The following is a 272367-nucleotide window of genomic DNA, read 5'->3' on the forward strand; positions in this document are numbered from 1 at the left end:
TGCTCAACTGGATTACTGGATACTACAGGCACAACTTGCAAGCAAATTAACTTGTATTGCAGGTGTCTTCTGCAGAAGCCTCTAGTTGCTTGTATCAGGGATTCAACAAGTTCATTACTCTTAACTCAGATTTTGATATCATCTCCTGACGTGGGACAAACATGACAGTTACCTGGTCCATTTGGAGTTAGAAAATGATCCCACGAAATCCATCTACTACCATCTGCTACATGCTGGCCAACCAGCAGATCGAAAAGACTTTTAACCATATCACACTTGGAGAACTTCACATGTCGTCAATGGGCTGCCTCCAGTTCTGCAGTGCAGCGCGTTGCCCACTGTTGGCGTTGGGACAACTAGTCAGTCCAGTCCCAAATGCACAGTTGGATAACCTGTCACTATAGTCCCAAATTGCAAGCAAAAGTGTCGTATTTTGTGAATACGACTGTGTATGGTTAGTCTGTTTTAAGGACACCTTCATCTGGATTTATCAGACATCCTTTAAGTTTATTTCGCGTAACACTAGTCTTTCCAGTCTCCAAATATGGAACAAACGTAATACTTACGGGATGCATTTGGTATTAAGAAACAGACACATGGAATCTAACTCGCAGTTCAAGATGACCTCCGCTCATATCCCACGTGGACCAGTCTACCTATCGCCAGTGGACTCTCTCTAATCCTGCGAGGCCCTACAGTGTGCACCATTCGACTGGATCATTACGGGACCAACTGCTCGACTGCCCAACCCACCAGTATAGTCCCAAACTTCAAGCAAATACGTCACAAAGTTCGACCACGTATGGTTCGTCCATTTTGTGAACATTCATAATTTTAAGTATCAAGGATCGTATAAGATTATTACCCATCACTCACATTTTTTTGAATCTCTACATATGGAACGAACATGGTAATTATTTGATCCAATTGGTATTAAAAAAAATCCCATAAAACGTTTCTCTTCCACACTTACCAACCAGTAGCTCAAAACGACCCCCATCCATATTCTGCATAGTGGCCTAACATAGTCTGAATGATGTGTTACTCCTCCTCAAACATATCTACTCAATTGGGTAACCAGAAAATATAGACCGAAATTGAAAGTAAATGTGTCTGAAAATTCGAGGGAATATGGTTCGCCTTATATGTGGATACTTCCTTTTGGATCGATCAGGGATCCTACAAATTTGTTTGTCATTACTCAAATAGTTTTTAGGGTCTTCAAATGTGAACTAACATGATACTTCATTCGCCATTAGAAAACATGCCTATAAAACCTCTTTGTCTCACGTTGGCCCAATAAATGTTGACGAAGACCTGCCCTCACAGCCTGCACATGGCGCGAAGAGTCTGCAATCATTCCCAACCGCCTTTGTCCTCCACTGGAAGCCCTGATACCCACCAGTCATGAGTAGCCCAGAACGTAAGCATTTGTGATAGAAAATTCAACTTGTAGGTAATCCATTCTGAGGACTCTGTCAGATGAGAGTATTAGGGTCTTATTTCCACAAATGAATTAAAATTAATGGTTACTTGATTTATTTGATATTAGGAGAAAGCCACATGAACTTTGTGAGCTACTATCTGGCCAACAAGATCATCAAGTGACTTTTTGTGGAGACCTTTGCATGATGGCATGAGGGAAACGTGTTTTCAACTGTACCAGGTGTCCACATTGCAGTTTGCTACCTATTTCTGAGCTGGGTTAGCTAAACGAGTAAAATATAAGCATGTACGTCCAGTCCATTCTGTGAGCACCTCGAATTCGAAGTGTCACGTATCTCACAATCTCATTCCTCACTATGGTTTTTTAACTTCTCTATACAAGGAACAAACTTTGTAGTTATTTGGTCCATCAGGCATTAGCGCAACGGCTTTTTGGTCATGTTAGTGAGCTATGTCCCAAATAGGCCATAGATGATACAATAAAAAAATCATATTTAGTTCACTCATAAACGGGGGGGGGGGGGGGGGGGGGTGTTAAATACGTAACGCTGTAGACTTCTTCTGCAACACTCTTCATAATAAATGTTAAGTAATCTGGAAAATAGCTTTGCGCCATTATGAATACTTCAAAACTAACTGCAATAGCTGTCTCATTTCCAAGAAGAACCCCCTAAACCGAACAAAAAAAAAATCAAATGATGTCTCATCCAGTTCAGAGTCAGTCTCCGTAGCATTTTCTAAAGACTGGTCTAAAACACCAAATTCATTGTATAACAGATGCTGGCAAGCTTCTACACTTTAGGCAAACTATTCTAAGTACTTCTCATTGTATCTTCTTTACTCATTGTTCATTTAACTGTCACGATCTCCACTTATGTTTCAGATTGGACTTATTACGAATCCTGTAAGATGGTTATCATTCAGTTTTCAGAAATGTTACGTAAAAGATAAGAGAAACCAGACTATAACAAGGTACTATCCTGAAAAACATTTCTAGGACACTTTGCGCTTTGTATGTAATTAGTTCCTTCTCGTTAATATGAATGTAGACTTATAACTTCAATATTTTCTTGTATTCTGAGACAGTTAGTTTACCTTATTATTTAACGACATATAGGTCATATTATTTCCAGTTTTTATGTATCTCATGATCATTTCCTTTAAGAATGTATCTTTTATTAGATTTGGTGGTTACATGCGATTTGTACCTCTCATTTCGATAAAGCTGCTAACATTCTCTCTATAACTCTCTCAACTTCATTTTTGTACTTACTTCTACAGCTGTCCCCAAGAGTTGTATCCTGGAATTCGAAGCTCGTTAAATTGTTATATGGAATGCAGATGGTTGCAGGTAGCAGACACAATAGTACCAGTCGAAAGAACCGGAAAAAGTCCCTTACCTTCTCATCTCTCAGTTTACTTGGTTTTATGTGTTATGTAATCGTACGTGATTTAAATCCCCTAATTCTAACGTCTGTGAAACAAAAAACACCTCAGTGCAGTTTCGCACAAACAAGTGGTTTTTGAAATCGATAGTGTAGCACCTGAACAGCATCCAGTTCTTCCCTTAGCTGAGTAAACGTCAGAATAAAATATTTCAATTCCCTATTAGTCACTGACAGTACTGTATCCGGACCCGTCATAGACAGTGACTCTGTTTCAGTAGAGCTAAAACAGAACAAACTATGCCTACTCCATCACAAACCTTCATAGGGAACTTTAACCATTCCGTGAGAGCTTGCTCATGAACCACATGCTTTAGGGATGTTTACAAGAAGTAACTACTTCACCTGATCACTGCATGATAGAACGCTACAAGTTGTGGATCTCTTACCACTTACACCAAATGTATAACTATCATGAAATCCCCATCATCTTGGAATGATGACTTAGATCTCCTCGATGGATGGTACGTCACTGTGAACTTTGTGTGCCTACTAAATCTTCCTGCACCTCGCAAAAATCAGTCTTACAGCTGCGTGTTGGAGACTACAGTCTAATAACAATGGCTCAGCTGTGAATTACCCTTGTATGTCGAGTGACGCAAACGAATTAAATATGAAAAAGCCTACCGAAACCCAATTGTGTCTGTTTTGACAGTATTTTCCTAAGACAAAAAATTACAGAGAATGAGATTTTATGAAACAATGTAACGTTGTTAATTCCATTAGTAGCTTATTAGGTTTTCGAGAAAATGACAAAACAAATTTATCGTAAGAATATCTGTTTAGCAATTATTGTTTTAAAAATGAATATGAATGTCGATTTTTGTAAAGCAGACAAATAATCTCTACGTTTCTAAGTATACAACCGACAATACTAGGTGTAACATGTAAACTAATTGCTAGAAATATTGGAGATACATGGCCACGAATTCCACTGGTGAGGGAGAATTTTCAATCAGAACCTGATAGAATGTAAACAAGTATTCTGTAAGAACCTCCATCGTCTTATCTACACATGTTACTTATCGACAATAACATACGGAATGCGGTAATCTCTAGCAGTTGTGAATTACCCAAATCCGACAAATTCATCACAAATTCTATTGGCAAACCTGTGCACAAGTGATGTAACTCACAAACTCCCCTGAACGTTGAAATATATAAAAATTCCTATTACTGTTGGAACTTCGTTTTTTTTCATGCAATCGATGAAATTTATGTTTTTCAACAGCTGGAACGTTTATTGAGAAGCCAGCGTGATAGCAAAGTAAGTTAGTAAATACTGTGTACATACGTTTACTGGCCTCATATTGTTAGTGATAGTCTGTTGTTTATTGGATGTTAATGTTGTAGTTTTTTAAAAAACAGTTCTACGAGCTGTTGAAGCTCTTAGACGGCCAAATGCTGTGGTGTCGATGCTTTACAACGCAAATCTCATGGTCACCTCCGCTGGAGGTTGATATAACTAAATCCTCTATCACGCCCTCCCTGCAATGCAGATCACAGCTAGCATCTCACTATCTTTCAACTACTGTCAACAAAATCTTATGAACATATTCTATAGCAAGTTCATTCCTCTAAACCAAGGTTTTCATTGGGCCAGGTGTCGAAACAGTACCCTTTCTTTCACCCAAGAATGCAGCATAAATATGTAAATTATTTCGTATATATATGTTATTCTGTCTCTTTCATTATTCCAGTCTATATCTTTGGAGGCACTTGTGGTACTTCTGCAAGACTGATATCACTGTTCTTCTTCTTCTTCTTCTTCTTCTTCTTCTTCTTTTTCTTCTTCTTCATCTCCTTGTTCACAGTCAACTCCTTCAAAATCATCTTCTTCATCGCCAACGTCACCATCAGAACCAAAAACTTTTTCTTCTCCTCCACCATCACTATCCCCTTGCATTTCGCCTTGTCGTTTCTCCTTCATCAAGTACTTCTCTTCCTGTTCTTGCATCAGTTCTTCCCTTCCTTCGCCAGCATCTTCTCCTTTATCAAATTCTTCCCTTGATCATTTCCCAGTCCGTCACCTCTTCCATTATTAGGATTATTTTAATTATATCTGCCCTTCCTTCATATCTTCATCTTTTATTGGCTCCTTCTCCTTCACTATAATCTCCTTCTCCTTCCGTTCTTTTTTTTCTTTTTTGCTTTTGGCAATGAATCTGCAGTTTATAATATTGTCACTTGCTACACTTTCACTTGTATCTTACAGGATACTGTCTACATTTTTACCTCAAACTAGGCGATTGCTAAGTTTTTGAACTTCCAATACAACCATATTTATTCAGCGAGAGGGCTCAACAGTTGAGACAGTGGAATCACAATAGGCAGGATTTGATTTCAAAACCCCGTCCCGTGAGCCTGATTTAGGTTTCTCGCTGTCTCCATAAATAATTTCACGATACTTGTTCAGTCGGATTAGTGCTTGGCGTATGATCTCAATATTGGCGAAGCCATGTACTCGCTTTATTTATTTTATCTTCTTATTCTTGTGCTGAAACCGACGAGCTGTGGACAATGTGAAAAAATTACTCAAAGGGGTTGTCCTTCTGAATTATGTTCCGTTCCCCATTTTTCCATTCTGCTGCTATTTTTCGTCCTGTATGAATTTTCTTACAGATTTCCTTTCTTTTTCTTGTGAAACTTAGAAGTTTTGTTTATTTTGGTGCAAAGTTTTTCTCTGTTTTGAATATCTTCTTCAGTTACAGCACTCTCTTCTAATTCGTTTTAGTATCTTTGATCCACTGATTTTTGTCCTTTCGTTACTGAAATATTATGGAAAAATTTTTACTGTACTCCATTCTTTCCACATGCCCAAACAAACTGATCTGCCCTCTCCAGACTGCGAGGATTTGGCATTTTTTTATAGAGTTCTTTGTTATATCTTAATTTGTTGTTGCTATTTTCATACGAAGTGCACAGAATTTTTCGAAGAATGCTACTCTGTTTTTTCTCCGCTTTTTTTTTTCTATGTCTTCACCTTAAGTGTAGCAATGCACTTCGTTGCGTAGAGCGCTTACGGTTTGATAACTGTTCCATAGTGTATAATTTTCACATTATTGGATCTTAATTTTTATACTATAGGTATTCTTGGAGGGCTCTGTCTTCTGGGATCTGGCGTTGTTTGCTTCACTGGTCAGCCTACTAGTTTAATGATTTCTCTGAAGTACTCAAATTTTGTAAGATTCTTGATTTCTCAAAATCTGATTCTACGTTTCCTGCAGCACTAGCAGCACTAGTCACCCTTCAGTAGATCTGCTTCTTTGCTTGGAAATAAGAAATAAGTTGTCTGTTGTTACTCGTCTTCTGTCCAAAGACTGGTCTGATGCAGCTGTCCACGCTATTCTATCCTGCACAAGCCCCTTCATCTCTCCATAACTACCAGAACCTACATCTACTTGTACCTGCTATCTGTATTCATTCCTTGGTCTCCCTCCAAAATTTTTATCGCTCACCATCGCCAAATAAAGGATTCCTTGGTGCCTCAGGATGTGTCTTATCAAGTGATCCTCTCTCTCTGTCAGCTTGTGCGGTAAATTTTTCCTCCAATGAGGTTAAGCACCTCCTCATTAGCGGTTCAATCTACCCATCTAATTTTCAGCATTCTTTTGTGAAACCACATTTCAAAAGCTTCTGTTCTCTTATTTCCTGTTCTGCTTGACGTCCATGTTTCATTTCCGAACAAGGCTACACACCAGACAAATATCTTTAGAAAAGCCTTCCTAACATTTAAAGTTGTATTTGATGTTAACAAATTGATATTTTTCTTGTCACCACCAGTATACATCTTATATTTTCACTGCCTTGTTCCAAACAGCATGAAACACAACTTTTACTGCTGGGACTCACACAGTCCCATTTCCTAATGTGACCCCTCAGCATCGCCTGCTTTAATTCGACTTTATTCCATTACCTTTCTTTAGTTTTGTCGATGGTAACTATATAACCTCTTTTAAAACCGCTGTTTATTACTTTCAGCTATTCTTCCAACTCATTTGCCATCCCTGGCAGAATTACAACGCCATCAGCAAGTACTGTGAGCATATTCAGCCTTAAGGAATTGGCGTTCACCAGGGACTGGACTTTTAACGTCAATCTTAAACTCTTCTTTCTTGAAGATGAACGCTCCAAGATTAATAATGACATAATTAATACCAGTCCCCTATTCTTGTCCACATCCAAACTTCTGTTTCGCCTCTGAGAGTTTTGAGGTGGACTGGACACTGAACCTCAATCTCCAAACCATCGTTTGTGACTATTAATGTGTGAAGACCCAAAATGATGCATTGATTTCCGTCCCCTTTCGGAGTCAAAATTCGAGCTTCTGCTCTGTCTCTGAGGTCTTCCTCATGGACTGTACCTTCAATCTTAATCACTTCACCTCCCTTGTAATGATTAACATGCCAAGTTCCATAATGACGTGACTAATTTTACTCGCACATCGTGATCCAGATTTGAGCTTCTGCTCCTTCTCTGACGACTTGAACTGGATTTTGAACCTTAATCTGCATCCCTTCCATATTGACGATGAACTTGCGAAGATAGAAAATTACGCAACTGGTTTCATTCCTCTATCTTCGTCCAAACCTGAATATCTGGTCCGTCTCTCAGAACTTCGCGCTGGACAAGAACTTGAACCTCAGCCTACAATAGTTCCTTCTTAACTATCACAGTCCCAAGCTTTAAGACCCTTCAGTTGTGGTGAGTTGCCTCGCACATTTTCCTGTAGCGTGCGAATCAAGAAAAGAAATCACACATTCTTCTGCTCCTTCTCTGACGACTTGGACTGGACGTTGAACCTCAATCTGCATCCCTGACGATGAATGTGCGAAGATAGGAAATTGCGCAACTGGTTTCATTCCTCTATCTTCGTCCAAACCTGAGTATTTGGTCCGTCATAGCCCAGCAATTCAAGTATCCTAACTGAAGTGAAGAACACACAACTTGCCTTATGCAGTACCTTTTTCCATACAGTTTTTATGTATCATCAGAACTATGTTTAAATCCACATACGGAACCGTTTTATATTCTTTTCATCAGTCTTCTGACACTAGTGAGGTCCATCACGATTTCCTCTCGCGTGCCAATCTCTTCATTTCGAAAGCAACTTATACACACCCAATGTATTCAATGTTTGTTATATGTACTCCTACCTCTGTCTTTCCCTACAACTCTTACCCTCAATGAATGCTGTCATCCCACGTAAGTCTGATGTCTTCTAACGTATCCTATAGCGTTGTCTCTTCATCTACTTAGTGTTTTTCGGATATTCCTCATATGCTCACCGACTGTGAGGAGAACCAATTTGTCTTTTTATTTTATCTGTTGACTTAATTTTCATTTTCTTTCTGTAATGCAGTATCTCAAATGCATCGATTCTCTCCTTTTTCGGTTTTCTTCGGTCCATGACTCACTTCTGTACACAAATTAAGACCTTCTTTGGACACAAGTAGACTTTTTTTGCCACTAATACTCTCATTTGCCATCCCCCCCCCCCCCACCCTTGCTTCGCCCATCATGCGTTATTTTCCTTCTAAGGCAGCAAAATTTCTCGGCTTCGTCTATTACGTAGCCCTCGGTTTTCATGGTCAGTTTATCGCTATACTCATCCTCATCACTTAAGACTTTCTTGGCTTTCCTTTTAATCCGTATCCTATTCGGTAGACTGCTCATTCGCTTCAATCATTCTCGTAATTCTGAAGCCCTTTTCACATTGGAAACCAACAACATCAGTGAATCTTACAGTTGATATCCTTGCACCAGGAATTTCACCCTCAGCCCTGAACCTTCCTTTTAGCTCTGTCGTTTTTCTTCAAGGCGCAGGTTGAACAATAAAACAGGAAGACGACACCCTTGCATTACGCTGTTGTTAATCCGAGTATTTCGTACTTGGGCTTCCATTCTTAATCTTCGTTCTTAGTACCTGTACGTATTGTACATTTACCTTCGTCCCCTGTAATGTTAACTTATTCCAATATCTTGCACCTCTTTCCATTTCTGAACGTTTTTCTAGGCCAATAAATAGTGTGATATAGACGATGTATTGCAGAAGTATCGTGTGACTCCAAAGGTTCTATCTAGCAGAACATCCAGGTCCAATTCCGATTGAATGGTTTGGCTTGAGATATCAAAATATCCGCTAATGTATGAATCATACGAAAAGTCTATCATTAAGTAAAATTAGTTCTATTAAAGTGACCCTTGAGTAATGATTGGTTCTCTAATTGTTCTTACAAACCATTCATATTGACGTAATACAAACTTTACTTTTCATACTAGAAACCTGATAGTTTGTACATGTTCGCATTCCATGAAAGGCAAATGTGCACCTTTCATTCGACATATGTCCCGTTTGGGTAAATAATTTTCTGCTTTCTCATTTTCCCATGATGGAGCACATAGAATAATTTTGCAGATAGAATGAGGTATACTGGACGACAGACTGTGTGGGATTATTTACATGCTCAGTAATAAAATATATCTAAGCAGACCTCCGAGACATTTGTTGAACAGTGAAGGCTTACGGTATTCTATGAGAACAGTCATATAGTGAGATCGTGAAACAGCTAAATCTGCACCGCTGTCCTTAATTTTTCCTGGAAGTAGAGACTTTACATGTTTATGGATACACAAATCCACATATCGAGAGAGGACTAGAGAAATAATAGTGAAATTTTATTTGCGTCAGATCTTATTATGGAGTGATAGATTTCGAAAGAAGTGAATTTTATTAAATAATTAAAGAAAAATACACGGATAAAACCAACGGATGAAGCGTGATCAAAATTTGAAGCTGCAATAAAAATGTGGATTTCTATTAGGAAACGAAATCAGTTGTACGATTCACCATTAAAGACATCTAGTTATAAAAAAGCTGAACGCTCTACGTTAGGTTCCCCTTTGGTACGAATACTTTTTTTTTCTTTTTGGACTAACATTTTCGTATATTGTATATTTCTTAAGATATTTCGATGTTTCAAATCAGATGTAGAAACTCCAAAAACCCGCCAGAAAAGTACTGAAGCTCGTAATAGTACCATCATCCCCACAAAGTTATGGGTACTACATTTCTGCTCCTGGCTCGTTCACTTTCTGAAGACAATAACAACCACTTTTTGTCATAAACGTTAAAGAGACATTACACAAGTCCTCTATTCTTCGTCGTTTACTACATACACACATTAAAATTGCACGCTTCCTTGCTTACACATGCCAAACTTCTGAGCAAATAATGCGATAGTCCACAAAGGTAACATCCAGTAATTGTGCGTAATTCTTTTAAAAATCTTACCCGAAACGCTCACGGATACGATGACATCCGAAATCTCATCAAGTTCATTTAGAATACTAATTCGACATACTCCTATAAAATGTAAATATTTTGTCATGTCGTGTACTCTAATGTCATTTCTGTACTTATATCTAATGAGATGAACATGTGCATTGTACCATAGTAAAACAAGTGCGAAACTATTATTTTTCAACAAAAACGGTGTAATGAAGAACAATATGACAATGAAAAAAAAAAACAGTTTGTCAAAGTTCCTTTCCTTGTTACACTACAAGCACGATAGCAGCTCTGGACGAATTGTTTATAATACTCGATCGATAATGCAGGAAAGACGATGGTGAATTAGCTTTAATACAGCAATACTGTAGTGGTCAGATTTAAGTACCTGTAGTATATTAGTACCTGAAGGAATAGGGTAGACAGTGATTAGCTAACATGGCTGAGAGTGGACCAATGAGCCCAGTCCACTCCAGAACATGTTTAGCCAATCACTGCTGATGTTGTGTCAGACATGACATCGTTGTAGCCCAGATTAATTACCATTATCAGACATGTTACTCATTGCTTCAGTCTAGTGCTCAGCATTGTTAATAAGTACTCATATTCGTCACTAACAATAACAATAATTACGCGAGCTTAAATGAGAATGTGTGTTTGATGTTTGTACTTATATTTTATGTAGGGGTGTTAATAAGTGGTGCTTCATTCCTTTTGTAAGAGACGAGTAGAGCAGCAATAAAGGTAACAGTCCCTTTAATTTATGTTTTATTCATGTCAATGGCATATCCGTGTAAAGTATTGTTAAACAACAGAAGTCACTATAGACTAAAAACAGTGTACTTAATAAATGTAAACAGTGAATGTTGAGTGTCGAATATCCAGCAACAGTAAGAGGTATGAAAACTGAAACAGGGTCGTTACTTGTTTATAAGCTGGAGACTTTTAAAAGATGAAATTGTGCAGAAGTTAGCATAGGACAGTGAATAAATCTGTGTTTGGTGTCAGCAATATTTATAATGCGCTTTAATTGTTTTCCAAACCAAGCAGAATAGGTGAGCTCAGACTAGTGGGTAGCAAAAGCACTTTTGCTCATCACGCCACTTTCTTTCTTTACAAAATGCTAATATGAGCAGAACTAGATTAATATTAAATGAAATTGCTATAAATGTCAAGAGAGTTAAAATTAGGAGCTCAAAATCTTGAAAAATCAGATACTGTGAAACTCTGTTAACTATTTAAATAGAATAGCATAGAATTATATCAAGAAAGCGTATTGCTTTTCATATGATAATTCTCTATTGAGACAGTTAATGTAAATTAATTGTATAATACAAATTTGTTGTTACAAGTTTCAAACACTTTATCCTAATACTAATTTGAGGGCTGTAATTCTTAGAAGATTCATTACATGTGAGATTAGTTAAATCTTAATTTCAAAATTTACCCATTCCTTATTATGACTGTACATCAGTTACCTAAGCAGTTTCCTTATAAACATGCTTCCTAACAAATAGTCCATCATAATTGTTTCTTGGAGAAATTTCAATACATTTATTTCTCATATTTTCATTTTGGTCAGAGGTATAACCCCAAAGTCTTCTTTCATTCAGACACATATATTTCAGATGTTAAGTAAAGTATTAGTTACTATGTAAAGTCGTATTTAATGATTACTTTATTTGGTCATTTAAACATAGTGTGTGTTAATTTAAAGTTGCAACCAAATCTCATCCCAAAGCTTTCAGCAAAGTGATGATATAAATAATGCATTTTATCTGCAGCAGAAGGATTTATGGGAAAACATTTTCTCATTCACAGATATATTGAAAATACTATTGTCTGTATACTGTGTATTGCTTGGATTTAAGTTCCCTTTTAAATGGATCTTAATTTCCATATACAATTTTTGTTATCAATTGTGGCATGATGACCAAAAGTCTGTTCAGATGCGACATAACATATCAATTTAGGCAATAACCCTGTTAGATGATCACCATATGTACTTAAGAATAATATAGAATGTTGTTTGTGTAAATGTAGTATATTCTCATTTTATAGAAGTTTAACCAAGAAAAATAAAAAGTTTTTAAAATCTCTTCATTATTTGCTTTATTTGTGCTTTACGTGAAACTAGCAGGTAAGTCTTTGAAGAAGATTCCTACAGAAATTGATATTGTATAAATCACAACACAGTTTTCAAATGAATCACACTGCTTCATTGCAGATACAACATGCAAGAATCAATAAAACACCTACAGGATCTACCTCCATGTGTTTAGCAACTAATGGACATTTATAATCAAAATTTCTAATCCAATTTCTATTCAAAATTGCTAATCCCCTCCTACATGTCACCATCATTTAGGTGTCTAGTTGTGCAAATGTGATTTCATAGCTGCGTCAAATTCAACTTTCTTCCCTTCTGTCATTTACATAATGACATGTTTATTATTGACAGGTTAATTTGGATTCTATCAACTCTTATTAGTAATGTTTCATTTATAAGTAGAAGTTTATATACATTATAACTACCATAACTATCATTACACCATCTAAATATTAGAATTGTTTTTATGTTGTTAAATATATATGTTGTTTTTGGTCAAATGTACAGAAAGTATTGAGTTTAGCACCCAAGATAATATTTTCACTCTTCAGCAGAGTGTGTGCTGATATGAAGCTTCTGGCAGATTAAAACTGTGTGCCAGACTGAGTTCAAGTTTAGCACCACTTGTAGCTCTGACAGCACAGTTTGTCGTTTATATTGCTGCAATTCATCCATAAGTGTATGTTGTGCACATGAATAGACACATTCCAAGAAAGAGAAATTACAACTTGTCTGTGATTGGTATACTCAATGTAATTTCCTTTGTAGCAGCTAAAACAGTAAATATTAGAATTTTATAGGTTCTCTAAAGGACAGCAATTATGTAATGAGATAAAAATTAAATATGGAGCTTAGATTATAAACGAGGCATGCACTGTCTCACTGTGGAACTGTGTACAGTCTCTTTGCAGTATCTAATTCTTATATACTGTTAACTGTTTTCTTATGACTCGAGACAGAAAACTGAAACACTGCTGAAATTTGTTGAACGGTTAATAGTACTATCAGCAGGGACAATGATGCCACTTCTTTCTTTAGACAACTGTTTTAAGTTATATGTACAAAAACGCTTCACAAATCATTATTCTTTACATCTAGATTCACAGTCTGAGAAAACTTGACAAATTAAGAACCTTTTTTGCACTGAAAAAACAAACAGCGGTGCGACGCTTACAATAGATAATTGTCAACTGTAACAACAAATGAAAATCACCATAAGATTATTTTACTATGAAAACTCTTTATTGGAAAGATACTTAAATATAAATATTGAAAACATAATAGAAAGTCGCAGCTTTAAATTCAGGAACTTCGGACTTCAAAGAAAATTGCGATACATTCATGAGAAACTAGTAATTGCCTTCAGTTTCCCTGTAAGAAGAGTCTGTCATTCATGTATTGTCTTCCATATTGAATAAATCTTCACCATTTTTTGGAATTAAAACCCATTGCCTGTATGCATTTCTAAGATATGAAACGTCAACTCACTGTCATCATATAACGGGTGAGGACTTACAAGAGGCTTTCTTCTTCATTTTCATAGCTCATTGCAATCTGGCACACTGATGTCTTCGAATGGAGACACTTTACACATTTTCAGTGATTCTAATTTCTTCTTTAACTTCCACAGAGACAGCAAGTTGCTGAGGAATATCTTCATAGTTTGCATATATACTGACCTGCTTCCAAGGGCCTTAGCGTTTTGAGAATGTGGGGAACAAAGTTAAAAACGTATATAACCTGAAAACATGCGCCAGAAAAATTTAAAGTTAAGAATTATTATGCTCGAAAAGTTGTTCCGTTTGTAATCAGCTTTCTGGTGCAACATTACCAAGTTAAATTATTAACCTTAACAGCTACACAGTATTTACTTCCAAAACTGATTTGCCAAGACTGTTATACATTCTATTAGTAACAAGAAAGAGCTTTTACTTGACGTGAATGAATTAACAGAGCGAGATACGTTTGTAGACCGACAAATCATTTTCTCCAAGACGAAATCAAAAACACCGATGGAGATCTGTAAAAATGTGATACGACTATGACGAAAACATATAAAATAGCCATTGATAATTTCTTCTGCCTGCAATGCAAATAGTTGGTCGATTGACAAACTTATCAGAGTGCGAAAAACAATCGTATAATCGTTATCAAACACGAGAAATGTTGTCCCATGAAGCCAAGGTCTCCCAGCTGGCGCTATTGTTGAATTTGTCGTGTTATTTCGTAATGATCAGAATGAAACCAGCAACAACACGACTACCACACTAAAAATCAGATCACGAAAACAGTGACAGAACAACTTGCTTAAACACATTTTTCAAGCCTAGTTTTAAATTTCCTATGTAAGAGGTTTTCGTTTATTTGTATTTCAGTCCAAATGGGAGTACTTGTAATTATTCGAAACCATGAATGTAATCATGAGTCATACACAAATATTCTGTTATTTTCCTTCGTCTGAAGCTGTTACAGCGTGACAGGTAATATGTCAACGCTGTTGTTGCATTCCACAGTCCGAAGACTGGTTTTATGCAGCCCTCCATGCTACTCTATCCTGTGTAGGCCTCTTTATCTGAATCTGATTACTGTAGTCATCTCATGGTCTCTCATTACGATTTTTACCCCCCCCCCCCCCCCCCCACGCTTCCCTGCAGTACTAGACTGGTGATACCTTGATGCCTAAGAATGCGTCCTATCTACCGATCCCTACTTCTAGTCAAGTTGTGGCACAAATTTCTTTTCTCCCCAGTGCTACTCAATACCTCCTCATCAGTGACATTATCTACCCGTCTAATGTTCAGCATTCTTCTGTAGCATCACATTTCAAAAGCTTCTGTTCTCGTCTTGTCCAAATTGTTTATCATTCAGGTTTTACTTCCATACATGGCTACACTCCATACAAATACTTTCAGAAAAGAATGCCTGACACTTATTTCTATACTCGATATTAACAAATTCCTTTTCTTCAGAAACGCTTTTTCTTGCCATTGCCAGTCCACATTTTATATTCACTCTACTTCGATCACCATCATTTATTTTGTTGCCCAAGTAGCAAAACTTACATCCTACTTTAAGTGTCTCATTTCCTAGTCTAATTCCCTCAGTATCGCCTGATTTAATTCTACTACGTTCCATATCCACGATGTGCTTTTGTCGATGTTGACCTTATATTCTCCTTTTAAGACACCGTCCACTCCGTTCAACCGCTCTTCCAAGTACTCTTTTGTCTCTAACATAGAGGGTGACAATTATTGAACTATATGAAATAAAATCGTCAAAACTTCTGAAAGATTTGCATTAGCACGTTGAAACTGTACGGTTGGCTGTGGGGCATGATGGGAATTAGTATCTGCATGCACACGCACCTTGTTGCCATTTGCACATGATGGGTTCGTCAATAAGCAAAACTGGCGCATTTGGGGGACTAAGAATCCTCATTTTGCAGTTGGAATGTTCCTGTGACTGTGTGGTGTGCAATGTCTAGGGCGCGGTATTTCTTGATGGCACGATGACTACCGATTGGTACGTGAAGGCTTTGGAAGATGGTTTCATACCCAGTATCCAGAGTGACTCTGATTTCGACAATATGTGGTTCATGAAAGACGGAGCTCGACCCTATCGAAACAGGAGCCTGTTTGATATTATGGAGGAGCACCTTGGGGACCGCATTCTGGCTCTGGGGTACCCAAAGGCCACTGACATCGGCCTTGATTCGCCGCCATATTCTCCGAATCTGAACATATGCGACTCCTTTTTGTGGGGCTGTATCTAAGACAAGGTGTACAGCAATAACCCCAAAATCATTGCTGAGCTGAAAACAGCCATTCAGGAGGTCATCAACAACATCGATGTTCCGACGTTTCAGCGAATCAGGCAGAATTTCGCTTTTGTCCGCGCCACTTCATTGCCAATGATGGCAGGCATATAGAACATGTCATAACCTATGTCCGTATATCTGCAGTGACGTTTGCATGTTGAATAAAGTGTGTGCACGTCGTAGTTTGTAACTAATTTACGGTTTTTCTTTCATACAGTTCAGTAATTGTGACCCTGTAACTACAATGTCATTGGCAAACCCCCCAAGTTTTTATTTCTTCACTCTGGACTTTAATGCCTACTCCAAATTTTTAGTTTCCTTTACTGCTTGCTCAATATACAGATTGAATAATAGGCTACAATCCTGTGGGCCACTTCCTTCTCAACCACTACCTCCCTTTCATGTCACTCGACGCTTACAATTGCCATCTGGCTTCTGTACAAATTGCAAGTAGACTTTCGCTCTGTGTGCTTTGCCGCTGTTACTTTGAAAATTTGAAAGAAAGCATTCCAGTCAACACTGTCAAAAGCTTTCTGTAAGTCTACAAATGCTGTATTCGTAGGTTTGCCTTTCCTGAACCTATCGTCTATGAGAGGTCGTATGGTCAGTATTGTACGGCGTTAGTAGTAATGTAAATTAAAACACATCGAAACATGGCTGTCTAAGCTCACTTTCTACATCTACGTACATACTCTACAAGCCACTGTACGGTGCATGACGGGTAGTACAGCGCACTACAACTAGTCATATCCTCTCCTGCTCCACGTGCAAATACTCGAAGGGCAAAACGACTGTTTATGTGCCTTCGTACGAGGCTTGATTTATCTCGTCTTATCTTCATGGTCCTTACGCTAAATGTATGTTGGCTGCAGTAGAATCGTTCTGCAGTCGGCCTCAAATGTCGGTTCTCTAAATTTCCGCAGAAGTGGCTCGCGGAAAGAGCGTGGTTTCCCTTCCAAGAATTCCTGTTTGAGTAGAAAAAATGGTTCAAATGGCTCTGAGCACTATGGGACTTAACATCTATGGTCATCAGTCCCCTAGAACTTAGAACTACTTAAACCTAACTAACCTAAGGACAGCACACAACACCCAGCCATCACGAGGCAGAGAAAATCCCTGACCCCGCCGGGAATCGAACCCGGGAACCCGGGCGTGGGAAGCGAGAACGCTACCGCACGACCACGAGATGCGGGCCTGTTTGAGTAGTTGGGAAGAAAAAACGCACTGTGTGACCATACGCGGTTTGCGAAATAACCAGATTCCTCTAACCTTCTCCTTTTCAAAGAATAATCTCTGCATGTATGAATGCATGTGTGTATGTAATGCAAGTCTGGCAGTGAGGGAAACAGTGACTTCCTTGAGCTTTCTGGTAGTGAACGCCAATCTTGCTAGAACTGTCCAGTGTAGATATCTGTAGTCATTCAATCATTATTTAAAATCAAACACAGAAGTAGAACTTGGGCGGTTGGTTGTGTGAACAGGTGGGTTCATTTTCGCACAGTTTTAGTTTGGTCATGACAAACTGAGTCACCCTCCTCTGGTCATCTCCAGTTTTTATCCTTGTTGACTGTGGTGGACATTCGAACCTCGTTGTCATTGGCTTGAACAATCTTACCAGTACACCGACGCATATGATACTTCACCAAAACAAGGACATTTATATGTATTCAGGATGATCAAGACGCTCTTGAGACTGTGAGGCGGTCGTTGTTCGTCTTGTCCGGTGTGACCAGCTGGTGCAGTTAGGTCAGTTGGCAGCTGGCGCCGGACCTAACTACTCCAGCTAGCCCCAAAAGAGATATCAGTAACAAAATGGGTACCACACAGTCTCATACACCAGCGACAGAAGATTGTGATTGATACATGCAACCACAGTTAACCACTCTTTCGATAACAGCCTTCAGAAGCGATCTGCAAGTTCACCAGGACAAAAAAAATTTACGGTCAAAAAATTGACCCACCAGTCAGAAAAACGATGAAACACGGGTGCTTCCTTCGTGACGTTTTCAAGAAGACTGACACTGATGTGGATGAAGGTAGGTGATTCAGCTTTACAAACACTTCCCACTAACACCATAACGGCGCTCTCACTTCAGCGCCTCACTTCAGAGTGGATGCCCGCAACCATCTCAGTGCTGTATTACCTGGTCTCTGCATTGGAAGTGGTCCTATTCGATGGCCGAAGAGGTCACCTGTCCTAAATCCTCTTGATTATTTCCTCTGGCGATATCACTTGTGTATGAGAGCCCATTGGATACGGAGATGGAATTAGTTTCCAGAATTGTAGCTGCCGACGATGTGATTTGAAACACACCAGGGATGTTAGTCAGGCTGCGTCAGAGCCTTGTTCGCCGATGTCACGCTTGCATTGAAGTTGATGGCCTTCAGTTTCAGCATGCATTGTAAAATACAGTACAGGTGGTACGTCCATTGCGTCAATGATGATATTTGCAGTTAACTGCAACTAATGTAAATAAAACAGTATACAGTAATGTGATTTTATTCATATTATCTCCTTAAGTGGGCTTCTCCGCCCCAGGTTCCCTACCTCATATTGTTCAGTGGAGCATCCTTTTGTCCTGTTAAATTTTTGCACGCTCTTACGGAAACACCCTGTTGAAGAAGTTGATAGGTCCACTAGCGATCTCCCAACACAATCCTCAAAAAATGAATGGATGGGACAGAGGGATCAGAATTCTCAGTATTGGATAATAGACATATACACTAGCACGATTGACTGGCACTGCAGATTTGCTGTGGAAAGACATTATAACACCACGCAGAAAGAATTTAAAGATTTGGTTGACGATGAAAGAACAAAAAATTATAACGATCAATAGACGGGGTTCATTGCTCTCTACATAAAAACATTTTGTACTACATTTATAGGCATGGAGCACATAATGAAACTGGTAGTACGAATAGTAAATTTTCACAGCCAGTTGCAACAATTTTTATTTTAAAAGCCGCTATTGTGGAATGAATTAAGGAAAATGGAAAGCAGGAAGGAAAATTAGAGCATCCGGAATGGATTGCAAACTTGGCATTTCAAGTGGGCTTGACTATACGTGGCGCACAAGAAGATACTACAAGTGAAAAACAACTTATTGTGAAAAACAACTTATTATTTATTTATGGGGATGCGTTAAAAAACAAATTTACTTTGTGAAAAGGGACAAGTAATAACGGTTAACACAGTCCATTTCTCCAAGCTCACTGGCGTTAAAGAAAAAGCGAGGTTTGAAGAATTAATTGTGTTCTTGAAAGAACTACAAGGATAACAATATGGGACTGTGAGTCTGGCTTGGTGCAGAACACCTTTATTTTATTTGCCAGACTTGTTTCAGAGACAATGTTACCATTATCAGTGAGTTTTTCGTTATTCTAGAACATGCAAAAGTAGTACTTTTATGACACATTACAAACGTTATTACGTGTATACTGTTTACCTCCAGAAGCTGTATTTTTTGAAAAGCTTTATAATATCTTATTTACTTTTAAGTCGGCTTTCTACTTTCGTTGCCGTTATTTTAGGCATATTTTCTGTGCTTTTTTGTGGTTTCTTCTTGCAAACAGTATTTCATCTGCAACTGTGTAAGAGATTAATTATTAATAAATGTGAAAATGTGAACTTACTTACGTCAGTTTTGTACCGCTGGGAATTGCGATAGTGTTGTGTGGATGTAGTTTCGGTGTTAAGCGATCTATCACTCACTCACGTTCGTTGGTCGGCTTGCAAATGCCATTTTTTTCCCCAACAGCAGTTTGATTATACAAAGCAGACACCATAAACAAGTTCAACAACAATGTAAAAATGAAAGATAATGATGGAGGCCACCGATTAAAGATCATAATCAAAGAGTCTGGAAACACGGAGGCAGAATACATAGACAATATAGCACACATGTTGCGCACTAACAAACAATAGTCAAATAGCACAAAGGATTGGAAACATATTAAAGAAGAAACTGATTTCAATAACATACATAATGAACAACAGAGTTCAACAAAGCCTGAGTGCAAGGCAAAAAGTAAAAGAAATAAAGGAAAACACAACACTCTGCAACAACACTGTCTTTATTGCTTGAAGAGAACTGATAATGGACATATAACAGGAAAAACACACACACACAGAAAATCAATCTCCCATCACACACAGAGACATAAACAAGGAACAGAAGCCGTCGTAACACCCGCCACATTTTTCAAAACCGTGAAATGTGTTTCGAACTACGACCAAGCTGTAAAAGTTATGTTTTTCTGTGTTTTAAAAGCAACTGCAAGTAGACCAACGAATGTGAGAACATGACAAATTCCATAACAAACTAATGCTCACAAAATATTATATCCACAACACTTCCGCAGTTCTAAAGAGTATAACACTGATCTATATAAGTTCACCTTTTCATATTTCTTAATAATAACGGCTCATATCGCTGCAGATGACTTGCTCTATGCCGAAGAAACGGCAACAATGCACAGAAAACATGCCGAAATAACAGCAACAAACATAGAAACCATACTGTGACTTTAAAGTGGATAAGGTATTATAAAAAGATTCACGCATACACTATCTGGAACCAAACATGTATTAACGTTTTGTAATATTTTATAACACTGCTAATTTTGCAAGTTTTAGTATAAAGAAAACCCACTGATGATGGCGATCTTTTCGGTGGAACAAGTTTGGGAAAGAAAATAAACTTCCTGGCAGGTTAAAGCTGTGTGCCGGACCGAGACTCGAACTGGTAGAGCACTTGCCCGCTAGAGGCAATGGTCCCGAGTTCACGTCTCTGTCCGGCACACGGACCATCGGAAGAGTTTCAAGATACAATGATTGAACTAGAAGGGCAGTTTTCTAAACGTTATGAAGACAGTGCCAATCTCGCAGCTGTCACCGAGCTGTTTTCCAGACCGTTTGTCCTTTCAGCTGAAGGCATGTGCAGATGGAACTGATTGATGTATGATGCAATTGCCGTTTAAAAGACAAGTAGTTTCCCATTAATACTGTCCAGGTGGTCTATGCTGCTTTCCTCGAGAAGAGTTTCCACGACTCCGTAATGAGGTTGCAAACGTAATAAAATATTTCGTTCATCAAATGTTTGTGAAAGGCTTTTTAGAATTATAAAACTAAGTCACGACTGTTTGGCAACCCGAGTGCGAAAATCTGTGAAACTGTCTGTGCGTATGCCGACAGTTTGTGCCAGACAAAAATTATATTTTTTCTTAAGCGCGCCAAAAATCTACATAAATAAAAATGTAAATGTTCCTTTATTCAAATTCGTATACCTCCGAAAGTGCCTAGTTCTTCAGTATATGCTTGCTGTATGTCTAGGTAACTATTTGAGATTTTTGTAACAACTTTCTCTATTATTAAATCTATTAAAATTATATATGTTAGAGAATGGAGAAAAGCAGGTGCACCAGCACACAGACTGGGACCAAGACGTAAGGGCATAGAATCAGACTGTTTACCATTTGCTGATGACATGGTACTGATCGCACGAGACATTACTGATGCCCAGAAACAGCTAGAATTATTTCAAGAGCAGGCAGCAAAAATAGGATTACAAATTTCATTTGAAAAAACGAAATTTATGACTGACATCAAAGATGCACCTTCTGATCTCAAAATTGGTAATAACTACATCTCTTGAGTAAAAGAATTTAAATATTTAGGTGAATGGATTGCAGAAAATTGTAATGAAAAGAAATCTGTCAGCTCAAGAGTCGGGAAAATGGAGACGGCGTTTCAGTTAACAAAAAACATTTACAACAAAAGAGTCTCTCGTGGAACTGCAAAATACGACTCTACACAACAGTAATGAAAACCGAAGCTCTCTACGCATCTGAGACACTAAACCTTCAACACAGAACATTAAAAGATGAATTAGATGTGAAAGAACGTAAAATAATGAGGAAAATCCTAGGATCAAGAACTAAAGATGGTGTGCATTATCCAAAACCCAATGCAGAAATATATAAAAATATCTCCAAAATAACAGACACAATGCGCATGAGAAGAATCCAATTCATGGGGCATTTAGAAGAATGGACACAAACAGGTTAACGCACAAAATCCACACATTTTTAAAGAACAAAAGACCAAACTGGTACAAACAGACGGAGAAAGACCTGAGAGAATTAGGGTCTCCAAATCTACATGATAGAAATGAAATCAGCAAAAATCACAAACACACGGACGGGGTTTTGAGAAAGAAGAGAGAAAAACTAACCGACATACGTGGTCTACGCAACGAAAACTAGCCCATTCGTTGTTTATGAAGGAATACTGGGCGAAAAGGAAGGCCAACAAATATTGATTATGCGTGATCCATCCGCGAAGAAAAAGAAGAAGAATATTACATACATCCAAAATAGTTATAAAAGCACAAATGTAATCCAATGTTTTGTCAAAATTTCAAAGCTTTCGAAGATTAGGAATTAGGAACGTTAATACATAAATGTAGATGATCGTTTCTTCAGAATCTCAAATCTCCAAAAGTTCTCCAAGGATTGCTTTGAAATTTAGACACAACATTGCATTAGGATATTTACGTGTTTTTATATACCTACTAGAACGCCAATAACAATTTATATAGATAATATATATGTAATAAAAGGGATAAGGTGTTACAAATATGTAAATGTTGGTTTGTTCAAGATCGTTGATCTCCGAAAGTTCTTGGCGGATTGCTTTCAAATTTTGACGCAACGTTGACTTTTAATAAGGGCGTGTTTTTTAGGTATCTAATACATGTTGTAGGTAACTTTTTGAGCCGGTCGGTCATGGATGGGGACGGGGGCGCGTGGCGCCGCCGCCTTAGCGTCCTCCTACTGCTGCCAGGGCCAGGGGTACAGCCGATGCGAGGAGGTGGCGCGCTGACTGGCGCGTGAGCATGCCGGTGACTGGCCTCTGCGCCACCTCCTCGCACCGGCTGCAACCTTGGCCGGTGAGAGTGCAGCACTACCGGGACTTGGCGCTAGCGGCGACGCGCCACCTCTAGCACCGGCTGCAACCCTGGCCGGTGTGAGTGCAGCACTACCGGGATTTGGCGCTAGCGGCGACGCGCCACCTCCTAGCACCGGCTGTACCCCTGGCCCCGGGCAGCAGCGGGATGCTGACTGCCATGTAGTGTGCAGGGTGCAGGCAAAGTCTCGGGGGGCTGCTAGATTCTTTTTAATTAATGGACATCATCACAGCTTTTCGGTAACGCAAACGGTCGCAAAAATTTGATAATGCTCCTTTTTTTCTTCGTGCACCCCAAAGAGAACTTTTATGGCTGCCCAATTCTGTACTCTCAACTAAGCTTTTTCTTTAGTTAAGCATCAATTAGTTGCACCAGGAACCAATAATACACAGTAACCTATTTGTCAGTTTTAAACGGTGAAAAAAAAAAAAGGATTAGACTTTCATTACGAAATCAGAAGAACATGCTCATTTTAACTTTGGCGTAGCCACTGAGATGTATAAGTGTACACCTATGTAGTGCTGGAGCTATCCTCTGTGGGTATGTGTACCTCAGTTTGTAGTGTATACTACTTACTGCTTTACTTCACCTAATGAAAGTACTGCAGACTGTTTTCTCTTAAAAGAATAACTGGATAACTAAGTCAACTGCACTACTAAACAGTGCTGTCAGTCAGCTGAATGAACGACTGAATCACGTGCTTCATCTGACAGAAAAACTAAACACTTGTTTCACTTTCACAAGTCAGTCAGTACGCAAAACACCACAGCATCATGTCGACTTTCTCATTCGGTTGCTCCCAGCGAATAGCTTCAGGACTGAATAATTCAACCCGTACATAAAGCTCCAGCAGAATGGGTCGATTGTTTCCCAGCAACAGACTGAATGGATTGATTGTTTTCATTCAGTATTATTAGGACGTATATCCATTTCCCATACATAAGTGTGTGTTTTCTGTTTTCTTTCTTTTCAATTTAAGCAGACTGAGCTACAGTAAAGCGTGGCCTAGTACAGCTAGTATGTAGTGTGAAACCAAGTCGTATGCATTGCGACTGCATTGCTATTTAAAGGCAGTGCGTTCATAGTTTCCCCCTCTTCCACTTTTCTCATACTCAGCGTGGCGTGACCGTGCGGAAAATGTGCAGCCAGGCAAGCGAGCTATGGTAGAGAAATTCTCGTGTGCCAAATTTTCGGCTGTTTCTGATTTAAAAGCAGTGGTTTCTTCAATTTCACTGCTTGACGATACTGTTGTTAATTAACTCCTTGCCAAATTTGGTATGAAAGCTTTGCCTACGATTAAGCTACTGTATAGCACGATTTTTTGCTCCAGTGAAAGTGAATAGTGGTGGAGGGAATTCTATTCCTTTCTGTTGCTGTGTTTCGTGTGTCTATTCTAATACTAATGCAGGATTGTTCTCCCCCCTTGTGTGGATTCCCAACTTTCATGTCACTTCCTTCGAGATCCTTTGACTAGTGTTTCCCTGTAGCCACATGTGATCCTGACTTCCACAAGTGAAGGGCTACATAGATTTTGTTGTTAATCTAACATTAGAACTTGTATCCCGCGTGGGTTATTAGAGTGTTAATCAGAGTTGCCTTTCAAACATCTCCTACCTCCACCCCTCCCCCACCACCACCACCACCTGCCATTTATCCACACATACTCTACATATTGCCCTGAAAGCAGCAGATGTCAAAGTCAATTCCCAGTCAGATTTTATGTGTAATGAATGTCTTTGGAAAGGACATTTCGTCACTGTTCAGTCAACCAAGATTACTGTTGCGTAAGTTAATTTTAGGGCTTTGATACAAATTTGAAAAGTATTCCAGAGAGATGACGTTGCGGACATGCTGGCTAAAAGGAGAGTTACACTAATTACTTACTTCTTCATACTGATATCCCGATAAGCATCGAGGTCCACGATGTATGGCATTACTCACGCATGATAATACATAGTCGTCGAGTAGAGTGAAGTCAGAATTAGACAGGAGTAATAGTGGGCTCTTATTTCATCTCTCCTGCCATAATTACAAACAGATCTCGTGCTTGGAGGTTCCTGCTAAGTTTCTGACAAAAAATCCTGGCTGGAGTGGTGACCTTGCAACGTTATTGGCTTTATTTCTAGACTAGCCCAGACAACCATCATTGCCTATGTACTTTTATTTATTTATAGCTATGCGGAAGACTTTGTACACGTGGTGTTTATTTTTGACTTATAAACTATCTTTGTATACAGCATTCGAAGTAGCATGATTAGAGACATGAACAAAGAGCTACTCTGCTTCACTTACACTTATGTAGAGCTGACTGTGCGAAAGGCAGCTGACACTGAGATCCACGCCAGCAACATGCACAGTCCAGCCTTGTGGTTTATTTGTGGTCGTGGCATAACATAAGCTCACCAGGAACTGCACATGTTTAAACTGTTAGGAATAAGCGGAATTTGAGGTATAAAGAACTCGCTCGCCTGCACCAAAATTTCTGCTTCTGTAACACGTTGCAGAGAGGTCTTTTGTAACTGAACGGTTCTAGGAGCGAGATTATGCATGACGCTCTCGCTAAAAGTTACATCGTGCCTCGCATTCGGAAGGACTTTCCAAGAACTGAGTTAAAGCCTGATGCACTCGACTTTCTGCAAGTGCCGTCTCACGAACCTCATTGGATTCTTGGGGACACACAGACCTCGTTCTTTAGCCATTCTTATGTATTCGGAAAGACTCGACCATTTTCTATGCATTTTTATTCCTAAGCGAAGAGGAACCAATACGTAATGTGTAGGCACCCAAATCACAAAGGAAAATCAGTAAATCGGAATGTCCTAGCAAAGAATATAAATAAAACCTATCGACAGGAGCAAATAAATGTTAAATTCTTAACTCACAAAGCGAAATCAGTAAATCTGTACATCCTCGCCAAATGTATTCGACGTTAATTTGTGGCGCATAATTCCGTCGCGCGAACTTCCGAAAATACATCTGTTACTTAGTTTAAAATACCAATAGCACCAGTCTCTTGGTTTCTGTGTGTATTACATCATGTTGATTAAACATAAAGATGAGCAGACGATTACAGAGAAAACTTTGAATTACGTTACCTCTTTTTTTCGTGTCACGATTTTAATGACAGGTCTATATTTTGTCACCATCTACGCTCAAGTTACTTGCGAAAACGCCATGATAATTAGTAGCTTTGGAGATAGGCGTGTTCAAACAGACAGACATGATGATTTTACAGATTGCTTATTAGTACAGATATAAATAATACTGGAACAACTTTAAAGACCCAAGTGTCAAATTTTAACGATCTTGATAAAATACCTCAACAAGACAGAAATATGAAATTAATTTAACAGCTTTCTTTGTATGTCATGTTTTGTTTTATTATTTAGAAGGTAGAAGACTAAAATAATACATTGAATGCTAACCCCAGACTGAGAACGCTATCACTCTAATTGAATTTGTAATATGAAACTTGTAACACCGTTATGAGAGAGTTTTTAGAAGACAAATTTGTTTTATTCATTTGCGTTGCGAACTAAATATTCGCTACAGCTATTTGCTGTAAAGTGTGATTCAGTTTCCATAATTCATCTGAAAATCACAAAACGATGCAGTCTGAAAGGTAGTTCAGCCAGATTAATCACTCTTCCATTCCATTTAATTTAGAAAATGATTGAGTTGCCTACGCACTTCAATGTATTTGCTGTACGCATACCTGGATCACGGACCACGTGTCTGTGCGTTGGTAACAAGGGAAACTCCGCATAGCAACCCCCTCAGATTTAAGGCACAGGGGATAGCCCGTCGAAAACTGAACACAAATCAAGCATGGAAACAGAACGAAGGTGTACTGAACTGTGTAAAAGGAAGCCCAATAGCAGCAGTGAACGATCCAAGCTGAAGATTGCAACAACGAGCGAAGTGGAAGACGTGACGGTACGTCACATAAATGGACATTTGGAGAAAGGAAAAGGAAGTTTTTGTTATGAGACGTGTGAATTATAAATTTTCAAGACTGTGTACATGTGCGCGATGTATAACAAATAGTAAAGAACATAAGTTATTATTATCAAAACACAAATATCGATGTAATAAAAAAAACACATTTTTTTTGTATAATCTCTGTGTAACATAGGCCATGAAGATCAGAGACAATGCTTTGATTGAACTAGCTCTCTTGTTTCGTCTAGTGGTAGGCAGCCATTGTAGTGCTGTCTGATAATTAACGTAAGTTTTATCTGTATTTTTGAAAAATATAATAGAAATTGTTATTAGAAAATGTGTATTATTGACTTAGTTGTCACCTCTCATGGTCGCAACCATTAATTATAATTAACAAAGTCTTTACAGAACTCCGTAGTGCATGGAGCTTACCTCCCCTAGCAGGATTTAGTCGGCCATTACGCTGACGATTCATGCTATTAAATGTAACTGCGAGAGACTTCTCAGTTTTTATCTTTCATTAATTTTGAAGTTAAAATTAATTTCAGTTACCAAAATTCACAGCACTGAATGAGTTCAGTATGTTTCATTTTGCCCGCCTAACGGCAGACGAGATTCTCTCCAGTTTTGCCTTGCAAATAATGAACAAGAAATATTGAAAATCATTACATTCCGCAATATCTCAGTTAATCTTTGTGTAATTTGGTACGTAAATAACCAGTAGCCCCTGAGACCCATATTAATAATCACAGTTTGCGTAAGAATACGCACATTTTCTTTTCTAAATAGCAGCGCTCACGCAAACTATTTATTAGAAGGCGGTGAGTCGAGCGCTGTGTTACAAAAATATTATATCGTACGTACTTCGGGGCAGCCGATGTCCGTACGAGTGTTATCGTGGTATAAGTTAATAAGTCTCACGCTAGCCCACAGTTTAAAGCCACCCCAAACCAACATCATAAAATATATAATGATAAAAATAAAAATATATAATTATCCCGCGATAAAGTGACCCAGACACACACACATCCACATGTACACTTCGTGATAAAGAGCCATGAGGTCTTGAAAATGTGGTCACGATGTTGGACTGCATGGCGGGAGATACGCGGTTAAATCTCCCTCGTATCCTTTTTTTTTTTTCCAGAACATTATGAACTGTCCGTACCGTCATTGATGTGGCTGTTCTCTTGGCAGTTGTCACATGCAGGATGCCGCGTAGACCTTTCACATAAATGAAAACGACACATAAACAGTTGTGAACCATGTTACAACACACGAATTCAAGGGTCAAAATGTCCAAAACGGAACACAAGTCGCGTAACATGTGATACTTGCTTAAAACAAATAGGAGGTACGTACGTCTATAGGTTCATCGCCTTCTAATCACGGGATCGCAGTACAGGGTACTGGTGAGAACACACAAGACCTCGAGATCAACTTTCGTTATAGGTTCCTTCCTTACACCTCGCTGTTGCAAACGGACGTTGCATCACGACACAGACACAAATCTGAATACAGTTAACAGATACCTCAGTGACAGGATGGACAGTTCAGTTCATAATTTTATAAGGAAAAAAAATTGGGCCTTGAGAAAGATTTGAACACTGGTCTGCAGTTTTGTAATCCAATACCAGACCACATAACCACGACGCCACGCCGCTGGCACTCCTCTCAATCGTGGGCATCTTCTGCTTGGACCGTTCACTGTTTCTACTTTGCTTCGTATTTCACAGCTCAGTACACCTTTGTCATGTTTTCATGCTTGATCAGCGTTCAGTTTCAGACGGGTTATCCACTGGGACATCTTACCACTAAACCTGAGCGAAGAGCAATGGGGAGCTTCCTTTGTAAGAGGCTATGTGTTATTCTGTCCACTTGCCCTTGACTTCATTATACAGGGTAAAAATTACATACGTTCTTTCATTTGAACTTCCTTGACAATTGATTTGATACTTACTGCATCTTGATTCTGTCTCCGATACATGATTGGGTGTTGCAATGCGCAGTCTTATCTCCGATGGCGGATGCATTTGATAACTTCTGTGTAGCACTTTGCATGACAGAAAGCAATCTGTATTCTAGATTAAGTGGCGGATACAGAAAATCCTCAAGGTGGGGGCGCTAAAGATATCTTGAGCTACTTTTAGCGTAATAAAAAATAATCAAGTCAAATGCAAAATTTAAGAAAGTTTTATTTAAACTGATTATACAAGACAATGCCATCTTACGACATAAAAAAGTTAGAATTGTGGTTCTGTTTCTTAGATGATGAATTCTATGCGCCTGTTCTTCCTGGCAAATTGGTTAATTACATCGTCATTAAGATAATCAATGTCAGGGTGAGTGTTCAACAGAGCGAAGCCATTAAGTCGATCCTCCGTCATTGTCGACCTCAGCCATACCTTTGTACGCCGCAATGTTGAAAAATTTCTTTGTACTGTAGCAACAGATCCAGATAGACAAGCAAATATTTTGTACAGCGTGTGCAAAGGAGAATAGTCAGATTTAGGACAGACAGACAACGCTTGCAAAACGGAATGACGATCATTAAGGGCGTTTGTACTTGTTTGCTTGTATTGAAGAATATCTCTCTTTAGTCTCTTTTTAAGAAACGAATAGCTTGCGGGCTGACTGTCGGGGGAGGCAGTGCGGATGACACCACAAGGGGGTATTTACCCGCCACTGTGTAGATAACACATATTCCTGTTTTTTGCATGAATGTTACACCCAATTAGGTGATCTTGGACGCACTTGCTGCTCCAGGACACGCTGTTTGTCTTTCTTCAGAAATATGTCAACCCAGTGCCTCACAACCGATCACACACAAAGTGATTCTGCGCTCTGTTTTCTATTGTATCTTGATGTACCATGGATGTTCAATCAACCTTTGCTGGAATCCTATAAATGACTTTTCAGATTCAGTCTGGTTCATTTACTGACACAATACCTACAATTTTTACATTGCACGATTGTTTGTGTGTTTTGCTTAATCATGTTGGTAGCACATCCTTATATTTGTTAGAAGACATTTTAAAGGTTTCACCTCGGCTGATGTTGAGAAGTATCCACTTTATTACAGCTTGCACGAATGGCCAATTTCGGACTTTACCAGCCATTTTCAATTGCGGAAGGTGTCAATATATTGTAAAATTATCAGATTATTAAACGGCGGACATAGCAGATCCGAGAGCAACCAAATGACGCTTGAACGTAGTGTGTTCCTCTCGGGCCTGCTATGTCCGCCAATAATCGGATAATCCTACAGTTTACTGAAACCTATTGCACTTGAAAATGGCCCGTAAGGCCGGGAACGGCCAATCGTGGGAGCTTTATTAAAGTGGATACCTGTCAACAACAGCCGAGGTGGAAAACTTTCAAAATGTGTTGTGTTACGTTAACTTTCAATTAGTTCGTAACAGTTGTACAAGGTGTATTATTAAATTACATAGGTCATTACTGGGACTATTATAAGGCATTCTTTATTAACGTCAGGGCATGCTATGTTTACTTTTCGCTAGTAAAACCATTTCTAAATTCTTTTCAACATACAGTATGTCAACGATGTGTCATCAGCTTTGTTCTATTAGATATACCACAGGTACGCTGATGACCTCTTCTTCTAAGTGCGAAACCAATAAACCTGAAGAAAGCAATAGAGTGTCTCCATACATCTACCTGTGTGCTCCGTCGCAATGGTTAAAGCTCAACCCATTGAAAACCCAAGTAGTACTGATTAGTCATTCTAGGGTCATTAACCCGAATTGTCGGGATTGCTGACCATCTTTAACCCTAAATGGGATAAATATCCACTTCTCTCCTTCAGAAAAGAGTCTAGTAGTAAATGAAAATGAAATTGGACTGAGCACGTAACTGCAGTGTGTAAGAAGTTATCAGCATCTCTCAAGTCCTGCAAAAATATAGAAAGCTGTTCCTTCTTCATTTGAAAAAGAATGTTGTGCAAGCACTCATACTTCCAATTACTGATTACAGCGATGTTATTCTGCATGACCTGTCTCAGGAAATATCGCGGTGCCTGGAACTGGTTGCGAGTGGTTGTGTCCGCTATATCTGTGATGTTCGACTCTTTGATCACATTTCGTCATCCTATGCACCGCTATCCTGGCTGCGTGCAGTCAGGCTCAGAGATTTCCATTTCCTCTGTTTTCTCTGCTGTCTTATCAACGAACACTGTGCCTCATATCTCTCCCAGACCACAACGCTCTTCTGTGAAAAACGTGGTAAAAACATCCCTTCGCATCCGAGCAGAATCCTTTCCCTCACACTCCATCGTTCAGGCACTTTCACAAAGTCCTTCTCAGTAAAAGGAACCCGACTCTGGACTAGCCTCCCGCATTAAATTAGAAAAGTGAATAACATCTCCAGCTTCATAAGACAGTTAATGACCTACCTGCTAAAGCAACAGTAATGACTATGATCTTTCCTGTATGCAGTCGTTATCATTGTACCTCCTTCTTCCAAACCAGATCTTCCTCATTTCCCAGTTCCTTACCTGGCGCAGTCTTCCATTCCCCAAAACTCGCTGTGTCAGAAAACATCTACTTTGCATACCAATATTTTTTTATATCTGTCACTACCACTACTGATATTCTTGTCATTATTATTACTATTATCACTATTAGTGGCAGTAGCAACTGTAGTACAAGAACTGCCGGTATTAAACTTATTAGTTCATAGTCAGTATTACTTACTCACATTGTCACTACAAACACTTAAATCATTAAAATACTGTTTTTCATATTAAAATTCTTATTCCTTAGTTAAGTATGAAGTAAGAGATACTGTATGTGTAAGCACTTACCCGATGTAACAGAGGTCATGATGGCCCTAATCACTTCAGGTTAAATAAATAAATAAAAATACATCGGTTTCTAAAAAAGAGCAGACACCTTACGATACCTGAGGGTTCTTGTAAGTCTGTTAATGGGTCTATATATCAGTGTATAATTCGGAAGCCGCCTGCCGGTGTACGACAGAGGGTACTTCTAGTACGACTCTCTGATTCCGCCCCAACCCCTTCCCCCTTTCCTGCTCCATTCGTGAATGGCGCTTTGGAGGAACGACTGTCGACAAGCCTCCGTATTGGCTCTAATTTATCAGATTTTCTCGGTGTGGTCATTTCGCGAGACGTATATGGAAGTATATGTAACGATCCCTTGACGAAAGGCTCTACTCGTCGTTGGATCTTTTGTATCTCTTCTAGCAGTCCTACCTGGTAAAGGTCCCATATTCTCACGAATCGGTCTAACAAACACCTTGTAAGCCACTCCTGTCGTAGATGGTTCGTATTTCCTTAAGATTCTTCATACGAACTCAGTGTAGCATCTGCTTTTCCTACTAATTGTTTTATGTCGTCATTTGACGTGAGGTCGCTCCGGATGGTTAGTCCCAGATTCTTATTATAGATACTGTTTCCACCAGTTTGCGATCAATTGGCTAGTAGTGACATTCTTTTCCTCTGTATGCGCAATATGTTACAATTATTTACGTCGAGAGTCAACTGCCAGTTGCTGCACCATTCATTAATCTACTGCACGTACTTTCGCAAATCACTGAAGTCTTCTGGCATTACCACCCTGTTGTAGACAACCGCATGACCTGCTAATAGCCTTATGGAGCTTCCGAAATTCTGAACTAGATCAATTAAGTGTATTCTGGACAATAACAGTCATATCACTCAAATGGAGCAGGCAAAAAGGAATACAAACGTCTCAAAAATGAGATCGACAGCAAGTGCAAAATGGCTAAGCAGGGATGGCTAGAGGACAAATGTAAGGATGTAGAGGCTTGTCTCACTAGGGGTAAGATAGATACTGCCTACAGGAAAATTAAAGAGACCTTTGGAGAGAAGAGAACCACTTGTATGAATATCAAGAGCTCAGATGGCAACCCAGTTCTAAGCAAAGAAGGGAAGGCAGAAAGGTGGAAGGAGTATATAGAGGGTTTATACAAGGGCGATGTACTTGAGGACAATATTATGGAAATGGAAGAGGATGTAGATGAAGATGAAATGGGAGAAAAGATACTGCGTGAAGAGTTTGACAGAGCACTGAAAGACCTGAGTCGAAACAAGGCCCCGGGAGTAGACAACATTCCATTAGAACTACTGATGGCCTTGGGAGAACCAGTCATGACAAAACTCTACCATCTGGCGAGCAAGATGTATGAGACAGGCGAAATACCCACAGACTTCAAGAAGAATATAATAATTCCAATCCCAAAGAAAGCAGGTGTTGACAGATGTGAAAATTACCGAACTATCAGTTTAATAAGTCACAGCTGCAAAATACTAACGCGAATTCTTTACAGACGAATGGAAAAACTGGTAGAAGCGGACCTCGGGGAAGATCAGTTTGGATTCCGTAGAAATGTTGGAACACGTGAGGCAAACCTACGTTTCTAGCATTTGTAGACTTAGAGAAAGCTTTTGACAGCGTTAACTGGAATACTCTCTTTCAAATTCTGAAGGTGGCAGGGGTAAAATACAAGGAGCGAAAGGCTATTTACAATTTGTACAGAAACCAGATGGCAGTTATAAGAGTCGAGGGGCATGAAAGGGAAGCAGTGATTGGGAAAGGAGTGAGACAGGGTTGTAGCCTCTCCCCGATGTTATTCAATCTGTATATTGAGCAAGCAGTAAAGGATACAAAAGAAAAATTCGGAGTAGGTATTAAAATTCATGGAGAAGAAGTAAAAACTTTGAGGTTCGCCGATGACATTGTAATTCTGTCAGAGACAGCAAAGGACTTGGAAGAGCAGTTGAACGGAATGGACAGTGTCTTGAAAGGAGGATATAAGATGAACATCAACAACAGCAAAACGAGGATAATGGAATGTAGTCAAATTAAATCGGGTGATGCTGAGGGGATTAGATTAGGAAATGAGACACTTAAAGTAGTAAAGGAGTTTTGCTATTTAGGGAGTAAAATAACTGATGATGGTCGAAGTAGAGAGGATATAAAATGTAGACTGGCAATGGCAAGGAAAGCGTTTCTGAAGAAGAGAAATTTGTTAACATCGAGTATAGATTTAAGTGTCAGGAAGTCGTTTCTGAAAGTATTTGTATGGAGTGTAGCCATGTATGGAAGTGAAACATGGACGATAACCAGTTTGGACAAGAAGAGAATAGAAGCTTTCGAAATGTGGTGCTACAGAAGAATGCTGAAGATAAGGTGGGTAGATCACGTACTAATGAGGAGGTATTGAATAGGATTGGGGAGATGAGAAGTTTGTGGCACAACTTGACTAGAAGAAAGGATCGGTTGGTGGGACAGCTTTTTCGGCATCAAGGGATCACAAATTTAGCATTGGAGGGCAGCGTGGAGGGTAAAAATCGTAGAGGGAGACCAAGAGATGAATACACTAAGCAGATTCAGAAGGATGTAGGTTGCAGTAGGTACTGGGAGATGAAGAAGCTTGCACAGGATAGAGTAGCATGGAGAGCTGCATCAAACCAGTCTCAGGACTGAAGACCACAACAACAACTACAACACACTTCCCCGGGGTAATTCTGAAATTACCGTTGCATCCGTCGGTTTTGTTCCATTAAGAGCGAGGTACTCAGTTGTATCTGCAAGAATGTCTTGAATCCTATCGAAAATCTGGTCCGATGCTCGGTAAGCTCGTAGTTTTTTCACTAAACTGCGGTGAGGGACGTAACAAATGCCTTCCTGAAGTATAGGAACGCGGCACCAACGTGAGCGCCGATGTCTATAGCGTCGTGATTCTCAGGAAGGAACAGAGCCAACTGTTTCATTGAGCAGTCGACTTATTTAAGTAGAGATGTGCTGTTCCCTCCTGTTCTTAATTACTCTTGGCCACAGTCACTGTGCTCAAGCAGTTTTCACCCCTTATGCAGGACGACGAGCTCGGGTGGTACGGTGCCCCGTTTTAAGCAAGGACGTTAGCTCACAGGCTGACATAAATAACTTCACGTGAATATATTGAACTAAATTGAAACACACATACCCTGCAAGGACCAAACAATGAATGGCAGTGAGTACCTTGCACTACTGTTACTCATGCCGTTTGATGCTGAACTAGCAAACGGAGCGAGAGAAAAATAACTGTCTAAATGTCTTTCTACAAGTTCTAATTTCTTTTATCCTGTCTTCGCGGCTCTTACAGGAAGTGTATATTGATGGCAGTAGGATCGTTATGCAGTCTGTCGCAAATACTGTTTCCCTAAAGCATGCTCAGTATTGTTTCTCAAAAAAGAACTTCTTCTTCCCCCTAGAGTTCACGGAGCATTTCCGTAATACTCACGTGTTGACATATCCTAATGGTAACAATCTGGCAGCATGGTTTTGAATTGCTTCAGTATCTTCCTTTAATTCGATCCGATATGGATCCCAAACACTCGAGTAGTACTCCAGAATGGTTAAATCTCCTTACATAAAGTGGAAAAGGAAAAGGACATTTGGAAGGGTAGACCAACTTGAATCGCATCATTTTTTCTTTGAGAGTTCACATTTGTGTACAGACCACATTACACTAACAAACGGAATACAATATTAACCATGTCAGAGAATGACCAACAGGTCATTTTTGTTTTTATACGTATAATTGGTTTAAGCCAGTGATCAAAGGCCTCAAGCCACAATCAAGAAATCAGTAATAAATACAAAATTGCAAGATAATAACGTAAGACATTTCTTGATTAAAGCAATTTGGCCTTGCTTGGCCTTGGAGTAATTAAAATAATTACTCTCCCAAAGGCATAAGATATTTTTAACAATTTTAAAAAAGAAATTTAAATCAATTTCAATACTAATCAGACTAGCCTTGAAAGGTACATCTTCAGCTGCGATTACTAAATCACAAGTCCAAACACTCAGCCTTCAGAACAGACCAACCACGAAAATTCAGTGCCAACAGTTGTGAACCAACAAGATTTTCTTTTACATGCGTGGCATGAATAGAATATGAAAATGATGGCAAAATAATTAGAAAAATACCTAAAACATAGACCACTAGAGAAAATAAACTCACAGTTCCCAATAATAGCACGATAAGTACAGACTGAAATAATGTAATTTACAAAACCCGAAGGTTAATCATAAATTGGATAACGTTACACATTTCAGGAGAGACGTAAAATGTTTGGCGGTAATGGTTAACAAAAGAGCTTGTAAATAAGAGCGCAGGCTAAACAAACTAAAGAAGTACGGTGCTAGCGTGAACAGCTCAGCTGAAGCGATGTTGAGCAGCTACAAACAGTCCCAAGAAACACCGTGGCTGTGCGTAACAGCAACAGGTCCGCGCGGCCAGATGCCACGCCGAACAGCGGACCTGCAAATAGTAAAACTAAGAGCTGTTAACAAACACCACTCAGGTGTAACACGAGCTAAAATATGTAAGTTAAGAAGATGTAAATCACTTAATGGCATAAAATCTTAAAATCTACCTTAACAATCAATAACATTACCCAAAATTCCACATAGAGAACACCACTTAATAACATAAAACGATAAAATGATGGCGTAATAAACGTCTCCCCCGAAATAACTTAACTCAGCAGGTTAAATCATTAATCTCAGAAAGTTACTTGAAATAGAAAAATAATCAACAAGTCACCTAGACTACATAGCCAAAGACTTTTTTGCACCAAACTGAAATTTCTGTGAGAATCAGCAGCTTACCTCTAGGAGGTGGTACTGAATCGCAAACACTCTTCTACGGCGCATAGATTTCAGAACAATCCAAAACACAATTTGACCATCATACATTAGCTTCAAAAATTTCCTTAAAATAATTAAAAGATTGAATAATTAGTCTAAGGAAATATCATTTACCACAGGGTTTATGAACAATTTAACATCACTAAATATCCAATTTCATTAAACATTAGGGTAATGACAAACAGGCTGACGGCTCACAGGAAAATAACACTGACTTGAAAGCCACCAGATTAAAGGTACCAGACAGTATGTGGCATAAATAAATAACAGTAAGGCAAAATTTCAAGTACCGCCTATAATGGCAGACAGCCACCTACGAACAGGACAAGCACCAACCATTACGTGGATCAAACTCAAACACACCAGTTACACTGGGTGAAAAAATTTTTTGAGATCCACAAAACAAGAGTCACAGACTCCATGCCAGTGATGATATAGGAAGCAGTGGTAACCTATGCCACCTAGTGTGGCGCCAGCAAATGCAGAGGAAAGAAAAGTAGGCACAGCGGTCAAATGGGTCACATTTAAAGTTCCATATGTGGTCTCCTATGTAGATGACCTAAACTTTCCTAGTACTATTCTGAAAAACTGAAGTCGACCATTCGACATCCCTACAACCCACCTCATGTGCTCGCTCCATTTCACATCGCTCTGCAGTGGTTATGTCTAGATATTTAATCGATCTGACTTCGCAAAGCAACACACCACCATTTACCTTCGAAGTTCACAGGACTACTTTTCCCGCACAACTGCGTTAACTGACACTTCTCCACATTTTGAGCTCGCCGCCATTCCTCACATCAAATAGAAATTCTGTCCACATCATCCTCTATTTTCACACCATCTCCCAATGACGACACATTTCCATACAAACAAATTTCGACATCGTATGGGCGAAAATATGGATCCCAAATTACTCAAAACTACACTACTGGCCATTAAAATTTCTACACCACGAAGATGACGTGCTACAGACGCGAAATTTAACTGACAGAAAGAAGATGCTGTGATATGCAAAGGATTAGCTTTTCAGAGCATTCACACACGGTGGGCGCCGGTGGCGACACCTACAACCTGCTGATGTGAGGAAAGTTTCCAACCGATTTCTCATACACAAACAGCAGTTAACCGTCGTCGCCTGGTGAAACGTTGTTGTGATGCTTCGTGTAAGGAGGAGAAATGCGTACCATCACATTTCCGACTCTGATAAAGGTCGGATTGTAGCCTATTGCGATTGCGGTTTATCGTACCGCGACATTGCTGCTCGCGTTGGTCGAGATCCAATGACTGTTAGCAGAATATGGAATCGGTGGGTTCAGGAGGGTAATACGCAACGCCCAACGGCCTCGTATCACTAGCAGTCGAGATGACAGGCACCTTATCCGCATGACTGTCTCGAACCCTGTGTCAACAGATGGGGACGTTTGCAAGACAACAACCATCTGCACGAACAGTTCGACGACGTTTGCAGCAGCATGGACTATCAGCTCGGAGACCATGGCTGCAGTTACCCTTGATGCTGCATCACAGACAGCAGCGCCTGCGATGGTGTACTCAACGACGAACCTGGGTTCACGAATGGCAAAACGTCATTTTTTCGGATGAATCCAGGTTCTGTTTACAGCATCATCATGGTCGTATCCGTGTTTGGCGACATCGCGGTGAACGCACACTGGAATTGTGTATTTGTCATTGCCATACTGGCTTATCACCCGGCGTGATGGTATGGGGTGCAATTAGTTACACGTCTCGGTCATCTCTTGTTCGCATTGACGGCACTTTGAACAGTGGACGTTACATTTCAGATGTGTTACGACCCGTGGCTCTACCCTTCATTCGATCCCTGCGAAACCCTACATTTCAGCAGGATAATTCACGACAGCATGTTGCAGGTCCTGTACGGGCCTTTCTGGTTACAGAAAATGTTCGACTGCTGCCCTGTCCAGCACATTCTCCAGATCTCTCACCAATTGAAAACGTCTGGGAAATGGTGACCCAGCAAGTGGCTGGTCACAATACGCCAGTCACTACTGTTGATGGACTGTGGTATTGTGTAGAAGCTGTATGGGCAGTTGTACCTGTACACGCCATTCAAGCTCTGTTTGACTGAATGCCCAGGCGTATCAAGGCCGTTATTACGGCCAGAGGTGGTTGTTCTGGGTAATGATTTCTCAGGCTCTATGCACCCAAATTGCGTGAAAATGTAATCACATGTCAGTTCTAGTATAATATATTTGTCCAATGCATACCCGTTTATCATCTGCATTTCTCCTTGGTGTAGCAGTTTTAATGGCCAAGAGTGTACAAACACAAACTTGACTCTGACATTCCTAATCAAAGATGGAGTCAAAGAACTGTCATGGGTATATGATCACAAAACTCAAAAGAATTAAAAATATTGGGCTGAAAGCAGATAAGGAGAATACTTTCGCTATATGGTATATTAAAACTTACGTTTTTTATAGTAATGGCATCGTCCACCTACATAATGATTGAACTAAGATGTTTGTAAAACAGATTAAGGAAAGTTTCAAACAACTATTTCCCTTTTTGCTGAGAAAAATTGTATAACAATTAACATAACAAACCGACATGCACCTAAATGACGTGCTTATCCGAAGTTCAATTAGGAACCTTATCTGGCGAGACTAACTTTGATTATATAAGGAGTCCAGTATATAGATTAAATGCGAAACTGAATGAAATTTTGGGTGAAAAATATTCATTGGAATAGCAGTATTCCTTGTTGAACACATTGTTGTTGTTGTGGTCTTCAGTCCTGAGACTGGTTTGATGCAGCTCTCCATGCTACTCTATCCTGTGCAAGCTTCTTCATCTCCCAGTACCTACTGCAACCTACATCCTTCTGAATCTGCTTAGTGTATTCATCTCTTGGACTCCCTCTACGATTTTTACCCTCCACGCTGCCCTCCAATGCTAAATTTGTGATCCCTTGATGCCTCAAAACATGTCCTCCCAACCGATCCCTTCTTCTAGTCAAGTTGTGCCACAAACTTCTCTTCTCCCCAATCCTATTCAACACCTCCTCATTAGTTACGTGATCTACCCACCTAATCTTCAGCATTCTTCTGTAGCACCACATTTCGAAAGCTTCTATTCTCTTCTTGTCCAAACTGGTTATCGTCCATGTTTCAATTCCATACATGGCTACACTCCATACAAATACTTTCAGAAACGACTTCCTGACACTTAAATCTATACTCATGTTAACAAATTTCTCTTCTTCAGAAACGCTTTCCTTGCCATTGCCAGTCTACATTTTATATCCTCTCTACTTCGACCATCATCAGTTATTTTACTCCCCAAATAGCAAAACTCCTTTACTACTTTAAGTGTCTCATTTCCTAATCTAATCCCCTCAGCATCACCCGATTTACTTTGACTACATTCCATTATCCTCGTTTTGCTTTTGTTGATGTTCATCTTATATCCTCCTTTCAAGACACTGTCCATTCCGTTCAACTGCTCTTCCAAGTCCTTTGCTGTCTCTGACAGAATTACAATGTCATCGGCGAACCTCAAACTTTTTACTTCTTCTCCATGAATTTTAATACCTACTCCGAATTTTTCTTTTGTTTCCTTTACTGTTTGCTCAATATACAGATTGAATAACATCGGGGAGAGACTACAACCCTGTCTCACTCCTTTCCCAACCACTGCTTCCCTTTCATGCCCCTCGACTCTTATAACTGCCATCTGGTTTCTGTACAAATTGTAAATAGCCTTTCGCTCCCTGTATTTTACCCCTGCCACCTTCAGAATTTGAAAGAGTATTCCAGTTAACGTTGTCAAAAGCTTTCTCTAAGTCTACAAATGCTAGAAACGTAGGTTTGCCTTTTCTTAATCTTTCTTCTAAGATAAGTCGTAAGGTCAGTATTGCCTCACGTGTTCCAGTGTTTCTACGGAATCCAAACTGATCTTCCGCGAGGTTGGCTTCTACTAGTTTTTCCATTCGTCTGTAAAGAATTCGTGTTAGTATTTTGCAGCTGTGACTTATTAAGCTGATAGTTCGGTAATTTTCACATCTGTCAACACCTGCTTTCTTTGGGATTGGAATTATTATATTCTTCTTGAAGTCTGAGGGTATTTCGCCTGTTTCATACATCTTGCTCACCAGATGGTAGAGTTTTGTCAGGACTGGCTCTCCCACGGCCGTCAGTAGTTCCAATGGAATATTGTCTACTCCCGGGGCCTTGTTTCGACTCAGGTCTTTCAGTGCTCTGTCTAACTCTTCACGCAGTATCTTATCTCCCATTTCATCTTCATCTACATCCTCTTCCATTTCCATAATACTGTCCTCAAGTACATCGCCCTTGTATAAACCCTCTATATACTCCTTCCACCTTTCTGCCTTCCCTTCTTTGCTTAGAACTGGGTTGCCATCTGAGCTCTTGATATTCATACAAGTGGTTCTCTTCTCTCCAAAGGTCTCTCTAATTTTCCTGTAGGCTGTATCTATCTTACCCCTAGTCAGACAAGCCTCTACATCCTTACATTTGTCCTCTAGCCATGCCTGCTTAGCCATTTTGCACTTGCTGTCGATCTCATTTTTGAGACGTTTCTATTCCTTTTTGCCTGCTTCATTTACTGCATTTTTATATTTTCTCCTTTCATCAATTAAATTCAATATTTCTTCTGTTACCCAAGGATTTCTATTAGCCCTCGTCTTTTTACCTACTTGATCCTCTGCTGCCTTCACTACTTCATCCCTCAGAGCTACCCATTCTTCTTCTACTGTATTTCTTTCCCCCATTCCTGTCAATTGTTCCCTTATGCTCTCCCTGAAACACTCTACAACCACTGGTTCTTTCTGTTTATCCAGGTCCCATCTCCTTAAATTCCCACCTTTTTGCAGTTTATTCAGTTTCAATCTGCAGTTCATAACCAATAGATTGTGGTCAGAATCCACATCTGCCCCTGGAAATGTCTTACAATTTAAAACCTGGTTCCTAAATCTGTGTCTTACCATTATATAATCTATCTGATACCTTTTAGTATCTCCAGGATTCTTCCAGGTATACAACCTTCTTTTATGATCTTGAACCAAGTGTTAGCTATGATTAAGTTATGCTCTGTGCATAATTCTACAAGGTGGCTTCCTCTTTCATTTCTTCCCCCCAATCCATATTCACCTACTATGTTTCCTTCTCTCCCTTTTCCTACTGACGAATTCCAGTCACCCATGACTATTAAATTTTCGTCTCCCTTCACTACCTGAATAATTTCTTTTATCTCATCATACATTTCATCAATTTCTTCATCATCTGCAGAGCTAGTTGGCATATAAACTTGTACTACTCTAGTAGGCATGGGCTTTGTGTCTATCTTGGCCACAATAAGGCGTTCACTATGCTGTTTCTAGTAGCTTACCCGCACTCCTATTTTTTTTATTCATTATTAAACCGACTCCTGCATTACCCCTATTTGATTTTGTATTTATAACCCTGTAATCACCTGACCAAAAGTCTTGTTCCTCCTGCCACCAAACTTCACTAATTCCCACTATATCTAACTTTATCCTATCCATTTCCCTTTTTAAATTTTCTAACCTACCTGCCCGATTAAGGGATCTGACATTCCACGCTCCGATCCGTAGAACGCCAGTTTTCTTTCTCCTGATAACGACGTCCTCTTGAGTAGTCCCCGCCCGGAGATCCGAATGGGGGACTATTTTACCTCCGGAATATTTTACCCAAGAGGACGCCATCATCATTTAATAATACAGTAAAGCTGCATTTCCTCGGGAAAATTTACGGCTGTAGTTTCCCCTTGCTTTCAGCCGTTCGCAGTACCAGCACAGCAAGGCCGTTTTGGTTAATGTTACAAGGCCAGATCAGTCAATCATCCAGACTGTTGCCCCTGCAACTACTGAAAAGGCTGCTGCCCCTCTTCAGGAACCACATGTTTGTCTGGCCTCTCAACAGATGCCCCTCCGTTGTGGTTGCACCTACGGTACAGCCATCTGTATCGCTGAGGCATGCAAGCCTCCCCACCAACGGCAAGGTCCATGGTTCATGGGGGGGTTGAACACATATGAACTGATAAAAAAATCAAAGACATTCATAGTCCAGCAGGCTTTAAGGGGTATCTTTACATATAAGAAACATAAATACCAATGTTCCAGTAGATGAAACATAAAAACAGGTAAGGAAAAATTTCATAAAATATCAGTTATGACTACTTTAGTTAATATTGTCTTACATTATTTTTCTTTTTGTTCGCAAATATATAACCAACATGATGAGTTAACCATGGGGCGCTGCCTGTCTGGCACCCTGATTATTATTTTTTCAAATCATCTAGAACTGATTTTCTTTAGACAGCATCAGGGTTGCAAGACACATTTTATATTACTATTGATATGTTGACGACACTATGTTACTATATCAACGTAAGGATAGCCACCTGCCGGACATACTATATGTTTTCAACAGCTTACACATGAAATTGTAGAACACATCCTTGGATATTACCTTAATTAACAATTAAGGAAACCATTATTTTGATGATAATAAAAAAAACCGTCACTACAAATGATATTATTCCTTTCAAGTCAGCACTTAATAAGATACATAAAGTGGCATGCTTAAAATCCCACTAGACCAGGAGACAAGGGCACGAGAAAGACTTTGCAGTTAATAACTGTTTTCAGTTGGAGATGGTCGAATAGATACACACGATAATGATAAGAAAAATGTCAAATATATAAAATGAAATTACGCTCGCACACAAGGCAGAAAAGAAACAGGTATTTTCTAGTTTGCTTTACCAGGGCGCGACTTCTGCAAAGATTGTCCAAGCATTCCGAAATGTAGACCTAGGTGCAGGCCTTCAGAGTAAGAACAACTAGGCTTAAGGTACTTATATACTCTATTGGCCAGTATGATAGGTTTCAGAAATGAGGTGTATATAAAATAACGTGTAGCAAATGTGATCATATGTACATAGGTCGACCAGCTAGGATACCATGAACACTTAGTTGGGTACACAACTGAATTTTCATCCTTCAAAGAACATACATGCTATAGAAAACCATAGTGTTACCAGTACAAAGAAATCTGGAAATTATATACACTCCTGGAAATTGAAATAAGAACACCGTGAATTCATTGTCCCAGGAAGGGGAAACTTTATTGACACATTCCTGGGGTCAGATACATCACATGATCACACTGACAGAACCACAGGCACATAGACACGGGCAACAGAGCATGCACAATGTCGGCACTAGTACAGTGTATATCCACCTTTCGCAGCAATGCAGGCTGCTATTCTCCCATGGAGACGATCGTAGAGATGCTGGATGTAGTCCTGTGGAACGGCTTGCCATGCCATTTCCACCTGGCGCCTCAGTTGGACCAGCGTTCGTGCTGGACGTGCAGACCGCGTGAGACGACGCTTCATCCAGTCCCAAACACGCTCAATGGGGGACAGATCCGGAGATCTTGCTGGCCAGGGTAGTTGACTTACACCTTCTAGAGCACGTTGGGTGGCACGGGATACATGCGGACGTGCATTGTCCTGTTGGAACAGTAAGTTCTCTTGCCGGTCTAGGAATGGTAGAACGATGGGTTCGATGACGGTTTGGATGTAACGTGCACTATTCAGTGTCCCCTCGACGATCACCAGTGGTGTACAGCCAGTGTAGGAGATCGCTCCCCATACCATGATGCCGGGTGTTGGGCCTGATTGTGGCGCTCACCTGCACGGCGCCAAACACGCATACGACCATCATTGGCACCAAGGCAGAAGCGACTCTCATCGCTGAAGACGACACGTCTCCATTCGTCTCTCCATTCACGCCTGTCGCGACACCACTGGAGGCGGGCTGCACGATGTTGGGGCGTGAGCGGAAGACGGCCTAACGGTGTGCGGGACCATAGCCCAGCTTCATGGAGACGGTTGCGAATGGTCCTCGCCGATACCCCAGGAGCAACAGTGTCCCTAATTTGCTGGGAAGTGGCGGTGCGGTACCCTACGGCACTGCGTAGGATCCTACGGTCTTGGCGTGCATCCGTGCGTCGCTGCGGTCCGGTCCCAGGTCGACGGGCACGTGCACCTTCCGCCGACCACTGGCGACAACATCGATGTACTGTGGAGACCTCACGCCCCACGTGTTGAGCAATTCGGCGGTACGTCCACCCGGCCTCCCGCATGCCCACTATACGCCCTCGCTCAAAGTCCGTCAACTGCACATACGGTTCACGTCCACGCTGTCGCGGCATGCTACCAGTGTTAAAGACTGCGATGGAGCTCCGTATGCCACGGAAAACTGGCTGACACTGACGCGGCGGTGCACAAATGCTGCGCAGCTAGCGCCATTCGACGGCCAACACCGCGGTTCCTGGTGTGTCCGCTGTGCCGTGCGTGTGATCATTGCTTGTACAGCCCTCTCGCAGTGTCCGGAGCAAGTATGGTGGGTCTGACACACCGGTGTCAATGTGTTCTTTTTTCCATTTCCAGGAGTATATATATATATATATATATATATATATACCATTCCTAGACCGGCAAGAGAACTTGCTGTTCCAACAGGACAATGCACGTCCGCATGTATCCCGTGCCACCCAACGTGCTCTAGAAGGTGTAAGTCAACTACCCTGGCCAGCAAGATCTCCGGATCTGTCCCCCATTGAGCGTGTTTGGGACTGGATGAAGCGTCGTCTCACGCGGTCTGCACGTCCAGCACGAACGCTGGTCCAACTGAGGCGCCAGGTGGAAATGGCTTCAGTGTATATATATATATATATATATATATATATATATATATATATTGGACGAAAGGTACTATGGAGGTAATGGAGGAACTAGAAATCTATATCAGTGCTCTGAAACGAACCTAAGAAGTTATTCAACAATCGACCCGGACTTTAAGAATAAGGCATTTTTCGACCGTATTGGACCCATTTTGTAATAAACTGAGAAGCAGTAATTATTCCATATTCCGATAATGGGCTTCATCACTTTGTATTTCGTTTTTTTATATAATCATAATGCATGTGTACAGGTCATGTAGACTTCGATGTCAGGCCTGTGCGTAAGTGAACTGTTTCTGTTTAGGTCATGTCAGAACATTTTCTCCCCACTAGCTATGTATGTGGTAGACTGCATAGGTTTTTGGTACATAATAACAGTGTTTGTAGGTGAAAAGTGTGATGACTGGTAAATTCGGCAATGAGTCGATTACGTTAATAGCACATACAATGTTTACCTTCTTCACCTCATAACTGCCAAACAGAAGTGGTGAACAAGGTCTTGTGCCCAAATGCCATGTGAACAAGAGCCAGTAACGTGTGTGTTTGACAGATTTCTAACTATTATTTCATGATCACATTACATAACTGCACATCATCACTAGGAGCGAGGTCTGGTTGTTTTCAACATATGGTACACATAGGTTGTCACTGAGGAAATCCGGCCACTTTCTGGTATGGAGTTGAGTGGATTTGAGTTCGTCATATGCATAGGCTTCATTAGCCTTATTGTTGCCGTTTTACATAGGGCAGACTTGTCTCGTTGTGAGTACTTGCTGTAATATTTAGTAGCTGGAATCTGTCTGTAGAGATGATCTGTAGTTATCCTTAACAGGATCCTGTAGAATAGTTTTCAGTATTTATGTAACACATAATATACCAATATCATTTATACATATGATTCTTATGTGACATAGTGGTTCCATGGCTTAGACTAATTATTTCCGGTCGTACGATCGTTAATGGACACTACAGAGATTTCTTGATACAATAATTTACCAACAGCCGTACGTAGTGTAGAAATTTATTTTATTAACTTTGTATGTGCTACCAGTTTCAGCAGTACATTGATGCTATCTTCAGGCCTCACACGTCATAGTCGTAAAAACGCTATACACGAAAGGATCCATGAATGACCAGACTCAGTCGTCTGGCCTCCAAGAGCTGTTGCATAACGATTTGATTCACGGATCCAGTTATATAGCTCCTTCCGTGTATAGCGTTTTTACGACTATGACGTGTGGGGCCTGAAGATAGCATCAATGTACTACCGAAACTGGTAGCACACAAGAAGTTCATAAAATAATTTCTAGAATACATACGGCTGTTGGTAAATTATTGCATCAAGAAATACCTGCCAGCCGTTGTCCCAGGGTCCATAATGGATCAACGAAGACTACAGCTATATAAGTTGGTGCTTAATCCAGGTGTGAAGGCTGGTTACGTAGCATAGTGTGCTTTGATTAGATGTGTTTTGTATCTGTTACCATTATAATTCTTCTTGTCAGCCACTTTGTTTGGTGGTTACAGGACATGTATGAGCATTGACAGTTTCTTTTACTGTGCAACCCCTATGTATTCAGCCTTTCTTCAGCTGGAGGATAACTGACTATGCATGTATTTCTTGCGCCTTAAACAATGTAACACAGTGCACAGTTACCATTATAATTAGCTGCAAATAGTACATTCTCTTGTATGCCAGGTAGCTTTTATAAATAACTGTTTTTTATTTTTTTAACTACAGTGCCTTCCACTGATTTCTGTTAATCAGTTTTCTTGTCAGCTCCTTTGTGGTATTGTTGAGTAAAGTATTTTGGTCTGCTAATATCATATGTAATCCTGACAAGGCTCCCACTCTTTCAGCTGCTGACATTGTCTCAATTTTATTGTACGTGGGGAGTATACTGCTTAATGCTTGTAGTCATAAACCGATTTTAAGTTCATATTACACAGTTTTGTGCGCTGGTTTACAATCAGAAAGCGGAGATTTCTATTGAATATGGTAACTTGCTTGATATGTATTTGCATTGACAAACTATGAGGATATATTTCGTTATCGCCTTATCCACATTTGATAACTCATTGTTTGAGAGTTCCTATTCTTATAGTATTTTTTGGATAAGAAAAAAAGATTGTGGAATATCCATACATGGTGACCATATTTTCAGTCTTGCTCAGGTAAGATCATTAATGACAAGTACGTTTCCATGTATCTACTCGCTGTACCTTCGTTTTGCGTAATTCTTGATAGTATTATGGCCGGTAATTTTGTTGTTTAAAAGCCTGATGATGCAGTATTGTAACACAAATTGGTAGCAATAATCTGGATATGAAATTACAACTGACGACGTTCTTGACATTTTCTTGCATACATATCAGCTGTTGTCATACCTTTCAGTAAAACATGAGTGGATGCACCTAAGTTATGTGTCAGATCGTTTCTGTTGTGGTAGGACATTTTCGCGATCATATTCACAATATAACGTACCGAGATAGGTAGATGGTGAAATGCATTGCACCAGATGATATATGTTTGATCGGAAGCTGATAGCCACTATATCGGCAGCTGTCGGCGGTTCTTCAACAAGACTTTCATCAATTCAGTTGTTTAGATGTTAATCTTGTTTCTGTTCTAACCAGGTGTTAAAATTCTGCTGCTGCAAGTTTGGTATACACTATTCACTGACGTTCCTGACAAGCAGGCCCCAACATTCAGCAGGGCCTGGACCGCCCAGAGCTTTTCGCCTTCCCCTTCCCCTCACTGCACACCAGGCCCTCCTAATGCATAGCTGGTCTGCAGCGGCCGTGATTCATTTCCTGTCGCGGGCAGGCCGCTAGATAAAGAGAAGGACGGCGGCAGTAAAAATAAGGGTCATATGACAAGGGGATCGTCAGCAGCAGAAAAAAAGACCTTTTTTTTTCGGAGCATGCTTGACATGAAAAAGGGGTGAAGGGACCGGAATCGGAGGGGAGGGGTGCGAGAGAGGGATTGGGGGGGGGGGGGGGAGAGAAAGTCCGCTAAGGTCGTGGTGGAAGATCTGGCACCCGCGATCGACAGCGGAATCGATACCTCGCGGGACGGTGATGTCCTTCCCGGTGCTTCGGCAAATGTCCTGTCAATAATTTCATACGAGTATCTTGCAGGAGTCGCTCCCCCCCCCCCCCCCTCCTGCCCCCGGAAGCCGCACCCCGATACTCCCGCGGCCAATAGCAGACGGCGCAGCGTGGCTATCAGCAGATGTGCACACGTATGAAGACTAGCGGTTGGCAGCACTGCTCCTGACACACAATTTACACAACCACTAAATGTACCGATCTAGTCTGTACGGTGATCAAATCCACCGACACCTCAGGTGTCACCTCACATTCTTTTTAGTGCACAGATCATTAAAACGTATATTCGCTCATGAACTCAGTGTCCCTTTGATGTCTCTACGAGGGTCATTCTGAAGTAAAGAACGTTTTGTCTACAGTATTTTATATACGATGCAATTAAACGAAACTGTATTTTGCATACAATGTGAAACCCAATTTAACCCTTCTACGATTTAACAACAGTGACTGCAGGCAGTTATTTCCATAAAATATCTAGGAATGTGTATACGGAGTGATCTGAAGTGGAGCTACCACACGAAATTAATCGTGGGTAAAGCAAATGTCAGACTGAGATTATTAGAGTAATCCCCAGGGATGATAGACCATCAACAAATGCGGTAGATTTCGAAACCCTCGGTCGATTAGTGATTGCATATTGCTTGTAGATATGGGTTTCTGTGCTAGTTAGAAGTAATACAGGAAGCAGAGGAGACCCATAATAGAGGAATCAGAGGAGATCCAGAAAAGAGGAGCACTTTTCGTTACCGATTCATTTGGTATGTGAGAAAGGGTCACTAAGGTTTATCAATGTTTGCGAAATCCTGATATAGGTGCGACGAACTGATATTTTCGTGAAAAACATATACTGAAAAAAATGGCTCCGAGCACTATGGGACTTAACATCTGAGCTCATCAGTCCCCTAGAACTTAGAACTACTTAAACCTAACTAACCTAAGGACATCACACACATCCATGCCCGAGGCAGGATTCGAACCTGCGACCGTAGCGGTCGCGCGGTTCCAGACTGAAGCGCCCAGAACCGCTCGGCCACAACGGCCGGCTAAGAAAGAGCTGTTCGACATAGATGAGAGATGATAGGTGTCTTTCTACGAGTGAGAGATCATGTCTGTTCAGATCTCGCGTGTCGCAAAAGAATGGCGCTAGCAACGTCACTACGAGGATTCATATGAGATTACACACTGTAATGGCAGTGAGGGTTAGTCATCTTTGATATTGGACGTGGCGAGTTTATGTTAGTCAAAAATGGCTTTAAGGTGACAAAGACGCCGCTATCAGCACCTCACTGTGTTTGAATGAGGTCATGTAATAGAGGTACGAGAAGCTGGATGATCCTCTTACGATACTGCAGAAAGGCTTGGCAGGAACGTAGCCACTGTACGTAATTGGTGGCAGCGCCACTCACGAGAATTTGCGGTCGTAAGGAGACCGTGCCCCTGTCAAAATGGCTCTGAGCACTATGGGACTTAACATCTGTGGCCATCAGTCCCCTAGAACTTAGAACTACTTAAAACTAACTAACCTAAGGACATCACACACATCCATGCCCGAGGCAGGATTCGAACCTGCGACCGTAGCAGTCACGCGGCTCCGGACTGAGCGTCTAGAACCGCGAGACCACCGCGGCCGGCCTGCCCCGGTCATCTTCAGCTTGGGACGTCAGCATGTATACCTGAACTATCGTTGGTTTGCTGTCGATTCTAATAAGAACAATCCTGTCACTAAACTGTTCGCAGTAACACACTCTCTGCCCTACCTTCCTAGTCATTACGAATCTACTCCCATTACACCATTTTCTGCTGTTGTCGATATTACCCTATACTCATCTGACCAGAAATCCTTGTCTTCTTTCCACTTGCCTTTCCTGACCCCTACTATATCTAGATCGAGCCTTTGCATTTCCGTTTTCAGATTTTCTTGTTTCCCTACGACGTTCAAACTTCTGTCAATCCACGCCCTGACTTGTAGAACATTACCCTTTCGTTGATTATTCATTTTTTTTTTCTCATGGTAACCTCCCCCTTGGCAGTGCCATCCCTGAGATCCGAATGGGGGACTATTCCGAAATATTTTGACAGTGGAGAGATCATCATGACACTTCTTCAATTACAGGTCACATCTGTTACGTGTGTTTAATGCAGTGGTTTCCATTGCCTTCTGCATCCTGAAACGTCCCCTTAGAACAATTTATACAAGACTGTGCTTAAACTGACATACAATATTTTTTTTTAGCGCAACGCAATCTGGCTATCAAAGATCCTTGCAAAAGAATGGCCCTGAGTAACATTAAACTATACCTTTCAGAAATCACTTACCTCCCAAAAATCTTCATTACTCGAACTACTGCAATACAGCGAACGCCACAACTGCCAGCTAAATAAAAGATTCAAACTATGGAAGGCACTAACTACAGATAGGGATAGTTAGCAAATGAAAGATATTAATAGAGAACAAACAATGTATTTACCTTGATATCATCATATATAAACATAGCAGTTCATGACAAATTTCAAAACTCCGCCATCTCTCTTCCCACATCCACCACTGCTGGCGGCTCACCTCCAACTGCGCAACGCTACGCGCTGTTCACATCCAGCTGCCGCTGCCCAACACTACAATGGCAGACAACAATGCAAACTAGCCACAGACTGCAAACAGCACAGCCAGTGATTTTCATACAGTAAGAAAACCTAAACAGCCTACTTACATAGCCCCCATGCTCCCCACAAAAAATTTTACAAATTGTTTTGGGCAGTGGCCAATAATGATTTGATAAAATTTTCCATAATTACAATAACAAAGATATCAAATGCACACACTTATTGATACAATTTTGGTCAAAATCTAAAATTTTCTCACAGTCCATAAAGACAGTCCTCAACATTCGTCACAGTAAAATTGCAGTGTTTTTCTCAAAGTCTGAGCAGTAAAAGACAATGCACACGGAAGTAGTGGATTTCCATGCAGTCTTGATGAAGTAGTGTTGTCCTTCCAATGGAAAGACAGTGCTGACTCTTGACATGCTGACAGGTAATGGACCACAACAGAGCAAACCCACAGCAGAGTCAGTCGACGTTTTGAAGAATATTGGTAGGTCATCACAGAGCAGACCCACTGTAGTCCTGGTAGAATCCTTATGCAGTTGGTCACTTTGGTTCTTCCGCCTTTAGGGGAATCAAAGACGCTGTTCCTAGGCTACGTGTACTAAGGTAGCGAATGACAGCAGCATCTGCAGATAACCTAAGAGGGCTTCTCGGACTTGGCATTACCGAAAGACCGTATTCGACGCATGTCTCTGCCGCACCGCACTGCATCTGCAGCAGCAACGTGAGCAGCCGTTGGCTCTACAGTGACACGACGAACTTTTAAAAATCGGTTACCTGAAGGACAGTTTCTAGCCAGACTCTGTATGGCGTGCATTCCACTAATCCCAAACCACCACCGTTAGCAACTGCAATTGTGTCAAGTGAGAACTCACTGGAGGACAGGGTGGAGGTCTGTTGTGTCTTCGATGAAGGCTGGTTCTGGCTCGGTGTCAGTAATGGCCACGTGTTGGTTAGTAGAAGACCAGTCGAGGACCTGCAACCAACCTCTCTGCGAGCTAGGCGCAATGGACCTACACCTCGAATCATGGCGGCAGCAGCGCCTTCGTCGTCGTCTCACGCACCCTGATTGCGACTTTGTACGTCGATCTGTGATTCGACCTGTTGCACTTCCGTTGATGACCAACAGTCCAGGTTGTATTTCCCATCGTTCGCCCACACGCCGCTGTTGTCACTCAACGTACTCTACAGTGTAGAGACACGTTGCCTTGGCCTGCTCCCTCACCACGTCGGTTTCCGGTCGAGCACATGAGACAACATCAGACAGCTCCAGCGTCATCCACAACTAGCGTTAACAGTCCTTTTATTAACCTTTGATCTCGCAATGTTAATCACTTAAATGGGTTTCCTAGCCACATGTATTCCCGAGATTTCATTACTCTACTTACCCTACATTAATTATTTTTTGATGATGCGATTTTTTCCTATCAGTGTAAACAGGTTGGTCCATTGATAGTGACAAGGCCAGCCGGCCGGGTTGGCAGAGCGGTTCTAGGCGCTACAGTCTGGAAGTTCGAATCGTGCCTTGGGCATGGATGTGTGTGACGTCCTTAGGTTAGTTAGGTTTAAGTTCTAGGGGACTGAACCTTAGAAGCTAAGTCCCATAGTTCTCTGAGCCATTTGAGCCATTTTTTTGACGAGGCCAAATATCTCACGAAATAAGCATCAAACGAAAAAACTACAAAGAACGAAACTCGTCTAGCTTGTAGGGGGAAACCAGATGCCGCTATGGTTGGCCCGATAGATGGCGCTGCCATAGGTCAAACGGATATCAACTGCGTTTCTTTAAATAGGAACCCCCATTTTTATTACATATTCCTGTAGTACGTAAAGAAATATGAATGTTTTAGTTGGACCACTTTTTTTGCTTTGTGATAGATGGTGCTGTAATAGTCACACACGTATAAGTACGTGGTATCACGTAACATTCCGCCAGTGCGGACGGTATTTGCTTCGTGATACATTACCCGTGTTAAAATGGACCATTTACCAATTGCGGAAATGGTCGATATCGTGTTGTTGTACGGGTATTGTGATCAAAATGTACAACGGGCTTGTGCTATGTATGCTGCTCGGTATCCTGGACGACATCATCCAAGTGTCCGCACCTTTCGCCTGGTAGTTACGTTATTTAAGGAAACAGGAAGTGCTCAGCCACATGTGAAACGTCAACCACGACCTGCAACAAATGATGCCCAAGTAGGTGTTTTAGCCGCTGTCGCGGCTAATCCGTACATCAGTAGCAGACAAATTGCGCGAGAATCGGGAATCTCAAACAAGGCGGTGTTGAGACTGCTACATCAACATCGATTGCACCCGTACCATATTTCTATGCACCAGGAATTGCATGGCTACGACTTTGAACGTCGTGTACAGTTCTGCCACTGCGCACAAGAGAAATTACGGGACGATGACAGATTTTTTGCACGCGTTCTATTTAGCGACGAAGCGTCATTCACCAACAGCGGTAACGTAAACCGGCATAATATGCACTATTGGGCAACGGAAAACCCACGATGGTTGCGACAAGTGGAACATCAGCGACCTTGGCGGGTTAATGTATGGTGCGGCATTATCCGAGGAAGGATAATTGGCCCCCATTTTATCGATGGCAATCTAAATGGTGCAATGTATGCTGATTTCCTACGTAGTGTTCTACCGATCTTACTACAAGATGTTTCACTGCATGACAGAATAGCGATGTACTTCCAACATGATGGATGTCCGGCACATAGCTCACGTGCGGTTGAAGCGGTATTGAATAGCATATTTCATGACAGGTGAATTGGTCGTAGAAGCACCGTACCATGGCCCGCACGTTCATCGGATCTGACGTCCCCGGATTTCGTTCTGTGGGGAAAGTTGAAGGATATTTGCTATCGTGGTCCACCGACAACGCCTGACAACATGCGTCAGCGCACTGTCAATGCATGTGCGAACATTACGGAAGGCGAACTACTCGCTGTTGAAAGGAATGTCGTTACACGTATTGCCAAATACATTGAGATTGACGGATATCATTTTGAGCATTTATTCCATTAATGTGGAATTTACAGGTAATCACGCTGTAACAGCATGCGTTCTCAGAAATGATAAGTTCACAAAGGTACATGTATCACATTGGAAGAACCGAAATAAAATGTTCGAACGTACCTACGTTCTCTATTTTAATTTTGAAAAAAACTAACTGTAACCAACTGTTCGTCTAAAATTGTGAGGCATATTTCTTTTGACTATTATAGCGTCATCTATCACAAAGCGAAAAAAGTGGTCCAACTAAAACATTCATATTTCTTTACGTACCACACGAATATGTAATAAAAAATGGGGGTTCCTATTTTAAAAAAACGCAGTTGATATCCGTTTGACCTATGGCAGCGCCATCTAGAGGACGAACCATAGCGCCATCTAGTTTCCCCCTTCAAGCTAGACAAGTTTCGTACTTCGTAGTTTTCTCGTTTGACGCTTATTTCGTGAGATATTTAACCCGGTCACGATCAATGGACCACCCTGTATATGAATGACCTTCCACTTAACATTCAAGAAGTGAAACCTCAATGTACAGGTTGGATTAGGAAAAGAATCACATGGAAGGGTCGGTCCACAATTCTTGCATCATTTGTCCTTTGAGTGGTCACACTAATTTACAGTGCACATGATCGCACAAAATAAAATACAATAATGACCAAATATCTTGAACATGGGAGATTATTAACTGAAAATAAGCCTTTTTAAATTTTAACCGCAGACTGACATTACTAAACTTTCAGTTCTTGTTAACCCAAGGAATCGAAGACAGCAACAAGTAAAAGAATAAATCATAACAAAACCTCTCATGAAGAATAAGTAAGTAATAGATAATTCTTGGACAATCTTGCTAAACAATCACAGTTATTAAGTTACGAACAGGTAATTTAGAATAAATACCCAACATGGCAGACCTGACAAATTTTGTTACGTCCATAGTTCGGACACAATGACAATTTGAGCTCAAGCAAAGAATAGCTAGTTACGATTAAAAATAGAAATCAATGGAGATGGTAATGTGAACGGAAATTAAAATGATGCGCAGCACACCCAATATGTACACGAATGTTTGAGCGGGCAAAGGAACTACCTCAAAATTTAATTTCAACGTCACTCACATATAGGCCTAATAGGCAGAATATTTAGAAGTTAAAGCAAGTACATCAAAGACGTAAGAAGGGAAAGGCGAAACTTAACGTAAGGAGGCAAGTCCCCAAGGTGAACAGTTCCGCTGCAGCGATAGCGGACACGCCTCAAACACAACCGGAAGGCAGTGCAGCGGCACAGCCGGAGTGTCGGGCTCGCGCTTCACAGAAGAGGCAGATGAGCCACCGGCTGCAGAAATACAAATTACATGAACAACACTCTCCATCATAAAATAAGGTAGCAAATATTATAGCCAAAAATATTACATATAAAAAATAGATCTTAATTTACTGCCAAGAAAATATAAAATTATAAGTATTAACGTCTCTCCAAACAATTCACATGAATGATAATTAAATCTACACCCTAGCTGCAAACAGCCGTTGATATACATCATTCTGGACACGTTGAAAATGTGTGCCCCAACCGGGACTCGAACCCGGGATCCCCTGCTTACATGGCAGACGCTCTATCCATCTTTTTTTTTCTTTTTTTTTCATTTTGTTCGATATAGTTCGTTGTGTTTGGTCTGGGCGGACGTCATAAGGCAACCGTTCAAGTTGATCGTTGATTCCTTGACTCAGAGCCGGCCGGTGTGGACGAGCAGTTCTAGGCGCTTAAGTCTGGAACCGCGCCACCGCTACGTCGCAGGTTCGAATCCTGTCTCGGGCATGGATGTGTGTGATGTCCTTAGGTTAGTTAGGTTTAAGTAGTTCTAAGTTCTATGGGATTGATGACCTCAAATGTTAAGTCCCATAGTACTCAGTCCCATTTGAACCATTTGAACCTTGAATGGCTCTGAGCACTATGGGACTCAACTGCTGAGGTCATTAGTCCCCTAGAACTTAGAACTAGTTAAACCTAACTAACCTAAGGACATCACAAACATCCATGCCCAAGGCGGGATTCGAACCTGCGACCGTAGCGGTCTTGCGGTTCCAGACTGCAGCGCCTTTAACCGCACGGCCACTTCGGCCGGCATTTGAACCTTGACTCAGTTTTGTTATTACAGAGTGCACGCAGCCCTCTGACCGAACACGCTGAGCTACCGTGCCAGCTATCCATCTGAGCCACCGAGGACACAGGGGTTAGTGCGCCTGCAGAGACTTATCCCTTGCACGCTCCCCGTGACACCCACATTCCCTACATGTCCACACAACAACAACAACTACTACTAATAGATGTCGTAGGAGATCCCGGGTTCGAGTCCCGGTCGGGGCACACATTTTCAACATGTCCCCAATGATGTATGTTAACGCCTGTTTGCAGCTAGGATGTCGTTTTAATTATTATTTCATTCATTGACAAGCTACACGGTCATCTATGGTATCTGTTCTTTCGGGAACAGATTCTACCTTCATATACGAGGCCTGTTTAGAAAGTAAGCTCCGATTGATTGCCAAATTGAAACCACAGTGAACATCAGAAATGTTTTACTTGTAACAATTAGCTACACCTTTCAGCTACTTCTCTACGTAGTCGCCGTTCTGACTTAGACTTTTGTCATAGCGTTGTACCAACTTTTCAATAGCCTCATCATAGAAGGCAGCCGCCAGTGCTTTCCGCCAATTCTCCACGCTGGCCTACACCTCGTTGTCTGTGTCAAAATGTTATCTTCAAAGACAGCGGTTCATGTGACCAGAGATGAAACTCAGGGGGAGACAATTGCGGACTGTATTGTGGGTAATCTAACATTTCCATTTGAAAACGGTACAGGAGCATCTTCATTGCCCCTGCAGAATGCGGCTGAGAATTGTCGTGAAGACGAAACAGCACGACAGTTATGTAATGTTAGCTGCATAGCTTCAGGTGAAATTTCTCACCAGGCCCTCGTACTTGGCGGCAGACACTATTTTCTAGACATCTTTACGCACTCACTGCGAGCTCAGAAATGAGAAGAGCGACGTGATGCTAACTGGGGTTATACTAGAGACACTACCCAACACATCTGTGCAAAGCTTTATCGGATTTTCATAGTCGTTTCCATTTCGCGACCGATCGGAGCTTACTCTCTGATCGCCCCTCGTATAATTCATACAAACTTTACGATAACACTGTGCGGCCAGGTGCCTACTTGAATTAAACAGTCATAAACAGTAAAAGATTAAGCTTACTCCTCCGAGCGAATAGTTAGTGACTAGGCATTATAAACATTGTTTCCTTGAATCAGTGCTCAGGCTTCACAACCCTCTAGAATCTATTTTCAAAAACATCCATATTAATTAAAAGACTCCCCATGAAAATAATGAAAAGGCAAAATTACAAAGCTTTCAAAACGTAAAATGTCTCGAACCCAGTGAACAAATGGTTCAAATGCCTCTGAGCACTATGGGACTTAACTTCTGAGGTCATCAGTCCCCTAGAACTTAGAACTACTTAAACCTAACTAACCTAAGGACATCACACACATCCATGCCCGAGGCAGGATTCGAACCTGCGACCGTAGCGGTCGCGCGGTTCCAGATTGTAGCTCCCAGAACCGCTCGGCCACTCCGGCTGGCCCCAGTGAACAGGAGTTATGCCAGACGACTGATGATTAAGTAAGTAAAAGTGAGTAAAGAACTTCATTAAACACTAAATCTCAAACCCCAAATTGCGTTACACATAACCTGAAAGTTACATTTCAGTAGTAAACCGGTAAATTTCAAAGTGCTGCACGGCTTTCGGCTCTGACATTCCACAGCAAGTAGTGGTCTCAGAGTAACCCTTTATCGCCAATGCAGGGACAGTCACTAACTTACATCGAAAATTTCCACTAGTGAAATAAATGCAGATGTACAACGTGGTTGCGGCCAAGGTTAATAACAATAAATTAAAATGTTCCAGTGACCAGTAAGGCATAAACACCAGACCAATACTGACTGTAAAATTTTCCGGTAGTGGTCCTTGCATATTCGGAAATGATGAGGGCGAAATTCCAAGCGTCCAGGCCCACAAAGCATGGATAAACAGGGAAGTGCAAATCCGCTGCAGGCTGCAGGAGGACACAGTCGATACAGCAATGGGACTGCCACTACTCAAAGGAGAGAGAAGACCCTCTCGGCACAAACAGAACTAACGGCCGAAAGAACCGTTTGGCGCGAAACCCCACGCTTCGTAACCTTACGCTGCGCCCGTGCTGTCCCTTCTCACCTCACAACTTACTGGTGGCCTATTCCAAATTTTCTAATCCAGCGATCTTCTACGAAAACTGCAAGTTAATTTCGAGCCCCCTATCGTGGCGCCAATGAAAGAAGGCACTACCGAGAAGACAAAGTAATCTGGAGCCGCTACAGCTCAACAAGCAGATTTGGTTCTTTTTTCAGACGAGATCAGTATTATAGTAAATCCTAGTAGGAAGAAAGCAACAGAAGAAGTAGCCGAGCAGTCTAAGGCTCTGCAGTCATGGACTGTGCGGCTGGTCCCGGCGAAGGTTCGAGTCCTCCCTCGGGCATGGGTGTGTGTGTTTGTCCTCAGGATAATTTAGGCTAAGTAGTGTGTAAGCTTAGGGACTGATGACCTTAGCAGTTAAATCCCAAAAGATATCACACACATTTGAACAGAAGAAGTTGGTAAATGATATTTTCCAAATAATTACGAAGTGCTTTTCAGAAAATGGACTCTCCCTAAATTTCGAAAAAAAAACACTGTATTGAGTTCTGTATCACAACTAGTCATACCAACAACTGAAGTAGCATGTGAACAGGAGTTGGTAGGTAGGGTAGAATGCTCTATGTGTCGATGAAAACTTGAACTGCAAGAAGTGTATTAGTGAACTTTGCCCGCATCTCGTGGTCGTGCGGTAGCGTCCTCGCTTCCCACGCCCGGGTTCCCGGGTTCGATTCCCGGCGGGGTCAGGGATTTTCTCTGCCTCGTGATGGCTGGGTGTTGTGTGCTGTTCTTAGGTTAGTTAGGTTTAAGTAGTTCTAAGTTCTAGGGGACTGATGACCATAGATGTTAAGTCCCATAATGCTCAGAGCCATTTGAACCATTTTTATTAGTGAACTTTCCAGACAGATGAGTTCAGCTACTTTTGCTCTTCATATAATTGCTAAACTTTGGAAGAAACGAATCACCCTCCTGACATCTACATCTACATCCACACTCCCCAAGCCACCTGACGGTGTGTAGCGGAGGGTACCTTGAGTACCTCTATCGGTTCTCCCTTCTATTCCAGTCTCGTATTGTTCGTGGAAAGAAGGATTGCCGGTATGCCTCTGTGTGGGCTCTAATCTCTCTGATTTCATCCTCATGGTCTCTTCGCGAGATATAAATAGGAGGGAGCAATATACTGCTTGACTCCTCGGTGAACGTCTGTTCTCGAAACTTCAACAAAAGCCCGTCCCGAGCAACTGAGCGTCTCTCCTGCAGAGTCTTCCACTGGAGTTTATCTATCATCCCCTTAACGCTTTCGCGATTACTAATTGATCCTGTAACGAAGCGCGCTGCTCTCCGTTGGATCTTCTCTGTCTCTTCTATCAACCCTATCTGGTACGGATCCCACACTGGTGAGGATTATTCAAGCAGTGGGCGAACAAGTGTACTGTAATCTACTTCCTTTGTTTTCGGATTGCATTTCCTTAGGATGCTTCCAATGAATCTCAGTCTGGCATCTGCTTTACCGACGATCAACTTTATATGATCATTCCATTTTAAATCACTCCTAATGCGTACTCCCAGACAATTTATGGAATTAACTGCTCCCATTTGCTGACTTGCTATATTGTAGCTAAATGATAAAGGATCTTCCCGTCTATGTATTCGCAGCACAGTACACTTGTCTACATTGAGATTCAATTGCCTTTCCCTGCATCAGGCGTCAATTCGATGCAGATCCTCCTGCATTTCAGTACAATTTTCCATTGTTACAACCTCTCGATATACCACAGCATCATCCGCAAAAAGCCTCAGTGAACTTCCGATGTTATCCACAAGGTCATTTATGTATATTATGAATAGCAACGGTCCTGCGGCACACCTGAAATCACGCTTACTTGGGAAGACTTCTCTCCCTTGGGAATGACATGCTGCGTTCTGTTATCTAGGAACTCTTCAATCCAATCACACAATTGGTCTGATAGTCCATATGCTCTTACTTTGTTCATTAAACGACTGTGAGGAACTGTATTGAACGTCTTGCGGAAGTCAAGAAACACGGCATCTACCTGGGAACCCGTGTCTATGGCCCTCTGAGTCTCGTGGACGAACAGCGCGGGCTGGGTTTCACATATTTCTAACGTCTTATGTAATAATTTTCTGGCGTAACTTATCATATAGAAAGTAAGTACTGACTGCTCAAAAGCGAGCAGTAAGAGTAATGTGTGGTGTGGTACGTTGTGTGGGTACATCTTCAAGAAGTTAGGCGTTTTAAACACACCGTCGCCGGCCGATGTGGCCGAGCGGTTCTAGGCACTTCAGTCTGGATCCGCGCGACCGCTACGGTCGCAGGTTCGAATCTTGCCTCGGGCATGGATGTGTGTGATGTCCTTAGGTTAGTTAGGTTTAAGTAGTTCTAAGTTCTAGGGGACTGATGACCTCAGATGTTGAGTCCCATAGTGCTCAGAGCCATTTGAACCATTTTTGAACACGCCGTCACAACACATACAATAGCTAATAAGATTCATCATAAATAATGGACTGCAGTTTGAAAGAACAGTGATATCCATACCTACAACAGGCAAAAGTGACCTTTACCTTATTAAAGCTGTCGGTGGCTTAGAAAGGAGACCAATGTACACGAACAAAAATCTTCTATTATTTGCCGAATAATATAAAACGTCTGGCAGGTAATAAAGCAAAGTCTGAATCTAACTGAAAATGAAGAGTACAAAAACAAAATTAAATTTTTTTTTATGTGTAGTTGTCTGAGTATCAACATATAAAATAATGCGTTCATTAGTGTTAGTACTAATCACGAACACACATCCTGAAAACTGGCTCGCTGCTCATCATTTCGATAAAATAATCGTTCAAATGATCTAGGGAACATGAAACTAAGTAACTAACTAAATGGAACGGGACTAAGAGCACCGATGAGACGTCAGCCAGATAGCTGACTACTCCTTAATGCCGCTCAAGCAGCTCACAGAAGATTTGAGATTTAAGAAAAAAAATTGTGCAGGAGCGAGTAGGACTCTCGCACTGTGTGTTCCTTACAAACTTAATAGTCTATACAGACAGTTCACCCACACCGGAAATCGAGAATCTTTACCACTTTTGCCTCTCATCGACATTTATCGAAATATCGGTCCCAGGGATTCGTCGATTTTCGAGAATGTTTTAATTTCAATTATATAAATGTAACATAAAGTCATGTAGGAGACAGGCGACCATTACTTTAATAATCAGTAGTTGCGCTTTCAGGTTGACTGGGTCGCAATGGTGAAAGTCGATCATCAGGAATGGCTCAAATGGCTCTAAGCACTATGGGACTTAGCATCTGAAGTCATCAGTCCCCTAAAGTACTTAAACCTAACTAACCTAAGGACATCACACACATCCATGCCCGAGGCAGAATTCGAACCTGCGACCGTAGCAGCAGCGCGGTTCCGAACTGAAGCGCCTAGAACCGCTCGGCCACAAAGGTCGTGTTCTGGCATGGAATGACTTATTGCTCATATGACGAGTTTCGGAATTTATGCATACCAGATGTTCAGGAGCAATTACAGCTCGTAAATATGGCGTTTCAAGTTGTACGTGAAACAAACAATCGTATTTCGAAACGCTTCGTGCCACGACTCAAGTTGACTTCGAACATTGCGACCTAGTCAGCCTGAATGCAGAGCTAGTGACCTTTTAGTTTTAAGTTCGACATCGGACAACAAATGCCAAAAGAATTTTTTTCTTGTGATGTAATTTAATATTAACAATTTTCGGATTTTTTCCTTTACTTGTATGTACTGTGAAACCATGCTTCGTGCCAAATTTCATCATTCTAGGACCATGGGAAGTACCCTATGGGTTGCATGAGGGGGTCTGCGAGTAACAAAGTATGTGACACAAACTACCGTAGCTTTTGGTTGCACTGGCTGAGAAGCTTACATCTATTATACCCACAACGAACTGCAGACATTAGTATACGACATAAATTTCAACCTGATAGGTCTGTCCCAGACCTTTGAAGAAAAGAGAACCACTTGCAGAAATATCAAGAGCCCAGATGGAAACACAGTTCTAAGCAAAGAAGGGAAAGCTGAAAGGTGGAAGGAATGTATAGAGGGTCTATACAAGGGCGATGTTCTTGAGGACAAAATTATGGAAATGGAACAGGACGTACATGAAGATGAAATGGGAGATATGATACTGCGTGAAGAGTTTGACAGAGCACTGAAAGACCTAAGTGAAAACAAGGCCCCGGGAATAGACAGCATTCCGTTAGAACTACTGATAGCCTTGGGAGAGCCAGCCCTGACAGAACTCTACCATCTAGTCAGCAAGATGTATGAGACAGGTGAAATACCCTAAGACTTAAAGAAGAATATAATAATTCCAATCCCAAAGAAAGCAGGCGTTGACATATGTGAAAATTACCGAACTATTAGTTTAATAAGCCACGGCTGCAAAATACTAACACTAATTCTTTACAGACGAACGGAAAAACTGGTAGAAGCCGACCTCGGGGAAGATCAGTTTGGATTCCGTAGAAATGTTGGAACACGTGAGGAAATACTGACCCTACGACTTATCTTAGAAGATAGATTAAGGAAAGGCAAAGCTACGATTCTAGCATTTGTAGACTTAGAGAAAGCTTTTGACAATGTTGACTGGAATACTCTCTTTCAAATTCTGAAGGTGGCAGGGGTAAAATACAGGGAGCGAAAGGCTGTTTACAATTTGTACAGAAGCCAGATGGCAGTTATAAGAGTCGAGGGGCATGAAAGGGAAGCAGTGGTTGTGAAGAGAATGAGACAGGGTTGTACCCTATCCCCGATGTTTTTCAATCTGTATATTGAGCAAGCAGTAAAGGAAACAAAAGAAAAATTCGGAGTAGGTATTAAAATCCATGGAGAAGAAATTAAAACTTTGAGGTTCGCCGATGACACTGTAATTCTGTCAGAGACTGCAAAGGACCTGGAATAGCAGCTGAACGGAATGGACAGTGTCTTGAAAGGAGGATATAAGATGAACATCAACAAAAGCAAAACGAGGATAATGGTATGTAATCGAATTAAATCGGGTAATGCTGAGGGTATTAGACTAGGAAATGAGACGCTTAAAGTAGTAAAGGAGTTTTGCTATTTGGGGAGTTAAATAACTGATGATGGTCGAAGTAGAGAGGATATAAAATGTAGACTGGCAATGGCAAGGAAAGCGTTTCTGGAGAAATTTGTTAACATCGAGTATAGATTTAAGTGTCAGGAAGTCTTTTCTGAAAATATTTGTATGGAGTGTAGCCATGTATGGAAGCGAAATGTGGACGATAAATAGTTTAGACAAGAAGAGAATAGAAGCATTCGAAATGTAGTGCTACAGAAGAATGCTGAAGATTAGATGGGGAGACACATAACTAATGAAGTATTGAATAGAATTGGGGAGAAGAGAAATTTGTGTCAGAACTTGACTATAGGAAGGGATTGGTTGGTAGGACATATTCTCAGGCATCGAGGGATCACCAATTTAGATTTGGAGGGCAGCGCAGAGGGTAAAAATCGAAGAGGGAGACCAAGAGATGAATACACTAAACAGATTCAGAAGCATGTAGGTTGCAATAAGTACTGGGAGATGAAGAAGCTTGCACAGGATAGAGTAGCATGGAGAGCTGCGTCAAACCAGCCTTCGGACTGAAGACCAAAACAACGACAGGTCTATCCTTTCGTAAGAAAGAGGATTCGTAACAAATGGACGAACGAACAGTAATATAAGGAAAAACAAACATTTTTTGTTGTGTTGTAACTAGAAAATTTCAGTTTTCCGATTTTTTCCTATGGTTGTATTGTTAAACCTTCCTTTCTACCAAATTTCATGATTCTAGGCCAAGTATCCTGTCTGTACTGATGAATGAGTTTACCAGTGTTAAAGTACCTGACATAAATGGCCGTATCTTCTGGTTGCAGTGAATTAGAAGCTCCAATTTTTTACACCGCCTAGGGACCAGAGACTTCACTGTGCGACTACAATTTCAACTTGATACGTCCAACTATTCCTGAGGAAAAAGATTTCCAACACTCGGACTGGCAGACGGACAACAGAGCAATTCTACACTGCAGCGGCAAAGAAACTGGTATAGGCATGGGTATTCAAATACAGAGATACGTTAAACGGGCAGAATACGGCGCTGGTTTCGGAAACGCCTGTATAGGACAACAAGTGTCTGACGCAGTTGTTACATCGGTTACTGCTGTTGCAATGGCAGGTTATCAAGATTTAAGTGAATTTGAAAGTGGTGTTATAGTCGGCGCAAGAGCGATAGGACACAGCATATCTGAGGTAGCGATGAAGTGGGGATTTTCCTGCACGACCATTTCACTAGTAAACCGCGAATATCAGGAATCCGGTAAAACATCAAATCTCAGACATCGCTGCGGCCGGAAAAAGATCCTGCAAAAACGGGACCAACGACGACTGAAGAGAATCGTTCAACGTGACAGAAGAGCAACCCTTCCACAAATTGCTGCAGATTTCAATGCTGGGGCATCAACAAGTGTCAGCGTGCGAACCATTCAACGAAACTTCATCGATATAGGCTTTCGGAGTCGAAGTTCCACTCGTGTACCTCTGATGCCTACACAACACAAAGCATTACACCTCAACTGAGCCCGTCAACATCGACGTTGGACTGTTGATGAATGGTGACGTGTTCGTTGTCGAACGAGTCTCGGTTCAAATTGTATCGAGCGCGTACGGGTACCCGTGGTCTAGGGGTAGCGTCTTTGATTCATAATCAAAACGTCTTCGGTCCCGGGTTCGATCCCCGCCACTGCCTAAACTTTGATAAATAATCAGCATTGGCAGCCGAAGACTTCCGGCATAAGAAGTCAGCCTCATTCTGCCAACGGCCTTGTCAAAGAGAGCGGAGGAGCGGATAGAGGTTCAGGGCACTCTCTTGTCCTATGGGTGGGAAATTGCCCCTAAAGGCGGAAGAATCAGAAATGATCAACGACACGAGGATGCAGAAGGCAATGGAAACCACTGCATTAAAGACACGTAACGTGTATCCACAGGACATGTGGCCTGTAATTGAAGAAGTGTCATGATGATCTCTCCATTGGCAAAAGATTCCGGAATAGTCCCCCATTCGGATCTCTGGGAGGAGACTGCCAAGGGGGAGGTTACCATGAGAAAAAGATTGGATAATCAACGAAAGGATTACGTTCTACGAGTCGGGGCGTGGAATGTCAGAAGCTTGAACGTGGTAGGGAAACTAGAAAATCTGAAAAGGGAAATGCAAAGGCTCAATCTAGATATAGTAGGGGTCAGTGAAGTGAAGTGGAAGGAAGACAAGGATTTCTGGTCAGATGAGTATCGGGTAATATCAACAGCAGCACAAAATGGTATAACAGGTGTAGGATTCGTTATGAATAGGAAGGTAGGGCAGAGGGTGTGTTACTGTGAACAGTTCAGTGACCGGGTTGTTCTAATCAGAATCGACAGAACACCAACACCGACAACGATAGTTCAGGTATACATGCCGACGTCGCAAGCTGAAGATGAACACACAGAGAAAGTGTATGAGGATATTGAAAGGGTAATGCAGTATGTAAAGGGAGACGAATATCTAATAGTCATGGGCGACTGGAATGCAGTTGTAGGGGAAGGAGTAGAAGAAAAGGTTACAGGAGAATATGGGCTTGGGACAAGGAATGAAAGAGGAGAAAGACTAATTGAGTTCTGTAACAAGTTTCAGCTAGTAATAGCGAATACCCTGTTCAAGAATCACAAGAGGAGGACGTATACTTGGAAAAGGCCGGGAGATACGGGAAGATTTCAATTAGATTACATCATGGTCAGACACAGATTCCGAAATCAGATACTGGATTGTAAGGCGTACCCACAGAACAGATATAGACTCAGATCACAATATAGTAGTGATGAAGAGTAGGCTGAAGTTCAAGACATTAGTCAGGAAAATCAATACGCAAAGAAGTGGGATACGGAAGTACTAAAGAATGACGAGATACGTTTGAAGTTCTCTAACGCTATAGATACAGCAATAAGGAATAGCGCAGTAGGCAGTACAGTTGAAGAGGAATGGACATCTCTAAAAAGGGCCATCACAGAAGTTGGGAAGGAAAACATAGGTACAAAGAAGGTAGCTGCGAAGAAACCATGGGTAACAGAAGAAATACTTCAGCTGATTGATGAAAGGAGGAAGTACAAACATGTTCCGGGAAAATCAGGAATACAGAAATACAAGTCGCTGAGGAATGAAATAAATAGGAAGTGCAGGGAAGCTAAGACGAAATGGCTGCAGGAAAAATGTGAAGACATCGAAAAAGATATGATTGTCGGAAGGACAGACTCAGCATACAGGAAAATCAAAACAACCTTTGGTGACATTAAAAGCAACGGTGGTAACATTAAGAGTGCAACGGGAATTCCACTGTTAAATGCAGAGGAGAGAGCAGATAGGTGGAAAGAATACACTGAAAGCCTCTATGAGGGTGAAGATTTGTCTGATGTGATAGAAGAAGAAACAGGAGTCGATTTAGAAGAGATAGGGGATCCAGTATTAGAATCGTAATTTAAAAGAGCTTTGGAGGACTTACGGTCAAATAAGGCAGAAGGGATAGATAACATTCTATCAGAATTTCTAAAATCATTGGGGGAAGTGGCAACAAAACGACTATTCACGTTGGTGTGTAGAATATATGAGTCTGGTGATATACCATCTGACTTTCGGAAAAGCATCATCCACACAATTCCGAAGACGACAAGAGCTGCAAGTGCGAGAATTATCGCACAATCAGCTTAACAGCTCATGCATCGAAGCTGGTTACAAGAATAATATACACAAGAATGGAAAAGAAAATTGAGAATGCGCTAGGTGACGATCAGTTTGGTTTTAGGAAAAGTAAAGAGACGAGAGAGGCAATTCTGACGTTACGGCTAATAATGGAAGCAAGGCTAAAGAAAACTCAAGACACTTTCATAGGATTTGTCAACCTGGAAAAAGCGTTCGACAATATAAAATGGTGCAAGCTGTTCGAGATTCTGAAAAAAGTAGGGGTAAGCTATAGGGAGAGACGTGTCATATACAATATGTAAACCAAGAGGGAATAATAAGAGTGGACGATCAAGAACGAAGTGCTCGTATTAAGAAGGGTGTAAGACAAGGCTGTAGACTTTCGCCCCTACTCTTCAATCTGTACATCGAGGAAGTAATGATGGAAATAAAAGAAATGTTGAGGAGTGGAATTAAAATAAGTGAAAGTGATGACGAATTAAATGATCTGCTGAACGGAATGAACAGTCTAATGAGTACACAATATGGTTTGAGAGTAAATCGGAGAAAGACGAAGGTAATGAGAAGTAGTAGAAATGAGAACAGCGAGAAACTTAACATCAGGATTGATGGTCACGAAGTCAATGAAGTTAAGGAATTCTGCTACCTAGGCAGTAAAATAACCAATGACGGACGGAGCAAGGAGGATATCGAAAGCAGACTCGCTATGGCAAAAAAGGCACTTCTGGCCAAGAGAAGTCTACTAATGTCAAATACCGGCCTTAATTTGAGGAAGAAATTTCTGAGGATGTACGTCTGGAGTACAGCATTGTATGGTAGTGAAACATGGACTGTGAGAAAACCGGAACAGAAGAGAATCGAAGCATTTGAGATGTGGTGCTATAGACGAAAATTGGGTGGACTGATAAGGTAAGGAATGAGGAGCTTCTACGCAGAATCGGAGGAAAGGAATATGTGGAAAACACTGATAAGGAGAAGGGACAGGATGATAGTACATCTGCTAAGACATGAGGGAATGACTTCCATGGTACTAGAGGGAGCTGTAGAGGGCAAATACTGTAGAGGAAGACAGAGATTGGAATACGTCAAGCAAATAATTGAGGACGTAGGTTGCAAGTGCTACTCTGAGATGAAGAGATTAGCACAGGAAAGGAATTCGTGGCGGGCCGCATCAAACCAGTCAGTAGACTGATGACAAAAAAAAAAAAAACGAGTATGGAGACAACCTTATGAATCCATATAACCTGCATGTCAGCGGGGGACTGTCCAAGCTGGTGGAGACTCCGTAATGATGTGGGGCCCATGCAGTCGGAGTGATATGGGAGGCCTGATACGTCGAAGTACGACTCTGACAGGTGACACGTATGTAAGCATCTTGTCTGATCACCTGCACCCATTCATGTCCACTCTGCGTTCCGAAGGACTTGGGCAATTCCTGCAGGAAAATGCGACACCCCACGTGCTCAGAATTGCTACAGAGTGGCACCAAAAAGACTCTTCTGAGTTTAAAACTCTTACGCTTGCCACCAGACTCCCAGTCATGAACATTATTGAGAATATCTGCGGTGCCTTGCAACGTGCTGTTCAGAAGAGATTTCCACCTTCTCGTACTCTTACGGGTTTATGGACAGGCCTGCAGGATTCATCGTGTCAGTTCCCTCCAGCACGACTTCAGATATTAGTCGATTCGATGCCGCGTCACGTTGCGGCACTTCCACGTACTCAAATGGTTCAAATAGCTGTGAGCACTATGGGACTTAACCTCTGAGGTCATCAGTCCCCTAGAACTTAGAACTACTTAAGCCTAACTAACCTAAGGACATCACACACATCCATGCCCGAGGCAGGATTCTAACCTGCGACCGTAATGGTCGCGCGGTTGCAGACTGTAGCGCCTAGAACCACTCGGCCACATCGGCCGGTTCCACGTGCTCGCGGGGCCCTCCACGATATTAGGCAGGTGTACCTGTTTATTTGGCTCTTCAATGTACTTTAGTAATATTTATTTAAGTTACGTATTTTGTATGAATTTTGTGAATCTTCGTCAGTGCTTTGTGAAAAGACATTATGACAGAGGAAAATCGTCAACATTTCTGAACTCAAAGTATAAAAGTTATTAGGATCGCCCAGAAATATTCAGAGGAAAGTCGCAAAGTACAAATTTGCAGACCTTGTAAGTAGGCTGTTTAGGTTTTTATGTTGGTAGCGCCATGTAGCGCTCTGTATGAAAATCGCTGGCTGTGCTGTGTGCAGTCTGTGGCTGGTTTGCATTGTTGGAATTTGCTATTGTAGTTTTGGGCAGTCGCATGTTCACAGCGCGTAGCGCTGTGCAGTTGGAGGTGAGTCGCCAGCAGTGGTGGATGTGGGGAGAGAGATGGCGGAGTTTTGAGAGCGGATGATCTGGACGTGTGTCCATCAGAGACAGTAAATTTGTAAGACTGGATGTTATGAACTGATATATATATTATGACTTTTGAGCACTATTAAGGTAAATACATTGTTTGTTCCCTATCAAAATCTTTCATTTGCTAACTATGCCTATCAGTAGTTAGTGACTTCAGTAGTTAGAATCTTTTATTTAGCTGGCAGTATTGGCGCTCGCTGTATTGCAGTAGTTCGAGAAACGAAGATTTTTGTGAGGTAAGTGATTCATGAAAGGTATAGGTTATTGTTAGTCAGGGCCATTCTTTTGTAGAGATTATTGAAAGATTGCTTTGCGCTAACAATATTGTGTGCCAGTTTAAGCACAGTCATTTATAATTTTTCTAAGGGGACGTTTCAACCTGAGCAATCGGCTGTATGAGTTACCTTTAATTATTTTCTCGTTCTTATGGTGTTCTTCCAAAATGATGGAAAAATTGGTCGCATGGAAGGGAACAGCTGAGCAGGGCTGGAGTTTCGCCAGCAGTAGGAGGGTACCACCGTCAGCAGCTGGTTCTTCACTGACACACCGACAGCGTTTGCGCGTCGATTCCCACACCGACGAATACAGCCACCGCGGCGCACGCTCAAAAGCGGCCAACTTGTAATTAGATTGCGGTTGGCAAGCCTGCTCGTCTCTGTGGATACTGTGCGCTGCGTGTTTGCAACGTGTGGTGGTGATAGCGGACGGGAGAAGGGGCGAGCTGGAACAACCAGATGTGCAGGCCGAGATTGTACCTGCTCGCTCTCGCATACGCGTACACGGGTCAGCGTCTGCATTTTAAGTGTGGCGGCGGCTGCTGCGTTAGCAGGACTCACTGTCGTCCAATAAAGAACTGCGCTAGCGGCGACGAAAATGTCAGCAGCAACAGACCGCAGGTGGGTGTGTGGGATAAACAGACGTAGTACAAGACCCATTCTGCTCTTGTCTACATGTGTGTGTGTGTGTGTGTGTGTGTGTGTGTGTGTGTGTGTGTGTGAGAGAGAGAGAGAGAGAGAGAGAGAGAGAGGGAGAGTCTACGTGTTCGTGCGATACAAGTGTATAGGAAATAAAATAGCAGGTGCAGCTACATATACATGGATAGGAAATAAAATAGCAGGTGGTTATAATTGAAGTGCAGTTACTCACAGAGATTTAGTTCCAGTTTCCGCTACCACGTGCGAAACTGGTTGTGGGGCGGCGGGAGGAATAATTGTTAATGTTGCTATTATTTATTTAATGCTGTTGTTTGCCGTTCTCAACACTGGCTCTCTAACTACAATATTGGCAACCAGAAAGTGATTAGCAAAATGTGAAGACTGTAATTAGAATTCCTAGAGCCCACTTCATCTGAGAAATACATTTATAGCTACAGCTTATAGCTCTGAGAAATTAGGAGATTGTCTGGGAATCATTATCAAAAACCATTCTCTCTAAAATGTTCACTATATTCTGAAAGTCACAGACCAATAAGAATCCACACAATCCAACTACCAGAGCAGTTCAGAGTCTAATGCGCTGATGCAACTATAACTGTTCAAATTAAATGTTAAAGTGAATGCTCGCCGTAGTTTGACGATAATGTTCATCAAACGCCACGCAAAATAATGGTACAATGTCTGTCCTGCGGCGGCACGTCAAAATACGACATACGCAAACTGAAGATCATTAAAGTCATCCAAGAATTAACACTTCACTCGAAAACGATTTCATGGTCACGCATATCCCGAGTAACTTATTACGGCATCTGAGGCTGTTTATAGCTATGATACCGACATTACGCGACCGCGACTCCCGGCACAGGTGGTGCGCTAATCAGCGTCTGGAGAGAACTGGGGCCTTCCTCTTTTCGCGCAGCGTTCTTACATATAAAGCCGCGGTGCAGATGGCTAAGGGAACGCCTGATCAAATCTGCTCTCCTGACTAGCCGCTGGGCTAGTAATGCACCACTTTAAGTTATCGAATAAATCATTGCTTCCTTTGCTGATGGCCGATGAAGCTCTCAATTTAAATGTGCAATCAGCACACAGGTAAGTAATCATAATAAAAGTCTGACGTGGCAAAGTCAAATATTTTGGGCGAGATAATTAATTTAATTGCACTACACGCAGTAGACGAGCTCTGAACTTGCCCTTTGGAGATACACTATCGCTATAGTTTTATACTTATTCAGTTGAAACTTCTCACATCTTTATGATTATAGCGGACTCCCTTCTACTTAAATTCAAACATCCTAGCTTTATTTATTCGCCTACTTAATCTATCTTGCTTCCTTAATTTTTAAGATAAAAACCAGAAAATCATGATTTTCAACTAAAATTTTAATTTGTGAGAACCAAAATACTGTTTCTACTAAATTATTATGCAAAAGGAATCTAAATATAAATTTTTAAGTTTCTAGCTCTTTTCTGTTGCGCCAATGATTTTTACAGAAAAACGTCCAAATTTCGAAAATGGTTAAAGTTATTGAACTGATATTCAACACATATTGATTTAGTATTACTCCTGACATGCTAGAAACGTCGCAGGTTATTTACTTGATTTCAAAGTATTGCGCAATATTTATGACGTCAGAGCTAGTTACAGCGGACTATGCTGGCACACAATGGAAAGACTGATGTGAATTTTATAAGGTGTGAGTATGCTGCTTCCTTACATGGTGCGTGAATGCAAGAAAGACATATGGAAGTGTTTCCATACATAATGGACTGCGAATGGGACTCGTGCAGAAAAGCTCGAACAAGTGAATTGTTGATTTCGTTATTAACTGCTACTTACCCAGTTTGTTCAGTATAAGCACCAGAGACATCGACGAGATGGTGTACAGAGCCAGATTTTCACCTGGTGACGAAATTTGCAACTAATTTTTTTTCCCCATCGCAACTCAGTTCCACATTTATATCTGCCAAGTTTAGCTGCCATACGACAATTACAGCTCACACTGGACCTCCGTGAATACCTGCACTTTAATATAACCACCTGGCACAACACGAGAACTGAATTGAATTGTGGTTTAAATTGGTTAACTGGATTTTCTGATACCACCACCCCTGGAGGAAAGCGTGAGGAAATCGTTTTAGATCCATGCCAGTGACGCCTCTGTGTCTTTCTACTCTTTCTGCTGCTTCGATCGATTAGTTAGCTGACCACCGTCAGAGATGATAAAATATTTTCGTTCGCAAAAAAACGTTGGATAAACAAGAAAAGATTTATTTTTGCTGTGGTGTGTAACTGCATGTAGGCAAAAATAACAGTAAACCCACCTTTACCTTTTCCGGAAGGATAAATCATGTTATTAATTGAAATAAGCAGTATACTGCTGCACAAAAGAAATTTTATTTCCTCTGCCGGTTTCCAGCACATAGCACCCTTCTTCAAAAGGCTACAATTATCGCACTATTTTCGGGTGTCAGAACCTTTTGACGCTCGCAATAACGCGATAGCTGAAACCGGTAACGGAAAGAAAGTTGATAGAAACACAGATCCTGGACATGGATAAACTAAGAAATGATTTTGTGAACTGAACAATGTGGCTGTTTTTATTCAGATATCATTACATTATTGCCTGAATTCTATACGATTTTTTTAGTTGCTGCCGATTTTCAGAGGACGAATAAAATTCAGCCTCTGTTAATAAAAGTTAAAGGGGGCTTGAAAAGTTTTTGAGTGGCGGTCGGTGATGTTAAAATTTCTTTCATCTTCAGTCACGTGGGCGTGGCTAATTACCATCAACATGACACATTAAAATGACGTCATGTCGATATAATTCTGATTTTGTGTTGTTGATTGGGCGAGTATTGCAAATCCCACCAAAGGCCTTACTGTCCGAAAGCTTAATTTATTTGTGACAGACTTCTTGTTGTGCCTATCTGCGACTCAGCATCTCCAAATAGTTCAAATGGCTCTGAGCACTATGGGACTTTACATCTGAGGTCATCAGTCCCCTAGACGTAGACCTACTGAAACCTAACTAACCTAAGGACATCACACACATCCATGCCCGAGGCAGGATTCGAACCTGCGACCGTAGCAGTCGCGCCTGGAGCCGCTTGGCCACAGTGGCCGGCTCAGCGTCTCCGCTGGATGGTGAGTGGCAACTTCATTTTTCATAATATCGTTGTAATAATAATACTGTGTACGAGACTATACCAGCCCTAATGTAGCTACTGCTGTGCCATGCTGCTGTCAGTTAATTCATTTATCTGTCTCGAAGTGAGTAATGAAGCAATATCTGGACTACTGCAGTTACTATGTACAACTTGGAGAAGACAGTCTCTTGAGGTATTTAGCATTTGTTACGTATATGTCGCACTTCACCAGTTGGTGAACTATGTGAGGAACGTGTAACATCCACTGCATTTCTGCTGATAATTGAGAAAAAGTAGTTATTGAAAACCTACATAAGAAATATTAGAATCTTATAAAATTGTGATAATATTAATGATTTACGGAAAATAATTTATCTTCGTAACTGAAAGAGAATCGAATCGTTTAGTTTTTACCCCTCACAGAAATTTATTTTACTCCTCGGTGATTACCCACAGGTTGGGAACCACAGTCTTAGAGGCTGTGTCTGTTAAAAACTCCGAGAAATTAGAGCTAATTCCAAAGCGTTACTTGTGAATGGATCACACAAGAGGGAGAAAAAGATAGTGGTTCTACAAGTACACCCTGTCGTAACCATCTTACAAGGAAACTGGCAGACTCCAACTTAAGTCAGAGCTGGTTTATAAAAAAAATAAAAAAATAAAAACAAAACAGAAAACGGAATAACATTGCCGTGAGCGGAGCTTGTGTAGTACGCATTTCTGTCGCAGGCCGTATATAGCGCAGCTCACTGCAGAGGTCAGTGCCGCCTGTTTTGTCGATCTGACTTGTTCTGTTCATCTGCAGCGATTGTTTTCTGCTAACACTGTTTCGTTCTCCTTTCCTTTCCTGTGATGGCAAGTTTAAGTGAACAACGTCCAGCTATTTTGTTTTCTGCTCGGTAAAAATGCCGCTGGAACTGTTCTATGTTGGAAACAGCTTACTAAGTTGAAGCTATGGGAAAAACTCAAGTGTACGAGTTGTTGGCTCGATTTAAAAATGGCGGCAAGTCGATTAATGACAAGCCTCGTTCTAGACCATCAACTGTCCGAATCGACGAAAATATTGAGAAAATTCGAGTTTGTGTGCTCAAGACAGTTGGCAGACCTTCTATTTGGAAATTTTAAGAATATTGGACAACAGCGTTAGTCAAAAAAGGCCCGATTTGGTGCAGACAGGACACTGGTTTTTCCACCACGACAATGCCCCTGCACACACAGCCAGATTAATTTTTGGCTAAAAATGCGCGGTTCCGCTGCCCCACGCACCTTGCTGGACTGATCTGGCTCCGTGAGACTTTTTCCTTGTTTCCACGCATGAAAAGAGGCATGAAAGGACACCGATTTGACAACACTGAACTGTAGAAAAAGTGAGGGAGGAGCTGTCTGCCATTTCTAAAGACCCCTACAAAAAACGTTTCGAACAGTATAAGCACCCATGGGACACATGTATTAATGGTAATGGAGAGTATTTTGGATAGGGTAAGGCTATTTTGTAAACAGTTTCTACATGTATACCTTTTAAAAAATAATTCCGGTTTCTTTGGGTACCCCCTCGTTTGCTGCTTCAGAGTAACAATGGGTTTTTGATGTGGTAAAGTAAGGTTTCCTTCGACAATGGGTACTGTTATCACCTGTTACAGTTATTCAGTTCAAGACTGTCAAGCAGAGTAGCGTGTTTTTGCAGAGCCTGCCGGTTATTTCTGTTTTTATTAGTGTGCCTCTGTCATTTTCTGAATGCTGCGCAATGCAGTACCGTAATAATCTTTGGTACTACTATTATGGGGTAGTTATTACCAATTTCGTTATCCATTGTGATTTTTCTAGTAAGCAGTGTAATGATAAAACAACAAAATGATTCAAATGGCTCTGAGCACTATGGGACTTAACAACTGAGGTCATCAGTCCCCTAGAACTTAGAACTACTTAAACCTAACCAACCTAAGGACATCATACACATCCATGCCCGAGGCAGGATTCGAATCTCCGACCGTAGCGGTCGCGCGGTTCCAGACTGAAGCGCCTAGAACCGCTCGGCCACCCTGGCCGGCGATAAAACAACAGCCAAGTACTGAGTGTCATATGAGGACGGCCCAAAAACTTCACATTTAGGCCCTAAGCGAACAAAATTTCCTCGTATCTCCATAAATTGCGTTGCCAGGATACAGTTTTCCAAAAATTAAGAATGTCGCTAATGGGTTAAGTACTACACAAGGCCTTATATATTTATCGAGTTATTTTGTTTTCTACGCGTTTCATTCCCTACCAACCTGATCACGACGATTAGCTGACCTATCACCCAAATTCCAGCGAACAGAGCCGCTTCCAATTGACAGTATGTTGGGAGACATTATAGATTTGTCTTCTGAGGAAGCAAACGTTTCCAGTAACACGGTCGAAAGCCATTTTAAAGATTAGTTTTATAAAGAAGAAGAAAGCTTAGCGTTAAACGTGCTGTATGACGGTTGTGACGTAATCAAACCTGAGACAATCCTCAGATACCATCGGATTTCGGTAATTTCAAAAAAATGGTTCAAATGGCTCTGAGCACTATGGGACTCAACTGCTGAGGTCATTAGTCCCCTAGAACTTAGAACTAGTTAAACCTAACTAACCTAAGGACATCACAAACATCCATGCCCGAGGCAGGATTCGAACCTGCGACCGTAGCGGTCTCGCGGTTCCAGACTGCAGCGCCAGAACCGCGCGGCCACTTCGGCCGGCTCGGTAATTTCATTTCATCAATTTAGTTAGTTAGCTTTATGTTCCACGAGTGATTTGTATATTATGTGTACGAGCCACTTCACACTCACATGGCGAATTAATTTTTGAATGTAGCTAAATGGTGATCATGTATAAGGTTCTTTCTTTTAAATAACCTACCCGCCAACTTTCACACATTACAAGAATAGAAGTGTTTGTTTTCGAATTTCACTTTGCTGTCTGGGTGAGGGGGACCAAAAATTTCAGTTGCAGTGGTGTGCACCCCTTTTTCGTTCTAAATACAACCTTAGTATAAGGTAATGAATGCCATTTTTATTTCTGGTACTATAATTATGTACTTCATTGTTCCTCTTGAACTGCAGTGGATTATTTACAACTAACTTTATTAGGTAGTAGTCCGCCTGCTTAGCTGGGTGGTACCATGATTGCCTCCCGTGCAACCGGGCCCGGGTTCGATTTCCGGCCGGGTTGGAGATTTTCTCCGCTCGGAGACTGGGTGTTGTGTTGTCCTCATCATCATATCATCCTCAAGTCGCCCAATGTGAAGTCAACTACAATGAGACTTGCACTTGGCGGCCGAACTTACCCGAGTGGGGCCTCCTGGCCAACAATGCCATAGGCTCATTTCATTTCATACTGTGTAGTAGTACTCAGAATGCCCAAATCCTTAAACAGATGTTTACCAGATCATCAGGAGTAAGCACTATCTATTATTCTTACAGCACATTTTTGAACAATGAATACTTTCCTTCTTAAAGATGAGTTACCTCAGAATACTATCCAACATGAAATAACTGAGTGAAAATATGCAAAACGTATTAAATTACCGCTTTATCTCTCGCCAAGATATGTAATGATTTGGAGTGCGAGTGTGTCTGAATGAAGTTGTTTTCGTAGTTCCAAAATGTGCTTTTCCCAATTTCAATTTTCATCAACATGGACACCTAATAATTTTAAAGTTTTCGCCCTATTTCTTATTTTACCATCATATGTTACACTTATCGCTGGAGAAGTAATCATTGATATACAGAACCGAGTATGATGTGTCTTTTCAAAATTGAAGGTGAGACCATTCAGCGAGAACCAGACAATCATACTTTTAAGAAAACTGTTTACTATTTCTTCTGTTTCTGTATGTATCCTTAAATTGATTTCCCGCGTCATCTGCAAAAAGGACTAATTCTGTTGATGGTGTATTAGATGGAAAATCGATTACATATATGAGGAACAATAGTGGAAATAAGACTGAGCCTTGGGGAACCGCATATGTGATTTCTCCCCAGTCAGAATAATGTCTTGGAGTACATTGGTTGAATTACTAAGTATAACTTCCCGCATTATTTTGCCAGAATGACATTAGCTATAGATTGACTTTTCCATCAGTCCCATACAACACAAATTTATCTAAGAGATTATTGTGATTCACACAGTCAAATATCTTCGATAGGTCTCTGAAAACACCAACCGACTTTATGCTGCTATTTAGTCACTATAGTCTGCTGAAGTGCTATACGTAGCCTCCGAAATGGCGTCTCTAAAGGAGGTGCGTTCCACGCAGAGCTGTAATTAAATTTGTTTTGGCGGAAAACCAGAGCATTGCAGGTATTCATAAGCCCTTGCAGAACGTCTACGGAGCCCTGCCAGTGGACAAAAGAGCGGTGAGTCGTTTGTTGGTGGAGGTGCTTGGCTTCGTGGCAATAAGGTCGCTCAAATCTGTCTGATTACCAGCATGCCGGCCAGCCGCACACAGCTGTGACTCCTGAAATGATGGAACGTGCGGACACTCTCATTCTACACTACTGGCCATTAAAATTGCTACACCAAGAAAAAAAAGCAGATGATAAACGGGTATTCATTGGACAAATATATTATACTAGAACTGACATGTGATTACATTTTCACGCAGTTTGGGTGCATAGATCCTGAGAAATCAGTACCCAGAACAACCACCTCTGGCCGTAATAACAGCCTTGATACGCCTGGGCATTGAGTCAAACAGAGCTTGGATGGCGTGTACAGGTGCCCATGCAGCTTCAACACGATACCACAGTTCATCATAAGTAGTGACTGGCGTATTGTGACGAGCCAGTTGCATGGCCCCCATTGACCAGACGTTTTCAATTGGTCAGAGATCTGCAGACTGTGCTGGCCAGGGCAGCAGTCGAACATTTTCTGTATCCAGAAAGGCCCATACAGGACCCGCAACATGCGGTCGTGCATTATCCTACTGAAATGAAGGGTTTCGCAGGGATCGAATGAAGGGTAGAGCCACGAACCGTAACACATCTGAAATGTAACGTCCACTGTTCAAAGTGCCGTCAATGCGAACAAGAGGTGATCGAGACGTGTAACCAATGGCACCCCATACCATCACGATGGGTGATACGCCAGTATGTCGATGACGAATACACGCTTCCAATGTGCGTTCACCGCGATGTCGCCAAACACGGATGCGACCATCATGATGCTGTAAACAGAATATGGATTCATCCGAAAAAAAATGACGTCTTGCCGTTCGTGCACCCAGGTTCGTCGTTGAGTACACCATCGCAGGCGCTCCTGTCGGTGATGCAGCGTGAAGGGTAACCGCAGCCATGGTCTCCGAGCTGATAGTCCATGCTGCTGCAAACGTCGTCGAACTGTCCGTGCAGATGGTTGTTGTCTTGCAAACGTCCCCAACTGTTGACTCAGGGATCCAGACTGGCTGCACGATCCGTTACAGACATGCGGATAAGATGCCTGTCATCTCGACTTCTAGCGATACGAGGCCGTTGGGATCCAGCACGGCTTTCCGTATTACCCTCCTGAATCCACCGATAGCATATTCTCCTAACAGTCATTGGATCTCGACCAACGCGAGCAGCAATGTCGCGATACGATAAACCGCAATCGCGATAGGCTACAATCCGACCTTTATCAAAGTCGGAAACGTGATGGTACGCATTTCTCCTCTTTACACGAGACATCACGACAACGTTTCACCAGGTAACGGCGGTCAACTGCTGCTTGTGTATCAGAAATCGGTTGGAAACTTTCTTCATGTCAACACGTTGTAGGTGTCGCCACCGGCGCCAACCTTGTGTGAATGCTCTGAAAAGCTAATCATTTGCATATCGCAGCATCTTCTTCCTGTCGGTTAAATTTCGCGTCTGTAGCACGTCATCTTCGTGGTGTAGCAATTTTAATGGCCAGTAATTTATGTGATCGATGTATGACATACACGTTGCTGCGCACTCGATCACTAGTAGGGTTACTCAAATGTGTGAACTCTCTGAATTCCTAGCCGCCTAACGGAAGACCATAAAGAGTATCGAAGGACCATCTGTGCCGATTTCCTTGTGCGTTATGATGCTAATAGGGACAATGTTTTGGCGAACATGATTACAGGCGATGAAACTTTACTTCATCACTGAAACGGTAACAAAACGGCGATCCATGGGGTGGCGTCATACCATTACTCCTCCAAAGGAAAAGTTCAGAGCCGCACCCTCGGTCTTCTGGGGCTCTGACGGGGTTATTCAGTTTCACGTCCTTCCTCCTGGTGCAACGATCAACTCTTAAGTGTACAACACAAGGCCTCAGGCAAGTCTATACATCCGGGAGCATCTCACTTCGTTGGATTGATCATTGTCATCCACCCTACAGCCCGTATCACGCACCTTTCGACTTAAATCTGTTTGGCCCGATGAAAGGTGCGCTTCACGGGAAGCAGGACATGGATGATGTGAAGTTATTGATGCAGCAAGATATTACACTACTGGCCATTAAAATTGCTACTCCACGAAGATGACGTGCTACACACGTGAAATTTAACCGACAGGAAGAGGATGCTGTGATATGCAAATGATTAGCTTTTGAGAGCATTCACACAAGATTGGCGCCGGTGGCGACTCCTACAACGTCCTGACATGAGGAAAGTTTCTAACCGATTTCTCATACACAAACAGCAGTTGACCGGCGTTTCCCGCTGAAACGTTGTTGTGATGCCTCGTGTAACGAGGAGAAATGCGTAGCATCACGTTTCCGACTTTGATAAAGGTCGGATTGTAGCCTATCGTGATTGCGATTTATCGTATCGCGACATTGCTGGTAGCGTTGGTCGAGATCCAATGACTGTTAGGAGAATATGGAATCGGTGGGTTCAGGAGGGAAATACGGAAAGCCGTGCTGGATCCCAACGGCCTCGTATCGCTAGCAGTCGAGATGACAGCCATCTTATCCGCATGGCTGCAACGGATCGTGCAGCCACGTCTCGATGGGTACGTTTGCAAGACAACGAACATCTGCACGGTTCGACGACCTTTGCAGCAAGATGGACTATCAGCTCGGAGACCATGGGTGCGGTTACGCTTGACGCTGCATAACAGACAAGAGTGCCTGCGATGGTGTACTCAACGACGATCCTGGGTGCACGAATGGCAAAACGTCTCGGTCACCTCTTGTTCGCATTGACGGCACTTTGAACAGTGGACGTTACATTTCAGATGTGTTGCGACCCGTGGCTCTACCCTTCATTCGATCCCTGCGAAACCCTACGTTTCAGCAGGATAATGCACGACCGCATGTTGCAGGTCCTGTACGGGCCTTTCTGGATACAGAAAATGTTCGACTGCTGCCCTGGCCAGCACATTCTCCAGATCTCTCACTAACTGAAAACGTCTGGTCAATGGGGGCCGAGCAACTGGCTCGTCACAATACGCCAGTCACTACTCTTGATGAACTGTGGTACCGTGTTGAAGCTCCATGGGCACCTGTACCTATATACGCCATCCGAGCTCTGTTTGACTCAATGCCCAGGCGTATCAAGGCTGTTATTAGGGCCAGAGGTGGTTGTTCTGGGTACTGATTTCTCAGGATCTATGCATCCAAATTGCGTGAAAATGTAATCACATGTCAGTTCTAGTATAATATATTTGTCCAATGAATACCCGTTTATCATCTAAATTTCTTCTTGGTGTAGCAATTTTAATGGCCAGTAGTGAAATATGGTGCATTACAATCCTGACTAAAACCAGTCGGCTTTCATAAAAAAAAAGGTACTGCGTTACTTATTGAATGTCTCTCATACAAAGCGAAGTGGTGATCTAAATACGCATTTCCTAGTACTTGCACAGATGGGTTTTAAATATCTTTAATAAATGTTGGAATTTTGTCGCCATATGTGTCTGTTGATACGTTTAAAAGTGTGTGCGTGTTTACGTTTAAATGTTCCCAGGTGAGAGTCCATTTGCTGTGCTGTGTATAGCACGAGCAGTAGCGATGCGCAGTTCCTGCGATCGCCGCGTCGTGCCGCTAGTGGGCGGAACATCAGATAGACAGCCCCACCTCGGCTCTCACCCCCACCTGCTGTGACCGCCCACCCCACGCACCGCGCCACCTGCGGTCACGTCATTTAATTACGCTGGCGAGAGTCGCAGCAAACTGCCCGTAAAACACCACCACCAACCCCCTTTAACCTCCCACACCACCACCACCACCCCTCCAAACTCACTCATTGGCGGAAAAACTGCGCCACGCGGTCAGGCCGTTCGAAACTCTACTGCACTTTGTACGCCATTAGCAATTTTGAAATTAACGCTGCCTATGTCACCGGCAGGGGACAGTAAGTCACTAAGGCAATCTAGAAGTGCATTCCATGACGTGAAGACCTTAATCAACAGTGTTTCATTTCGCTTAAAAATGATTTGAAGTTTAATTTTGACTAATGCAGCGGTATTTTGAACTGCAGAAACAGGGAAACAGATACTGTGGATTACTTTACGAGTATTGTGAATGTCAAAGTGCTACAATCAAGCCCCGCGATCGGTACTGTGATTAAACTTCAGACTGGTTTTGTATAGAACTGACTGTGATACAGAAGTTTCTTGATCATTTCTGTTTGAATTGATAAATGAAGTGGCATCCGCGTAGTGAGATATTGCAGTAGCGCCGCAGAAGCATCCCCAAAAGCCACTCTGAACCTCTGTGTTTCAGATTGCATGTTAGAAGCCACAGTCTACGTAGAAGAAATTCAGTGCGGAAATTGAGACAGCTTTAGAAGATACACTATGTGATCAAAAGTAACCAGACACCCGCCAAAAACATACGTTTTTCATATTAGGTGCATTGAGCTGCCACCTACTGCCAGGTACTCCATATCAGCGACCGCAGTAGTCATTAGACATCGTGAGAGAGCAGAATGGGGCGCTCCGCGGGACTCACGGACTTCGAACGTCGTCAGGTGACTGGGTGTCACTTGCGTCATACGTCTGTACGCGAGATTTCCACACTCTTAAACATCTATAGGTTCACTGTTTCAGATGTGATAGAGAAGTGGAAACGTGGATACGTATAGCAAAAAAGCGTCCAGGCCGACCTCGTCTGTTGACTGACAGACACCGCCGACAGTTCAAGATGGTCTTAATGTGTAATAGGCAGACATCTATCCAGACCATCCCTCAGGGATTCCAAACTGCATCAGGATCCACTGCAAGTACTATGACAGTAAGGCGGGAGGTGAGAAAACTTGGATTTCATGGTCGAGCGGCTGCTCATAAGCCGGTAACTGCCAAACGACGCCTCGGTTGGTGTAAAAAGAATAAATATTGGACGACTGAACAGTGGAAAAACGTTGTGTGGAGTGACGAACCACGGTAGACAATATGGCGATCCGATGGCAGAGTGTGGGTATGGCGAATACCCTGTGAACGTCATCTGCCAGCGTGTGTAGTGCCAACAGTAAAATTCAGAGGCGGTGGTGTGGTGGTGTCGTCGTGTTTTTCATGGAGGGGTCTTGCACCTTTTGTTGTTTGTTCTGCGTGGCACTATCACAGCGCAGGCCTACATTGATGTTTTAAGCACCTTCTTGCTTCCCACTGTTGAAGAGCAATTCTGGGATGGCGATCAATACGATCGAGCGCCTGTTAATAATGCACGGCCTGTGGCGGAGTGGTTACACGACAATAACATCCCTATGATGGACTGGCCTGCACAGAGTGCTCACCTAAATCCTATAGAACACGTATGGGATGTTATGGAACGCCGACATCCTGCCAGGCCTCACCGACCGACATCTATAACTATCCTCAGTGCAGCACTTTATTAAGTATCGGCTGCCATTCCCCAAGAAACTTTCCAGCACCGTATTGAACGTATGCCTGAGAGAGTGGAAGCTGTCATCAAGGCTAAAGGTAGGCCAACACCATATTGAATTCCAGAATTACCGATGGAGGGCACCACGAACCTGTGTCATTTTCAGCCAGGTGTCCGGATACTTTTGATCACACTGTGTATGATTTAAGCAAGTTTCCAGTTGTTCATCAAGGTTAGAATGGAGCACACTTTGCTAGAATTGGCCTTTGCGACTAATTCAACATAATCCTCAATATCTTCAACATACACCCCCTCCCCCCCCCCACCCCCACATCCGACCTTCCACAAACAATAACTTGTTCGTTTAGTACACTAAGATGACAAAAGTCAAAGGATACTTCATAACATTGTGTTGGACCTACTTTTGCATGGCGTAATGTATGAACTCCACCTGGCATGGACTCAAGTCGTTGGAAGTCCCCTGCAGAAATATTGCCATCCATAATTGCGAAAATATTGCCGGTGCAGGATTTTGTGCGCGAACTGACCTCTCGATCATGTCCGACTAATGCTCGATGAGATTCATGTCGGGTGGCCAAATCATTCGCTTGGATTCTTCAAAACGTTCTTCAAACCAGTCGTGAACAATTGTGGCAAAGTGACATAACGCATAAAAGCTGCATCGTTGTTTGGGAACATGATCTTCTTTCTATCAATCTTTCTTTCTTTCTTTCTCGGAGCCTTTGGCCCGCTCCAACGCGGGGTCGGCTTTTTATTACGGTTTTGGCAGTGTTAATGGCAGAGGGTGGCCGGATGCCCTTCCTGACGCCACCCCGAACCCCCCCCCCCCCCCCCCCCCCCCCCCCCCCCCCTGGGACGGAAGTAGTGTACCCCAGCTGTCTGCGTCTAGTGTAAGTCAGGAAATAGGGCGAACGTTTTTCAGATGTCTGTGAGTCGTGTAACTGCGGCGGAACTTCGTTACCAGCCCGGTATTCACCTAGCGGGATGTCGAAAACCGCCTAAAAACCACATCCAGGCTGGCCAGCATACCGGCCCTCGTCGTTAATCCGATCCGGGGCCGGTGCGCCTACCCGAGTCTAGGAAGCAGAACATCAGTGCTCTCAGCTACCCTGGCAGGTGGGAACATGGAGTCCACGGATGGCTGCAAATGGTCTCCAAGGAGCCGCACATCATTTCTCATCAATGATCGGTTGAGTCGGACCAGAGGACACCGTCCATTCCATGTAAACACAGCCCACACCATTATGGAGCCACAATACCTTGCACAGTGCCTTGATGGCAACTTGAGTCCAAGACTTCGTGGGTCTGCGCCACAGGACTCAGCTGACTAGGTCAGAGTTTTCCAGTTGCCTGCTTCCAACCGATATGTTCATGAGCCCTGGAGAGGTGTTGCGGGTGATGTAATGTTTTTATCAAAGGCGGTAGCGTCGATCGCCTGCTGCAACAGCACACAAACGCCAAATTTCGCCTGCCCTTTTATACAGGGTGACACACAGAAGACGGACGGTTTTTAATGAAATAATACTCAGCCAAATTTAAAATTAATGCATGTTTATTTACACAGAATCAAAGCTCATTATTTGCCATTTTAGTTAACGAGGTTATTTGGGAAAAATAATGTCGTCAAGGTGATGTCCATCATTTCGAATGCAGGGCTCAAAATCCTCCATCACACGGACTAAAATCTCTGCAGGGATGGCAGCAATTTCTTGAATGATTGCATTCTTCAACTCGTCCAAATTCCGTGGTTTGTGGTTATAGACACAGTTTTTTTAGATACCCCACAGGAAAAAAAAAATCACATACTGACAGGTCGGGAGACCTGGGAGGCCAAGGAACATTGCCAAAACGTGAGGTAATCCGGCCAGGAAACAAGCGTCTAAAAACTGTCATTGAAGTGTTTGCGGTGTGCGATGTTGCCCTATCCTGTTGTAACCAAACGCGTTTTAAAGGGATTCGTCGTCTTCTTAGTTCTGGTTTCAAGAATGTTTCAAGCATACGAATGTAACGAACCGAATTAATTGTGGCCCCGTTCTCTTCAAAAAAATAAGGTCCAATAATGCCAACAGTGCCAAGAGCACACCAGACTGTTACTTTTTCTGAGTGTAGAGGACGCTGGTGGATAAGGAGTGGATGCTCTGGAGCCCAGTAACGTAGGTTCTGCTTATTCACGATCCCGTTTAAATGAAAACGAGCTTCATCGCTCATCACTAAAATTTCATTTTCATTCGATCCCAAAATCACTTGCATCCTGTAAGCGAAGTCTTCTCGTACAGCAAAATCATTTGCCTTAAGTTGTTGGACAATGAGCGTTTTGTAGGGATGGAATTTTAATTCTTTATGCAAAATTCGTCTAACCGATTCACGTTTGATTCGTAACTCTCTAGCATGACGTCTAGCTGACCGTCCTGGGCTTCTGACTGCCGCTTGCCTTACCCTTTCAACATTTTCTGGTGTTACTACTCTGCGTCTCAGGCCAGGATGTTTCTTATCCAGTATGTTTACAGTTGATCTGAAGTTTTCCACCCATCTGAGGACTGCGTTACGGCTCGGAACAACTCCATGTCGACCGACATTAAACCGCGCACGAAGCAATCGTTGCGTATCAGTAAAACACTCACCCACTTTTCACGAAACTGTCATAGACAGACACTCGTCGTTGCAAGTCCCACTGCTCCACAGTGACTGAGTAAATGAAATGGCGTCTTGTGTGAATCAGAACTATCCCCACCACGACCACCTCCCAACACCGCGCCCTCAGTTCTACGCAGTTCAAATTCGCCCGTCTCCCGTGTGTTACCATGTACTTTGAGTACGCGGTACTGACGCCATCTGTACATGGGTTTATTGCTATCCCATGACTTCAGTTTATGTTCGAAAAAGTAATGGGTCACAGCAGCAATTTTCTCTCTATACAGCCGGCCGAAGTGGCCGTGCGGTTAAAGGCGCTGCAGTCTGGAACCGCAAGACCGCTACGGTCGCAGGTTCGAATCCTGCCTCGGGCATGGATGTTTGTGATGTCCTTAGGTTAGTTAGGTTTAACTAGTTCTAAGTTCTAGGGGACTAATGACCTCAGCAGTTGAGTCCCATAGTGCTCAGAGCCATTTGAACCATCTCTCTATACTTAAAAACAGAAGGAAAACACTAAGCCATTACCAGTTCTAAAATTAATGCAGCCAATCTCGTGGTATTGGCGACAGTTCTAAGCTGCATATGTTTTCTGGCAGTTGGTGAGGTTTGTGGGATGCCTACTATGTACTTCAGAAAGTCCCACAGTAAAACCACTGCGTAACCAAAGTGGTCCATTGTCAGAGGAAAATTCACGTTCCGGGGCTCCTGCTGGCATTTCTAGCTCTCTTCGCGTAACACGTGCGTCACAGGGTCGGTGTGAAATGGGGCGGCAACCAGAAACGCACTCCAAAGTTGAAGTAAGATTCTTGAGGGCATCACGTCCTAGCTGTGCACTGATTCACCGTCAAATTCCTGCGGAATACGGGCCAAATGCACAGTCGCGTCCCGGCCGTGATGAAATGGGGTGAACGATTTTACAAAGACCGCACGCACGTGGCTGATGCCGATGGGGAAATCCAGATCTTGCACCAATATATAATATATCCACCGTCCGCGGATAGGAAAATCTCAGAGTGTGAGTTACAGCGTTTTTATTTAAACTAAAGTCTTTCTTCAAAATTTAGAAAATAATATTCGTGAGATAGGACTGATCCTCCAAGCCTACCAATAACTAAATCAGAGATTCTTCCAAACATAAACTGTCTGTAGTAACCATACAACTTCACCAAATCAAGCCCCGGGCGCCTCGTGAAGAGCGGCGCGGAGTCCACGTTGCCGTCACCTGAGTCCGAGGACAAGTAGAGGCCCTGAGAGGATGGCTTCGGTACGCGGGTGGCGGTGGACGATGACGCGGCGGCTTCGATGACACCAGCGGGCTCGCTCGGCGTGAACTGCCTCTCCAGGCTTCTGCGCCAGCCTAAATACTGCTTGGCGCATGGATATGGCTGGCTCTATTTGCAGTCACGTGCCGAGCGGAAGGAAAGAGGACCGCGGCTGTCGCGACCTCTTGCGGCGCCGTGGACGCCTCCTGGTGTTCTCTGGGAAGCGTCTGTGTTTCCGGGACGACCGGCCAGGCTGACCCCTACTCGGTCCGGGGCCCGCTGTACCGGTCTGCTTCGCGGGAAGCGAGAGTTGCAGGCGCTTAGTCTGGACACACTAATATATTTCCATGTATTTTGCACGCTGAAAGAACATCCGCTCAGAGAGAGAGATTTTCGAACGACAACCAGATTTACACACCGGTTCTAATACAGCTCCGTGACAAATGATCGGATTTTTATGGTCGTGGAATTCAACTGTCGCTAAAGACTTGGTGATAATGCTGAATATTGGTGTCACGTTTCACTTTACAGTGTAGTGCAGCATTCCATAAAGACTACTTCATTTTGACAATGTCTATTTTTATACAGTGTCTGTATGTAAAATTACAAGCACGCATGCATGTCTGAAGGAACATATACGGTTCGACAATTCACAGCTGTTGCAGATACTACCAGATAGATTCGTAAATTACAAATACGTTTTAAGTTCAGCTGCACACCTTATTATAAAAAATTTTACAATTGAAAGAAAACAGCCCTCGGTCACTATTTTAACGAATTAACCGGGTTTTTCTCTCCCTCTGCAGGAATCACAATGTGCGGGCATAGGGTATATGGACAACATTACATGTGGAGGGTTGGGTCTGTTCAGGAGGGTCCCAGGTAACCGAAGTGATTAAGGCAACCATTCGCGATAAGTGGGAAATCTGGGTTCGAGTACAGGTACCACGTAAGTACTCGTGTGCCACCAATAAAATGTGCAGCTGATGTCAAACGTTCCCGGATGAGAACTATTTCCCACATGTGAAGACGAACCACTGAATTGGATAAAAGACCCGTCGCTCTCAAACTTGTTTCATGAAGGGGGTAAGAGCATTCTTGATTTTTGGACGTTCCTGCAATATCGTTTTCCCTTTATCATGCACAATTCGAGACACCGTCATTACTACGTCAATTTTTTAGGTAGTATCTTCTTGTAGCATCGCCCCCCCCACCCCCCACCCCGCCCCGGGGCACCACGGTATCACGGGTATACGGGTATGAGATGGAGATTTCAGTGTGAATTTGTAGTTCGAGGACTTGAGCCAGTGCAGCGACAAAATGTAATACCCTTCGCGTAGACGTGCCCGCGTCACGCGTCTTTCACTTGGGACTGTGGGTGCATCTACCCACAAGTCGGTGGCGTGCAGAAGCCATTTTCTTTGTTTCGCAGGGAGGCTGTTCTTACGCTTTTTCTCTGCTTTGTTTGTTACTGATGCTAATTGCACATCGATGTGAATCTCTTGACCAGCCACTCTTCTCACAATGAGAAGCATTTGCTAGAAAGAAATTCATAATAAAAATAAAATAAAAAATCGGTCAGATTGTCCCTGTCTGTTTTCAACCAAAACGTAGTAGTTTACACTAGGTACTGGGACAACCACAGGTGAATCGAGCGAGATGGCGCAGTGCTAGCACACTGGGCTTACTAGCATTCGGGAGGACGACGGTTCAGACCCGCGCCCAGCGATCCAGATTTAGGTTTTCAGTGTTTTCCCTAAATCGTTCCAGAAAAATGCCAAGATGGTTCCTTTGAAATGGCACGGCTTTGACATCTATCCCGCCAACTCAACTCCTACAAATCCGTAATTTTTGTCTCCCTCCACCTTGTATGGTATTCTAGCCCCTTTCTAAACTCCAGCCATACGCACTTCCAGTTACCTGTGTCCGCCTTATTGCATTGCTCCTATCCTTTGTCACTGTTTACAGTAGCAATTAGCGTACCTTCCACCCCATTGCAGGAGTGCCCCAAGACTCTGTCCTCTCTGCTCACATCTCCTCTACGCTGCTGATATGCCAAACGACAGCCACCAGTCCATCTCCTCGCTCTCTACCCTACACTCCAGAACTCCCAACTATGCATCCAAATCCACCACAGACAGCTTACCTTCGGGTGTAACTAATCGCTCCTCAACCCGGTCAGTAATTATACGACGGATCACCCGCACCTTCTGCTCCATCACTTCTACCTTACAACCGTCCTATTCGTCCGATTAACACTGTAAGGTGTCAGGCAAATCCAACACCTTACATGAAAACCCTGACATGATAAGCAAATATGTCACATAGCTCCGAATACATCGTGACATTAAATTAACCAAAGTAATACGAGTAACGAGTGAGCAAATGGAATACCACAGACTAACACAAGAATGCCTAAATGCATGTCATACCTTCCCACCGTGAGACAGACGCAGTTCCGAGGGGAGAAACGAGAACAGAAGCCGAGAGCAGAACTGTGTTAAGTTAGAAGGCCCTACGATAAGGGACGGACACCCACGTCGCCAGCTAACCGCTAGGACCACACCACCCGCAAGTTTTTAGCGTGAGACTTTTTCGCGTCTCTGTTACGTCAGGACCACCCCTAGCCCATGTTAAAAGCTAGAGCCCTCCAGAAGAACAGTATAGATCTTACGATAACACAAAAAGGGCCACACCACCCGCAAGTTTTAGGGTGAGACTTTCTCGCGTCTCTGTTACGTTTCAAACTTTAAAAACATTGCCCCACCACGGAAAGTATAACGTTTCTCAATGGATAGACAGAATTTTTGTAGGCGGAGCTTAAGGTTAACATTGAGACCCTGATTGGTCAGATGAAATCACAGCCAGATAGTCTTTTTTAAACCAACTTCGGTAAAGGAGAAGTTAGGAGAGAGTTGCTTCCGAGATGGTGAGGTGAGCGGAGCTGTGCTTGGTCACCGCCCCCTGACGAACACCGACAAGGTAATGAATGCACGCGATGCCGCATAACAGCGCATAAAGCTTCACTCAGAACTGCAGAAGTCTCATCTGTTACACCCCCTTTTTGCGTAATACTAGTGTTGATCGTCAATTAAAGCCCATGGTGTTGACATTTGCCACTTTTTCTGTTATATAGTTATTGAGAAGCCACATCAGCCATTGTAATTTACGATAAGTTAGATAAGTAATTAAAGATAATTGAGGGTCACTATAGACCATTTTGATAGTTTTCCCTTTTGTGAAACTTAATTTAAACCTAGATTATAGATGTGATATGGCATAGGTTATCCTTCGATCCATTGTAGAACTTGGAAACCCATTCAGGGAATATTCGTTCACATTTTTGTTGAACGCAGTTGGTTTTTACCATCCTGTATTAAAACATTTCCTTTTATCAATAGTGCAATTTATAAACAATGTTTTGTGAGTAGAATAAAATTTCCAGTGGTAAACTTAACTGCTTTTTCGACGTTACTTTATCAGCTAACCAAAAATAGGAAAGCCTTGAACCCCTTCCACTAAATTTAGTTAGTATTAATAAAGATTCTTTTACAGAGAGTGCAGTGGAGCTGACGCTGAAATCATTAAGTATTTGGTTATATCATCTCTAGTCTCACTGAACTCTTCTGAATTCTACATGTCATGTGTGGTCTTGCGTCTCCTTACCAGCAACAGGTTCCAGGTTCAAACTAGTCAATTCCCTAAAAAACACGCTCAGAGCGTCGTTGCGCGAAAGTGGTAGGGAGACACGATATAGAACAAACAGACACCACGCAGAATGTTAGAACACACTAAAATATCTTGGACTGACCCTCGACCGGCAACTAACGTGGAAACCTCACCTACTAACCATCCTGCAGGAAGCCCACAATAGCCGGCCAGGGTGGCCGAGCGGTTCTAGGCGCTTCAGTCTGGAACAGCGCGACCGCTACGGTCGCAGGTTCGAATCCTGCCTCGGGCATGGATGTGTGCGATGTCCGTTGTTTAGTTAGGTTTAAGTAGTTCTAAGTTCTAGGGGACTGATGACCTCAGAAGTTAAGTCCCCTAGTGCTCAGAGCCATTTTTGAAAGCCCACAATAGACTTGAACTACTAAACCTACTAAAAGACCAAGCTTGGGGATAACACTCCTTCACTATTCTCCACACCAATAAAGTCCTGATGAAGCCTGTCCTCTGCTATGCATGGATCTTCACCCTCCACCCCCGAAAGTTCCGTAAATCCCACCAATTCCTATAATGTCATGCCCTCCGTCTCGTTTTCTGCATCTGTTTACCTTCTCCCAGCTCTACCATGTCGTCAAATTCCCACCTCTCCTCACCCACATCGGACACCTCCGCAAACTCTGTTACAATAATCCGATTATCTCGCCCTGATCAACAATCCTGTCACAAACGCATCCATCCCTAGATCTAAACGCACTCCATACACTTTCCCAAAGCAACTTCAACAAACTCTCTCTCTCTCAGACAATGAGATCCGTCTAGATACATCGGTCCTACCAACTTTAACTCTTCCCCATCTGTCCCACTGCACTTCAGGACTCCTCTCTCCTTTTATGTCTCCAAAAATGGTTCAAATGGCACTGAGCACAATGGGGCTTAACTTCTGAGGTCATCAGTCCCCTAGAACTTACAACTACTGAAACCTAACTAACATAAGGACATCACACACATCCATGCCCGAGGCAGGATTCGAACCTGTGACGGTAGCATTCGCGCGGTTCCAGACTGTAGAGCCTAGAACCGCTCGGCCACCCCGGCCGGCTTCTGTCTCCAACCATCCCTATCCACTTCCTCTTCAAACCACTGCCCTACCCACACAACACCCTTTTCCTCACCCTCTGTCTTTCCCACCGACTACATTTCCCACTATCCACGTCAACTCCTACCTCCTATCTAACAGACCCCTATCTCCCTGGCCCCACCCCTCAACCCTATGGAACATACTCCCTTTTCCGACAATACTTCTAAACCTAGAGCAGGTACTTCAGCTTTTAAATGAAAGTGCCGTGCTTTAGAAAAAATTCACCTTCCAGTGATGTGTTTTAAAATATATTTTTTAATTTAAAAGATAAAACAACCCCAAATTTTGTTTCTATTGAACATTATATATTTTTTAATTGTATCGCTGACAGCCCCCCCCCCCTTTCCCGTCTCGTATGGAGCAAGGAGGATTAAATAACAGTAAAAAAAACTAAACCACATCACTACATTCAGAAGAAGAAGATAGTGGCTGAAACATTGCTTTTTCGTTCTTTTTTTCATTTTTTTTCTTTTTTTTCTTTTTTTACATTGTGGCGCTGTGCGATACTCAGAAAACTTCTGTGTCCACTGACTCTGGCTGAGAAATCCTATGCAATTATATGTAACTACAGTGTTCCGAAGTTTCCATTCTTTGACGTCTAATCGATCGAGGTGGCGCAGTGGTCAGCACACTGGACTCGCATTCGGATGGACGATGATTCAAAGTCACGTCCGGCCATCCTGATTTAGACTTACCGTAATTTCCCTAAACCGCTTCAGACAAATGTCATTACGGTTCTTTTGAAACGACGGGGCCCACTTCCCCATTCTTCCCTTGTCCAATGGGACCGATGACCTCGCTGTTTCGTCCCTTGCCCAAATCGACCACCCACCTTTCACGTCCATTATGCTTGGGATGAAATTCTGCTACATACATTTATGTATTGTTGGTATGCAAGGAGTCGCGAAGCGCCGTCCATGTGTGCAAATATTGTGACATCAGTCAACGGTTCCTTTACGTGTGTTATTTTTCTACACAGTTTCCATGATGTTCTGAGGCCTTACGCTAGCGTTGAGTATCTTCTCTTCGTAGGCATGTTTTCACTGCATGAATTACTCTCTCACTATGTTCAAAGTGTGTCCCACGTAGAATATCCTTAAGAGTCCATTCTCCTCCGTCGCCCTATGAAATAAACCAATTTTACGAAATTTTTTGGGGAAAAATTAATAACGCAAATAACGTATATATTTTTGCATACTATTTATTGTTTCTTGGCCAACATTTTCTGATTTTTGTGAAGATCTCGACGATTTCTAGCTGTTATCGACACTGATACTGGCAGAGAATCGGTCACGACAGTTCCAAGACTTTCAAACATATGTTAAATTCCAACTTTTAAGTCGGATAACCGATGCCAGAAGAATATTTTTTTCGTGTGATATGATTACAAACTGACAGTTTTCGAATTTTTCTTTTGATTGTAGTGAGAAACCTTGATTCCTGCCAAATTTCATGATTCAAGGTCAAGTACCCTGTAAATTTTGACGAGTGAGTTTGCAAGTACCTAAATATGTGACGTAAATGAGCGTGTCTTTTGATTGTATTGACATAGATGTTTCAGATGTTTACACCGCTAAGGGACTTTTTTTTTTTAATCCCTTGGGGGTCTTTTCTTATGCATCTGTGGTTTAGGGGTATAGTCTTTGATTAATAATCAAAACGTCCTCAGCTGCGGGTTCGAAACCTACTACCGCCTAAATTTTGCTTTGTAATGAAAATTGGCGGCTGAACACTTCCAGCATAAGAAGTCACCATCATTCTCCCAAAAGCTTGTCAAAGAGGGCGCAAGAGTGGCCAGAGGTTCAGGGCTCTCTCTTGTCCTAGGGGTGGGAAACTGCCCTAAAGGCGGAACAATCAGCAGTGATCAACGACACGAGGATGTAGAAGGCAATGAAAACCACTCCATTAATGACGTAACGTGTGTCCACAGGACATGTGGCTTGTAAGTGAAAAAGTGTCATGCTGATCTCTCCATTGGCAATAGATTCCGGAATAGTCACCCATTTGGATCTTCGGGAGCAGACTGACAAGTGGCAGGTGACCATGAGAAAAAGATTGAATAATCAACGAGATGATACCGTTCCACAATCAGGGGGGGGGGGGGGGGGCGTGGAATTTCAGAAGTCTGAACTTGGTAGGGAAGCTAGAAAATCTGAAAACAGAAATGGAAAGGCTCAGTCTAGACATAGTAGGGATCAGTGAAGTAGCAGCAGCAGAAAATGGTATAACAGGAATAGGATTATTTATGAATAGGAAGGTAGGGCGGAGAGTGAGTTGCTGTGAACCGTTCAGAGATAAGCCTGCCGCGGTGGCCGAGCGGTTCTAGGGGCTTCAGTCCGGAACCGCGCGACTGCTACAGTCGCAGGTTCGAATCCTGCCTCGGGCATGGATGTGTGTGATGTCCTTAGGTTAGTTAGGTTTAAGTAGTTCTAAGTTCTAGGGGATTTATGACCCCAAATGTTAAGTCCCATAGTGCTCAGAGCCATTTGAACCATTTGAGTTCAGGGATAGTTCTTGTCAGAACTGGCAGCAAACCAATACCGACTACGACAGCTCAGGTACACATGCCGACGTCGCAAGCTGAAGATGGTGAGATAGAGAAAAAATATAACGATAGTGAACGGGTACTACAGTACCTAAAGGAAGATGAAAAACTAATAGTCATGGGGAATTCGAATGCAGTTGTAGCGGAAGGAGTACAAGAAACAGTTACAGAAGAATATAGGCTTCGGACAAGGAATCAGAGAGGAGAAAGACTAATTGAGTTGTGCAACAAATCTCAGATAGTAATAGCGAGTACTCTGTTCAAGAATCACAAGAGGAGGGGGTATAAAAGGCTGCATGATACGGAAATATTTCAATTAGATTGCATCATGGTCATACAGAGAACCCGATATCAGTTACTGGTTTGTAAGGCGTTCCTAGGAGCAGACGCAGACAGATCGCGATGTAGTGGTGATGAAGAGTAGTCTGAAGTTTAAGACATTAGTCAGGAAGAATCAATACGCAAAGAAGTGGGATTCAGAAGTCCTGTTGAATGATGAGATATTCTTGAAGTTCTCTAAGGCCATAGATATAGCAATAAGAAATAGCTCAGTAGGCAGTACAATTGAAGAGGAATAGACTCCTCTAAAAAGAGCAAACACAGACGTTGGAACGAAAAATGCAAGTACAAAGAAGGTAACTGAGAAGAAACCATGGGTAAGAAAAAAAAATACTTGAGTTGATCGATGAAAGGAGAAAGTTCAAAAATGTTCAGGGAATTACAGGAATACAGAAATACAAGTCGCTCTCTTCTCTGCATTCATCAGCTGAATTTCCGTTGCACTCTTAATGTTGAAGACCTTTATGAGGGGGGAGATTTACTTTAGGGATAGATAAATTCCATCAGAATTTTAAGATCATTGGAAGAAGTGGCAAGAAAACAACTGTTCACATTGGTGTAAATGTATGAGTCTGGCAACATACCAACTGACTTTCGGAAAAATATTACCTAAAAAATTCCGAAGATTGCAAGAGCTGACAAGTGCGAGAATTATCCCACAGTCAGCTTAATAGCTCACGCATCCAAGTTGTTGACAAGAATAACATACAGAACAATAGAGAAAAAGTTGAAGATGTGTTTAAATGACGATCAGTTTGGGTCTAGGAAAGGTAACCGTAGAAGCAATTCTGACGTTGCGGTTGATAATGCAAGCAAGACTGAATAGAAAGAAAGACACGGTCATAGGATTTGTCGACCAGGAAAAAGCGTTCGACAATGTACTTATAAAATGGTGCAAGATGTTTGAAATTCGGAGAAAAATAGACGTAAGCTATAGAGAGAGACGGATAATATACAATATGTACAAGAGCCAAGAGGCAATAATAAGAATGGACGACCAAGAACGAAGTGCTCAGATTAAAAAGGGTGTAACACAGGGATGTAGTCGTTCACCCCTATTGTTCAGTTTGTACATCGAAGAAGCAATGATGAAAATAACAGGTTCAGAAGTGGGATTAAAACTCAAGGTAAAAGGATATCAATGATACGATTCGCTGATGGCATTGCTAGCTTCAGCGAAAGTGAAGAAGAATTTAATGAGTACAGAATACGGACTAAATCGAAGAAAGACGAAAGTAACGAGAAGTAGCAGAGATGTGAAAACTGAGAAACTTAACATCAGGATTGATGGTCACGTAGTAGATGAAGTTAAGGAATTCTAATACTTAGGCAGCAAAATAACCAATGAAGGACGGAGTAAGGAGGACATCAAAAGCAGACTAGGACTGGCAAAAAGGCCATTACTGATCAAGAAAAGTGTATTAGTATCAAACATAGGCCTTAATTTGAGGAAGAAATTTCTGAGAATGTACGTCTGGAGTATCAGTGTATAGTAGTGAAATATGGACTGTAGAAAAACCAAAACAGAAGAGAATCGAAGTATTTGAGATGTGCTTCTACAGGTGAATGTTGAAAGTTAGGTGGACTGATAAGGTAAGGAATGAGGAGGTTCTGCGCAGAATCGGAGAAGAATATGTGAAAAATACTGACAAGGAGAAGAGGCAGGATAATGAGACATCTGTTAAGACATGGTACTAGATGGAGCTTGAGAGGACAACAACTGTAGAGGAAGACAGAGATTGGAGTAAATCCAACAAATAATTGCAGACGTAGGTTGCTATTCTGAGATAAAGAGGCTGGCACGGAAGAGGAATTAGAGGCTGGTCGCATCAGACCAGTCACAAGAGTGACGACTAAACAAAATCTGCCAATTCGTGATGCAAATGGTTTTGAATGGGACACATAGCCAGCCATATAGACAGACAAAGTCACGGTATTGGTTTAATGGTTCCGTTTTTAACGACTGAGTTACGGGTCCCTGAAAACAAACATTTCTCTCAATCTAAGCGATATTGCGAATATAATAATATCAAAGTTCTTTGAAATTTGATTAAAATATATAGTGGCCGTTTGAAACAAAAATGTAGTTCTGTAATGTTTGGTGGCTTTTTTATAATAACTAATGAATAAATTAAAAAACAAAAAATTAGCCTATTGCTCCTGGCGAACATGCCCGAGGAGTAAAGCATCCATATTTCAGAAAGATGGCTTTATTAGTATCCCTGCATTCCTGTACGGCAGCTTGAAAAACACTGTATCGAGAAAAAGGGAAATAAAGATAACGATATGATTTCTACCGGATGAAAAATGAATTCGTGTAAAATTTCCATATTCGCAGTAGCTAGCCTGCTGTCCCGGCAATGTGCTCGACTGCTTCCGCGACCTCGATGTCTGGTTCAACGTAAGGCGGGCGTAAGTGAATGAGTGTCATTTTGTAGGTTTGCTTCTCGTGGCGTGACAACATTTTTAACCATTTTATCCACATTCGTTTCTTTTAATATTTGCAAGGGCGCTGTTAACCTCGCCGTTGAGCTCCTGTAAACTCCCCCCTCCCACTACACCACCCACCCACCCACCCACCCACACACACACACACACACACACACACACACACATACATACACACACACACACACACACACGCACACACACACAGACGGACGGACAGACAGACAGTGACTACTCTCGTCAACTGCGTCATTACCATACACTGTAAACAAACGTCTATGGAGGGTCAGCGTGGGTACTTTGTCGCAGCCAATAACACAACTACGTCAGCGGCCTTGCCGCAGTGGTAACACCGGTTCCCTTCAGAACACTGATGTTAAGTACTGCCGGGCTGGGATGGGTGACCGTCCGGTCTGCCGAGCGCTGTCGACAAGTGGGGTGCACTTAACGCTTGTGAGGCAAACTGAGAAGGTGCTTGCTTGAGAAGTAGCGGCTCCAGTCTCGTAAACTGACATACGGCCGGGAGAGCGGTGTGCTGACCACATACCCCTCTATATCCGCATCCAGTGACGCCTGTGATCTGAGGATGACACGGCGGCCGGTCGGTGCCGTTGGGCCTTCATGGCCTGTTCGGGCGGAGTTTCTTCAGTTAAGTTTTAATAATACAACTACGGCTCTTTGCTTATAAGGAATGCCTTATATAGACGCCGTTTCGTATTTCACTAGTCTCTAATATCTGTCGGAAATGTTCGAAACTTCGCCCGGGTTCAGAAGAAATTTGAAATACGTAAAATGACGTTTTCTTCTACTCTTATTAACGACCGAAAAAAATTTGGGACATCATTTGTTGAAAGACCCTTATAAATGAATAGGTTTTACGGGAGATTACTTTTCTTAATTTCAGTCAATAAAGAGGAGATGGCAGGGTGAGTTGTGTATGATCGGGTATTCTTGACAAAGTCCTAAAAAAGTCCACTGGCATTGTCAACTTGCTTAATGTATAATCAACTGAATGCCCACTCATTACAAATAAATGTGCTGAAGTCTACGTACACAAGTATTTCGGAAATTTGGAAATTTGTGGTAAAGTCTAATGGGACAAAACTGCTGAGGTCATCGGTCTCCAAGCCGACACACTACTTAATCTAACAAACTAACTTACACTATGGACATCACACTCACCCATGCCCGAGGGAGGACTCGAACCTCCGACGAGGGGAGCCGCACGGACCGTGACAAGACGCTCTAGACCGGGCGGCTACCCCAGCGGGCAAGTATTTCGAGGAAAAAAAACTATATGATTACTTGACAAAGTAACAAACATGTAAGTACCTGAACTGAGGGCAAAAGAGAATAGCGATCTCGTTGCAAATTTCCTCCCGCGATTGTTTCCTGGACTCGCGGGAAATTTCAGCACTGTTAACGCGATTCCCGATAATCAAAAATAAAATAAAAATGGTATTTACGAAACCGATGGAAATAGCTGCCGATAGCTGGTAGCGAGATTGGGACGCTGACAAGAGGAGATGGGCACTGAATTTGGTGGCGGAGATGAACTTCCAGCAGGCGAGAATGGCGCAGGCGGAGATGAGGGTTTAACCTGACACATCGGCAGTTGTCGACGCAAATTGGGAGGAGCAACGCTGGAACGAGGGAAACTCTAAGAGAAGAGTGTGGCGAAATGCGGAAAGATGTGCGGAGGATCAACGATTCGCCTACAGGGACCAGCAGCTGGCTATGAACGTAAAGAAATGTAACGCACTGCGCGTAAACAGACGGAGAGGTCAAGTAGTGCTCGGTTACGCTACTGAAGACAAATCAGTGTGAACAGAAACTACCACCAGGAGCGATCTAAACTGGAGTGACCATCATAACGTTAACACGTGAACATAAGAACTCAGGTACCAATTTTTAATCATAATTATACAGTCAGGCCAATGAAACTTATCTATGTGACTCTTCAAGCTTTCCCGGCGGATATGTAGTAAATAGTGTTCATGGGTTTGCCGCCGGATCACGTTGTGCAAATTCCACAATATTTCCTCGGAGCAAACTGTCCGCCATATTCACGTGGTTCAATCTTGCTCGTGGCTAGGTACGACTGACGGTATCCGCACGTCTCTATCACGCATTAAAATCTCCAGTACATGAACAACTGCATTATTCATCGATGTATTAAATGTGCAATGAAGGTAATTCCACGTAATTTTGACAGTTACAATTGTGGTTTGATGATTTTACGGTGCAGATTTTGTAACGCAACGTAGTTTGCGTCGGAAGTTGCTGCATGTGATACAACGCCATTGCGTTGTTACAGGGGAAAAGTTAATTTGTCAGCGCTAACAGATAACTTTATCACGAACGCCCTTCAGATTATCCAAGAATTCAAGAGAAATCAAAAAATTGCCTCAATAATGTTCGTAGCTACAATGCAGCATTTGCTGCAGTCGCCTCTGAGACAAAAATTTCAGTGCAACACGACATTTTGTATAATAGGTCAGATTCAACGAGTTCTACGTATGACCGTGTACCACGTATGACGTCGACACTACGACAATAAACAATCATCTCAGTCGTTTAGAGCTCATAACAATGAAATGCATGAAATTACTATTGAATTAGAACGCGCTAATCGTTTTGTGCTTTCTTTCACTACGATGGAAGATTATTGTGCAAAATTGGAAAATGAAAACAAATAAATTTTTACGCTTACGATTACTAAACATTTAGACCTCCAACCTGAAATGATGAAGTTCCAAATGATGTGGTCGATATTTTTACCACTGCTGATGGTGAGCCACCATTCGAGAGAAATACGGCGTGCTTTTTTAAACACCGGCACAGTCAAAACCATCTTGGTTTTAGATTCCTTACTGGATCCATCAAACCGAGCGGTTCTAGGCGCTGCAAGTCTGGAACCGCACGACCGCTACGGTCGCAGGTTCGAATCCTGCCTCGGGCATGGATGTGCGTGATGTCCTTAGGTTAGTTAGGCTTAAATAGTTCTAAGTTCTAAGGGGCCGATGACCTCAGAAGTTAAGTCCTAAAGTGCTCAGAACCATTTGAACCATTTGGATCCATCAAAATATTGTCATTTCCTAACGGAGAACTTGGAGGCATGTTAATTTGTTCCACTATATACCAAATACGTCCACTATGAGACAACCTAGAAATATATTTATTATGTTGCAATGTGCATGCTGTCACCTTTCAATTAGAGATGATTTCAGCCTTTTGCATTGTTAACAAAAATTATTTTTGCAGTGGGTTGTTGGTATGTGTGTACACAACTGGTCGAATTTCGACCGCAGGTGATATTAGTATGAAATTAATAATTGTAGTTAACGCAAAGCCAGGTTATCTAGTAGGAGAATACTAAGCAAATATAGTCGAGCCACGGAGGAATTGGCTTGCTTCACTCTCGTTCGACCGGTACTTTAGCCTTTTCACCCAATGTTGGACCCTTACAAGATGGGACTGATACGGGAAATGAGAAGAATCAAAGATGAGTTATATGTTTATCTAATAAGTAGGATTGCGGTACGGACATGATAAGCCAACTCCATTGGCAGACGCTGCAAGAGAGATGTCGTGCATCACGATGTGGCTCACTTTTAAACTGTGTTCCTAGTACAGTGAGCGAATATATTCCTTCCTCCTACGATGTCTCACGTAAAGACCGAGGAAGCAAGATTTCCAGAGAGTGTTTGACACGGTGCCCTACCTCAGACCTAAAAGAGTTACGGGCATACGGAATAGGTTCCCAGATGTCTGAGTCAATCGGAGATTTCTTAAGTAAAAGAGCCCAGTATGTAGTCGGAGAGAGTTTATCAAAGACAAGGGTATCGTCAGGTGTGGCCCAGGTAACTGTAATAGGACAGCTATGCTCTTCCATATACATAAATGATCTGGTGAACAGGATAAGCGGTAGTCTGCGACTGTTTGATGTTGATTCCGTGAAGTATGGGTAGTTGTCGTCGTTGACTGACTGTATCAGGATTCAAGATGACTTAGCACATTTTCTACACTATCGGCCATTAAAATTGCTACACAACGAAAATGACGTGCTACAGACGCGAAATTTAACCGACAGGAAGAAGATGCTGTGATATGCAAATGATTAGCTTTTCAGAGCATTCACACCAGGTTGGCGCCGGTGGCGACACCGACAACGTGCTGAAATGAGGAGAGTTTCCAACCGATTTCTCATACATAAACAGCAGTTGACCGGCGCAGCCTCGTGAAACGTTGTTGTGGTGGCTCGTGTAAGGAGGAGAAATGCGTACCATCACGTTTCTGACTTTCGTAAAGGTCGGATTGTAGCCTATCGCGATTGTGGTTAATCGTATCGCGACATTGCTGCTCGCGTTGGTCGAGATCCAATGATTGTTAGCAGAATATGGAATCGGTGGGTTCAGGAGGGTAATAAGGAACGCCGTACTGGATCCCAACAGCCTCGTATCACTAGCAGTCGAGATGACAGGAATCTTATCCGCATGGCTGTAACGGATCGTGCAGCCACGTCTCGGTCAACAGGTGGGGACGTTTGCAACACTACAACCATCTGCACGAACAGTTCGACGACGTTTGCACCAGCATGGACTATCAGCTCGGAGACCATGGCTGCGGTTACCCTCGACGTTGCATCACAGGCAGGAGCACCTGCGATGGTGTACTCAAAGACGAACCTGGGTGCACGAATGACAAAACGTCATTTTTTCGGATGAATCCAGGTTCTGTTTACAGCATCATGATGGTCGCATCCGTGTTTGGCGACATCGCGGTGAACGCACATTGGAAGCGTGTATTTGTCATCCCATACTGGCGTATCACCCAGCGTGGTGGTATGGTGTGCCATTGGTTACACGTCTCAGTCACCTCTTGTTCGCATTGACGGTACCTTGAACAGTGGACGTTACATTTCAGATGTGTTACGAACCGTGGCTCTGCCCTTCATTCGATCCCTGCAAAACCCTACATTTCAGCAGGATAATGCACGAGCGCATGTTGCAGGTCCTGCAGGGGCCTTTCTGGATACAGAAAATGTTCGATTGCTGCCCTGGGCAGCACATTCTCCAGATCTCTCACCAACTGAAAACGTCTGGTCAATGGTGGCCGAGCAACTGGCTCTTCACAATACGCCAGTCACTGCTCTTGATGAACTGTGGTATCGTGTTGAAGCTGCATGGGCAGCTGTACCTGTACATGCCGTCCAAGCTCTGTTTGACTCAATGCCCATGCGTATCAAGGCCGTCATTACGACCAAAGGTGGTTGTTCTGGGTACTAATTTCTCAGGATCTATGCATCCAAATAGCGTGATAATGTAATCACATGTCAGTTCTAGTATAATATATTTGTCCAATGAATACGCGTTTATCATCTTCATTTCTTCTTGGTGTCGCAAGACCGCTACGGTCGCAGGTTCGAATCCTGCCTCGGGCATGGATGTTTGTGATGTCCTTAGGTTAGTTAGGCTTAACTAGTTCTAAGTTCTAGGGGACTAATGACCTCAGCAGTTGAGTCCCATAGTGCTCAGAGCCATTTGAACCATTTTTTTCTTCTTGGTGTAGCGTTTTAAATGGCCAGTAGTGTAGTTCGTATGATAAACAGGAGCTTCCTCTAAATGCAGAAAAATGTAAGTTAAAGCAGGGGAACGGAAAAAACAAACCCGTAATGTTCGCATGCAGCATTAATAGTGTCCTGCCTCAAAAAGGCATGCAGACTAAAAAATCTAGTCGTAACAATGGAGAGCGGTACGAAATGGAACGAGCGGATGAAATCAGTAGAAGGGAGGGTGAATGGTCGTCTTCGGTTTATTAGGAGAATTTTAAGGACGTTGGTTCACCTGTAAAGGAGACGACGTATACAGCACTAGTGCGACCCATTCTTCAGTACTGCTCCAGTGCGCGGGATTGGCGTCACATCTGATTAAAGGAGGACATCTAAACAATTCAGCGGCTGGTTGCTAAATTCGTTAGCGGTAGGTTCGAACAACACGCAAATATTACAAAAATGTTTCGGAAACTCAAGTGGGAATGCCTGGAGAGCAAGGCGGTGTTCTTTTCATGGAACGCTACTGAGAAAGTTTGGAGATCCGGGATTTGAAGCTGATTGTATAACGGTTCTACAGCCACCAACGTGCTTTTCGCCTAAGAACCACGAAGGTAAGAGAAATCAGGACTCATACGGAGGAATATAGATAGTCTTTTTTCTCTCGCGTTATTTCTGGGCTTTACAGGAAAGTAGCAGTACGTCGAAACCTTCATCATACATCATATGGTGGCTTGCGGAGTTTTTCTCTGTATCCAGAGGTAGATTACACTCATTTAGGCCAGAGGAGGATTTACAGAGAATCGTTTCCCGTGCATTTTTCGCGACTATAACACGAAATAAGGACAGTGGCAGGGGCTTGCGAAGTGTCCGGTACCACACGTCATAGGTAGCTTGCAGTTTACACACACTGAAGAAGCAAAGAAACCGGTACACATGGCTAATATAGTGTAGGGCCCCCGCCAGCACGCAGAAACGCCCCAACACGAACGGCAAGGACTCGACTAATGTCTGAAGTAGTGCTGGAGGGAACTGACACCATGAATCCTGCAGGGCTGTCCACAAATGCGTAAGAGTGCGCGGGGATGGAGATCGCTTCTGAACAGCACGTTGCAAGGCATCCCATATATGCTCAATAACTTTCATCCCTGGCTAGTTTGGTGACCAGAGTAAGTGTTTAAAGTTAGAAGAGTGTTCCTGTAGCCATTCTGTAGAAATTCTGGACTTGTGGGGTGTCGTATTGACCTGATGGACCTCCGGAATGCATAATGGACATGAATGGACGCAAGTGATTAGACAGGATGCTTCCGCACATGTCACCTGTCAGAGTCGTATCTAGATGTATCAGGAGTCCCATATCACTCCAACTGTGCATCATTACAGGGCCTCCACCAGTACGACCAGTCCCCTATTAAGATGCCGGATCCATGGATTCATGGTGTTGTGTTCATAACCGTACACGTCCATCAGCACGATGCAATTTGAAACGAGAATCGTTCGACCAGGCAACATGTTTCCACTCATCAACAGTCCAATGTCAGTGTTGAGGATCCAATCATCAAGGGTTCACGTGGGGGACTTCGGCTCCCAAAGCCCGTGTCGATGATGTTTCGTTGAATTGTTCGCACCCTGACACTTGTTGATGGACCAGCACTGAAATATGCAGCAATTTGCGGAAGGGTTGCACTTGTGTCACATTGAACGATTCTCTTCAGTCGTCGTTGATCCCGTTCTTGCAGGATCTTTTTCCGACCGCAGCAATGTCGGAGATTTGGTGCTTTACCAGATTCCTGATATTCACGGTACACTAGTGAAATGGTCGTACGGGAAAATCCCCAGTTCATCGCTACCTCGCAGATGTTGTGTCCCACCGCTCATGCTAACAGGACGTTCAAACTCACTTAAATCTTGAGAACCTGCCATTGTAGCAGCACTACCCGATGTAACAAATGCGCCAGACACTTGTTGTCATACATAGGCGTTGCCGACCGCAGCGCCGTGTTCTGCATGTTAACATATCTCTGTATTTGTGAACCAAAGCCTATACCAGTTACTTTGGCGCTTCAGTGTGTGGATATGTACATTTGTGATTTACTGTTCTCACAATTTCGTGTCTTTCTTTCTTTTTCATAGACGTAATTTATTTTATAGAGGACCCAGTGTTACAGTAAAACATCTCTGGAAGAGTTAAGATTAAATAAGGCAGAAGAAACAGATAACATTCCTTCCGAACTTTTAAAATCATTGGGGGAAATGGCAACGAAACGACTCTTCCAGTAGCTGTGTGTAGAATGTAAGTGACTGGCGAGGTACCCTAAGACTTTCGGAAAAATATCATCCACGTAATTCCGAAGATAACAAGGCAAATAAGCACGAGATCTGTCGAACAATCACCTTAAGCTACGAAAAAAATGACATACAAATGAATGGAAAGGAAAATTGAAGAGCTGTTAGATGTTTACGAAAGGTGAAGGCACCATAGAGGCAGATGTGATGTTGCGCTTGACAATAACAAGACTGAAGAATAATCGAGACTCGTTCATAGGATTTATCGAGCTGGAAAAAGCGTTCGCAAATGTATTAAGGTGCAAACTGTTCGAAATTCTGAGTAAAGCAAGGGTGAAGATAGAGGGAAAGAACGGTAATATACAATATATACAAAAGCCAAGAGGGGACTACAAGAGTGGAAGGCCTAGGATGAAGTGTTCGTATTAGAAAGGTTACACGACAGGGATGTATACTCTGACCCTACTGTTCAAACTAAACATCGAAGAAGCAAGGACGGAAATAAAAGAAAGTTTCAAGAGTTTGATTAAAATTCAGGGTGGAAGAATATCAGTGATAAGATTCTCTGATGAAATCGCTATCCTCAGTGAAAGTTAAGACGAATTACAGGACCTGTTAAATTTTATGAACAGTCTAATGAGTACAGAATATGGATTTAGAGGACACCAAAGAGAGACGAAAATAATGACGAGCGGCGGAACTGAGATTAGCGAGAAAGTTAACATGAAATTAGTGGATGAAGTTAAGGAATTCTGCTAAACAATCCATGACGGACGAAGCAAGAAGGACATAAAAAGCGGACTAGCATTGCCAAAGAGGGCATTTCTCGGCAAAAGAAGTCTATTAATCTTAAATATCGGACTTAATTCCAAGAATAAATTTCTGGGAATGTACCTCTGGACAACAGCACTGTATGGTAGTACATAACCATGGACTGCAGGAAAACTGGAAAAGAAGAGAATCCAACTGTTTGGCATACGGTGCTACAGAAGGGTGTTGAAAATAAGTTTTGAAAGTACAGCATCAAATAGCCAATATAACTGTGTACAGCATTTATTTTATCGGTTTCAACAAACTACGTTGTCATCATCGGATCTCCAGAATGAGATTTTCACTCTGCAGCGGAGTGTGCGCTGATATGAAGTTTCCTGGCAGATTAAAACTGTGTGCCGGACCGAGACTCGAACTCGGGACCTTTGCCTTTCGCGGGCAAGTGCTCTACCATCTGAGCTACCCAAGCTAAGCCATGTCTCCGCAATATCCTTTCTTCCAGGAGTTCTAGTTCTGCAAGGTTCAGAGGAGAGCTTCTGTAAAAGATTGGAAGGTAGGAGACGAGGTACTGGCAGAAATAAAGCTGTGAGGACGGGGCGTGAGTCGTGATTGGATAGCTCGGTGGTAGAGCACTTGCCCGCGGAAGGCAAAGGTCCCGAGTTCGAGTCTCAGTCTGGCACACAGTTGTAATCTGCCAGGAAGTTTCATCATCAAATCTGTAAATCATAGATCAACATATTCAAGCACACTGAAATCAGATGAAAAGGGGTGTAATACAATGTTACCTGTACAGTTACCATGGAATATAACATACTTTCTGCAGTTCACTGATCTTGATCAAATGTGTATTATTATACCGTATCATACCATAGAATGATATTTCATGAACATGACAACAATAGTATGTCAGCAAGTCAGGCATAAAATAACTATTACATAAAACAGCGTACATACTGCACTATACAAGCTGATGTTCTTGCATAAGCAGAATGAAGACTGAGATTCTCAAGTACACATCGTAGACGTTACAACCAGCCACCAGGTGGCACTGTGATAACTCTCGGTGTAGTTGAGCAAACAGGAAGGAACTACAAAGGGAACAAAGTGTTCCACTCATAACCACCACAAACACGTCATCATACGTATAGGAACCATACAACGAAATCACAATATTAACGCTATCATCATGTAGCTCGACATTTTGGTTCTATCATGGTTCTCGAGGTCTTGGTGTGAAGGACACAGATGACAAGACCGCAGAAATAAATAACATAATCGTGCAACTTCCTATGCAATGAAATAAACTTGCTGTATAACATAGGCATAACTGCCATACAGCTAGGGCCACGCAGCTTACTATACACAATGCACTGTTTATTAAGCTGTCAACTTTGTAGCTCGAGGTTTAGGTACTAGCATGGTGCTCAAGGTCGAAGTGTGTCGTATTTGTGATAGTTATGAGTGACCACTTTGTGTTCCCTTCGTAGTTCCTTCACGTTTGCTCATCTGCACCGAGGTACCAAACAACAGTGCACAGTTGTTGAGGCTTTATGCTGCCTGCATATTATGGCATGTACATTTTTATTGTATTTCTTTGTCTAATACGAACATGCCATATGACTGGCTTCACTACTTGTACATTAAACGATATATTGAAGGTACAGTACTTCCTGCTTTTTTTATTTAACATTATTATATCAAAATAAATGTGACGTACTCTTATTTGGATTGTTTATTGTATGTCTGCTGTGTAGCATTCTTTGATAGTTTGTTTGCCTTTATACGTCATATGCCACAACGTATGTTTATTTGTAACTATTGCCACAGCGCCACATGGTGGTTGGTTGTAACGCCTACGATGTTTACTTGAGAAAGTCAGCATTTTTCTTGCTAATGTTCGAACGTGAGCTTGTATAATCAGTGCAGTACGTACGCTGTTTTACATAATAGTTATTTTATGCCTGACTTGCTGATGTGCTATTGTCCTCTTATCCATGAAATGTCGTTCTGTGGTATGTCAAGATATAATATGAATTTCACCAAGATTCAATGAAATGTACTACAGAAGGAATGTTATATTCCGTGGTATACTCCATGTTTACGTAAAACTGTATTACTCCCGTTTACATCTGATCACAGTGTGGTTGAATATGTCGATCTATGCTTTACAGATCTGATGATGGCAACATAGTTTGCTGAAAACTGTCATCACAATACGTGCTGTACAATAGCGTTCTTGGCTGACGGAATTTGAGTCAAGCATATAAGAAAATAAATTGGCTAAGAGAGTAACAAAGAAGGGGGTCTCCCATGGAACCGACGAGGGAAAGGATATGCGCTAAATGTTGACAAGAAAGAGGAACAGGATTATAGGACTGGTGTTAAGAAATGAAGGAAGACGTCTAACACCATTACTTTAATTGTTTTTTTTTTTTTCGAATGTGCTGACTTATTCTCATTCCAGTGTACATTTATGTTTCGGTCATTGGTCTATCTTGGATGATGCGAGTTTAATATTAAACTTCTTTTTTTTAGTCTCAGTCAGCGTAGTTATGTAGTCCTTGTTAAAAACATTCCTCACACTTCAGTATTTCAACATACTTACCACAGGTTACACACTTGTATCTCCTGCAAAAGGAATGATAGAAGCCATTATCAATATTTACTAGGTAATAAGTTGTTTTCATACAACAGAAATAAAATTTACCAAAGTACAGATTCCTGTGGGTAGGCCAAATTTAGATCCGCATAGCAAGAACAAAGCTTAATTTCAGACAAGTGTTTCTGGCCACTGAGGTGTGTGTCAGTGGAATCAAGTGTCTGAGCAGCTAAGATGCTTGATAATTCCAGTCAAAAGGAGAGAACAGATATAGCTCGCTAGAGTATTTTGCAATAAAAGAAATGCTCAGGAAATCGTTTTGGCAGTTGTTTATGATCCGTAAAATCGCAATAAACAAATAACTGAGCAATACAGACTAGTCAGTTGGTGAAATTTAAATTTAGCACAAAAAAAAATGGCTCTGAGCACTATGCGACTTAACTTCTGGGGTCATCAGTCGCCTAGAACTTAGAACTAATTAAACCAAACTAACCTAAGGACATCACACGCATCCATGCCCGAGGTAGGATTCGAACCTGCGACTGTAGCGGTCGCTCGGCTCCAGACTATAGCGCCTGGAACCTCACGGCCACTCCGACCGGCTAGCACAAAGTACAGAGAGTTTTAGTACTCACTTACCCTGAAGAACTGGTAAACAAATTTTTCAAACTGACTTCGATTTTACATCCGGCTGAAAAGAAGACAACCTGCAAGAAGTAAAAGAAGTAATTTATTTCGTTGCTAGAATAGGGAAAGAAAGTAACATAAGGGAAAAAAACATGGTTTCTAAGGGAAATGGCCCGTTTCTCTCTCTCTCTCTCTCTCTCTCTTTCTCTCTTTCTTTTCATGCGTCTAGAGTCTTCTGCGTGGTTTGATGCGGCCGGTAACTAATTCCTCACCTGCGCTAGCCTCTTCACCTCAGAGTTGCATCCTACGTCCTCAATTATCTGTGAGACACATTCAAACCTCTGTCTTCCCCTAAAGCTTCTACCCTCTACAGCTTCCTCTAGTACCATGATAGCTATTCAGATGGTTCAAATGGCTCTGAGCACTATGGGACAACTTCTGAGGTCATCAGTCCCTTAGAACTTAGAACTACTTAAACCTAACTAACCTAAGGACATCACACACATCCATGTCCGAGGCAGGATTCGAACCTGCGACCGTAACGGTCGCGCGGTTTCAGACTGTAGCGCCTAGAATTGCTCGGTCACCCCGCCCGGTATGAAAGCTATTCCCTGATGTCTTAATGACTGTCCTACCATCTTGACGCTTCTTCTTATCAGTGTTTTCCACGTATTCCTTTCTTGGTAAATTCTGTGGAGAACTTCTTCATTCCTTACCTTACCAGTTCACCAGATTTTCAAGCTTCTTCTGTTGTACCACATCTGAAACGAGTCGATTCTCTTCTGTTCCGGTTTTCCCACTCTGTGCTCCAAAGGTACAGCATGGATTGGATAGCGTCTGGAAAAGAGATAAGATGAGCATCAACAAAAGTAAAACAAGTGAAATGGAATTTAGTCGAATTAAATCAGGTGATGATGAGGGAATTATATTAAATGGAACTCTACAATACATATACGGGTTTTACTACTGGGGCAGCTAAACAAATGATAATGACCAAACTGAAGAGAATATAAAGTGTTAGCAAGTCTTTTACGTGGGTATTTTTCTACAGTGTAGCCACGTATACAAGTGAAAAGTGAACGATAAACAGTTCAGATAAGGAGATAATAGAAGCTATTAAAATGTGGTGCTACAGAAGACCACTGGAGATTTGATAGGTGGATGAAATAAATAGTGAGTAGGTGCTGAATGAAACTGGGGTGAAAGAAATTTACGGAAGAGTTTCATTAAAAGAAAGGACCAGATGATAGTACATATCCTGAAGTATCAAGGAATTGTCAATTTGATTTTGGAAGGAACTGGGAGCAGTGATAATTGTAGAGGGAGGCAAAGACAGGAATACAGAAAACTGAGTTTGATATAGGCTGCAGTAGTTTTGCAGAGATGAAGTTTTCACAGAATAGTCCAGTGTACGCGCCTGCAGCCAACCAATCTTCAGACGACAACAACAACATCACATGCACTGAAAATTGACCAAAGTTTACCTCTCAAATTCATAACCAAACGTAAGCGATATGCAATTTTGAAATACCGAGTACTGCAGGTGCATCGCAACACACTTTAAGTCGAGAAGAACTACTTTTCCTACCATACTGTGTTGCAATAGATATCTTTTGATATGTCTGGAGGAAGCGGAAATTCGCTGTGGGCGCCCTTAGAAGCAAATGTTGTAGCGTCAGCCCTCTGTCGACCGTTTCCGGAACTTCAGCGCCACTGCCTCTCGCTACCGTTCGCTAGAGACATCTCCCGGCAAACGCCGTCACCAAAGTACCCGCTCGCGCTCCCTGCTTCCGTCTGGCGAGCGTTCGCATAACCACAAAGTAGGCGACAGCTCATTATGCAAAGCCGGACATAAAAAATCAGGTATCATTATCATAAAACAGACATTAATGGACCCAGTAACAAGCTCCGCTTGCATATCTTAAACAGTTGCCTTCGATAGGGATGAATAAATTATCTTGTTAGGCTAGTAGCGGTAAACGCGATTACTCTTTTTCCCCTAAACGAAAAAAAAATATAAAAAAAACAAAAAAAAATTGGAAACCTGTAACGAGCTGGGATTAAAATAAAAGCACGCGGTCGATCCCTTACACGCTGCTACCACATTTCATGCGGGCGTCTCACTTAGCGAGGGATAGCGTTCTTGCTCTTCGTCTTCTTCCCAGCTGACCGTGGCATCCCGGATGTGTAACGAATTGCAGGGGGCCGAAAAATTTTATACGCTTTCCCTGATGGGTAAAAAGGTTCCGGTCGGAGGAGCAGGAATAAAAAAAAAAAAAAAAAAGGAACGGGAAATAATGAGGCTCTCAGAACACCAGCAGTAAGTATACGTGAATCTTCCTCTCTCTCTCTTTCCATCGTGGAATCTTTTTTTTTGTTTTTTTTTTTAATCTTCGTGGAGCTTTTATGGCCTGAGTGGTTTATAAGGGAGCATAATGCATCGCGCAACCACGAAATAATCACCCTCTCAAGTTACACATGGCCGAGCCAGCATCTGTGAACAAGATGATTATAGGCCTGCATTAATTCACGGGAGATTTATACGCCAGCGTAATGCGGTGCAATTCTAACGTGGAGCAATCGATACGAGAAGAGGCTGTATTTGCCGGTCGGTTCAGCCGTTAACCAACAATCGGCAGAAGTTCTTCCTCGTACAATATTATCATTCTCTCTCAGTCGATGCTCTTGGCTGGTGGAAAACAAGCGAAACACACAGAGCAGAAAAGCGTTGTGTGTTATGCTGAGTGGAGATAAGAGGGGGCAGTCATTAAGTTTTCTACATCTACATCTGAACAACAGCTCTGCAATGACATTTACGCGCTTGGCGGATCATCCATCGAACTATCTTCAGAATATTTGTCTACCGCAGCAAGCGGGCGGGAAAAACGAACAATTAACTCTCTCCTTACGAGCTCTGATTTTATTACATGACCGTTCCTCCCCATCTAGGTAGCCGGTAACAAAATATTTTCACACTCGGAGGAGAAAGTTGGCAACTGAAATTCCGTGGAAAGATATCGCCGCAACAAAAAACGCCTCTGTTTTAATGATCGCCTTCCTAACTAGGATATGATATCCGTGACGCTTCCCCTTTATTTCTTAACAATACAATACGAACTGCCCTCCTTTTAACTCTTTCCATGTCCGCCGGCCGCGGTGGCCGTGCGGTTCCAGGCCCTCCAGTCCGGAGCCACGCTGCTGCTACGGCCGCGGGTTCGAAACCTGCCTCGGGCATGGGTGTGTGTGATGTCCTTAGGTTAGTTAGGTTTATGTGTTTCTAAGTTCTAGGGGACTGATGACCATAGCAGTTGAGTCCCATAGTGCTCAGAGCCATTTGAACCATTTTTTCCATGTCCTCTGTCGATTCTGTTACGCAGTAATAATCGAGAAGACGACGCAAAGGTGTACTAAAGTGACAGAAATCACGAGGTACCTCCTAAAATCATGTCGGATCGCCTTTTACCCGCAGTAGCGCAGAAACTCAGCGTGGCGTGGACTCAAGAAGTCGTTAAAAGAAAATATTGGGGTATGCTCCTTCTTATAGCTATCCATAATTGCCTAAGTGTTGGCGGTGCTGGATTTTGTGCACAAACTGACCTATCGGTTACGTCCGCTAACTCTCCGATGAGGTTCATATCTGACGGTCTGGGTGGCCAAATGATTCGCTCAAACTGTCCAGTATGTTCTTCAAACCAATCGCGAACATCCTGGCAGATTAAAACTGTGTGCCCGACCGAGACTCGAACTCGGGACCTTTGCCTTTCGCGGGCAAGTGCTCTACCATCTGAGCTACCGAAGCACAACTCACGCCCGGTACTCACAGCCTTATTCCTGCCAGTATCTCGTCCCCTACCTTCCAAACTTTACAGAAGCTCTCCTGCGAACCTTGCAGAACTAGCACTCCTGAAAGAAAGGATATAGTGGAGACATGGCTTAGCCACAGCCTGGGGGATGTTTCCAGAATGGGTTTTTCACTCTGCAGCGGAGTGTACGCTGATATGAAACTTCCTGGCAGATTAAAACTGTGTGCCCGACCGAGACTCGAACTCGGGATCTTTGCCTTTCGCGGGCAAGTGCTCTACCATCTGAGCTACCGAAGCACGACTCACGCCCGGTACTCACAGCCTTATTCCTGCCAGTATCTCGTCCCCTACCTTCCAAACTTTACAGAAGCTCTCCTGCGAACCTTGCAGAACTAGCACTCCTGAAAGAAAGGATATAGTGGAGACATGGCTTAGCCACAGCCTGGGGGATGTTTCCAGAATGGGTTTTTCACTCTGCAGCGGAGTGTACGCTGATATGAAACTTCCTGGCAGATTAAAACTGTGTGCCCGACCGAGACTATATCCACTATATCCTTTCTTTCAGGAGTGCTAGTTCTGCAAGGTTCGCAGGAGAGCTTCTGTAAAGTTTGGAAGGTAGGGGACGAGATACTGGCAGAAATAAGGCTTTGAGTACCGGGCGTGAGTCGTGCTTCGGTAGCTCAGATGGTAGAGCACTTGCCCGCGAAAGGCAAAGGTCCCGAGTTCGAGTCTCGGTCGGGCACACAGTTTTAATCTGCCAGGAAGTTTCATATCAGCGCACACTCCGCTGCAGAGTGAAAATCTCATTCTGGAAACATCCCCCAGGCTGTGGCTAAGCCATGTCTCCACTATATCCTTTCTTTCAGGAGTGCTAGTTCTGCAAGGTTCGCAGGAGAGCTTCTGTAAAGTTTGGAAGGTAGGGGACGAGATACTGGCAGAAATAAGGCTGTGAGTACCGGGCGTGAGTCGTGCTTCGGTAGCTCAGATGGTAGAGCACTTGCCCGCGAAAGGCAAAGATCCCGAGTTCGAGTCTCGGTCGGGCACACAGTTTTAATCTGCCAGGAAGTTTCATATCAGCGCACACTCCGCTGCAGAGTGAAAATCTCATTCTGGCAATCGCGAACACTTGTGGCCTGATCACATGACATCGTTGTTTGGGAACATGAAGTCTATGAATGGCTCCAAATGCTCTCCAAGTAGCCGAACATGAACATTTCCATTCAATGATACGATTCAGTTGCATCTGATAACCCAGTTCATTCCATGTAAATACAGTCCACACGATTATGGACCCACCAACAGCTTGCACAGTGCCTTGTGACAAGTTTGGTCCTTGGCTTGGTGGGGTTTGCGCCACACTCCAACCCTATCACCAGCTAGTACCAACTGAAATCGGAACTCATCTGAGCAGCCCACGGTTTTCCAGTAGTCTAGCTTCCAACCGATGTGGTCACGAGCGCAGGACAGGCGTTCCGGGAGATATCTACATCTACATTTATACTCCGCAAGCCACCCAACGGTGTGTGGCGAAGGGCACTTTACGTGCCACTGTCATTACCTCCCTTTCCTGTTCCAGTCGCGTATGGTTCCCGGGAAGAACGACTGCCGGAAAGCCTCCGTGCGCGCTAGAATCTCTCCAATTTTACATTCGTGATCTTCTCGGGAGGTATAAGTAGGGGGAAGCAATATATTCGATGACTCATCCAGAAACGCACCCTCTCGAAACCTGGACTGCAAGCTACACCGCGATGCAGAGCGCCTCTCTTGCAGAGTCTGCCACTTGAGTTTGCCAAACATCTCCGTAACGCTATCACGCTTACCAAATAACCCTGTGACGAAACGCGCCGCTCTTCTTTGGATTTTCTCTATCTCCTCTGTCAACCCGACTTGGTACGGATCCCACACTGATGAGCAGTACTCAAGTATAGGTCGAACGAGTGTTTTGTAAGCCACCTCCTTTGTTGATGAACTACATTTTCTAATGACTCTCCCAATCAATCTCAACCTGGCACCCGCCTTATCAACAATTAATTTTATATGATAATTCCACTTCAAATCGTTCCGTACGCATACTCCCAGATATTTTACAGAATTAACTGCTACCAGTGTTTGCTCCGCTATCATTTAATCATACAATAAAGGATCCTTCTTTCTATGTATTCGCAATCCATTACATGTATGTATGTTAAGGGTCAGTTGCCACTCCCTGCACCAAGTGCCTATCCGCTGCAGATCTTCCTGCATTTCGCTGCAATTTTCTAATGCTGCAACTTCTCTCTATACTACAGCATCATCCGCGAAAAGCCGCATGCAACTTCCGACACTATCTACTAGGTCATTTATATATATTGTGAAAAGCAGTGGTCCCATAACACTCCCCTGTGGTACGCCAGAGGTTACTTTAACATCTGTAGACATCTCTCCATTGATAACAACATGCTGTGTTCTGTTTGCTAAAAACTCTTCAGTCCAGCCACACAGCTGGCCTGATATTCCGTAGGCTCTTACTTTGATTATCAGGCGACAGTGCGGAACTGCATCGAACGCCTTCCGGAAGTCAAGGAAAATGGCATCTACCTGGGAGCCTGTATCTAACATTTTCTGGGTCTCATGTCGTGCTGTTAGCAAAGGCGTTCACATCAGCCGTCTGCTGCCACAACCCACTAACGTCAGATTTTGCCGCACAGCCCTAACGGATACGTTCTTCATGCGTCCCACATTGATTTCTGCGGCTATTTCACGCAGTGTTGCTTGTCTGCTAGCACCGACAACTACGCAAATGCTGCTGCTCTCGGTCGTTAAGTGAAGTTCGTCGGCCACTGCGTTTTCCGTGGTGAGAGGTAATGCGTGAAAATTTGTATTCTCAACACACTATTGACACTGTGGACATCAGAGTACTGAATTCCTTAACGATTTCCGAAATGGAATGTCCCATGCATCTAGCTTCAACTACTATTCCTCGTTCAGAGTCTGTTAATTCCCGTCTTGCGGCTGCTGTCACATCAGAAATCTTTTCACGTGAATCAACTCAGTACAAATGACAGCTCCAACAATGCTCTGCTCTCTTATACCTTGTTTACGTGATACTACCACAGTCTGTATATGTGCATATCACTATCCCATGACTTTTGTCACCTCAGTATAAGCTATCTCTTTAGAAGACTGTTGCATCTATGTGTTGTCAATAAATCACAGTTTTTCGTTTGCTTTCCCCACGCCATTGTCTATGCGATCGTTCCAGTTTATGTTGTTGGCTCAAATGGCTCTGAGCACTATGGGACTTAACATCTGAGGTCATCAGTCCCCTAGAACTTAGAACTACTTAAACCTAACTAATCTAAGGACATCACACACATCCATGCCCGAGGCAGGATTCGAACCTGCGACCGTAGCGGTCGCGCGGTTCCAGACTGAAGCGCCTAGAACCGCTCGGCCACACCGGCCGGCGTTTATGTTGTTCGTAATTGTAATCCGTAGGTATTTAGTTGAATTTATACTATTTAGATTTGTGTGATTTATCCATACACCGAAATTTAACAGATTCCTTCCAGTAATCATGTTCATGACCTCACACTTATTATTTATATTCCCATTTTTCGCAACATACCGATACTTGGTCCAAATAATCTTATGATGACTTTCTAAGACGGTAAATGACAGCATCACCTGCGAACAATCTAAGAGCGATACTAAGATTGTCTCCTAAATCGTTTATGCAGATCAGGAACAGCACTGGGTCTATAACTGTTCCTTGAGGAACACAAAATATTAATTCTGTTTTACTCCATGAATCTAAAAGTATGCAATGAATTTTAAATTCCCTGTCGATAGCACTCATTACATAGTAAGAATAGAGAGATAGTTCTGTTTCAGAACTACATTTTCTGAACTCCTGCTGACTATTGGACAGTAGTTCGTTTCATTCGAGGTAATTCGCAACATTCGAACACGTCACCAGCATCGTGAAGCCTAGTGCAGGGTTGGCTCAGGTGACTGACAGCATAGGGGAGGTACCTAGAAATTTTATGAAAGAGGATCAGGTAGTGATAGTGAGTGAAGCAGGGAACAGTCTTGACAGGGACGGAAAATACGACGTAGGTGCTGATTTAAATAATTTGACAATTCAGAGACTTCTTTCACCAGGGTACAGATTAGCTGGCTGTTTTTCAAGTAGTTCCTTGTGGAGTGGGGAAGTGGCCAAGTACGTAAAAAACAGTGTTCCGTTTGAGTCCATAGACCTATCACGGCACTGCACTAAATAGATATTTGAATGTTGTGCAGGGGCAGTTGAATTTCGTGAAACTAAACGTCTAATTGTTGTTGTTTATAGGTCCCTTAACTTTACAGCATTTCTGCTCAAGCTAGAGGGTTCTTCGTTCACTTTATAGGAAGTACCAAAAATTAGTTATGTGTCGTGACTTCATTGTTAATTTTGTATATGATTCTGCAAGAAAAGGATGTTGGAGCGGCCGGCATTCCCGTTACGAGAAGGGCCGTAGGACAGACGTTGATAATTACAGGCCTATATGGGGTGACGTCAATCTATTGTAGAATAATGTAACATGATTTATGCTGAAGAATTATGAGGTTTTCGGAGAACGGAAACCTCCTGGATAAAAACCATGAGGGATTTTGCCAACACGGTCGTTCTGGAAAGAACAACGTCCTCCAATGCCGTTAAATGACTAAAAATACGAGCTTACCGAGTATCGGACCAGATTTGTGACTACATTCAAGTGCCCTTTGCAAATAGAACTCAACGCATTGCCCTAAATGTAATAAAACTGACTGGTGTAAAGGTAACTTACAGGGGCACACCATGTCTGCGGTTTACTAGGTATGTAAATGATCTAGTAGAAAGCGCCGGAAGGTTTTTAAGAGTGTTCGCAGATGATGCGGTTGGCTATAAGAAAGTAGCAGTGCCAGAAAACAGAATCGATTTGCAGAATGATGAGAACTGATGAATGCTGCAGGCTCTGGCAGTTGTTTCTCAATCTAAATAAATTTAACATACATGGCATACATAGAAATAGAAATACACTACTGTACAACTACACAATTGATGGCAAATTGCTGGAAACAGTATTTGCCGCAAAATATGTGAGAGTAACTATCCAGAGCGACCTCAAGTGGAAGGACCACATAATACAAATAATAGGAAAAGAAGATGCAAGACAGATTCATAGGAAGAATCTTAAGGGAATGCAACTCATCCACGAAAGAAGTGGCTTATAAGGCGCTTGCTCGACAGATTCTCGAGTATTGTGTGTGTGTGAAACTGCTGAGGTCATCGGTCCCTACACTTACACATTACTTAAACTAACTTCCACTAACTTACGCTAAGAACAACACGCACACCCATGCCCGATGGTGGACTCTAACCTCCAGCGGTTAGAGGCTGCGCAGTGCGTGTCTTGGCGCCTCAAACCGCGCGGCCACTCCGCACGGCTCTCGACTATTGTTCATCAATGTGTGACCCTTACCAGATAGAGAAGTTTCGACGAAGAACTACGCAACGTCATTTAGTCAACGCGAGAGCGTTACAGAGATGCTCGACAAAATCCAGTGGCAGACGTTACAACACAGGCGTTGTGCGTCATGGAGACGTTTACTGTTGGATCGGCGAGAGGGTACATTGTACCACGCGAGAGGGTACATTGTACCACACCTAGTCGGTTCCGTTCCTGTTCCACTTGCAAATAGAGCGAGGGAGAAACGATTACCTATATGCATCCGTATGAGCCCTAATTTCTTGGCCGGCCGCGGTGGTCTAGCGGTTCTGGCGCTGCAGTTCGGAACCGCGGGACTGCTACGGTCGCAGGTTCGAATCCTGCCTCGGGCATGGGTGTGTGTGATGTCCTTAGGTTAGTTAGGTTTAAGTAGTTCTAAGTTCTAGGGGACTGATGACCTAAGATGTTAAGTCCCATAGTGCTCAGAGCCATTTGAACCTAATTTCTTGTATCTTATTTTCGTGAACGTTCCGGCAGACGTCGGACAGCATAAATACACACTCATGCTCATAAATTAAGGATAATGCTGATACATGGTGAAACAACATTCTGGTGGGCGGTTTGCGGGTTTAAATCACCTCGGGGTATGACCGTGCGGTGCATTTGACCTGCGGTCGTCGCACGGTGGCACTGGCAGCAGTCCACATACGCAGATGTGTGTTGGTGCATGTCAGAGTACGGTGCAGCGAGTAATGGTACAGACGTTTTCAGACGTGCTAATGGTGATTGTGTGTTGAAAATGGCTCAAAGAACATATATTGATGACATTATGAGGGGTAGAATACTAGGGCGACTGGGGGCTGGTCAAACACAGCAGGTCGTAGCACGGGCCCTCCGTGTGCCACAAAATGTGATCAAGATTATGGCAACGATTCCAGCAGAAAGGAAACGTGTTCAGGCGCTACAGTACGGGTGTCCACAGTGTACAACACCACAAGAAGACCGATATCTAACCATCAGTGCCCGCAGATGGCCACGGAGTACTGCAGGTAGCCTTGCTGGGGACCTTACCACAGCCACTGGAACAGTTGTCTCCAGATACACAGTCTACAGACGACTGAACAGACACGGTTTATTCGCCTGAAGACCCGCAAGGTGCATTCCACTGACTCCTGGTCAGAGGAGAGCCCGTAAATCCTGGTGTCAAAACACAGTACATGGTCATAGGAACAGTGGTCCCAGATTATGTTCACGGACGAGTCCAGGTATAGTCTGAACAGTGATTCTCGCCGGGTTTTCATCTGGTGTGAACCAGGAATCAGATACCAACACCTTAATGTCCTTGAAAGTGACCTGTATGGAGGTCGTGGTTTGATGGTGTGGGGTCGGATTATGATCGATGTACGTACATCCGTACATGTTCAAAATGGTTTAAATGGCTCTGACCACTATGGGACTTAACTGCTGAGGTCATCAGTCTCCTAGAACTTAGAACTACTTAAACCTAACTAACCTAAGGACATCACACACATCTATGCCCGAGGCAGGATTCGAACCTTCGACCGTAGCGGTCGCGCGGTTCCAGACTGTAGCGCATAGAACCGCTCGGCCACTCCGGCCGGCCCCCTGCACGTCTGACAGAGGAAATGTAACAGGTCAGGTGTATCGGGACGTCATTTTGCACCAATATGTCAGCCTTTTCAGGGGTGCAGTGGGTCCCACCTTCCTCCTGATAGATGATAACGAACGGCCCCACCGAGCTGCCATCGTGGAGGAGTACCTTGAAACAGAAGATATCAGGAGAATGGAGTGGTCTGCAAGTTCTCCAGACCTAAACCCCATCGAGCACGTCTGGGATGCTCTCGGCTGACGTATCGCTGCACGTCTTCAAACCCCTAGGCCACTTCAGGAGCTCCGACAGGCCCTGGTGCAAGAATGGGAGGCTATACCCCAGCAGCTGCTCGACCACCTGATGCAGAGTATGCCAACCCGTTGTGCGGCCTATGTACGTGCGCATGGTGATCAATCCCACATTGGTGTCGGGGTACATGCGCAGCAAACAGTGGCTTTTTGTAGCACAAGTGCTTCGGGACGGTTTTCTCAACTTATCACCAATACCGTGAACTTACAGATCTGTGTCGCGTGTGTTCCCTGTGTGCCTATGCTATCACCGCCACTTTTGTGTAGTGTCACGTTATATGACAGCACATTCTCCAATTATCCTTAATTTATGAGCATGAGTGTATATGCATCCGTATGAGCCCTCATTTCTCGATTCTTATTTTCGTGGGACGTTTCGGCAAGCGTCGGACAGCATACATCTATATACCTATGTATGAACTCTTTAATTTCCCGTATCTTCTCTCGCTCTATTTGCGAGTGAAACACAAAAGGAAATGACTAGTAGCGTAGAGGGTACCCTCCACCACGCACCGTACGGTTGCTTGCGGAGTATCTGTGTAGATGTAGAGTAAGTGTAAAAAGAGACAGGAAGGCCTGCCTTCTTGCATTAACCCACCGCTCATATTAGATTTTTAAGCAGCGATTGCGCCTCACTTCAAAAATGCGGATAGTGCGGCGAAAGACCAAGAAAAAAAGAAATAACACCTAACTTGAACGTTTCACAACATGCCCAATGGAGAAAAGTGTTCAATAAAGAAGCAGAGGTTAATAATTGCCAACCCTCTATCGATTCATTACAATTAAGACAGAAAGCATGGAGACACCCACTAGAACACCACGCTTATTCACTCAGTTTATCGCATACATTTGGAGAACTGCAAGCGAGGCTGCTGCCCAAGATGTCTGAAGTGAGTGTCAGACTGGATGGAGGTCCTTCCAGTCAATGTGCGCAAATACACAGATTACAATAATAAACATGTCTACTTGTGCCAATAATAAAATACCACAGACGTCCATAGAGTCAAAAAACAAAGACTAACACACAGTCTGGACACATGTGCAAGTGTCCCAGAACAACGGATGTTTAGTGTATAATCAAAGCAGACGTGATGTCCAATCACGTTCATTCATTCGAAAAACATGTGAAGAGGACGAGTAACACATACACAAGATAAAAATAGATCAACGCAACATAATAAAATGCATAATGGTGGAAAACATCGTAACTCAAAGTGAATAGGGGATAATGTAAATGTACATCATCACAAAAATGAGTGGCTAGTATGATAAAGTTGACATCTATAAAAGCATACAATAATAAGAGTGAAGGCGATGATATTGGTGTAAACACTCGGTATCAGCGTATTTCATCAAGAATATGCACAAAGAAAAAAAAAACATTTAATCATGCGTTGAAAAAGAAATGGTGAGCTGATTAATGAGATCGCCGGCCGCGGTGGTCTAGCGGTTCTAGGCGCTACAGTCTGGAACCGCGTGACCACTACGGTCGCAGGTTCGAATCCTGCCTCGGACATGGATGTGTGTGATGTCCTTAGGTTAGTTATGTTTAAGTAGTTCTAAGTTCTAGGGGACTAATGACCTCAGATGTTAAGTCCCATAGTGCTCAGAGCCATTTGAACCATTTTTGAACAGAGTTGTGTCTTTGTCGTTGTACCAAAGAAATACCCACCATAACGACTAATGGACAGAAAATTCCACAGGTGTATCTCAGCACAAAACATTTGTTACATCTCGTGTCTTGAGGGTAGTGCGGTTCGCCGATGTGGCGAGAGAGGGTGAAAAGACAGAGAGACGAGCAGCAGCCGACATCAGCCCGCCGCTTTCGCCATTCTGTCGATAACACACGCAGCTCCGGCGTGTTGAGTTCCAGAATTCGAATTGAGGTTTCTCAGCAGTGGCATCCGCAGAACCACTTTACCTCCTTGGGTGACATCATGTTACTGCGTCCGATTACCCGCTTATTTATCGTTATTAAACATTTTACCTGTTCTCTTTGCTCTCCCTTCTCGTTGCAGAGAAGCACATTAGATTCCATGCACAGTCGTTTGTACTAGGTCCTTGCCAACGCGTCTATCAGATGGAGATTGTTGACAGTTTTGGTTTACGTTAAGATTCACGATTCTTCCTTGTACAAAATCACGATCAATTCTGTGTTCCGTTTAAAGAACAGTCACACCTACCGGGGAATCTTTCCCAGCATTATATTTTTGTGGGGGGGGGGGGGGAGGGGTACTTTGATCAGTTGATTTACTACATACTTAATCCACTGAAATGCCAAAGAAACTGGTATAGCCATGCGTATCCAAATACAGAGATTTGTGAATAGGGAGAATACGGCACTGCGGTCGTAACGCGTATATAAGAAACAAGTGTCTGGCGCAGTTCTTAGATCGGTTGCTGCTGCTACAATGGCAGCTTATCAAGATTTAAGTGAGTTTGAACGTGTTATAGTCGGCGCACGAGCTATGGGACACAGCATCTCCGAGGTAGTGGTGAAGTGGGGATTTTCCCGTACGACCAGTTCACGACTGAACAGTGAACATCAGGAGTCCGGTAAAACATCAAATCACCAACATCGTTGCGGCCGGAAAAACATCCTGCAAGAACGGGGCCAACGACGGCTGAAGAGAATCGTTCAACATGACAGAAGTGCAACCCTTCCTCAAATTGCTGCAGACTTCAATGCTGGGCCATCAACAAGCGTTACCGTGCGAACCATTCAACGAAACATCATCGATATGGGCTATCAGAGCCGAAGGCACACTCGTGTACCGTTGATGACTGCACGACACAAAGCCTTTCGCCTGGCCTGGGCCCCTCAACACCGACATTGAGCTGTTGATGTCTGGAAACATGTTGCCGCGCGGGATTAGCCGAGCGGTCTGAGGCGTTGCAGTCCTGGACTGTGCGGCTGGTCCCGGCGGAGGTTCGAGTCCTCCCTCGGTCATGGGTGTGTGTGTTTGTCCTTAGGATAATTTAGGTTAAGTAGTGTGTAAGCTTAGGGACTGATGATCTTAGCAGTTAATTCCCATAAGATTTGACACACATTTGAATATTTTTTTGGAAACATGTTGCCTGGTCGGACAAGTCTCGTTTCTAATAGTATCGAGAAGATGGACGGGTACGGATATGTAGACAACCTCATGAATCGTGCATGTTACCAGGAAACTGTTAAGCTGGTGGAGGCTGTGTAATGGTTTGGGGGGGGGGGGGGTGCGATTGGAGTGATATGGGGCCCATCACAAGTCTATATACGAATCTGACAGGTGACACGTACGTCTGATTACCTGCATTCATTCATGTCCATTGTGCAGTCCGACGGACTCGGTCAATTCCAGCAGGACAATGCGACACCCCACACGTCCAGAATTTCTACAGAGCGGCTCTAGGGACTTTTCCGCTGGCCATCAAACTTCCGAGACAAGAACATTATAGAGCATATATGGGATGCCTTGCAAAGTGCCTTTCAGAAGAGATCCCCGCGCCCTCGTACGGATTTATGGACAGCCCTGCGGGATTCATGGTGTCAGTTCCCTCCGCACTACTTCAGACATTAGTCGAGTCCATGCCACGTCGTGTTGCGACACCTCTGCTTGCTCGCATGGATCCTATACGATATTAAGCAGGTGTACCAGTTTCTTTGCCTCTTCAGTGTATGTGAGGCCGGCCACCCCACGGAGAATTTATGTCAGGGCCATTATAAGATTGCGTCGCACAACTTGTGCAGATTCAATAAATACGTACTTGGGTGTGATTTGTATATGTTGTAATGCTGCCACCTAACTCGCACTTCAGTTAAGGGTCGCCACGAGTGCAACACAACTTGAACACTAGCGTTCATTAGTCTGTTTAATGGCACTGCGGTACATTATTGGGAGTCGGCTGTCAATCTCTGCTCCAAATGCTGGCGATCTCTGTTTCGCCTCGTATTTTGTAACCGTTCTTTGGCGATGAGAGCTTCCTGTGCTCAGAAGCGTGTCTAGCTGATATTTATAAATATCGTAAATGCTAAACATCTAATGACACTTGCTATTGGTATATTACGCGCCACTCTCGCTTATAATGATACCTCCTCACCAAGAAAACAGTCCGCCCCGGTAGCTGAGTGGTCAGCGTGACAGACTGTCAATACTAAGGGCCCGGGTTCGATTCCCGGATGGGTCGGAGATTTTCTCCGCTCAGGGACTGGGTGTTGTGTTGTCCTAATCATCATCATTTCATCCTCATCGACGCGCAGGTCGCCGAAGTGGCGTCAAATCGAAAGACCTGCACCAGGCGAACGGTCTACCCGACGGGAGACCCTAGCCACACGACATCTCCATTTTATTTATCAAGAAAACACACGGTGAGTTCTATTTGGTGCTACGTCAGCAGCTGTACTGTTAGTTAATCTAAGCACACTATCCAAACTGACGTGTCTGACTAGGACGAAAGGGCAGGAGTGTAACCAAAGGTTCATTCATGGCATCCATTTCATCTACCATCCATATAAAACAGTATATTAGTTCCAAAATCAAGTACTCCTTCATATTAACAAACATCTATATATTTTTCAAAATAGAAAATCATTACTTACAAAATATGAAGTCAAGTAGTTCTTGACATCAATGTAACAGCGCAATTCACAGATACTGGTTACTGTTTTAACAACACATATCTTGCCAAAACTCAGAAAAACTCTCACAACGTCTCAACAATTTTAAATAATTCCCCCAACTGTAGTTACAATAGTATATCAGCAAGATTTAAAACAAGATGCATAAAATATTACGTGAAATGCAAAAAACATTAGGCAATGCCTGTTCAACGATGTTAATGAAAAATATAAAACCATGCAGTAAAATAGCAACACGTTTACAAATAACGACAGGCTTGCTTGTAGGAAATTTGATCTAACTAAGAGACGGAAACCTTTACATCATACATTCGACACATGCTGAACGTCTCTAGAGTCCAGTGGTCCTACTGATACCCGCCTTCATCACGACATAAACCAGCTTCACATGTATCTTTGAACACAATGCATTTCATTTGGTGAAACATGCATACTTTAGATACAGACTAACGATAGATCATACACAAGCAAGAGACTGACAAGAGCGGGCTATGTGCGACAGCAACTTTTTACATCTCGTGACAACATAAGTGTTTTAAGGCGAGGCGCAGTAGTCCCAATAAATTACTATAAGGCCTGATGGAACAGGCAAAACATTTCTAATTTCGTCTCAGAAATATATATCGAAACCTCGGCGGTAACACAAGCCTTTCACTAGCTGCGACAGTACAAACCATAGACCACGATTTTACTTGGTTCTCGGATAGAGTAAAAATCAGTAATATTGAACAAGACAAGGAACACAATATCCTTAAAATAATCACGGATGAACCACAGTAATCTTTGTGTGTTTTGAAGTAAGCGGAAGTAATTAATATTCAGGATTTTGGAACATTCTACTGACACACGGTCGACACAGGTTTAGAACACACCGGTATTGTGAAGCACAGTTAGCTCTTTACTGACAGGAAGTGTTGAGTGCCACTGACAAGGGATTTCAGTCCGAGCGAGATGGCACAATGGTTAGAACACTGGACTCGCATTCGGGAGATCGACAGGTCAAACCCGCGTCCGACCATCCTGATTTAGGTTTTCCGTGATTTGCCTAAATCGCTTCAGCCAGTGCCGGAATCGTTCCTTTCAAAGGGCACGGCCGATTTTCTTTCCCATCTTTCCCTAATCCGATGGGACCGGTGACCCCGTGGTTTGGTCCCCTCCCCCAAATAAATCAACCAAGGGATTTCATATTGATTCCGTATTTCTAGATTTCGAGAAGGCTTTTCACACCATATCACACAAGCGGATTGTAGTGAAAGTGCGTGCTTGTGGAATATCGTCTGAATTTGTGATTTCGTATCAAAGAGGTCACAGTTCGTTGCAATTGTAAAGTCATCCAGTAAAACAAAAGTGATTTATGGCGATCCGAAGGTAGTGCGTAGGCCCTCTGCTGTTCCTTATTTATATAAACGGTTTAGGAGACAACCTGAACAGCCATCTTACGTTGTTCGCAGATGCTGTTCTCGTTTATCGTCTAATAAAGTCAAAAATGTTCACATGTGTGTGAAATCTTATGGGACTTAACTGCTAAGGTCATCAGTCCCTAAGCTTACATACTACTTAACCGAAATTATCCTAAGGACAAACACACACACCCATGCCCGAGGGAGGACTCGAACCTCCGTCGGGACCATAATAAAGTCACCAAGAGGTCAAAACCGAGAGCAAAACGGTTTAGATAAGATATCTGTATACTGCTAAAATTGGCAATAGACCCAAACAATGAAAAGTGTGAGGTCATCCACATGAGTGCTGAAACGAAACCCTTAAGCTTCGGTTACATGATAAAACAATCAAGTGTCTCAGGGCCGTATATTCAACTAAATACAAAGAAATTACAATTACGAACAATTTAAATTGGAAAGAACACACAGAAATGTTGTAGGGAGGCAAACCAAAGACTGAGATTTACTGGCAGAACACTTAGGAGATGCAAAAGATCTACTGAAGAGCTACGCTCGTCCGTCCCCTTTTGGAGTACTGCTGTGCGGTGTCGAATTCGTACCAGACAGGATTAACGGAGTACATCGAGAAAGTTCAAAGAAGAGTAGCACGTTTTGTATTATCGACAAATAGGGGAGAGAGTGTCACAGACATGATACAGGATTTGACTTCATTAAAACAAAAGGTGTTGCTCCTTGCGGCGGGGTTTTCTCACGCAATTTCAGTCACCAGTTTTTTCCTATGAATGTGAAAAGATTTTACTGACACCAACCCACACACAGAGAAACGATCATCATAATAAAATAAGCGAAATCAGAGCTCTCACGGAAAAATACAGATGTTCGTTTTTTCCGCGTGCTGTTCGAGAGTGGAATTATTGTGGTTCAATGAACCCTCTGCTTGGCACAGCAGAGTATCCATGTACATGTAGATATACTCAATTTCAGATACTCAATTTCAGTTGTTATGGAGCATTAGTCTTTGAAACCCTAGAATTCCCGATGACTTGTTCACTCACACAAAACTTAACGACACAATGCGCTGTATTACTGGTTCCTTCAAATCAACCCCATGCCACTGGTTACCTGTACTGAGTCACATCCCTCCACCTCACTTAAGGCCGAAACAAGCTCTACTGAGGGAGGCTAAGAACATTTCTGCATCACCCTCTCTACCACTGCACCAGGAATTCTGTCATCCGCCACAGCAACGATTGCGATCAAGAAGACCAGCAAGTATTACTGCAGGACAACTCATCGCGGATGGTTTTTATCTAAATGAAAGCTGGAAGCATGAAAGGTCAATAAAAACATTGGGAACAAGAGCCCATCACCTTCATCCCACAAAGAAGCCAAAAGGTTCTGACCTACCGAGGAAACTTTGGTGCCGCCTCAACAGGTTAAGGACTGGACATCGTTGTTGTAGCTACTTCAGGTACAAATGGGACTAGATCAGTTCACCAATGTGTTAATGTCATCGAGAAGAACAGACAATTGAACATTTAGTCCAACGCTGTCCACTTCTTTCACACCCTGGAATTGCCGATGACTTGTTCACTCTGACACCCAGCTTAATTAAATGGTTGAAAAACTTCCTGGCAGATTAAAACTGTGTGCCGGACCCAGACTCGAACTCGGGACCTTTGCCTTTCGCGGGCAAGTGCTCTACCACTGAGCTACCTAAGCACGACTCACGCCCCGTCCTCACAGCTTTAATTCCGCCAGTACCTCGTCTCCTACCTTCCAAACTTGACAGAAGCTCTCTTGCGAACCTTGCAGAACTAGCACTCCTTGAAGAAAGGATATTGCTTAGCCACAGCCTGGGGGATGTTTCTAGAATGAAATTTTTTCACTCTACAGCGGAGTGTGCGCTGATATGAAACTTCCTGGCAGATTAAAACTGAGTGCCGAACCGAGACCCGAACTCGGGACCTTTGCCTTTCGCGGGCAAGTGCTCTACCACTGAGCTACCTAAGCACGACTCACGCCCCGTCCTCACAGCTTTAATTCCGCCAGTACCTCGTCTCCTACCTTCCAAACTTCACAGAAGCTCTCCTGCGAACGTTGCAGAACTAGCACTCCTGGAAGAAAGGATATTGCGGAGACATGGCTTAGCCACAGCCTGCGAGATGTTTCTAGAATGAAATTTTTTACTGTAAAGCTGTGAGGACGGAGCGTGAGTCGTGCTTGGGTAGCTCAGTGGTACAGCACTTGCCCGCGAAAGACAAAGGTCCCGAGTTCGAGTCTCCGGCACACAGTTTTAATCTGCCAGGAAGTTTCATATCACCGCACACTCCGCTGCAGAGTGAAAAAATTTCATTCTACGGACTTAAAGGTCTAATTTTGTCTTATATGTATATTGTATAAAATCATTTGCCTTATATCAACTGTATATTGTATAAAACCACCATACGATAAAATAAATAAGTCTTTGAAACTAAGATGCACGAGCAAAAGCGCACACAGTAAATGTTAGTAATATGTGACAACAACGTACCGTAAGACAGTCTCCAAACCAGGGTCCCATCATCGGAGCATCATCCAGTTCAAAAATGACCAGACATACATCACATGAGACGCCCCCAGTGCAGCACTGCTTGTCAAATGTGGCTCTTACACTCAGCCGCACGCCGTAATACGTATCTGGAACGACTCTGCTCCCGCCTGGGAAGCACTGCAATACCAGCAGCTATTAACCAGGAGTCCGTTACCACAGAGCAGGTAGACGCGGTACTGTTGACTGTGCAAGAACCACGTGCCATTCCCCCAACTACTAACAGCCCGCACTTGGCAGCGTTTCCGTCTGAGTGACTCGTAAACACAGTACTGTCTCTCCAGTTTACCTCCGTTCGCTACCTGTCCACCACTTCTCATTGGTCGGATAACGTGTCGAAGAGGTGACCTGGTCTCCCACTTTCTTTGACTTTGACGCTGTCGATTCCAATAGTGCCAACCATCAGCACACAGGGCAATGACGCTCCACTATTCCGTAAAGCCGTTTTTCATTCACCAAAGAGAAATTTTGGTAGGGGTTCCGGCACTACATTACTTACAGGCAAAAAAGAAATTGTACAACCATAACAGAAAACTGGATACGTATACAGGGCGTTTGAAAAATATTAATCACATTTGACTAGACTATTACTATAAGCGAAAACATTCTGTGAGTCATGTCATCAGCACATGAAATGTATTGGACTACGACGAGAGACAGCAAAGGACTTCGAAGAGCAGTTGAACGGAATGGACAGTGTCTTGAAAGGAGGATATATAAGATGAACATCAACAAAAGCAAAATGAGGATAATGAGATGTAGACGAATTAAGTCGGGTGATGCTGAGGGTATTAGATTAGGAAATGAGACACTTAAAGTAGTAAATGAGTTTTGTTATTTGGCGAGCAAAATAACTGATGATGGTCGAAGTAGAGAGGATATAAAATGTAGACTATTAATGGCAAGAAAAGCGTTTCTGAAGAAGAGAAATTTGTGAACATCGAATATAGGTTTACGTGTCAGGAAGTCGTTCCTGAAAGTATTTGTATGGAGTGCAGCCATGTATGGAAGTGAAACATGGACGATAAATAGTTTGGACAAGAAGGGAACAGAAGCTTTCGAAATGTGGTGCTACAGAAGAATGCTGAAGATTAGATGGGTAGATCACATAACTAATGAGGAGGTATTGAAAAGAATTGGGGAGAAGAGGAGTTTGTGGCACAACTTGACAAGAAGAAGGGACCGGTTGGTAGGACATGTTCTGAGGCATCAAGGGACCACACATTTAGCATTGGAGGGCAGCGAGGAGGGTAAAAATAGTAGAGGGAGAGCAAGAGATGAATACACTAAGCAGATTCAGAAGGATGCAGGTTGCAGTAGGTACTGGGAGATGAAGCTTGCACAGGATACAGTAGCATGGAGAGCTGCATCAAACCAGCCTCAGGACTGAAGACCACAACAACAACAACGATCAGCTGTATGATGGAATGATGACAACGAAAATTTGGGCCGGACCGGGACTGGAACCTGGATTTCGCGCTTATCGCGAGCTATGGCCTTACTATTTCGCTACCCGAGCAAGACCGTGGGCCAGACCAGAACGCCCATACGCCGTCTACCATGTGTATACATCCTGTACTCGTACGCCCACTACGTACATTCCCTTATCGGAGAGACATTTTACTTGAAATTCGTACGCCCGGTGTCGCGGATAAATACGATACTGCGGTGTCTGTGTTATACCACATGACGATGCGATGTTCCTTCGGACGCATGCATATCCCATGCAACAGGCATTGCCACGACCACACGCGTTATGATGTACACTACTGGTCATTAAAATTGCTACACCACGAAGATGACGTGCTACAGACGTGAAATTCAACCGACAGGAAGACGATGTTGTGATATACAAATGATTAGCTAATCAGACCATTCACACAAGGTTGGCGACACCTACAACGTGCTGACATGAGGAAAGTTTCCAACCGATTTCTCATACACAAACAGCAGTTGACCGGCGTTGCCTTGTGAAAGGTTGTTGTGATGCCTCGTGTAAGGAGGAGAAATGCGTACCATCACGTTTCCGACCTTCATAAATGTCGGATTGTAGCCTATCGCGAATGCGGTTTATCGTATCGCGACATTGCTGCTCGCGTTGGTCGAGATCCAATGACTGTTAGCAGAATATGGAATCGGTGGGTTCAGGAGGATAATACGGAATCCCGTGTTGGATCCCAACGGCCTCGTATCACTAGCAGTAGAGATGACACGCAGCTTATCCCCATGGCTGTAACGGATCGTGCAGCCACGTCTCGATCCCTGAGTCAACAGATGGGGACGTTTGGAAGACAACAACCATCTGCACGAACAGTTCTACGACGTTTGCAGCAGCATGGACTATCAGCTCGGAGACCATGGCTGCAGTTACCCTTGACGCTGCATCACAGACTGGAGCGCCTGCGATGGTGTACTCAACGACGAACCTGGGTGCACGAATGGCAAAACGTCATTTTTCGGATGAATCCAGGTTCTGTTTACAGCATCATCATGGTCGCATCCGTGTTTGGCGACATCGCGGTGAACGCACATTGAAATTGTGTGTTTGTCATTGCCATACTGGCTTATCACCCGGCGTGATGGTATGGGGTGCCATTAGTTACACGTCTCGGTCACCTCTTTTTCGCATTGACGGCACTTTGAACAGTGGACGCTACATTTCAGATGTTTTACGACCCGAGGCTCTACCCTTCATTCGATCCCCGCAAAACCCTACATTTCAGCAGGATAATGCACGACCGCATGTTGCAGGTCCTGTACAGGCCTTTCTGGATACAGAAAATGTTCGACTACTGCCCTGGCCAGTACATTCTCCTGATCTCTCACCAATTGAAAACGCCTGGTCAATGGTGGCCGAGCAACTGGCTCGTCACAATACGCCAGTCACTACTCTTCATGAACTGTGGTATGGTGTTGAAGCAGCATGGGCAGCTGTACCTGTACACGCCATCCAAGCTCTGTTTGACTCAATGCGCAGGCGTATCAAGGCCGTAATTACGGCCAGAGGTGGTTGTTCCAGTTTCTTATTTCTCAGGGTCTATGCACCCAAATTGCGTGAAATGTAATCACATGTCAGTTCCAGTATTATATATTTGTCCAACGAATGCCAATTTATTATCTGTATTTTTCTTGGACTAGCAAGTTTAATGGCCAGGAGTGTACGAAGATCCATTTGCGCGGAATTGCTTACGCGTTACGAGACTGATCATGACAATTTTTTGTCGAACATCGTCACAGCGATGAAAGTTGGGTTCATAACTTTGAGCCGGCCGCTGTGGTCGAGCGGTACTAGGCGCTTCAGTCTGGAACCGTGCGACCTCTACTGTCGCAGGTTCGAATCCTGCCTCGAGCATGGACGTGTGTGATGTCCTTAGGTTAGTTAGGTTATAGTAGTTCTAAGTTCTCAGAGACTTATAACCTTCGATATTGAGTCCCATAGTGTTCAGAGCCATTTTGAACCATTTTTTGAACCATGACTTTGAATCGGAAACAAAATGGCAATCCTTAGAGTGGCGCCAGATCACCTCTCAAAGCTGTAACTTCAACCAGCGAAGTCATAGCAACATTCTTCTGGGACTCTGAAGGGGCTATTTTAAGCTTCATGTCCTCCTTCAAGTTGCAACGACCAACTCTGAAATGTATTGTGTTTCCCCTAGAAAACTGAAGAAACAGTTTCGTCGCCACAGGAATGGAAACGAACTTCTGCTTCTCCATGACAACACAAGGCTTCAAATGGCTCTGAGCACTAGCGGACTTAACATCTGAGGATCTGAGGTCATCAGTCCCCTAGAGCTAGAACTACCTAAACCTAACTAACCTAAGGACATCACAGACATCCACGCCCGAGGCAGGATTCGAACCTGCGACCGTAGCGGTCGCGCGGTTCCAGACTGAAGCGCCTAGAACCGCACGGCCACAGCGGCCAGCTGACAACCCAAGGCCTTACACAAGTCTGCGCACCCGATAGGAGGTCACAAAACTTCATTGGACCGTTCTTCCTCACTCACTCTACAGCCCGGATCTCGCACCTTCCATCTGTTTAGCCCAATGAAGGTTACACTCAACGGATGACGGGGAGGTTATTGATGCAGTAAGATGTTGGCTCCAACGTCAACTTGTAGAGTGGTACCATGCGTACTCACAGGCACTGGCAGTAAGGTGGCGTAAGGCCGTCGCGCTGAACAGAGATTATGAAGAAAAATACGATTTCGTAGGCAAAAGAATAAAATGAATAAAATGGTATATTGGAATCCAGACTAAATCCAACCTGCTTTCAAAAAAAAAAAAAAAAAAAAAAAAAAAAAAAAAAAAAAAAAAAAAAAAAAAAAAAAAAAAGCGTCCTTGCCGCAGTGGATACACCGGTTCCCGTGAGATCACCGGAGTTAAGCGCTGTCGGGCGTGGCCGGCACTTAGATGGGTGACCATCCAGCCGCCATGCGCTGCTCCCATTTTTCGGGGTGCACTCAGCCCCGTGATGCCAATTGAGGAGCTACTCGACCGAATAGTAGCGGCTCCGGTCAAGAATACCATCTTACGACCGGGAGAGCAGTGTGCTGACCCGGATCCTCCTCTGAGCATGACACGGCGGTCGAATGGTCCCGGTAAGCCACTCGTGGCCTGAAGACGGAGTGCTTTACTTAGGGAAAGACCCTCGTGCTTTGCTTATCGGGTTTTTTCCTATGGCTTAATTGCATTGATAGACGGCGGTTTATTTACAGTTTGATTTCCTGACGGAAAATATAAGGGGGTGATGAGAAAGTTTCTGTTTAAGAGCGTTACTGCAGCATATATTCAACGTAGCGCGACTACTAAGCGCGTATAAAAGCACCGACGTGTAGGCAAGGCATTGTTGTGGTTCTCGTGTCTTTCCGACGTGCGTGCAGTGAATGCGGGAACGTGAACTATGGCCATGTTATTACCAAATGCGTCCAAACGGGACCAACGTGCCGTTACCGCTTTCTTGACTGCCGAACGACAAACACGGGTAGACATCCGCAGGAGAACGAAGAATGTCTATGGGGCAGCATGTCTGCCGAAAACCATCGTTGTAGAATGATGCCGTGCTGGTCGCGATTCGAGGCAACTCGTCCGTCGGTCTGTGATACCAGCCTCATCCATTAGGTCGGCTCAAGTGCTGGGCACTCAAGCGCCCGCTCTATGACGCTGATAACCTCCCACATCCTCCGTCCCTTAAAATACGCCTTGAAGGGTCAACGATTCCCGTCGGACGAGGATGTGCCGTAGGCAGCAGGACACGGTGTTCTGCCAAACGGGTATCTTCGTCCTGATGTGTCGATGCTATGATTGCCTCGATGCTCATGGTGATTTATCCCATCTGGCGGAACGATTCTTCAGTGTACGGCCTCTGTTTTTTTTTCTCGGTACATGTTGTTTCTCGTAACGTGTCGCATATAAATAGTGAGAAAATCTCGGTACTCTAAGAGCACTCGGTTGCTGAAAACAACATTCACCTGAGGAACGTGGGGAGAATGGGTGCTTAAACACTTCTGTGGGTACTGTAATTACTTTAATGTTGGCTTCGTTATTTCAACGAGGGCCGTATGTATGGGAACAAACTACATTTTCAGATCCATCACATAAAGATAGGTCTTGAAAATTAATAAGAGCGCTTTTTCGGGATAGTTTGTGTCTATTTTCAAGTGTCTGCCAGTTATATCGTTTTAATACCTCTGTGACAATCTCCCATATTTCATATGACGTTATTGCATGAAAATATGCAAAATATGTGAACTTACTGATTTATCTCTCCCCAACATTTCCAACGATTCTATGTTCAAATTTTGCTGAACTAAGTCGTCTTAGGAGTCCCTAAAAGAGTTTTTTCCAATTTAAATTCTCATCAGTATGGATACCAAAGAATTTTGAAGTTTTCAAAGTACACTACTGGCCATTAAAATTGCTACACCACGAAGATGAGGTGCTACAGACGCGAAATTTAACCGATAGGAAGAAGATGCTGTGATACGCAAACGATTAGCTTTTCAGAGCATTCACACAAGGTTGGCGCCGGTGGCGACACCTATAACGTGCTGACATGAGGAAAGTTTCCAACCGATTTCTCATAGGCAAACAACAGGTGACCGGCGTTGCCTGGTGAAACGTTGTTGTGGTGCCTCGTGTAAGGAGGAGAAATGCGTACCATCACGTTTCCGACTTTGATAAAGGTCGGATTGTAGCCTATCGCGATTCCGGTTTATCGTATCGCGACATTGCTGCTAGCGTTGGTCGAGATCCAATGACTGTTAGCAGAACATGGAATCGGTGGATTCAGGAGGGTAATACGGAACGCCGTGCTGGATCCCAACAGCCTCGTATCACTAGCAGTCGAGATGACAGGAATCTTATACGCATGGCTGTAACGGATCGTGCAGCCACGTCTCGATCCCTGACTCAACAGATGGGGATGTTTGCAAGACAACAACCATCTGCACGAACAGTTCGACGACGTTTGCAGCAGCATAGAGTATCAGCTCGGAGACGATGGTTGCGGTTACCCTTGGCGCTGCGTCACAGATACGAGCGCCTGCGATGGTGTACTCAACGACGAAGCAGGGTGCACGAATGGCAAAACGTCATTTTTTCGGATGAATCCAGGTTCTGTTTACAGCATCATGACGGTCGTATCCGTGTTTGGCGACATCGTGGTGAACGCACATTGGAAGCGTGTATTCGTCATCGCCATACTGGCGTATCTCCCAGCGTGATGGTATGGGGTGCCATTGGCTACAAGTCTCGTTCACTTCTTTTTCGCATTGACGGCACTTTGAACAGTGGACGTTACATTTCAGATGTCTTACGACCGTGGCTCTACCCTTCATTCGATCCCTGCAAAATCCTACATTTCAGCAGGATAATGCACGACCGCATGTTGCAGGTCCTGTACGGGCCATTCTGGATACAGCAAATGTTCGACTGTTGCCCTGGCCAGCACATTCTCCAGATCTCTCACAAATTGAAAACGTCTGGTCAATGGTGGCCGAACAACTGGTTCGTCACAATACACCAGTCACCTCTCTTGTTGAACTGTGGTTTCGTGTTGAAGCTGCATGGGCAGCTGTACCTGCACACGCCATCCAAGCTCTGTTTGTCTCAATGCCCAGGCGTACCAAGGCCGTTATTAGGGCCAGAGGTGGTTGTTGTGGGTACTGATTTCTCAGGATCTATGAATCCAAATTGTGTGAAAATGTAATCATATGTCAGTTCTAGTATAATATATTAGTCCAATGAATACCTGTTTTCATCTGCATTTCTTCTTGGTGTAGCAATTTTAATGACCAGTAGTGTATTTATTATTTCTTCACGATGTGTTACACTTACTGGTGTAGCACGCCTAGCTATGCAGACCTGAATATGTTGTGTCTTTTCAAAATTAAGGGTGAGACTGTCACGGCGTAAAGTCAAGGGCCGACACGCCACTGGGGACCGACAGAGCAGAGATGGCTGTGACACGACGTCAGCCAATATCACGCCGACCGACCCCTCTCCAGGACGACAACGCGACAGCAGCGGTCCCTAGGCGGAGAGGACATAAGGACCGCGCCAGACTGTTGGCAGCCAGTGGAAGAGAAACTTCATGATTAGGCACTTCTGTAGCAGCGGCTACTCTACCCACGTCTACGTAACACGGATTTGGGGAATTGTTATACTGAAGAGATTTCTTATTTTGTCTGCCGCCCTTTGCTTGTCACACATCTGTGTAAAACGAAGTTAAGTATTCTATTTGTTGATTTTGTAACAAAACTCATTAATACGATTTGTTTGAATGTTATATAGCGAGCAGAGAAAGCATGTTTCCTTGGCACACCATATTCGACGACTAGGCGGGATTTAACAGAGACCATTCTCCGAAAACCAGTCTGTGATACTCTTAAGAATTTTGTTTACCTTTTCCTCTGTTTCTGTATGTATGCTCGGTCTGATTACCACACTAGTGTCGTCTGCAAAATGAACTAATTCTGCTTGTTGTATGTTAGACGGAAGACTGTTTACATGTATAATGAACTACAGTCGACCAAAGGTTGAGCCTTGGGGAACCCTATACGCGATTTCTTCCCAGTACGAATTGCGTCCCGAGACTACATTGGTTGAATTTTTAAGTACAACTTTCCGCATTCTTTTGGACAGATACGACATTATCCGTTGGCTGGCTATACCACCAGTATTATAAAACTTAAATTTATATGGGAGAATACTGTGATCCATATAGTCAAATGCCTTAGATAGTTCGCAGAAAATACCAACCGGCGCTATTTTATTATTTAATGCTTGTAAAATCTGGTGAGTGAAGATGTAGATCGCATTCACAGTAGAGCAACCCTTCTGAAACCTAAACTGAGATTTGCTGAGGATGTTATTGTTACTAAGCTAAGATACTATTCTAGAACACATCACCTAAAAAATTTTGGAAAATGATATCAGCAGTGAAAGAGGCTGGCACTTACTGACATCTTTCTTCTCACCTTTCCTGAGGGGGAACGACAAGATGACGTACGAGAATATTGCTCAAATTCAGGATTCTTTTCTCCGTACTGGAAAGTAATAGACTGATGGGATTTGCTGCAATGAATAAAGCATACATTAAAGTTTTTATTGGTATTTTATATTGAAAAGTATTAATATCTTCACTATGTAATTGGGATTTTCCCGAGGCTGCTCTGAAAGGAGGTTGATTGACAGCTATCCCTGTAAACCCGGTTGTGGTTATCTGAAACATGAAATTAATATATCACCCTGATTCTAATTTGGAAAAAAATATCCATTTTTCGACCCCTCTCTTTGGCCGAAAAAGTACTAAATATCAATATAAAATATCAGCTGTGATGTACTGAAGACAATTCATTTTGCTTCGAGAGAGACCAGATCATTAAAATGGGATGAAAATTGTAGCGTGGGCGCCGACAACCATTCCGAAAGATATGGTATTGAGAAAAAGGCGTTTAAAGATTGACAGGTATTTATCACATAAAAGAGGGACAAACCTTGATGCCTAGTCCATAATAACTATCGCCGCAAATAGTGGATGGCCGCATTCGGCTAATTTGACCTGAGAAGCACTCATTTCCGTCCTCAAGGCCCTTTTCGTCTCTGAGCACGTCGCCGCTGGATTCACAGAATCGGCGCATTTCATCGCCGAGTTTGATTTGAAGAGCATTTTCCACATGCATTAATCCATTATGGCCTACATTGGATAGAAATGCTGCCAAATTTGAAGTAATGTTGACAATCTCGCTTTGTCTGAATGTTATTTTTGGAGCGTATATCCAAATGAAACTACTGAAACCATCGTTCACGTTTTGAGTAAAACCGCCCAAACGACGCTCCAGCAAATCAGGTTAACTCACATCGGTATAAACAGGGAGCGTGAGTGCGGAACCGGTTCTGTATCGCTGAGGCGCGCCGTGCACACTCGGTTTCGAACTCTCACAGAATTGATACGTTTTGGAGTTCGCGCATGATATTTTCGAGAATAATTATTCAGTGTACAATGAAGCGCTAAAGAAACTAGCATAGTTAGGCAGGCAGAATGCAGCGCTGCGGGTCGGAAACGGCTATATAAGACAACAAGTGTCTAGCGCAGTTGTTGGATCGGTTACCGCTGCTACAATGGCAAGTTATCAAGATGTGAGTGAGTTTGAACGTGGTTCTATAATCGGCGCACGAGCGATGGGACACAGCATCTCCGAGGGAGCGATGAAGTGGGGATTTTCCCGTGCGACCATTTCACGAGTCTACCGTGAATATCAGGTATCCGGTAAAACATCAAATCTCCGACATCGCTGCGGCTGGAAAAAGAGCCTGCAAGAACGGGACCAACGACGACTGAAGAGAAACGTTCACCGTAGCAGAAGTGCAACCCTTCGGCAAACTGCCGCAGATTTCAATGTTGGGTCACCAAAAAGTGTCAGCGTGCTGACCATTCAACATCATCGATGTGGGATTAAGGGCCACTCGTTTACCCTTCATGACTGCGCAACACAAAACTTTACGCCTGGGCCCGTCAACACCGACATTGGATAGTTGACTGGAAACATGTTGCCTGATCGGATGAGTCTCGTTTCTAATTGTATCGAGCGGATGGACGTGTATGGGTATAGAGAAGGCCTCATGAATCCATGGACCCTGCATGTCAGCTGGGGACTGTACAAGCTGGTGGAGGCTCTGTAACGGTGTAGGGCGTGTGCAGTTGGAGTGACGTGGGACCTCTGACACGCCTAGGTTCGACTCTGACAGATGACACATACGTAAGCAACATGTTTGATCACTTGTATCCATTAATGTTGATTGTGCATTCTGACGGACTTGGGCAATTCCAGCAGGACAATGCGACACTCCACACGTCCAGAATTGCTACAGGGTGGCTCCAGGGACTCTCTTCTGAGTTTAAACACTTCCGCGGCTACCAAACTCCCCAGATACAGTTCCGCACTGTCGCCTGATAAACAAATTAAGAGCCTACGGAATATCAGACCAGCGGTGTAGCTGGATTGAAGAGTTTTTAGCAAACAGCATGTTGTTCTCAATGGGGAGACGTCTACAGACGTTAAAGTAACAAAAAATGGTTCAAATGGATCTGAGCACTATGGGACTTAACATCTGTGGTCATCAGTCCCCTAGAACTTAGAACTACTTAAACCTAACTAACCTAAGGACATCACGCACATCCATGCCCGAGGCAGGATTCGAACCTGCGACCGCAGCAGTCGCGCGGTTCCGGACCGCGCGCCTAGAACCGCTAGACCACCCGGCCGGCGTTAAAGTAACCTATGGCGTGCCACAGGGGAGTGTTATGGGACCATTGCTTTTCACAATATATAAAGAAATGAGCTAGTAGATAGTGTCGGAAGTTCCATGCGGCTTTTCGCGGATGATGCTGTAATATACAGCATTAGAAAATTGCAGCGAAATGCAGGAAGATCTGCAGTGGATAGGCACTTGGTGCGGGGAGTGGCAACTGACCCTTAACATAGACAAATGTAATGTCTTGCGAATACATAGAAAGAAGGATCCTTTATTGTATGATTATATGATAACGGAACAAACACTGGTAGCAGTTACTTCTGTAAAATATCTGGGAGTATGCGTACGGAACCATTTGAAGTGGATTGATCATATAAAATTAATTGTTGGTAAAGCGGGTACCAGGTTGAGATTCATTGGAAGAGTCCTTAGAAAATGTAGTCCATCAACAAAGGAGGTGGCTTACAAAACACTCGTTCGACCTATACTTGAGTATTTCTCATCAGTGTGGGATCCGTACCAGGTCGATTTGACAGAGGAGACAGAGAAGATCCAAAGAAGAGCGACGCGTTTCGTCACAAGGTTATTTGGTAAGCATGATAGCATTACGGAGATGTTTAGCAAACTCGAGTGGCAGACTCTGCAAGAGAGGCACTCTGCATCGCGGTGTAGCTTGCTGCCCAGGTTTCGAGAGGGTGCGTTTCTGGATGAGGTATCTAATATATTGCTTCCCCCTACTTATACCTCCCGAGGAGATCACGAATGTAAAATTAGAGAGATTCGAGCACGCACGGAGGCTTTCCGGCAGTCGTTCTTCCCGCGAACCATACGCGACTGGAACAGGGAAGGGAAGTAATGACAGTGGCACGTAAAATGCCCTCCGCCACACACCGTTGGGTGGCTTGCGGAGTATAAATGTAGATGTAGATATGAACAGCATTGAGCATATCTGGGATGCCGCGCAACGTGCTGCTCAGAAGAACTCTCCACCACCTCGTACTCCTGCGGATTTATGGACAGCCTGCGGGATCCATGATGTCAATTCCGTCCAGCACTACTTCAGACATTGGTCGTGTCCCTGGCACGTGTTTGGGCACTTCAGCGTGCTCGCGGGGACCTTATACTGTATTAGCCAGGTGTATCAGTTTCTCTGGCTCTTCAGTGTATGTTGTTGTTGTTGTTGTGGTCTTCAGTCCTGAGACTGGTTTGATGCAGCTCTCCATGCTACTCTATCCTGTGCAAGCTTTTTCATCTCCCAGTACCTACTGCAACCTACATCCTTCTGAATCTGCTTAGTGTATTCATCTCTTGGTCTCCCTCCACGCTGCCCTCCAATACTAAATTGGTGATCCCTTGATGCCTCAGAACATGTCCTACCAACCGATCCCTTCTTCTGGTCAAGTTGTGCCACAAACTTCTCTTCTCCCCAATCCTATTCAATACTTCCTCATTAGTTATGTGATCTACCCATCTAATCTTCAGCATTCTTCTGTAGCACCACATTTCTAAAGCTTCTATTCTCTTCTTGTCCAAACTATTTATCGTCCATGTTTCACTTCCATACATGGCTACACTCCATACGAATACTTTCAGAAATGACTTCCTGACACTTAAATCAATACTGGATGTTAACAAATTTCTCTTCTTCCTTGCCATTGCCAGCCTACATTTTATATCCTCTCTACTTCGACCATCATCAGTTATTTTGCTCCCCAAATAGCAAAACTCCTTTACTACTTCAAGTGGTTCAAATGGTTCTGAGCACTATGGGACTCAACTGCTGTGGTCGTAAGTCCCCTAGAACTTAGAACTACTTAAACCTAACTAACCTAAGGACAGCACACAACACCCAGCCATCACAAGGCAGAGAAAATCCCTGACCCCGCCGGGAATCGAACCCGGGAACCCGGGCGTGGGAAGCGAGAACGCTACCGCACGACCATGACATGCGGGCTCTACTTTAAGTGCCTCATTTCCTAATCTAATTCCCTCAGCATCACCCGACTTAATTAGACTACATTCCATTATCCTTGTTTTGCTTTTGTTGATGTTCATCTTATATCCTCCTTTTAAGACACTGTCCATTCCGTTCAACTGCTCTTCCAAGTCCCTTGCTGTCTCTGACAGAATTACAATGTCATCGGCGAACCTCAAAGTTTTTATTTCTTCTCCATGAATTTTAATACCTACTCCGAATTTTTCTTTTGTTTCCTTTACTGCTTGCTCAATATACAGATTGAACAACATCGGGGAGAGGCTACAACCCTGTCTTACTCCCTTCCCAACCACTGCTTCCCTTTCATGTCCCTCGACTCTTATAACTGCCATCTGGTTTCTGTACAAATTGTAAATAGCTTTTCGCTCCCTGTATTTTACCCCTGCCACCTTTAGAATTTGAAAGAGAGTATTCCAGTCAACATTGTCAAAAGCTTTCTCTAAGTCTACAAATGCTAGAAACGTAGGTTTGCCTTTCCTTAATCTTTCTTCTAAGATAAGTCGTAAGGTCAGTATTGCCTCACGTGTTCCAGTGTTTCTACGGAATCCAAACTGATCTTCCCCGAGGTTGGCTTCTACTAGTTTTTCCATTCGTCTGTAAAGAATTCGTGTTAGTATTTTGCAGTTGTGACTTATTAAGCTGATAGTTCAGTAATTTTCACATCTGTCAACACCTGCTTTCTTTGGGATTGGAATTATATATACACTCTAATTCCGTAATAAAAGGAAGTTCGATTTTTTTTCTACCGTTACGTTGTTGTTCGCCTTTAATGAGGGGTTTAACAAAGGCATATTTCAGTCCAATGAATACGCGCGACCTGCCATGAGCGTAAGAGCCGCGGTGCTGTGTGGGTGGAGTGCCGTGTGCGCGTGGTGTGGTTCGGCTGCTCGCCGTGCTGTGGCGCTGCGGCCGCTCGTCGCCCAGCTGTCCCACCTAGCCTCCTCTCCCTTCCGCCGCTTGCCCTGCCTTCCCTTTCCCTGCCGGACAGAGACGGTGGACCACCCGCGCTGCGGCTGTCTGGCCCTGGGAAAGTACGTGTGCACGCCGCGATCCGAGTCCTCTCTCCCTGTCAACGCATCTGCCCCTACGGGCTGCACGCTTCCGTCTCGTTGTTGCGTCAAATTGCACATAATATACAGCCCTTCTCAAACTATTCTTTCAAGTTAATACAGGAGGTAGAAAATGCCAAAACGAACACAGGGCGTTTCAACAACAGCGTGCATAAACAGCACATAAACGAGATATGGAGATAAACTTGTCTACCGCCTTGTCTAGCATTGTTTATAACTAACATGCGTACAAGTTTACATGTACTGTGCTGTTTAGTTATATGCACATTCTTTATTTCCTGCCTTATTATACCCGGGCCGCTGAAACATGTCACTTCAAGGTCACTCCCCAAGCGCCGTAGTTCTTTAAAATTTATAAGCACGCTTTTTCGGGATACTTTGTGTCTAGTTTCAAGTGTCTGCCAGTTACATTCTTTTAATATCTCTGCGACACTCTCCCATATTTCATATGACGTTATTGAATTAAAATATGAAAACTTACTGATTTATCTTTCCCCAACATTTCCAATGATTCTAAGCTCAAATGTGGCTGAACTTTTTTAGAAGTCCCTAAAAGTGTTTCTTTCAATTTAAATTTAAGTTTACCTGACAGTTTTTGTTTGTTAAACCATTTCTCCAAAATGTGTCGTTCACCAAGCGACAATCCGTTGCGCCGTGGAGTGCCATTAAATAGTCAGGCTTTGGAATTACTACGGAAGACGTGTGAGTTTTACGAGCAAGAAAAAGAATTTGTTTCTCTTCATGGGCATGCGTCGATTCCTGCCGATAGAGTTTTAGAGCGTACCTCGAAAACTCTAGGACTCAGTGAAAGAACAGTTATAAGGAAAGGGGTGCTATTTCAAGATTTACAAGACAGTGAAATAGCCGGGCGGAGTGGCCAAACGGTTCTAGGCGCTACAGTCTGGAACGGCGCGACCGCTACGGTCGCAGGTTGGAATCCTGTCTCGGGCATGTATGTGTGTGATGTCCTTAGGTTAGTTAGGTTTAAGTAATTCTACGTTCTAGGGCTCTGATGACTACAGCAGTTAAGTCCTATAGTGCTCAGAGCCATTTGAACCATTTTGAACAGTGAAATAAACAGTGTGGAAGAAAGCCCCTGTGGAAGAAACAGTGTGTTTTTAAGTACTCCGGGCAAGAAAAAGAAGCAGCCTTGTCCTATTACACATATTGATTCTTTCCAATCCGATGCAATTCGTCGGCACATATACGGATACTATAAAAGGAAAGAATGCCCCACAACAGCGAAGTTGCTAATTTCTTTAAAAGAAAGTGAACTTTTCTCAGGGGGGGGGGGGGGGGGGGGGGAGGGGGGGGAAACGTCACTTCAGATTATATTAAAAAGTATGGGCTTCCATTTAAAAATTTAGATGGACGAAAACTATTACTAGAAATAGCTCATGTCGTTGCAACTCGTACCATTTTCTTACACAAAATTGTAGGAAAGGACATACACTCAGTCATATGGTTAGACGAAACCTGGGTCAACGCTGGAGAATCAGTTGAGAAATGTTGGACAGATGATACTCCGAATAGCAGCGGTCATCAGCCAACAGGAAGACGATCACGATTAATTGTGGCTCATGCAGGATCTTCAAACGGCTTTGTGCCTGAAGGAATTCTAGTTTTTCAATCAAAAAAAAAAAAAAAAACGGTGACTATCATGAGGATATGGACCATCCAGGGTTTATACAGTGGTTTAAAAACTTATTGCTCCAATTTAGTGTTCCGACCGTTTTTGTCATGGACAATGCACCGTACTGTTCCGTGATTTTAGATAAAGCTCCCACGACTAGTGACCATAAAGAAACTATGGTGCAGTGGTTGCAGGCGAGAGACATTACTGCGGACATGAGCATGACAAAACTGCTGTTATCCCCGCTCGTGAAACAAAATAAGTCTGTGACGCCTAAATACGTCGTAGATGAAATTGCAAGCGAACAGGGTCACTTGGTAATTAGGCTACCGCCTTATCACTGTCATTTTAATCCAATTGAATTGGTTTGGAGTGAAGTCAAGGCGTACGTTAGAAGTAACAACAAGACTTCTACTATAACAGAAGTGGAAAGACTGCTACGTGGCCGGCCGAAGTGGCCGTGCGGTTAAAGGCGCTGCAGTCTGGAACCGCAAGACCGCTACGGTCGCAGGTTCGAATCCTGCCTCGGGCATGGATGTTTGTGATGTCCTTGGGTTAGGTTTAACTAGTTCTAAGTTCTAGGGCACTAATGACCTCAGCAGTTGAGTCCCATAGTGCTCAGAGCCATTTGAACTGCTACGTGAAGGTCTTGCTACGGTATACGCTGCCTCATGGAGGAAAAAAGTAGACCATGTAGCTAAACTGATAAGAGAAGCATAGACTACAGATGGCATTATAAATGAAAACGAACAGTTAATGATTTCTCTTAATGATGATGATGATGATGATGATGATGACGACGAAGACAACGGTTTTGGAGCCGATGATAGTGAAGGAGAACCGGATGGAATTGTGTCATTGACATCGTAAATTGGTGAGTGAAAATGTATACAGAATTAATTCTTTGTCTCTCTGCAATCGGGTAGGCTATGTATGTTTTGCTTTATTTCTTTCTATGAGTGTGGATAGCGTGTTATTTGGTATGCTTAGATTTTCATTATTATACGACGCTTCACATGCAGCTATCACTGTAACAATTTGGACGACTTTTCATAGATATTGTCATTAACTTCAGGTGCTTTTATTTCCCGTTTTGTCTCCGTCGTTCTCTCCATTGTTAAAAGAAAATACTTTGTTGCACTTACGTATAAACGTTGATTGTAGCTAACATTTACAAAACGTACTTCGGAGTTGTGGGCGTGTGCGGTGGCAGCTATTGCAACCTCGCAATCGCAGTGTAGCCAACCACACGGCAGCTGTCAAGTGACACGTTTCACCGGCCCGGATATACTAGAAAATCATGACGCAGGTTTTGTTTACCTTCCTTGTCCATAAGGTGGCTCTGTTGTATTTACATTGTACCATGACGAACGTGCTATGAATCAACGACAGACCCATTCATTACTCAGTGCTGTTCAGAGGCGTACAGCAGTACCGGTACAGTTTCGGAGAACTCACTGTCATACACATTGTACATCGGAAAGTACGTTGCGATGATCCCGCAGCCGAAATGCTGCACAGGGAACGATTTCCTAACAGTTCTACGTCGAATGTTTATTTCTTTCGATCCACAAATGCGGGAGACTGGTTCATCGGAAAGAAGAAGCGAGGGACCTGGCACCATGAGGAGCACTCACACAACCGATTCTGAAAACGACGTGCTGGAACGTGTTGCAGAGGAACCCACTACAAGTACTCGTCGTATTCCACGTGGAAAAGGCGCCGCACATGCTAGGGTGTGGAGAACAACAATTGTACCCATGTTACCCACAAGGAGTACACGCAATGCTTGTTGACTGACTTTGCATCGAGGTTCGCATTGTTTCAGTGGTTTCCTCCAAATCGTTATGTTTACTGACGAGACATTTGATTGTGATAGTATTTCTAAAAGCAGAAATACCCACGTGTGGGGTGAGGAAAACACTCACGCTGTAATAGAGTTACACTATCAATTATATTTTGCTATGCATATCTCGGCCGGCATCGTAGGCGACAATGTCATTGGGACAAATCTTCTACTTAGCCTTCTGAATGGCCACTTGTACTTTTACTGTAGAATCACACGTGCAACGTTTGAACATCAGTACCAAGCATTAAAACAAGGTTTACATTTACGTCGTAAATTCAGTGTGGAAGCAAATGCGTCCGTTTGTAAAAGGTGTACTTGATATCTGTCTATTAGAGCGACATCTACCACTAATGGGAAACAATAGTTTGAGTAAACCGTACGTTTTTTTTTTTTTTTTTTTTGCATAGAGTCCAAAATTAAAATTGGGATTTTCGTTTGAAAATACGAAGTTGGCCTCGCCCACGCAGGATGGGTGGTTAGGAGGTGACCACTTGTAGCACAAACAGATGTCCACATTACTAATATTAACTTCTCACCTGAAACATTTTTTTTTTTTCGTACGATGCTTTGTTATCGAGAGAGTTAGTAGTCGCGCGGTTCCGCATGCCCGGAAAGTCACAGTACCAGAAGCTCTGTTTTTACATACTAAGATGCAGCGCCCTCAAGAACAGTCACATCATTGACAAGTGATGTGACTGCTATTTCATCGAAGCAGGAGTATATGACACAAAATTCAGATCAAATGTAACACCCATTTCACAGTAACCTAGCCTTCTTCAGAAGCGTAAAATAAACTAATTAGGTTACTCTAGCTGAAACCTGGGTAAAGACCAGTAACATTTCGCAACTGAGGCGGATTTTTGGCATATTAATTTATCACAGTTGTTGACAGGGCTGCAACATGTCAAAAATTCTTAAATTTAGCCCTGCCAAGATACGAACAAATAAAAGCGATAGGGACTGTTTCTACTTACAGGAAAAAGATTAAGGTTCTATTTAAATCGAATAAAGCCATTTCCAACATTTATATCTTGATATTTAAAACTTCTGACTCACGAATGTGCAACACTATTGACAACTGTTTCTGTCTTCATGTTACAAACGCGGCGCTTTTGCTACAGATTTTAATTTTTTTTTTAATATAGGGAATAAAAACAGCCATCACTTGCGAAAGGTAGTAGACAAAAGCTAAAAAGCTTCTAAGATTTTTACCTGCCCAGGTATCCAAGGCTGCTGCTACCAAATACATGGATGTTTCATTTAAAATTTTAAAGAGAGTTAATAATACTTCTGAAGAAGGCCCATTTATATGAGTTGAAATTTTGATGATTGAAGCGTGACTTCCGAAACGCGTCAATCTTAGTGTTTTACACTATAAACAAGTGGTTGAGCCGATATATTTTTTAACATTGACATTCACAACCACTTACTCTCATACAGTATGGATAAAATCAAAGAAACAGTTGTCAATAGTGCTACACATTCGTGAGTCACAAGTTTCAAATACCTGGATATTAATGTTGGGAATGGCTTTGTTCGGTTTAAATAGAAACTTAATCTTTTGAATGTCCGTTTTATTTGTCCGGTTCTTGGCATGGCTAAATTTCTGATAAGTTCTTTTATTCCTTCATATACAGTGAAGCACCTGGAGGTGCAAATTTAAGTGCGAAACATATCGTGTTCTCCAGTAGAGAATTCTAACAGTCGCAGCGATCTTTCTTTTTATCCAAATCATGGCACATTTCGGATGTGGTTGACCTACATATAAAGTAGTGTGTAAGCATACGGTTTCCATCGGTCCCTGATGATGCAGCGGGTGCAACGTATATCCGTATTTCGTAGCTGGATGGCGTTCGGTCCGCCTCCACTGCTCGCACAATGTGTCGGTCTTAATGTAGCTCTTTACTTTGCGGACGTCCAGATCTTGGGCTACAGGTGTGGAATGTTCCACAGACCACTTCTGAAAGCAGTACCACATCACCCATACATTGCGCCCGACATGTGCAGCGAGCGGTCCATAGATAAGTCCTTTCAAATTCCCGCAGGCCCACAATAAGACCCCGTTCAGCCGTTGGTAGGTGTTGGAGTATGTACTGTTAGGAGGGGTGTGGTCGTACCCTAGAGCGAAGTTTACAAACACTGTTCACCTCTTAACTCAGTTCGGTTACTGCCTGCAGAGTCAAAACACAGGGCGCAACATACAGGCTTAGTACTTAAATTTATTCATTCTATTGATTCTAATTTATTATGTTCTTTTTCGTGTTTCATCAATTAACTTCCTAGCAGATTGAAGCTGTGTGTCGGGCTGCGGCTCGAACCCAGTACTTTGCCATACATGGTGCTCTACAAACTGAGCTATCTGGTCACGCTACAGTATGCACATATACACTAAAGCGCCGAAGAAACTGATGTAGGCATGCATATTCAAACACAGAAATATGTAAACATGTAGAATAGGACGCTGCGGTCGGCAACGCCTATATAAGACAAGTGTCTGGTGCGATTGTTAGATCGGTTACCGCAGCTACAATGGCAGGTTATCAAAATTTAATTGGAAGTTCCTGGCAGATTAAAACTTTGTGCCGGATCGAGACTCGAACTCGGGACCTTTGTCTTTCGCGGGCAAGTGCTCTGCCAACCGAGCTACCCAAACACGACTCGCGCCCCGTCCTCACAGCTTTACTTCTGCCAGTACCTCGTCTCCTACCTTCCAAACTTTACAGAAGCTCGAGTCTCAGGACACAGTTTTAATCTGCCAGGAAGTTTCATATCAGCGCACACTCCGCTGCAGAGTGAAAATCTCATTCTGGAAGATTTAATTGAGTTTGAACGGGGTGGTACAGTCGGCGCGAGAGCGATGGGACGCAGCACCTCCGAGGTAGCGATTAAGTGGGGACGTTCCCGTACGACCATTTCACGAATGTACCTTGGATATCAGGAATACGGTAAAACATCAAGTTTCCGACATCGCTGCGGCCGGAAAAAGATCCTGCAAGAACGGGACCAACGACGACTGAAGACAATCGTTCAACGCTACAGAAGCGCAATCCTTCCGCATATTGCTGCAGATTTCAGTACTGGACCATTAATGTCAGCGTGCGAAGCACCCGGTTAGGCTGAACGCCTCAGACACACTGTCCATTGAGTGCAGCTAAGTGGGGGTTTCCTGCTGTTTCGGGGTGACATTACATGGGGCCGACGTACGCCGTTGGTGCTCATGGAAGGCGCCGTAAACGCTGTACGATACGTGAATGCCATCACCCGACCGACAGAGCATCCATATCGGCAGCATATTTGCGAGGCATTCGTCTTCATGGACGACAATTCGCGGCTCCATCGTGCACGTCTTGTGAATGACTTCCTTCAGGATAACGACATCGCTCGACTAGAATGGCCAGCATGTTCTCCAGACATCAACCCTACCGAACATGCCTGGGAGAGACTGAAATGCGCTGTTTATGGACGACGTGACCCACCAATTACTCTGAGGGATCTACGCCGAATCGCCGTTGAGGATTGGGACAATCTGGACCAACAGTGCCTTTATAAACTTGTGGATGGTACGCCACGACGAATACAGGCATGCATCAGTGCAAGAGGACGTGCTACTGGGTATTAGAGGCACATGTGTGTACAGAAATCTGGACCACCATCTCTGAAGGTATCGCTGTATGGTGCTACAACATGCAATGTCTAGATTTCGTGAGCAATAAAAAGAGCAGAAATGATGTTTATGTTGAGCTCTATTCCAATTTTCTGTACAGGTTCAGGAACTCTCGGAACTCAAAGTGATGCAGTTTTTTTATGTATATACAGGGTGGTCCACTGATCGTGGCCGGACAAATATCTAACGAAATAAGCGTCAAACGAAAAAGCTACAAAGAACGAAACTTGTCTAGCTTGAAGGGGGAAACGAGATGGCGCTATGGTTGGCCCGCTAGATGGCGCTGCCATAGGTCAAAAGGATATCAATTGCTTATTTTTTTTTATAGAAACCCCAATTTTTATTACATATTCATGTAGTACGTAAAGAAATATGAATGTTTTAGTTGGACCACTTTTTTCGCTTTGAGATAGATGGCGCTGTAATACTCACGAACATATATATGTCACAATTTTAGACTTACAGTTGGTAACAGGTAGGTTTTTTAAATTAAAATACAGAACGTAGGTACGTTTGAACATTTTATTTCGATTGTTCCAATGTGATACGCGTACGTTTGTGAACTTATCATTTCTAAGAACGCATGCTGTTACCGCGTGATTACCTGTAAACATTACATTAATGCAATAAAAGCTCAAAATGATGTCCGTCAACCTTAATGCATTTGACAATACGTGTCACGTTATTCCCCTCAACAGCGAGTAGCTCGCCTTCCGTAATGTTCGCACATGCATTGACAATGCGCTGACGCATGTTGTCAGGCGTTGTAGGTGGATCACGATAGCAAATATCCTTCAACTTTCCCCACAGAAAGAAATCTGGGGACGTCATATCTGGTCAACATGCGGGCCACGGTATAGTGCTTCGACGAGCAATCCACCTGTCATGAAATATGCTATTCAATACCGCTTCAACCGAACGCGAGGTATGTGTCGTACATCCATCATGTTGGAAGTACATCGCCACTCTGTCATGCAGTGAAACATCTTGTAGTCACATCGGTAGAAACTTCCTGGCAGATTAATTTGCAAACGTCGGTAGAACTTTACGTACGAAATCAGCACCATTTAGACAGCCATCGATAAAATGAGGGCCAGTTATCCTTCCTCCCATAATGCCGCACCATACATTAACCCGCCGAGGTCGCTGATGTTCCACTTGTCGCAGCCGTCGTGGGTTTTCCGTTGCCCAATAGTGCGTATTACGCTGGTTTACGTTACCGCTGTTGGTGAATGACGCTTCGTCGCTAAATAGAACGCGTGCAATAAATCTGTCATCGTCCCGTAATTTCTCTTGTGCCCAGTGGCAGATATGTACACGATGTTCAAAGTCGTCGTCATGAATTCCTGGTGCATTGATGTGGCATTCTCAACACCGACGTGTTTGAGATTCCCGATTCTCGCGCAATTTGTCTGCTACTGACGTGCGGATTAACGGCGACAGCAGCTAAAACACCTACTTGGGCATCATCATTTGTTGCAGGTCGTGGTTGACGTTTCACATGTGGCTGAGCACTTCCTGTTTCCTTAAATAACGTAACTACCCGGTGAACGGTCCGGACACTTGGATGATGTCGTCCAGGATACCGAGCAGCATACACAGCACACGCCCGTTGGGCATTTTGATCACAATAGCCGTACATGAACACGATATCGACCTTTTCCGCAATTGGTAAACGGTCCATTTCAACACGGGTAATGTATCACGTAGCAAATACCGTCCGAACTGGCGGAAGGTTACGTGATACCACGCACTTATACGTTTGTGACTATTACAGCGCCATCTATCGCAAAGCGAAAAAGTGGTCCAACTAAAACATTCATATTTCTTAACGTACGACACGAATATGTAATATAAAATGGGGGTTCCTATTTAAAAAAAAATAAATAAAACGCAGTTGATATCCGTTTGACCTATGGCAGCGCCATCTAGCGGGCCAACCATTGCGCCATCTGGTTTCCCCCTTCAAGCTAGACGAGTTTCGTTCTTTGTAGTTCTCGGTTTGCTGCTTATTTCGTGAGATATTTTGCCAGGTCACTATCAATGGGCCACCAATATATATATATATATATATATATATAAATTTGGCCGTTAAAGACCGTGAAAACATTTCTTGCGCTTCTGGGAAGTCTTCTTTCTCTCAGTCCACACTTCTTTCATTCTTGCGCTGAAGGAGGCTTTTCTCTCTTCAGACCATTTAGTTCCACAAGTCTTCTTAATTTTCACACCGAAACCCGTGAATGAATTCAGTTTTTTTCTAAAAAGGTTTCTGTTAAATATTGTTTCCTGATCTATGTCCATTTCTTTTAGATCTCTTTCTGTGTTGATAAACCATAAATTTTTATTTTTTAGATTTGCGATGTACGAAAATATTTGTTTTGTAAGCCTATTCGGGTTCATCCTCATGATGTGAGCATAAAAGAAGCATCTTCTTTTTCTAATTTCGTCTGTAATTTTGCTGCACTTCGTATACACTTCTTTGTTGCTTTTTAGTCTGTATACAGGCTTGCCTTGATCATCTGTTATTTTCCTGTGTCCAAGAATTGTCCTCACAATTCTTCTTTCACGATTTTCGTTCTGTTCTGCGTATGTAAAATTTGGCAGTGTTTCTGATGCATGTAGTATCTGCGGTCTAATGACAGTCTGGTAGTGTCTGAGTTTAATGTTTTTGGATGTACATTCGGCTGTAGACGAATAATTGAAATTCTTTGCAGAAAACAAAAATTTCGACATTTTTTGAAGGGGGCCGTAGGTCAAACGACTCCTTGGCCATTGTCAGACAGTGGACCTCAGGCAGAGGCGGGCGGAGAGATGCTGCATGACGCAGCTCCATTGCTCCAGTAGCACCTGCGGCCGGCCAGGTCGCTTTGTCGCTCAGCCCCTGGTGGGCCCCCCTCGCGGCCGCCCTGGTTGGCCTCCTTCGCCCCTCCCCCCTCTACCTGCGCCCCCCTCCCCCACTGGCAGGTGCGAGAGGAAGACAGGCGACAGTTTACGGCGCTCGCCGGCACACAAGGACACGCCGTTTGCACTGTGCAGTCTGGCCTGTATACACCGAGGACTGTCTGGCGCCCGCACCTGGGTTCCGTCCATCAGGCACGTGGCTCCTCTCTGTTTACATCTGCATCCGCGCTCCGCAAGGCACCTTATGTAGGTGGCGGAGGGTACTTCGTGCGCCACTGACACGAGAGGGAGATTACGTTCCTACGGAAAACGACTCTGATATCTTTGGTTCATAGCAGCCGCCACAGCTGAGATATTGATTTATTTGTCAGGTTGCGTGGGTTCATGCGCGCCAAAACTACTGATTAGAAAATTTATAAACAAAGACTTAAGTAGCAAGAATTTCCATTGTGCAGCGACGTACACGCTCATCTGAAACAGCCTGTAACTTTAAACTGTGTACCAGACAAAGACTCGAACTTGTGACCTTTGTCTTTTGCGGGAAGTGCTCCATCGACTGAGCTAGTTAAGCAAGACGCACGATCCGCGCTCACGGCTTTATTTCCGGCAATATCTAGTCCCGTACTTTCCACACTTCCACAGAGATACGGCAGAAGCGAAGCTTTTTAGGTGGGTCGTGATTCGTGCTTGGATATCTCAGTTTGTAGAGCACCATGAATGGCAAAGTCCTGGGTTCGAGTCGCAGCCCGGCAGCTTTAATCTGCTGGGAAGTTAATAAATGGAACACAAAAAAGAACATAATAAATTAGAATCAACAGAATGAATAAATTTACGTACTTAGGGGAAATAATACAGCCAAACTGCCTGTATTAGTGATAGTCAGCGTGATCCCTAGCGTCCAGAAGTGGGTATTCTAGTTTTTATCGTGGTCGGTAGGCGATAGAGGTTTTAGAAACATTTCATTAATTTCATAAATCTGTAGCGTAAGGTGTTTGGCACCGGAAACTAGTAATTATTATTACATAGTGTGGCTCTGGTTTATGAATACAGTTACTTCCCTACCTATATAAACCACCGTTAGTGTGGAACTGTTGGATGGTTTAGAAAATTCTACTACCAACAGAGATACAGGGTGGGGCAAATAAAAGTGCCCAGAGTACGAAGAAACACAGAGAAGGAAACGAAATACACTACTAACCTGACTACAGCAGGTGCTGAAAGTGACCACCACTCAGATCTTGGGACTTTCGGGTCTTGGTCAGCAAGCTGCTGAAGGCCAATCGAAGCTGTACAGCTGGAATTGCTGCAGTCACATCCGAAATCTTCTGCTGCAGTACTTGATACACCTTAGAGTTGAGGACTCCACACACAAAGTAACTGCACACTAGCAGATAAGGTGACCTGGGTTGCCAGCTATGGCGGCGACCAGACTGACCTCTGCTAACAATTCCATCAGGCGTGAAGACAGTGTTAATGTGCTGAAAACTTCGGCCGACTATATAGGCAATTGCTCCATGCTGTTGGAAGTAACTGTAGGTCTTTCCCTAATCCGTCAATGCATACATTCACCTCCAGTCGTATCCACTCGTCCGGGCGACTTTTAGGAGGGCTGCTCGCAAAGCAAGATCCGATCGATTGCGAAATGGAAACCACAATGCGTGGATATGTTGAACAGTGTCGATCATGTCATTTCACTGTTTTCAGTTCTGGGCACACTGTGAGCAGATAAAGATGCATAGAAAATAGCGTCTCCCGCGAAGTATGAGCGTCTATGAGAGATTTCGCCTGCTTTCATGCAGCCCACACAACTTAGCTGTCACGCATTTCCTTCTTCATGATTATTCTTGGTCGCACACTGCAGGGGTAATTAGGACGCTCTTACAGTGCTTTTGATGGAAAGTGTTTGATCAACCACTATACAGCCCGGAATTGGCTACCTCTGATTTTCATCTCTGTGCACTTAAATCGCTGGCTACGTAGACAACATTTTGGCACAGTCAGCAAGCAGTAATCAGCGTAGAGAATTCGCTGTAAGCACAGGCAGCTGCCTTCCGTGATGAGGGTATTTGAAATTTGGTACAATGCTACAACAGATGTCTGAGTCGAAGCGGTAACTATGTAGAGACGTAGCTGGAAGGTACAACCAAGTGTTGCAAATAAAACATTGCTGGTTTTCACTGAGGTTTCCATTTCGCCACCGATCGGACCTTTCTTTCCGAACAGCCCTAGTACTTTCCCCACCATGTATAAAAGTGGGCGGTTGTTAAATAAGGTTGACTAAGCACGATCTAGATAAGGGAGAAGAAAATGGAAATAGGTTTTCGTCTAACGAAGGACATTCATGATAAATTAGTCACTCTCAGCAAAAACAAAATTCCAATACCGCAACATTGTCATAGAAGTGCCTTTATGCAGCGGAATGTTTAGCTCTCAATTCAAGAGGCTGAGAAAGAGAAAAGAGTGGCACTACTGAAAATACTCAGCCCAAGAAAATTTGGGAGTTAATGGATCAGAAGCTGTAATGTATTAATCTACACCCAAATTGTTTAACTATCTGATGCTCTTAGGACAAGGAAAATTTTCTTTTATGAACACTAGCTTCGAATGAAACCGGAAGGACTGAGTAAAAAAAGTGTTTAGCCATTCAATAAAAATCCCAAAACGGAAATCGGTTGGTTCAGGGAAATAAGACACGACTTAGCAGAAACCGACGTTGAGAGAGCAGAAATTCTAGACAAGCCAGTTTTTCGAAATAAGATAAGGAAGTTAGAAGGTTTTCAGGAAAGGGCAGAAAGGACAGAAGAAACAAGGAAAGAACAGTGCTAGACTGAAGAAATACAGGAAAGACCGAAAATTAGGAAGGAAGACAAAATTATGAGAAAGGTACTTTCCGTGGTCCATGATGGCCAAAATCGAAGAAAGAAGACGAAAATACGAAAAGGGGACTATATGAATAAAGTAAAGTCATATCGCATGAATAACTGGAGATCCCTGAATGGCTGGGTCAGCCGCCTAATTGGAAAGGTTTTCCCTATCCTTCATGTTTGCAGGCACCTTTCCTTTGCGACGTTCGAGAGCTGTGTATGGAAGTATATCTGCTAAGTGTAGATGACCGTGATGATCGTATGTGTAGTGTAGTGTCGTGTTGGAGATGATGAGAGTGAAACGTGGTGGTGCCACACAGCCAACTCCTCTCAAATTAGCACCAATGGGCCACCAAACCCAAAGCCCCCATCCAATGGACGGATCACCATCAACAGTGTCACACCTCGTCACTTCACGAGGCACTGTGGAGAGCTTTGCAAATGAATCCAGGCCATTTGGAGAAAAGACTGTTGATCAGGGATCCACCACACCACCCCTCTTCTCCCCTCGACCTTAAAGGCAAAGGAGGAAACATAAACGGAGCACAGTGTACTTGGATGGGTGACCATCCAAGTACACTATGCTCTGTTTATGTTTCCTCCTTTGCTCTTAGGTAAGTAATAGACTAACGTTAGTTCGTTCTGTTGCACTTTTGATGTCAAACTGGTATGCTAGTTAATTAAATTGATCAAGTAAACCACACCTCCCCCCTGTCTTTCTCTTTAACCTAGTGTTATGCTAATAGATTTAGGTTTCCCTTGGGATACCTATTGTTATGACAAGTGATTTATGACCTCTTGGGAATAATCTGTCCTCCTGAGAAACCCCCTACCCCATCATCCTCGTCCCTCACCCGTCTATGGAAAGGGACACTTGTTCAGTTCTTAGCTACTTTTCACCCTCCTGGGAAATCAGTCAGTCCTCCCCTCCCCACCTTCACTTCACACCACCCCTCACTCATCTGGAAATTGCCAAGAAAAAGGACTTTGTCTATGCTGAAGAGGGAAGATCTACAATAGGAAATTCAAATCAATGTCAATGTCAGTTGCTGCATATTCTTTATTTAAACAGTTTGTGAGGGAGAAGGCTCCTCCCAGTTTGGAAATAACTCAATTATGGTACCTCCACTCTTATAATATCAACTCAGATCCTTTAGGTGAATACTGATGCAGTTAGATCAAAATCCTTACACCAGCCCGCATCTCGTGGTCGTGCGGTAGCGTTCTCGCTTCCCACGCCCGGGTTCCCGGGTTCGATTCCCGGCGGGGTCAGGGATTTTCTCTGCCTCGTGATGGCTGGGTGTTGTGTGCTGTCCTTAGGTTAGTTAGGTTTAAGTAGTTCTAAGTTCTAGGGGACTTATGACCACAGCAGTTGAGTCCCATAGTGCTCAGAGCCATTTGACCCATCCTTACACCAACACTCCCACAACCCATCAGTTCCCTGGAAATACTGAGGCACCTCTGATTGACACTTGCTTATTTGGTGATAAATATTTCATCAAATTGATCGACTATGTCTAATACTGAAATCTGTTGGAAATACACTAGTCCTGTACGTGGGATGATTACACAACCGCCATACTCCACCACCACAAGCCATATCCGGAAAAAAATACGTTCCAATCACGTCTTTGCACCGAGCACAGGGCAGACATACCAGGAATTGCAACTGCCCCGGCCGCCCTGCACATTCCCACACGTGTAGGTCAGGAGAGAGGCCCACACGCAGACCAGCAGTTGCATTAATCCCCGAACGAAGTATCAGGTGACGATAGGTAGCTTTCCACTGCCATAAACATCAGACATGATTTTGAAGCCATTTTGACTATTTTTCGACCGCGACTGTATCGAAAAATATGTAAAGGTTTTGCAGTTAGATCAAAATCCTTACACCATCCATCCCACAATGTTTGTGATCGTGTTCCCAAGTTACTGCTGTTCTAGTGACAATTTGTGAACAGTGACCAAGAAGGCCAGGAAGTGGATACACTGCAACGCATCACAACAAGATTGCCAAGCCAGAAGAACAAAGATGAATATAGCATTTACGACAAGACTATGTAACATCAATGTGACCTTATTGTAAAGTTGTTCTGTAATGCCACTTAGCCTGAAGATGATGTATAACCCTCGAAACATGTCGCTAAATAAATAAGAAATACAGTAGTTGACAAAGTTTGTGACTGGTAGCGGTAATTTAAAAAAAAAAGAAAAATACCTTTACATCAGACATGACATCCTGCTCTGATTACAGTGCTACATGTTGGTGGTGAGAATGACATATCACAAAAAACATCGCTGATAAAGAACTAAACATTCCACAAAACGCCTAACATGTATACTGCAAGTAGGCTCTATAAAATACGCACCCGATAACAGCTCTGGGCAGATGGACGGTGCTGGAAAAATAGCTCCCTTACTGCACTTCACTGGGACCGTTGCGACGATAAGTCTGCTTCCCACGGTGTCCAGAAGCGTTGTGTCCAGCGTACGGAAAACTGGCGAGAGATCCCAGCACGTGAAGTGACATCATTGGTACCACTGCCTGGTGATGACGGCAGAAAAAGTGACGTGGTCCATCCTCCAATGTATGGACAGACGAGAGCAAATCAAGTAACTAAATTTCAAAAACACTTTCCATATACGCTGAAGCGCCAAAGAAACTGGTATAGGCATGCGCATTTAAATACAGAGATATGTAAACAGGCAGAACGGCGCCGCGGTCGGCAACGCCTGTGTAAAACAACAAGTGTCTGGCGCAGGTTACTGGTACCACAATGGCAGGTTGTCAAGATTTTGAACGTGGTGTTGTAGGCGGCGCACGCGCGATGGCACTCAACATCGCCAAGGTAGCGATGAAGCGGGGATTTTCCCGTACGAACATTTCACGAGTGTAATGCGGATATCAGCAATCCAGTAAAACATCAAATCTCCGTCATCGCAGCGACCGGAAAAAGATCCTGCAAGAACGGGACCAAAGACGACGGAAGACAAACGTTCAACGTGACAGAAGTGCAACCTTGTCACAAATTGCTGCAGATTTCAATTCTGGGCCATCAACAAGTGTCAGCGTACGACCCATTCAACGGAACATCATCGATATGTCTTTGGCAGCCGGAGGCCCATTCGTGTACCTTTGATGACTGCACGACACAAAGCTTTACGCCTCCCCTGGGCTCGTCAACACAGACGTTGGACTGTTGATGACTGGAAACACGTTGCCTGGTCGGACGAATCTCGCTTCAAATTGAATCGAGCACACGGACGTGTACGAGTATGGAGACAACCTCAGGAATCCCTCGACCTGCATATCAGCAGGGGTCGGTTCAGGCTGGTGGAGGCTCTGTAATAGTGTGGTGCGTGTCCAGTTAGAGTGCTGTGGGATGCCTGATACGTCTAGGTACGACTCTGACAGGTCCTGTCTGACTGACTACATCCATTCATGTCCATTGTGCATTGGACGGACTTGGGCAATTCCAGCAGGACGATGCAATACCCCACACGTCCAGAATTGCTATAGAGTGGCTCTACGAACACCCTTCTCATTTTAAACACTTCACAGACATGAACATTACTGAACATATATGGGATGCCTTGCAACGTGTTGTTCAGAAGAGATCTGCATCCTCTGGCACTCTTACGGATTTTTGGACAGAGCTGCAGGATTTATGTTGTCAGTTCCCTCCAGCACTACTTCAGACATTATTCTAGTCCATGCCAGGTCGTGTTGCGGCCCTTATTAGTGTTCGAGGGGGTCCTACACGATATTGGGCAGATGTACCATTTTCTTTGGCTTTTTGGTGTACCAGGTGTATTGTATACAATAACATTTGATGACACAAGCACCGCCCTCCAAGACAACATTTCCTCCTTATACTAAACATATCTGGTGAAAAAAAAAAGCTTGCGACTGCACACACTCGCTATTGTGTCCGCCGACTGCCACTTAGCCGAGCCCACGCCGGCCGGGCGAGACCGGCACCTGCGCCAGCCACGCACATTTCCCAGCATCCACTGGCCGGTTGTACCATATTCTGAGACGTCAGAGGGACTGTCACCCTGACCGCCAAGCAGCAGATCAACTTACATGGGGGTGAATAATCATCCAATGCAAACACATGTCACATTGAATCTTCTCATGCGACACACATGTCCGCTTCTGCTGACACTCGTCTAGCATACTGGGTAGTTCGCTATTCAGCCATCCTGAGGGCGCCACTGCCGAGTCCTGTCCCCGTGGCTGCCAGCAATAGGCGACAATTCTCTGTAACTAACCTGTTACAGCTCCCGGTCGACTGAAGCTTCGTGCGAACTCCTGCCCCTGGCAGTAGCATACTGCAAGACAAGAAAGCAAGACTTCTAACTACAGTTCCACCCCTGACATAGAGGTCCCCAGTTTAAAAAATCCACTGTACGCAATCCGAGACACGGATGTCGTTGTCCATACACCTCGAATTTTTCACGCAAAATGATTCCACCCTTTTATACGAGTTTCTTCAACGACAGAATAAACACGCTTTCACAACGCTGCAGTGTCGTTACTCATTGTGAAAATCCTGTATCACAGTATTGCATAAGGTGTATTTCCTCTAAGTATTCTCTCATCAGGTAAAAAAATATCTTTTCTTATCAGCTTAATATATGCTAAACCCTGCATAACAGGACTATAATATTAAACACATTTTCGCCTCATGACGAACCTCTAAGAGCATACTCTGGCTTTGCCACAAAATAGCTCCTCACTTTCGAACTCTTTTATACTAACCAAACGTTTCGTCACATAAAAAGTCTCTTAAGACAGCAGCAAAGAAGAATTGTAAATATCAGATTTATACTAAGAAGGTTCGTCTCGCTATTTAAATTTCTTTTTTGTTTTTTGATACTACTTGCCTTCCCAGTACTCGCCGCGATGTCAGTATCGATATTGGATTGTAGTCTCTGGTCGCCGCATATCTTTGGCGAGCATACATTAGGAATTACATTAGAAGATCGTCCAGGAATCATGAAAACTGGTGCAATAGGCCGAGTATATCCCGTACATCCGAGCAACGCCAAATGTTTCTATCTGAAGATGTTGCTACACGAAATACGGGGACCAAAAACTTTCACAGATCTCAAGACTGTTGACAGCTACCTAAGCCAGACGTACAGAGAAACACGCCAACGCTTAGGCCTACTGGAAAACGACAACCGCTGGGAATTAACACTACAAGAAGCCCTAGTCACAGCCGCAGTTGAAAAAACGAGATACTTTTTCGCCATAATTCTAACAATATGTAACCCATCGAGTCCAAGAGAGCTACGGGACTCCGTTAAAGAAAGTGTGAGTTATGACATACTGTACCAAATCCGACAACTTTATTCTGAACTGACGATCGAATTTAACGAATCTTCAAAGAAACACTCGTTCGCCTAGAAGATAAATGTTTACCAGTAGACAGCGAGACCTTAGTAATGGCTCTGAGCACTACGGGACTCAACTGCTGAGGTCATTAGTCCTCTAGAACTTAGAACTAGTTAAACCTAACTAACCTAAGGACATCACAAACATCCATGCCCGAGGCAGGATTCGAACCTGCGACCGTAGCGGTCTTGCGCTTCCAGACTGCAGCGCCTTTAACCGCACGGCCACTTCGGCCGGCGAGACCTTAGTACAACTTGAGAGGCAAGCACTACGAAAAGATGCTATCAGTGTGCTAATCTTCGAAATTATGAAGGAAAAAAGCTACAACATCCACGACCTGCTTCAAAACATTGCTCACAAGAAACCACTCCTCAATGACAATTACAAGAAAATTTTCAATTTTATCATGCACCGGATGGACAACACTGGCAGAATTATTTACTTCGATCGGGAAAATGTTTCCAATAAATCTATTGCTGGCTGAAATACGTGCTATACAACACATCATCCGGCACTGCATCCACACTTACGGAAGGAGGATGGACCGCCCATTCCGAGCTACAACTACCGTTGAATATAGCCGAAGAAGAATTCCTGGTATGTAAAATCTCAAGAGCGTCTGGACGGGGTGAACTTCTATAACGTGTTAAAATTATCTTCCAGGATGAATCCACAGTGGCACATAAAAACTCACTCGCAGCCATGGACGGAACATTACAGGACTTGCGAGGAAACTCTGAGGTGATGGGAGCAGCTCTACTCATACCCTCAGAAGATTTTCGACAGACAATTCCAGTTGTCCCCAAGTCAGCACCAGCAGACAAGAACAATGCATGCTTTAAAAATCACGTCTCCCGCCACCCATACAAATACTGCGACTAACAATAGCTATGATAGTTTAACTATCGAAAAACGAAATAATAGCACATTTTGTTCAACAGTTTTTACAAATAGGCGAAGGCACATATCTTATTGACCAGACGACCGGCCTCATTACACTCAACAGTGAATTATTCAACATAGTCACTGCCGAAAAATTAACCCGAACATCGTTCATACCTATACCATTCCCGGCTGCCTATTTGAAAGCGCAATTTTGGCAACCAAAAATAGTAGTGTCGACGATATCAAGTTTAATATTCAAAAGAAAATTCCTGGTGAAGAGAGAAGATACGAATCGATCGACACGTTGGTAAGCGTTGAACAAAGTATGAAGTTCCCTCCAGAATTTCTAAACTCTTTGCAACTACTAGGAATGCCATTAAACTGCCTTCGACTTAAAATTGACGTCCAATAATACTACTCAGGAATCCGAACTCAACCGAAACTATGTAATGGCACAAGAATTATAGTCAAACAGCTATCGAATAACATCATCGAAGCTTAACTTATGACTGGAAAGTACAAACGTCAAACATTGTTTATCCCCAGAATATCTTTGATCTCTACTGAAATTCTCCATTCCAATTTAAAAGACTGCAGTTTCCAATCAAATTAGTCTACAGTTTTACAATCAACAAAGCGCAAGGACAAACTTTAAAATGTAGCGGAATCAACCTAAAAGGCTCCTCATTCTCTCACGGTCAGCTATACGTAGCTCGCTCTCGAATAGTAAATTCGAAAAATTTTGTACATATACGCACCGGATAATAAAATGAAAAATGTTGTTTATAAACAAATATTGTAAACAGAAAGTTAGAATATGTTTGCAATTTGTTTACGTCTTATGCTTTAACAGATAATGTAAAAGTAATATGTGTTAATAAAACTTTTTCACCTCTTATACTTTAAGGTTTCTCCTTTTATTCCAGTTACCACAGAATGTTATTGCAACTCCCTAAGCGAAGTCGAGCGCAAGAGCTAGTCACTTTGCACGGTGAGTAATTTTTTCCTGCAGTCTGTTTACATTCACTACGTGGCTGAAACTGGAATACTTGGAGGGAAGACGATGTTCTTTTCTAGGAACACAATCGACGAAGTTCAGACAATCGACAATTGAAACTGACTGCAGAAGGGTACTACTGCTGCCGCCATACATTTTGCCAAATACCATGAAGAAAAGACACGAGAAATTAGCGCTCATACAGCGGCATAGAGACAGTCTTTTCCCCTCGCATTGTTTGCGAGTGGAACAGGAAAGGAAATGACTAGTACCGGTACACTGTACGACGGCTTGTGAAGTAAGTATACAGATGTAAAAGCAAATTTAATCTATCTGTTACTGTGTCACTCAATCCATTTATGGGTACACAAAACTGACTGAAGAATGTTGTCTCTTATTTATCGAGAAAACAAAAGACGACACTTCTGCTGCTAATTGTCTCTCGGTAAAAATCTTCGTATTAGCCCCTAATTTTCTGACTGCAGTCACTTCGCGAGATGTATGTGAGGGATTGTAATATTTTCGTCCACAATACTTAGGAGAAACAGTATAGAGCTCACCTCTCAACTTCCATTCCGACAAAGTATCGGTTACCTGCCGTACTCTCACGAATACTCTAGTGTTTGATAAATAGCGTTTGAATCCACATGATTTTGACAAATAAGCGAGGGCCCCACCAAGTCACAGACCCCTGCTAATTCTCCCGAGACCCCATCATGTTCCGACAGCACTGTTCCATTAGTTATAAGACTGTCTAGTCCTTCACTCGTCACCGACAAGGTGGAGAGCTGTCACGACGATAAAAATAGCACACTAGCGTACAGGAGGCAATTCACATTATACGTGGACTGCACACGGTACACATGCAATTCATTGATGTCGGATGACTGCCTATAAATATCCACCTGCCTTCTTCTTCTTTTAGTGTTAAAGCCTGAGGTTGGTTTGCAGAAGAGCGCCATTTCTCTCTTCTGCCTTCCCCTTCATTTCCAAGTATGTGTTACATCCAACATCATTCATGATCTGTTACATGTATGATATCCCTGGTCGCCCCCACCGTTTCCTTCTCTCAATAGCTCCTTCTGCTATTGTTCCAATGATGTTGTTGTGTCGTAGGATGTGCCCTACAAGTTTGTCTCTTCTTGTTTGGATGTGCCTCCACAGAGATCTGGTTTCCTGTACTCTTCTAAGCACCTCTTCATTTGTTACTTTGTCTCTCCAGCTGATCTTCATCATCCTTCTATAGCACCGCATCTCCAGGGCCTCTAGCCGTCTTCTCTCTTCTCTTCCCGTTGTCCAAGCTTCACATCTGTATAGGGCCACACACCAAACGAAAGGTTTCATGATACGTTTCCTTGTTTTCAGACATGTTTTTGCTGGTGAGTAAGTTCCTCCTAAGATCAAATGCAATTTTGGTCTGTTGTATTCTGCTCACAATTTTCTTCCGTCTTCTACCATCCCTTGTGATTTTGTGTAGGTAAATTCTTGTATCACTCCTAGCTATTTTCTTCCAATTCACATTCTCAGAGGTTCATATTCTGCTTCTGTACTGCATACTACCACGTTAGACTTTTTAATGTTATTCTCGTTCCGTACTTCCATTGTTCCGAGGACTTCCTCTACATCTTCTCTTGTCTCTGTGTCTATAGCAATATCATCTGCATAACGTAGCATGTCTAACTTCAGCCCGTTAATCTTGACACCCACCTCAGTAGATTCTCGAACATGTTTCATAGATTCCAGAACATGTCCTAATGTCCTATCCTGTGACTACTGCACAAGAAATACGACAGTGTAATTCTGTCAGAGTCCTCGTTGACAACACAGTCTCTCTCTCTCTCTCTCTCTCTCTCTCTCTCTCTCTTCGTTGTATTTATAACATAAAACGGAGTGAAATTATGAACTATAAAAACTTCGCTAACGTCACCTGTTAGCGAACTCAATAACAGTTCACCGCCTTTCTCCGTTCTGATACATCGAAAGTAGCATGCGTGTTGACATCCACCATATGTTGTGATCTCATTAAACATACACGTATTGGTCCATTCGAGGAGGCGGCAAGTGGTCGAATTCGCTTTCACGGACATGTGTTAAGTTCTGTCGCCTGTAGTGGAGGAAGACCGTATACCACAGGCTATTAATCACAATAGAGGGTTATCGTGTTGTTGTTCCATAAGCAGTTCGATACATTATTTTTTGCTGTAACACATTGGAGCAATATGCACTGAAGCGCCAAAGAATCTGGTATAGGCATGCGTATTCAAATACAGAGATATGTAAACAGATAGAATACGGCGCTACAGTCGTAACGCCTATATAAGACAACAAGTGTCTGGCGCAGCTGTTAGATCGGATACTGCTGCTACAATGGCAGGTTATCAAGATTTAAGTGAGTCTGAATACGGTGTTAAAGTCGACGCACAAGCAATGAGACACAGCATCTCCGAGGTAGCGATGAAGAGAGGATTTTCCACTACGACCAATTCATGAGTGTACCGTGAATATCAGGAATCCGGTAAAACATTAAATCTCCGACGTCGCTGCGGCCAGAAATAGATCCTGCAAGAACGGGAACAACGACGACTGAAAATCGTTCAACGTGACAGAAGTGCAACCCTTCCCCAAACTACTACAGATTTCAGTGCTGGACCATCAACAAGTGTCAGCGTGCAAACCATTCAACGAAACATCATCGATGAGGGCTTTAGAAGCCGAAAGCCCATTCGTGAACCCTTGATGACTGCACGACACAGAGCTTTACACCTCACCTGGGACCGTCAACACCGACATTGGACTATTGATGACAGGAAACAGGTTGCTGATCGGACGAGTTTCGTATCAAATTGTATCGAGCGGATGAATGTATATGGGTATGCAGACAACCCCATGTATCCGTGGACAATGGATGTCAGCAGGGGACTATTCAGGCTGGGTCTGGAATGGTGCGGGGCGTGTGCAGTTGGAGTGACATGGAACCTCTGATACGTCTAGATACGACTTTGACAGCTGACACATACTTAAACATCCTGTCTGATCACCTGCATCCATTCATGTCCATTGTGCATTCAGACGGACTTGCGCAATTCCAGCAGGACAATTGCTACAGAGCGGCTCCACGAACACTCTTCTTAGTTTAAAAAAATGGTTCAAATGGGTCTGAGCACTATGGGACTTAACTTCTTAGGTCATCAGTCCCCTAAAACTTATAACTACTTAAACCTAACTAACCTAAGGACGTCACACACATCCATGCCCGAGGCAGGATTCGAAACTGTGACGATAGCGGTAGCGCGGTTCCAAACTGAAGCGCCTAGAACCGCTCGGCCACCTCGGCCGGCTGAGTTTAAACACTTCCGCTGGTCACCAAACACCCCAGACATGAACATTATTGAACGTATCTGGGGTGCCTTGCAACGTGCTGTTCAGAAGAGATCCCCAACCCCTCGTACTCTTATCGATTTATGGATAGCCCTGCAGGATTCATGTTGTCAGTTACCTCCAGCACTACTTCAGACATTAGTCCAGTTCATGCCATGTCGTGTTGCCACACTTCTGCGTGCTCGCGGGGGCTCTACAAGATATTAGGCATGTGTTCAATTTATGACCACACCTTTGTACACAGCCATACATTTTGTTTTTCTACCACGTCTTTGAGGTCTGTGTCAAGGGCTAAAACGACATCAACACGTTTCGATCCACTGGCTCTCACAGAAAGCCTTACATCGCATGGTGTAAGTAAGCTGCTATCACAACACACAGGATGACTGAAATGAAACTCGGTGGTGTTCATTATTGACAATAATGTGGAAGACATCGCAATATATAGAAAATGGAAGACTGTGTGGTATTGTGGAGCGTTTCCAAATAGCTGTCCGGAGGTGATGACCTCTACATATAATCTCATCTCCCGCAGTGACAGGCTGGCAGACGTCTCAGTGTTGTGTTTTCGATGAGTCCAAGAGCATTGATTTTTCTTATGGGTGGTGCATATTGTACCCAGGCATATATGATCACTACTTTGGTGTCCTAGGTGGTCGTCATCCTGACCTAGGAATCTTAGGACACCGCGACTTTCATTTTTATGGCTTACAACGCACAACCGCTAGTGGATCAAAGGCTATTCTGCAATACCCATAGAGCGCTAGTAGTATGGTTCAAATGGCTCTGAGCACTATGGGACTTTAAATCTATGGTCATCAGTCCCCTAGAACTTAGAACTACTTAAACCTAACCAACCTATGGACAGCACACAACACCCAGTCATCACGAGGCAGAGAAAATCCCTGACCCCGCCGGGAATCGAACCCGGGAACCCGGGCGTGGGAAGCGAGAGCGCTACTGCACCACCACGAGATGCGGGCCGCGTAGTATGCACCATTAGTTCTCAATAGCTGTGATGGAGCATTGGAATGATTTTCATACACCCAGGCGAGTATGTAAGTACCCTTACTCACACGTATTTTCTTCGTAATTTTATGAATTTTCCGTCAATTTTCGTAATTTCACCAGATTTGCAGTAAATTTACGCCATTACTCAAGTTCAAAAGCACCACTCTCGACGACATGTCACAATAACAAAACATCTCATTGCATCAATCTTGTGATGCTATCAGCCAATGACACTGAAGCATGATTCTCAATTTATGTATCATTGCTAAACCACCCCCATGTATTACTTGTCCAGTGTTATATATGTATGGACATATCACCGAAACCTGTTACACTGCCTACCTCGCATATCACACATACTGTTTCTTAGTGTAGGGAATAGCCACCAGCAGAGAGGAGATGCAAAAACTATCTTAGCCGAAACACTTTACAGTTTCGGTAAGACTTTATTACGATTACCCATCTCTCCCTATATGGATGGGAGTTACAAAGTATTCTCGAGTTTGTGGATCCTGATCAAACTCTACATGGTACTCTATGCATCCTGTAACTGCTCCTCTGTCTTTAACCAACCCTTCCTGCAACACTGCCTCTGATGTAATTTGAAACTGACCAGCAGTCGAAGGGTACTATACCCACCATATTCGACGTCTCGTGAAGGAACAGAACGAGGTGAGTTCCATGTAGTCAATTCACTTTAATATTTTACTTTCAGAAAGAGCATAATGCTGTTCCAAACTGGCTAAAGCGACTAACACGAGTGATATACACCGGCGTTTTACGGCGACTGTTCCGTACAAATCTCACTCATGTCAACCATCCAATGATACATGATCTCTCCCTAGATGCATGCATGCTGAGGAGGTTAGCACTCCTTATTGGTGTATAGCAGATACGAGCCTGTTACTTTTGAGAGTATTGTGATGATATAACCGACGGTTTACGAAGAATAACAAACTTATAATTCATGCATGATGGAGCTCCAGACGGAAGGAGTTTGAAACATTTTACGTAAATCACTTGTGCTGTAAATTCTGTATTGTTGTAGCGTTTTTATTCCAAACCAATAAGATACTGGAAAGAGCGAAATGACGTAGAACATAAACACATAGTCCTTAGGCTGCACTGTTCTGCACTTGAACATGTATAATGTTAAAGCAATGTGGTTTCCGATTTTTTACTCACGTGGAATGCAACGCCGTTAAAGCTCCAATGCAGGAAATACATTTCCAACCCCTGACATACATTCACCTTGCAGGTTTTATATCCCACTCACCATAACGAGAAACTTTAAGATGATAAAACTAACTACCTTCTACATCAAAGGAAAAAAAAAGATTCTTTGTGATTCATGCACTGTATAGCTTCCTGGAGATGTATGGCGCACACCGTTCACATCCGGTTACGGTTCGCAAATCAAGCTATGCTCACATCAGTCATATAAAATGATCGTGAGCAACGGAGAAATGCATGAAACAAAGACATATTACTAGGAAATTGACAAATGCATAGCAGTGGTTTCTCACGGGTGAAATTACACGCCATGCTTCACTAACTCTGTGAACAGAACACAGTCTGTTCCACACATATCCATCTAGCAAATGTATAGACAGCGATTGCAATAACTCACAAACACCTGTCACTGTCTTAGAATCACCGTACTTATAAAAGACTTCATTTATGTCAAAGGTGTGACAGGGGAATGGAGTACTATGCATATCTCTTCCTTCCTCTAGAGGAGGTTGCCGAAATAGGTTTTTCATCGGTTTGGTGAACATGATCCATCACACATGCATTGGAAGTCCTCTGCCGGCCGCGGTGGCCGAGTGGTTCTAGGCGATTCAGTCCGGAACCTCGTGACTGTACGGTCGCAGGTTCGAATCCTGCCTCGGGCAGATGTGTGATGTCCTTAGGTTGTTTGGGTTTAAGTAGTTCTAAGTTCAAGGGGACTGATGACCTCATATGTTAAGTCCCATAGTGCTTAGAGCCATTTGGAAGTCCTCTGCTGAATGTGGGTTGTTGTTAAAGATTGCAGGTAGATGGCGCTCCCAGGCACATACAGAACACGCAGTTCTATACGAGCCGAAAGTAGGTTGTACCACACAGCTGACACAGCCCGAGAGAACGACGGGACTTGATCCATACGATTACACGTCATGCCGTCTGCACTATTTAATACCAAGACAACTCTGAGACATTTCTCTTACCTTCAGCAGACGTGGACGCGTTACACAATGAACAGAAACCGTCATAGAAAGGAAACTATACTTTTTCCGACATGAATTCCTATTCAAAACTGGTACGGGCATGCATATTCAAATACAGAGATACGCAAACAGGCAGAATACGGGCTTGCGGGCGGAAACGCCTATATAAGACTACAAGTGTCTGGCGCAGTTCTGCTACTACACTGGCAGGTAATCAAGATTTAAGTGATTTTGAACGTAGTGTTATAGTCAGCGCGCGAGCTATGGGACACAGCATTTCCGAGGTAGTGATGAAGTGGGTATTTTACCGAACGACCATTTCATGACTGTACCGTGAATATGAGGAATCCGGCAAAACATCAAATCTCCGAGAATGTTGAGGCCGGAAAAAGGTCCTGGAAGAACGGGACCAACGACGACTGAAGAAAATCGTTCAACATGACAGAAGTGCAATCCTTCCGCAAATCGCTGCAGATTTCAGTGCTGAGGCATCAACAAGTATCAGCGTGCGAACCATCCAACGAAACATCATCGATATGGGCTTTCGGAGCCGAAGGCCCACTCATTTAGTCCTGATGACTGCGCACCACAAAGCTTTACGCCTCACCTGGGCCCGTCAACACCGACATTGGATAGTTCATGACTGGAAACATGTTGCCTGATCGGACGAGTCTCGTTTCAAGTTGTATCGAGCGGATGGACGAGTACGAGTATAGACAAAACCTCATGAATCCATGGACCCTTCATGTCAGCAGGGGACTGTTCATGCTGATGGATGCTCTTTAGGTGGGGGGTGGGGGGTGGGGGGGGGAGGGGGGGGGAGGTGGCGTGCAGTTGCAGTGATATGGGGCACCTGATACGTCTAGATACGACTCTCACAGGTGACACGTACGTAAGCATACTGTCTGATCATCTACATCTATTCACATCCGTTGTGCATTCCGACGGGCAGCCCTGCAGAATTCACGATGTCAATTCCCTCCAGCACTGCTTCAGACATTTAGTCGAGTCCATGCCACGTCGTGTTGTGGCACTTCTGCGTGCTCGCTTATGAGCTCTGCTACATCCATAACCTCGCTTATGAGCTCTGCTACATCCATGTACTAATTTTTATTTACATGACAAACCCTATTTTCAGGGTTATATTTTATTTTGGACTAATGGATCTATGCAGATATTTGTAAAAACGACAATGATACATCATTCCATATTAATGAAATATTGCCGCCTTCTGAAGAAGACAGGTTTAAATCTGTCGAAACCTAGGTAAAGATTACTTTATCCATTGCAACTGGTCGGCTGTTTTTAGTCTTATTACAGTAGTCTTTGTCAGTTATGTAAAAATGCTACTCTGTTTTATACAAACGACGACACCTGCCTTATTATGTGTTTAAAATATATAAACATGATTGACAAGTGGAGTGAGTCTTTTTAAAATGAACGATTGCGCATGGACGCAACTTCTTACTGAGCTCTCGCATGATAAAGGCATAATAATTCGAAATCGGCGTAGTAAATAAACATTTAATTACAATCACAAGTAAAATATAGTCATTTCTAAAATTAGCTTTTGATTACACAAAAATCACATTTGTAGAACAGAAGACGCTCTTAGACTAAAACCAAATTGTACCGAGCACACTAAAAGTTGATATCTCTTAATATACATTTATATTTACATCAGATATGACTATCCACACGTCATACTTATTTCATAGAGGATTTACCCGAGCTATTTACGATATTTTTCGCGATTCCGTTCCGACTAGCATAGAGAATAAATTAACACCTAAATCTTTCCGTAGAGGCAATGATTTCTCTTATTTTATTACTATGTCCGTTTCTCGATACGTAGGCAGAAGTCAACCAAATATTTTGGAATTCGGAAGAGAAAGTTGGTGATTTAAATTTCGTGTAATAATTCGCTGCAATGGAAGACGCCTCTGTTTTAAAGATTGAAACACCAAATCGTGTATCGTATCCATGACACTCTGTCCTCTATTCCGTGACGATGCAAAACGAGCTGCCCTTCTACATCTACATCGATACTCCGCAAGCCACCGTATGGTGCGTGCCGGTGGGCACCCTGTACCTCCTTCTGTTCCCCTCGTAAACAGAGCGTGGGAACCCAGACTGCCCATATGCCTCCGTATCTTATCTTCGTGGTCCTTACGCGAAATAATTTTGGTGGCAGTAGAATCTTTCTGCATTCAGCCTCAAATGCCGACTCTCTAAATTTTCTCAATTGCGCTCCGCGTAATGAACGTCGCCTTGCCTCCAGTGATTTCCGTTTGATTTACCGAAGCATCTCCATAACACGTGTTGTTCGAACCTACCGATAAAGAATCTAACAGTACGCCTCTGAATTGCTTCGATGACTTCCTTTAATCCGACCTGTTGCGAATCCCAAACACTCGAACAGTACTCAAGGATGGATCGCATTACCATCTCATATGTGGTCTCAGTGTACACATGAAACCACACTTTCCTAAGATTCTCCCTAGAAGCCGAAGTCGACCATTCGCCTTCCCTACGACAATCGTTATAAGCTCATTCCTTTTCACATTTCTTTCTAACGTTACGCCTAAATATTCAATCGACATGACTATGTCAGGCAGAACACTACTGATCCTGAATTCGAACATTTTTGGTTTGTTTTTCGACTCATCTGCATTAACCTGCGTTTTCCCACATTCAGAGCTAGATGGCATTCATCACACTAACTAGAAACTTTATGGAGGTCATCCTGTACTCTCCTATAGTCACTGAACGACGAAGCTTTCTCATACACCCTTCTTTTAACTTTTTCGATGTCCTTCGTAGATCCCGGTAAGCATCCCATTCCGCATAGCAATGCTTTTGAAGAGGACGGACAAGGATTATATAAGCAGTTTCCTCATACATTTTAGCTTCCTCTAAGTGTTCTGACAAAAAAAAAAAAAAAAACAGTCTTTGGTTCCTCTTGCCCAACAGGTTTTTGACTGGTGTGGTGCGACCTACCACGAGTTCCTCTCCTGCGCTAACTTTTTCATGTCAAACTAGCACCTGAACCTACGTCCTCAATTATTTGCTGGATGTATTCCAATCTCTGTCATCCTCTACAGTTTTTGCCCTCTACAGCCCTCGCTAGTGTCATCGAGTTTATTCCTTGATGTCTTAACACGTGACCTATCATCCTTTCGCTTCTTATTGTCAGCGTCTTCGATATATTTATTCCTGTCCTCGCCAGTTCTTCGGAGAACCTCTTCATACCTTACCTTATTAATGCACCTTATTTTCAACATTATTTTGTAGCACCACATCTCAGATGCTACACTCTCTTCTGGTCAGCTTTTACCACAATCCATGTTTTACTACCATACAATGCTGTGCTCCAAACGTACATTCTCAGAAGTATCTTCCTCAAATTAAGACCTATGTTTGATACTAGTCCTCTTGGTCGTGAATGCCCTTTTCGCCAGTGCTTTTCTATGTCCTCCTTGCTCCGTCTGCCCTCGGTTATATTACTGCCTCGGTAGCAGGATTCCTAAACTTCAAATACTTCCTGATCACCATTCCTGACGTTAAATTTCTCGCTGTTCTCATTTTTACTAGTTGTGACTACTTTCGTCTTTCTTGGATTTACTCTCAGTTCATATTGTGTACTCATTAAGCTGTTCATTCAGTTCAAGAAATACTGTAATTCTTCTTCCCTTTCAATAGCAATGTCACCTGCTAATCTTATCACTGACATCCTTTCACCTTGAATTTTAAATCCACTCTTCAACTCTTGCTTTATTTCCGTCATTGCTTCTTTGACGTACAGATTCAACAGTCGGGCTGAAAACTACAGCCTGTCTTACACCCTTCTTAATCCGAGAACTTCGTTCTTGGTCTTCCACTCTTATTATTCAGTCTTGGGTCTTATACATATTGTACATTACCAGACTTTCCCTATAGCTTACCTCTGCTTTTCTCGTAATTTCGAATGTCTTCCACCATTTTACATTATTGAAGCTTTCTTCAGGTCCACAAATCCTCCGATCGTGTCTTGATTTTTCTTTGGTCTCACTTCCATTACCAGCTGCAACGACGAAACAGCCTGTTTGGTGCCTTTACCTTTCCTGAAGCGAAACTCATCGTCATCTACCAGGCTCTCATTTGTTTTCATTCTTCTGTGTATTATTTTTGTCAGCAACTTGGATCCTTGAACTGTTAAGCTATCCGTACGATAGTTATCGCACTTGTCGGCTCTTGCAAAGTTTCGGAATTGTGTAGATGATGTTTTTTTCTAAAGTCTGATGGTATATGGCTAGTCTCATCCATTCTACACACCAAAGCGAACAGTCTTCTGACCGAGCGAGGTGGCGCAGTGGCTAGCACACTGGACTCGCATTCGGGAGGACGACGGTTCAATCCTGCGTCCGGCCATCCTGATTTAGGTTTACCGTGATTTCCCTAAATTACTCCAGGCAAATGCCGGGATGGTTCCTCTGAAAGGGCACGGCCGACTTCCTTCCCCATCCTTCCTAATCCGATGAGACCGATGACCACGCTGTCTGGTCTCCTTCGCAACCAACCAAACAGTCTTCTGTTATAACTTCCCCCAATGATTTTAGAAATTCTAACGGAATTCTGTCTCTCCCTTCTGCCTTATTTGAACGTAAGTCTTCCAAATCTCTTTTAAATTCTGATTCTAAGAATATATCCCCTAACGTTTCTCTGTCAACTCCTATTTCTTCTTCCAGCACATCAGACAAGTTCTTCAGCGTACGCTTTCCACTTACCCGTTCTCTCCTCTGCATTTAAAAGTGGAATTCGCACTGCACTCTTAATGTTACCCCCCTTCCTTGTAATTTCACCCAACGTTGTTTTGACTTTTCCATATGCTGAGTCACAAAGAAGGTTATCTTCCTGGAAGATCCATCGCCGTCGGGGGAGATATCAAGGACGAAGGGATGGAAGGCGGTCGCAATGATCCTCACGTAGTCCACAGCTGTCATGGAAGCACAAGCGAATGTCTCCCATAGCAAAATACTATCCCCACAGGCCTGTGTTTGTGGATCGCTGAATGTTTCAAGGACTCGTTCGGCAGGATCGTATCCAGACACGTCTGGTGTAACAAGACACGTGAGTTGTCCGACCAGGCAGCACTTTATCACTGATCTACGGCTCACTAATGATGATCACGTGTCCACAGCAATCGTAATGACGATGTCATTGAGTCGACATGCGAACGCTTATGGAGTATCTGTTTCGGAGCCCTAAGTTCAACCACTCCGAACAGCCAAAGAAGCTAGTACACATGCCTAGTATCCTGTAGGAACCGCGCGAGAATGCAGGAGCGCAGCAACACGACATGGTGTGGACTAACTAATGTCTGAAGTAGTGCTGGAGGGAATTACCACAATGAATCCTGCAGGGCTGTCCATAAATCCGTACGAGTACGTGGGAGTGGAGATCTGTTCTGAACAGCATGTTCCAAGGCATCACAAATATGCACAATAATGTTCATCTCTGGGGAGTTTGCTGGCCAGCGGAAGTATTTAAACTCAGAAGAATGTTCCTGGAGCCACTCTGTAGCGTTCTGGACGTGTCGGCTGTCGCATCGTCCTCCTGGAATTGCCCACGTCCGTCGGAATGCACAATGGACGTGTATAGACACAAGTGATCAGACAGGACGCTTACGTACGTGTCATCTGCCAGAGTCGTATCTAGACGTATCAGGCGTTCCGTATCTCCAACTGCACACTCCCCACACCATTACAGAGCCTCCACCACCTTGAACATTCCCGTGTGAACATGAGGTTTCCATACCCGTACACGTCCATCCGCTCGATAAAATTTGAAACGAGACTCGTCCGACCAGGCAACATGTTTCCAGTCATCAACATTCTAATGTCAGTGTTGACGGGGCCAGACGAGACGTAAAGCTTTGTGTCTTGCACTCATCAAAGGTACACTAGTGGGCCTTCCGCCCCGAAAGCCCATATCGATGATGTTTCACTGAATGGTTCGCACAATGACACTTGCTGACGGCCCAGCATTGAAATCTGCAGCAGTTTGCGAAAGGGTTGCAGTTTTGTCTCATTGTAAGATTCTCTTGAGTCGTCGTTGGTACCTTTCTTGCAGGATCTTTTTCCGACCGCAGCGATTTCGGATATTTGATGTTATACCGGATTCCTGGTATTCACGGTACACTCGTGAAATGGCCGTACGGGAAAATCTCCAATTCATCTCTCCCTCGGATATTTTGTTTCCCATCCCTCGTGCGACGTCTGTAACAACACGTTCAATCTCACTTAAATCTCAGTGGCTTGCCATTGTAGCAGCAGTAAGAGATCTAACAAGTGCGCTAGGCACTAATTGTTTTAGATAGGTGTTGCCGACAGCAGCGCCGTGTTCTGCCTGTTCACATATCTGTGTATTTGAATACGCACGCTTATACCAGTTTCTCTGGCGCTCCGAAACACTTGTGCCTCCACCAGCATTGTACTCTGTCGTTATACACTATGTGATCAAAAGTATCCAGACACCTGGCTGAAAATGACTTACAAGTTCTTGGCGCCCTCCATCGGTAATGCTGGAATTCAGTATGGTGTTGGCCCACCCGTAGCCTTAGCTTCCACTCTCGCAGGCATACGTTCAATCAGATGCTGTATAGTTTCTTCGAGAATGGCAGCCCATTCTTCACGGAGTAGAGGTATCGATGTCGATCGGTGAGGCCTGGCATGAAGTCGGTGTTTCAAAACACTCATAGGTGTTCTATAGAATTCAGGTCAGGGCTCTCTGCAGGTCAGTCCATTGCAGAAATGTTATTGTCGTGTGACCACTCCGCCACAGGCTGTGCATTATGAACAGGTGCTCGATCGTGTTGGAAGATGCTGTCACCATCCCCGAATTATTCTTCAACAGTGGGAAGCAAGAAGGTGCTTCAAACATGAATGTAGGCCTGTGCTGTGATAGTGCCACGCAAAACAACAATTGGTGCAAGCCCCTCCATGAAAAACACGACCATAACACCACCACCTCCGATTTTTACTGTTGGCAATACACACATGCTGGAAAATGACTTTCACAGGGCATTCACCATGTCCACACCCTGCCATCGAATCGCCTCACTTTGTACCGTGATTCGTCACTCCACACAACGTTTTTCCGCTGTTCAGTCGTCCAGTGTTTACGCTCCTTACACCATGCGAGGAGTCGTTTGGCATTTACTGTCGTGGCGTGTGGCTTATGAGAATCCGCTCGACCGTGAAATCCAAATTTTGTCACCTCCCGCCTTACTGTCATAGTACTTGCAGTGCATCCTGATGCAGTTTGGAATTCCTGTGTGATGGTCTGGATAGATGTCTGCCTATTCTGTCGGCGGTCTCTGTCAGTCAACAGACGAGGTCGGCCTGTACGCTTTTGTGCTGTACGTGTCCTTTCACGTTTCCACTTCACAATCACATCGGAAAGAGTGGACCTAGGGATGTTTAGGGGTGCGAAAATCTCGCGGGGACGTATGACACAAGTGACACCCAACCACCCGAAGTCCTTGAGTTCTGATGAGCACCCCATTCTGCTCTCTCACGATGTCTAATGACTACCTAGGTCGCCGATATGGAGTACCTGCAGTACGTGGCAGCACAATGTACCTAATATGAAACACGAATGTTTTTGGGGCTGTCCGGATACTTTTGATCACATAGTGTATCTACGTGAGGTCACCGTCTATCCTAGTTTACATAGCAGGAAAGCCACTGGCCTCCACATTCTGTGATAAGACTACGACGTCCAACATCTTGTCGTGTTGTCGTCCTTCACCCCTATAGCACACAGACGGCCAATGGGATTCGCACTTTCCGAGATGCAAATTCCCATGCACCAGGCCATAAATCTGCTGCCCTTTGTTTCTCCATTTGAGCCAATATCAGTATTACTAGTTGGGATTCCATTCGTGTTTCCTTCGCTTACGCATTTTCCTTACCATGTGACGTGCCCCTAGCACCAGCGCACGCCGTTGAATCTTGTTGCGGGCAGTGACCATAACGTTCTAGTTCACCAATGTGACACTACTCCTGAACAGACCTTAAATACTACTTAGACAGTGAATTGTCATCACTTAATTCCAAAAGATGGACGTAGAGGAATTATGGGCATAGTTTAAACAGACTGTAAATCGTGGTCTGTAGAACAAAGTGCCTAGTAAGTATACTGAGGACGGAAAAGACGCACCGTGGTTTGACAATGAAATTCGGAAAATGATGAGGAAGCAAAGGCTTTGCATCCTCGGTTCAAAAGATAACGCGCAGATGACGACGGGCGAAAAGGAACCACCAAAGGCCTGGGCACATCTGTACCACTGTTCCACGAGCCGATGGAATTCTTGTCCCCAGAATTCGTGTGGCTGTGACAAGAACTAGTCCTCCACTGTGACCTTCAGTTCACCGTCGTAGTTGAAGGGCTTCCCTTTGAGATGTTTTCTTTTAGCGGACCAAACAAACGGAAGTCGCAGGGTGACATGCACGCATCGCAGGGGTGATGCTCAATGTGATCCCACCTGAACTTCGCCATCACATCGACACTTGTTCCCCCCACCACTTTGTGCCCATTGCAATCAACCTTTGACGATTCGGCATTTCCTGACTGAATGCGCTTCTTTTAACCACTTACGTTCTCGCTTGTGTTTTCCGTCTGACTTATCTATCGGCCGTTTTAGCGAACGATGCGCAGGCTTGCGACCGCGTGTTATTTTTTATCCGTCGTAGCAATATGGCGAAGGACATTTAATCTTTAGTTCAGGACCTCCGTTATCTCTATGGCGTATTTTATAGAGCTTTGTCCAAAGAGAAAGTCCCTGTTTTTAGCAGTCTTTCCTTCCGTCGATTGCGCTTAACGTGTAGTCACTTTTAACTCCTTTTAAGTCTTTGTGTTTAACTGTTCTGACCTGGGTGCGAATGACTTTACTTTTATTCATGCCCCAAAACAAAACAAACACTTTGTGCGGACTGGAAGAAGTGTGGACGATCGTTAGCGCGCCCTCCGAGAGCAGCTTAGACCGTCTCCTTTCTATGGACTTGGGTAGGCTACCCAGTGTCTCACGGTACACGTCACTGTTAATCCTTTCGTGGTTAAAATTTATTATCACATATTTGAAAATTAAAAGGTCGACATCTGTTTTTCTCTGCGATAAATAATACACTATTACACAAAAAAATTAACCTGGCCGATTTTCAAAAGTGGGACGCAGGTGACCCCTTGAACCTAACTACATCCACGTTTTATGTGCACCTAGGATTCCCAGAGTTAAATAATTAGTTTTAGACTGATTTTATCATGATGGCGATTATGGAAAAACGAACAGCACATCAGTACCAAAACACATTTATTCTCCTCACAATGAAAAGCATGAAATATCGCGCACGAGTTTTCAACGTAACATTTGAAGATAATTTTGACTCAACAAATACCAACGTTTTTAACATTAGATGAAGTTTTTTTGGGTATGTGTCTATGATGGATAAAAAAAACAGTTAGTTACTTCAGATATTCTTCGAATGCAGAAGATCGTAATTTCATTTGATTGTCGTGCAACTGACTATAAACACCCGTCTCCCCATCTGATCGGTCACAGTCATCTATATATCCTCTCCATACTCCATCGTATTTTTCTCCAAGCACGGAAAACATCTCGCTGCATGCTAGAACTAGGCAGACGTGAGATATAGACGTTCCAACACCCAAAAACTAATATTTCTTTAGTGGGTCATGTATATCCCATCAACCACAAAAGGGTTAATCGTTTTTCAGTGCTCGAGGAATTCGATGAGTATCGAACATCGGACATTGAAAAAGACGGTGGGCATCACTTTTTCTGCTGAGGGCAAAACTCTGAACTTTTTCAAGTGGAGGTAATGGTGCAAAAACACACCGGACATTACATTCATGTCCCTAGATGGATCACTGTGTTATCCAAAATCGGCATATGCAAATTTCAACCGTTTTGGTTGTTTTGACATTTGGTATTTTCAGCTGAACACGCTTTATACACTGACAAGCCAAACAAATTGGTACACCAGCCTAATATCGTGTAGGGCCCCCGTGAGCACGCGGAAGTGCCGCAACAGAACGTGGCATGGACTCGATTAGTGTCTGAAGTAGTGCTTGAGGGAACTGACACCATGAATCCTGCAGGGCTGTCCATAAATCTGTAAGACTACGAGGGGCTGGCGATCTCTTCTGATCAGCACGTTGCAAGGCATCCCAGGTATGGCTCAATAATGCTCATGTCTGGGGAGTTTGGTGGCCAGCGTAAGTGTTTAAACCCAGAAGAGTGCTCCTGGAGCCACTCTTTAACAGTTCTGGACGCGTACAGTGTCGCATTGTTCTGCTGGAATTGCCCATGTCAGACGGAATGCACAATGGACACGAATGGATGCAGGTGACCAGACAGGATGCTTACGCACGTATCATCTATCAGATTCGTATCTAGACGTGTGACGGGTCCCATATCACTGTAATTGCACGCGCGCCACACCATTACAGAGCGTCCACCAACTTGAGCATTCCCGTGTTAATATGCAGGGCCCGTGGATTCATGAGGTTGTCTCCATACCCGTAGACGTCCATCCACTCGATGCAATTTGAAACAAGACTCGTCCGACCAGGCAACATGTATCCAGTCATCAGCAGTCTAATGTCGGTGTTGGTGGGCCCAGGGGAGGCATAAGGCTTTGTGTCATGCAGTCGTCAAGGGTACACAACTGGGTCTCTGAAAGCCCATATCGATGCTGTTTCGTTCACTGGTTCGCACACTGACACTTCAGTCGTCGTTGCTCCCGTTCTTGCAGGATGTTTTCCCGCCCGAAGCGATGTCGGAGTTTTCATGTTTTACCTCAGTAGCTGCGCGTAGTGGCCGTGTGGTTTGGGGCGCCATGTCACGGACTACGCGGCCCCTCCCACCGGAGGTTCGAGTCCTCTCTCGGGCACGGGTGTGTGTGTTGTTCTTAGTATAAGTTAGTTTAAGTAGTGTGTAAGTCTAGGGACCGATGACCTAAGCAGTTTGGTCCCTTAGGAAATCACACACATTTTTTTTTTTTTTTTTTTTTTTTCCTGCCGAGTCTTGAGTAGTGTTCGAGTGTTTGGGACACCCAGCAGGTCGGATTAAAAGAAGACGTCGAAGTAATTGAGAGATGGCTGCTACATTGAGAGGTGCCGGGGTGGAGAAGAGTTTTGTACCTCTTTAACTCAGACGAATTTTGCATGAGAACGAGACATACACTCGTCCCCCTCCTTATCTACCAGCTAATTAAATATGAGCACAACGGTAACGGAAGGAAATGATGGTGGACCCTGCTAGTTGGTAAAATAAGGAGTGCACACTCACAATAATTTAATAAAAATTGTAATCTACTCAAAAAAGAGAACTTTATCATAATAAACAACAGCAAATGTGATTCGGCCTATATCTACGAAATGATATGGGGATTCAATATTACAATGAGATTTATTGTACATCAGGACATAAATGCACATGATTGTCTACACACACAGTAAGTTAAAGGATAGGGTATGCTGAAATATTATGAGAATAAGAGTTGGCTCGAGAACAAGGTGCTCCTACTCTCTGTGTTGCAATAGATTGACGATAACGACTGGAGGTCCTAGTGAATCGAATATTAGTCTCCCGACTACAGTATCACAATTAGTAGAGAGAGCTCAAATGGGATCACATGGAGGAACAAGCAAGATGGACTTCTAGCAAAGCGAGCGCGCGTGCTGCTGAGGGATTCAGTATAAAATTAATAATGTCCTACAATGCCGGAGCCGCAAAATACTGTACCAGTACTGAAATCTGCAGCACGTTGTCGGTAGGCAGCGCCCTGATGATGTAGGCGCTAACTTCTGCCGTGCAGCAACTCTGTGTCAGCCTCTGGCCGCGAAGGCTGTCCGAGAATTCGAAGTTATTCCGAAAAAGAGCGACCAAGTTGCAAGACTGTCCAACTCCGACGAAGATCAGATCCCGAATTCCCCTCTGTGATTCGATGGAAGCCATGAAGCCAGCTTTTCTCAACTCCCTACTCTCCTCGGAAACCACGAATCAGCATTCAGTGCTGATTCCAAAATTTCCCACACTGTCTCGGAACACCATTTGCGCCAATAGCGACCGTTTCCTCTAATTTAGAACAGGGCTTTATGACGTCAACTAGCCTCAGTCTAAGTTGACCATTCATGCCTCTGCTATTCAGCTGAGGGAACTGAACTTGCCATTTGACCGGCCACGAAAACAACCTTCCTAGACCACCGGCCATCCGGCGCCAGACAGTCGCACACAGCAGGACACAGTCCACAAGTATTCTCAGAATCAAGAGGACAATTCATCAGTCGGCGCCAGGAATCTTCGTTCTGGACGCGCTAGAACGGTAAACACATAAACCGCGGCTACACTCAGACGTCTCGCAGGTCGTTTCCCCCTGCATACAATAGGCGAAACTCGACCGACGTCAGTCGTTCTGCCAGGCGCTTAAGCCTATTGTAAGAACGCCACAGAATTCAGGGAACTGCAGCCCCCAACCGGAAACGCAGTGTGCCGCTTCCTCCGATACTCGCCTCGCACAGGCCACCCAGGGCAAGTGAAAAGTATTTTTTTCGGTTCTCAGTACAAATACTCTCATTACAGTAACCTTATTCGGTCTGTTACTACCGTGGAACACGTGAGGCAATACTAACCTTACGACTTATCTTAGAAGAAAGATTAAGAAAAGGCAAACCTAAGTTTCTAGCATTTGTACACTTAGAGAAAGCTTTTGGCAATGTTAACTGGAATACTCTCTTTCAAATTCTGAAGGTGGAAGGGGTAAAATACAGGGAGCGAAAGGCTATTTACAATTTGTACAGAAACCAGATGGCAGTTATACGACTCGAGGGGCATGAAAGGGAAGCAGTGGTTGGGAAAGGAGTGAGACAGGGTTGTAGCCTCTCCCCGATGTTATTCAATCTGTATATTGAGCAAGCAGTAAAGGAAACAAAAGAAAAATTCGGAGTAGGTATTAAAATTCATGGAGAAGAAGTAAAAACTTTGAGGTTCGCCGATGACCTTGTAATTCTGTCAGAGACAGCAAAGGACTTGGAAGAGCAGTTGAACGGAATGGACAGTGTCTTGAAAGGAGGATATAAGATGAACATCAACAAAAGCAAAACGAGGATAATGGAATGTAGTCAAATTAAATCGGGTGATGCTGAGGGAATTAGATTAGGAAATGAGACACTTAAAGTAGTAAAGGAGTTTTGCTATTTAGGGAGTAAAATAACTGATGATGGTCGAAGTAGAGAGGATATAAATTGTAGACTGGCAATGGCAAGGAAATCGTTTCTGAAGAAGAGAAATTTGTTAACGTCGAGTATAGATTTAAGTGTCAGGAAGTCTTTTCTGAAAGTATTTGTATGGAGTGTAGCCATGTATGGAAGTGAAACATGGACGATAACTAGTTTGGACAAGAAGAGAATAGAAGCTTTCGAAATGTGGTGCTACAGAAGAATGCTGAAGATAAGGTGGGTAGATCACGTAACTAATGAGGAGGTATTGAATAGCATTTGGGAGAAGAGAAGTTTGTGGCACAACTTGACTAGAAGAAGGGATCGGTTAGTAGGACATGTTTTGAGGCATCAAGGGATCACAAATTTAGCATTGGAGGGCAGCGTGGAGGGTAAAAATCGTAGAGGGAGACCAAGAGATGAATACACTAAGCAGATTCAGAAGGATGTAGGTTGCAGTAGGTACTGGGAGATGAAGAAGCTTGCACAGGATAGAGTAGCACGGAGAGCTGCATCAAACCAGTCTCAGGACTGAAGACCACAACAACAACAACTACCGTGCAATGACATAGAACATTAATGAAATTGATGAAAATGACAGGAGACATGCAAAAGAGGGCTTGGAACCTCTCAACATTTGTTAACGGTGGTTTCCGTGAGCATGGATGTACATTTTGCGTAAGGCCCACAAAGATAAGAAAAATGAGAGCTCGTACAGAGGCATGTAGAAGGCGTTCTTTCTCTGTTTGCGAGTCGAAGCACAGGCTACTCTCCGTCATGCACTGCTCGGTGGCTTGCGGAGTATATAGATGTAGATATACACTACTGGCCATTAAAATTGCTACACCACGACGATGACGTGCTACAGACGCAAAAGTTAATGGACAGAAAGCAGATGCAGTGATATGCAAATGATTAGATTTTTAGAGCATTCACACGAGGTTGGCGCAGGTGGTGACACCTACAACGTGCTGACATGAGGAAAGTTCGCAACCGATTTCTCATACCCAAACGGCATTTGATCGGCGTTGCCAGGTGAAACGTTGTTGTGATGCCTCGTGTTAGGAGGACAAATGCGTACCATCACGTTTCCGACTTTATTGTAGCGTATTGCGATTGCGGTTTATCGTATCACGACATTGCTGCTCGCGTTGGTCGAGATCCAATGACTGTTAGCAGAATATGGAATCGGTGGATTCAGGAGGGTAATACGGAACGCCGTGCTGGATCCCAACGGCCTCGTATCACTAGCAGTTGAAATGACAGGCATCTTATCTGCATGACTGTAACGTATCGTGTAGCCACGTCTCGATCCCTGAGTCAACACATGGGGACGTTTGCAAGACAACAACCATCTGCACCAACAGTTCGACGGCGTTTGCAGCAGCATGGAGTATCAGCTCAGAGACTGTAGCTGCCGTTACTCTTGACGCTGCATCACAGACAGGAGCGCCTGCGATGGTATACTCAACGACGAACCTGGGTGCACGAATGGCAAAACGTAATTTTTTCGGATGAATCCAAGCTCTGTTTACAGCATCATGATGGTCGCATCCGTGTTAGGCGACATCGCGGTGAACGCACATTGGAAGCGTGTATTCGTCATCGCCATACTGGCGTATTACCGTCGTGATGGTATGGGGTGACATTGGTTACACGTCTCGGTCACCTCTTGTTCGCATTGACGGCACTTTGAACAGTGGACGTTACATTTCAGATGTGTTACGACCCGTGGATCTATCCTTCATTCGATCCCTGCGAAACCCTACATTTCAGCAGGATAATGCACGACCGCATGTTCCAGGTTCTGTACGGGCCCCTCTGGATACAGAAAGTGTTCGACTGCTGCCCTAGCCAGCACATTCTCCAGATCTCTCACCAACTGAAAACGTCTGGTCAATGGTGGTCGAGCAACTGGCTCGTCACAATACGCCAGTCACTACACTTGATGAACTGTGGTATCGTGCTGAAGCTGCATGGGCAGCTGTACCTGTACACGCCATCCAACCTCTGTTTGAGTCAATGCCCGGGCGTATCAAGGCCGTTATTACGGCCAGAGGTGGTTGTTCTGGGTACTGATTTCTCAGGATCCATGCATCCAAATTGCGTGAAAATGTAATCACATGTCAGTTCTAGTATAATATATTTGTCCAATGAATACCCATTTATCATCTGCATTTCTTCTTGGTATAGCAATTTTAATGGCCAGTAGTGTAGATGCTGATTTAGGCTGTTTACAGAATAGTGTTTACTGCTGAATGTACATCTGATGGCTCTCCGGTCCACTGAGGCGTCATTCGTCGGAAGTCAACGCCCTCTGCATGTGGGCTGCCCTTCACTTCCACGAGGTGAACCACTGAAAAGATGGCAAGATGGCGAGGGGCGACTCCAAAAATGCAGAGCACTCCGGACGATTTCACGAGCCATCGCTCCGCCGCGGCGCCTGTCACTCTGATCAGATTACCTGTGGGCTGGCCGGCGCAGGCGCCACGCCGCCGCGTGTCCGCCATCCGTCTTGATCAGCGCGCCGCACTCCAGCCGCTCCACGCTCCAGCGGCGGCTCCACTGGAGAGATTGCTCCGGCGTCATCCGTCATACGCGCCCCGACGCACAGCGACGCACAGGGACGCACTTTCCACGGGCTGCCCCCATCGCCGGCTCGACTGTGATCGAGCGCCCAGCGTTGCCACGGACACGCGGGCCCGCCCGCGTCGTGCCGACTAGAGATGAGCAAACTCGTTCATCCTTGGGAACTAGTTCACTGCTGATCGTTCTTTTTTTGGGAACCGTTCATTTTTACTCGTTCACGGTTTATTTGTGCTTGGTATTTGGTTCTTATGGAAAACTGAAAACTAGTAGTGTAGGTGACTGAAGGATGGAGGGCACCAAGGGGGGGCACTTGCCTCCCCCCTGGAGTATAGAGTTTTTATTCATTACAGAATTCTTACACACTTTTAGAAGTAATTTCTGTGATTCTACAGAACCTTGAAAGGTCTCTGTTGGATTCCTTTCATGTTTAATTTCTTAAATCTGTTGTCATTTACGGCATCAATTCCTCTTCTAAATTTACTGTGGCGTTTCTGACTATCTGGGAGGAGACTGAGTAGTGTAACGTGTTACTTTTACACATAAACAAGAACGATCTGTCACACTACTACACTTTAAAACACAGTTTATATGTAATTTGTGTCACACAGTCTCATACGGAACCTACATCTGCTTTCTTTTATATACTGTATATGATAAGATACTGTCATCCCCCTTCCCTTCTGTGTGAGAGGATGAAGGAGCAAATGTGTTTCTAGTTGCATGCTTGAGGGTAGCAGACAAGCCTGTCTGCTAGAGAACAGTAGGACCAACATCGGAACAGGTAGCTACGCTTTCTAAAGGCAGAGAGGTTTCCATTCTTAGCATGGTCCTGGCCGTCCGTTGTCATGTTGGTATAGGAAGTTGCCCCTCTGGCCACTTCCGTTTGTATCTGGGAGCCACCCTCAGGAAGCACGCTCGGTAGGAGCGGAGGGCAGTCTGTCCGTGGCGAGCGTCTGAAGTGGTAAGATCTCCAGCTAAGCGCGTGTCTGCTAAGTCCGTAGGACAATGGATTTCTTAAGTTCAGCCTAACTGAAAATTTAATCACCTTTATTTCAGGTTTAGCTCTAAACTGTCTAATGTTATCTTAAATTGCAGCGCAGTGTAATTCTCGTGTGAAGTTCAGATTATTTTCCGGTAGTTGCTTTGTCACTACTTTATGAATAAAGTGGAACCACGTGTTGATCAGTAACTCTAACTAAGATCAATCTTAAATGCGAATGCTTGTGTGATTATAACGTCTCGTCTTGACAATATTTTTCAACATAGCAACTTTTCTTTATGTTCAACCCACGTGCGGTGTACTTTGCGAGACCAGTACCACGTGCTTATATAACTGTTTGACCCGTCAGGTTAACAGTAAGACGTTAGTAACCAGTTCGAGGTTTTTCTTTTGTAAATTGCTTTTCGATCTAATTTATTTTAATTATCAAAATTATTGTGGAGTTACACTCTTTGTGTAAACCAAGTTGACCACGTGAAGCAAGTGGTGTATCACCGGTTGTCGTATGACTATTAAAAGATTATAATTAATGTCAGTCTGTTTGGGAATTTGGTAAACCTAGACTAGATACCTGGTGAAACAGTTGCGCAGTAATGCACGGTTAACTTCCCCAGACAGCTCACAGCTTTTAACCCGCATTTATTGTCCATCAGTACCGCTTACATAGCAAAAATTAAAGTAACAAACTTACAACCTCTCGTTTAGCGTTGTGTGGCTGATCGCAGGGGAATAATATAGGGTGGCGCGCGGAAAACCGGCCCCGAGTACAGACTGATCGCCAATTACGGGCGATGTGTTGCTCGTTACGAGCAGATACAACAAACAGACAAACATGTAATAATTAGGCAGTGAAGAAGTAACAAGCTGATGCATGCAACAACTGCGAAACAAACGATGACGGTGTGTAGAGAGCTGGAGAAGAGAACATGAAAATCTCACGCGACGCGCATAGGCTATAGCTCATGTAGTCCTGTAAACCTGTTGTTGGCTGTTTCCCAACTTAATAGACCAAAAATGTCTTGTATAAAATTCTTCTTTTCGACTTCCACTACATAGCTATGCTACGTTGTAAACAATAATCGTTTACACCCTATATATACTTCACGTTGTCTCTGAGTTCCTAGGTGAAGTAGAGACATTATGGAAGCATAAAATAAAGTGTGGTTTTCTCATACTTGCGTCACACGCTTAGTAAAAATTAGGTTTTTATGTTTCATTATTAAAGTTAATGCAGCAATAATAATAACAATTAAGTTCACAGTAATAAAGTTTTTGGTTTGAAAGCTCCTTCTGAACAAATGTTTTTGAGATAATAAGTAAATACGATTTTATGGCAATCTACGTCTTTTCAAATTGAGAGGCATCGCTTTTCCTACTGAGCCAAAATGACCCACAACCCACTTTTTTTTCATATAAACCAAACTAGCAGGTAATGCAAATAGGAAACAACCAAACTTAAAAATAATTAGAGCCTTTCTAAATGTAATATTTTGTATAAGAAAGATACATGAAAATCGTTTTATATGAATTTTCTTACACTAAAAATTAAGCAAATTATTGAAAGTTAGTTGCTAAATCAAACCGATGAAACCAAAAAATATATGAATAACAAAAAAAACTTGCCTTAATATAAGTATGTTTTCTGCTGTTCATCGATATAATGAAGTGAGTTGATATACCCTTTGTTACCTAAAAAGACGTACCTATTAGATACAACGTAATTTTTATGTAATTTACGTAACTATAATTTACTTTTTGATTACCGGTCGTGGACGCTAGAACAGTTTGGAACACATGTAAAATAGGTGAGCGCAGTGAACGAAACGAACAACTGGATACTGAACTAACTAGGAGCAGTCGGCAGTGGAACTGAGACTGGTGGTCATGCGAAGAACGGCAGGTGAGGCCGAGGGAGGCTGAGACGAGCACGCGACCGAGGCTGGAACGAGAACTGCCGAAGTGACCGCCGCGACCGAAGTGAACTAGTGAACTATGAACCCATCGTTCCTCGTTCCCGGGAACTATAAGTAGACCGCTGCGACCGAAGTGAACTATGAACCGATCGTTCCTTGGAATTCGTTCCTCGGTCCTTTCCTTCATCTTGGTGAACCGTTCCATTGCACCCGTTCGTTCGCGAACTACCCATCTCTAGTGCCGAGCCGTTGCTCTGCCGCGTTCCCTTTGTTGTCACACTTGCCGTACTGTGCGCCAATGTTTCCAGCATGCGACCTATTCAAATGGTTACTGACCTGTGTCTCGGCAGCTGGTGCATACCGGGTGTACAAGTATGAAAACGGAATTTCACTACAGATGGTGCTAGCCGGCAGTGTAGGGTACAGCTCTACATCAATAAAGATACTCTGCAAATCACATTTAGGTGCCTGGCAGGGGATTCATCGTACCACCTTCACAATTCTCTATTATTCCAATCTTGTGGTGTCACCGCCAGACACCACACTTGCTAGGTGGTAGCCTTTAAATCGGCCGCGGTCCATTAGTATACGTCAGACCCGCGTGTCGCCACTTTCAGTGATTGCAGACCGAGCGCTGCCACACGGCAGGTCTGGGCTAGAGAGACTCCCTAGCACTCGCCCCAGTTGTACAGCCGACTTTGCTAGCGATGGTTCACTGTCTACATACGCTCTCATTTGCAGAGACGACAGTTTAGCATAGTCTTCAGCTATGTCATTTGCTACGACCTAGCAAGGCGCCATATTCTTCAGAATATATTCTGAACAGATAATATTGTGAATCATGTACCGTCAAGAGCGACGTTCATCATTAATGGATTAAAGTTGAGTATCAAACTAGCTACGTCCGCTTTCTGAATTCTAATTCCTTGTCATGTTCCAGACCTCACGTCAGTATAGTTCTTCCCTCCTCATGCCAGCCTGCCTGAGCTAAAACGCGTGCATTTCGGCCTCCACTCGCAACACGGTGTTGGCTCTTATGCCGACACAACAAATCTCGTATAGCGCGCGGAAAGAATGAACACCTATATCTTTCCGAACGGTCTCTAATTTTCCTTATTTTATCGTGGTGATCGTTCCGTTCTATGTAGGTCGGTGTCAACAAAATATTTTCGCATTCGGAGGACAAAGTTGGTGATTGGAATTTCGTGAGAAGATTCCGTCGCAACGAAAAACGCCTTTCTTTTAATGATTTCCAGCCAAAATCCTGTATCATTTCTGTGACACTCTCTCCCATATTTCGCGATAATACAAAACGTGCTGCCTTTCTTTGAACTTTTTAGATGTACTGCGTCTGTTCTATCTGGTAACGATCCCACACTGTGCAGCAGTATTCTAAATGAGGACGGACAAGCGTAGTGTAGGCAGTCTCCTTAGTAGGTCTGTTACATTTTCTAAGTGTCCTGCCAATAAAACGCAACCTTTGGTTAGCCTTCCCACAACATTTTCTATGCGTTCTTTCCAATTTAAGTTGTTCGTAATTGTAATACCTAGGTATTTAGTTGAATTTACAGCTTTTAGATTAGACTCATTTACCGTGTAACCGAAGTTTAACGAGTTCGTTTTAGCACTCATGTGGATGATCTCACACTTTTCGTTATTTTGGGTCAAGTGCCACTTTTCGCACCATTCAGATATTTTTTCTAAATCGTTTTGCAGTTTTTTTGATCTCCTGATGACTTTATTAGTCGATAAACGACAGCGTCATCTGCATACAACCAAAGACGGCTGCTCAGATTTTCTCCCAGATAAGGAACAGCAAAGGGCCTATAACACTACCTTGGGGAACGCCTGAAATCACTTCTGTTGTACTCGATGACTTTCCGTCAGTTACTACGCACTGTGACCTCTCTGACAGGAAATCTCAAATCCAGTCACATAACTGAGACGATATTCCACAAGCACGCAATTTCACTACGAGCCACTTGTGTGGTACAGTGTCAAAAGCCTTCCGGAAATCCAGGAATACGGAATCGATCTGAAATCCCTTGTCAATAGCACTCAGCACTTCGTGTGAATAAAGAGCTAGTTGTGTTTCACAGGAACGATGTTTTCTAAACCCATGTTGACTTTGTGTCAATAGATCGTTTCCTTCGAGGTAGTTCATAATGTTCGAACACAATATACACTCCTGGAAATGGAAAAAAGAACACATTGACACCGGTGTGTCAGACCCACCATACTTGCTCCGGACACTGCGAGAGGGCTGTACAAGCAATGATCACACGCACGGCACAGCGGACACACCAGGAACCGCGGTGTTGGCCGTCGAATGGCAGCATTTGTGCACCGCCGCCGTCAGTGTCAGCCAGTTTGCCGTGGCATACGGAGCTCCATCGCAGTCTTTAACACTGGTAGCATGCCGCGACAGCGTGGACGTGAACCGTATGTGCAGTTGACGGACTTTGAGCGAGGGCGTATAGTGGGCATGCGGGAGGCCGGGTGGACGTACCGCCGAATTGCTCAACACGTGGGGCGTGAGGTCTCCACAGTACATCGATGTTGTCGCCAGTGGTCGGCGGAAGGTGCACGTGCCCGTCGACCTGGGACCGGACCGCAGCGACGCACGGATGCACGCCAATACCGTAGGATCATACGCAGTGCCGTAGGGGACCGCACCGCCACTTCCCAGCAAATGAGGGACACTGTTGCTCCTGGGGTATCGGCGAGGACCATTCGCAACCGTCTCCATGAAGCTGGGCTACGGTCCCGCACACCGTTAGGCCGTCTTCCGCTCACGCCCCAACATCGTGCAGCCCGCCTCCAGTGGTGTCGCGACAGGCGTGAATGGAGGGACGAATGGAGACGTGTCGTCTTCAGCGATGAGAGTCGCTTCTGCCTTGGTGCCAATGATGGTCGTATGCGTGTTTGGCGCCGTGCAGGTGAGCGCCACAATCAGGACTGCATACGACCGAGGCACACAGGGCCAACACCCGGCATCATGGTGTGGGGAGCGATCTCCTACACTGGCCGTACACCACTGGTGATCGTCGAGGGGACACTGAATAGTGCACGGTACATCCAAACCGTCATCGAACCCATCGTTCTACCATTCCTAGACCGGCAAGGGAACTTGCTGTTCCAACAGGACAATGCACGTCCGCATGTATCCCGTGCCACCCAACGTGCTCTAGAAGGTGTAAGTCAACTACCCTGGCCAGCAAGATCTCCGGATCTGTCCCCCATTGAGCATGTTTGGGACTGGATGAAGCGTCGTCTCACGCGGTCTGCACGTCCAGCACGAACGCTGGTCCAACTGAGGCGCCAGGTGGAAATGGCATGGCTAGCCGTTCCACAGGACTACATCCAGCATCTCTACGATCGTCTCCATGGGAGAATAGCAGCCTGCATTGCTGCGAAAGTGGATATACACTGTACTAGTGCCGACATTGTGCATGCTCTGTTGCCTGTGTCTATGTGCCTGTGGTTCTGTCAGTGTGATCATGTGATGTATCTGACCCCAGGACTGTGTCAATAAAGTTTCCCCTTCCTGGGACAATGAATTCACGGTGTTCTTATTTCAATTTCCAGGAGTGTATGTTCTAAAATCCTGCTGCATATCGACGTTAACGATATGGGCCTGTAATTTAGTGGATTACTCCTACTACCTTTCATGAATATTGGTGTGACCTGTGCAACTTTCCAGTCTTTGGATACGGATATTTCGTCGAGCGAACGGTTGTATATGATTGTTAAGTATGGAGCTAATGCATCAGCATACTCGGAAAGGAACCTAATTAGTATACAGTCGGGACCGGAAGACTAGCTTTTATTAAGTGATTTGAGTTGCTTCACTACTCCGAGGATATTTACTTCTACGTTACTCATGTTGGCAGCTGTTCTCGATTCGAATTCTGAAATATTTACTTCGTCTTCGTTTGTGAAGGCATTTCGGAAGGCTGTGTTTAGTAACTGTGTATAGGGAAAGTACGGCCAACCTTCCAATGGCCGCCATTTTGGGTCCACTGCGCCGCTGGTAAAACACTGCTGGCCACCGTAAATGCAACACCCTGAAGGAAGCATCCGAATCAAGTGAAATTTACACCATGGGTTTGCAGCGATGAGATATGCAACTGATTAGAATTTCAGCGCAGACGCACATCACGTGCGCCTGTGGCGCCACCTCATAGCGCCATTTAAGGCTTGGCGATTTCGACGAGTGTACGTTCGGCACGTGTGTTTACCTTGTGGTTGTTTCACAAGACGATCAGTTATGTCTCGTAGACAACAGCGAACATTGTTTGATCAAGTATCCGAGTTCGACAGAGGAAGGATAGTGGCTTACCGAGATTGTGGATTATCATACAGAGAAATCGCTAGTCGTGTTGGACGAAACCAAACAACTGTAATGCTGATATGTGACCGTTGGATGCAGGAGGGTACGACGGACCGACGTGGTCGATCGCATTCACCTCGGTGCACCACTGCACGTGCTGATAGGCAAATTGTGCGCATGGCAGTAACGGATCGCTCAGTGACATCCCGAACCATATCACAGCACATTGCTTCTGTAACGCATCATCCAGTGTCTGCGCGTACCATTCGACGCCGTTTACAGCAGAGTGGTCTGTCCGCAAGACGTCCATTGCTTCGTCTACCATTGACGCAGAACCACAGACGTCTCCGTCGCCAATGGTGTGATGACAGACGGATGTGGACGGCAGAATGGAATGACGTTGTCTTTACTGACGAGGCACGCTTCTGTCTGCAGCACCACAATCGTCGGATTCGAGTGTGGAGACACCGTGGAGAGAGGATGCTGGACAGCTGCATTATGCACCGCCACACTGGTCTTGCACCGGGTATTATGGTATGGGGCGGTATTGGATATTACTCTCGCACGCCTCTAGTACGCATTGCCGGTACATTAAATAGCCGGCGCTACATATCCGAGGTGCTGGAGCCAGTTGTCCTTCCTTACCTTCAGGGCTCGGCCACAGCCATATTTCAACAGGATAATGCGCGACCACACGTGGCACGCATTGTCCAAAGGTTCTTCGTCAATAACCAGATTGAAGTGCTTCCCTGGCCGGCTCGCTCTCCGGATCTTTCGCCGATAGAAAACATGTGGTCCATGGTTGCTCAACGAGTGACCCAGATTACATCCCCAGCTGCCACACCAGATGATCTCTGGCAACGTGTGGAAGCTGCTTGGGCTGCTGTACCCCAGGAACACATCCAACGTCTCTTTGACTCAATGCCGAGACGTGTGGCAGCGGTGATCTCCAACAATGGCGGCTACTCTGGCTACTGATTCTGGCAGGAACCACATGTCACAGACGTCTGTAAACGTAGTCATTTGATACTTGGTCAACATGTTATCTACAAAATAAATTTTTTGTGCTACCTCTTGTCTTTCTTGGTGTTGCATTTACGGTGGCCAGCAGTGTACATTGACTTCTGCAGTATATTTAGCCGTGCATATTAAAGAAGTGCACTCGACACTCTAATAGATTGCTAAAACTGATCAGAGGCTTCAAACGGAACTTGTCGAAAATTTAGCAACAATAAATCTCAACAAATTTAAGCTAAATAAGTCGAAAATCATTTGCTGTGGCGAGCATGAAACACATTTTTTTCCCTGCTATCCTTTATTAACAGTGAAAGCATGTTTCGCAGTTCTTGTTGCAGTATCTGATCTGAACACTTGTTTTCGTAATTACCGATACATTGGTCCTATACAACAGTCAGCAGGACAAAAGGCAACCAATATTAGTTAGTAACTGCAAGAAAAAATCCATCGCTACTTTAAAGCTGTGTATCGACTTACTTTTTGTTCCTGCTACTCGGTACTGCGAAAATTCGCCTAATGTCTCTTTCGTTAAACGAAATAAAGCTTGGATTCAAATATAGATGCGCGGTACCTTAGTAAATAGAACTGATAAACGTGCCTATGTGATTACGCATGCTTTACATTTTTGTCAGATCTATCCCATAAAATTATGTCTGCAAATTGTTCTATGACACCAGGAAAATTACTACGAAAGTACAAGAGAATATAATATTTTTAAAATGTCTTCGAATAAAACTACGCTTACGATCAAAAGTAGGCTGTAGGGAACAGTATTTCTGTTAATACAATGTAGATTAGCGGGTATGATACAACAGCTAAAACAGTGTCCTGGTAACATTGATGATTACTGAATGAAAGGTCGTAGGTTCGGTACGTGCGTAGTGCAATTTTTTTCTTTTTGTATATTATATTGTGTGGAACAAAGTACAATTTATTATTGTGAGCACCCCAAATATAAGTTTAAACCATACCATACAGTCAGTCAGGTCAAATTTTTTACCAATCATGATAACTTTGTACGGTACCACTCACTATTTTCCGTTTCGCGCTGACAGTGGCAGTTTTATCTCTAAGATTTCTATTTTGTAATTAAATTACCCTTAAACCATCCTATTAGCTCTTCTGCCTTTTTTTGCTGTTCGAATGGATTGGAAACTAAGTAACAGAAATGTAAAAATGAGACAAAGAGATTTCTTGTTGCATCTCTTCCTTCGGCAGGAATTCTGTACAGTTTTCTTTCCTTTTCGCCACAGCACTGAGGCGTTATTCCACTTAAAACTTCGAAAATACAGACTTCTGTGCTTCACAATGGCTGCTACTGTCACGTGATGCGGTTTCAGCCAATCCTGAACTGCGGACGGCTGCAAATGCAGGGAAATAGGATGTCCATACTTTCCTTTACACAGAGCTTTAGTGTAGGGCCCGTGAGACCGTGTCTGCCGCGCCATCTGCTTCCTGTAATGGCTGACGACGAATGTCAACAGACAGTGACCCAAGTTCCACACATCGATATCTGTTTCAAACACGTCAACATGTCGAGTTTTGTGGCTACGAAGTACGATGTGCAGATAGCATTGGTTTTCTGTTATCATTCGAAGAAAACTGCTGCAGATCGCATGGAATGCTTGTCGAAGCCTTCGGCGAACCTGCTCTTGAGAAAACACAATGTTTCGAGTGGTTCAAGAAATTTAAATGTTGATCTTTTGACGTGAGAAACGATGAGCGTGGGAAACCACTGAAAAGTTCGAAGACAACGGATTGCTGGCTTTCTTGGATGAAGATTGTGGGATCCTGCCAAATCGTCTAATATAGGGTGCATAGAAAGCTGTTTGCTCGGATAGCTGGACGACAAATCAAGCAAATCTTATTAATGGAGTTTATTACAGTAAGTTAATATGACAATTTGCCTTCTTCCAAAAAGGTGTGGCAAGCAATTGGCGACATGCAAACAATCAATGTCCTTCGATATATATAATTTCCATGCAAGCAGTTGATAAAGATCACAAATCACGGCTGAATCGTTTGGATCACGCGTCGTCTTTATAGTGCGGCTCTTCTAGTGCGGCCGAGGCAGGCTGGAGAGCTGCTTATATTCTCTTCGTATGGGCGCCGCACTTGTAGTGGTGTCGTCCTAAGCCTGACGTCGTCTCACAACTTTCTCTGCTGTTCCGTCGCATGCCGACGAGCCGGCTCTTGAAGTTACAAAGCAACAACGATGATACTCAAACTAGCGGAACAATTGATTGCGACGCTGAAAGCCGCTTCTCTTCGGTTGAAAGCCATGAGAAAGGTGCAGAAAGTTAGAAAATGGGTTATGCATGAATTGAATGAAAGACAGCAAGAAAATCGAAAAAGCACTTGTGAAATGCTGCTACCAGATACAAAAGAAAGTCGTTTCTCCATCGAATGGTGACACGTGATAAAAATGGATATATTTTGAGGATCCTAAGCGTCGTAAATTGTGCGTGAATCCAGGCAAACCATCGACATCCACTGCAAGACCAAATCTCTTTGGAAAGAAGACAGAGCTCTATGATGGGATCAGAAGGGTGTCATGTATTACGTGAAGAATGACCGGAATATGGAAAAAGGCAACACGAAGTCCATTGCTCCATGATAACGCCCCATCACACACAGCAAAATGAGTCAGGAAAAGGATCGAGGCGTTCATTTGGGAAATACTAGGGCATGCGACTTATTCTCCCGGCGGAGGTTCGAGTCCTTCCTTGGGCATGGGTGTGTGTGTTCGTCTATAGGATAATTTAGGTTAAGTAGTGTGTAAGCTTAGGGACTGATGACCTTAGCAGTTAAGTCGCATAAGATTTCACACACATTTTTGAACTTATTCTCCAGACCTGGCTCCATCCAATTATCATCTATTTGCATCACTGTCACATGCTCTCGCTGAAAAACGCTTCAATTCGTATGAAATTGCAGGAAAAAGGTTCCCTGACTGAATCGCTTCAAAAGAAGAGCTGTTTTTTTGGCGTGGCATTCATACCTTGCCGGAGAAGTGTGAGAAATGTATAAGTAGCAATGGAGATTATTTTGAATAAAATAATGTTTGTCAGTTTCAAAATACAGACCTGTAACTACTGCAACCAAATTCTGGTTTCATACTGCTACACATGATATACCTGCACTGGTGGTCATCAATTTTCCAAACCCAGGAGGTAGCTTGTTGACACACGCAGTGGTTACGGTTACTACAAGCCACATCACAAGTTGATAAACGGGGCCAAATTTCTAGTAGTTTACTGTCGAGTTGAAATTTTCGCAAATGTTTTATTCGTATCTTACAGAAGCTAGCAGTACGGCAATAAACAACTTTTTAAAACACGCCGCTAACGCCAATCAAAGTAATTTATAGCAATACAACCATTTAAAAATATTTAAAGAACATTAGTAAACAGGCTACTGAAGTAAATACAGAACTTTGTTAATAAAGTACGGTGAGGTAGTGAAGCTACCAACACCACCATTAAAAAATTAAACAGGTCTCAGAAAATACACGAGTAATGGCAATAAAAGGAATTCACAAACTTGTAGGCTTTAAAAAAAAATTAAACAAAAGTGTCTTGGAATATCATTAGAACATAACAGATATGACGGACCCGTGTAAGGCGGCCACAAATCACCCACTCAGGGATGCTCAGGCTAGGCAGAATACTGGACAATTTAAATACGCCCGTAAACACAATTGCCCCTCTCAGGCTGGTCACTGCACCGACTTTTAGCCAGCAAAAACTAGCAAGGAAAAATTACACCACACAGTGTTGAATGAGCGACCACATGATCAACCAACAAGAAGCACGAATTTACTCATAACTCACGACAAAATAGCGAAACAATTAAACTGCCAAAACTACACCTCCCATCGGGCAGTAACGAGAGGAGGAGGAAAGACCACTGTCTGGTGCCAGGGACAGGAAACCCGGTCGCCGGAGGCCACAAGGCAGAAGAGACGCTGGTTACACAAAATTATTACTTAATGATTAAACCTTCCACGAACTTAACTTGCAATTATGCTCGAACAGGCAGTACACGACCTCCGATGGCAAGGATCCACACATCCGACCGCGCACGCGTCGCCAGCGTACCTAACACGCCACGGTCACGCGACAACACGCTCTGTCATTGGAGTTCACGTCTTCTCTGCAACGTTGACGGGTAGTGACCGCTCCTTCACGTTAGATGTCTTCTTTTTAAACTCCAGTGTTGAAACGGAGGACTTAAAGAAGCTTGTTAACGTCCCACCAAGGCGAAATGAACAGCAACTACTCGTGGGGCGATTCTGTATACAACCAACACGCGGGGACCTCTTTCGTCAACTCGACCCGCTCGTTACACACAACCGACGTACATCACGTGGCGACTCGGTACAACCGACCACTCCTGCTTCGCGCTGGAGAGCCACACTGCCCTCCCGTGTCCACCACACTCTCTCCGCGCAACCCCCTACTTCCACACCACCACACGAAGTTACAACCGGTCAAAGATCTCACTTCCTCCATAGCAGTTTCCCGGAAGCAAAAAACGCAGATATCGAAAGCAGAGGGAAAAGACAACCAAGCAGCCACTTAATGACAGACAACATATCAAACAAACATGTCAGGGGAAGAAAAGGAAAACCAATGCAATCTAAATACAAGGTGTAGCACGAGTCAATACACGGCTCACATGTAACTCAAAACTGCTAGCAAGGATTTGCCACTTTAAACAGTATAAATAAAGATCAAGCTGTCACTAAGTTAATTAACTCGGAAAAGCATTTATAAAAAACAAAAAAATCAATGTATGGTAAAATGAGTGATGCACATCTCTAAGTGCACGCAGAATACCATGGCCAGCAGATGCGCAGATGACAGGGCACGAATGTGAGAAAGGTAGTGGTGGGTGCTGTGGGCAGGCACTGTAGGGGAAATGCCGTTCCAAACAGAAGCCTACACTCTCATTTTTTGTAAATATTAACTGGGACCCATTCACGCCCATACTTTCATGGAGACCATTTAAAAAGTTCTGTCACGTCTTCTTTGGTTAGGACCTAAAAAGAATTCTTCACTTACGTTGTTCCAAAAGCTATAGCGTTTCACGTTTCACTAGCTATCGATGGCCTTTAAAAATTGCATTATTTCATCGAAAAAGGTAGATGATGAAGTTACGCATAATAACCATTCATCAAAATACTTTCCTCTTTGTGTGCTATTTTTTGTGTGTGATAATCTTATGGGACTTAACTGCTATGGTCATCAGTCCCTAAGCTTACACACTACTTAACCTAAATTATCCTAAGGACAAACACACACACCCATGCCCGAGGGAGGACTCGAACCTCCACCGGGACCAGCCGCACAGTCCATGACTGCAGCGCCTTAGACCGCTCGGCTAATCCCGCGCGGCTCTTTGTGTGCTACCATTTACCAAAATCTCACTTGTGAGGAAAGTAGTGGATATTTCACACTGGCTGTATCAACTGGCGCGCGTGATCGCAAATGAGTGTGCTGTTTCAGATCAGTGTTCTCCAGATTAGTGACAGACATACGCCCAAATCTAAAAATAAAATTCAATATGGTACATAAATTTCATTCATAGCAACATATTACTTAATGTGCAACACACGCAAAATCGTAGCAATCTCTATTTTTCACTCCAAACTTTTTCCACTTCGCACAGTGTCTTACTTCCACGCTAATATCACAATAACTATGGCCATTAAAGAAATGACAGGCACATCGTCATGAAGCTCATACAAAGCTATAAGTAAAGCAAGAAAGAAATTTTTTTACTCAGTAGTTTCTTTAAAATCGTTTGAGAAAGGTCGTAGGGCGAGCGCGTCGATTCTGTCATTGCCGCCTCGGCGAATGCGGGCTGGTTCCCCTTATACCGCCTCAGTTACAGTACGTCGGTGATTGCTGCGCAAACACTGTCTCCACGTACGCGTACACCATAATTACTCTACTACGCAAACATATTGGGTTTCACGTGCTGGTATGAGACTTTCCCGAGGGGGTCCAGTGGGGGCCGAACCGCACAATAACCCTGGGTTCGGTGTGGGGCGGCGGTGGGGTGGGTGGACTGCTGCAACCTGTTGTGGGGTTGTGAGCCACTGAGGGCTACGGCGGGGACGAAGCCTCTCCGTCGTTTCTAGGTCCTCAGTTCAATACGTACATACACTCTTGTCCCTGTGGACTTCATGAAACTTGTACACTGCCCAGGGATCATCAATCTTAGTATGCGACATAAATTTCAACATGATACGCCGAATAGTCGCTGAGACAAAAGGGGTCAAAGACGGAAATACAAAACGACTAACGGTTGAAAAAATGGGAGAAAAAGTATATTTCTGTGTTCTGTAATTACGAATTAATCATTTTCTGTTGTTTTCCTTTGTTTGCACGGTGAAACGTTACTTCTTCCCAGGTGCCATGATTCTAGGTCAACAGAAGTACTCTAAAGTGTAGATGGTGCGCGTTTTCCAATACCGATACATGTGACATAAATGGCCGAAACTTTTGATTACCTTGACTTAGAAGCATAAAACTTGTTCACTGTTAAGGGACCACCGACCTTAGTATGTGACATAAATTTAAACGTTATACGCCAAACTCTCCTTCAGAAAAAGTGTCTCAAACACTGAAAGACAAGACGATTAGCGGATAATAAAAAAGAGAGAAGGAGTATATTTTCATATTATAAACTACAAATTATCGATTTTCGGTTTTTTCCCTTTACTTGTACTGTGTCTCTGCACTGACCAACCAAGTGCAACAGGCATCGAACTCCACCCCACCAACTGACATCTGGTACCCGTACCACACAATGCACGCATGTTTGCATTCAGCATTTTGGCGGCTCCACCGGTTATTGATGTACCAGCATCTCACATTTGCAGTGGTGTATCTTGCTTCATCTATGATCTTGCTATGTTAATCACTTAAATATGTTTCCTTCACAAAGTTACTTACACTTACTCTCCTGGCCCTACAAACTGTAGTCGGCTTTTGGCCTCGTCAAATAGCCTCTTCCGAATATTCTGTCTTCGGCATCTTCTTTCCTTGCTGCCAGAACCTGGAGATCCTTGGCAACCTAGTCACCCCACCTCATTTTCGGCCTGCCTAAAGATCTTCGTCCTTCCGGTTTATGCTCTGAGATTTCTCTCAGTAAGGATCCCTACTACCATCTAGAGAGATGGCCGGCCCATCTTAGTCTTCTTGTCTTGGCTTCCGCAACTACCTACTTCATTGTATAGCTCCCTGTTCTTTCTTCTTCGGCATTCTCCTCCCTCATAGATTGGTCCATTTTATTTTCAAAAACTTTCATCTTCATCGTATTTATCTACTCTCCATATTTCTGACATAGAAAAACTGATCTGATCATGGTTTTATATATCCTTACTTTGGTTCCTCTTGAAAACATTTTAGATTACAGTATTTTATTGAGTGTGTATGATGCTCTGGATGCAGCTTTGACACTCACCTCTATTTCTTGCTTCTCATTGTTTTTATTGTTTACTTCTAGCCACACATATTTAAATTCATCTACTTCTTCAAACACGTGGTCATCGCTCAGCAGATTTTCCCTCTTTTTGTTCTATAATTTCTTTCTACCCTCGTGAATTCTGTTTTCTCATTATTTACTTCTAATCTAGCTTCCTGTGCTTTTTGAAAGAACCTTTTTGACAATATTTTAATGTCATCTACAAAGACCAGTACATTTATTTTTGTTCCTATTTTAATACCCACTTCTGCTTCACTTGCTGCGTCCAGCGGTTTCTGTATTACAATGATGAACATGAGGGGTGATATTCCATCTCCTTGCCTGCCTCCTGTTTTTACGTAAAACGCCTTGGAATACTCTCCATCCATTTTGACCACCATTTCGAGCCTTTCAGTATCACTTTCACAAGATTTATTACCTTCTTGGGTATTCCGAATCCCTGCATTTTCTCCTGCAACATGTCTCTGGATATGCTATCATAGGCTTTCTTAAAATCAACAAATAGTATTGCCATTTCAGAATGAGATTTCACTCTGCAGCGGATTGTGAGCTGATATGAAACTTCACGGCAGGGACTCGGTCCGGCACACAGTTTTAATCTGCCAGGAAGTTTCATATCCGCCAACACTCCGCTGCAGAGTGAAAATCTCATTCTGGAAACATCCCCCAGACTGTGGCTGAGCCATCACTCCGCAATATCCTTTCTTCCAGAAGTGCTAGGTCTGCAAGGTTCGCAGGAGAGCTTCTGTGAAGCTTGCAAGGCAGGAGACGAGGCACTGCAGAATTGAAGCTGTGAGGACGGGTATTGAATCGTCCTTGGGCAGCTCAGTTGGTAGAGCAAAGTTCCGGAGTTAGAGTCTCGGTCCGACATACAGTTTTAATCTGCCAGAAAGTTTCAGTAATGCCATTTGGATATGGCTTCTTTCAGTAGAATATCTGGTCAGTAGTTGAACGATTCTGTCTTCAACATTTAGAAGCCCCTCAAAATATTCCATCCAAACTTCCACACCTTTGGATCTTTCCAGCAACGTATTGCCACTTTTATCTTTAATGCCATACATCTGTGGTATATACTGATACTCCAGAAAGTTTTCGTGTAATACATGATTGTATGTTTAAGGGTGTATAAAGGGTGGAAAAGTGGTAGACTGAAATAAAGCAGGGACAAGGGCGTCTTTATTGCTCAGTGAAAATGAGAATACGATAAAGAAACACAGATTGCTGTGTAAATAAACATGGTTAAGTATTCAGAAGTACAGATAGGCAATGTAAGACGCAAAATAAGTATTCGTTTACAGTACTGAAAATCACACTTTGAACATAAAACGTTGTTAGTACTTTGTAGGACCTCCTTTCCTCTTTATACTCGCTTGAATTCTTCTTGGCATGGATTTCACCAGAGATTCTGCTGGTTGCACGTTGGGCTTTTTGATCAAAAAAACTGGGCGAACAATACTCTTCCCGCTGATTTTCCTTCGCCGACAGGGCTATTGCGAGGCGCCTACTGAGCCAGGCCATTCGGCCGGTGCTGCCGTCAGAGCTGCCGATGTCCGTCTGCCGAGCACCAGCAGCGCGCTGCTGAGTCAGACGGGACCGCGCGGACGTCGGCGCCGTCGTTTAGTCTCCGGCGTCTATTCGGGGCCGGCCGTTTACGGCGAGTGCGGCGCTGCAGGTAAACACGGCGGAGTCCGCCGTAAACACTTTGCGCTCGGCGGGGGGTCCGCGTAAGGGGTTCCGCTCACCGGGACGCTGCGTCGCACCGGCCCCCGCGGTTCACTGTGCCCCAGCGAGAGGTTCGGGTCCGCTGCGGGGTCGTAAAGGCAGCCCTAGCGCCGCGAATGCGGCGCACACTTTCTGCGTAATTTCCACTGAAGCGCCAAAGAAACTGGTATAGGCAAACGTATTCAAATGCAGAAATGTATAAAGAGGCAGAATACGGTGCTGCGGTCGGCAACGCCTATATAAGACAGTAAGTATCTGGCGCAGTTGCTCCTACAATGGCACAGTATCACGATTTAAGTGATGTATGAATGCACAGTCTCGCGGCGATAAAATTGAATAAAATGTTCTCGGGTTTACAACTGCGTCAATTGTTTAAAACTACACGAGCTTTCGGCCAATCACTCCTTGGCCATTGCTAACAAGGGAACCTCCCCATCGCACCCCCCTCAGATTTAGTTATAAGTTGGCGCAGTGGGTAGGCCTTGAAAAACTGAACACAGATCAATCGAGAAAACAGGAAGAAGTTGTGTAGAACTATAAAAAAAAAAAGCAAAATATACAAACTGAGTAGTCCATGCGCAAGGTAGGCAACATCAAGGATAGCGTCAACTGAGGAGCGCCATGGTCCCGTGGTTATCGTGAGCAACTATGGAACGAGAGGTCCTTGGTTCAAGTCTTCCGTGGACTAAAAAGTTTAATTTTTTATTTTCAGACAATTTATTATCTGTCCGTCCGTCCGTCCGATGCGAGGTAACTGCGCCGTGCCCGCATCTCGTGGTCGTGCGGGGTCAGGGATTTTCTCTGCCTCGTGATGGCTGGGTGTTGTGTGCTGTCCTTAGGTTAGTTAGGTTTAAGTAGTTCTAAGTTCTAGGGGACTGATGACCATAGATGTTAAGTCCCATAGTGCTCACAGCCATTTGAACCATTTCTTGAACTGCGCCGTTGTATGGGGACGCCACACCTAAACAAACATCGAAACACACGACGTGAGTCGACTACAGCGCACGGGAGAGTATTCCTGCTAACGAGGTTCCCTGGCTGGCAGTTGACTGGTCGCTACTTTGGACGACAGAGCATTAAATACGTGAGATGTATTCCGTGGGCAATATGAATCCAGCAAAACTTCAATAACAATCGCACGGTTTTGCGGTGCGATCGCAAAACACAGACACTAAACTTATTACAGTGAACAGAGACATCAATGAACGAACGGACAGATCATAACTTTGCGAAAATAAAGAAAGTAAACTTTTCACTCCAGGTAAGACTTGAACCAAGGATCTCTCGTTCCGCAGCTGCTCACGTAACCACGGGACCACGGCGCTCCTAATCTCTCACCTTGCGCATGGACTACTCAGTTTGTATATTTTGCTTATTTTTTTTCATAGTTCCACACAACTTCTTCCTGTTTTCTCGATTGATCTGTGTTCAGTTTTTTAAGGCCTATCCACTGTGCCAACTTATAACTAAATCTGAGGGGGGTGCGATGTGGAGGTTCCCTTGTAAGTGTTATGACTGTCAGTGGGCTGTTGGTGCGCCCTTATATACGCTAGCTGCCGGCTGTGACGTCACTGGTGCCCGTGACATTGCCATATATGGGCATGTTTTGAGTCGGCGTTCGATGTGCCCTCTTCAATCGCGCGATCGCTGGATCCCACGCAGCGCTGAGCTGCTAGCCACCTTCTTTATTTAGGGTGTTTGCGGTAATTTTTATTTCAATAGCTTCCTTTATTAAACTGTCCCAGAAGCCGTTAGTGCGAGCCACGACAGAGGTATCGTCAAATTTTATGTGGTGACCGTTTTCTAATGCATGCTCAGCTAACGCACATTTCTCTGGATAGCGTAGGCGATAATACCTCTCATGTTCTTTCCTGCGTTGTTCCATAGTGCGCACTGTTTGTCCGAATACTTCTGGCGCTGTAAGGTACAGACAAAGGTGTGGAGCCAAGACGACTCCTGCGCCGTGGCCAGCTGCGCAATATTTCTCGGCTGACGATCCGCGCCACATACAGTCTGACAGAGGTGGTCCCACAGATTCTCGACTGGGTTTAAACTTCGGGCGTTTGGTGGAGTACATTGAACTAGTCCTGGTGCTCTTTGAGCGCCACACCTACTCTGCGAGCTGTGTGACACGTTGCACTGTTCTGGTGGCAAATGCCATTATGCCGAGTAAAACCAAACTGAATGTGGAAGGTTCCAAAAGCTAGATGCGTACTTGTGTTGATCCATTATGCCTTCTAGAATGAAGAAATCACCCGCGGAATTCCTCCAGCGTCGACCCATCCGACGACGGTTGTAGAGTGTTTGATTTAGACGTTTCACGCCGCATCCACCAACGGCCATCTGTCTGATGGAGCATAAAACGTGATTCATCTGAAAAGGCCAACTGCCGCCATTGAGTGGACGTTAGTTGCGGTTTTGGCGTGCAAATTCCAGCCTTCGTCGCCGATGTACAACATTCAGCGTGGGAGCATGCTCCAGGTGTCTGCTGCGGAGGCCCATACACAGCAACGTTCGCTGAACGGTCGTTGAGGAGACAGTGCTGGTAGCCTGTTGGTTCATCTGGGCTGTTGGTTGCTCAACAGTTGCGCATCTCAAAAGTGGTTCAAATGGCTCTGAGCACTGTGGGACTTAACACCTGAGGTCATCAGTCCCCTAGAACGTAGAACTACTTAAACCTAACTAACCTAAGGACATCACACACATCCACGCCTGAGGCAGGATTCGAGCCTGCGACCGTAGCGGTCGCGCGGTTCCAGACTGAAAGACCTAGAACCGTTCGGCCACACCGGCCGCCCGTACACATCTTCGCAGCCGACGTTCACCATGTCATCTAGGGTCCGTGATGCACCACAGCTGCCTGGGTGATGATTTTGGTGGCACGCGGCTTGTTTAAAAAATTTATCCCTTTCGGAAAGTCTTCCACCCTCGGGCCGAAAGCTAGTGATCATGTCCTTTTCGACGTCAGATAAATCTCTCTGTTCCTACATTGCGACAACGACTCCACTGTTTCCCCCCCGACACGCTTTACATCCCCTCCACTGCTAGTGCTACTAGCAACAGTCTGTGAGTGGTTATTGCGCGTTAGCGTCGAACATGGACGATGGTCACGTTAATGAGACTAGATCTTGAATGTTTCACAGTAGTCGAGAATTTTATATGAGGCCAAATTTGCCAATTGTGCAAAATTAAATAATATAAATAACAACGTTGAAACAGCCCAGGTGGAACCATTACAACGTTCTTCGAGAAATATACGGCTGTGGTAGACATCAGATGAAGTAAATGACTGAGTAACCGTTTTTGTTTTGGTGTTCACGGCAGCCTACGCATGAGACGCTAATCTTCTTTCCCGGCTACTGATACTCTCCATCCAAAGGTGCGCTATATAAGAATGTTACAGAGGGGTCCATTATTTGGTTCTCGATGGCAGCCGCATATGTGAGAGAGTTGCTATGTGCTTGATGCAAATTCCAGCGACCCTCTCCTGTTCGCTGAAAGACGTGGTCGACGGAAAACTTCACTGGTGGCAGATGCCATTATGCGGAGTCAAACCAAACTGCATGTGCGTTGGACAAGATCCCAAGGCTAGAGGTCCTCACGTTCTGAAGCAGCCCAACATCCGGCCACTCTCACATCCAAATGCTGCAAGAATCTGGCTGTTACACGATTCGACCAGCCTGCCAACTTGAGGCCAAATATGAGGCCCATTTCAAACTCTGTGAGATTCTGATAATGCTATCTCACACGAGTATGAGGCACCTCTATGTTCTCCACAGTGATCACCCAATATCTGACTTAATTCACTCTCCTTGTATACCCTACCAGGAATGGTAATAACGCTAAACAGGAACTACGCTGATAGTTGTTCTATCTCTGACAGACACTGAGCCGTGGCTGGATCGAGTCATGCTTGTCTTGGGTTAAACCTTGGTTGCAGTCCTTTGGTTTTATTTGTCCTGCAGTTATTGCGATTATGTTTCTCCCCTCTTTGTGAGTGGCAGCAGCAGTGTGTATCGATACTAGTACTGCTGTACTACCTTTGGTGTGGCAGATACAGTTTCCAGCTGGGCGGTGTCTGACCAGTCGGTCGGTTGGCGTGGAGCAGCAAGGAAGTCTGTGTTGCGTGTACTCTGGCTGGGGCCGCTGGCGGTGTGCACGCGCGGTTGGAGTGTGAGATGCTGCTTGCGAGTGCTACGAAGTTCGTCACCCACCGATCCTGGACGTGAAAGCTGAGAGCTCACTTAACCTACTGCCGAGCCTCAACTGTTTACATTTCTTCGTTTGACCCTGGTTGTCGCTTTAGGGACATTCCCGAGAGCAACAACGTGTGTGTATTCAAGTCGGCTAAGATTCTATCCGTGACGTAGACGTTCCGGTTACCTGCCCTGGTCGTTGACGTGATTTTCGCGTTGTTGCTGTCCAGCGCGGCGTGTAGTTCGGCAATTGAAGTGTTGTTAGTCGTTGTGGGCGCCAATATTCTGTGTGCCGTTGTATTGAAACCTTGTGGTCGTTTTGCTGCTTGCGTGGAGCGGAAATGATTTTGTTGATTGGTCGGTCGGCTGTCTGTCAGTTGGGCTGCCTTCTGGTTAAGAAGTCGTTGGACAGGCTGCCTGTCTCACCTAAACGGGCGTTAGTGTTACAATCTCGGGCTGACCCTTGGAAACTTCTGAGCGCCGTTCCTTGTGTGTTACATAGTTATTTCCCTGTTTGAGTTTTAGTTATTTGGTTGATGTGTGGCCTTCAGCCGAGTATCAATATCTCTTAAATTAATGTACTTGTCTTGCCGTTAAGGCATGAGATTGTTATTCTTTATAGGGGCCTTCAGCCGAATTTTGTATGAAATGTTTTAAGATACGGCCTTCTGCGTTTTAAAATTGAAAGTCCTCTTCTAGCTTAAGGTGTTAAATTATTTGCTGATGTGCGGCCTTCAACCGAGTTTTAATATCTCTTAAATTAATGTTCTTGTCTTACCCTTAAGGCATAAGATTATTATGCTTTTGTAAGGGGCCTTCAGCCGAATTTTGCATGAAATGTTTTAAGATAAGGAATTCTGCCTTTTGATTGTAACTCTTCTTATTGCTTAATATGCGGCCTCCAGCCAAGTCCCATTAAAATTAAATTGCTAAGGCCTTCAGCCTGTTTAGATTGAAGATTCAGAAAATATTTTTGAGTGAAACCTCCAGAAGAACCTTGAACTCCAATTTCTCGCCTAGGCCTTGTGTCTTCGATTCTGAGTGTGGCCTTCAGCTGATCTAAAGTTAATCAAGGAAGGTCGATTAAAGTTTTGGGTGTTTTGCATCCTTGTTGTAATATTGTGTGTGTTGATAAATGAAGATGGTATGGGGAGTGCAACTGACAGCAACTTATTTTGGCCCCTTTCCACAATCTAATCCGCTCTGTCCTGCTAGCCCAGGCATTTCAGAGACCTGCAATTCTAATTACTTACATAACTGTCAATGGTTTGCATACGTATAGGAACTGACACGGACGTCCAACCATCTTCTAAGTGCTTCACTTTGTTGTAAGGCGGTGCATATTAGAGGGACAAAATTCCACATCTCGGATGTAAACTGACGGATGAAATTTTAATTACACTTATCACGCGGCAAGGTTGTAGCTTCTCAACAATACTCTTCAGCATATGCGTGAATGAAGTAGTCAAAATATGAGCCCCAGAATGTCATATACTGACCAGCCAGAACATTACGACCACCGACCTACTATCTATACAAACCTGTCCAGAAGATAGCAGCGTCACCTGGCGAGGAATGACTGCTAGTCAGACACACGCACGGTGCGTGTAGTATTAGTGAGCGTACTGTCGGTGTGGAGTATGAGGACGGCGCGCGATCTACACTCCTGGAAATGGAAAAAAGAACACATTGACACCGGTGTGTCAGACCCACCATACTTGCTCCGGACACTGCGAGAGGGCTGTACAAGCAATGATCACACGCACGGCACGGCGGACACACCAGGAACCGCGGTGTTGGCCGTCGAATGGAGCTAGCTGCGCAGCATTTGTGCACCGCCGCCATCAGTGTCAGCCAGTTTGCCGTGGCATACGGAGCTCCATCGCAGTCTTTAACACTGGTAGCATGCCGCGACAGCGTGGACGTGAACCGTATGTGCAGTTGACGGACTTTGAGCGAGGGCGTATAGTGGGCATGCGGGAGGCCGGGTGGACGTACCGCCGAATTGCTCAACACGTGGGGCGTGAGGTCTCCACAGTACATCGATGTTGTCGCCAGTGGTCGGCAGAAGGTGCACGTGCCCGTCGACCTGGGACCGGACCGCAGCGACGCACGGATGCACGCCAAGACCGTAGGATCCTACGCAGTGCCGTAGGGGACCGCACCGCCACTTCCCAGCAAATTAGGGACACTGTTGCTCCTGGGGTATCGGCGAGGACCATTCGCAACCGTCTCCATGAAGCTGGGCTACGGTCCCGCACACCGTTAGGCCGTCTTCCGCTCACGCCCCAACATCGTGCAGCCCGCCTCCAGTGGTGTCGCGACAGGCGTGAATGGAGGGACGAATGGAGACGTGTCGTCTTCAGCGATGAGAGTCGCTTTTGCCTTAATGCCAATGATGGTCGTATGCGTGTTTGGCGCCGTGCAGGTGAGCGCCACAATCAGGACTGCATACGACCGAGGCACACAGGGCCAACACCCGGCATCATGGTGTGGGGAGCGATCTCCTACACTGGCCGTACACCACTGGTGATCGTCGAGGGGACACTGAATAGTGCACGGTACATCCAAACCGTCATCGAACCCATCGTTCTACCATTCCTAGACCGGCAAGGGAACTTGCTGTTCCAACAGGACAATGCACGTCCGCATGTATCCCGTGCCACCCAACGTGCTCTAGAAGGTGTAAGTCAACTACCCTGGCCAGCAAGATCTCCGGATCTGTCCCCCATTGAGCATGTTTGGGACTGGATGAAGCGTCGTCTCACGCGGTCTGCACGTCCAGCACGAACGCTGGTCCAACTGAGGCGCCAGGTGGAAATGGCATGGCAAGCCGTTCCACAGGACTACATCCAGCATCTCTACGATCGTCTCCATGGGAGAATAGCAGCCTGCATTGCTGCGAAAGGTGGATATACACTGTACTAGTGCCGACATTGTGCATGCTCTGTTGCCTGTGTCTATGTGCCTGTGGTTCTGTCAGTGTGATCATGTGATGTATCTGACCCCAGGAATGTGTCAATAAAGTTTCCCCTTCCTGGGACAATGAATTCACGGTGTATCTGAGTTTGACCGAGGGCAGATGTGATGACCCAGACGCTCAGCACGACCATTTCGGAAACTGCCCAACTTGTCGCGTGTTCGAGGAATGCTGTGGTGAGTGTCTTCAGTACGTGGTGAAACCAAGGTGAAAGAACGTCCAGACGTCATGGGGATGGGCGGCCACCCCTCATTACAGATTGAAAGGGTCCTGTAGCCACCTTTCATTGCCAACTCTCGTAGTGGTCAAGTCGGCAAAGAGGTTTCCGCTACTTGTGAGAAATCCACTTGCGTTAGGTTGGTGGCGGAAATGGCATCCTGGGGTTTTCCGGTCCACGCGGAGCGTGGAAGAGGCTGGAGAAGCGAGAGGCAGTCTGCCGCCGGTACGGGAAGCGTACACAGCTGTGCTCCAGTCGAAGAAGGGTGAGTTGGACTGACCGCGTGGCGCGTTGTCACATAGAGAGGGGAGCTTGTAGCTTTTGGTCTCGAATTTCGTCTTATAAAGATTTACTTGCTGGGTTGCAGCAGGGAATGCAAGGCTTTTGTAGACTTTCAGTTTGATTCCCAATGCAGTCTTGACTTTGATCCGTGAGAGGAACACAGCACAAAGGACTTGCATATGTTGAAGTGTCCTCGGTTCAGTGTGAATGTTTATGTGCCTACAACTGTGTGTGTATGCTTCTAATCTTTTCCGGATCTTGGTAATTTTTGTGTATTTGTGGATTTTCTTTGTCTCATGTGATTAAAATTTGGCCACGGTCCATAGAAGTTGTCTCCGCGGACCGAGTGGGCACGCGAGTCTGTTATGAAACGTTAGTATTTCACAAGCAATTGTACATAGTTAGCATGCAACAGCAGTCTATAGATGCACTACATCAATGTTTTAAGGAATAAATAATTTTGCCTTCAATCTTATCTTGTGTACCGATGTTACGTCGCCGTTACCTTCGCCATTCACCTTGTAGTTTTCCTTGTTGGCCCACCTATAGCGCTTCCATGTGCACAGGTGTAGTGATTAGTGTCCCTTTTTTTTATCTGAAACAAATGCTCTGGAATAGATCGTGTTTTCACGAATCTTGCTGCAGGCTGCACTTACGCATGGTTTTCACGACCTATTTACATTCCTGGAAATGCAAAAAAAGAACACATTGACACCGGTGTGTCAGACCCACCATACTTGCTCCGGACACTGCGAGAGGGCTGTACAAGCAATGATCACACGCACGGCACAGCGGACACACCAGGAACCGCGGTGTTGGCCGTCGAATGGCGCTAGCTGCGCAGCATTTGTGCACCACCGCCGTCAGTGTCAGCCAGTTTGCCGTGGCATACGGAGCTCCATCGCAGTCTTTAACACTGGTAGCATGCCGCGACAGCGTGGACGTGAACCGTATGTGCAGTTGATGGACTTTGAGCGAGGGCGTATAGTGGGCATGCGGGAGGCCGGGTGGACGTACCGCCGAATTGCTCAACACGGGGGCGTGAGGTCTCCACAGTACATCGATGTTGTCGCCAGTGGTCGGCGGAAGGTGCACGTGCCCGTCGACCTGGGACCGGACCGCAGCGACGCACGGATGCACGCCAAGACCGTAGGATCCTACGCAGTGCCGTAGGGGACCGCACCGCCACTTCCCAGCAAATTAGGGACACTGTTGCTCCTGGGGTATCGGCGAGGACCATTCGCAACCGTCTCCATGAAGCTGGCCTACGGTCCCGCACACCGTTAGGCCGTCTTCCGCTCACGCCCCAACATCGTGCAGCCCGCCTCCAGTGGTGTCGCGACAGGCGTGAATGGAGGGACGAATGGAGACGTGTCGTCTTCAGCGATGAGAGTCGCTTGTGCCTTGGTGCCAATGATGGTCGTATGCGTGTTTGGCGCCGTGCAGGTGAGCGCCACAATCAGGACTGCATACGACCGAGGCACACAGGGCCAACACCCGGCATCATGGTGTGGGGAGCGACCTCCTACACTGGCCGTACACCACTGGTGATCGCCGAGGGGACACTGAATAGTGCACGGTACATCCAAACCGTCATCGAACCCATCGTTCTACCATTCCTAGACCGGCAAGGGAACTTGCTGTTCCAACAGGACAATGCACGTCCGCATGTATCCCGTGCCACCCAACGTGCTCTAGAAGGTGTAAGTCAACTTACCCTGGCCAGCAAGATCTCCGGATCTGTCCCCCATTGAGCATGTTTGGGACTGGATGAAGCGTCGTCTCACGCGGTCTGCACGTCCAGCACGAACGCTGGTCCAACTGAGGCGCCAGGTGGAAATGGCATGGCAAGCCGTTCCAAAGGACTACATCCAGCATCTCTACGATCGTCTCCATGGGAGAATAGCAACCTGCATTGCTGCGAAAGGTGGATATACACTGTACTAGTGCCGACATTGTGCATGCTCTGTTGCCTGTGTCTATGTGCCTGTGGTTCTGTCAGTGTGATCATGTGATGTATCTGACCCCAGGAATGTGTCAATAAAGTTTCCCCTTCCTGGGACAATGAATTCATGGTGTTCTTATTTCAATTTCCAGGAGTGTACTTTACTCAATATTTGATTCACGGGAAGAATGCCTGGATCATATTAATAACTACATCCCATTCTTTATCAATGACTTTACAATGAATGTTCATTTGTGAGTTTTTCTCATTAATAAATTAAGTAATTTTCCGACTCAGTGCTACCTCTTCTTTGTTGTGTGGCTAGAGTTGGTGGCGACCCTATCTTTTATATTGATTTCAGTGTCAAATAGCATTTTCTTATTCAAAGTGCGCGTGGGTCTTTTAGCTATCAGGATACATTCAAAGGGCGCTTCATGCTTCTTGCACATAGCGTCCTTTTATTCGCGCTACTTGCAAGATGTCGGACGTCGTAGGCTGGACAGACTGGTAAAACAGGACAGGTGGTGAACTGTGAAGGAACTAACATCAGACTTTAATTCTAGGTGGAATACGAGTGTGCCTGAACACGCAGTGCGCCCAACATTGCTAACGATGTGTCTCCGCAGCCGATAGCCTATTCATGTGTGACATTGGTAACTACAGCTGAAACTGGAACGAGACATTGGTACTGGCGATGGCGCAGTGGCAGAGCGTTGCGTGGTCTGACAAATCCCGGTACATTCAACTTCATGCCGATGGGAGAGAGCGAATCCGTCGTCTTCCAGGGGGAATAACTCCTTGACGCCTGCACTGCGGAATGGAGACAAGCTGGCGACGTCTCCATTATGCACAGGGGAACATTCACGTGGACATCAATGGGTCCAGTACAGCTCGTACAAGACACGATGATGCCAAGGAGTATCGTACACAGGTTGCAGACCACGCACAGCCCTTCATGATGATCGTGTTTCAGGACGGCAGTGGCGTTTTACAATAAGGTAATGAGCGATGTCACAAGGCCAGGACTGTGGTGGTGGTGTGGTTCGAGAAACACATTGGCGAGTTCCAATTGATGTGCTGTCTCGTCGTCCCCCCCCCCCCCCCTCCCCCTCTCTCGCCATATCTGAAGCCGATCTAACACATTTGGGATGTGATTGAACGTGGCGTCAGAGTTCAGTGCATCTCTCCCCGGAAGTTACGGGAATTAGGTGACTTGTGTGGGCAGATGTGATGTCCACTCCCTCCAGCGACCTACCGGGGCCTCATTGCTTCCATGCCATGACGTGCTGCCGCTGTTATCCGTGATTAGGTAGACATACCGGCTGTTAATTATTGTTCTGGCTGATCAGGGTATACAACCGAGATCCTATTCGCAGATGGTCAATTTATTCTGCAAGAAAATGAAGATTAATTTCAGAGATCATTGTACGAGGTGTATTCAAGTTCTAAGGCCCCCGATTTTTTTTTTCTCCGGGCTGGAAAGAGATAGAAACATGCGCATTGTTTTAAAATGAGGCCGCGTTCATTGTCAATACGTCCCAGAGATGGCGGCACCGTGCGGCAGATGGAATTTTACCACCAGCGGCGAGAATGAGAACTGTTTTAAATACTTAAAATGGCGACGTTTTCCTTACTTGAACAGCGTGCAATCATTCGTTTTCTGAATTTGCGTGGTGTGAAACCAATTGAAATTCATCGACAGTTGAAGGAGACATGTGGTGATGAAGTTATGGATGTGTCGAAAGTGCGTTCGTGGGTGCGACAGTTTAATGAAGGCAGAACATCGTGTGACAACAAACCGAAACAACCTCGGGCTCGCACAAGCCGGTCTGATGACATGATCGAGAAAGTGGAGAGAATTGTTTTGGGGGATCGCCGAATGACTGTTGAACAGATCGCCTCCAGAGTTGGCATTTCTGTGGGTTCTGTGCACAAAATCCTGCATGACGACCTGAAAATGCGAAAAGTGTCATCCAGGTGGGTGCCATGAATGCTGACGGACGACCACATGGCTGCCCGTGTGGCATGTTGCCGAGCAATGTTGACACGCAACGACAGCATGAATGGGACTTTCTTTTCGTCGGTTGTGACAATGGATGAGACGTGGATGCCATTTTTCAATCCAGAAACAAAGCGCCAGTCAGCTCAATGGAAGCACACAGATTCACCGCCACCAAAAAAATTTCGGGTAACCGCCAGTGCTGAAAAAATGATGGTGTCCATGTTCTGGGACAGCGAGGGGTAATCCTTACCCATTGCGTTCCAAAGGGCACTACGGTAACAGGTGCATCCTACGAAAATGTTTTGAAGAACAAAATCCTTCCTGCACTGCAACAAAAACGCCCGGGAAGGGCTGCGCGTGTGCTGTTTCACCAAGACAACACACCCGCACATCGAGCGAACGTTACGCAACAGTTTCTTCGTGATAACAACTTTGAAGTGATTCCTCATGCTCCCTACTCACCTGACCTGGCTCCCAGTGACTTTTGGCTTTTTCCAACAATGAAAGACACTCTCCGTGGCCGCACATTCACCAGCCGTGCTGCTATTGCCTCAGCGATTTTCCAGTGGTCAAAACAGACTCCTAAAGAAGCCTTCGCCGCTGCCATGGAATCATGGCGTCAGCGTTGTGAAAAATGTGTACGTCTGCAGGGCGATTACGTCGAGAAGTAACGCCAGTTTCATCGATTTCGGGTGAGAAGTTAATTAGAAAAAAAATCGGGGGCCTTAGAACTTGAATGCACCTCGTACATATTAAATGTCAATTTTTCCCTGGATATAAGCAGACCGTAATTTCTACTAATGACAATTACTGCTTGGTGAGGGAAATATCCAATCAGAACTGATCATAGCCATTCGAGTTTCCACTTTTATGTACCTTGACCTATATTTTAATGACAATGGCAAAATGAGAAAGGGACTTCATAGATTTCCATATATGTCCAGAAAAATACAGGGAAAACTTGAAGGCAAAGAACGAAAAGGTATCCAGAGCCAGTTTTGTAGAACTATGGCTGCGTAAACTGCGCTGTGTGGTAGTGGGATGTGAGCGAATGAAACAAATTACGAAAGTAAAACATAGCCATGTGAAATGAGTTTCGTTTGAGCAACAAAAGGTCCCTCCCTAAGGGTTCAGAAAAAATGAGAAACAACTTAAAATATTACCTTTGAATTACTGAAGTATCACAACAGAATTATAATTCCATTTCGCTGTTAACTTTGCTTGCTATTATTTTTACACTATGGCTATTTCGGCTGAATTGTGATGATCAGACTATCTATAAGAATACACTTAAATATGCGCAAAAATTATTACTGAGCAAATTTACCGCAAACACAAACAATATCTAGAAAATATTGTAAAAATTATCCACCAGGACAACGAATAGAGACATGAAATCAAATAATACGAGACAACCAGAGATTACATAACCTTACAACTATATTCACAATAAGATATACGAGCCAAAAGTACTTTAACCATACAACATCTCTCAAAAGCCTCTCAACAAGCACACAGAAAGGCGATCTACGAAAATGACAAACACTGTACAGCACAAAAAATAACAAGAAAGATATGCCCAATTCATTCATAACTGATGACAAACGAGTGCACGAAACTAAACACAGTCATACTGAAATTCGTTTACGAAAATAGATTTCAGTGACACCATCCAGCCATGTGAAAGGGACATGCAAATGAGAAGTAAAAGAGCTAAGAAAACAGGACAAACGTAATTCGTAAATAATACTAAAAGTTAAAAAAATACATACACTTATAAAAAACAAAAATATAAAAGTATAACACAGAGAAAAAGAAAAAGTATAGCAGTAGCAAATATCAGCAACTGCATAACAGCACTGATAAACAGAACTGCCTGTAATTATACAATATCGCTAGGTTACCTGTCAAATGTGTGCCCCCGAAGATACTCATATAAAGAATAAAGTCTGACAACTGCATAAAGTATTGAATCAGACAAGGTGATAACCAACTATTTTCACTCCAACAGCAAAGAAACGTAATTAACAAGCAAATATACTGTGACAGACCCGTTGACATCGTATGGATGTGTAAACCGTCAGAAGTATATAAAAATGTATAATAATGAAATCCATTTAATAATTACCTATACTGAAGCGCGAAAGAAACTGGTATAGGCGTGCTTATTCAAATACAAAGATATGTAAACAGGCAGAAAACGGCACTGCTGTCGGCAATGTTGTGTCTAGACAAGACAGCCTAGACACAATGAGAGGAAGCCGAAAGGCACGCGCTTAAACTCACGCAGGCTGGCGTGAGGTCTGAAACAGGATGCGTAATGAATGCTATAAAGAAAAGTACGTAGCTTCTGGAATACTTAACTTTAATCCACATTTGTAGAACATCGCTCTTGATGATACATTAATAGAATCTCAATATCAATTGAATACGGCGCCTTGCTAGGTCGTAGCAAGTGTAGCTGAAGGCTATCCTAACTATCGTCTCGGCAAATGAGAGCGTATTTGTCAGTGAACCATTGCTATGAACGTCGGCTGTACAACTGGGGCGAGTGCCAGGACGTCTCTCTAGACCTGCCGTGTGGTGGCGCTCGGTCTGCAATTACTGACAGTGGCGACACGCGGGTCCGGCGTATACTAATGGACCGCGGCCGATTTAATGGCTACCACCTAGCAAGTGTGGTGTCTGGCGGTGACATCACAGGCAACGCCTATATAAGACAAAAAGAGACTGGCGCAGTTGTCACATCGGTTACTGATCCTTCAGTGGCAGGTTATCACGATTTAAGTGAGGTTGAATGTGGTGTTATAGACGGTACACGAGCAATGGAACACAGCATCTCCGAGGTAATGATAGGAATGGGGATTTTCCCGTACGACCATTTCGCTAGTGTGGTGACACGTACGTAAACATCCTGTCAGATTACCTACATACATCAATATCCACTGTGCATTCCGATGGACTAAGGCAATTGCAGCAGACAGTGTGGCACTCCAGACGTCCAGAATTGCTACAGAGTGGCTCTTCTGAGTTTAAAGACTTCCACTGGCCACCAAACTCCCCAGACGTGAACATAATTGAGCATATCACAGATGCCTTGCAACGTGCTGTTCATAAGAGATCTCTACCCCCTCTTACTGTTACGAATTTACGAACAGCCTTGCATGATTCATGGTGTCAATTCCCTCTAGCTCTGCTTCAGACGTTAATCGAGTCCATGCCACGTCGTGTTGCGGCACATCTGCGTGCTCGCGGGGACCCGACACGATATTAGGCAGATGTACCACTTTCTCTGGCTCTTTAGGGTATTGGAAATGACGAATTAAAATTATGTATCATTTACTTATAGATAACTTGATGATGGCAGCTGCGCAGATATATACTTATTCTGAAGATGAAAGCAACAAAACAAACCTGCTTATTGTAATTGTAATTATACAATACCCCTAAAAGATTTATGCACTGAGGTGACATAACTAACGGGAAAGCGATATGAACATATACAGATGGCAGTATATCGAGTGCACAAGGTATAAAAGGACAGTGCACTGGCAGAGCTGCGATTTGAACTCTGGCGATTCATGTGAAGAGGTCTCCGACGCGGTATCGGCCTCGGGACTGGACTTAAGGGGGGTAGGAAGTCAAACGGGCCGACTTGGAGCAGGAGAGGCATCGCAGGACATTTTAATTTCCACTGTCTATACCTTTACAAATAAATTCATAAAACTTTGTCAGCATGACCAGGAAGGATTCAGATTTACACTCACAGCAGTGGAAGTTTGAAAACATAACAAAATAAATTTTTTTACGTGTGAAATTTCATCATTTTTCCACTTACTAACGGCTGTATTTGTTGCTGTAGGTACACTTTCCTTCATAAGTTAGAGAGATTCTTCGATGAATTTTGCACAGCATACAAACCATACTCAAAGGTGTATGAAACTTTAGAATTTTTCAAATCTATTAAAAACTGTGGTAAAAATTGAGGTAATTAACTAGAAAATTTGTCCCCAGAATGAGATTTTCACTCTGCAGCGGAGTGTGCGCTGATATGAAACTTTCTGGCAGATTAAAACTGTGTGCCCGACCGAGACACCGAACTCGGGACCTTTGCCTTCGCGGGCAAGTGCTCTACCATTCTGGAAACATCCCCCAGGCTGTGGCTAAGCCATGTCTCCGCAGTATCCTTTCTTTCAGGAGTGCTAGTTCTGCTAGGTTCGCAGGAGAGCTTCTGTAAAGTTTGGAAGGTAGGAGACGAGGTACTGGCGGAAGTAAAGCTGTGAGGACCGGGTGTGAGTCGTGCTTCGGTAGCTCAGATGGTAGAGCACTTGCCCGCGAAAGGCAAAGGTCCCGAGTTTCGGTCGGGCACACAGTTTTAATCTGCCAGGAAGTTTTAGAAAATTTGTGTTTTTTCTAAACATTAAGTTTAAAATATAACAGCTTATTCGTTTTTTCATAAATTAAATAAATTCTAGAGTTCCATACACCTGTAAGTATGGTTTGTATGCTGTGCAAAATTCATCGAAGAATCTCTCTAACTTATGAAGAAAAGTGTACCTATAGCAACAAATGCAGCCATTAGTAAGTGAAAGAATGATGAAATTTCACACGTAAAAAAAAATATTTTATTACGTTTTCGATCTTCCCCTGCAATGAGTGTGAATCCTGAATCTTTCCTGGTGCTGCTGACAAAGTTTTATGAATTTATTTGTAAAAGTATAGACAGTGGAAATTAATATGTCCTGTGATTCCTCTCCTGCTCCAAGTCGGCCCGTTTGACGTCCTACCCCCCTTAAGAGACTTCCACGCGGAATGGTAGCTGGCGCTAGACACATGGGGGATTCCATTTCGGAAATCCAATATTCCGAGATCCATAGTGTCAAGAGTGTGCCAAGAATACCAAATTTCACGCATTACCTCTCATCACGGACTACACAGTGGCCGACAACCTTTACTTAACGACCGAGAGTAGCGGCGTTTGCGAAGAGTTGTCAGCGCTAACAGACAAGCAACACTGTGTGAAATAACACAGAATTTAATGTGTGATGTGCGACGGACGTGTCCGATATGACAGTGCAGCGAAATGTGGCGCTAACGGGCTATGGCAGCAGACGACCGACACGAGTGACTTTGCAAATAGCATATGCCTGGAGCGACTCTCCTGAGCTCGTGACCAAATCGGTTGGACCCTAGACGACTCGAAAACAGTTACCTGATCAGATGAGTCACTATTTCAGCTCCCAAGAGCCGATAGTAGGGTAACAATGTGGTGCAGACTCCAAACCCATATAACCAAGGTGTCAACGAGGAACTGTTACAGTTGGTGGTGGCTTCTGAAGGGTGTGGGTTGTGTTTACATGGAATGGACTGGGCCACTGATTATAAATGGTTCTGTTCGGCTACTTGGAGGCCATTTGCACTTGTTCATCGTGTTCTGAAAAAATGACGGAATTTGGGAGAGCAACTGTGCACCATGTCACCGGGCGACAGTCGTTTGCGATTGGTTTGATGAACATTCTGGATAATTTGAGCAAATGATCTGGCCACCTAACCCACCCGACATGTATCCCACCTTGTATTTATGGTACATGATCGCGAGGGCAAGGGGGGCATCAGGACGTTTTTTTTAGTGTGGGTTGCCTACCTGAGGGACAAGTATCCTACCTTTTGATGGACTGGTCCTTAACCTATTCTTCCCCATCCATACCCCTCCCCCTCCCAGCCCCTCAGCAAACCTGCAACCCCCCAATCCCTCTCACTGATGCAGGTTCACTTTCAGGCCTGAGTTATTCGAATAGCCTTCTCTAAACCTTATCAGTTTCTGTAGATGGTATCTGTTCCCAAAAGAAGGGATACCACTGATAACTGTGCAGCTTCTCTAGAATGAAATGATAATTAAATCGAAACCCTTAGGTACCAAGAGGTGTTGCTGATGTACGTCAACTGGGACTGCTGATAATGTGTGCCCTGACCGGGACTCGAAACCGGGATCTCTGCTGTTTGGGAAGATGCAGGTCTTGTAAAGAAATGCGCAGCTCGTGGTCGTGCGGTAGCGTTCTCGCTTCCCGCGCCCGGGTTCCCGGGTTCGATTCCCGACGGGGTCAGGGATTTTCTCTGCCTCGTGATGACTGGGTGTTGTGTGCTGTCCTTACGTTAGTTAGGTTTAAGTAGTTCTACGTTCTAGGTGACTGATGACCTCAGAAGTTAAGTCCCATAGTGCTCAGAGCCATTTGAACCATTTGAAGTAACTAAACCAATCGCAGGAGATACCAGGTTAGAATCCTGGTCGGAGCACACATTTTCCGCTGTCCCCATTGATATATATCAACAATACCTGTCGGCAGCTAAGGGTGTCTATTTAATAATCATTTACTATCAATTTGATTGACTTCTTAATTAAATTGATCAATTAATTAACCCCTTCTCCTCTGCTAAGTCCCCTCCACCCTCCCTCTCCCTCCCCCTTCCCCTCCCCTACCTGGAGATTGGCGGCGCTGTGGTGGTGAGGAAGGCTCCCATGACAGGAAATTCAATTACATAGCAGAGGGTATATTGTTTATTTATTAAAAGAATCAGTTTGGAGTGGTTGGATCTCTCTTGCCCATCATTCTCTGCTGTTTGGGAAGAATGCAGGTCTCGTAAAGAAGTAACTAAATCAATCGCTTCTTTTATTCCAATCGTGCAACGTGTACCGTCATGAAACACCCATCACACGTAATTACGCTGTTAAAAATCGTTCGATGGCGAAGCATGAGTGGAGTGCACAGAACGCCGCCTGTGCAGGTTGCCTGGAGTTTGGGGCGCACCAGCGAGAGCCTGAGAGGCAGCCGCAGCATGTGCAGGTGTTTGACAAATCGGATGTCACGCTAATCTCCGAACAAAATTTTGCAAGAAATTCCCGTCGAAACATGTGCTCTTTTTCCGTTTCTCCTCGTGTTCTGCAAGGCCTGCAAGCGCCGCCGGCCGCAGTTGGACCGATCCACAAACAAAACAGCATTTACCCAGTAAACGCCTGCGGATTACCGACGCACGCAATAACTGCTTCCTTCCAAGGCAAATGCCTGTCGGAGAATCGATTCCAGCCCACCTTCGTGCACAGCATCCTGTCTCGACAACACCTTCTCAATTATGGACAGCTATAAGTGCAGCATTGCTCACTATTTCTGCAGGAACTTCCAACAATTTGGTCAGACCGTCGGTTGCCATATTCGGAGGTATCTCATGAATTCTGTCACCTCCGTGTGCTATACAACAGGCCCAGAAGGATATAAAAATCTGTCTAGTGCGTGTCGTGATATAGCTGCACGTGGCACATTTAAAGTTCCGCCCTGTTCGCAAGTTGGTGGCAGGGCTGGTGTGTTTCCGTTGCACCAGAAAGAGCGGAAAATTCCAAAGCAGCTGAGGACGGTGACATCCCGTAGTGAGGGCGGCTGTGAGGGGGAGAGGCTGGTGTAAGACAGCGAACCAGCGACTACTCGGAGCCTGTGCTGGGGACCGCGGACTCCAGCACTCGGACAAGACTGCGAGAGCGCCGTTGGGCCACGAAAGAAACCACAAGGTCCTTTTTACACTACTGGCCATTAAAATTGCTACACCAAGAGCAAATGTAGATGATAAACGGGTATTCATTGCTCAAATATATTATACTAGAACTGACATGTGATTCCATTTTGGGTGAATAGATTCTGAGAAATAACAACCACCTCTGGCCGTAATAACGGCTTTGATACGCCCGGGCATTGAGTCAAACAGAGCTCGAATGCCGTGTATAGGTACAGCTGCCCATGCAGCTTCAACACGATACCACAGTTCATCAAAAATACTGACTGGCGTATTGTGACGAGCCAGTTGCTCGGTTGACCATTGACCAGACGTTTTCATTTGGTGAGAGATCTGGAGAATGTGCTGGCCAGGGCAGCAGTCGAACATTTTCTGTATCCAGAAAGTCCCGTACAGGAGCCACAACATGCGGTCGTGCATTATCCTGCTGAAATGTAGGGTTTCGCAGGGATCGAATGAAGGGTAGAGCTACGGGTCGTAGGACATCTGAAATGTAACGTCCACTGTTCAAAGTGCCGTCAATGCGAACAAGAGCTGACCGACACGTGTAACCAATGGCACCCCACACCATCACGCCGGGTGATACGCCAGTATGACGATGACGAATACACGCTTGCAACGTGCGTTCACCACGATGTCGCTAAACACGGATGTGACCAACATGATGCTGTCAACAGAACCTGGATTCATCTGAAAAAATGACGTTTTGCTATTCGTACACCCAGGTTCGTCGTCGAGTACACCATCGCAAGCCGGCCGGAGTGTCCGAGCGGTTCTAGGCGCTATGGTTCTAGGCAACACTATTGGCCATTAAAATTACTACACCACAAAGATGACGTGCTACAGACGCGAAATTTAACCGACAGGAAAAAGATGCTGTGATATGCAAATGATTAACTTCTCAGAGCATTCACACAAGGTTGGCGCCGGTGGCGACACCTACTACGTACTGACATGAGGAAAGTTTCCAACCGATTTCTCATACACAAACAGCAGTTGGCCGGCGTTGCCTGGTGAAAGGTTGTTGTGATGCCTCGTGTAAGGAGGAGAAATGCGTACCATCACGTTTCCCACTTTGATAAAGGTCGGATTGTAGCCTATCGCGATTGCGGTTTATCGTATCCCGACATTGCTGCTCGCGTTGGTCGAGATCCAATGACTGTTAGCAGAATATGGAATCGGTGGGTTCAGGAGGATAATACGGAACGCCGTGCTGGATCCCAATGGCCTCGTATCACTTGCAGTCGAGATGACAGGCATCTTATCCGCATGGCTGTAACGGATCGTGCAGCCACGTCTCGATTCCTGAGTCAACAGATGGGGACGTTTGCAAGACGGCAACCATCTGCACGAACAGTTATACGACGTTCGCAGCAGCATGGACTATCAGCTCGGAGACCATGGCTGCGGTTACCCTTGACGCTGCATCACAGACGGATGGTGTACTCAACGACGAACCCGCTACGGTCGCAGGATCGAATTCTGCCTCGGGCATGGATGTTTGTGATGTCCTTAGGATAGTTTGGTTTAACTAGTTCTAAGTTCTAGGGGACTAATGACCTCAGCAGTTGAGTCCCATAGTGCTCAGAGCCATTTGAACCATTTTTGAATCAACGACGAACCTGGGTGCACGAATCGCAAAACGTATTTTTTTCGGATGAATCCAGGTTCTGTTTGCAGCATCATGATGGTCGCATCCGTGTTTGGCAACACAGTGGTGAACGCACATTGGAAGCGTATATTCGTCATCGCCATACTGGCGTACCACCCGGCGTGATGGTATGGGGTGCCATTGGTTACACGTCTCGGTCACCTCTCGTTCGCATTGACGGCACTTGGAACAGTGGACGATACATTTCAGATGTGTTACGACCCGTGGCTTTATCCTTCATTCGATCCCTGCGAAACCCTACATTTCAGCAGGATAATGCACGACCGCATGTTGCAGGTCCTGCACGGGTCGTTCTGGATACAGAAAATGTTCGACTGTTGCCCTGGCCAGCACATTCTCCAGATCTCTCCCTAATTGAAAAAGTCTGGTCAATGGTGGCCGAACAACTGGCTCGTCACAATACTCCAGTCACTACTCTTGATGAACTGTGGTATCGTTTTGAAGCTGCATGGGCAGCTGTACCTGAACACGCCATCCGTCCTGTTTGACTCAATTCCCAGGCGTATCAAGGCCGTTATTACGGCCAGGGGTGGTTGTTCTGGGTACTGATTTCTCAGGATCTATGCACCCAAATTGCATGAATCACATGTCAGTTCTAGTATAATATATTTGTCCAATGAATACCTGTTTATCATCTGCATTTCTTCTTGGTGTAGCAATTTTAATGATCAGTAATGACAGTTTGGAAACTAGATGGTTGAAAAGTGTTTGATTTGACATCCTGTATCGAACAGCAGAGTCCGGAAACGATCTCGAGAAGATGGATATACAGAGAAAGTTCTGCAATGTTTGACCTCAATAAAGGTGTATTAAAGCTGTATTGTCTTACATTACGGCGTATGAGTTTCAAATGGCTCTGAGCACTATGGGACTTAACTTCTAAGGTCATCAGTCCCCTAGAACTTAGAACTACTTAAACCTAACTAACCTAAGGACATCACACACAGCCATGCCCGAGGCAGGATTCGAACCTGCGAACGTAGCGGTCACGCGGTTCCAGACTGTAGGCGTATGAGTTTATCCGCTTACAGAATACTGTAATAGTAACATTATTAAATGAGTCGAAAATGAAGAAGCGTTGGTTGTGAAATCAACTTGAAGACAGTGAGCAAGAAGGAAGGCATTCGTTTCCAACATTAGTCAGACGTTGTCAACACATCAAAGAACTCACAAAGCTGGGAGATTTGGTTGCCTCTCGAAGGACGCCCGTAGCGAGAAATGGGAGGCAGGCCCGACGAAAACGAAAGGTCTTTGAAACCGAATTCCCCGCCTGTTTTCGAATCAATAAACAAACGTCCTCCAATTTGCGAGTCAGCCGAACGAGAAGCTATGCTCCCGGCTTTCCACGGAACGAGTTCCCGGGAACGGGGATTAAAGGCGAAATTGGGGCTATGAATAACTGTATTATGTCAGCGACTGATATAACGGCAGCGCGGGCTCCTAACCGGGTGATACGTCAGTAGACGATCACGAGAACTCGCCCATTCTTAAAGTTCCGAATATGGTCCTTCTTTCTCATTCATTTCCATCTTCGGTTTCTTCCGTTGACTAGCAATATTTTCTGTTGGTATCTAACAAATGAATCAAGGCTGATCTTTTTGTTCTATCTTCGTGTTTTCCTTTAGTTTCAAGAGAGGATCAACCCACTGGATATGATGTTTATACGTTGCTTAAGTTATTCTTTAGTACCATTGCTAATCAGTATCGACCTCCAAGCCAGTGGAAGTAGCAAAATTCTCTGGCTCAAGACAATAGATACGGTAATCTTGACACTGGACTCGCATTCGGGAGGACGACGGTTCAATCCCGCGTCCGGCCATCCTGATTTAGGTTTTCCGTGATTTCCCTAAATCAGGCAAATGCCGGGATCGTTCCTCTGAAAGGGCACGGCCGACTTCCTTCCCCATCCTTCCCTAATCCGATGAGACCGATGACCACGCTGTCTGGTCTCCTTCCCCAAAACAACCAACCAACCGGTAAGCTTGGGTAACACCCATTTCGCAAGACTTCTTGCAAAAATGACGTCCGTCACAGACAATATTGGCAACGGTAGGACTTGCTATCGGCTTCGGTTAGCGTTCGATGTGGCTCTCTTTTGCACAGGTAACAGCACACGAGACTTCGTGAACACATGTCATCATTCTGATACGGTATCGCTGTTGGTACGATTTATTACAATATTATTACACTATTGGCAATTAAAATTGCTACACCAAAAAGAAATGCAGATCATAAACAGGTATTCTTGGGTCAAATATATTATACTAGAACTGACATGTGATTACATTTTCACGCAATTTGGGTGCATAGATCCTGAGAATCAGTACCCAGAACAACCACCTCTCGCCGTAATAACGGCCTTTATACGCTGGGCCATTGAGCCAAACAGAGCTAGGATGGCGTGTACAGGTACAGCTGCCCATGCACCTTCAACACGATACCACAGTTCATCAAGAGTAGTGACTGGCGTATTGTGACGAGCCAGTTGCTCAGCCACCATTGATCAGACGTTTTCAATTGGCGAGAGATCTGGAGAATGTGTAGGGCAGGGCAGCAGTCGAACATTTTCTGCATCCAGAAAGGCCCGTTCAGGACCTGCAACATGCGGTCGTGCGTTATCCTGCTGAAATGTAGGGTTCCGCAGGGATCGAATGAAGGGTAGAGCCACGCGTCGTAACGCATCTGAAATGTAACGTCCACTGTTCAAAGTGCCGTCACTGCGAACAAGAGGTGACCGAGACGTGTAACCAATGGCACCCACCCCATACCATCAAGCCGGGTGATACGCCAGAATGGCGATGACGAATACACGCTTCAAATGTGCGTTCACCGCGATGTCGCCTAACACGCATGCGACCATCATGATGCTGTAAACAGAACTTGGATTAATCCGAAAAAATGACGTTTTGCCATTCTTGCACCCAGGTTCGTCGTTGAGTACACCATCGCAGGCGCTCCTGTCTGTGATGCAGCGTCAAGGGTAACCGCAGCCACGGTCTCCGAGCTGATAGTCCATGCTGCTGCAAGCGTGATCGAACTGTTCGTGCAGATGGTTGTCGTCTTGCAAACGTGCCCACCTGTTGATTCACGGATCGAGAGGTGGCTGCACGATGCGTTACAGCCATGCGGATAAGGTGCCTGTCATCTTGACTGCTAGTGATACGAGGCCGTTGGGATCCAGCACGGCGTTCCGTATTACCGTCCTGAACGCACCGATTCCATATTCTGCTAACAGTCATTGGATCTCGACCAACGCGAGCAGCAATGTCGCGATACGATAAACGAAAATCGCGATAGGCTACAATCCAACCGTTATCAAAGTCGGAAACGTGATGGTACGCATTTCTCCTCCTTACACGAGGCATCACAACATCGTTTCACCAGGCAACGCCGGTCAACTGCTGTTTGTTTATGAGAAATCGGTTGGAAACTTTCGTCATGTCAGCACGTTGTAGGTGTCGCCACCGGCGCCAAACTTGTGTGAATGCTCTGAAAAGCATCTTCTTCGTGTCGGTTACATTTCGCGTCTGTAGCAAGTCATCTTCATGGTGTAGCAATTTTAATGGCCAGTAGCGTATTATAACTAGCTGACAAACCCCCCATTGCCAGGGTATTCATTTCGCCAATGACAGTTGCTTCACGTGCCTCCAGAGCTATTTTGTAACAGTCTTTTCATATTAGACGGCTATTGTTTTCCCCCACAGCCGTTTGTCCTTTGCAGTTGAAAGCTGTCAAGAGCGTTGCCAATTCTCCTGGATTGCCTTAATCTGACTCGATCGATGTCGTGCTTTTGAAGTAAAGAATACATTACACTGAAGCGCCAGAGAAACTGGTATAGGCATGTGTATTCAAATACAGAGATATGCAAACCGGCAGAATACGGTGCTGCGGTTGCCAACGTCTATTTAAGACAACAAGCATCTAGCACAGTTGATTGATCGGTTGCTGCTGCTACAATGGCATGTTATCAAGATTGAAGTGAGTTTGAAAGTGGTGTTATAGTCGGCGCGCGAGCGATGAGACACAGCGAAATGGTTCAAATGGATCTGAGCACTATGGGACTTAACATCTATGGTCATCAGTCCCTTAGAACTTAGAACTACTTAAACCTAACTAACCTAAGGACAGCACACAACACTCAGTCATCACGAGGCAGAGAAAATCCCTGACCCCGCCGGGAATCGAACCCGGGGACCCGGGTACGGGAGAGACATAGCATCTCCGAGGTAACGATGAAGTGGGAATTTTCCCGAACGAGCATTTTACGTGTGTACCGTGAATATCGGGAATCGGGTAAAACATCAGATCGCCGACATCGCTGCGGTCGTAAAATATTCTGTAAGAATGGGGCCAACGACAACGGAAGAGACTCGTTCAACGTGAAGAAGTGCAACCCTACCGCAAATTGCTACAGACTTCAATGCTGTGCCATAAACAAGTGTCAGCGTGCGAACCAGTCAACGATACTTCATCGATATCTTCGAGCAGAAGAAACAATCTTAAGGCTGTGTCGCCGGAGTACTCCGTGGCCTGATACAACGCAAAAAGCTCGGCCGTAAATAATGAGGAATGTGCCGGAAGTCGATATCGACGAAGGCAATGACGAAGGCACACCCGACTCAACGGTCAGCCTGAGAGCCGTCAGTGTATACCAACGGCCAAGGGTATCATGGGCCGCTTCACGAAGCCAAGTTGGTGAGGGGATCACACCCACTGGGAAAGTTGCAGGTAGCGTGAAGTTAAGCCTGCGTAGCAAGTGGCGAAAGCGGATTCCAGGAAGTAACAGGGAAGAGGGACGACCCCATACCGACCATCAAACGAATCATCAAAGAAGGGGGCACAGGAGGGGTGGCCACGCACGCATACCTGCTGAAGAGAAAGTCAAGGCGGTAGGACAGTGGTAGTTCAGCTGCTTCAGCATACAAACTCTCAACCAGGCTGGTGTAAATGGCGCCCGTGCCAAAACGGATGCCATCATGATGGACAGTGTTGAGACAGCGTAAAAGGGATGGGCGTGCCGACGAATAAACAAAGCACTGACGAAGAGAATGCAAAAACAGTTAAAGAGAAATTAGATATTGACTTGGATCTTGACAGAATAAAGGAAAATCCAGGAAAACGAGCTGTTGCTAAGATACGTCTTAATTCATTATGGGGGAAATTTGGGCAAAGGCAAAATATGAGTCAAACAGATTATGTAACAAATTTACAGCATTTTTATGAGATACTGCTGGATGACCGATTAGACAATTTAGATACCAATTTGACTGCAGAGCATAGGGTTCAGATGAGATGTAATTTCAAGAATTATTATGTGGAAAATAATACACCCAAAAATATTTTCATAGCTGCATTCACTAAATCAAATGCAAGGCTTAGATTGTATGATATTTTAGACAAACCAGGAAAAAATGTTATATATTTTAATGCCGGTTCTGTAGTATTTATTGACAAAGGGAAAAATACCGTGGAAACAGGCTGTATGTTAGGCGAATGGACTGATGAACTGGGTTCAAATGGTTCAAATGGCTCTGAGCACTATGGGACTTAACATCTGAGGTCATCAGTCCCATAGAGCCTAGAACTACTTAAACCTAATAACCTAAGGACATCACTCACATCCATGCCCGAGGCAGGATTCGAACCGCTCGGCCACACCGGCTGGCGATGAACTGGGATATAACTGGATTACAGATTGGGCTTCAACAGCCCCCAAAAGTTATTCTCATGAGAAAAATGATTAAAAAAACAGAGATGAAGGTAAAGCGCTTCACTTTAAATTACAAGAATATTCAAAACCTGAATGGTGAATCTATGATAAGACTAATAGAGAGTGAAGTGAAGGAAAAGATACAGTTAAAGTACAATCTGATAAGTAGAGATGTTGATACTAAAAATCTAGTGAACAAACAGGTTAAGAAAGAATTCTCATTTATATATGATAAAAGATTACTAGAAAATGTTGATACAGTGCCTTATGGATATTGAATATGTAAAGTAAAATTTCATACAACATTCCTTACACAAGTAGAATAACTTAGTTGGTCGCCTTTTGTCGTAGTCATTGTTATCTACTTTTCTGGTTATAAAATCAGAAACATTTAAAATTAACGAATAGACTTTAATATAATTTTCTATTTTTGTTGGTAAATCATTTATAGGTAAATTATGCTTTGCTATTATTTTTACAGTCGTAAAAAAGAGAGAATCTGAGTTTTATATTTCCTCCCATTATTCTATATCACTTTCATCATATTCTACATTATGATTCTGACTCCTCCTTAAATGTTCTGTGATTAAAGACGGTTTAAAATATTCATTACAAGTATTACATTCAACTTGTCTCTCTTGTGGTTTATTATTTCTGTCGACAAACATGTCAAATTTAAATTCATCCCACACATTAGTCATGTTTATAAGATTAAAAATTTAAGAGATTATTATATGACAAAATTCCGAAAGACAATTGCATATATAGTAAAGTACGAAAGAAAAATTTGACATACGATTCACAGCATAGAATTTTGGTTGAAAATTTTTAATGTAATTTTTTTTTTGTTCTATATAAATGGATACACTGCTGAAGAAGCTAACTAACGCAAGCAATTCTAATTTGTTTAAAAAGATTAGTTAGTTAGAAGTAAATGAATTGTATTGCATTACTGATTGTGAACGCTTAAAAACTAGATTTGGGGAGAAAATTTCTATCGAGCTTCATAGTCAATTTAAAGTTATTTTGCCTGAAATGTTTAATAAAATAATAACTAACAGGGATTTTCAATTTTTTAAATATGGTGACGTTAAACTGAAGTATAATGGAATGAAGAAAACTAAAGTATAATGGAATGACGAAAACTAAAAATAATGATAACGAATTTCACGATCTAGAGTTCGTTGTATGATTTTGAAGTAGCTTTTTTGGGGGGCCTTTTGGGGCTCGTCAAGAGTCTTTTTTTAATTTTAGATTTTGTGGGTGCATTGGCCTTGCTCGCAAAATTATCCACGGAAAATTGTCTAAGAGTGCACTCAACGTACCCACTTACTACTCCTGTCATTGTATCAGCAGTAACCGACCTAGCAACTGCGCTAGACACTTGTTGTCTTATATAGGCGTTGCCGACCGCAGAGACGTATTCTGCCTGTTTACGTATCTCTGTATTTGAATACACATTCCAATACCAGTTTCTTTGGTGCTTCACTGTAACCAGAAAATATAATGCAAGGTTTCAGATTCGACATACAACAAAAAAATACAAACAGTTTCATTATGCACCTACATAACAGCACAGCATTCATTTTGTTTTACTTAGTCTGTGCACGAACATCACGTAAAATTTGTGGCTTACTTACTCACCATCACACATCATAATGCAAGTATTGACATGCGAGCGTAGCAGCGGGTAACAGATACTAATTGTCAATAATTAAGAAATTAAGTGTTAAACACTCAAATACTAGTAAATATTCAAAACACGTTGTTCATCTGGTAAAGCAGATTACCGCTCAGAATAAAAAGCATAGGAAAGGTTGACAAATTTGCAAAAGGATGAAAAGGTAAATTACTCTCAGCCATCTGTGAAGCATAAAAGAAAATTTACGAGCTACTTCTTCCTTGCCATAGAAGAATGTGTTCAATTAAAGTAAATCTTTTACCACCAATACAACGCTTTTCGTCATTTTATTACAACAAATTTTACCAGTACCGACACGATTCTCAGTGTGGTGGTATTTGGAACAGCATTTGTTCATAGGACGTAAGTTACATGAGCAGACGTTTTAATTCGTCTGCTAGATTGGCTAACCACTCTTCTTAATTACAGACCAACCCCTGAAACTATTTTTCAGTGTTTCTAAAAATAAACTTACGTTGTTGAAACATCTTGATGAACAACATCGAATATTTATGCTAAATGTATTCAGTGCTAGCTGTCTTCAGCTTGTTTTTTGCTTGTAAATCCGCACGCAGTCTCACTTTAGTGGTTGATGAAGACGTATTTTAGTTGGTACAACATTTTCACTAAGCTTCGAAACTAATTCTTGCAAACAAATTAATTTCTCCCTTATCCACAGCCAAGTCCACATGAAGTTTACACATTTACACTACTGGCCAATAAAATTGCTACACCAAGAAGAGATGTAGATGGAAAACAGGTATTCGTTAGACAAATATACTATAACTGACATGTGATTACATTTTCACGCAGTTCGGGTGCATAGATCTTGAGAAATCAGTACCCAGAACAACAACCTCTAGCCGTTATAACGGCCTTGATAAGCCTGGGCATTGAGTCAAACAGAGCTTGGATGGCGTGTACAGGTACAGCTGCCCATGCAGCTTCAACACGATACCACAGTTCATCAAGAGTAGTGACTGGCTTATTGTGAGGAACCAGTTGCTCAGTCACCAGCGAAACCCTACATTTCAGCAGGATAATGCGCGACCGCAAGTTGCAGTTCTTGTACGTGCCTTTCTGGCAAGCACATTCTCCAGATCTCTCACCAAATGAAAACGTCTGGTGACCTTTATCAAAGTCGGAAACGTGATGGTACGTATTTCTCCTCCTTATACGAGGCAGCACAACAACGTTTAACCAGGCAACGCCGTCAACTGCTGTTTGTGTATGAAAAATCGGTTGGAAACTTTCCTCATGTCAGCACGTTGTAGGTGTCGCCACCGGCACCAACCTTGTGAATTCTCTGAAAAGCTAATCATTTGCATATCACAGCACCTTCTTCCTTTCGGTTAAATTTCTCGTCTATAGCACATCTTCGTGGTGTAGCAATTTTAATGGCCAATAGTGTATAAACAACGTAACTTCGAGGTTAAGTTATCTCGCAATAAAGAAAAATTGCAACCTCCGGTTCTGTCTACCTGAGGTTTATGTTACCTTTTTGAACGTCATCTACGCCTCATGTGTTCTGAACCTACGATCACGAAAGTCAATACACAGCTCTTTTTCGTGGTCGATGCAGCGTGTTAAGTAGAAACGAGATGAGTGCTAACCGACTGCGGTTCGCTCAAGCTGGGCCTAGCTTTTGTGCGAACATCGCCGTTGGTTAGCGTTGGAATAGTGTCGACATATTATGTATAGTATTCGTGGGAAGCGATTGGTAACGCTTTTATGAGACTCGTGCTAGAGACAGAAACGCGTAAAATCCAAAGACCGCCTGTAGAATGAAAGTACAGTAGACTCTCGACTATTGACTCGTGACTAACCGGCCTCCGTACTATTCTGTGTACTTAATTAGTACCATAATAACACTTCTCCAAGATAAAATGAGGTTTAATTTATTGTACCTACTGTACTTCTGGAAAGGTTTTTCAACTGGGTGCCGCCTACTATGCTGTATGGCCTTTCAAATGTTTTGTAGGTCTTTCGTGCTTCTAGCTTAATCACAATTACACTGAAGCGCCAAACAAACTGGTGTAGGAAAACGTATTTAGATAAAGAGATATTTAAATAGAATATGGCGCTGCGGTGGGCAACTCCTAGACACGACTACAAGTGTCTGGTGCAGTTGTTAGATCGGTTACTGCTGCTACAATGGCAGGCTATCAATACTGAAGCGAGTTGGCCGACTAGCTATGGCACATAGAAACTCCGAGGTAGGGAAGTAGTGGGAATTTTCCCGTACGACAATTTCACGAGTGTACCGTGAATATCAGGAATCCGATAAAACATCAAATCTGCGACATCGCTGCGGCTGGAAAAAGATGCTGCAAGAACGGGACCAACGACGACTGAGAGAATCGTTCAACGTGACAGAAGTTAAATCTTTACGCAAACTGCTGCAGACTTCAATGCTGGGCCATCAACAAGTATCAGCGTGCGAACCATTCGACGAAACATCATCGATATGGGTTTTCGCAGCCAAAGGTCCACTCGTGTACCCTTGATGACTGCACGACACAAAGCTTTACCCCTCCCATGCCGACATTAGACTGTTGGTGACTGGAAACATGGTTCAAATGGCTCTGAGCACTATGGGACTTAACATCTGTGGTCATCAGTCCCCTAGAACTTAGAACTACTTAAACCTAACTAACCTAAGAACAACACACACATCCATGCCCGAGGCAGGATTCGAACCTGCGACTGTAGCAGTCGCGCGGATCCGGACTGAGCGCCTAGAACCGCTACACCACCGCGGCCGGCCTCGAACGAGTCTCGTTTCAAACTGTAGCGATCGGATGGACGTGTACGGGTATGGAGACAACATCATGAATCCATGGACCCTGCTTGTCAGCAGGGAACCCTTCAAGCTGGTGGAGGCTCTGCAAAGGTGTGGAGCGTGTCAAGTTGAACTGATATTGGGTCTCTGATACGTCTAAATACGTGTCTGACAGGTGACACGTACGTAAGCATCCTGTCTGATCACCTGCAGCCATTTATGTCCATTGTACATTCCGACGGATTTGGGCCATTCCAGTACGACAGTGCCTCACACCACACGTCCAGAATTGCTACAGAGTGGCTCCAGGACCACTTCTGAGTTTAAACACTTCCGCTAGCCACCAAACTCCCCAGACATGAACATTCTGAGCATATCTGGGATGCCTTGCAATGTGCTGTTCAGAAGAGATCTCCACCCCCTCGTACTCTTACCTATTTATGGACAGCCCTGTAGGATTCATGGTGTCAGTTCCCTTCATCACTATTTCAGACATTTGTCCAGCCCTTGCCACATCGTGTTGCGGCACTTCTGTGTGCTCGCGCGGTCCCTACACCATATTAGGCAGGTGTACCGGTTTGTTTGGCTCTTCAGTGTAGGATGACATCAGAAATCTCACCCCACATCCGGAAGGGTTCCAAACTGAGGCACCGCTGCAGTATGTTAGTTAGCAGGAGGAAGCAACGCCAGCTGATATCATTTCTTTGCGTAGGTGGAGCGATACTGAATCAAGGAGGAGGGCCAAAGGAGACAGAGGACCACCTATTGAAAACTTTTTAAAAATTTCAAACGTGTAAGTTTAATGTTTTTTTTTTTTTAGTCCTGGCTTAGAGTCCGAATTTCGTGTAATTACATATTTGGCTCCTATATGTGTAGTTAAATGAAAAACTAAAATGTCGGCGAAGTACACTGTAAGAATCCTTATTTCGAAATTTTAAATTATATATTTTTACATATTTTGAGGCAGAATACATATATTGCACTACATAATTTTAGTTACTTTAATATTATTGAAGAATTATTGTACATTTTTGTCGATTTCATACATTATCGTTATACAGCAAGAAAGGAAAAAAAATTAAATTTTATTATTGTGTTTCACATACTATTGTCAGTACCGTTCACCTTAAAACTAAACTGCACAGGTTCGATGCGGACAACAATGACTCTTTATAAATGTTTCACAGTATGTAACACTCAGTTATATTTATGTTAACCATGGCACCGGTTGTGTTCTCGTTATCATCAAAGCTGAAAACCGCGGTTTCTATTGAAACTGACTCTGAAATGGTCATCTACCAAACTTGTGTTAAACATGTCGGATATGCGGTTTGAAACAGAACATTTATGAAGCAATCTACATATTAGTAATAAACAAAAAAATTCATCAAAGAAACAGGTTCTACTTACACCGTTGCAGGGACAGCCGATATCATGTAATAGCGAATTTTAAAAAGAATAGTGTTTTGCATTGGTTTCGAGGAACATACCTTGGAGCAAACTACATAGACCTGAATTTAAGCATTTCTTACAGAAATAGTGCAGCCGCAGCATTACCTAGAGTCTTGCTATGCTTCCATATCAAGGCTGACGTTAGCAAACCACCTGCATGTAGAGGGTGATTATAATTAAAGTTAAACTTTCAAAACGCTGGTAAGAACGACGTTAACTTACAACTGAATATTATCGGAGAAGGGGGAAAACTTATGGCGTAAGAAAAAAAGTGTGAAAACTGATGAATAGATGAAGCTGTATGTGTCAGAATACGTAAATCAAAACATCTGTGATGCGCACGACCCATTGAAGTTGGTATAAACAGGCCGGGTACACGGCTTTTCCTCCTTTAGCGTCTCCGACATTCGCCATGACCGTCTCACTGCTTGTAAAGCAGTATTACAAGAATGATGACTGTGCACACGTCGCTCTGCAGAAGTTACGGACACTGAACCCCTAGAATAAAGGCGTTGGTCCGATGACTGCCGTGGGTCCGGAGAAAATGATTCGGGAATTCGAAAAGACGGGTTATTTTGGTGTGCAAGCTGGTAGAAGGAGGAAACGAATTATTTCGACGTCAGTGGATGCAGTGGCCACAGCAATGCACGGGGAGGCGATTAGTGGAGGAAGCTTCGTAAAATCCTACGGAACATCCTTCTTTGATATCCATTCAAAATTACCCATGAGAACGAGTTGATCTGCCATCATCAAGAGAGACCTCTGCTTTAGAATTTCTTGCTCACATGGAACTGGACAATGGCCGGCCGTGGAAGATTTTGTGGTCAGACGTAGCCCACTTCCAACTGACAGGATAAGTCAACACAAAGAATTGCCGAAGTTGGGCAACGGAAAATTCACACACAAATGAACCAGTACCATTTCATCCTCAGAAGGTCACAGTGTGGTGCGGGTTTACAGCATCATTTATCATAGGGCCACATTTTTTCCGGTCCTGTTACCTGCACAGTCACTGGTAAGCGCCATGAGTGTCTTTTGCACAACCATGTCATCCCAGCTCTCCAAGTGATGAGTGGATGGGATCATTTTTATGCCAGATGGCGCACCTCCGCACATTGCAAATCCAGTTAAGCAGCTGCTGAAGCACCATTTTGGAAACGCTAGGATTGTCAGCCACCATTGCTCTACAGCCTGCGCCTCGTGGTAGCCGCTCAGTCTAGGGCGCCTTGTCACAGTCCGCGTGGCCGTTTGAGGTGTGAGTCCACCCCCCCGGATATCGGTGTGTGTGCTGTCCTTAGCGTAAGTCAGTTTAAGTTAGATTAAGTAGTGTGTAAGCTTAGAGACCGATGAGCTCAGCAGTGTGGTCCCATAAGATCTTACCACCAATCTCTAATTTCACTACAGCCCGGCAATCCCAATCACCTAATCTTAATCCGTCTGTCTTCTGGCTGTGGGACTATCTGAAAGATGTGTTCATTCCGATTGCAAACTTAGCTGCATTGAAGGCACGCATTTCGCAACACATTCTGAACGTGACACCGGAAAAACCTCTCTCAGTTGTGGAACATCCTCTTTCTCGATTTCAACTTGTTGCAAAAAACGGTGGACAGCATATTAAAAATGTTTTGCGCCAGTCACACGGAAATTAATAATCTGATTTGACTCTGACTGAAGCTTTTTATGCGGTTTTTGACCTCAGGACAATTAAAAAGCGATTTTTCCCTATCTGATGTAACATGACCTTGCCGTGATGGACGGGCTTACGTAACTGACAGTATCACACCTGTAGACCCATGCACACTGAGTAGTACAGTTTGTTTAACGTCAAAGGTACACCTTAAGCATTGTTGTATGATTCATTTGTGTTGTGTACATAGTTCTGCGTAGTCAGCGCATCCACAACTTTCCCACTAGAGCGCGCCCCGCTAAGCACAACAGCGCAGGCGCAGCGCTCGTCCATCTCCGCACTACGAGATGGCGCTGCCTTAGAGACGGACCAAATTCTGCTTCCGCCGATCCGCGTATTAATATGTAACACAGCCAATGAGATTGCTGCTAATGTAGAACCTTTTCTCCTCACGGATCACACTCACACAGTGATACATGAACGCACGAGGTATTATAACGAGTGTACAGACCTCCGATTAGTCAGCGTGCATTTGTCTGCACCAGTCTGCATTAGTCTGTACCAGTTCTACATTTGTCTGTACCAGTCTATAGTCAAGTTTCAGTCTGCACCTAATAAGATTACCGTATTCCTGTACATAGCCATGAAGATAAACGTATAGACACTTTTGTCAAGTATCAGAGAGATATGTGAGAATAAGATTAATGTACCAATACCAAAGGAACTTCAGATTGTCAATTGTAAATAGCATCCAGAACCAAGTTAAGTAATTTTTGTGCTTGTTATTATTTTAATAAATGTGTGTGAAAATTAATCAAGTTCTGTTTAAAGTTGGTCACCGTCAACCTGCTACTCTAAGCTTGCAAGTGGCATTTCTATCGTCTAACCTAATGGTAGAAGATAAACACGCCACGATAAGACCACGAGACATATTGCTGACACTCGCCTACTTCGTTAGAGCGACAAGTCAAATAATCTGATGGTGTGTGTACCGAAGGTCTTACAGTACGCACACCACATTTTGTCATTTGTAGTCGACCACTATTAAAGTATGATGCTACAGCACCATCTATTGCCACATTATGTAACTATTTATTTTTCTTCTGTCATACGTTTTCCCCCTTCTCCGATAATATTTCGTTGCAGTTTGAGGCCATTCTGATCAGTGTTGTTATTTCTACAGCGGTTTGAAAGTTTAACTTTACTTATAATCACTCTGTATTTCAGCTGATGAGACGACTGATGCTATACGCCGTTTCGTAGCTATTCTAACTGTGGGTACGTTGGAGTCTGAGACTGCATCTAAACAGTATTTCATTTATTGCACACTTTTGGAGGCAACACATAGTTCAACAGTTGCTGAATTCATTAATGATGATTTAAAGTCCTATGGTCAGAGGTCTAAAAGAAGATAGGGTGTTATTGATTACACAGGTGCAGCTCCATACATGTTGAAAGCGGGGAAATCGCTTAATTTATTTTACCCTAACGTAGTGCACGCTACATTTACGGATCACACATTCATGCGACTGTAAGAGACAGACATCAACTCCCGAAAATAAATATGCTGATACCAGCAACGTAGACAGTTTTTTTGAAGTGTCCCTGTCGTGCAGGGTGGGCAGCAATCTGTGATTGTTTGCTAAAGATGCGGTGGTCTACAGTGAGGTGTCGAAGTTGAGTGGCTGTAGGAAGATACAAGACGACTTAGACAAAGTTTCCAGTTGGTGTGGTGAATGGTAGCTAGCCCTAAATGTGGAAAAATGTAAGTTAATGCGGATGAGTAGGAAAATCAAACCTGTGATATTCGGATGCAGTATTACTAGTGACCTGCTTGACACAGTCAAGCCGTTTAAATATCTGGGCTAACTCTGCAAAGCGATGATAAACAGGAGCATATGAAAACTGTGGTAGGGAAGGCGAAGGGTCAACTTCGGTTTATTTTGAGAATTTTAGTAGAGAGTGGTTTACCTGTAAAGGAGACTGCATTTTGGACGCTGGTGCGACCAGTCCTTGAGAACTGATCGAGTGTTTGGGATACTTACCACATCGGATTGAAGGAAGACATCGAAGCAATACAGAGGCTGGCTGCTAGATTTGTTACCAGTAGCTTAGAACTACACGCAAGTGTTACGGAGAGCCGCGCGGAGTTGCCGCGCGGTTTGAGGAACTATGTTACGGATTGCGCGGCCCCTCCCGCCGGGGGTTCGAGTGCTCCCTCGGGTATGGGTGTATGTGTGTGTGTGTGAGAGTGTGTGTGTGTGTGTGTGTGTGTGTGTTCTAGGGGACTGATGACCACAGATGTTAAGTCGCATAGTGCTCAGAGCCATTTGAACTATTTTTGAACAATCTCTCTGTATAAATATACACCGTGCGAAGTTGAGTGATCTTTCTCTGTTTACAAAAACGAAATGACTGTTTTTGTAAACATAGCAACAGGACATTTGGAAAAGTTCATCACAATTAACTGTGCATCCTGTCCAGTGTGACTCAAATGCTTGAATAGGAGACATGCTTTAGTATCTCGCAGCGAACGTGAACTGATTCAGATAGATATTTGACTAGCCTACCCTAGCAAAAAAAAATTTAGAACTGACATATAATTGCTTCGTCACGTATTTCTGTACATATTTCACCAATTTTGGTTACACACACACACACACACACGCACACCTATATTTTGATATTACACAAAATCCGGGCTCTAGTAACAATAAATCCATACTTCACAATGCATGATTTAATTTAAGGTGCATATCTATGCCAGCAGTAAAACAGATCCTTTTATGTTACATGTAATAATTTTTGAAGGATGCATTATGTGCATAACAAACACATATAATTAGCATGTATTACATAAGAAGTCCGTGTATGTTAATATAACTGGGTTTTGGTATAAAATAGGATATTTTTAATGGTACGGCTGGGGACGGAAGAGACAATTTGAACTCCGGTCAATATTTTGTTTTGTTATGCGGCTTGGCCTTCTGCTGCATCAGGCCAGACGGTCGAGAGTCTATTGTAAATTCATTTGTTTACAGTGATTAAATACAAAATTCCAGTGTACAAGTTCGCAGCGTACTCGTGGGTAATGAGTTTAGTGTATTAGTTCTTTTAACAATAAATAACCGAATTTTCCTTTCATTGTGCTTCAATGTTATCAAACACAACTACTCCTGACCCGTTTTCAAGAAGGGTCATCGAACAGACCTGCAAAACTATAGGCCTATAGCTCTGATGTCAGTGTGTTGAATTCTGAAATATGTTTTGTGCTCGCCTATTCTGACTTTTCTGGAGTCCGAAAACTTCCTCTGTAATAATCAACATGGGTTCCGCAAACAACGATTGTGCGAAACCCAGATTGCTCTGTTAGTCCACGAGATCCAGAAAGCAACAGGTATAGACTCCCAGGTAGATGCTGTGTTTCTTGACTTCAGAATGGCATTCTATACAATTCTGCAATCCCTCCTAATTCACAAAATACGAACACATGCAATGTCAAACACGCTCTGTGAATGGATTAAAGGATTTCTAGCAAACAGAACAAACATATCATTCTGAAAGGAGGGAAGTCTTCTGATCTGAAATAACTACAGGCATACCCAAATGGAGTGTTAGAGGACGTTTCTCAATACACAGTGTTTCCCAGAAGTGTTGCGACAGACTTCGAGTGATGTGTCTGAATACATCGTCCAATGGCACTGCAGAGTGCCGAATTTATAGGCGCTGGCGCCTGCCACTAGGCTATCACTTCGGCAGCAAATGTGACTTTGCACGCTGACAGACTGTGGGTGGAGCGTCTCGCAATGTTGTTTGATATTCAGTGATAGCGACTGATTGCCAAGGTCGTTAGTGGACAAGCTGAAGCCACCTGCTGGTCTCCTATGAACTGTGATACTCTGTAGACTTTGTTGGTGACAGTTTCATAGAGAGTTATCAATCTGCAGTTTATTTTTATGCTGTATTGCGAAAAAAATTGGAGGTTTTAAAAGGTTCCAGCAGCAAAAGAAACTGCAGATGGAACCCTGTGACAAGGTAACAGGTAACTAAGGTAACAGAGCATCGCAATTCATAGGAGAAAACGCCTGTCTATGCAGCATCTTCTCTGCTGGTGACTGAGACAATCAGTCTGGATCACTGAATAAAAAATAGCATTGCGAGACGTTCCAACCAGGGGGGTTCACTAAACAGCAGATAACATTGCTAGACATTGCGCCTACGGTCCGTCAGCGTAAAAAGTCACCTTTATGATGAAGAGGAGGCCTACTGGCAGGCGCTGAGGCCCATAACATCGACGCTCTGTAGCGTCCCTGGATGACGTTTCCGGACACAGGTTTCTACCCTTGATTTGTTCCTCATGACACCCTCTACAACTCCTCGATGTTTGTCAGAACATTTATTGGACACCCTGCATGTAAATTAGATGACTTAGTGGATAACGAAGGGAAGTTTCAAGAGGCTTTTCGTTGATGCTGTTGGATACAGAGAAGTCACAGTGCTGGAAAACTGTAGTGAAGTGCAGGAAGACTTGCAGAAGATCGACACTTAGTGCGGGGTATGGCAATTGATCCTCAACATACGCAAACACAAAGTACTGTACGTAAGGATGCTGAAAGATATATTGTTGTATAATTCAATGACAGTAAAATAATCACTTGAGGCGATATCCATAAGGTAACTAGGAGTATACATACGGCGTGATCGGAAGTGGAACGACCACAAAAATTTATCGTAGCTAACACCGATGCCAGACCGAGAGCCATTGCAAAAATCATATCGCTCGTCAGTCTGAGATCCATACCAGACAGGATTGAAAGGGGAAGCAGTGAACGTCGAAAGGAGAGCAATATGTTTCGTTACGGAGATGCTCAGCTAGCTCCAGTGGCAGAAGCTGCGAGAGAGGCGATCTGCATCACGATATCATTTACTGTTAAATTCAAAGAGAATACATTTCTAAAAGGGTCAGCCAATATCTTGCTTCCTTCTACGTCGGTCTCGCGAAGAGACTTTGATAGTAAAGTTACAGAGATTCGACCTCACACAGAGACTAACCAGCAATTGTACTTTCGCGAACCATTCGCAATCGGAACAGAAAAAAGAGGGTGGTGGTAAGTTCCTATGGGACCAAACTGCTAAGGTCATCGGTCCTTACGCATACACAGTACTTCATCTAATTTAAACTATCTTATGGTAAGGAGAATACACACACACCCATGCCAGAGGGAGAACTCGAACCTCCGATGGAGGGGAGCCGCGCGAACCTTGGCAAGGCGGCCCAGACCGCGCGGCTACCCACGGCAGGAAAAGAGGGGAGTGAACTGGTACAAAAAGTACACTCCGCCACACACCGTAAGCTGGCTGGTAGTGTACAGATGTAGATGTAGTTGTGAATGTAGACATTCCTATTAAGACAAAAAGCCGGCCGTTGTGGCCGAGCGGTTCTAGGCGCTTCAGTCTGGAACCGCGCGACCGCTACGATCGCAGGTTCGAATCCTGCCTCGGGAATGGATGTATGTGGTGCCTTTAGGTTAGGTTTAAGTAGTTCTCAGTACTAGGGGCTGATGACCTCAGATGTTAAGTCCCACAGTACTCAGAGTCATTTCAACCATATTAAGACAAAACGGAGTAATAAAGAAGTAGTAAGTGATAACCCATAAATAACGACACGATACCAGAACAGGAAAGAGGACCTTGTGCTATCTTCCTCTACATAGTTACACGTAGAAGACAATTTGAAGCGTCCCAGCTTGGAGCACTTTCATATGAAGTGAGTTCATTATACTCAAAAATCAATTTATTGAAAAAAAAAGTTCAAATATGTGTGAAATCTTATGGGACTTAACTGCTTAGGTCATCAGTCCCTAAGCGTACACACTACTCAACCTAAATTATCGTAAGGACAAACACACTTTTTAGGAAAGCTGATCCAGTTGCTGTGGAGACTTTTGTAAACCTTATCAAGGAACAAGAGTGGCAAGATGTTTATAGTGCTGATACAGTAGACGATAAATATAATGCTATCCCCAAGACTTTTCTCGTGCTCTTTGAAAGTTGCTTTCCGTTAGAACGTTCAAAACAGGGTACTAGCACAAACAGGCAACCTGGGTGGCTGACTAAAGTTATAAGAATGTCTTGTAGAACAAAGTGGCAATTATATCAAAAAGTTAGAAACAGTCACAATCTAATTGCAGTAGCCCATTACAAACAGTATTGTAAGGTGCTTAAAAAAGTTATTAGGAAGGCAAAAAGTATGTGGTATGCAGATAGAATAGCTAAGTCTCAGGATAAAATTAAAACCATATGGTCAGTCGTAAAGGAAGTGGCTGGTCTACAGAGACAGTTCGAGGATATAGAATCAGTGCTTAGTGGGAATGTCCGTGTTACTGATAAGTCGCATATATGTACAGTATTTAATAATCACTTTCTGAATCACTTTCAGGTGAACTAAATAGAAACCTAGTCCCAACAGGGAATCACATAGCGCTCGTAGAAAAAAGTGTTCCGAGACTGTTACCTGAAATGCTCCTCCATGATACTGACAAGAGGGAGATTGAGTTAATAATTAAATCACTAAAGACCAAGAACTCTTATGGATATGACGGGGTATCTAGCAGAATACTGAAGTATTGTTCCATGTATGTTAGCCCAGTACTTAGCCATATCTGTAACTTTTCTTTTAGGAGTGGTCGGTTTCCTGACCGATTAAAGTACTCGGTAGTGAAGCCACTTTATAAAAAGGGAGACAGGGATAATGTTGATAATTATAGACCTATTTCTATGCCATCGGTGTTTGCTAAAGTTATCGAGAGGGTTGTATATACAAGGTTACTGCAGCATTTAAATTCACATAATTTGCTGTCAAATGTACAGTTTGGTTTTACAAATGGCTTAACAACTGAAAATGCTATAGTCTCTTTTCTCTGTGAGGTTTTGGACGGATTAAATAAAAGGTTGCGAACGTTAGGTGTTTTCTTTGATTTAACGAAGGCTTTTGACTGTGTTGACCACAAAATACTACTGCAGAAGTTGGACCATTATGGAGTGAGGGGAGTAGCTTACAATTGGTTCACCTCTTACTTTGAGAACAGAAAGCAGAAGGTAATTCTCCGCAATATTGAGAGTGGTAATGATGTTCAGTCCCAATGGGGCACTGTTAAATGGGGCGTTCCCCAAGGATCGGTGCTGGGGCCACTGCTGTTTCTTATTTATATAAATGATATGCCTTCTAGTATTACAGGTGATTCAAAAATATTTCTGTTTGCTGATGACACCAGCTTGGTAGTGAAGGATCTTGTGTGTAATATTGAAACATTATCAAATAATGTAGTTCATGAAATAAGTTCGTGGCTTGTGGAAAATAATTTGATGCTAAATCACAGTAAGACTCAGTTTTTACAGTTTCTAACTCACAATTCAACAAGAACTGATATTTTAATCAGACAGAATGGGCATGTTATAAGCGAGACGGAACAGTTCAAGTTCCTAGGCGTACGGATAGATAGTAAGCTGTTGTAGAAAGCCCATGTTCAGGATCTTGTTCAGAAACTAAATGCCGCTTTATTTACCATTAGAACAGTATCTAAAATAAATGACATTTTAACACGAAAAGTAGTCTACTTCGCATATGTCATATGGTATTATTTTTTGGGATAAGTCTTCTGATTCAAAAAGGGTATTTTTGGCTCAAAAACGGGCTGTTCGAGCTATGTGTGGTGTAAGTTCGAGAACCTCTTGTCGATCCCTATTCAATTGTCTGGGAATTCTGACATTGCCCTCACAGTATATATTTACTTTAATGTCGTTTGCTGTTAGCAATATTAGATTATTCCCAAGAGTTAGCAGCTTTCACTCAGTTAATACTAGGCAGAAATCAAATCTGCATGTGGAATGCACTTCCTTGACTCTTGCGCAGAAAGGAGTGCAGTATTCTGCTGCATCCATTTTCAATTAGCTACCACAAGAACTCAAAAATCTTAGCAGTAGCCCAAACGCTTTTAAGTCTAAGAGTTTCCTCATGGCTCACTCCCTCTACTCTGTCGAGGAGCTCCTGGAAGACCTAAAAAATTAAGCAAATTCCAGTGCTACATTCTTGATTTTTTTTATTTAAACTAACGACGTGTCACCTGAATATGTTTCTTACATTTCATTTTATCTGTTTCTACAATCGTGTTATAATTTCATGTATTGACTCGTTCCATGACCAAGGAGACTTCTCCTTAATGTGGTCCCACGGAACAATAAATAAATAAATAAATAAAAAATAAACACAGACCCATGCCCGAGGGAGGACTCGAACCTCCGCAGGGACCATCCGCACTGTCCATGACTGCAGCTCCTAAGGCCGCTCTGCTAAACCCGCGCGGTTTAATTTATTGACACAATAGTTTATGTTCAGACGTACCAACTCCGCGAGCCGTTAGCAGTTCAAAACAAATAAGGAAAGTCTTTCTTGAAAATAAGGGAATGACTTCTTTGACAACTTAAGATTCTTTGAAAACAACGCAAGTAAATCTCTGCCTGAGACTGTCTTCTGAAAGTGCTCTTACAAACAAAACAGGCTAGCTTCTAAAAATCAACACTAGGCAGAAAATTAAGAGTCCCATCTCACGCACAGTAGAAGGAGTTCCAGCATCAGAGTCCACGGTAGGAGCAGCGGGTCGTAATGCGCGGAGGTCCCGGGTGGCGAGGGCGACGTCGAGTCCGGACGGCGGCGTGGTGCTGCTGGCGAACGTCTTCTTCTGCTGGCGGGGACGGAAGTGCCCGCAGCTCGCAGGGCGAGGGTAGTTATACCCGCGTGGCGGATGACTATTAGATAGCTATTGGTTTAGCGATGTCTGCTCGGATTGGCCGCGGAAAATGGCGCGGCGGATGCAGCCAAAGGCCCGTAGATGTTGCGGCCCCAACTGTTCTTGCGCGCGCGCCCTCTCAACTAGCCTGCTTCCTGCACGTCACGCGAAATTCGTCTCACTTCGGCCAGTGTGCCTGCCGAGCGCAGGCGATGACCCGCATAGTGATGCCGCGTTGAGATTTGGCGGCGTTGCGGGAGACCCCGGAAACACGACACAATTGTATCTCCAAATGCATCCTTTCCCGCTATCTTTTAGGATATTTATCAAAACAGAGTTCTTCGCTTAAACTATACTGAAGAGTCAAAGAAACTGGTACACCTGCGTAATATCGTGTAGGGCCCCAGAAAGCACGCAAAAGTGTCGTAGGACCGTTGCTGTGGATAACATCGGAAGTTCACTGAGGCTTCTTGCGAATGATGCTGTAGTATATCGAGAGATTGTAACAATGGAAAATTTTTCTGAAATGCAGGAGGATCTGCTGCCGGCCGCGGTGGTCTCGCGGTTCTAGGCGCTCAGTCCGGAACCGCGCGACTGCTACGGTCGCAGGTTCGAATACTGCCTCGGGCATGGATGTGTGTGATGTCGTTAGGTTAGTTAGGTTTAAGTAGTTCTAAGTTCTAGGGGACTGATGACCACAGATGTTAAGTCCCATAGTGCTCAGAGCCATTTGAACCAGGAGGATCTGCAATGAATTGACGCATGGTGCTGGGAATGGCAACTGAATCTCAATGTAGACAAGTGTAATGTGCTGCGAATACATAGAAAGAAAGATCCTTTATCATTTAGCTACAATATAGCAGCTCAGCAACTGGAAACAGTTAATTCCATAAATTATCTGGGAGTAGGCATTAGGAGTGATTTAAAATGAAATGATCATATAAAGTTGATGGCATACTGAGATTCAGTGGAAGAATCCTAAGGAAATGCAGTCCGAAAACAAAGAAAGTAGGCTACAGTACACTTGTTCGCCCACTGCTTGAATACTGCTCACCGGTGTGGGATCCGTACCAGATAGCGTTGGTAGAAGAGTTAGAGAAGATCCAACGGAGAGCAGCGCACTTCGTTACAGGATCATTTAGTAATTGCGAAAGCCTTAGAGAGATGATAGATAAAATCCAGTGGAAGACTCTGCAAGAGAGACGCTCAGTAGCTCGGTAGGGGGTTTAGTTGAAGTTTCCAGAACATACCTTCACCGAGAAGTCAAGTAGTATATTCCTCCCTCCTACGTATATATCGCGAAGAGACCATGAGGATAAAATCAGAGAGATTAGAGCCCACACAGAGTCTATCCACGAACAATAAGACACTGGAATGGAAGAGAGAACCGATAGAGGTACTCAAGGTACCCTCCGCCACACGCCGTCAGGTGGCTTGCGGAGTATGGATGTAGATGTAGGTGTAGAAAGTGTCGCAACACGACGTGGCATGGACTTGACCAACGTCTGAAACAGTGCTGGAGGGAACTGACACCATCTATCCTGCATGGTTGTCCATAAATCAGTGAGAGTATGACGAGGTGGAGATCTGTTCTGAACAGTAAGTCGCAAGGCATCCCAGATATGCTCAATTATGTTCATGTCTGGTGCTTTGGTGGGCATCGGAAGTGTTTAATCTCAGAAGAGTATTCCTGGAGCCACTCTGCAGCAGTTCTTCACGTGTGGGGTGTCGCGTTGTTCTGCTGGAATTTCCCCAAGTGGCTCGGATTGCACAGTGGACATGAATGGATGCAGGTGATCAGTCAGGATGCTTACGGACGTTTCATCTGTCAGAGTCGTATCTAGACGTATAACGGGTCCCATATCACTCCAACTGCACACGCCCTACAGCATTACACTCCTACATCAGCTTGAACAGTCCCCTGCTGACATTTAGTGTCTGTGGACTCATGAGGTTGTCTCCACACTCGTACACGTCCATCTACTCGATACAATCTGAAACGATAGTCGTCCGACCAGGCAATACTTTTCCAGTCATAGACAGCCCAATGTTGGTGTTGATGGGCCCAGGCGAGGCGTAAAGCTTTGTGTTGTGCAGTCATCAAGAGTAGACGAATGGACCTTCGGCACCGAAAGATCATATCTGATGTTTCGTTGAATGATTCGGACGCTCGCACTTGTTGATGGCCCAGCACTGAAATCTGTAGCAATTTGCGGGTGGGTTGCACTTCTGTCATGTTGAACGATCGTCTTAAGCCGTTGTTGGTCCCGTTGTTGCAGGATCTTTTTCCGGCCGCCGCGTGTCGGAGATTTGAAGTTTTACCGGATTACCAATTTTCACGATAGACTCGTGAAATGGTCGTTCGGGAAAATCCCCACGTCATGGCTACCACGGAGATGCTCTGCTCCATCACTCGTGCGCGGACTGTAGCACCACGTTCAAACTCACTTTGATAAGCTGCCACTGTAGTAGCAGTTACCAATCTAACAACTGTGCCAGACATTTGTCTTAACTAGGCGTTGCCGACCACAACGCCATATTCCGCCTGTTTACATATCTCTGTATTAGAATACGCATGCCTATACCAGTTTCTTTGGCACTTGAGTTTAGTTTCCAGAACTTGTCATTTTGTCAGTTTTATTCTTCCAAACTTTCACCAGCCCCACCATCCATGCAATTCGAGGAGGTGTGGCGGCTTTCGTATCTATACAATACAGATAGCAGTACCGTAGCTGCAATCACAATAGAGGGGTATATGTTGAGAGGCCATACAAACGTGTAATTCTTGAAGAAGGGCAGCGGCAGTTTCAGTTGTTGCAAGACCAAACGTTTTGAAGATTGGCTTGATCTGACCTTTGACACTATCCAGCATGACCTTCCCGTGCTAGTAATTCGAACGATTGAAAACAAGGGCAAATTACAAACACTGTATTTCCCAAGGGCATGCAGCTCTATTGTACGGCTTAGTGATGATGGCATCCCGCTGGGTAAAATATTCTGGAGGTAAAATAGTCCTCCATTCTGGTCTCCAGGTGGGATCTACACTCCGGTCGGTGTGGCCGAGCGGTTCTAGGCGCTTCAGTCTGGAGCCGCGCGACCACTACGGTCGCAGGTTCAAATCCTGCCTCGGGCATGGATGCGTGTGATGTCCTTGGGTTAGTTAGGTTTAAGTAGTTCTAAGTTCTAGGGGACTGATGACGTCAGATGTTAAGTCCCATAGTGCTCAGAGCCATTTGAACCATTTTTGGGACCTACACAACAGGATGTTGTAATCAGGAGAAACAAAACTGGCATTCTAAGCTTCGGAACGTGGATTGTCAGATCCCGCTTTCAGGCGGGTAGGTTAGAGAACTGAAAAAAAAAATAGATAATGAGACGTTTCTGTGTGTCCCGTTACGGTGGTTCTACTGGGCTGACTTCTGATTTTCCATACCTCTACACTTACCACCTCTACACTGAGGTAACAAGTCCTCATATAATATGGAGATAGTATCGTGTACACAAGGCACAAAAGGGCAGTGCATTAGCGGAGCTGTCGTTTGTACACATGTGTTCACGTCAAAAGGCTTCCAACACGATTGTGGTCTCACGACCGTAATTAGCACACTTTGAATGCGGAATGGTAGCTGGAGCTAAACCATGGGGCATCCAATTTCGGAAATCGTTGGCGAATTCGATATTCTGAGACCCATGGTGTCAAGGATGTGTCGAGAATACCATATTTCAGGCGTTACCTTTCACCACTGCAAGGCAGTTCTCTTAAGGACAGGGAGCTGCGGTGTCTGTGAACAGTTGTCACTGCTATCAGACAAGCAACACTGCGTGAAATAACCGCAGAAATCAAAGTGCGACGTACGACGGGCGTATTCGTTAAGACAGTGCGGCGAAATCTGGCGTTAATGAGCAACGACAGCCGACGCCTACAGCGCCTCTCCTGAGCTCTTGACGATGTCAGCTGGACCCTAGACTACAGGAGAACCGTGTCTTGGTAAGATATTCCCAATTTCAGTAGGTAAGAGCTGATGGCAGGATTCGAGTTTGGCCATAGAGCCAAGTTGTCAACGAGGCACTGTGCAAGCTGGTCGTCGCTCTGAATGGTAGGGGTTATGTTTACATGGACTGGACTGGGTCCTGTGGTCCAATGGAACCGATCACTGGCTGGAAATTGCTACGTTCGGCTACTTGGAGACCATTTGCTGCCATTCATAGTGTTCACGTTTCCTACCATTGATGGAATTTCACAGGCTGCGACACTGTCGCGAGAGAACAGTGACCCATATATGTAATAAGTTTCCTTTAATTTACGTCTATGGTCACAAACTTTTTGTTAGCAGATTATCGGTTTCGGTCTTTAATGACCAACATCAGATCTGTTTCATAAAATTAGGACTTCGTTTTTATGAAAAAGATCTGATGATGGGCATTAAAGACCGAAACCGGTAATCTTTTAACAAAAACCATAGACGTAAGTTAAAGGAAACTTATTATTGATGGAATTGTATTGGATGACAATGCGCTCTGTCACTGGGCCAGAATTGTTCGCGATTGGTTTGAAGAACATCCTGGACAATAGAGAGATTGGTTTGGCCATCTAGATTGCTCGACATGATCCCATCTAATATTCACGATACGTAATTGAGACGGCAGTTCGAGTACAAAGTCAGACACCGGCAACACTGTCGTAATTGTGGACATATATAAAAGCAACACGGCGCAGTATGTTTGCAGGGGACTATAATTGCCCCTTAAGGCGGAAGAATCAGCAATGATCAACGACATGAGGATGCAGAGGGCAATGGAAACCACTGCATTAAAGACACGTAACGTGTATCCACAGGACATGTGGCCCGTAATTGAAGAAGTGTCATGATGATCTCTCCATTGGCAAAAGATTCCGGAATAGTCCCCCATTCGGATCTCCGGGAGGGGACTGCCGAGGGGGAGGTTACCATGAGACAAAGACTGAATAATCAACGAAAGGCTAACGTTCTACGAGTCGGGGCGTGGAATGTCAGAAGCTTGAAAGTGGTAGCGAAACTATAAAATCTGAAAACGGAAATGCAAAGGCTCAATCTAGATATACTAGGGGTCAGTGAACTGAAGTGGAAGGAAGATAAGGATTTCTGGTCAGATGAGTATCGGGTAATATCAACAGCAGCAGAAAATGGTATAACAGGTGTAGGATTCGTTATGAATAGGAAGGTAGGGCAGAGGGTGTGTTACTGTGAACAGTTCAGTGACCGGGTTGTTCTAATCAGAATCGACAGCAGTGCAACACCGACAACGATAGTTCAGGTGTACATGCCGACGTCGCAAGCTGAAGATGAACACATAGAGAAAGTGTATGAGGATATTGAAAGGGTAATGCTGTATGTAAAGGGGGACGAAAATCTAATAGTCGTGGGCGACTGGAATGCAGTTGTAGGGGAAGGAGTAGAAGAAAAGGTTACAGGAGAATATGGGCTTGGAACAAGGAATGAAAGAGGAGAAAGACTAATTGAGTTCTGTAACAAGTTTCAGCTAGTAATAGCGAATACCCTGTTCAAGAATCACAAGAGGAGGAGGTATACTTGGAAAAGGCGGGGAGATACGGGAAGATTTCAGTTAGATTACATCATGGTCGAACAGAGATTCCGAAATCAGATACTGGATTGTAAGGCGTATCAAGGAGCAAATACAGACTCAGATCACAATATAGTAGGGATGAAGAGTAGTCTGAAGTTCAAGACATTAGTCAGGAAGAATCAATACGCAAAGAAGCGGGATACGGAAGTACTAACGAATGACGAGATACGTTTGAAGTTCTCTAACGCTATAGATACAGCAATACGGAATAGCGCAGTAGGCAGTACAGTTGAAGAGGAATGGACATCTCTAAAAAGGGCCATCACAGAAGCTGGGAAGGAAAACATAGGTACAAAAAAGGTAGCTGCGAAGAAACCATGGGTAACAGAAGAAATACTTCAGTTGATTGATGAAAGGAGGAAGTACAAACATGTTCCGGGAAAATTAGGAATACAGAAATACAAGTCGCTGAGAAATGAAATAAATAGGAAGTGCAGGGAAGCTAAGACGAAATGGTTGCAAGAAAAATGTGAAGACATCGAAAAAGATATGATTGTCGGAAGGACAGACTCAGCATACAGGAAAGTCAAAACAACCTTTGGTGACATTAAAAGCAACGGTGGTAACTTTAAGAGTGCAACGGGAATTCCACTGTTAAATGCAGAGGAGAGAGCAGATAGGTGGAAATAATACATTGAAAGCCTCTATGAGGGTGAAGATTTGTCTGATGTGATAGAAGAAGAAACAGGAGTCGATTTAGAAGAGATAGGGGATCCAGTATTAGAATCGGAATTTAAAAGAGCTTTCGAGGACTTACGGTCAAATAAGGCAGAAGGGATAGATAACATTCCATCAGAATTTCTAAAATCATTGGGGGAAGTGGCAACAAAACGACTATTCACGTTGGTGTGTAGAATATATGAGTCTGGCGATATACCATCTGACTTTCGGAAAAGCATCATCCACACAATTCCGAAGACGGCAAGAGCTGACAAGTGCGAGAATTATCGCACAATCACCATAACAGCTCATGCATCGAAGCTGCTTACAAGAATAATATACAGAAGAATGGAAAAGAAAATTGAGAATGCGCTAGTTGACGATCAGTTCGGCTTTAGGAAAAGTAAAGGGAGGAGAGAGGCAATTCTGACGTTACGGCTAATAAAGGAAGCAAGGCTAAGGAAAAATCAAGACACTTTCATAGGATTTGTCGACCTGGAAAAAGCGTTCGACAATATAAAATGGTGCAAGCTGTTCGAGATTCTGAAAAAATTAGGGGTAAGCTATAGGGAGAGACAGGTCATATACAATATGTACAACAACCAAGAGGGAATAATAAGAGTGGACGATCAAAAACGAAGTGTTCGTATTAAGAAGGGTGTAGGACAAGGCTGTAGCCTTTCGTCCCTACTCTTCAATCTTTACATCGAGGAAGCAATGATGGAAATAAAAGAAAGGTTCAGGAGTGGAATTAAAATACAAGGTGAAAGGATATCAATGATACGATTCGCTGATGACATTGCTATCCCTAGTGAAAGTGAAGAAGAATTAAATGATCTGCTGAACGGAATGAACAGTCTAATGAGTACACAGTATGGTTTGAGAGTAAATCGGAGAAAGACGAAGGTAATGAGAAGTAGTAGAAATGAGAAGAGCGAGAAACTTAACATCAGGATTGATGGTCAGGAAGTCAACGAAGTTAAGGAATTGTGCTACCTAGGCAGTAAAATAACCAATGACGGACGGAGCAAGAAGGACATCAAAAGCAGACTCGCTATGGCAAAAAATGCATTTCTGGCCAAGAGAAGTCTACTAATATCAAATACCGGCCTTAATTTGAGGAAGAAATTTCTGAGGATGTACGTCTGGAGTACAGCATTGTATGGTAGTGAAACATGGACTGTGGGAAAACCGGAATAGAAGAGAATCGAAGCATTTGAGATGTGGTGCTATAGACGAATGTTGAAAATTAGGTGGAATGATAAGGTAAGGAATGAGGAGGTTCTACGCAGAATCGGAGAGGAAAGGAATATGTGGAAAACACTGATAAGGAGAAGGGACAGGATGATAGGACATCTGCTAAGACATGAGGGAATGATTTCCATGGTACTAGAGGGAGCCATAGAGGGCAAAAACTGTAGAGGAAGACAGAGATTGGAATACGTCAAGCAAATAATTGAGGACGTAGGTTGCAAGTGCTATTTGAGATGAAGAGGTTAGCACAGGAAAGGAATTCGTGTGGGCCACGTCAAACCAGGCAGTAGACTGATGACAAAAAAAAAAAAAAAAAAAAAAAAAAAGGAAAGAAAGAAAGAAAAGGCTGCTGTTGAGCCCTTGCTGCACTACGCCGAGCGAAAGTAGGTCCGACGCGATATACGAGATACTCCACGCATTTTGTCACCTCAGTGTATTTCTCAGTGCATGTGTGTTTTTGATTCTGTGGAGAAGAATGAACGGCAGAGTGTTTCATGAAACAACCACAGCGGCACTTTAATATTCAGAGATTGCCATTTCTTAACACATCTTTTGCGCTTCTCACATCTATAGGTATATTTAGTGTATACGTACTGGTATAACCATGTTTATTACGTATCCATGCTACAATGAAGCGCCAAAGAAACTGGTATAGGCCTGCGTATTCAAATACAGAGATATGTAAACAGGCAGGATACCGCGTTGCGGTCGGCAAACGCCTATATAAGATAAAAAGTTTCTGGCTCAGCTATTAGATCGGTTACTGCTGCTGCAATGGGAGTGAGTTAGAACGTGATGTTATACAAAACGCACAAGCGATGGGACACAGCATCTCCGAAATAACGATGAAGTAGGGATTTTCCCGTACGACCATTTCACGAGTGTACCGTCAACATGAGGAATCCGCCAAAACATCAAATCTCCAACATCGCTGCGGCTGGGAAAAGATCTTGCAAGAACGGGACCAACGACTACTACAGGGAACCGTTCAACGTGTCAAGTGCAACCCTTCCGCAGACTGCTGCAGATTTCAATGCTGAGCCATCAATTAGTGTCAGCGTCCGAACCATTCAACGAAACATCGTCGATATGGGCTTTCGGAGCCGAAGGCCCACTCGTGTACTTTTGATGACTGCGCAACACAAAGCTTCATGCTTCGCCTGGGTCCGTCAACAGTGACGTTGGACTGTTGATGACTGGAAACATGTTTCCAGGTCGGACAAGTCTCATTTAAAATTATATCTAGCGGATGGAGACAACCTCATCAGTCAATGGAGCCTGCATGTCAGCAGGGGAGTGTTCAAGCTGGTGGAGGCTCTGCAACTGTGTGGTGCGTTTGCAGTTGCAGTGATAAGGATCCCCTCATACCTCTAGATACTACTCTGACAGGTGACAGTACGTAAGCATACTGTCTGATCACCTGCATGCATTCACGTCCATTGTACATTCCTATGGACTTGGGCAGTTCCAGCAGGGCAATGCGACACCACACACGTCTATAATTACTACAGTGTGTCTCCAGGAAGACTCTTCTGAATTTAAACACTTTCACTGGTGGCCAAAGTCCCCAGACATGAACATTATTGAGCATATCTGGGATGCCTTGCAACGTGCTATTCAGAAGAGGTCTCCACCCCTTCGCACTCTTACAGATTTAATGGACAGCTCCGCAGGATTCATGGCGTCCGTTCTCTCCAGCACTACTTCAGACATTAGTCGAGTCCAGGCCACGTCATGTTGCGGCACGTCTGCGTGCTCGCGCAGCCCCTGCAAGATATTACGCAGGTGTACCAGTTTCTTTGGCTCCTCGCTGTGTATTTCTGTGTACCATGCTATATTTCTGTGTACAATTCAATATTCCTGTCTTCCTTTTCCTACTCCTTGTCTCGTCTGGTAGACAGAGTATGTGAGTTGTCTGTGTGTTATGCTTCCATTTACTTTGGTTCAAGGGCCTGGATTCTTTTAATGGTAGTTGCAGTTTAGCCAGATTCTGTGTACAGCTTAAGTAGTGTTCTCCGGCAACAGGCAGGCGTTGGGGGCACTGGACAGCCACTACCGTATAATTTGATACCGGCAGTCTGGAGGTATTTTCTCTGACTTGTGAACCTCGACCCAGTAGCGTGGTGCGGAGTTTAGTATGGGACTTCAGTCTGTGAGGGTGTCTGTTGAGGTCATGCAAATTTGGAAGTTGGAATTTTTAAGACTTAGTTTACTTTTAGATGCTAATACGTTTCTTTTAGGTGTAGTCTTGGTAAAAACCTACCGTATAGTTTATTTCAGTTAGGGAGCGCTATCATGCTTATTAACACCAGTATTTCATTTCCCTAGGTTGATTATTTGTCCTACCGAAACGTAGCAATTGGAGAGTGCCTTGACGAATGTATATCTCATTTCAGTTATTCTGAGTCTCTCATGCGTGAATGTGTTGTGTATTTTCTGTGTGTTCGTGTTAGAATTCACTTTCAATGGTCCAGTTTCATTTCATTTCGCGGGTTTTGGTTTTCTTGTACGAGATGGTGACAGCAAGCACGTGCTTCTCATGTGGAATCTTGAGCTTTCAGCTCTGCTAATTCATCTTCTCTTACTGTGACTTCTTTTAATAACTTTCCGTGTGAGTGTAATTTTATTTTGTTCGAATATCTTTCTATCTGCATTAGGCCACGCTACGTGGTGAGCCCTCAACTCAACACAATAGTTTGCCCAAGCTCGTTCTTCATTCTAATTTTCAAATAGTGTGCCAGTTTGCTTTTTGCAAAACATTTCCCTGTTTTCGTACTTCCGAAGTGGATAATTTCTGTGCGAGTTTCTGACCAAGCTGGTCACCCTCTGGCCCATAGTTTATAAGTTTGGCTTATGAAATTTTCCTTATAGTTTTTTCTTTCTGTGTGTTGATTGTATATGCGCGTCTAATTTGACCAATCAGTCCTCTTTGTTGGTCATTGTCGTTCGCACATGTCGGGATACGGTTAATGAAGTGGGAAATGCATTATACGAGTGTTGGAACATTAATAGTGGCAAGTACTTATTTACAGCTCGTACAAAATCGATAGTGTTTCAAAGTTTTACTGACATTCAGAGTAGTCACCAGAATTGTGTATAACCCGTTGCCAGCGATGTGGAAGTCGCAGGATACTCTTAACAGTGCCAGTTGTGTTGACAGTTCGAGCGGCGCGGTCCATTGCCCGACTAGTCCAGTGAAACTGTCAGAAAAAGAGCCTGTACCTTGCAAAAGGTGGGGTAGAAGATTTTATTTGTTTAACTCGTTCATATTGTTGGAAAGGTTAGAAAACCAAGTTTTGCCAACAAAATTTCTCTTGGGAAAGCTTTCTGCGGTCAAAAAACTTCGAAAATTTCGGACTTTTTTCCATTTTTTTCAAAATATCTCAGTTTCATTTGCTCCTATCGCTTTAACGTCTATTTTCTTTTTTAAAGAGCATAAAATTCTCTACAAATTTGATTCTTACCATTTTTTCTACTCCCAGTATCTAATGCACTACAGCGCATCAAAAAATACCAATTTTTCAAATTTCGAGCAAAGTGGCAAATTACCTAATTTTTGAACACTGTTATTTCAGTTTCTATTTGTGTAGTATAAACATATTACTCATCTGTTATTCATTGGAATTTACCATCTCACTCTGCTGCAGGGCCAGGACAAATAGCATCATATTCAGTAACTACGGACACATTCACGTCGGATTGCTTGAAGTTTATTTATGTTACAATATGTAATAGGATTGCATGCGGGTGCCGTACATTTTCTACAGTTGATTGACGTTAATGATCAGTTATTAGAAAAAGTGTGTAGGAATTGTTCTTTAGCGGACAAAAGCGTATTTATTCTTTGGCGGGCGGAAGACGATTATCTCTGGTGATTGTTCACAGCGCGCTGACAGCTATTAGCACACAACAATAAGGGTCCTACAGTTTGAAGTCGCTTCCATTCAGTATATGTTGTGGTGCTGAAAATGAGTATGTCTGACATGAATTTGTGTTTCATTTGCGAAAAAACTGTGGTGAGTGGTGGACGCAATGTGAAAAAGAAGCCGGCCGGTGTGGCCGTGCGGTTCTAGGCGCTTCAGTCCGGAACCGCGTGACCGCTACGGTTGCAGGTCCGAATCCTGCCTCAGGCATGGATGTGTGTGATGTCCTTAGGTTAGTTAGGTTTAAGTAGTTCTAAGTTCTAGGGGACTGATGACCATAGATGTTAAGTCCCATAGTGCTGAGAGCCATTTGAACCATTTGTGAAAATGAAAGGACTGAGCACACTTATCGATTGTAGTGCTAAACGCAGGGAGTCTGCTCACACCCGTTTTTTTGAAATCGCTCAGTGAAGTGATGGTGCATGAAGCATGCTACAAGAAGTACATTAATGAGAGTGATAGCAGCTAGCCTTCGACATCCTCAGGAACCAGCAGGCGTGCTACGTCGGTCGCAGGAAAAAGGTCAGTTCAATTTCAAAGAGAAATGCTTCTTATTTGCAAAAGGGAATTCTGATGACTTTTTAACCAAGCAGTTAAGTTTGCCATATGCCAAACGAAATTTTCTTTACAAAGTAATGAAATTGGAAGTGCAATCGACAGTATTAGAACAGGCTAAACGACGTGGTGATGAATTTGGTCAACAAGTAATAGAGCGGATTCAAAATGTAAATGATTTGGTTGCTGCAGATGGGTGATACCACAGATTTTGCTACAGAAAGTTCTTTCAACGTGTTTCAGCTACTGGACAGAGTCGAGGTTACCGACCTGCAACACAAGTAAATAAAGGCATGGAGGCTATATTTGCCTACCTGGAAACCAATACGGAAGAATGTCAGTTTTCTATGGACTATCTGTTAGAGCAAATACCCACATCACCTCGTCCTGATATTCGAACTGTCAAGGCTCCCCTTTTCCAGAAATATGGTGACGATGTGGTGATAGCTGAAACAGCTTCAAAGCCAGGCACAAGAAGATGCTGACGTTATGATTGTAACATCTGCCATTTCAAGAACCAAAGATTTTGGAAGTGTTGTCATTGTAGGAGAAGATGTTGACCTGCTTATGCTCATGACCGGTTTGGGGCAAGGCATTGAAAGCTTATTTTTCTTAAAGCCAGGAAGAGGAAATGCAGAAGACAAGTGGTTTTCCACTGCATCTTACTAGTTTAACAGTGAATATATTCTGTTCACTCACGCCTTTAGCGGATGTGATGCAACATCCGCCCTTTTTGGTCAAGGAAAAATTAAGTGCTGCAATATTGTTGCGAAAAATGAACACCTAACCTCAGCGCTTTGCACGTTCAATAAACCACATGCTACCCGTGAAGAAATAATAACAGCAGGAGAACAGGTTACTATCGCATTGTATAGTGGAGGTGTCAGCTGTATCCACACACTAGACCATTTGCGGTACCAGCTATTCGCCGAGTCTGCCACAAAAAGCAAACTGAATCTTGCACGGTTGCCACCTACACAAGACGCTGCACAACATCATTCGTTGCGGAGTTACCAACAAGTCCAAAGTTGGATGGGAAACTGTAAACCTCCAGAGAAATGGGGCTGGAATCACAGTGACCACGGTCCAATATTCGTTATAATGGGCCAAGATCCAGCACCAGAAGCACTTCTTCACATTGTTTGATGCTCATGCAAGCTGAACTGTGGCGGAGCGTGCACCTGCAGAAAAGCGGGTTTGAAATGTTCTTCAATTTGCAAGAAATGTATTGGGGTCAACTGTGAAAACGTGCCAAAATTTTTATATGAAGACAGTGAAGAAGATGTTATGGAGGATGTTGAGGAAACCGCTGACGCCGGCCGGAGTGGCCGAGCGGTTAAAGGCGCTACAGTCTGGAACCGCACGACCGTTACGGTCGCAGGTTCGAATCCTGCCTCGGGCATGGATGTGTGTGATGTCCTTAGGTTAGTTAGGTTTAAGTAGTTCTAAGTTCTAGGGGACTTATGACCACAGCAGTTGAGTCCCATAGTGCTCAGAGCCATTTTTTGAAACCGCTGACGAAATCAACGAACTTGCTGACGCTGACTCGCTGTTTAAAGAAGAGGTCAATCTAGGATCAACTCTATGTACAGACCCTGAATCCGTAACTCAAGGTATTTCTGGCGACATTGAGGAACCTGGCCCATCAAATCGTTGGAAGTGATGCTCATACCTGTCTCAAGTGCGATAAAGTGCGATATTACAAGTATTACACACCCAGAACTGTCAACATTTTTTAGTAACTGACAATGCATTTTAATTGTAATAAAGCTACTTATTTTTAATGTCAACTGTGTGGCCTTTATACACAAGAATAATTACCTACCTAATTAGGTTGCCTATTGCACTAATAATAGTTCAATTTCCTGAGACCATTTATTTTGTGTGTGTGTGTGTGTATGTGTGTCTTAATGATGTATTTTTATATTTATAGTTTTACAAATACCAGGGCTGAGGTGGCCCATAGTGAACTTCAGGTAGTGATTTAAGAATCACAGTAGTTGGATGCCCAGCAATCCTCATGTTGCATACACAGAAATTGAATACCTGAAAGTGAGGTGGTAAATTCCAACATATAGCATGATGTATAATGTATTTATACTACACAAACAGAAACTGAAAAAACAGTGTTCAAAAATAAGGTATCTTGCCACTATGCTCAAAATTTGAAAAATTGGTATTTTTTTGACGCGCTGTAGCGCCTTAGATACTGGGAATAGTAAAGAATGGTAAGAATCAAATTTGTAGAGAATTTTGTGCTCTTTAAAAAAGAAAATAGACGTTAAAGCGATAGGAGCAAATGAAACTGAGATATTTTGAAAAAACTGAAAAAAGTCCGAAATTTTCGAAGTTTTTTGACTGCAGAAAGTTTTCCCAAGAGAAATTTTGTTGGCAAAACTTGGTTTTCTAACCTTTTCAACAGTATGAACGAGTTAAAAAAATAAAATCTTTTACCCCACCTTTTGCAAGGTATATCTGCAATTTGACTGGACTAGACGTATTTGTAGCAGGTCTGATACGAATACCGTGAAGTGTATCCTTCAGTTTATAAATCGAGTTGAACTCACGAGGGCTTAAGTCAAATGGTTCAAATGGCTCTGAGCACTATGCGACTTAACTGCTGAGGTCATCAGTCGCCTAGAACTTAGAACTAATTAAACCTAACTAACCTAAGGTTAGTCGTCAGTCAAACAAATCAGTAACAGCTTGCACTGCACGTGCTTTAGCATTGTCCTGTAAAATGATGGTCAGGTCCTGCAGAAAGTGTCATCACTTCTGTCTCTCAGCTGGTCTTAGGTTGTGTTCTAAAAATGAAGTGGGGGTTGATAAGCCTCAACACGCCTCTAATAGGTAGGACAAGAAAGGCTTGGGCGGATGGGAACTGAACATCATTCATTAATGCACATTTGAATTACAATTTATTAATATTACAAGATTTCATAGTAATCAACACACTTAAAAAAATTTCTAAATTGAGATCACTGCCACGCAAAGATTTACGTTTGATGAAATTTGTCAAGTACTTTTTATATCAATGAGTATTTGAGAGTTAAAGTACATAATCTTAACGGTATAGGCCTTAAATAAAATCAAACCAGTCTTAAAAGCTTTTAGCAGTGAGTGAAATAACGTACAAAAACTCACAGCAACACCCAACTGTATCTTAACTTGGCCCATCCAGTGACATTTAAATGAATTTGAAGAATGTTTTCAGAAAAGGGGTATACGACAACTGTAATAAGAAATTTGAAGGCGAAACTTTTTCCAGATATTCTGAAGGCTCTTCTGGTATCGCAAGCGGTTCGCACCGGGGACTCGAATCCGTCACACTCCATAACAACGCGACCAAGAAGCCCAAATTAAGTGGTTCTAAAACACACACAAGACTATTATTACAAACACACAATTAACACTGGTAATATTGCCTGTCAACAAACAGGTGAATCTCAGTCTGGTAATTAGTTTTAGAACAGTATTAGCTGCGCCCCTTTCTTCCATGCCACTCTGTTTTACAACATAAGAAATGATAAGTAGAAAATTGCAGGTACCAGGCTATATAAAAGAGAGCTCCGATAAGTGAATACAATTTTGATTCATTTATAAGATGTAGAAAATTTTTGGTTGCTAGATCCGCCCTGTTGTGTCTAGACAAGACAGCCTAGACACAATGAGAGGAAGCCGAAAGGCACGCGCTAAGCTAAAGCAGGATGGCGTGAGGTCTGAAACAGGATACGTAATGAATGCTATAAAGAAATGTACGTAGCTTCTGGAATACTTAACTTTAATCCATCCTTTTGGTACATCTGGAGATTGTGGCGATACAAGTGAGACTTTTTAGATACATGCAATGTTACTAATGGCGCCTTGCTAGGTCGCAGCCATTGACTTAGCTGGAGGCTATTCTAACTATCTGCTCTGCAAATGAGCGAGGCTTCGTCAGTGTGCATCGCCAGCTACGTCGTCCGTACAACTGGGGCGAGTGCTAGTCCGTCTCTTGAGACCTGCCTTGTGGTGGCGCTCGGTCTGCGATCACACAGTGGCGACACGCGGGTCCGACATGTACCAAAGGACCGCGGCCGATTTAAAACTACCACCTAGCAAGTGTGGTGTCTGGCGGTGACACCACACGCCCTGCCGATCTTAAATAAACAATCCCATTAATAGTCACGGAGCCCAAGCTCTGTCAACTCCATAAGGATGGCGGCAAGGTGGAGCGTTAAAAGTCACGCCAAAACTTTACTCCGTTCACAACGGCAAAATTTACTGACTGTAAGATCTCCTGTCCTTATCCACTTGTCTTGTAACCTCCCCATACGAAATAACTTAAGTATTATTTGGTTAATGATTCTAATTTTTGTGTAACCTCACAAAAAAAACCTAATTAATAATAATAATAATAATATGAGTCTTTTTTTGTGTAAGATCATTCTGAATAAAAAGCAAAAAATTCTCACCTCGATAAAGTCGGCAACTATCTGCTGTTACAATAGCTCTTTTCCGGCACAGCTCTGTGCAATGCTGGCCTATACATTTGTTATTTATGAAAGGAAGCAAATGATTTTTCCTTTGCAACAATCGGAATGATCATGCATTAAAAAAAAAAAATTCTTTAAATTGAAATGAATGCTTGTTAGAAATTAGACAAAGATTATTATTAGGACATTTTTAAAAGATTTACATGTGAGTTTACATAATATTACTGGATATGCGCGAGGCTGCTTTTTTTACCTTATACAATAATACTCAGGCTCCGCCATCGCTGGACCGCGACCGGCCCAGCCAACATGATACACCAGACAGGACTGACAAGCGCAGACAGGCGACTGCTCGCGAGCAACAACTTACTGCTGCTACTACACAGTTCGAACTGCAGTCAACACTGCTCTTTGGTCTCAGATTCTCTTGTAGCTTACATATCGCAGGCAGCACATACCTCTTACAGTCTCACCAAAGGACCAACGCAGTAAACAGCAAGCATGTAACCAGAAGGAAATTTTACCATGAGAGGCTGAACACCAGAGGTCCGCCCAGTTAACGAGGATTACCGAAGTCGGCGCAACTCACAAGACACTCGGCTGGTGTAACGCGCCGTAATTGCAGTTACAACCGCGCTGCTAAATGCGAGCAGCAACTTCAAAGCTCCTCACCAGGTGTCAGTGGCGTGCAGTAGGCGACAACTGTGAGGGCGTAACCACAGTTGGTGCTGTGGTAGGAAGTGCTGCCCCAGTCCCCAGTTCGCTCCTTAGCAGTTTTCCTCGCACGGATGGTAGTGATCTGGCACAGTGAAGGAAGATTCAGAATTAGTTATTTATCTCCATAAAAATGCAAGCAGCGTCTTGTGGTCGGCATCGACTGCCAACGCCCGCTGAGGTATAGCTTCGCAAGCAGCCTTCGGCCCGCTCGAGGCAGCTCCCACAAGCTGCTGCTCTGGCTCCGGCTGTACTTTGACGCCGGGGCAGTATGTGATGGCGGCGCGTGTATTGCCTGTGTCCGCTTCTGCTCACCACCTTTCCTCGTCATCCGTCGTACAACGATGACGGCTGCCGCGTAGACGATATTGGACTGCCAGCCAGGTAGGTCCTATTCAGCCCGCCGGAAAGTCGGGAACGCTGGTGTCCTGATCTTGGTGGGACAGAAAGGTCTCCAGGCCCTCCCGTCTGAGACAGAGGCAGACTGGGTGTTTACGATTGGTGATTGTGGCGAGGCAGCCATCTCTCCCAGTAGCGACTGTTGCTGTCCGTAGAGTGCACAAAATCTAAAACAGACTTGTCTCAGACGTCACTTCGCTTCAATCAGAGAATCGAGTCTGAACGTCACGTACGCCATCGACCCGTCTGGCCGACTGCCTTACGAGCTAAACTGCTGGGATATTTATGGAGCGAAGTAGTGGCTAATGTTGCTAATGCTTGCCCGACGTCATTCATCATGGCCGCATAGGGCTTGCTATTACCAATGTATAGAGGTTTCTCTCCTGCCGTCCCTGCTAAAGGAGTTTGTTATACACTCAAGCGCGAAACAAAAGGCAAGCGTATTGAAATATAGAGATATATAAACAGGCAGAATACGGTGCTGTATACGGTAACGACTATATAAGGCAATAAGTGTGCGAAGCACTTGTTAGATCGGTTACTGCTGCTACAGTGGTAGGTCATCAAGATTTAAGTGAATTCAAACGTCGTGTTATAGTTGGCGCCTTGACGATGGGACACAGCATCCCCGAGGTAGCGATAAAATGGGGATTTTCCCGTACGACCATTTCACGAGTGTACTGTGAATATCAGATGTCCGGTAAAACATCAAATCTCCGACCTCAGCGCCCGGAAAGAGATCCTGCAAGAACGTGACCAACGACCACTGAAGAGAATCGTTCACCTCATATTGCTGCAGACTTCAATGCTGGGCCATCAACAAGTGTCAGCGAGCTAACCATTTAACGAAATATCATCGATATGGCCTCTCGGAGCCAAAGGCCCACTCGTGTACCCTTGATGACAGCACGACACAAGCTTTACGCTTCGCCTGGCCCCGTCAACACCGACATTGAACTGTTGATGACTGGAAACATGTTGCCTGGTCGGACGGGTCTCGTTTCAAATTCTGTCTAGGGGATGGACGTGTACGGGTATGGAGGCAACCTCATGAATCCATGGACACTACATATCAGCAGGGGACTGTTCAAGCTGATGAAGGCTCTGTAATAGCATGGAGCGTATGCAGTTGGAATGGTACGGGACCCCTGATACGTCTAGATACGACTCTGACAGGTGACACGTACGTAAGCATCCTTTCTGATCACCTGCATCCATTCATGTCCATTGTGAATTCCGAAGGACTTGGTCAATTCCAGCAGGACATTGCGAAACCCCACGAACCAGAATTGTTACAGAGTGGCTCTAGGAACACTCTTCTGAGTTTAAACACTTCCGATGTCCACTAAACTCCCCAGACATGAACATTATTGAGCATATCAGGGGTGCCTTGCAACGTGTTGTTCAGAAGTAGTCGACTTCATGCCAATTCGTGGTGCCGCACTTCTGCGTGCTTGGGGGCGCCCCTACACAACATTAGGCAAGTGCACCAGTTTCTTTGCCTCTTCAGTGCGGTACACAACTGGTTCGTAAAAGCTTTTGGTACCGTCTGTTGCATTCGCCTTAACCTTTCTTTCTTCACACAGCGAAGGCGACGTGACCTTGTTTGCCTGCTTTGACCCACCACATTCTGCTGAAGTCTCCCGCCTGGCTCGCCAGAAATGCTGATGTTGCGTTCTGCAATGACCCAAGTCTCGATGCTGAAATGTTTTAATTTTGGTCGACATTGCCGTAATGCAGCGAGATATCTTCGCTGTTGGACTTTGTACCCGCTTTACTGCCCTATACAAGGTTGGCATGCAACAAGAGAGTCGCAAATATGCGGCCTGCGATACCGTGGCGACACGTAGCGTAGAACTCTGCACAGACGGTGGTTTGCAGCGCCAGTCCTTAGGCCGGCAGTGGAAAAGGCCCCTCTTCCGGGACCACCACTGACTAAGACGGAACGCGGCCTAGACAGCCGCTGTGGAAAGCATAACCGCCAACCCAACTCCCAGGCGCTCCCCACGCCCCACGAGATATCCGGCGGGGCACCTGCTGCCTCCTCGGCTAGAGACCTCAGAGTCACGCCCTATAGCTAAACGCACACGGAAACCTGGCGTGACAGGCCGATTCGCAACGCGGCTATCTACTCATACACTGTAAGCCATCTAACTGTGTGTGGCGTGTTCCACTTGCGAATACCGCGTGGGAAGAAAGACTGTGGGTAAGTCTCTGCATTGGTCTGGAGGGGTTGGTGGCCAGCGGAAGTGTTTAAACTCAGATAGTGTCGGAAGTTCCATGCGGCTTTTCGCGGATGATGCTGTAGTATACAGAGAAGTTGCAGCATTAGAAAATTGTAGCGAAATGCAGGAAGATCTGCAGCGGATAGGCACTTGGTGCAGGGAGTGGCAACTGACCCTTAACATAGACAAATGTAATGTATTGCGAATACATAGAAAGAAGGATCCTTTATTGTATGATTATATGATAGCGGAACAAACACTGGTAGCAGTTACTTCTGTAAAATATCTGGGAGTATGCGTACGGAACGATTTGAAGTGGAATGATCATATAAAATTAATTGTTGGTAAGGCGGGTACCAGGTTGAGATTCATTGGGAGAGTGCTTAGAAAATGTAGTCCATCAACAAAGGAGGTGGCTTACAAAACACTCGTTCGACCTATACTTGAGTATTGCTCATCAGTGTGGGATCCGTACCAGATCGGTCTGACGGAGGAGATAGAGAAGATCCAAAGAAGAGCGGCGCGTTTCGTCACAGGGTTATTTGGTAACCGTGATAGCGTTACGGAGATGTTTAATAAACTCAAGTGGCAGACTCTGCAAGAGAGGCGCTCTGCATCGCGGTGTAGCTTGCTCGCCAGGTTTCGAGAGGGTGCGTTTCTGGATGAGGTATCGAATATATTGCTTCCCCCTACTTATACCTCCCGAGGAGATCACGAATGTAAAATTAGAGAGATTAGAACGCGCATGGAGGCTTTCAGACAGTCGTTCTTCCCGCGAACCATACGCGACTGGAACAGGAAAGGGAGGTAATGACAGTGGCGCGTAAAGTGCCCTCCGCCACACACCGTTGGGTGGCTTGCGGAGTATCAATGTAGATGTAGATGAAGAGTGTTCCTGGAGCCACTTCGTAGCAATTGTGTACTTTTGTTGTGTCGCATTGTCCTCCTGCAATCGCCCAAGTCTGTCGGAAGTCACAATGGACATGAATGGATGCAGGTGATCAGACAGGATACTTACATACGTGTCACTGTCAGAATCGTATCTAGACGTGGCAGGGGTCCCATATCACTAAAACTGTACACACCCTACACCGTTACAGAGCCTCCACGATTTTGAACAGCCCCCTGCTGACATACAGGGTCCAGGGATTAATGAGGTTTCTAGTATGATAAAAAAAAATTATTATTAGTATTACGTTAAATATATTTCAATTCTATCAATTTAATCTGTATTTCATACTAGAATGTCGTGTTCCCAGCTTGGCACAGCTTTGCCACAGGAAACACGAAAGCGGTCGAAGACGTCCGTCTTCTGGTCGGCTCCTGATCGTTGTCAGAAGGAGACTAGCTTTTGAATACGTAAAGACTTCTATTACTTGGAAAAGAACAACCCGGATTTCTTTACGTAATCAGTATGATTTTTAAATTACCTAAGGGACCTTTAACAATGAACAGTAAGAAAAAATGCATTTGCAAATGAAATCATTCATAAATGGGGCTGCTATGAGTTGTATAGAAGATAAGGGGCGGCCTTCTGTACACGACCAGGATGCCGCAGTATTCTCTGCTGTAGTAAAAGCTGTTTGACATTCATAAAAATAATATGGCATGGAGATAAAAAAAGTATAAAGGCTGGCTCTGAGCACTATGGGACTTAACATCTATGGTCATCAGTCCCCTAGAACTTAGAACTACTTAAACCTAACTAACCTAAGGACAGCACACAACAACCAGCCATCACGAGGCAGAGAAAATCCCTGACCCCGCCGGGAATCGAACCCGGGAACCCGGGCGTGGGAAGCGAGAACGCTACCGCACGACCACGAGATGCGGGCAAGTATAAAGGAAAAAAAAAACAGAATAAGAAGTCTGGTAAACACTAAATATATTCAAACAATTCTCACTAGCAAATTAGGGCTTATTTATAAACAATACAACTTACATAATTACTTTTCTAACAGTATGGTGCGATCAGATTTCAGCCTGTCCTGTGCTGTTTCCCATGTTCGCGTTTTTTGTCACAAATTACAGTCACTTTTCTCCTTCGTTGAAGACAATTCTTGCACTGTCCAACACCCCCGATAACAATAGCTTGCCGAGTTACAATTTCGAACATAAATTACTTGAATGTTATTAATTAATAATGTTGTCTGCACGCTGGCAAGACCGCTCACTCTTTTAGCTTAAAGTCGACCTCCTTTACGCTTTCACACCACAAGCAGAAGTACATTAAAATCTGAAGATCTACAAACGTTTTCTACCGTCATCTTTTATTTAGATCGAAGCGGAACGACAGTCCAGCTTCTGTTAAAATGTTTCTTTGACTGCGCAATCGATGTATTAGCGTCCGCGCTAGATGCGCATCTTTACAGTTACGTAAATTATACAAAACAAATGTCTTTCAAAGAATACTCAAAGCTTTCGTAGTACGGAAATACCAATAATATTACATCGCTTCCCGCGTGAGGAGTAATGAGTCTGAAAGATCGTTACGACTCACGCGCAGTCGTAATATTATTGGATTCACGTACTTAGTGAATGAAGTATTTAAGGATGTCTCCTTGTAGGGAGCAAAACAGACATAACATAAGGCACCTAGAATTATATGCGTTTCATACTAAGTCGTCAAAGCTACTCACAGTTGCTTGATCATTAACAAACTTGGTTGTGGCATGATGTCATCATAAGTGTTCAAGGATTTAACATAGGTTCTCAAGAATTACTCTCATTCAGTCAATTGAAACATTGAAATACTAACATAGATACAAGTACAAATTAAATACACATACAGATACAAAATACATAAATATTGACAATAAGAAAAAAAATCTGTTACAGTATTGGTGCATTTCCGCCAATTGTGAACAGAACATAAAACTTTTATCAGTCTTTCTCGTAGCGACGTCACTCTTCACTTTGTAGTTGGGAGTATTTCCCATGAACTCGGGTGATTTTCACAGGGGAATTCTTTCATCACCTGTCACTTTTCACTGCACTAAAACTGGGGATCACCTTTTCACATTCTGGTGGAAAAACACTGGGAATTTCACTATGTGAAGGGGAAGTGATATTTCTTGACTCGACGATCCACCGGGTCATGTCGGGAATCAGGAAAGTTGATGACTGGTTCAATGACGAATGAGTCAGTTTGGTGGCTGTCTTAATCTCATTCCAATTCATGTTTCAGCACATGAAAATACAGAAAAAAAATCTGTATTAGGACTTGCTCATTAACTAGCATCTTAATCTAAGGGAATATAGAGTAAGAATTTAAGACAATAAAAATTACTACATATACTATGTACATACACATTGCATATTATTCATATTTTGTGTCTAGGTTTTATATTCTTTCTTTAGCAAATATTAGCAAAACACGTTTCGTCTTGTACAGGTCTTTCTTAAGCAATGTATTTAGCAATATTGCCGTAGCAATTTTTATAGTTAAGGAAAAGTCATCATTAGTGTCCTTTAAATGTAAATATAGTAAAATCGTGCGTAGTTTATCAACGTTTTATTATTTTTATGTCCATTTTCATCTCAAATCTGGAGCACGCTTGCGCCCGTTATGGAGAGGAATGCTTATTGTTGAGTACGGGCCGGCGAGCAGTCATTGAATGTTGCCACAGTGCTTCACAGTCACGTGGTAACGAACTGGCGGTTTAACAGCGTTGGCAGTCCGCGTCCTGCACGAGGCAGATAGTTCTGTGGCTGCCAACCTTTCTTTTAACTTGTGCATTTTGTTGAATCGTGGGTACTGGAGCAGCTCGTCAAGGCGACATGGTCAACCTGGACGGTAAATTGACTGCACCAGCGACGAAGAACAGTCATCGATGAAAATGACTACTGTCTCCTATTGCAGTAAGTACAATAGCTTGTCTATCCTTTGACTGATAGTCACTGTATCGTCGTTGCAACGTGAGAATACTTGTAATGCTACTTCACACGCGGCACATCACTCGTGTCCATAAGTTTATTACAGTTCTGATTCACACAAGAGATAACTAGTTTCTCGTGCCCATACATGTGTCAAATTACTATTTTACACACGTGTCCATCATTTTGTCACAGAGTCACACGCAGCAATCCATACGTGTCCATATAGGTCTCTCTGTACCACAGAGTAGCACAGGTAATGCTAAAATTACTTATCATGAAAGGATCATTTACAAAATATACATAGTTTTTTTTTAATTACTGTCCAAGACCTAACGAAAAACGTGTTTGCTATTCTGAATGGTGCTTCTGAAGCACGTTAGATTTTATATATATTTTAAATCTGATTCTTTTCCTTTTCTTATTGTTCTATAACAGCCCCTTTTTTCATTTATTCGGTTACATCAATAATCAGTAAATATACCCACTTTGGCGTGCCGAACAGTTCACGTTCAAAACTTCATCTAGCAGAAATCGGGAAAATTATTCCTATTTCCTGGGATGCTTTTGCTCACAGCAAATCAGATTTACATCACGTTCCGATAAGTAACCGCAGATACGCATTAACCAACGAGCCACGATCGTCAATACACACAATATACACACGTCAAGTCTTTTGAACCAATTTCCAAATTTCTTCCCCTACCGGGTAGGGTAGAAAGGTAAGAACGCTAAAGAAGAAAACTACAATAGGATAGTGCAAGGAAATGAAAGATACGAAGATAGATAATAGGTGAAATAATCAGTTGAGCAAATTCATTCTTCGGCTCCACCGTTTTTAATGTCATCCACGTGGCATAACTTGACTTCAGTATTAAAATTTCGCACAAATCCGTTTCCAAAGCATCTTCAAATATATCTCAACATCACGGCATGCGGACATAGCAGAAGAATATAAGCAGATTATCTCAGTCCTCAACTAGGTGTCTTAATATCGAAGGTTTCTGTATAATACTCGTGACATAGGAATAGTCTCTCTAAGTTTCTCCAATACAGGACCTAATTCTTATTATAAATGCAAATTTCTTAACTGGTTGACTCATAGTAACAAATAAATTAAGGTTGCTCTCCAGTTGCGAGTACCATTATTCATTTCTTTGTACATTAACTATATGTTGCTGCTTATACTCGGTGTAATCTACAGATTACAATGTATCAGTTTTGCATCGTACATGGTTCTAGCGACTTAAAATATCAATCCTTTGAAGGCTTAACTTAGGTTAATACTTCACATATACGGACATTCTGGTCTGAATGAGGGATTTAAAGAAAACCTTTACTACTTGGTAAAAAGGAGATTTGCCATAACTTAAAACTAAAGCAGCAGGTGGCACTTTGGCACATCCCTTACTCAATCCAACGACTGCAGTCTTCTCGTGCTCAAGAAACTTAAAACTACCTTAAAACTAAAGCAAATCTTATTTTCCAAATACGTAGAGTACCTTCTTCAATCACTTCATATCTTTCAAGCTCCATCATTACTTCATGACCACTTCACTCAAATGATTACGTCACCTGCAGAATACATGTACATGCTGTTGATTCACTTACTTTCTAAACAGATCACACTCTTGTTTCAAGTTGCAGCTTAACATAATAAATGATATATTTTTTTTAATGTTTTTCATGGTACTTCTTCAGGTCTACATGGTGGTAAAGTCCTTTTATTCGTCCACTAACTGGATCTGCCAACACGTAACAACCAATATGTGGCTTCCTGACTATAACAAACGGTCCTTCGTATAAGTGTTGCCACTTACGATTTTTACGTAAGATGAGAGATGGTTTGAAGTGTGTCCTCAGAAGAACACGCTCGTTCAGGCGATACGACAGAACTTTATTGACATGCTTGTCAAATGCCTTTTTTCTTAAATTGGCATGAGTTGTGAGAGAGATCAGGGCTTGTCTTAACTTATTATCTAGGTTGACTTCTGGACCTTCTATCTTGGGAATGGGATCAGTCCATTCATTGCTTTCCCTTTGCCTTGAGATTAATTCTGAAGGTGTGAAACCGGTCGAAGTGTGCGGAAGATTATTTACAATCTCTTCAAATGGAGTAACGAAATCGACCCACCGTGTTTGCTGGTTCGGTACATAGGTGCGAATAAAACGATTAAATTCTTTGAAAACTCGTTCTGTCGGGTTACTTTGCGGTCTAAATCTTGAGATTAGAATCTGTCTAATACCATTATTGGCAAGAAACTGTCTCCACTCTTTTCCAACGAAGTTTGAAGCATTATCAGACAACATGGTTTCCGGCTTACCAAAACGAGGAAAATAATCCTTTTCTATTCGTCTTATTAAAGATTTTGCACTGGAAGACTTCATCGCGTATAAACGCACGTGCTTAGTGAAGAGGTCTAGCAAAACAGCAAGGTACTTAGCACCTCCTCTTCCTCTAGGAAGTGGACCTGCATAGTCGAGACTGACTATTTGGTTAGGACGCTCAGTGTAGATAGGATTCAATGGTATGACATTCGAAAGATTGAAGGGCTTTGCCTTCTGACAGATTACACAAGTGC

At 43.7% G+C, this 272367-nt stretch overlaps 1 protein-coding gene across 1 annotated transcript; it reads right to left on the reverse strand.

The window, feature by feature from the left end:
• Positions 1-4635: 4635 nt before the first annotated feature.
• Positions 4636-185705, reverse strand: LOC124552325 (sodium/potassium/calcium exchanger 1-like). The gene is made up of 2 exons (XM_047126597.1): positions 185581-185705; positions 4636-4897 (listed from the first exon to the last, which is right to left on the reverse strand). Exons 1-2 carry the CDS (start codon positions 185703-185705, stop codon positions 4636-4638), a joined length of 387 nt encoding a protein of 128 aa, XP_046982553.1.
• Between the last annotated feature and the right edge of the window lie 86662 nt (positions 185706-272367).

The sequence above is a fragment of the Schistocerca americana genome, chromosome 10 (genome assembly GCF_021461395.2).
Source record: "Schistocerca americana isolate TAMUIC-IGC-003095 chromosome 10, iqSchAmer2.1, whole genome shotgun sequence".
NCBI classification, from domain to species: domain Eukaryota; kingdom Metazoa; phylum Arthropoda; class Insecta; order Orthoptera; family Acrididae; genus Schistocerca; species Schistocerca americana.

Coding starts and splice junctions, on each gene's coding strand:
- LOC124552325 (XM_047126597.1), bottom strand. CDS start 185,705: ATGACGCCGGAGCAATCTCTCCAGTGGAGCCGCCGCTGGAGCGTGGAG. Junction 4,898..185,580: donor CTGCGCCGGCCAGCCCACAG/GTAATCTGATCA, acceptor GAAATGATCAAG/GGAAGAATTTGATAAAGGAG.